General features: G+C 39.7%; 2 protein-coding genes and 1 pseudogene across 8 annotated transcripts; 1 reads left to right on the top strand and 2 right to left on the bottom strand.

Moving 5' to 3' along the window:
* The first annotated feature begins 226 nt into the window (after positions 1 to 226).
* Positions 227 to 63129, top strand: CCNB3 (cyclin B3). 7 transcript variants are annotated; one of them, XM_032397942.1, is made up of 12 exons: positions 227 to 314; positions 14042 to 14173; positions 16359 to 16445; positions 21732 to 21862; positions 33547 to 36424; positions 37265 to 37363; positions 38598 to 38690; positions 53732 to 53869; positions 57713 to 57868; positions 58683 to 58832; positions 62558 to 62688; positions 62911 to 63129. In XM_032397942.1, the coding sequence occupies exons 2-12, from the start codon at positions 14078 to 14080 to the stop codon at positions 62987 to 62989; spliced, it is 4038 nt and encodes a 1345-aa protein (XP_032253833.1). In that variant the 5' UTR covers positions 227 to 314; positions 14042 to 14077; the 3' UTR covers positions 62990 to 63129. The 7 variants fall into 7 exon arrangements, with proteins under 7 accessions (XP_032253833.1, XP_032253839.1, XP_032253838.1 ...); XM_032397948.1 differs by having other exon boundaries at positions 37268 to 37363; XM_032397947.1 differs by having other exon boundaries at positions 255 to 314; positions 14057 to 14173.
* Positions 49305 to 50189, bottom strand: LOC116627952 (annotated as a pseudogene).
* Positions 63130 to 82218: 19089 nt separating the features above from the next.
* DGKK (diacylglycerol kinase kappa) lies at positions 82219 to 230042 on the bottom strand. The gene is made up of 28 exons (XM_032397941.1): positions 229431 to 230042; positions 187065 to 187175; positions 185246 to 185326; positions 183157 to 183261; positions 166077 to 166212; positions 165499 to 165605; positions 165046 to 165168; positions 138472 to 138574; positions 132594 to 132777; positions 131761 to 131869; positions 130844 to 130983; positions 129880 to 129961; positions 127483 to 127574; positions 126545 to 126644; positions 110554 to 110773; positions 102827 to 102931; positions 102273 to 102369; positions 99918 to 100025; positions 94436 to 94532; positions 93823 to 93930; positions 93053 to 93166; positions 92577 to 92711; positions 91257 to 91417; positions 90566 to 90707; positions 89466 to 89552; positions 85298 to 85408; positions 83545 to 83668; positions 82219 to 82439 (listed from the first exon to the last, which is right to left on the bottom strand). Exons 1-28 carry the CDS (start codon positions 230040 to 230042, stop codon positions 82360 to 82362), a joined length of 3774 nt encoding a protein of 1257 aa, XP_032253832.1. The 3' UTR covers positions 82219 to 82359.
* Positions 230043 to 276527: the final 46485 nt, after the last annotated feature.

Raw genomic sequence — 276527 nt, forward strand, 5'->3', positions numbered from 1 at the left:
AGGCACTACCCACTTCCATCATTTTGGAGGTGGGTGTGCGTGTGCGCGCGCAGAGAGTGGTACCCCTTTTCTTTCTTCTAGGGTCCGAAGAGAAATTTCCAGAGAAAAAGAAACGGCTAAGGGGTCCCTACTCTGATCTTTTGGCCCCATCTGGTGGTTTCGAGGCTGACTGAACTTAGCGCTGATCCCTTAGCCCCCCCTGCTGGTGACAACGGTGGGGTCGGACGGCGGCCTCCGGGACCCATTTGCGGAGGCGGCGTTTGCTGGAGGCGGTTGCCCTGAGGGGATCGCTCTGAGGCCGTTTTCCGGAGGCGGTTAGTCACTTCTTGGGGCCCTCGTCCGTGTTTGGTTTTTGTGTCGTTTTGTTTGTTTCTGTTTCCTACTACTCGGGGGGAGTCCCTTTACAAAGCCGAGGGTTTGTGTCAGTCCGTCGGTGGTTTGTTCGAGGTACAACTTAATTTTCTAGGCATTTAAAAGAGCCTTTCGCCTTCCGTATGTGAGTACGTCGACGTATTTTGTGTCAGAGCTGGCGATGTAGCTGAGGAGGCTAGGTTATGAATCGCATTTTTTTTTTTTCCTGTCGGACCAACAAACTTGTCTCGAATGTCTGACGAAAAGTACTTAAATGTAGTATCAACTGGCGACAAGTTTCTTTTTAAAAAATTTACTAACTTATTTGACGCCCGGGGGGGGAGGGGCAGCGGGAGAAGCAGGCTCCCGGCTGAGCAGGGAGCCCGATGTGGGGCTTGAACCCAGGACCCCGGGATCATAACCTGAGCCCAAGGCAGGCGCTTAACGGACTGAGGCGCGACGGAGCCACCCAGGCGCCTGGCGACAAAACTTTTAATCCTCTCCTCTGTTGGTGTCTTTGTCAGTGAATGAATGTTTTAAGTCAAGGCTCTTGGAGGAGAGGAAGGGGATCTGGAAGCGGGAAGCCTTTCGAGTTCCCTCATGGTATTGGTAGGCATCCCTCCCGCCCCCAGCGACTCTGTTAAGGATCCCCCAGGTTTTAGGGACGTTAAAATGGGATGAAGACTGGCCTAGTCTTCAGCTTGGTCATGTCCTTGCCCCGTGGGGGTGTCAGGCTGAGACCCGTGCCTGTGGCTCTCAAATGGAGAGGGTAAATGGAGGTAATGAGTCCATGTAGCCACTAGGAGGTCGCCCCTGTTTGGAAAACGTGTTTCCATAAGGTAGGCGATCACCCCTTTACCGAAGCCCGTTTTGCCAAGGCATTCCTCAAATTAAAAGGGAAATTGGTGATTCCTCCCTTATAGAATCACTCCCCACCCTAAAAACCGCACTTTTCGTGTGTGTTATATTTATTGATACATTTCCTTCAGAAAAGATGTTTATAGGTTCAAGGAAAGCAGTGTCTGTTCTATTTCATTATGAGCTTTATCTTTCCAAATGCTTGAGGAGAACGGCTGTGGGTTACTGATTTTCATTTATCCTGCAAGGGATATCACTAGGTTCAAGAATTGCCACGCCCAGAACCATATAGAAGTGCTTGGCCATGGCCAAGAAGGTTGAATCACCTCGGTCCGAACTGCCTGGCTTATTGCAGCAACTTCCTAACTGGTTCTACCGAGTCTTTTCTTGCTACTCTTAAACAGAATTTTTTTTTGAAAGAACCAATATATTTTTATTAGCTAGTTATTTTTAAAACAGCTTTATTAAAATATAATTCGAATACCACGTAGTTCACCTCTTTAAAGTGTACAACTCAGTGATTCTTAGTATATTCACAGAGTTGTGGAACTATCACCATAATCAACTTTAGAACATTTTCATCACCAAAAAAAGAAACCTCATACCCTGTAGCCATCACGCCCCAGCTCCCCTAACCCTATACTTACCCAGCCTTAGGCAATCACTAATTTTCTTTCTCTCTCTATAGATCAGCCTATTTTGGACATTTAATATAAATGAAATTATTTGGTATTGTGGTCTTTTGTGACTGACTTCTTTCATTTAGCATAACTTTTCCCGGTATAGAGTTGTGACATGTGTGAAATGATGTTTACAAGGGACTCTAGTTAGATACTCGATGCCAAGGATTTTTGCTGGAGGCTGGTCGTGCAGGCAACCCTCTGCATAGTACATACCGAAATTCCAAAGTCCCAGGAGGAAATCTCGTGTTCACCATAAGCCGTATTGTTTGCACAATTAAGGTACAGTGAGCTACTTTTATGGGTTAGGGTGGTGGGAATCCTCCCCAAATCCAAGTTCCTAGATCCTAGCTAAGGGTCAACCTTGCCTGCAGGATTTTCAGATGATAACATTCTCAGGTCTGCTATGTTAACTTTTTTCTACACAGATTTTGATAGAGATTTCGTTGATTCTGTAGATCAATTTGAGAGGGATGCCATCTTAACTAAGTACGTATTTCAGTTGATGAGCATGGGATGTCTTTACATTTATTTAGGTCTTTACTTTTTCTTAATAATGTTTTGTGGTTTTCAGTGTACAAGTCTTGTACTTCTTTTGTTAAATTTATTTCTAAGTAATTGGCTCCTTTTGATGCCATTATAAATGGAATTGGTTTCTTAATTTTATTTTCAGATAGTTCCTTGCAAGGCTATAGAAATAGAATTGAGTTTTGTATATTGATTTTACAGCCTTGAGCTCATTTATTAGTTTTAATAGTTTTCTTATTTTTGTGGATTCCTTAGCCTGTTAATGTGATAGATTATGTGGATTGATTTTTTGAACCAGTCTCGCATCCCTGGAATAAACCCCACTTGGTCATGGTATATAATATTTTTTATAATTGCTAAATTCTATTTGCTAATATCTTGCTGAAGATTTTGCATCTCTTTTCATGAGGGAAGATTGGTATGTGGTTTTCTTTTTTTGTAGTCTTTGCTTTTGATATCATGGTAGAAGTGTTTTCATATGAGTTGGGAAGTGTTCCCTCCTCTTTATTTTCTGGAAGAGATGGTGTAGAATTGGTGTTAATTATTCTTTAAAGATTTAGTTTAATTCTCCGGTGAAATAATCTTGGCCTAGAGACTTCTTTTTTTGAGAATTTTAAAATTACAAATTGACTTTCTTTAAAGCTATGGAGCTATTCAGGTGATGTATTTCATATTGGGTACATCGTGGTAGTTTGTGATTTCCAAAGAATTTGTCCATTTCAATTAAATCGTCAAATTTATGTGTATAGAGCTCATAGTATTCCCTCATTATGCTTTGGATGTCAGTAAGGTTGCTGTATCTTCTTTGTGGATTGACCCATTTATCATTATGTAATATTTCTCTGTGTCTATGCTAATTTACTTTGCTCTGAAGTTTACTTTATCTGATATTAATATAGCTACACTGGCTTTTTTTCTTTTTAAAAAATTTGTTTTGCCAAACAAATTTTCAATTTTTAGCTATTAAAAATTATTGAGGCTTTTGCTATCTTTAATTTTTTTGGTCCTGTTTAGAAAAGTTTTTCCTTCTGAAGGTTATAAAAGTATTCTTTTATATTTTGTCTAGTATTTCCATGGTTTCATTTTCACAATTAAATCTTGGATCCATCTGGAATATATTTTCATGTAAAAGTAAAGTAGATAATAGCAGATCTTTTCTATCGGGTTTTTTTTTTTTATGTTATGTTAATCACCATACATTACATCACTAGTTTTTGATGTAGTGTCTTTTCTATCGGGTTTTAATACGAGGGATGTAGCGGGGAGGAGAAAGGAGAGTTTATGAGAATGTTGTCTGCCTGGGAAGAGGGAAGTATTGGAAAGTGATAGAGTCAAAGGGCTATTTCCTCTTTTCTCAGTGTTCTCTCTGAGTGGAACACGAAGGAGAGGTTAAGTCAACTGGAGGTGTGAAGGTTGAGAGAAAAACAAACTTAAACATTTTTGGAAATGTTCTTTTGCTCAATAACTTTTTTGTTTTTTGAAAAGCAGGAAGAATAGGAAAAATGAAATGGCTTCTTTTGTAATTTTTATATTGCTGTTGTTTTGGTAGATAGAACTTTTCCTCTCTTGACTAAAGAAGGGCTTACAGTCTTTTATTTGCCACAGTACTGGAAGTCTTAACTATAGAAATCAGACACGGAAAAGAAATACATATCACCCAAATTGGTAAAGAAGTAAAACTAATTATTTGCAGATGACATGATACTATGTATAGAAAATTCTAAAGACTCCACCAGAAAGCTATTAGAACTAATAAATTCAGTAAGGTTGTAGGATACAGAATTAATATACAGAAATCTGTGGCTTTCTATACACTAATTATGGAGTAGCAGAAAGAGAAATTAAGAAAAACAATCCCATTTACAATTACACCAAAAGGAATAAAATACCTAGGAACAAATTGAACCAAAGAGGTGAAAGACCTATACTGTGAAAACTATGAAACATTGATGAAAAAAATTGAAGACAACACAAACAAATGGAAAGATATATCATGATCATGGGTTGGAAGAATTAATATTGTTAAAATGTCTGGGCACCTGGGAAGCTCAAGTGGCTAAGCATCTGACTCTCGATTTTGGCTCAGGTCATGATCTCAGGGTCTTGAGATTGAGCCCTGTGTCGGGCTCTGCACTGAGCATGGAGCCTACTTGAGATTCTCTCTCTCCCTCTGCCCTTAACCCTGCTCATGCTCTCTCTCTCTCTCTCTCTCAAAAAAGATATTGTTAAAATGTCCATACTAACCCAAGCAATCTATAGATTCATTGCAATCCCTAACAAAATACCAACAGCATTTTTAATAAAGATTTTATTTATTTATTTGACAGAGAGAGTGAGGGAGCACAAGCAGGAGGAGCAGCAGAGGGAGAGGGAGAAGCAGGCTTCCTGGGATCATGACCTGAGCGGAAGGCAGAGGCCCAACCAACTGAGCCACCCAGGTGCCCACCAACAGCATTTTTTACAGAACTAGAATAATCCTAAAATTTGTATGGAACCACGAAAGACCCCAAATAGCCAAAGCAATCTTTTTAAAAAATTTTTTATTGTTATGTTAATCACCATACATTACATCATTAGTCTTTGATGTAGTGTTCCATGATTCATTGTTTGTGTATAATACCCAGTGCTCCATGCAGAACGTGCCCTCTTTAATACCCATCACCAGGCTAACCCATCCTCCCACCCCCCTCCCCTCTAGAACCCTCAGTTTGTTTTTCAGAGTCCATCGTCTCTCATGGTTCGTCTCCTCCTCCGATTTCCCCCCCTTCATTCTTCCCCTCCTGCTCTCTTCTTCTTCTTCTTTTTTTTTTTTTTTAACATATATTGTATTATTTGTTTTAGAGGTACAGATCTGTGATTCAACAGTCTTGCACAATTCACAGCGCTCACCATAGCACATACCCTCCCCAATGTCTGTGACCCAGCCACCCCATCCCTCCCACCCCCCACCACTCCAGCAACCCTCAGTTTGTTTCCTGAGATTAAGAATTCCTCATATCAGTGAGGTCATATGATTCTCTTTCTCTGATTGACTTATTTCGCTCAGCATAACACCCTCCAGTTCCATCCACGTCATTGCAAATGGCAAGATCTCATTCCTTTTGATTAGCCAAAGCGATCTTGAGGAAGAAGAACAAAGCTGGAGGTATCATAATCCCTGATTTCAAATTTTACTGCAAAGGTATAGTAATCAAAACAGTATTGTCCTGGCACAAAGATCAATGGAATAGGATAGAGAGCCCAGAAATAAATCCATGCTTATATGGTCAATTAATCTATGACAAAGGAGGGAAGAATATACAATGGGGAAAAGACAGTCTTTTCAATAAATGGCATTGGAAAAATGGGACAGCTATATGCAAAAGAGTGAAATGGGACCCCTTTCTTACACCATATACAAAAATAAACTCAAAGTAGATTAAAGACCCAAATGTGAGACCTGAAACCATAGAATTCCTGAAAGACAGCATAGGCAGTAATATCTTGGGCATCAGTCTTGGAAACATATTTATGTTTTTCAGGCAAGGGAAGCAAAAGCAAAAATGAACTGTTGGGACTAAACCAAAATATAAAAGGTTACACACAGTGAATGAAACCATCAACAAAATGAAAAGGCAACCTACTGAATGGGAGAAAATATTTGCAAATGCTATGTTTGATAAACAGTATCCAAAATATATAAAGAACTTATACAACCCCACACCAAAAAACCAAATAATCCAATGAAAAAATGGGCAGAGGACCTGAGTAGACATTTTTCCAATGAAGACATACAGATAGCTAACAGACACATGAGAAGATGCTGAACATCACTGATCATCAGGGAAAAGAAAATCAAAACCACAATGAGATCTCACTTTGCAACCAGTCAGAATGGCTAGTATCAAAAAAAAATAAGAACAAGTATTGACAAGAATGTGGAGAAAAGGGAACCCTCGTGTGCCATTTGTGGGAATGTAAATTGGTGCAACCACTGTGGAAAATAGTATGGAGGTTTCTCAAAAAATTAAAAATAGACATATCATCAAATAGACAGTAATTCCACTACTGAGTATTTACACAAGGTAAATGAAAACACTAACTTGAAGAGATATATATGCACCCCTATGTTTATTGCAGCATTATTTACAATAGCCAAGAAATGGAAGCAACCTAAGTGTCCACTGATAGATGAATAAAGAAGATATTTGTGTGTGTGTGTGTGTGTGTGTGTATAACAGAATAGTACTCAGCTGTAAAAAAGAATGAGATCTTGCCATTTATGACAACATGAATGGATGTAGAGGATGTAATGTTAAGTGAAATAAGTCAAAGACAAATACCATATGATTTCACTTATATGTGGAATCTCAAAAACAAAACAAATCAACAAACAAAAAAATAGACTCATAAAGAAAGAACAAATTGGTGGTTGTTGGAAGGAGGGGATGGGTAAAGTAGGTGAAGGTACAAACTTCCAGTTTTAAAATAAAAGTCAGGGAAATTGAAAGTACAGCACAGGGAATATGGTCAATAATACTATAATCATGTTTTGTGTTGACAAATGGTAACTACAATTATCATGGTGATCATTGTGTAATGTATAGAATTGTCAAATCACTATATTGTACCCCTGAAACTAAGATCATATTGTACGTCAACTATACTTGAATAATAAAAAAGAAAATAAAGAAGACTTAAAGTGACTTGGGTTAACACTGTATTTCTTCTTTAGTGCATCCCAGTGGGGCACTTGTCCACAGTGATTACCCTTAAAAGAAGATACTAAATTGCTTAGTTAACAAATATTTTTTAATCATATATCAAAGAGGCAGGTATAGGGTAATGAATATGTGTTTGTCTCTGAAATCAGATTGCTTGGGTTTAAATCCCAGTCCAATAACTTGCTAGCTGTGTGATCTCAGGCAAGTTACTAAACTTCTCTGTACTCCAAGTTTCTCTTCTGCAAAATGGGGATATTAACACCTCATTGTATTATTGTGAGTCTCAGAACAGCATCAAACATATAGTAAGCAACTGATAAATATTAACTATTATTAATGCTAATGACTGGAGATAGAGCACAATGGATATGGTCCATATAGTTATGGGTCTTGTATTCTTTTTGTTTTGTTTTATTTTTTTATTATACATTTTAGTTTTTTTATTTTTAGAATTTTAAAAATTATAATTAAAGTATAGTTGAAATATATTAGTTTTAGGTATATGACATAGTGATTCGATAATTACATACATCACAAAATGCTCACCGCAATAAGTGTAGTTACCATCTGTCACCATATAAAGTTATTACAATATTATTGACTATATTCCTTACACTTTACTTTTCATCCTTGTGACTGGAAGTTTTTACCCCTTAATCCCCTTTATCTGTTCCCCCCCCCCCACACACAGCTACCAGTTCATTCTCTTTATTATTTATTTATTTATTATTTTTTATTATTATGTTCAATTAGCCAACATATAGTACATCATTAGTTTTTGATGTAGTGTTCAATGATTCATTAGTTGCATATAACACCGAGTGCTCATCACAACACGTGCCCTCCTTAATACCCATCACCTGGTTACCCCACGCCCCCACCCACCTCACTTCTGTAACCCTCAGTTTGTTTCCCAGAGTCCAGAGTCTCTCATGGTTTGTCTCCCTCTCTGATTTCTTCCCATTCAGTTTTCCCTCCCTTCCGCTATGGTCCTCTGCGCTATTCCTTATATTCCACATATGAGTGAAACCATATGATAATTGTCTTTCTCTGCTTGACTTATTTCACTTAGCATAATACCCTCCAGTTCCATCCATGTTGATGCAAATGGTAGGTATTCATCTTTTCTGATGGCTGGGTAATAGTCCATTGTATATATGAAGTACATCTTTATTTATGAGTCTGTTTCTGTTTTTTTTTTGTTTGTTCATTTGTTGTTTTTTATATTCCACATATAAGTGAAATCATAAGGTATTTGTCTTTCTCTGTAGGACTTACTTCACTTAGCACAATACTCTCTAGGTAAGGACCTTGCATTCCTGAATGAGGAGATAGGTTAAAAATTACAAATAGCAATAATTACTCTAAAGTAAATGTAAGGGGCTGAGATAGAGTATAAAGGAGTGGGAGGAGAATACTACTTTAGATAACATGGTCAGAGAAAGCCTCTCTGAAGAGGGGGCATTTAAGCTGAGAGTTGAAGCATCAGAAAAAAACAAGTAATTTAAAGAATGGAGGGAAGAATGTTCCAGGCAGTGGGAACATCATGTACAAAGATTCTGAAGAGAAGGATTTTATTATATTCAAAGCCCCAAAAGAAGACCATTATGGCTGGAATGTAGTGAACAAGAAAGAGTGGTATGAGATGAGGTTGATGATACAGGCAAGACTTTGTAGATCGCAGTAAGGAGTTTGGATATTAAGTTCTGTGGGAAACCACTAAAGCATGAGAGAAAGATGATATATTTTTTCTTTTTTTTTTTTTTTAAAGATTGATCTTGTATTGTATTCACATTAGAGAAGATCAAGATTGGAAAGGGGGAGAGCAGCTTGGAGGCTCTTGACGGTGGTCCAGATGAGAGACTGTGGTGGCAGTGGAGGTGAAGAGAAGTGGATGGATGTAAGGTATAATTTTAAGGTAGAATCAATAGGACTTGTTGAAGGATTGGATATGGGAAGGTAAGGTGATGGAAGAGAGTTTGAATCGAGGATGATACCCAGGTTTCTGGCTTGATTAACAAGTTTGATGTGGTACCAATTTTTGAAATGGGAGATATTGGAAGAAGGATCAGCTTTGGTAAGCATTGTGAACATACTGAGTTTGAGTTGTCTATCAGACATCCAAGCGGAGATGTGTCGTAGTCATTTGGATTTATGAATCTGGAGTTCAGGGCCAGCTTTTAGATGATATTTAAAGTCGTGGCTCTGGATGAGATAACCTAGGGAGATTGAAAAGAGAAGAGGGCCTGGGATCATGTGAATATTCCACTTTTAATGTAGAAGCTGTGAGATACTAAAAGGAGAATGGGCTGATAGTAAAGGCAGGGATGTAGTTTAGTGGTAGAGTAGCTAGCTGCTGTGTATGCAGCAAGTCCTGGATTTTATCTTGGTATCTCCATTTACTCTTTGCATCTTCAGAGGATAGGGCAGGGCTATTAATTCTTCAAGTCTTTTGTCAATTACTCATATATAGTTTTTCTAGCTCCTGGAACAAAGCAGGTGCTCAGTAACTGTTGGATGAATGAATGGATGAATGAATGAATGAGTGAATGAGTGAGTGAAATGAATGAGAATATCTAGTTGTAATACCTGCTTTGCCACAATGCAGGTTTGTGATATTGGGCAGTTAGCAAGCTACAATTTTGTTATCTGTAAAATGGCACTAATAAAAGTACCTATCTTTTTGGACAGGATTTAAAAGAATAAAAATTTATAGCATTTAGCACAGAGCTAGTGGTAAATTAATGTTAGCTACTATTAGCTCTACTGCACTTTGGGTGCTTATCCATAAAATAGGGGCAATAATTTCTGCCCTGATTCCCTCACAAGGTCATTTGTGAAGCCAGCAGGAGTTAACATTTGACTCTACAGAGGGTTGTTAATGTTAATGTTTTAATTGGTCTGAATCTGCATTATGCAGCCACTCTCGTCCCCATCCTCCGGCAGGATTATTTAAATAAAAACGCCTCTTTAAATTGACCCAGTACTCGGCTGGTCAGCCCTGCCGGGTTCAGCCAATTGTACTCGAAACCACGCCCCAATGCGAAGTCTATTAGCCGCCCAGTTCAATTTAAAAATACCCAGCTCCGCCCCTCCGTGCTAGGGGCGCACACGCCCCAACGGTGCCCGCTGATTGGCCCCTGCTGGCCAATCTCCACTGCGCTTCCTCCTGGGGCTGTAATTTTCAAAATTCGCTACTGGGCAGATTGGAGCGAGCCCAGGCCAGGTTGAGAAGGACACAGGTCGCTACAACGCGGAGCTCCGTTCATTTCCCGGGCCTCTCCTGGTCTAGGAGTGCGTCCATGATCTTCATGTTCTGCCCTCAATCTCGGTGTGAGGTAGGCGCCTTTGGGCTTATACGGCCCGCTCGGATGCCCGGCCCTGTCGCAAGCGGGTTGATGCCTGAGCACTACTCCAGCCCCTTGTGAACACGCTGTCTTCTCTCGCCGGCAAGCAAGGCATCCCTGCCGTGAAACCTTTGTTTTGTTCTGCTGTCAGTCAGCAGTTTGTGCGAAGTTGGGCAGGGAATGTGTTTTAGAGGGTGAGATGGCAAAAGAAATGAGACTGTGTCCTAGCTTTCAGATAGAGCGACCAGTACACATGCCTGAATCAGAGTACATTTACAAAACGTCTTTTCACAAGTGGAAGTGTGGAGGATCAATTTCATCCACAGGACGTATTTAAGTCAGAGAGTGCTACTTGCGGGATGTCTTTGAATTACAGGTTGGAGGATATGAAAAAGGATGGAAACGTGTGCTCTCTCCTTTGTTACCGCTTTTATCTCCACTGGCTCTCTTCTATCCCATGCTCCAACCGCTGCAGCTCTGGGCTTTCCCACTTCTCTGTGCTTTGGTCCACTTAGGATCCTAGAATGTCAGAGGCCAAAGGACCCTAGAACAGTGCTTTTTAAACTTTGAAGTGCATACAAATCACCTGGGGGATATTGTTAACTTGCACTTTCAGATTTGGTAGGTCTAGCCTGGGGCCTGGGATTTTAAATTGCTAACAAGCTCCCAGGTGATGCTAATGTTGCTGATCTGTTGACCATGGTTTGACTAGCTAGGAGGCTCTGGTCCCATGGCCTCATTTTCTTAGGTGGGGAAACAAAGGCCTAGAGAGGGAAAAGGGACTTGCCTAGCATCATCCAGCCAGCCAGGGGCAGAGTCAGAGAGCCTAGGCATCCTTCCCAGACCAGTGCTGCTTTCATGGACACCGTGCTGCATTCTCTCCCCAGTGTCTTGCTGTCTGTAACCTGCTTTTAGATATAAAATGAAGTTGCTGTTGTTTCCTGTAGACTGTCTTGATCTACAGTCTTGGAGTCTAAGCAACAGGGCTTCTAAATGAGCCAACTTGCCCCCGTTTGGGTTTTAGCACCGGTCCTGGGATGCGCAATGGAGTCTCCCACACTTATCAGTGTATATGTACGGAAGATGGAAAGTCTGGAAAGTGGAAAGGATTCTAATTTTCTCGTCCAAGTAAGGCCCCATTCTGTAGGTGGTAGAAGTCAATAATGTTCTGCTGAATGTCCCTTAATGAAAGCTTGTTTTTAGTGGAGTCAATCCCCTCCCCCTTCCTAATGGCAGAGAAACTAGTTACTTAAGTCACTGTGTGTGTCCCCCAAAACAAGTGATTAGTGCCCAGGATAATGAAGGTGGTGTATAAATATCATCTGGATAACCTTATTCTCTCTGAGGTTTAGTTACCCTGTGATGTCATCAGCTGGAAGTTTTCTAGCCTGTTGAGTTCAGTCTATTTTTTCTTTCCCCTTGAAAGATAAAAGTTTCAGGACATGAGTCTTTGGTCATCCATAAAAAAATTGTCCGAGGTGTGAATAATAACAGCAGAGTAAGTGGTTTTCATACAGTGCATTTAAGGGTGGGTGCACCCAATTTGGCTTTATTGCTGCTCGGCTGAGTTTTGAAAGATGAGATGGAAAATAGGTTTGGATTTGGGGGAAGAGAGGGAAAGTAAGATGCACCACTTATTTTGAGGGCCTACCATGGGTTAGGTTTCACACATACAAATTTACTTTGGAGTCATATGTTGCTTCTGCAAGTAAATGGTGGGATACCTCTATTGCAAATGAGAAAATTAAGCCTCAAAGATGTTAAGTTGTCTGGTTTAGAAACCCAGTTGCTTCTTAAAAAAAATACCTGCTCATTCTGTCTCCTTACACTACCACAGTACAGCCTTTCGATTTGGACCATGGACTGTTTTGGAGTGCTTTTGAGTATGATTGGAGAGACTTCATGGTATTTTAGAAAGAGCTGGGTGACCTATACTGCTCCGTAGTTTGTCCTGTGTAGTAAGTCACTTAGCACACCGAGGCCTCTAAAATGGGAAGAATTGTATTTGTACTGTGTACCCCCACAGTTTTGTTGTGAGGATCAACTGAGGTAATAAATGTGAAGGCACATACTTGTACTGACTTTTCCTGACTGACAAAATGTTTAATACTTCTTCATCCAAAATCAGCCTTTCTCCTTTCTTAAACCTTCCCCTCAAGCTGCAGTCTTCTCTGCTTCCCTTTCTTACCAGCTTGCCTCCAGCCTAGCATTCAGCCCCTTTCTAACTCTTCCCCAATACATTTTTTATACTCTACACTCCAGGCAACTTGGGTGTCCCTGCATCTGCCATGCTCGACGTGTTCAAGTCTCTGCCTGGGCTCAGGCTTTCTTTGCCGGGAAAGCTCCCCAGTCTACTTGGGAACCTCTTTGTCATTTAAATCTAGATTATATATGACCTCTGCTATGAAGCCTTCTCCCACCCCTTTCCCTGACAAGATTATCGACTTTGCATTGTGTTTCTGTAGTTCTTTGTATTTACTTTTATTAAATCATTTGCCACATTTTTATGTTAACATTTAGAGCTGTGCTTGTGAATACTTATAGGATAAGATGCATAATTTATTTGCATTAATATCTCCATTGCTGGAAATATTTGGTACAGAATGGTAAGCTTGTTGCATTGCCTGTAGGGTCTCGCTTCCAGGAGCCTGTTCTTTGTCAAATGCATTTGAATTTGGAGATTGAATGTGGGTGAGGTTGGAAGGGCAGTTGCATCTGAGTGGGAAGGGCCTCTTGTATATCCAAAAACAGATTCCTCCTAATAATGCATTTGCTCGTAAGACACGTAAGTATATCCTAACTATTGAGGACTCACAAGAAAGAACCATAAAGAACATAGAATGGGGTCTCCCACCAAGATGGGACAAAGATAGGACTCTCTCAAGGGCTGTAATGATGGTTAAATTTTTATGTCAAGTGATTTTCAATAAGTTAGTTCCTTCTATTGTTATCTCATCTTTTGATTTTTTTTTTCCCCTACCAAGTGTCTCTGGAACTGGATTATGGTTTCTTTTGGTTGAATGCAGTCTTTGAATACTCTGGCCTATCATGCATATATGTGTGTGCAGTGTATTCTTGCATCTTCTCTGTAGCATCATTGTAATTGCTGTGCCAGGACCCTGTGCCTTTTAAAGAACCTTAACCCTTCCAGCTGGCTTCTATACTATATGATCTGCATGTTCTTGATCGTTTTTAATGCAAAACACTCATGTGACTTGTTCCTAGTGTTCCCAGGCCTAAACTAGGAGGTAGGCCACAGTTCCAGTGCCCACAGAGGATGACAGGCACTGTGCTGGGCTTTTTATATAGAGTATCTTGTTTAATTGGAACAGTGCCCTGCAGAGGTAGGTATACTTATCTCCATTTTACAGATGAGATAACTGAAGCCCAGGGAGTTTGTCACTTGCCTAAAGCTAATTGTGGTAGAACTAAGATTTAAACACAGGTCTGCCTAACTCAAAGTATATTTTCTTCTAGAGATGCTATAGAGAGACTGGGTATTCTCAGGGGTTTGTGGAGAATTCTGCAAAGTGTCTGGTGAATGGTGTTTGAAAGAGTCCCTTTCTGATTGCAGCCCTCTCTTGGATAGACACTGCTGGGCCTGTGAGAGATGCCGCCGCCTCTACCATCCCGAAGCTCCAAACCTGACACTAAGAAATCGCAGTCGAGCAAAATTGTGCCCAGTGATCATGGCCAATCTGAAAAGGTTAGAGCAAGCTGTCTCTCCCAACAGTGTCTCGAGTAGCTTCTTTCTGTGTTGGCTCAGTCCCTATCCTCACCCCTAAATCTTTCTGAATATGTGTTGTTTAATCTGAGAAATTGGGAAGGAGTGGTAGCGCTTGTAGTTTAAGAAGACCAGCAAATTAGAACTTGGATTCTAAGTGTGAACTCTCCTTTCCCATAAATGCATAGCTGAAATGAAGGGTGTCCTTCACAACCTTCAGAAGCAAATAATACTCAGCCCTTGTTAATGATCACGTCTATACTCTTAGTGTCTGGGAGATGTTCAAAGTACCTTGCTGGGAGGCTGCTTAGTGCATCCTGGGGGAGACTATGAAGCTAATCTTCAACAAATGTATTATCATGGCTTTTTATAGCTATTAAATTTGAAGATGGTGTCCATTTTGACCTTGTGGATAGTTTGACACTGTCATTCCGACCCTGGGATGTTCTTTGTTCATCACCATACATATTTTAACCAGAGTTTTACTAATACTGATGAATTGTCATTAAGGGAGTATTTCCTGGAGCAAACATCATTAGGCCAATTTTATTTCCTTGATTGGTTTTCTCTCAGCATAGATAAACATTTTCTAATCATTTTCATTTTTTTGTTTTACTAAAATGATTTTCATGGAGGGGCTAGATTTTTTTTATATTTAAATTTGCAAGAAAGATTTGATTCATCGATCAGATTTTTGTCTATATTGAATTTGCTGATTAGAGTTCTGCCATAATAAGTTTTCTTTTGTGGCAGTTATTTTTCCAAATCCAGCTTTCTGGGGGCACATTTTGTAAATCTAAGTTTTATTGAGGTCACTTTTATCTGTGAATTTTATTTGGGGCTGATTATTTCTACTGGTAATATTAAGTGGGAATTGGATAGCAGACTGACAGTTTGTTTCTTAGCTAATTTGTGAGATTTGTGTAACCACCAAATATTTTTGCTAATTATTTCCACTAGGATTATTTACCATGAACTAGATAAAAGACTAATAGTTTACTGATTTCTTAGCTTAATCAATTAGAAAATAGAAGTAATTCTTCTTGGCTCTTTCAGGATTGCTCTGCTGTGCTAGATTGGTCTATTGTACTATGAATCCAATTCTCTAAACTTCTGGTCACTTACTGTGTCATGTACTAACTGTTCATGATGTAGATGAAGAACAGAGCAAATAGATGGTGTGACCCTAATGCTCTGCTTCACATTATACCAACTCTCTGATAAAAGTAGGGCAGGGTTCTCATTTCATAGAGGAAATTTAATACTTAGGAGACCTTCACCAAAGAAAAACTGTTAATGAGTAGAAGAGCACTACAGTGTGATTTAGCCTAACCTGTAGCCCCATAGAGATGGTGTCATTCACTTGGGAGATGGGTAAGGCATGCACAGATAAACAGTACCTAGAAAGAAAGCCCCTTTTGCTCCAAAATAGTCACCTCTCCTCCCATCTGCTACCTCTCCTTCATAGACACTAACAATTAGAGGTTAATATGGATTACCAAACTCCTTTCTCAAAACACAGAATTTGGGCCACCCAGGCGCCTCTATACAGACTTTCAAAAATATGTATTCTCTTATTTGATCCTCAAATAAGGTAGGTTTTCATTCCAATTTTACTGATAAGCAAATTGAGGCTGAAAGAGTAAGCGATTTGTCCAAGGTCAACAGCTAGTAAAGAGGTGATCCTGGACCAATATCTAGGTATATGTGTTATTGTCCTTATTGGGACTATCTTAAATACTTAACATAGGAGATACTTAAATATTTGTTAAATTATTGAACTGATTTACTTGAGCGCATCCATATTAAAGGAATGACTGGGAATGGCAGGGTGGTGGTGGTTGTTAATCTTTGATCAGATAACCATAAAGATGAGAGAACTAAGAGGGAAAACTAGCTTTACCAAGCTATTTTGCTCATTCTAGGGGTTACACTGAAGGTCATCATCCTAGTTTTGTCCCCATGATCAATGATTACCTCCTTCAGGGACTCTCTAAGCAGCAGTGAGTGCCAAAATTTCCTTTTGTTGTAGTTTTTTGGGGTTTATTATATACATCTCCAGTTGCTTGGAGATTCTGGAGTTTGCCCCTGAGCCCCAAAGATGACCCGAAGTCCCTGAAAAGTGTTCATGATTGGATATACTCATTTACCTCTTTTACTTTTTTAGAGAGGGGAGAATTACCAAGCAAAGATCTCTTCATGTTCACCTAAGAGACGATGCAAAAAGAGATCAGCTTTTGAAGATCTCACCAATGTGAGTATGCTAGTCCAATCCCTTGCTGTGGTTTTGCATATGGCTGAGATAACCTCTTCCTTAAGGGATCTTTCTGGGTTACCAGACCCTGACCCTCTCTAGAATGTTGAGAGCCAATTATACTTGGAATCGATGATCCAATTTCAGAAGCTGCAGGAGCTCTTCTGCTGGCACATACCATCTGGATTAATTGGTTGAACTTTCTGGAACCAGCAGACAGAGTGATTATCAGATATGAAATTGTAGATAAATATAAGAGCTACGGGATCTTGCATTTAGATTAAGTCCAGACGTGGCTCAACTAGCTGCCTAGGCCTCGGAGGTGAGTATCCTGATGGGTTCATTGTAGTTCAAGGCAGTGTTTATCAATTCAAGCACTATGGGCATTTGGTGAAGTAGTTTTTCTTTTGTGTAGGACTGTCCTCAGCCACAACATCTCTGGCTCCTGGTGTTAAATTCCAGCAGCAACCCATTCATAGTGACAATCAAAAATGCCCCCTGATGTACAGAACCATTGGGGACCACTGTTCCATAGTCTGGTCTTCAACCGTGGAGATTGAGAAACTCAATTTTGATGAGAATTGTTGAGTTCACTCCCTTCTGATATTATTAAGATACCAGCAAAACCCAGAATTGATAGTTAACTGTTACTAATTGAACGTAGAATTGGGCAAGGTAATCTTTGGTCTTAGAGAATAATAATTGATGACTACTGAGGGCTTACCAGGTGCCTGGCACTATTCTAAGCACTTTTTCCTGATTTAACTCCCTTAGTCCTCATTTATTTCTATAACGTAGATACCATAATTATGTCTACAGATCAGGACTTGCCCAATGTTGCTTTCGAAGTGTTTCATCTAGGATACAGAGAACCCTGGTGAACTATTCCTGCCCTCCATAATAGAGTGTCCTTCTGTAGCTGCCAGAATACTTGTATCTACTAGATAATATTTTACCCTCTTGAGCAGGATTGGTTAAGCATTGGCAAAGTTCTCTCCTTTGGATCTCTGCTCTTTAGATGCTGCTGTGTGACCACCTCTGTACTAACATAGTCTCTTCCCCATACAGATTACAACATATATGATTAGGTTACAGCTTTCTGAATAATTTCAGATTTACTGTAGATTGGTTGAAAGAGACCCTTCCCACATAGACCTGTAAGGCTGGATTTGTTTCCTGACTTATTTAACTATGGATCTAGAAACTTGGCTGAAATAAGGTAGCCACACAAATCGGAAGCAGATGCAGCTCATGGTAGTGTAGCTTCCCCTGGCCCCCAGAGTCCCTGATGGAAGAGCGGTGACGTTGTGCAAAGCAAGGTCTCACAGCATATGAGATAATTTCTTGCTATGTCTCAGTCCTTTTTTTTTTTTTTCGTGAAGTTTATATTGCCATTCATAAAGAACAAACACAAACTAATAGGAAATACAGGCAGATATCATCCAGAGCCCTTCTGGTTCTCCAAATGAATGCAGTATCTGTTAGGCCACATCTATATCCAGAGTGGAAGTGAGAGAAGCAGGGCATCTCTGAGCAGTAGCTCTGCCTCTAGCTTTCCAAAACTCAGAAAGCCCAATTCCCTTTTGCATTCAAGTTTTGAAGATTCACTTTGGTAACCTTGAATGGTCTTTGGTGTTTTCCGGAGAAAGTTCCATCATTACAATGTGCCTAAGCCATTCCTAGGATTGGGCATTTCTGCAGATGTCTGAGCTCATCTATTTGAGGGTTGAGGGCTCCTTTCTCTCTGAATTTTGGGGATTCCCTATATGATTATTTGTTTCTTCCTGTCCGTATTCCTGTCAGTATACTAAGTCTCCATGTCCACACATCTGTTTTTTCCCTCAACATTCACCAGTGAGGTCCTGGCATGCCAAAAGATTTGATCTGTTTTAATTAACCTGCTGTGTTTTTCTTTTCCTTGCCTTTATCATTCCAGCATGGGAAAGACTTTTGGTCTGTAAGAGCTGGTCCTAAGCCAGTAGACAAGGAGATAGGGTCTATATCCACGTTTACCTAAATGATTTTGTGTCAGTAGGACACAATTTTCTTTCTTTTTTTTTTTTTTTTTGATGAAACAGTTGTAAGGAAGTGCAGATTAAGGTCCCCTTGAGCTTAGATCTGAGAATATTTGTGCTTTGAACCTTCACATATGGCAAGTAGAGTTTCACCCTGGGTGTTGGGGTCTCCACCTCTCTCGTGCCAAGAATGCAGTTCTTTTCCAATTCTGAATCTCAGTTGCACATAGAGGGAGTTTGTAAAACTTTAGGTAAGAAGTTAAAATGAAAACAGTGCCAAACTATTTGAGGAGCAGAGGTGGATGGCTTGAGGGCCTAAGAACGAATTAATTCCCTGTTGGATTGCAGTTGCTTATTATGATCTGATGATACAAAAGCATGTTTTTTAAGTATTTCATTTAGAAATAATTTCAAGTTTACAAAAAGTTGCAAAAATAAAAAGTAATACAAATAATATGCATATACTCTTCACCTAGATTAACTTATAGTTAACATTTTATACCATTTGCTTACATATATCATGGCTTTTTACTCCTAAGTACTTCAGTGTATATTTCATCAGAGAAATTGTCTTTTTTAAAAAGATTTATTTTAGAGAGAGAGAGAAAGAGAGAGAGCGTGAGCAGGGGGAGGGGCAAAAGGAGAGGGAGAGAGAGAATCTCAAGCAGACTCCCCGCTGAGTGTGGACCCCAACATGGGGCTCCATCTCACGACCCTGAGATCATGACCTGAGCTGAAACTAAGAGTTGGACGCCCAACTGACTGAGCCACTCAGGCGCCCCAGAGAAATTTCTTTATATAACCACAGTACTGTTAACAACTTTATAAATTTACATTGATACAATATTTTTATGTAATCTATTATCCATATTCCAATTTTTTCAGTTGACCTTATAAGGTCAATGTTATAAGTATTTTTACCTTCCAGTAAATGATCCAGTGTAGTATCATTTACTTGTCATTTCTCTAGCTGCTTTTATTTTTTTATTTTTTATTTTTTAAAGATTTTATTTATTTGACAGAGAGAGACAGTGAGAGAGGGAACACAAGCAGGGGGAGTGGGAGAGGGAGAAGCAGGCCTCCCGCCGAGCAGGGAGCCCGATGCGGGGCTTGATCCCAGGACCCTGAGATCATGACCCTAGCCGAAGGCAGTCGCTTAACCAACTGAGCCACCCAGGCGCCCCTCTCTAGCTGCTTTTAAAAAATATATATATGTATTTTTTAAATTTAAATTCAGTTAATTAACATATAATGTATTATTAGTTTCAGAGTCTCTAGCTGCTTTTAATCTGGAACATTTCCATAGCCTTTCTTTGTTTTTCATTGACATTACCACTTTTGAAAAATACAGTGCCACCTAGACACCCTTTTATTTATATATTTAAAGATTTATTTCTTTATTTGAGAGAGAGAGAGAGAGAGCACGCACAAAGGGGGAGGGAGAAGCAGACTCCCTGCTGAGCAGGAAGCCGGACTTAGGACTCAATTCCAGGACCCTGAGATCATGACCTGAGCCGAAGGCAGATGCTTAACTGACTGAGACACCTAGGCACCCCTAGACACCCTTTTAAAAATAGGACATTCCTCATTTTGTGTTTGTCTGATGTTTCCATGTGACTAGACTGATGATACACATTGTTGGTTGGGATACTGTATAGGTGATACGCTGTCCTTAGGATATCACATCTGGAGGCACATGATGTCCATCTGTCCCTTATTGGTGATATTAAATTTTGATCACCCAGTCAAGATGTTATCTGGTTTCCCATTGTATAATTACTGTTTATTTTTTTTCTTCTTGCAGCTAGTAAGTGGTGTATGGGACACACTCTTAAGAGCCTGCAAATAATTTACTCTTCATCAAAATTTCCCCTAGATTTAGCATCCATTGATGATTTTTGTCTAAACCAAATCTTTATATGCACATATATGTGTATTTAAACATACATATACATATATCTGTATGCACAGATGCACACACGTATACATATACCCATATACTCAGATGTATATATACATAGACCTATTTAAGAAATCATGAATTTACACAGCTCCCATTCCAATACACAGGGTTTTTCCTTGCATTCCCCAACCCATATTTGTATGTTCTTCTTCTACAATGAGGACATCAACACATTTACTCAGTACTGTAACACATCTAAAAGGGTTTCAAAATTACTTCATCCATGCCACCATAATAAACCTGTTAAAAAGAGTTCCAGATTTGGGATGCCTGAGTGGCTTAGTCAGTTGGGCGTCTGCCTTTGGCTCAGGCCATGATCCCAGGATCCTGGGATCGAGTCCCACATCAGGCTCCTTGCTCAGCAGGGAGCCTGCTTCTTCCTCTGCCTGCAGCTCTCCCTGCTTGTGCACGCTCTTTCCCTCTCCCTCTCTGATAGATAGATAAATAAATAAATAAATAAATAAATCTTAAAAAAAGAGTTCCAGATTTATTTGCAATATTCTCTGCCACCCCACAAACCCATCCTGACTGAGAATGTGTATGTTGAGGGTATATAGTCCAAAACTGTGTTTACTTGGATTAGTTGTTTCTTGTATTTTCTTCTGTTTTTCTTTTTCCCTTAGTGTGATTATGGTATCTATTTGGAATATAATTAGGTTCAGTTTGTTTCATTTTAAAGGCATAACTTTTAAATTTATTTTTACTGATATTATTCACAATCTCATGATCTCTTCTACTGTTTGGTAGAATTAGTCATGATTAGAGTTTATGGTGGAGCTCCCCAGAGCCCCATGTTAAATAAATATCCCTTCAGTGATGGGATAGATGTATGACAGGTAGTGTTGTGTTGTGTTAGAGGCCTACCCTGAAAAGCTAGTTGATCTTGGTATACCCAGGTATTAAAGCCAGTTATATTACATTTCCCACCCCCCCGCCGAATATCTTATGGAGTCAAAGTAGAATGTGATATTAACAAAATATCTTTTTGGGAATTTGCCAGCCAGTATACCTGACATGGAGATCAGAACTACATTCTGTGTATCTTGGAATCACTTAAGGCTGGTATTTGGCTAATATGTAGCAGTACTACTATACTGCTAGCTTCCATTGTGATTGGTTGACACCAGTGCCACACTGATTGTGGGATGTTTTGATTATTACTCCTGGGAACACCCAAACAAGGTGTCCAAGATGGGGATGTGGGTCAGAACTTTCCTGTAAGCACTACCTATTAAGTCATTTGTGGTTCTCTACATTTCCTTGCTTCCTTCTTACCCCCGTGCCCTCCCCCCCCCATGTTTTTTGCAGGCTTCTCAAAGTCAACCTGCCCAGCTCAAGAAGGAAGCCAATAAGGAGTTTGTTAAAGATGTTTCCAAGAAGATAAAAGGGAACACAGCTGCTCTTGGGTTGGCCAAAAACAATGAGATGAATAAGGAAAGGTGAGTAAGAAGAGACTCAGATGGCAGTGTTTTTAGATGGTAAAGGACAGTATGTGACATCCTTTGACCTCCTTTTGTCCCCCATTGAGAACAGGTTTAGTGAGCCACAGTGGTGATTACCACATTAACCCTTGGGTGCCCAGCTGTGGTTGCTGACGTGTCATAGGCCTCTTCTCTCTCTTTCCATGGCCTGTGCATATTGAAAGAGCTGTTGTCATTGGGAAGTTTGCCAAAAGATCTTGTGCTCATCTTTTCTCTTTTAGTAATTCAGTCCCTGTTTGAGGTAGTCTGTGCTTAAGATTGTGGGGGCAACTTTTTAGGGGATACTCAGCAGCTGGCTGATAGCTTGCCAGTCTGCTTATCTCATTAGAAGCTTTTGGGAGAGGTTTGTTCCTTATTATTGGAGAGAAATTACTATCTCTCTAGGCCAAAAACCTATGTTTTCCAGATGTTACAGGGAACTGTTCACAGGTTCTGCAAGTAGGTATGAGTATTTTCATTTGGGTTAGAAAAAGGATTTGCCCCTAGGAAAACTTTTATTAGAAGAAGAGTTAGAGAGTGGAGTGAGTCCTTTCTATAGCCTCTCCTCATCCCGGGGGGAATTACTTTCAGGAAAGAAAAGAATAAATTAGCTAGATAGCTATAGTAGGCTTAAGCATGGGTTCCAAAGGGTAAGAGAAGAAGGTTGGGGAATTCCAGAAAATTAACATGTTAGGTCCACAGGACACTTTTCTAATTACCTAGCCAAAAGAAATCAAACGAGATTAGCATTTATCCCTACTTAGTTTCTTGCTGAGATGAAATTCCTGGGATTTCTGTGTGTATTTTGACTTTAATTCCCTGCATTATTTTCTCCTGACTTTCTTTTATAATTCTGACTTTAGCAGGGAAATCCTCACAAAATACCATGAACATTCTTGCCTTCATTCAGGGTTCAGTGGAATGGACCTTAATAATAGCACTAGAACAGTGGCTGACATTTATTGAGAGCTCACTGTAATTACACATTATTCTAAGTGGGCTTTTTTGCTAACAGCTTTATTGAGATATAATTTATATACCATACAATTCACCCATTTAATGTGTGTAGTTCACACATTATATACTGAAAGCTTTCAGTATATTTGAAGTTTTGCAGCCATCATCACAATGAATTTTAGAACATTTTAGTGAATCCAAAAAACATAAAAAACGAACAAACAAAAAAACAAAACAAACCAGCCTGTATCTTTAGCTATCACCTCTCAATTCCCCCATCCTCCCCAGCTCTAGGCAATCACTAATCTACTTTCTGTTTCTATAGATTTGCCTGTTGTGGGCATTTCATATAAATGGAATTATACAATGTGTGATTTTATGTGTCTAGCTTCTTTCACTTCGTATAGTGTTTTCGAGGTTCATCCATATTGTTTCGGGTATCAGTATTTCATTCCTTTTTGTTGACCAGTAATATTCCATTGTATGAATATTCCGTACTTTCTTTATCCATTCTTCAGTTGATGGACATTTGGATTGTTTCGACCTTTTGGTTATTGTGAATGGTGTGGCTATGCACATTTGTGTACAAGTTTTTGTTTGAACACCTATTTTCAATTATTTTGTCTGTGTACCTAGGAATATAATTGTTGGGTCATATGGTAATTCTATGTTGAACTCAATGAGGAGCTGCCAAACTATATTCCATAGTGGTGGCACTATTTTACATTCCTACCAACACTGTATGAGGGTTTCCAATTTTCTACATCCTTGCCAACCCTTACTATTCTTTTTTTTTTTTTTATTATGGCCATTCTAATGGGTGTGAAGTGGTATCTCACTGTGCTTTAGATTTGCATTTATCTTTTTTTTTTTTTGAAGATTTTATTTATTTATTTGACAGAACGCAAGCAGGGGGAGCAAGAGGGAAAGGGAGAAGCAGGCTCCCAGTTGAGCAGGGAGCCTGATGCGGAGCTTGATCCCAGGATCCTGGGATCATGACCTGAGCTGAAGGCAGACACTTAACAGACTGAGCCACCCAGGCACCCCTAGATTTGCATTTTTCTGATGACTAATGATGTTGAGCATCTTTCATGTGCTTATTGCCCACTTGCATACTTTTTTGGAGAAATGTCTACTCAGATCCTTTGCCCATTTAAAAAATTTAGTTGTTGAGCTTTTCATTAAGTTGTAAGAGTTCTTTATATTTTCTAGATTTAAGTCTCTGATCAGATATGTAATTTGCAAATATTTCATTTTTTCTGTGAGCTGTCTTTTCATTTTCTTGTTGGTATCCTTTGAGGCACAAAAGTTTTTAATTTTGATGAAGTCCAATTTATTTTTTCCTTTGTTGCTAATGCTTTTGGTGTGCTAAGAGACCATTGCCAAATCTGAGGTTACAAAGATTTAAGATTTTCTTTGCAGAGCTTTAAAGTTTTAGCTCTTAGGTTATTGATTCTTTTTGAGTTAATTTTTGTTGTTAGTATGTGTTAGGGGTCTAACTTCATTGTTTTGCATGTAGATATCCAGTTGTCCCAGCACTATTTGTTAAAAAGACTAATCTTCCTCCACCTAATTATCTTGGCATCCTTGTCAAAAATCAAATGACTATAAATGCAAGTGTTTATTTCTGAAGTCTCAATTTTATTCCATCAATCTACATGTCTGCCATTATGCCAGTACCACATTATCTTAATTGTTGTTGCTCTGTAGTGCATTTTGAAATTAGGAAGTGTGACTCCTCCTCCAACTTTGTTCCTCTTTTTCAAGATTGTTTTGGCTATTCTGGGTTCTTTGCAATTCCTTATAAATTTTAGAATCAGCTTGTCTGTTACCACTGGGATTCTTACAGAAGTTGTCTTGAACCTGTAAATCAATTTCGGGAGTATTACCATCTTAGTACTAAGTCCTCCAACCCACAAACATGGGATGTCTTTTCATTTATTTAGACCTTTAATTTCTTTCAACGTTTTTGTAGTTTTCAGAATATAAATTTTGTACTTCTTTTGTTAAATTTATTTCTAAGCATTTTATTTTTCTTGATGCTGTTGTAAATGGATTTGTTTTCCTAATTTCATTTTCATACTGTTCATTGCAAGGATATAGAAATATATATATGATTTTGGTATATTGATCTTGTGTCACGGAACCTTGCTAAACTTGTGTATTAGTTCTAATAGTTTTGGTGTAGATTCCTAGGATTTTCTATATGTAAATCATGTCATCTGCTAATACACAGTTTTACTTCTTCCTTTTCAATCTGGAGGCCTTTTATTTAATTTTCTTTTTTTTTTTTTGAAAAAAATTTTTTATTATGTTATGTTAATCACCATACATTACATCATTAGTTTTTGATGTAGTGTTCCATGATTCATTGTTTGTGTATAACACCCAGTGCTCCATGCAGAACGTGCCCTCTTTAATACCCATCACCAGGCTAACCCATCCCCCCACCCCCCTCCCCTCTAGAACCCTCAGTTTGTTTCTCAGAGTCCATCGTCTCTCATGGTTTGTCTCCCCCTCCAATATCCTCCCCTTCATTTTTCCCTTCCTGCTATCTTTTTTTTTTTTTTTTTTAATGTATAATGTATTATTTGTTTCAGAGGTACAGGTCTGTGATTTAACAGTCTTACACAATTCACAGCACTCACCATAGCACATACCCTCCCCAATGTCTATCACCCAGCCACCCCATCCCTCCCACCCCCCACCACTCCAGCAACCCTCAGTTTGTTTCCTGAGATTAAGAATTCCTCATGTCAGTGAGGTCATATGATACATGTCTTTCTCTGCTTGACTTATTTCGCTCAGCATAATACCTTCCAGTTCCATCCACGTCGTTGCAAATAGCAAGATTTCATTCCTTTTGATGGCTGCATAATATTCCATTGTATATATATATACCACATCTTCTTTATCCATTCGTGTGTCGATGGCCATCTTGGCTCCTTCCATAGTTTGGCTATTGTGGACATTGCTGCCATAAGCATCGGGATGCACGTACCCCTTCGGATCCCTACATTTGTATCTTTGGGGTAAATACCCAGGAGTGCAATTGCTGGGTTGTATGGTAGCTCTATTTTCAACTTTTTGAGGAACCTCCATACTGTTTTCCAGAGTGGCTGCACCAGCTTGCATTCCCATCAACAGTGTAGGAGGGTTCCCCTTTCTCTGCATCCCCGCCAACATCTGTTGTTTCCTGACTTAATTTTAGCCATTCTGACTGGTGTGAGGTGTTACCTCATTGAGGTTTTGATTTGGATTTCCCTGATGCCGAGCGATGTTGAGCACTTTTTCATGTGTCTGTTGGCCGTTTGGATGTCTTCTTTGGAAAAATGTCTGTTCGTGTCTTCTGCCCGTTTCTTGATTGGATCATTTGTTCTTTGGGTGCTGAGTTTCAAAAGTTCTTTATAGATTTTGGATACTAGCCCTTCATCTGATATGTCATTTGCAAATATCTTCTCCCATTCTGTGGGTTGTCTTTTGGTTTTGTTGACTGTTTCTTTTGCTGTGCAAAAGCTTTATATCTTGATGAAGTCCCAATAGTTCATTTTTGCCCTTGCTTCCCTTGCCTTTGGCAATGTTTCTAGGAAAAAGTTGCTGTGGCTGAGGTCGAAGAGGTTGCTGCCTGTGTTCTCTTTTAGGATTTTGATGGACTCTGTCTCACATTTAGGTCTTTCAACCATTTTGAGTCTATTTTTGTGTGTGGTGTAAGGAAATGGTCCAGTTTCATTCTCCTGCATGTGGCTGTCCAATTTTCCCAACACCATTTGTTGAAGAGACTGTCTTTTTTCCATTGGACATTCTTTCCTGTTTTGTCAAAGATGAGTTGACCATAGAATTGAGGGTCCATTTCTGAGCTCTCTATTCTGTTCCATTGATCTATGTGTCTGTTTTCGTGCCAGTACCATACTGTCTTGATGATGACAGCTTTGTAATAGAGATTGAAGTCCAGATGTGATGCCACTGGCTTTGCTTTTCTTTTTCAACATTCCTCTGGCTATTCGGGGTCTTTTCTGGTTCCATACAAATTTTAGGATTATTTGTTCCATTTCTTTGAAAAAAGTTGATGGTATTTTGATAGGGATTGCATTGAATGTGTAGATTGCTCTGGGTAGCATTGACATCTTCACAATATTTGTTCTTCCAATCCATGAGCATGGAACATTTTTCCATTTCTTTGTGTCTTCCTCAATTTCTTTCATGAGTATTTTATAGTTTTGTGAGTACAGATCCTTTGCTTCTTTGGTTAGGTTTATTGCTAGGTATCTTATGGTTTTGGGTGCAGTTGTAAATGGGATCGACTCCTTAATTTCTCTTTCTTCTGTCTTGGTGTTGGTGTATAGGAATGCCACTGACTTCTGTGCATTGATTTTATATCCTGCCACTTAACTGAATTCCTGTATGAGTTCTAGCAGTTTTGGGGTGGAGTCCTTTGGGTTTTCCACATAAAGTATCTTATCATCTGCAAAGAGTGAGAGTTTGACTTCTTCTTTGCCGATTTGGATGCCTTTGATTTCTTTTTGTTGTCTGATTGCTGTGGCTAGGACTTCTAATACTATGTTGAATAGTAGTGGTGATAGTGGACATCCCTGCCATGTTCCTGACCTTAGGGGGAAAGCTCTCAGTTTTTCACCATTGAGAATGATATTTGCTCTGGGTTTTTCATAGATGGCTTTTATGATATTGAGGTCTGTACCCTCTGTCCCTATCCTCTGAAGAGTTTTGATCAAGAAAGGATGCTGTACTTTGTCAAATTCTGCATCTATTGAGAGGATCATATGGTTCTTGTTCTTTCTTTTATTAATGTATTGTATCACATTGATTGATTTGCGGATGTTGAACCAACCTTGCAGCCCAGGAATAAATCCCACTTGGTCGTGTGGTGAATAATCCTTTTAATGTACTGTTGGATCCTATTGGCTAGTATTTTGGTGAGAATTTTTGCATCCACGTTCATCAAGGATATTGGTCTGTAATTCTCCTTTTTGATGGGGTCTTTTTCTGGTTTTGGGATCAAGGTAATGGTGGCCTCCTAAAACGAGTTTGGAAGTTTTCCTTCCATTTCTATGTTTTGGAACAGTTTCAGAAGAATAGGTATTCATTCTTCTTTATTTTTTATTTTTATTTTTTTAAAGATTTTTTATTTATTTATTTGAGAGAGAGAGAATGAGAGAGAGCAAGCACATGAGAGGGGGGAGGGTCAGAGGGAGAAGCAGACTCCCTGCTGAGCAGGGAGCCCAATGCGGGACTCGATCCAGGGACTCCAGGATCATGACCTGAGCCGAAGGCAGTCGCTTAACCAACTGAGCCACCCAGGCGCCCTAATTCTTCTTTAAATGTTTGGTAGAATTCCCCTGGGAAGCCATCTGGCCCTGGGCTTTTGTTTGTCGGGAGATTTTTGATTACTGCTTCAATTTCCTTAGTGGTTATAGGTCTGTTCAGGTTTTCTATTTCTTCCGGGTTCAGTTTTGGTAGTTGATATATCTCTAGGAATGCATCCATTTCTTCCAGATTATCTGATTTGCTGGCATGGTAGTTGCTCATAATGTTTTCTTATAATTGTTTGTATTTCTTTGGTGTTGGTTGTGATCTCTCCTCTTCCATTCATGATTTTATTTATTTGGGTCATTTCTCTTTTCTTTTTGATAAGTCTGGCCAGGGGTTTACCAATCTTGTTAATTCTTTCAAAGAACCAGCTCCTAGTTTCGTTGATCTGTTCTACTGTTCTTTTGGTTTCTATTTCATTGATTTCTGCTCTGATCTTTATTATTTCTCTTCTCCTGCTGGGTTTAGGCTTCATTTGCTGTTCTTTCTCCAGCTCCTGTAGGTGTAGGATTAGGTTGTGTATTTGAGACCTTTCTTGTTTCTTGAGAAAGGCTTGTGTTGCTATATACTTTCCTCTTAGGACCGCCTTTGCTGCATCCCAAAGATTTTGAACAGTTGTATTTTCATTTTCATTTGTTTCCGTGAATTATTTTTTAATTCTTCTTTAATTTCCTGGTTGACCCATTCATTCTTTAGTAGGATGCTCTTTAGCCTCCATGTATTTGAGTTCTTTCCGACTTTCCTCTTGTGATTGAATTCTAGTTTCAAAGCACTGTGGTCTGAAAATATGCAGGGAATGATCCCAGTCTTTTGGTACTGGTTGAGACCTGATTTGTGACCTAGGATGTGATCTATTCTAGAGAATGTTCCATGGGCACTAGAGAAGAATGTGTGTTCTGTTGCTTTGGGATGGAATGTTCTGAATATATCTGTGAAGTCCATTTGGTCCAGTGTGTCATTTAAAGTCTTTATTTCCTTGTTGATCTTTTGCTTAGATGATCTGTCCATTTCAGTGAGGGGGGTGTTAAAGTCCCCCACTATTATTGTATTGTTGTCAATGTGTTTCTTTGCTTTTGTTCTTAATTGGCTTATATAATTGGCTGCTCCCATGTTAGGGGCATAGATATTTACAATTGTTAGATCTTCTTGTTGGATAGACCCTTTAAGTATGATATAGTGTCCTTCCTCATCTCTTATTATAGTCTTGGGTTTAAAATCTAATTTGTCTGATATAAGGATTGCCACCCCAGCTTTCTTTTGGTGTCCATTAGCATGGTAAATGGTTTTCTACCCCCTCACTTTCAATCTGGGGGTGTCTTTGGGTCTAAAATGAGTCTCTTGCAGACAGCATATCGATGGGTCTTGTTTTTTTTATCCAGTCTGATACCCTGTGTCTTTTGATTGGGGCATTTAACCCATTTACATTCAGGGTAACTATTGAAAGATATGAATTTAGTGCCATTGTACTGCCTGTAAGGTGACTGTTACTGTATATTGTCTCTGTTCTTTTCTGGTCTATGTTACTTTTAGGCTCTCTCTTTGCTTAGAGGACCCCTTTCAATATTTCTTGTAGGGCTGGTTTTGTGTTTGCAAATTCCTTTAGTTTTTTTTGCCCTGGAAACTTTTTATCTCTGCTTCTATTTTCAGTGACAGCCTAGCTGGATATAGTATTCTTGGCTGCATATTTTTCTCATCTAGTGCTCTGAATATATCATACCAGTCCTTTCTGGCCTACCAGGTCTCTATGGATAGGTCTGTTGCCAATCTAATGTTTCTGTCATTGTAGGTTACAGATCTCTTGTCCCGAGCTGCTTTCAGGATTTTCTCTTTGTCTCTGAGACTCGTAAGTTTTACTATTAGATGTCAGGGTGTTGACCTATTTTTATTGATTTTGAGGGGGTTTCTCTGTGCCTCCTGGATTTTGATGCCTGTTTCCTTCCCCAAATTAGGGAAGTTCTCTGCTATAATTTGCTCCAATATACCTTCTGCCTCTCTCTCTCTCTCTTTCTTCTTCTTCTGGGATCCTAGTTATTCTAATATTGTTTCATCTTATGGTATCACTGATCTCTCAAATTCTGCCCTCCTGTTCCAGTAGTTGTTTATCTCTCTTTTTCTCAGCTTCTTTATTCTTCATCATTTGGTCTTCTATATCACTAATTCTCTCTTCTGCCTAATTTATCCTAGCAGTTAGAGCCTCCATTTTTGATTGCACCTCATTGATAGCCTTTTTGATTTCTACTTGGTTAGATTTTAGTTCTTTTACTTCTCCAGAAAGGGTTTCTCTAATATCTTCCATGCTTTTTCAAGCCCAGTTAGTATCTTTAAAATCGTCATTCTGAACTCTAGTTCCGACATCTTACTAATGTCCATATTGATTAGGTCCCTGGCAGTAGGTACTGCCTCTTGTTCTTTTTTTTGAGGTGAATTTTTCCATCTTGTCATTTTGTCCAGAGGAGAATAGATGAATGAGAGAACAAAATGCTAACAGGGTAACAGCAACCCTAGAAAAATATACACTAAACAAATCAGAAGAGACCTTCCAGAAAGTGGTCGCTTTTCTGTTCAGAGAGTTGCTGCTATTCTTTTCTTCTATCTCCTATTGAATTCGTAGGTGTTCAGAGTGGTTTGATCCCTATCTAGCTGAATTCCTGGGACCAGACGAAATTTAGGTCTCCTACTCCTCTGCCATCTTGCTCCTCCTTATTTAATTTTCTTGCCTAGTTTGCCCTGGCTAGAACCTCTAGTACTATGTTGAATAGAAGTGTCAAGAGTTGGACATCCTTGTCTTCTAAAAATTGGGTGACCAACTTATTCTGGTTTTCCTAAGATTTGCCCAGTTTTAATACTGAGAGTCTTGCATCCCAGGAACCCTCTCAGTCACAGACAAAGACAACTGGTCACTCTATCAAGGAAGCCTACTATGATCACCCCAGACCTATGGTATCATAGATACTCAATACCTTTACTAATGTTTCTTTCTTTTTTTTAAAGATTTTATTTATTTATTTGACAGAGAGAAAGAGCACATGAAGGGGGAGTGATAGTCAGAGGGAGAGGGAGAAGCAGGGTCCCCGCTGAATAGGGAGCCCAGTGTGGGGCTCGATTCCAGGACCTGGGGATCATGACCTGAGCTGAAGGCAGACGCTTAACCAACTGAGCCACCCAGATGCCCAATTTCCTATACTAATGTTTCTTAAGAGATGGATTTGGAGAGGCAGACAGGAGCCAGATCACCAGGGCCTTGCATATCATGGCAGAGTTTGGAATTTATTCAGAGAATAGAGGGGTTTTGTCCTGAAACATCAACAATGCTATATGAGTTATATACTGCTACACTACAAATTTCCCACCCTCTAAAGAAGAATTAGATATCCTTGTCTTTTCCCTGATCTTAGGGGGTAAGCATCAGTCTCTCACCATTAAGTGTGATGTTAGCTTTGGGTTTTTGATAGATGCCCTTTATCAAGTTGAGGAATCTCCTTTCTATTCTTAGTCTGTTGAGTCCTTTATCATGAAACGGTGTTGTATTTTGTCAAATGATTTTTCTGGATCTATTGAGATGATCATGTGGCTTTGTTTTTTATTCCATTAATATGGCTTGATACATGAATTGATTTTTGGATGTTAAACTAATCTTGTATTCCTGGGACAAATCCCACTTGGTCATGGTGTATAATACTTTTATGTGTTGCCGGATTTGGTTTGCTAGTGTTTGTGGGGGATTTTTGCACCTATATTTTTAAGAGATACCAGACTATAATTTTCTTGTGATATCTTTGTTTTTGGTATTGAGTAATACTGGCTTCATAGAATGAGTTGGTAACTGTTCTCATATCTTCTATTTCTTGGGGTTGTTTATGGGGAACTGGTATTAATTCTTCTTTAGATGTTTGGTAGAATTCTACAGCAAAACCATCTGGGCCTGGACTTTTCTTTGTGGGTAGTTTTTATATTAATTCAATGTTTTTGGTTGTTATAGGTCTACTCAGATTTTCTGTTTTCTTTTTAAGTCAGTTTTGGTAGTTTGTGGCTTCTTAGGAATTTGTCCATTTCATCTAAGTTACCTGATTTATTAGCATACAGTTAGTTTTGAACTATTCTTTGTTTTACATGTTTTTATTGCATATTAAGTGATCAAATTTTCACAACAACCCTATAAAGAGGTAATATGACCCCCATTGTATCGGTGAAAAAAGTGAAGCACAGACAGTTAACTAGCCCAAGGTCACCCAGCCAGTAGGTGGAGGAGCCAGGATTTGAATCCAGGCAGGTTAGCTCTAGAAGGCATACTCTTTATCATAACTAGATTATCTGGAGACTACCTTTAAAAGTTCTCATCAGGAGGGACCTGGAATCTATCTGGCCATGTGGAACCTCTCCAGGTACTTCCTTTTTTTTTTTAAAAACAATACAGTGGTTTTTAAATTATATTCATAGAGTTGTACAGCCATCACTACTATCTAATTTTAGAACTTTTCAACACCCCCCAAAAAACTTGAACCAATTAGTAGTCCCTTTCTTTTCCCAGCCCCCCCCTTTTACCCCCCCCTTCCCTGCCCCTTTCCAGCCACAGGCAACTACCAATCTACTTTCTTTTGTGGATACACCTCTATGGGTATGTCTATTCTGGACATTTCATATAAATGGAATCATATGATATCTAGTTTTGGGGGCATTTACTCTTGTTCAGACTGATGATTGTATTTGCCTTCAATTCTCTCTTCTGATTTCGAGTCCTCCAGTGATTTGGTCACACTAGGTTAGTTACTAATTGGACGTGAAATCCTGTTCAAAACAAAGCTTTGAATCTGACCCATGTGAACAAATGTTTATTGTGGTCTTTTTATTCTCTCCATTGGGAAAGTATCTCATGAATAGCTTAGGTTGAAGGGGATGTGGTTAGATACCACCAACATTAAGTACCAGCCCACCTTTCTCTAAGCCTTCATAAGCTTCTCTCTTATAATTTTCTCATAAGTCTTCAAACAATATTAATTTCAGCCTGCACTTTACCAGATGCCTGGTGCTGATAGACAAAGATAAATAAATGCAGCTAGTGAGGGAGACTGATATAATAGCAGATAACTCATACAATGTGGTATTAGAATAAAGACTTTATATATAAATAAAGGAAATAATTCATATTTAGTAAAGTATAACCTGGATTTTAGGGGAAATTTTTCAGAAAAGTGAGAGAACCTAGGCCATAGAAACTATATAGTGTGCTACTTTGATTCACTATGGTAATTGATTTTTACCCTTTAATCTGTCTCTTGAGGTTGAAGTCCTTTCCCCTTTTATAAATATAGCAACAAAATGAGATGGTTGGTGAGGATTCTAGGAACTGCATTCTTCTTAATCAGACATTGTTTCCTTTACAGTTATAAGCTGGAACCCTCACCAGTAGTAGTCTCTACTACCTTGGTACCAAATATTATGGAGAAACCACTCATTCTGGAGATACCTACCATCTCTAAAACAACCACTACTGAGGAGGTATCATTTTTCAAAAAGCCATTAATTTTAAAAGAGGAACTCACTACTGAGGACACAGGCCTTTTCAAAAGGTCATTATCTTTAAAGAAGTCCACAAATCAGGGGGAGGTATACCTCATGGAGAAGCCGCCATCCTTACAGGGGGAAGCTGACAACGCTGATGAGTTTGTTGTAGAGCCAATGACTTTTGGGAAGAAGCATAAAACTGAGGAGGCAGCCATCACCAAAGGAACATTATCTTTAAAGAAGATGTGTACATATCAGGGGGACTTGGCTTTGCAGGACGTCACTGTTGAAGGGGATTCCTTCTTTATGGAGCCAACAAACTTTAGAAAGAAGCCTAAAACAGAGGAGGCAACCCCCACCAAGAAGTTGTTATCTTTAAGGAAGAAGAAGAAGTGTACCACTCAGGGGAAGGTGTCCCATATGAAGAAACCACTAGTATTGCAGAAGACCACCTCTGAAGAGGAGTCCCTCATTAAGGAGCCACTGGCTTTCAAGAAGAAACCTACCAGCAAGGAGGCAACCTTCACCTTGAGGCCATTATCTTTAAAGAAGAAGTGTACTATTCAAGGGAAGTTGGCTCACTTGAAAAAGCCATTAGAATTGCAGAAGACCACCTCTGGAGAGAAGGCACTCATTAAGGAGCCATTGGAGTCTCTCTTCCAGGAGCCATCTGCATTGCAGGAGAAGCACACCACTAGTGGGGAGGTGGTCCTCTTGAAGAAGCCACAGGCATTGCAGGAGGAGAAGGACAGTAAGTATAAATATCTTATGGAGCCAATGTCCCTTAGGAAGAAACGTACTACCAAGGAGACAAACCCCACCAAGAAACCGTTACCTGTAAAGAAGAAGTGTACCATTCAGGGGAAGATGTACCACTTGAAGAAGCCACTAGCATTGCAAAAGATCACCTCTGGAGAGAAGTCATTCATTAAGGAGCCACGGTCCCCTAAGAAGAAGGACACCACTGAGGAGTCCCTTTTCCATGAGCCACCCACGTTGCAAGAGGAGCACACCACTCAGGAGGAGGTGTCCATCTTGAAGAAGGCCTTGACCTTGCAAAAGACTCTAACTGAGGAGGAGTCACTTTCAAAGGAGACTTTGGCCTTTAAGAAGAAATGTACCATTGAGGAGGCAACCCCCACCAAGATGCTATTATCTTTAAAGAAGAGAAAGTGTACTAGTCAGGGCAAGGTGTCCTGCTTGAAGAAGCCACTAGTATTGCAGGCCACCTCTGGAGACAAGTTGTCCTTTAAAAAGAAGTCTACCACCGAGGAGGAGTCTCTCTTCAAGGAATCACCTATGTTGCAAGAGAAGCATACCACGCATGGGGAGGTGGCTCTTTTGAAGAAGCCAGGGGCATTGCAGGAGAATGTTGATGGTGAAGATGAATTTCTTATGGACCCAGTTCCCTTTAGGAAGAAACATACCACAGATGAGGCAGTCTCTACCAAGGAGCCTTTATCTTTAAAGAAGAAAAAGTGTGCCTCTCAAATAATGATGTCCATCTGCCAAGAAATGTTGGACTTGCAGAATATGATTAGCAAGGATAAGGAGTCCTTCTTTATGGAGCCAGTGTCACTTAGGAAGAAGTCTTCAACTGAGGAGACAATCCTTACCAAGACACCGTTATCTTTAAAGAAAAAACAATTCATGCAGGGGAAGATGTTCCTCTTAAAGAAGCCACTGGTCTCAGAGAAGACCATCTCTGAAGAAGAGTCACTCTTTAAGAAGCTATTGCCCTTTAATAAAAAGTCTATAACTGAAGAGGAGTTCCTCTTCCAGGATCCACCTGTATTGAAAGAGAAGCACACCACTCTGCAGGAGGTGTCCCTCTCAACTAAGCCATTGGCCTTGCCAGAAAAAACCACCACTGAAGAAGAATTGTATATTAAGGAACCATTGACCTTAGAGGAGAAGCCTACTACTGAGGAGGAATTCCTTTCTCAGGAGCCATTTTCATTGCATGTTAAACCTACCAACAAAGATGAGTCCCTCTTCTGGAAGGCTTTGGGCTTGCAGAAGAAGACTGATACCAAAGAGGATTCCTTGAAGAAGCTGTTGGTTTTGCAGGAGAAGTGCACTACTGAAGAGGAATCCCTTTTAAATAAACCATTGGTTCTGAAGGAGGAGCTCTCCATTGAGGTGGCAACAAGCCTTGAGAAGCAATTATCTTTAAAGAAGAAACCCATTGCTCAGGGGGAGGTGTTCCTCTTGAAGAAGCATTTGGCCTTGCAAGAGAATATCACCAATGAAGAGTCCTTTATTAAGCAACCACTGGCTTTTCAGAAGCCCAGCTTTGAGGGGACCATCCCAAGGGAGTCCTTGGCCTTGCAAGAGAATCCCACAGTTGAAGAAGAAGCTACCCTGAGGGGGCCCTTGGCCTTGAAGGAGAAGCCCAGCAGGGAGAAGGAGACCCTCTTCAAGGAGCCATTGTCCTTTCAGGAGAAACCTACCCTCAACGAGACATTCCATGTCAAGGAGACATTTGCTTTGAATGAGAAACCCACCACTGGGAAGGAGTTGTCCCTGAAGGAGCCATTGGCCTTGCAAGAGAATCCCACCCAAAAGAAAGATAACTCTCTCAAAGATTTCTTGATCCTCCAAGTTGAAACCAGCTCATATGTGTCCAGCACTGCCCCCGAACCCAGAACAGGCCTGTCCAGTGTGGGCAAGTTCAATATCACAAGCAAGTCCAGTGCTTGTGAATCCAGTTCCAATAAACCTTCCTCATCTTGGGGCAAGAGGTCACAGAAGGAGGTATCCTGTTCTCTTTCTTCTTAAATTAGATGATGTGTTCTTTGTTGTCCTGTAGGTGGCTGCTAGTAAAGAGATTTTTTTTGCCTTCCTAAGCAATTGATCTGTATATAGTAAGCTATAGTAAATCAAGTTGGCCTTGTGGGATCTCTTGACTTTCCGATTGGCATAGAAATACACCCAAACAATTAGAAATTATTTATTCCAGGAATACCCACAAGGATCTGGAATATTGTGTGTGTGTGTGTGTGTGTGTGTGTGTGTGTGTAAATTGCCTTTCTTAGTAATTGCAATCTGCATTACAGTGGACTCCAGTCAAAGATGAGTAAAGTCTACAGAAGCATCTCCCAAGGAAGATGGTATTTAAGTTGAAAATTGGAAGGATGAAGGAATGAGATTTGGCAAGCAGGAGGAGAAATACCCCTCTTGTAGGCAAAACAAACTGGGTAGAGGTATAGAAGGGAGGAAAAGGCTACCAAGAAGATGAATTGGGTTAGATCAAAACATTGGGACAAAACAAGTGACCTAAGAAGATACGTGACATAAGTTGAAATAGTAAAATAAGAGTGTTTTTCCTGGAGAGTCTTGAACTTACCTGTAAAAATGGTGCCTAGTTCCTAGGGCAGAGCAGGCGTGTACAAGAAGGACTAAACATTTCTTGGTCACTTGGCAGTATGAGGATTGAAGAACCAGGGGGTGCTCTGTTGTGACCCAGGATATATGAGGCTTGAGGAACCTTAGCAGAAGATGACAGTGGGAAGAAAGAAGTGTATCCTTTATGTGTATGTGCTAAGCCTTCCTTGGAATCTTTCTCCTCCTAATATCTTTTTGGTGATTTCCAAGCAGGTAACCCCATTGGAGGATATTGACAAGAACTACAGTGATCCATTTTTCAACCCAATATATGCCAAGGATATCTTCAGTTACATGAAAGAGAGAGAGGTATGTAGGTGGCTGTTGGAGGGGAAGGATTTCTAGGTCTCATTTCCTCATCATTCCATCCTTCAAATGCAAGTTGAAAGGGGAAGTAATAATGATGATTAAAATAATAACAGCAACAACTGACATCAACTGGTAGCTTACCATAAGTTAGACATTGAGGTTAAGGGGTTTATAGACATTATCTTGTTTAATTCTCCCAATAACTTCATGATGGTATGTATTATTATCTCCTTTTTATAGATTGGAGAAACTGCTCAGAATCACACAACTAGTATATGGTAGAGCTGGGATATGGGCTAAAAGTCTGATTACCTTGAAGACCATAAGCCTGTGCCTCTAATTGTTGAGGAGACAGTCTCAGACACAAAAATAGTAGTCTTCTTCTGAGTGGCTGCTCTTTGAGATCTTTTCCCTTCCCTATGCAAGTTTCTGGCATCATATGTAGAATCACTCTCCAACCTGGTGACATTTTCTTCCTCCTTTAAAATCAGCCAGTCTCCTTGACCACTAAAATTCGTTGATTCCAAATTTTCTTCTCTCTCTCAACGGAACAGATGGGACCAAGATTATCTACCAACTAAAATTTTAGCAGGCCATGCATAAGAGGGAGGATGAATATCTTGTCTTTAGAGACATAACATTTGATTTACTGACTCCAGACCCTTCACTTTTTCTAGTGTAGCTTGGAGGAAGTAAGAGATAATTTTGTTATACTACAAGTATGGGCCTTAGCTCAGCAGTGTCAGTTTCACTTGGGATCTTGTTAGAAATGCAGAAACCTAGCCCCACCCAGACCTTCTAAATTAGCATGTGAATTTTAAAGATCCCCAGGTGGTATATGTGTTAAAGTTTGCGAACCACTGCTCTACACAGCATGGCATTGTGCTTTAGATTGAATTGCAAAGAAGGGGCAGAACCTCTTTGGTATTCATCTATAGTCATAGGTGTGTTCCTGCCCATATTCCATATTCCCCCTGGACTCCTCCATATCCACCCTGACGCTTGAATATGACGTGCATCCATTTCCCAAGGATAACTAGAACTTGTCTGGAAAAGGAGACTTTGATCGGCCCCTGATACCAGCTGAAAATAATGAGTTAGAACTGAAGAAGTTAATTATGTTGTTACAGTTTCTTTGTCTGAGATGTTAGTTGCAAGTATTTTTTTCCTAAGTTACAATTTTTGAACTATAAGAAGAGTTTATGGATTAATATTTCTTTTTTATTGCTGCCAGGAAAAGTTCATACTTAAAAAATACATGAACAGGCAGACTGACATCAGCAGTTACATGAGGGCCATTCTTGTGGACTGGTTGGTAGAGGTGCAGGTAAGCCTGACAACTGCTGCTTTAAGGGGCTGCCCTTCTCTTTATTGATTTTCATTCAGTATCACCAGATGCCAGGCATGGTAAAAATTTTCTGGGTCTACAGAGCTGAGCCACGGTTCCTGCCTTCAGGGAGCTTATGATCTAGGGGGCAAAATAAGACACGCAGACAGATATGAGTACAATAAAAAGTAGAATACACTAGGTACTGTAAGAATGTTATACATAAGGTACTGTGAGAACCCAGCGGAAGGAGAGACTATTTCTAAAAGAGGCAACGATGGTATGATAGTTTAATCATTCTCAAAATTTTGTAAAAGTCTATTTAGTGATTTGGATAGGGGTCAGTGACAAAGTCTTTTCAAGCTTTGGGTGAGATTGGTGATAGGAGGGACAGTGTGGCAGACATGGCAGGACCAGACATGGCAGGTAGCTATTTGTCCAGGGTTGGATGTTGAGGCAATAGTGCTATGAATACTTAATTATCATTTTACACAAAGGAAGGAGAGTCCAGAATAGTACCTGGCACATAGTGGAGTGTCAATAAATATTTGTTGAATGAATGGAATTGAATGGTTTGCAAGAAAATATAAGGCATAGGCTATGCCCAGAAGAGTCTTAACTATATAATTAGGAAGAAAAGGTAATATAGTTTAATATCCTTTATTGAGTACCAGAGGAGTGGTTCAGGGTCACTTTGAAGTAACAGACCAGGAAAATATGGTAGACACGATTTATTTGGATATCAGTAAAGCATGAAAATGCCTCTCATCTTATGAAAATAATAATGGGTAAGAGTATAATTTGGGGGTGCCTTGGTGGCTCAATCAGTTGAGTGTCCAACTCTTGGTTTTGGATCAGGTCATGATCTCAGGATGGTGAGATCAAGCCCTGCCTTGGGCTCTGCGTTCAGCTGGGAGTCTGCTTGAGATTCTCTCTCTCCTTTTCCCTCTGCCCCTCTCTCCCCCGCCCTCTCAAATAAATAAGTAAGTAAATAAATAAATAAAATAAATAAATAAATCTTTTTTAAAAAAAGAGTAGAATTTGGGTAGATCCTATGTAAGTAAAGCTGATCCCAAAGATTGCTGATCATTATTAAGCTAGAAGGAGACTTCTAGAAGATTGCCAGTGGACTTTGTTCTAATCAACATTTTTATTAGTGATGTAAATGAGAACAGAAAAGATAAACTCATCAAATATTGCATGGCGTAAGACTAGGAATAGGGATAGGAAATAAATGGATATCAGAGATAAAATATCTCTACTAGCTGGAATGATGAACTGAATCTTTTTTAAAAAAGCTTTTGTTGTTATTTTTATTGCACAGAAACTCACATTTGTTATAGCAAAGTAATAAATTATAATTACCTGTGATCCCACAACTCACAACCACAGTTAATATTTGTGTGTGTATATTATTCCTCCACTTTAAGTGGTGGTCATCTACTTTAGGGGTGCACCTCTAGTGCATGGATCATAGAATCACAGATGCCCAGGTCCCATCCCATACTATCAAATCAGAATTGTGGGGGTGTGGCCCAGGCACATATATATATTTTCTGTTTTTTTAAAAAGAATTTTTTATTACTTTATTTTATTCATCATGATAAGTGTACTCTTTAATCCCCATCACCTATTTCATCCATCTCCCCACCCACCTCCCCTCTTGTAACCATCAGTTTGTTCTCTATAGTTAGAGTCTGTTTCTTGGTTTGTCTTTCTCTTTTTCCTTTATTCTTTTGTTTCTTAAATTCCACACATGAGTAAGATCATATGGTATTTGTCTTTCTCTGATGGACTTACTTCACTTAACATCATACTCTCTAGCTCCATCCATGTTGTTGCAAATGGCAAGATTTCATTCTTTTTTATGGCTGAATAATATTCCATTGTGTATATATACCATATCTTCTTTATCCATTCATCTATCGATGGACATTTGGGCTGCTTCCACAGTTTGGCTATTGTAAGTAATGCTGCAGTAAACATAGGGGTGCATGTATCCCTTTGAATTAGTGTTTTTGTATTTTTTGGGTAAAGGGGCACATATATTTTTATAAAGCTCCACAAGTGATTTTTTTTTAAAGATTTTACTTGTCAGAGAGAGAGAGAGAGAGAGAGCACAAGCAGGGGGAGTGGCAGGCAGAGGGAGAAACAGGATCCCTGCTGAGCAGGGAGCCCAACGTGGGGCTCGATCCCAGGACCCCGAGATCATGACCCAAGCTGAAGGCAGACGCCCAACCAACTGAGCCACCCAGGCACCCCTCCACAAGTGATGTTAATGTACACCTTTTGATAGAGAATCACAGTTCTAGAAAACATATATAGTGTTTTTATAACTTTAATTTTCATATTTTTAAATGGTAAATTGGACTTTTGGGTATATAGTTCTATGAAATTTTAACATTTGTTTTGAAATAAGATTCATAAGAAATTGCAAAAAACAGTATAGGGAAGTCCTGTGTAACTTTCACCTACTTTCTCCCGATGGTAACATTTCGCATAACTATAATATAGTGTCATAATTAAGGTCTACAGGCCTTATTTAAATTTCATAAGTTTTACATGCATTTATTTGTTGTGTGTGTTTCGTCTGTATAGTTTTATCAAACAAAAATTTTGTAAGCACTACCACCACAGTTGAGACACAACTGTTCCATTACTACAAGGATCCCTCATGTTACCCTTTTATAGCAACAGCTCACCTTCCTGTTCTTGGGAACTCCTAATTTGTTTTCACATCTATATCTTTGTAATTTCATAAATGGTATATAAATGAAATCATACAGTACATAACCTTTTGAGATTGACTTTTATCATTCACCATAATTCCCATGAGATCCACCTGTAGTGCGTAAGAGTTCTGGTTGCTCTGTATCCTTGTCAGCACTTGGTGTTAGTATTTTTTTAATTTTAGCCATCTAATAGGTGGGTAGAGGAGTCTCACCATAGTTTTAATTTGCATTTCCTCAAGGGCTAATAATGTTGAACATCATACTTACTTGTTATCCATATATCCTCTTTGGTCAAGTGTCTTAAGTCTTGCCCATTTCTTAAATGGGTAGTTTTTTTTTTTATTATGTTCAATTAGCCAATATATAGTATATTTTCTTTGTATCAAGTTATTGAGAGTTCTTTACATATTCTGGATACAAATTCTGTGTTGGATATGTGATTTACAAATATATCCTACCAGTCTGTAGTCTTTTTATTCTCTTATTTGGGTCTTAGAGCAAATTTTTTTTTTTTTTAATTTTGATAGTCTAGTTTTTCAGTGTTTTCTGTTATGGATTGTGCTTTTTAAGAATTCTCTGCCTGAACCTAGGTCATGAATATTTTCTCATATTTTATCTGAAAGTTTCATAGTTTTAACATTAAATCTGTAATCCATTTTTTTTTTAAAGATTTTTAAAGAAATTTTATTTATTTGACATAGAGATAGAGAGAGAGGGAACACAAGCAGGGGGAATAGGAAAGGGAGAAGCAGGCTTCCTGCTGAGCAGGGAGCCCGATGCGGGGCTCGATCCCAGGACACTGGGATCATGACCTGAGCTGAAGGCAGACGCTTAACCGTGTGAGCCACCCAGGTGCCCCTGTAATCCATTTTGAGTTAATTTTTGTATAGTATGAGGTTTTTGAGGTCAAAGTTCATTTTTTTTGCATATGTATCTCCATTTGTTCTAACACCATTTGTGGGAAAATATACTTTTTTCCTACTAAATTGCTTTTGCATCTTTGCCAAAAATCTATTGACCTTATTTGTGTGGATCTCTTTCTATACTTATTTCTATACTTTATTCTGTTTTATTGATCTCTGTGTCTGTCACTTTGCCAATATCACACTGTCTTTATTCCTGTAGTTTTATAGTAGGTCTCAAAACTAGGTGATGTGATCCGTCTAGCTCCATTCTTTTTTTTTTTTTCCATAATTGTTTTAGTTATCCTAGTTCATTTGCTTTTCTATATAAATTTTAGAATCAGTTTGTTTATATCTACAAAAAAATCCTGTTGAGAGTTTGATTGGAATTGAGTTACATCTTGTGCAGAAAAGAGTTAACAGGCCAAATACTGCTATCCTTAGAAAGTCCTGTTTGCAAAGTTGGCCCATGTCTGGGCATCTGAGAAGTTGACTGGTAAACAGTTCCCTACACTGCTATAAAACCCTCCCTTAATGATAACTGTGCCTAAACTCTTTGTATTAACAATGTGGTTTAGTGATGGACACTGGGGAGGGTATGTGCTGTGGTGAGCGCTGTGAATTGTGTAAGACTGATGAATCACAGACCTGACTCCTGAAACAAATAATACATTATATGTTAGTAAAAAAAAAAAAAAAAGCAATGTGGTTTATTCTGAACACCTGCTTTCCTTTTGTGAGTCTGAAATTTTGGTACATGCTAGGCAGAGAGTGTTTACATGACTAGCTCCCAATAAAATCTTAGGCACTGAGTTTCCCTGGTAGACAGCACTTTACATGTATTGTCACATCTCATTCCTGGAGGAACTAAGTGCATCCTGAGCGACTGACTTTATTGGAATAAGACTCTTGAAAGCTTGTTTCTTGTTTTTGGCAAGTTTTGCCCATGTTCTCATTTACTTGATTTTGCTTTCTATCTTTTGTTATAATAAATCCTAGCCATGAGTATGACTATATGCTGAGTCCTCTGACTAGGAATCATTGTACCTTGGGGTGGTCTTGTGGACCATCAACACACATCTATAGGTGAATTTGAAAAGAATTAAGATCTTTTCTGTGTTGAATCTTCCATACCCACGAATGTGGTATGTCTTTCGTTTATTTCGGTTTTCTTTGATTTCTATCTTTTTACCATATAGATCCTGTACGTGTTTTGTTAGATTTATACCAAAATATTTTCTTTTCTTGGAGCTACTGTAAATGATATTTTTCTTAATTTAAATTCAACTAGCCAACATATAGTACATCATTAGTTTCAGATGTAGTATTGTAAATGATATTTTTAAAAAATGTAGTTTTCCATTTGTATACTACTAGTATGAAATATTGATATTTGTGTATTGACCTTGTATTCTATGACCTTGCTAAAACTTACTTATTAATTCTTAGGAGTTCTTTTGTTTTTATAGATTTCTTGAGATTAGCTACATAGACAATTATGCCATTTGCAAATGGGGACAGTGTTATTTCTTCCTTTCCAATATGCATGCTTTTACTTTCATTTTTGTGTTTTATTGCACTGCATAGGACTTCTATTATGTTGAATAGCAACAGTGAGAGTAGACAACCTTGCCTTGTTCCTGATCTTAGGAAGAAAGCAGTTAGTCTTTCACCATTAGTATGATCTTAACTGTAGAGTTTTTGTAGACACCCTTGATCAGGTTGAGATATTTACTTTCCATTCCTAGTTTGCTGATGTATGTTTCTCATGAATGATGTTGAATTTTGTAAAATGCTTTTTCCATCTGCATCTGTTTATACAATTTTATTTGTTTTAGACTATATGGTAGATTATGTTGATTGATTTTCAAATACTGAAGCAGCCTCATTCCTGGGATAAATCCCACTTGGTCCTGGTGCATTATTCTTTTTAAATATTGCTGGATTTTATTTGCTGATATTTTGTTGAGGATTTTTGTATCTGTGTTTATGATGGGCGTTTCTCTGTAGTATTCTTTTTGTATTTTTGTACTGTCTTTGGTTTTGGTATGAGGATGATACTGACTTTATAAAATAATTTGAGAGTATCTCCCTCTTCTCTTTTCTTTTGTTTTTTTTTTTTTTTTAAAGATTTTATTTATTTATTTGAGAGAGAGAATGAGATAGAGAGAGAGAGAGCATGAGAGGGGGGAGGGTCAGAGGGAGAAGCAGGCTCCCCGCTGAGCAGGGAGCCCGATGCGGGACTCGATCCCAGGACTCCAGGATCATGACCTGAGCCGAAGGCAGTGGCTTAACCAACTGAGCCACCCAGCCGCCCTCCCTCTTCTCTTTTCTAGAAGAGATGTGTAGAATTAATGTTACTTATTCTTTAAATGTTCTGTAGAATTCACAAGTGAAGTTATTTGTGCCTGAAGTTTTTTTTCTTTTTCCAGAAGGATTTTAACTAAGAATATAATTTCTTTAATGGTTATAAGATTATTCAAGTTACCTGTTTTGTTTCAGGTGACTTGGTTTGTGGTTTGTGGTTTTCAAGGAATTGGTCCATTTCATCTAAGTCTAATTTATATGCATAGAGTTGTTCCTGTATTCCCTTATTATTCACTCTTTCATTCCTGATATTTGGTAATTTGTGTCTTCTTTTTGTTTATCAATCTTGCTAGAAGTTTATCAATTTTATTGATCTTCTCAAAGAACCAGGTTTTCATTTCATTCATTTTCTTACTGTTTTTCTCTTTTCAGTTTTTATTGATATCTGCTCCAATTTTTATAGTTTCCTTTTGCTTTGGGTTTAATTTGCTCTTCTTTTTCTAGTTTCTTAAGGTGGAAGCTCAGGTTATTGATTTAAGACCTTTCTTCTTTTTTAATAGAAGCATTTAATGCTATACATTTCTCCCTAAGCACTGCTTTAGCTGCATGCCACAAATTTTGGGAGACATCCTCTTTGATCCTTGGACTATTTAGAAGTTTGTCATTTGATATCCAAGTGTTTGGAGTTTTTGCTGTTATTTTTCTGTTATCAGTTTCTAGTTTAATTCCATTGTGGTCAAAGAAAACACTATGTATTGTTTTAAATCTTTAAAAATTTAAAGGGTTAATACCCAGATGTGGTCTGTCTTGTTGAATGTTCCAAGTGCACTCGAGAAAATGTGTATTCTGTTGCTGTTAGATGGAGTGTTTGATAAATGTCCGTTGGATCCAGTTGGTTAATGTTGTTAATTTCTTCATTATCCTTGCTGTTTTTCTGTGTACTAATTCTGTTGTTGAGAAGAGTACTGAAATTTTCAATTATAATTGTGAATTTATATATTTTTTCAGTCTTGTCATTGTTTGCTTTGTGTATTTTGAAAATGTGTGAACATACACATTGGAGATTAGTTATATCTTCTTTATAGTGTTTTGTGACTTGCTTTTTTTCTTTTGTAACAATGTTCATGTAATTGTGACATCTTTCCAGATAAATTGGTATATTTCTATATCATTTATGTTGACTACATAGTATTCTGTTCAACTGTCATTATGTATCCAACCCCCTATTAATGGACATTTAGGTTATTTCTAAATTTTGCTCTTAGAAATAACCCTATAGGGAACATGCATATGCTTCCATTGTTCATGACTGTACTGTTGTTTTTCTGTATTAAATTACTAGGAATAGAAGTATTAGATCAAAGCAATGCACATTTAGAATTTTTGTACATATAGGCACTATTCTGAAATATCATGCCCATTGTATTTATACTGAAGAAAAGTGATTTTCTCATAATCTTAGCAAAATAGAATGTTATATTTTTTGCCATCTGATAAATGAAAAATTTTAATATGTTTTTTTAAGTTGATGTACAGTAGCATTGGCATTTTAAGTAGTTAGGTCCATCAGTTTTTTTCTTTATGGTTTTAAGATCTGTTTCTTGGTTAGAAAAGTCTTATCCAGTCATAATTTAAATATTTCTCTGAATTTTTTCTAGAACATTTATAGTTTCATGTTCACATTTTTAAATCTTTGTCTGGAATTTATTTTGATTTTGGTGTCAGCACCTATACACCTTACCCCAATGATTATCCAGTTATTCTAATACCATTTATTGGTTTTCATTATCCACTGGTTTGAATTGACATATTTTTTTATAATTGAAGTATAGATGGCATACAGTGTTATATTAGTTTCAGATGTGCAACATAGTGATTCAACAATTCTGTACATTACTCCATGCTCACCACAATGTGTAGTTACCATCTGTTGCCATACAGCATTATTACAATATTATTGACTGTATTCCCTATGCTCTACTTCTCACCTGTGTGACTTACTTGTTTTATAACTGGAAGTTTGTCCCTCTTAATCTTTAATCACATATACTTGGGTTTGTTTATGGTCTTTCCAATTCTATTCCTTAGTACATTTGTCTATTCTAATATTAGTAGTATGCTGTTTTTATTATTATGGTTTGTAACACATTTATTGCCTCTTTACTTATTTTACAAAATATTCATGGTTCTCACACAGTAATTCTTCCAGGTGAGCGGTAGAATAGTTTTGTCAACTTTTCAAAAATAACCTGTTGGGATTAATTCGGGGAGAATTTACAGATCTTCTTTTGTAATTTTAAGTTTTAAAAGATTCTCTTCATATTGGGCTCGCTGACTTGAAAGGTTTTTCTTGGGTATTGAGGAATTTTTTTAATGTTACGAATATTATCCTTTTTTCTTTAATTCTTAAATTTATTCATATATTGAGAAAGCAATTAATATTTTTCTGTACTTATTTTTTTTTATTTTATTATGCTATGTTAGTCACCATACTCTGTACTTACTTTGTATTCATCTACGTTGCTGAACTTTAGTCATGGTTTATTTAATTTACTGTTGGATTTGATTGCTTATACTTTATTTAGAATTTTTGCTTCTATATTCACAAATAAGATTCCTTTGTAAGTTTTTGGTGCTGTCTTTATTAAGTTGTGGTACTAGGACTGTTCTAGCCTAACATACCTAGAAGAATTTTCCTATAGTACTAAGTTTAACACAGGAATTATTTTCCTTGGTGAACTGGCCCATGAACTTATTGATGCATGGTGCCATTTATGTGTGTCATTCTTTGATAACTCTAATAACATTGATGATTATTGGCCTACTAAGGATTTATTATTCTTCTTGAGTCATTTTTGTGGTTTATATCGTATTTAAAATTCATTCATTTTGTTGGTTTTTCACAGTTACTGTCGTAGACTATACATGGTATTCTTTTATAATTCTTTGTAATTATTTATTTTTTCATTTAAAATGTGTGTGATGTGTTAGCTTGCTTTCATGTGTTTGCATACATGTGCATGCTGTCTTCAGTGTTCCTTGCAAGAGTTTCATTCAGTTTTCTGGTCAAAGAACCAGTTCATGGATATATTTATATAGCTTTTCTTTTTTAAAAAAATTATTGACATCTGCTTTAATATTTGTTAATTTACTCTTAGTTTATTAAGGTTTATTCTGTTGTCTTCCTTAGCTTCTTAAAATGCGTGCTTAGTCTATTTTAATTATTTCTGACTTCAGAATAAAAGCTTTAAAGGTATACATTTTCTTCTAAGTAACAGTTCTGATTACATCCCATTAATTTTGAAAGATAGTGTAGCTGTCTTGTTTTTTTCTCAGTAATCTGTGATTGCAATTTTTATTTCCTTATTGACCTAGGTGTTTTTTCTTTAAGAATAGTGCTTACCATTTTTTTCAAATGCTTTTCTTTTCTTTAGTTTGTTTGGTTTATTCTTTTATTGCCAATTTCTAGATTTATTGTACTGTGTGTTGAGAATGTGACCTGAATGATAATTTCTGTTTTTCTTAAGTTAATGAGATTTTCTTCATGGCTTCAGATATAATGGGTTTTTATAAATGATTCACTGATGTTTGTAGAAAACAGGTATTCTCTAGAATACAAAGATCATTATATCAATTAATTTTGATTTAATAATTATATAATTTATATGCTAATTTATTTTTCTGCTTTACTTATCAAAGTCTAAGAGCAGTGTGGTAACCATCCACAATCATTGTTTAGTTTATTTCTCCTGGCATTTCTTCACCCCCTCCATTTCACCTTAAATCCTCTGCCCCATACAATTTTTTAAACTATCAATTAATATATATTTATAAGGTGTGTATGTATTCATATATATTTGTGTATATGTATATGAATAAAATCAACCGTTTTCTACTTATTCCTCAGAGATAACAACTATAAATAATTTAGTGTGTATCTTTCCAGATCCTTTTATGTGTATGTTATCACTTTTATTAAGTTTTGACTATCTTTTCTTTAAAAATCCGAGAAACACACCGAGGGTTTTAGAGGGGAGGGGGGTGAGGGATGGGTTAGCCTGGTGATGGGTATTAAGGAGGGCACATACCGCATGGAGCAGTGGGTGTTATACGAAAACAATGAATCATGGATCACCACATCAAAAACTAATGATGTATTGTATGGTGACTAACATAACAAAATAAAATAAAATTTTAAAAAATCTTAAATTTTATGAGTAATGCATGAATGTACACACATATAGGCATATATACACATAAAAATGCAGCTTTTTAATGAGTGTGGGTTTTATGATATTTTTGTTATGAATAGGTCATGCTGTACACATTGCTCTGCATCTTGCTCTTTTAAGAATGTCTTAGTAATCTTTCCATATAATTATAGATCTACCTTATTCTTTTAAAGTGTTGCATAATATTCTATTATATGGATATAGCCCATTATTTAATCAGCCTCTCTAGTGAACCTTATCTATTAATTGCCTCTGGAGTATGATGAGATAATTTGCACACTTTTAGTTTATTTCTGCTTCTATTTTTAGTCAAGATAACTGAGACTTTTAGATCCATATTATTATTGTTTAATACATTACCTTCCCTACAAATAATTATTTTTGACATTTCTAGATGTAGATATGTTTTCCTTAATTTTGTCCAGTATATTGTGAGTTCTTTTAGTCTGAAGATTCAATCTTTCTTTGGCTCAGAGAAAATTTTTTTTGAAAGATAATTTTTATTACTTTTATGTTCAGAAAATTCAACAGCATACCCTTAGCCCAGTTTGGTCCCAGTTCTTTAGCCTTTGCCTTTTCCAGCTTGGCAATGTGAACCACCAACTTTAGACCCAGGACTTTGCCTCTCCAGCGACGGTGGATCTCATCATACCCGTCATTGTAATTGGTCCTAATAGCTTCCACCAGCTTAGCCAGAGCTTCTTTGTCTTCTGAGTTAGCCTGTATGAAGGCGACAGTGGTGCAGGTCTTCCTGTGGACCAGACACCTCAGCCTGGCCTTCCCCTTGATAATGCAGTAGGGAACCCCCATCTTATGACACAGGGTAGGCATGAAGACAACCAGCTCAATGGGATCCACATCATGTGTAATCACTACCAGCTGAGGCTTCCTGTTTTCCACCAGGGTGGTGACAGTATTAACCCCAGCTGGAAGGACAGGCAACTTCTTAGTGGGGACATCCTCTTTGCCAGCAGCTTTCTTCTCAGTCTGGGCCAACAATCTCTGCTTCTTCTCTTGCTTGGTCTCTGGTCTGTATTAGTGGGCCAGCTTAAGCAGTTGAGTAGCTCTTTGGTGGTCCAAGGCCTGGGTGAACTGGTTAATCATAGGAGGGACTTTTAGATATTTATAGTGAATAGCCCTTTGCCGCTGCAGCCTGATGTAGCAGGGCCATTTGACAAAGTGGGTGAGGTCCCTTTTGGGCTGGATGTCCTGTCCAATGCCAGAATTCTTGGACCTTTTCTAAAACGGGGGATTGACCACCACCTTGGCTTCCTGCCAAGGGGCCACCTTCTTCCCCTTAGCCTTCTTTCTTTTCAGCATCTTGGATGGCTGGAGGAGAGACTGGCTCAGAGAAATTTTTATCATTATCTCTCTTTGGCCTCTTATCTCATTCTGAGTGTGTGTGTGTGTGTGTGTGTGTGTGTGTATCTCCAGAATTTGTTCTTGTGTCTCAGGTTTTCATTCATTATCTTCAACTCTCTCTTACCTCTCAGTTCTGGGAGAATTTCTTAAAGCAGCCTTTGAAATATTGATTTGATTTTTGTCATAACTGAATGTACTATTCACTTCCCCTATTACATTTTTTAATTAAGTAATTGCTTTTTCATCAGAAACCAGTCTTTTTGGATCTCAGAGTGTTCTCTTTTCATAGATTCAGTGTTCTCTCAGATCTTGTGGAGAGTATACTTTTTAAGTTTATTTCAGTTCTTTGAAGTGAAAAGCTTTCATAAGTAGACACTTGCTCTGGTTTCTCAGAACATTTCTCCTTGAAAAATTACTTGTTATTTTTCCTGTAAACGGGTTATTTTCTCCATTTATTCATCTTTGCAGAAGATGGTCTTTGAGTTTTGGAATTTGAGATAAATTTTGTCAAATTTGTTTCTTCCTTTGAGACTAAGAGTATTCTTTATAATTTCTATAGTTATTTATTTATTTATTACTTCCCTTTTGTTCCTTCTTACCCATCCCCAGTTAAGGAGCATAATCGAATTAGAAGGGTGTTGTAGCTGCTTGAATTATCTAGAGCCCTGCCACTTTTCTCTAACTGGCACAAAGTCAGGCTCCTTATGTGAAGCCTGATGCTGAGGGGACAGAAGACTGTATCATGTGAAGAATAGTTACAGGAAGTCAAGTTATTTGGTCTAGAATGGAAATTTATAGGAGACATGGTAAATGTCTTCAGTAGCTGAAGGGCTGTCACAAGAACAATTAGACTTGCTCTGTGTAGTCCCGAGTGGTAGAATTATGTTAGAAGAGTACTGTCTTACATTCAAAGAAAGAAGATTGCTATCACTGACCCTGCTGCTAATTCAAATATTTATTGACTCCGAATTTCAGCCATTCATTCAGATATTACCCACATGTTAGATGTTAAGCATTTCTTAACAACATGTTACATGGGTGGCCAAGTGCCTATGAGATGTACTGGAAAGAAGCTATGCAAGCATTGGTTTTGTCATTTACTCACAGAGGTGTCATCCTCAGAGAACTGCTACTTTCCATTCTTACTGTCTCTTTTTTGCTAATTATTTGACCTCGATTTCTTGATACTTACGGTGGTAGTCTTTCATCTGCATGAACTCTCTCCATCTCTTTCTTATGACATTCCTCTGGAAAATGTGGTAGGCAGAATAAAATGTTCACATCCTAATTCCCAGAATCTATGAATAAGTTACTTTACATGGCAAAGGGAAATTAAAATAGAATATGGAATTAAGATTGCAGTCAGCCAAATTTAAGATACAGTGACTATCCTGGATTATCCAAGTGGACCCAGTGTAATCACAAGAGTTCTTAAATGTGGAAGAGGGAGGCACAGAGTAATGCAGTGTGAGAAAGACTCTGCTGGCCATTGCTGGCCTTGAGGATGGAAGGGACCACAAACCAAGGAATGTGGGCAGCTTGTAGAAGTTAGAAGGGTTTTCTGCTAGAACCTCTAGAAAGAAACACAGCCCTGTTAACACCTTGATTTTTTTTAGCCCAGTGAGTCCCATTTTGCACTTTTGACTTCGAGATCTGTGATAATGAATTTGTGTTGTTTTAAGCCACTAAGTGTGTGGTAATTTATTACATTGCAATAGGAAACCGATAAGGATGGATTGCTGAGAAAATCCAAGCCCATATCCCAGGAACAGTAAGAACAGCTTCTTGGTATTTCTGTTATTTAAAAATTTAATGCATCTATTGCTGACTGATGTATTCAACCATTTTCTTTTTTTTTTTAAGATTTTATTTATTTATTTGAGAGAGAGAGAATGAGAGAGAGAGCATGGGATGGGGGAGGGTCAGAGGGAGAAGCAGACTCTCCGCCGAGCAGGGAGCCCGATGCGGGACTCAATCCCGGGACTCCAGGATCATGACCTGAGCCGAAGGCAGTCGCTTAACCAACTGAGCCACCCAGGCGCCCTCAACCATTTTCTGATAATCATCCATTTCTCCAGTGCTTCTTATTGGCCTACTTTTTGGACATCTAGGCTTCGGTGAATAAGAGGAGCCTACATAAAAGGAGGCCCAATGAAGTAAGCGAATTTTACCAGGAAGGCGATTTCTACTCAGTATAAGGAAAAATTTTCCATTAAAACCCTTCAAAGAGAGATCAGGCTGTATTTGGAGTTCTATAGCAGGAACTGAACAATTGTTTGGTGGAGACATTAAAGAGAAGATTCCTGCATTGGTTGAAGTGTTGGATTAGTGTAGATTTTATTGTTCTTGAATCTAAGAACTTAAGGGGTAGAGAGGAACAAGCATCACTGAGGTTTGGGTAGGATGCCTGTGTGTAGTGCAGATTGTGCCTACACAAGGTTCCTAGGCAAGACAAAAGTGGGCGATGGAATCCAGCTCATACCGTTTGTCAAGCTGTACATTCTGGCTGTGGAGCTGCTCTGCCTTGAGGCAGGGGTACCTTTTGCTAATTCATATAAAGGTATTGTTTATTTGATAAGATGTGTGCCTGCAGGGCTGCATTCACCCGAAGACATCACTTTTTTTTTTTTTTCCTAATTTGCACAAAGATGCCATATGGGCCAGAACTAACACTGGGTCTAGAGTTATAGGAGGTGGTTTCTTGGAGTTGGTGAAGGCAAGGCAAAGATAGATAAGACAAAAAAAAGGGAAAGAGGATTATACTACTAATGCTTTAATCTCATTCTGTCTTCTCTAGTCCCTCAGCTCACTTCCAAATGGTGCTATTGGTACTTTCTCCTAATCCATATATTCTAATGGCATATCTAATTGGGAAGAGACACTAATGAATGAATGTACTAATAAACGGGTCTCTGTATTTTAGAGGTAAAGGAACATGATCTCTTTGGGGGAGTTCACTGTATAATGTAGTAGCAAATGGGGAAAGCAAGAATCTAAGTACTGGAGATCAAGGGGAGAGGGTGTGTTCACTCAAGGTGCTCATAGAGAAGGCAGAGCATCTCTCTCTGACTTTTTTTAAAGATTTTATTTATGTGAGAGAGAGAGAGAGAGAGAGTGCACGAACAGGAGAGAGGCAGAAGCAGGCTCCCCGCTGAGCAAGGAGCCCAACACGGGGCTCGATCCCAGGATGCTGGGATCATGACCTGAGCTGAAAGCAGATGCCCAACCGACTGAGCCACCCAGGCGCCTCATCTCTCTCTGATTTATAAGACTGGTCATCTACCTAAATATGGAGGGATGGATAACGCCAGGGTCCTCAAAGGCACAGGAGATCTAGATCTAGGCACCTAGCTGAAGCAGTTCCCACATTCATAGCTGGCTGAGTCTCGGTGGGCCAGGTCTGGTAGTTCCACTGTCTTCAGTGCCACAGACCATGTAGTTAGATCTACTGGATGTGGCCTTGGGGTGGGAAAATATGACACATTCGTGTTTGTGTATTCCTCCAGATGACCTTTGAGATGAGTCACGAGACCCTGTACTTGGCAGTGAAACTGGTGGATCACTACCTTATGGAGGTAGTATGCAAGAGGGACAAGCTACAACTCCTTGGTTCCACTGCATTTCTGATTGCAGCAAAATTTGAGGTGAGCCTGAGTTCAGAGAGCCTGGAGAAAATTAATCAAGTTTCTACCCAAGTCTGATATATATGTATTTGTATGCCTATATGTGCATATATGTATGTATATGTGTGTATGTATCATCTACACGTATATACCCACGCACATATACATGCACTTACATTTGCATGTATGTGCACCTGTGTGTGTGTGTGTGTGTGCATGTATAATTACATACATACACACACAAATAGTATTTCCTACCTTTTTTTGGTCGGTCTTTTCTAGCAGGAACACTGGTGTTGGGTGGCAGTGGTGGTATATTTGTTTCCTGGCATCCATAGGGTTCTTTCATTTCTTCTTTGAGGATATGTGTATGTGGGCATATGCCTAGTTAAATACATTGTTCTTTGTGAGTCTTCCTTCTGATCCATAATTCTCCACCCACCCCTGCACTCTTTTCTTCTTCCACCAACTTCCTCTCCACCTAGTGGAGTCTTGAACTGCATAGATAAGAAAGCAATTCCAAACCTGGGTGCTGGAGACATTTAAGAAAACATGGCCTGGTACAGATGGTAGTGAGTCCAGGTGAAATAGTTATTTTTGAAGTAGCATTATAAAAGCAAGTTGCTGGCTTTTCTTTTCTTTTTTTGAAGAAATTATCCATTCACCTTAGAGAGAGAGCATGGAGGGAGGGAGAGCAAGAATCCTGAAGCAGTGTCCCCGCTGAGCGGGGCTCGATCCCCGGACCCTGAGATCATGACCTGAGCTGAAATCAAGAGCTGGACGCTTAACTGACTGAGCCACCCAGGCGCCCTGCTGGCCTTTCTTTCCTAACCAGAAGCCATCTAATTTCTCTGATTCTTTTCTCTTCCTCAGATGCTAAATGATCTTGTTCAACTGTGATTTTTCCATGATAGGCTACTTGTGTGAAACCTTAGGGTTTAGAAGCAGAGAGGTAGCAACTTTTACTGAATTCAAAGAGCTTTAGAACTGTGGGTTTGTTTCTGTGCTCCCTCACTTGCTCCTTCCACAGCTTTATCCTTAACTTGCTTCTTGCCTCCCTCCCTCCTGACTCCCTCCCTCCCTCCCTAGATCCTTACCTCCCTTCCTCATTCCAGTCCTCCCTCTTTTGCTTCTTACTTGCCTCACTTTCTTGCAGCTCTTGCTTCACTTCCCTTCTTGCTTCACTTCCACCCTTGCTCCCTAACTCCCTTCCTTTTACCAGCCTTCCCTCAATCCCTCCCTCATCCCTCCCTTCATTCTTCCATCCTTGCCTGGTGTGCTCATACACTACAAACTGGGTTTCCTCCCTGTATCTCTCTTTCCCTCCCTCCCTCCCTGGTTCCCTTTCTCCCCTTCTCCCACCCTTATTCTATCCATCCCTCCTTCTGTGTCTCCTTTCCTGCCACCTTCTCCCTCCCATCGCGCTCCCTCACTCTGTCGCATTCCATCCTCTTCCCTCCCAGCTTCCCTCCCTCCCTTACTCCTTTCTTCCCTCTCTTTTCCCTTCCTTTGCTCTCTTCCCTCTGTCCCATCTCTCCTCACTCCCCACCTCATTCCTTTCATGCTGCACTCCCTCCCTCTTCCATCCCCTCTCTCCTCCCTTTTCTGTTCATTCCTTCTCTCCCTTCTTCATGTGCTCCTTCCCTCTCTACCACCCACTCTTGCTCTCTGGCACCCTGGCACTATGACTCCCTCTAATTCTAGCCACTTCCCACCTTCCTTCTCTCATCTCCTTTTTCCCTTGCTGCTTCTCTCTCTTCCCCCTCCCACCCTGGCTCCTTTCCTCACTATTTCCCTCTCAGGTTCACTTCCTTCCCTACTCACTTGCTCCCTGGTTCGCTTGCTCCCCCTCACAGTCTGCTCCCTCCAAGCTCCCCCTCTTGATTACTGCCTTTCCTCTCCAGTGTTCATTTCCTCCCACCCACTATCACTTGCTCATTTCTATCCTCTTTCCCTCTCTCTCTTTCTCTCTCTCTCTCCCTGGCTCTCTCCCTCCTACATACCTTCCCTGACTCACTTCCTCCCTCCTCCCTCTGTCCCTTCCTTCCTCTTTGGCCTCCTCCTTCCCTTTCTCCCTTTCTCTTCTCTTACTCTCTCCCTTGCTCCCCTCCTTTGCTGCTTCCCTCTCTGGCTCATTTCCTTCCCTGATCAGGCACTCCCTGGTTCATTCTTTGCTCTCCTTCCCTCTGCGCCTCCCTCCTCTCCCTCCTCTTTCCTCCTCCTACCTAGGGCTATCCTTGTGGCTTAGCACAAGGTACTAAGTACTAAGGTACTAAGTCATCCATGCCTCAGCCTCAAGAGGGTTAAAAAGAAGTTGGGGGTCCCTGACCAACAGCAGAATGAAGAGCAGAGTACAAAGAGGCACTTCTTAGCAAATCTGGGAATCAAGAGTACCAGAACCCTGTTCTGGTTATCAGGATGAAGGGCCCCCACTATGTTTTTTGGAGAAGGGGTGTCTTTCCCTCACAGGATTGAGAAGTACAGAAAGACTTTTGCAAAGGGAGGTGTGGAGATGGTCTGAGGAGAGAAGAAAGGAAGGAACCACTGGTGAGCAGGGCAAAGGAAGGGAGAGTTTCTTGGCCTGGTATTGCTGCTAGGTTGCTGTGTGAACTTGAGTAATTTGCTTCCTCTTTATGTGCCTCAATTTCCTTGTCTGCAAAATAGAGGGTTAGTCTAGTCTGAGATCTCAAAATAGAAAGACAGAGAAAGGTGTGGGAAGAACGCTGGGGTGGGCAGTTAGATGCAGCTGGATAAAAGATTCGGGGTCTTCCTGCTTTCTAGTCCTCTCCCCAAAACCAAGGTTCACCCTGCACATGACAGGACATGTTAAGGTGCTTCCCGGTTAGGGGTCCTTCTCACCCTTGGCTGGGTCTGGATCTCCCCTGTCTAGCCCCTGAGCATATCCTCCCACTCTCTGCAGTCCTCAGTCTCTGCTTAGGCTCTCTCTGTGCTGGTCTGCCTGTCTCTCACTGCCTGCTACCCCAGTAGAGCCCCTTCCCAAACATCCTTGTTCATTTCTTAGACTGGGAAACAACGTGCCGGCTTATTTTCCATCTCTAGCTCCACTTTCTGTGGTCTTCTTTCCTCCCTTCCCCCAGAGCAGGTCTTAGATTTCTCATTCCAGGCTTTCACTCATTAAAAGAGAGATCATTGGGCGCCTGGGTGGCTCAGTCGGTTAAGCATCTGCCTTCGGCTCAGGTCATGATCCTAAGGTTTTGGGATCGAGTCCTGCGTCGGGCTCCCTGCTCAGCAGGGAGTCTGCTTCTCCCTCTCCCTCTACTACTCCCCCTGCTTGTGCTCTCTCTCTCTCAAATAAATAAATTAAATATTTAAAAAAATAAAAGAGAGGGCGCCTGGGTGGCTCAGTTGGTTAAGCGACTGCCTTCGGCTCAGGTCATGATCCTGGAGTCCCTGGATCGAGTCCCGCATCGGGCTCCCTGCTCGGCAGGGAGTCTGCTTCTCCCTCTGACCCTCCCCCCTCTCATGTGCTCTCTCTCATTCTCTCTCAAATAAATAAATAAAATCTTTAAAAAAAAATAAAAAAATAAAAGAGAGATCATTGCTACTGGTTCCTGTGCCATATTATGCCACTCTGAATAGTGTAAGAATCTACCCCACAAGGCCCGATTCTCTCTCCAGTGGTGCAGTTTTGGGGCAGATGTCTCCTGTGTCTCTGATTTTGTTTTTCACATGGGCCACTCAAATCAACCAGAAGGTTGCTCTCAGAGCGACCTTGAAGGTTTATGCTGGGAAATGTTATTGCCTCCTATCTTTCACTTCTCTCCCCCACTGCCTTTTATCTCAAAGCAGAGAGGAGTGGGCTCTCTTTGCCTGTTTGTGACTATCTCTCCTCTCCACCCATAGGAGTCCTGCCCACCTTGTGTGGATGACTTCCTATACATCTGTGATGATATTTATCAGCGAGATGAGATGCTCACCATGGAAATCAGCATCCTGCAAACTCTCAAATTTGATATCAACATTCCCATCGCCTATCATTTCCTACGCAGATATGCTAGGGTAAGAGGGAGGAGGCACATCCTCATTCTCCCACTACTGGGTTAGTCCCCTCCATACCCAGAGTAGCTGCTTGAATGGTAGGAAAAGGGAAAGGGGCAACAGGGGACAGGGGAATTTCTTCTTCAGTCCACCCTCCTAGACTGACCACCTTTATGAAGTGTGGGGGGGGAACAGAATTGAAGATTTTCATGGTGTACCTTTATGCTTTGAGGTGAAGGCAGTGTAAGGGAGGGGAAGAAGAGTCTTTGATCAGGAAGGGACATGTGGGAAGTTGGGGGGAAATGCTGGTAAAGTTCTCTTCCATCATCTGACTGTTGGTTACAGGGGAGGTCGCTTTATAATTATTTATTGTATTCTACAAGTACACTTGTGTACTTTCCTCTATGTGTGTGTTATAGGTTATAATTTTTAAAAAAGATTCAAACAAGAAAAAGGAAATTCTTTTGGAGCATGGAATATTTCTAGGGTGGAGCCAGGGGCAAAGTTATAGTTAGAGAGTTTCAGCTCTTCAAAGGATAACTTGCAAAGAAAGGGGATGTGGGGGAGGGTACCACAAGGATACTTGATAATTTGATTAAAAACTCTAAAGGTAGCAAATCCCACTGGCCGATTTCAGAATCCCTGCCTGAAAGATTCTGTGCTTTTGGGGGTAGGGTCCTTAGTGTGAATCATGGTAGCAAGAGAGGTAAATTGTTCAGACAGAGAGCCATTTAGGCCTGAAGTGGGATAACTGGAGAGAGCGGGTACAGTGGGTCTTCTGCTAGGTGCTGCTTTTCTGAATTGATTGCTGAGCCAGTCTTCTTGCTACCCTTAGTGTCTCCGTGCCAACATGAAGACGCTGACTTTGTCCCGCTTCATCTGTGAGATGACTCTGCAGGAATACGACTATGTCCAGGAGAGGGCTTCCAAACTAGCTGCTGGCTCCTTCCTCCTGGCCCTCTATATGAAGAAGCTCGGACACTGGGTAAACACTTGCCGGGGGCACGGGGTAGAGATTTAGAAGCACAGAATCAGCAACCTAAGTGTCCACTGATGGATGAATAAATAAAGAAGATGTGGTGTATACACATACACACACACACAAATATTACTTAGCCATAAAAAAGAATAAAATCTTACATTTGTGACAACATGGATGGACCTATATGATCTTATACTAAGTGAAATAAGTCAGAGAAAGACAAATACTGTATTATTTCACTTATCTGTGGGATCTAAAAAAAACAAAACAGGGGGCACCTGGGTGGCTCAGTTGGTTAAGCATCTGCCTTTGGCTCAGGTCATGATCCCAGGGGCCTGGGATCAAGCCCCGCATTGGGCTCCCTGCTCAGTGGGGAGCCTGCTTCTCCATCTGCTGCTTCCCCAGCTTGTGCTCTCTCTCTCTCTCTCACTCTCTCAGAATAATAAATGAAATCCTAAAAAAATAAAAAAAAACAAAATAGAAACAGATTCATAAATATGGAGAACAAACTAGTGAGGGGAGGGGGTGGAGGGAAGGGCAAAATAGGTGAAGGGGATTAAAAGGCACAAATTTCCAGTTACAAAATAAATAAGTCACAGGGACGTAAAGTACAGCATAGGGAGTATAGTCAATAGCATTGTAATGACGTTGTATGGTGACAGATGGTGACTACACTTATCATGGTGAGCATTTCGTAATGTATGTGAATGTTGAATCACTATGTCATACACCTGAAACTAATGTAGTATTGTATGTTACCTATACTTCAATTAAAAGCAAGAAAACACAGGGTAAATTTGGGAGGAAGGTGTAAAGTAGGGTCATGGGAAACTCAGTGATAAAACTGCCATGTACCCATAGTTACAAATTCTTTGACATCTCAACGTGTTAGGAGCCTGGCTGCTTAAAGGGTTTTTACAGCAATGGTTTTGAATTGTTTTATTTTATTTTTCTTAGTCACAGTACTCTTTATTCCAAAGAAAGCTTACTTGAAAACCCAATATTGTAAAAGAGACTAATATGAAATAATTCTGGTTGCAGCAGGTGGTAGGATGGGCCCCCTTCTTACCTGACCCCATTCTGCCCCTGCCCCTTGCAGTCCCCCCAGCAAGGTTGCCCCCCACTCCCCTAAGAGAGCTCATTGGAACATAATTTGAGAAGCACAGACCCAGAGTTGTGCAAGCAACTGTCTGTGTGTATAATGGGGGATTCAGAGGTATAGTATAGTGGTCTTCTCTGAAGAGGAAGTCCCCTAAAGCCTCCTTCCCCAGTATAAATAAAACTCATTCCTAAGCTCCTCCAACCTAGAAGTCCTGCAGCCACTACTGTTGGGAAAACCTCTACCAGTACCAAGAAAGACTGCTCTAAACAGTTGTGTGAACTTGGACAAGTCATACTGAAATTTCTTGGGACAGAGAAAGCATTCAGTAAATGGCAGTGATGATGATGAAAAGGAAAAAAATGGCTAGCATTTATTTAGTGCTTAGACAGTGATCTAAGCACTTTGTGTATTAACTCATTTAATTTTCACAAGATCAGTACTAACGTCCCTACTTTACAGATAAGAAATAACTTCCCATGTTTTGCTAATGAGAGGCAGAGCTGGTCTTTGGGGATTAGGAGTAGTGTTCAAATTGTTATACCTACTGTATCATCAGAACTGATGTGGCCATAGCTTTGGAACTGTGGCCCTGGAGAGGCTCCACGTTGTGCCAGGCTTTGATCTTCAGATCGTGGGAAAATGTTGTAGGTTCTGAGGGGGACAACTGAGGGACTCAGGGCAGCAAACTGCCTGCCGACCAGTATAGAAATGGTTCTGTATTTTAACAGTTGGCATGGTTACACCAATGAGTATCAGCGAAGTGTCAGCCCTGATCTGAACTCAGGTAGTATGGCCCCACAGTCCTCTATGCTATGTATACCGCCTCTATAGATAAGAAAAGCTTCACAGAGGAGGTGACTTTTGAGTTGGGTCTTGAAAGATGAGTAGGAACCTGTGAGAGAAGACATTCTAGGTAGAGGGAATGATAACTGACCAGATGTGAAGGCAATGAGAAGAGTGTGAGGTATTTGGGGCAGAATAAGGCACTTCCTATAGATAGAGCAGAGTATATATTAATAGGGGGTGGTGAGAGATGAGACCGTAATGGTAGGGTGTAGTCAGATTGTGAGAGACCTTTGATGCCAAATGGAGAGACCCACTTTATATGAAGGCATTGGAAGGTTTTGAGGCAGGGGAGTGACCTACTCCTCTTTGTGTGTTCTGGAAACAGCACTGGTATAGCAGTAGAGAAGGTGAATTAAATGAGAGATAGTATAAAAGTGGGAACACCAGTGAGTAGGCTTTCATAATAGTCAAGATGAAGCATTGGGGCCTGAACCTGTGCAGTGACAATGGAGCCATTAATCTTATTTGACACACCCAATATAATGTGTTACTCCCCTGCTCAGCATGCCAGTGATTGCCCTTTACCTGTGGCAGTGGTTTCTAAACAATATTCAGTAGAGCCCTGTGATTCCTGTAGAAGTGTCTCCCGGGCCCTGTAAAAGGTAAAGGGATGCAAATTGGTGGGCTTGTTAGCTCTCCCTCCCAATCCCAGGTAGATATTTAGGCTTCCAGGTAAGATATTTGAAAAAAAGAAAAAAAAGGAGTTCAGAGGAAGTAATTTAAGACACTTTTAGAAAACCACTGCCTTATAGAATAAACCTTCTCTTCTTTACCTGTGGAGCTCTCACTTGACTTTCAACACCCACTGCAGTCGTGCCCTCCTTTACAAAGCTTTCTCTGACTCTCCTGGCCAAAGTTCATGGGTCCTGCTGCTCTGTTTCTCCAGGGTCCCATTCTCACTTCCATCATAGACCTTCCCACACATTCTGTAATTCTCTGTGTGCACGGCTGTCTCCCCCACTACACATTCCTTAGGGGCAGGGACCTTAGTCATCTTTGTATTCACAGCAGCCTACACAGGGGTTGGTAATATTAATCCTAGCTAGCCTTGTTTGGGCACTCACTTTGTGCTAGGCTCTGTTCCACTGTGCATTGTGTGTATTAACTCATTTGCTCCTATGATGCAATTACTGTAATTATCCCCATTTGGCATAGTGGGAATCTGGGGCACCAAGAAATTAATAACTGGCTCAAGTCCATGCTGTTGGTGGAGCTAGAATTTGAACCCAAGCCCTTTGCCTCTCGAACCTTTGCTCTTAAATGCTGTGCTGTATTACTTCTGCCACATAATAGGCATCCTTAAAATTGAATGAGAACATAAATGCGTGGAATGATAGCTGTTAGAGCCAGAGAAGAGGAACTGCCTTAAATTCCTGTTGTCTGTTGACTTGGGATCTTAAGTTTGTTTTGAGGTTTGCCTGGCCATTGGCTCTTGACCTGAGCGTGAGTAAATTACAAAATCAGTCATGTTCCTTAGATTCTTTAGTGGATTTCAGCTTACATGAATACCTACAACCAGGGCTAATATCCAGCTGGTACCTGTGGATATATGGTACATACCTTCATCTGGATAGTCATACCATTAGTTTGCAGCTGGAACCTAGTCTTCTAGGAAGTACTCTATACTTACTGGTCAGTGTCTGTGCTGTATGAGTTTTTGAAATGTCTGACTATCTCCTCTGCCTATACCATGTATACAAAGTCTGGACTTGGGATGGTAGAGATAGAGGAAGGGTCCGCTTCCTGTGGTAAAAGTCACTGTTCATGTTGCTTCTTCCAGGCTCCTGCCCTGGAGTATTACAGTGGCTACAAGACCTCTGATCTTCACCCCTTGGTCAAGCAGCTAAACACCCTGCTGACATTGCGTCCTTGCAACAAGCTCAAGACTGTGCATTCCAAGTATTCTCACCAGTAAGTACTGAGCTCCAGTTGAGGATGGGTTTGTGCTCAGCCATGGGGAGGCACAGACTAGCCTCACTCAAGGAAAAAGAAAGATTCAGTACTGTTCACCTTACTTTCTGCTCGAGGGTTAAACCAATATAGGGAACCAAGAGTCCTATGTCCCATTTATTCCAAGGAGCCTGTTTGCTTTGGCTTATTTTTACGCTGAGCAGACCCCTCTTCCTTTTGCAGGGTCTTCTTCGAAGTCACCAAAATCCCCCCCTTGGACATGTTGAAGCTAGAGGAGATTTTCAACTACTGCGAAGTCTGAGGCTGAGGAGCCGGCACACTGGCAGCGGCCACCAGGGCCAGGCAGGCATTAAAATAAGCTGTTACTTATTCTGTCTTTGAATGTGTCTTTTGATCACTTGTGTTTCGTTTTTACTCTTTTGTTTGTCTTTTCCCAAATTGATAGTGTTGTAAATTTTTAAGTTTTTATGAAAGAAAAGAAATTATTATAGTATTTGATTAGAAATTTAATAAAAAATTGTTTGTCATTAAAAGGGCTCACGTCCCCTCTTATTGTTCAGGAGCCCCATGCATAGCCCAGGGATGTTTTTCCCTGTGCCTCAAGGATCTAAGTTATCCAGTTTCCTTCTCGAGTTGGAGACTTTCTCTTCATGGGAAGAAGAATTGAATTAGGGTGTAAATTGAAGGCTGAGTCTGTACAAGGAGGATCCTTGGGGTGTTGGTGCCCAGTTCAGAGAGAGAGAGAGCCCTGGACAGACAGGCCTCAGTGTTCAGATCTGGGGCAGCTGGGAGTGTGGGCCAATACCCTTTGGTCCCCATCTCAGGTTGCTTGCTTTCCTTGTTTCTTCCTGGATGACAAAAAGATGGGGAATTAGGATTTTAATCCTAATATAGCCCTACTTTCATAGTTAAGCAGCTTTCTAGAGTCTAAATTTGAAAAGCTGCTTGGAGTGGAATGCCAGAATCTCCTTTGGACCTTATCTTGTGTCAAGAGGAGAACTTTCCACCTGTGAAATCAGTGAGATGTCCCATGAATGCAGGCATCAATCATTTGCCCAGTGTTCATTCATAAAGCCTTAAGGAGGTTCTGCTCTCTCTCCCTGTCCTACCTTTGGGGTGATGTGTACTGGTACAGCTATCTTGGTTGTTAACAGAGGAGCTGAATCTACTCTGTGCCAGTTGATGAAGAGCCACTGCCTTAATCCTGCCTCTAAGACCTCTGCGACCTCCCCGCAATCTAGCAACTGCAGTAAGTGATGTCTGTCACAGCAGGAGACCTCTAGGACTCTATTCTAGTACTGTGACTGGCAACTGTTGTGATTGGTCTGTGCTCATGTGTAACTACTTGTCAAATGTTTTGAATATCAGTCCTGAGGGTGGGAATCTGGTGGAGGGGACAGTCGATGGAGAACTCTTGGGGAAAATACCTCCCCAGTTCTGACCCCAGATTCCCCATGCTAGTCTGGTCACATCCCCTTTTGTGGTTGGGGACAGGAGGGAGAGCACTCTGAGCCCTTAGATGTCTTAGTGCTTTCTTTCTCTCTGTGTCAGTTTCCCATTTCCCCTCCAAAGTTGCTTTGCCTTGGCGACCAGACATCACTGGGTTCCCTCGTGCCCTGTTCCATTATTTTGCAGGGTGACTAAAGGGTACAGCCAGAGGTCTAAGTTGCTCGGCAGTGATTCAGCTTGCATAGCCAACTTTGCATAAACATGCTAAAAGCACTAGGCTGGAATCCCTCTTGCAAATTCCAGCCTCACTGAAAGGAAGTATCTTATTACCTGCTTTTTAATTCTGGAACTTCATCAAAGGAAAAAATGAACTGATTTGATTATTCCGCCCCGCTCCCACATTTTTTCGACTCTGTTCTTCTTTAGAAGTGATTGTGGAACCATCAATCATTTTTGTGGTCATTCATGTCTCAAAATTTATTTTACACTTATCACTACTTCAAAATTAAGACAACTATTAGACCTGGGTCTTGTTATTTATTTCTTTATTAAAGAAGCACATCTAATTCTTTATCAAGAATTTTTTATATTTTGATGACTCTAGATCAGTGTAATTGGTTTTCATTGTAACCTTATTGTAACAGTTTTATTGAGATATAATTCACATATCATACAATTCACCCATTTAAAGTGTACAATTCAGTAGTTTTCAGTATATTCACAAGAGTTGTACATCTATAGCCATAATCTAATTTTGGAACATTTTCATCACCCCAAAGAGAAACCCTGTACCCATTAGCAGTTAACCCCAGTCCTACGCACTCCCCCACCCCCCAGCCCTAGGCAACCACTAATTTTTTTGTCTCTATAGATTTGCCTATTCTGTACTTTTCATATAAACTAAATCATACAATGTGTAGCCTTTTGTGTCTGGCTTCTTTCTCTTAGCATAATGTTTTCCAGGTTTATCCATGTTGTAGTAGGTGTCAGTACTTCATTTCCTTTTATTGCTGAATGATATTCCATTTTATGAATATACTACATTTTGTTTAGGCATCAGTTGATGGAAATCTGTTTTTTTCTCCCCACTTTTTGGCTATTATGAGTAATTCTGCTATGAGCATTCATGAACAAGGTTTCGTGTGGACATATATTTTCATTTCTCTTGTGAATATACTTAGGAGTGGAATTGCTGGATTATGTACTATTTTACATCTCTATGAGCAGTATATGAGGGTTCCAATTTCTCTACATTCTTTCTAACACTTGTTATTATCTGTCTTTTTAATTATAGCCATCCTGGGGTGCTTGGGTGGCTCAGTGTTTAAGTGTCTGCCTTCAGCTCAGGTCATGATCCCAGGGTCCTGGGATTGAGCCCCTCATCAGGTTCCCTGCTCCGCGGGAAACCTGCTTCTCCCTCTCCCACTCCCCCTGCTTGTGTTCCCTCTCTCACTGTGTCTCTCTCTGTCAAATAAATAAAATAAAATCTTAATTATAGCCATCCTAGTGGGAGTGAAGTATCTTCTTATGGTTTTATTTTGCATTTCATTGTGGCCAATGATGTTGAGCATTTTTTTATGTGCTTATTTGCCATTTGTTTATCCTCTTTGGAGAGATATCTATTCAAGTTCTTTGCCCATCTTTAATTGGGTTATTTGTGTCTTTATTACTGAGTGGTAAGAATTCTTCATATATTCTGGATCATATATATGATTTGCAAATATTTTCTCTGATTCTATGGATTGTCTTTTCACAAGATAATCTTGATAGTGCTGTTTGAAACATAAAACTTTTTAATTTTGATGAAGTCATATTTATCCATTTTTTCGGATATTTTTGCTTTTGTGTCACATCTAAGAAACCATTCCCTAGGGACACCTGGGTGGCTCAGTCAGTTAAGCATCTGTATTCGGCTCAGGTCATGATCCCAGGGTCCTGGGATCGAGTCCCGCATCAGGCTCCTTGCTCAGTGAGGAGCCTGCTTCTCCCTCTCACTCTGCCTACTTGTGCTCTCTCTCTGTCAAATAAATAAATAAAATCTTAAAAAAAAAGAAACCATTGCCTAGTCCATTTAAGTCTTACATTTAAGTCTTAAATCTATTTTGAATTTATTTTTATATATTGTGAGATGTAGGTTTCCAACTTCATTTTCCTACATGTGGATATCCAGTTGCTCTAGCACCGTTTTTGGAAAAGACTAATGCTTTCTCTGCTTAATTATCTTGACACCTTGTTTACTGACTGTAAATGTGAGAGCTTATTTCTGGGCTCTCAGTTCTATTCTGCTTACCTATGTGTTTATCCTTATGCCACTACCACACCATCTTGATTATTGTAGCTTTCTAGTAAGTTTTGAAATTGGGAAATTGTGAGTTCTACCACTTCGCTTCTCTTTTTCAAGATTGTTTTGCTATGCATTTCTAAATGAATTTTCACATCAGCTTGTCAATTTCTGAAAAGAAAGCTGGCATTTTCATAGAGATTGCATTGAATTTGTAGGCCAGTTTAAGGAGTATTGCCATCTTAACCATATTACATCTTCTAATCTATGAACATGTATTTTGTGCTAGTCTCAGCCTGTTGATAACCAGTGTTGTGGCTGGACCTGCTCTGATCCTTGTGGTTCTTATTACGATTGCAAGAGGCCCTTAGCAGTAAACATCAGGAAATTCTGAAAGAGACAAGATTTATTACTTACAAGTTCTGGAAATTACACAGCACATGTAGAGGCACATAGCAAGGTCTAATTGTGGTGGGGGAAGAGGGAGAGGGAAAGGGAGAGTCCTTGCACACACAGGCCTAGGGTTCTGCTTCTATTGAGGTTGAGGATGGGGACCTAGGGTTTTGTGGGCTCATTCTTTATTGGTGACTTTAAAACCTAAGAGCAAGAATGTAAAGTATGGGAAGAGAAAAAACAGTATGGGAAGAGAAAAAACAATTGGCCCAAATGATCAGTTATCAAAATCAATCAAAGAGACATGAGGGGACTGGCAAGTCAGGCACTTGCATTATGAAAAACAAAACAATAACAACCCAACTATTAGGGATTGCATTACAACATGGTATGTCTTTTATTTATGTCTTTGATTCTTTTCAACAATGTTTTTATAGTTATCAAAGTATAAGCTTATATTTCTATTGTTACATTTATTCCTAAGTATTTTTTTTAATGGAGCCATCAGTCTTGATCACTTTCAATTTCTTGCATACATGTTTTGATTATGGCCTTACAAAAGGGTGACCTCATTAAGTCTTGCCAACTTTACCTCCTAACTATTTCTTGAATTGGCATTTTCATCATAGTGTCTGTCTACCACTGCCCAGGTTTGAGATCTTATCTTTTGTGTGGATTATTTATGGGACTTTCCTAACTGGTCTCCTTATCTTCAATTTTGTTCCCTTCAAATTCACCCTCCATACAATGACCAGAATGATTTATTTAAAATTCAGTTCTTGATTACAGTTCTGAGTAAGATGGTTAAGCACCTGCTACTCTTTGTCTCTCACTGAACACAATCATAAAATCTGGACAGAGTGCATGGCACAGCTATTTGAGAATTCTGAAAAGTAAGCAGCTTAAGGCAGATTGGAGAACACCAAAATTTGAGGAACCAGCAAACCAGTGGAGAGTTTCCCACTCTTTTCCCGCTCTCACATTCTCCAACCGGAACTTCATGCAGCTGAAAACCTGGAAGTGAGCACTGTAGTACAGACAGAGAACTCCAGGGGAGTTCTCTAGTACTGGATTGAAAAGTGAGGGGGGCAGAAATCTCCCATTCTTTTTCTTTATTTCTCTCTTCTCTCACATCCCAATCCCCAGGCGATTATGCAGTGGCAGCAACTGTAGTGGCAATGAGAACCTTTAGGAACCAGTAGTCTTAGAGAGATGAACCTTAATTGTTATTTGAAGGAGCTGTGGCCACAGAGAGTAGAGCCATACACTGTTGCTTTTTTAAATCTCTGTTCTTCCACTGTTTGTCTTCAGAGGTAGCACAACTGCAGACGTGAACAATTTCTGACCACAGGACTGAAAGGAAGTCCCAGCAATTGGATAGTGCTGGCAAGAGGTCGCAGCTCAGGAAAGTGACCTCAAAGTTTTTTTTAGATACTTTTTAAAACAACTCTCCTTTATTTTTTAAAAAAGATTTTATTTATTTATTTTAGAGAGAGAGCATGAGTGGGGGAAGGGGAAGAAGGAGGGGGAGAGAGAGAAAGAGAGAGAATCCCAAGCAGATTCTGCACTGAGCATGGAGCCCAATGCAGGGCTTGATCCCAGGACCCTGAGATCATGACCTTGGACCAAATCAAGAGTTGGACGCTTAACCAACTGAGCCACCCAGGTGCCCCTCAAAGTTTTTTTTTTTTTAATTTTTTTAAAGATTCTATTTATTTATTTGTCAGAGAGAGAGAGAGAAAGATCACAAGCAGGAGCAGCGGCAGGCAGAGGGAGAAGCAGCTTCCCTGCTCAGCAGGGAGCCCGATGCGGGACTCGATCCCAGGACCCTGGGATCATGACCTGAGCCGAAGGCAGCTGCTTAACCAACTGAGCCACCCAGGCGTCCCGTTCCTCAAAGTTTTTTTTATGAGCTTCTGGGTATGTGCCACTAACCTGTGTATGAGTTGATCAGATCCTAATTAGCATACCAAAGAATTTGAGAACTGAGTTAACAGATATATATCTAGGTTCCAGACTGATCACTTAGTGACAAACATACCCTAGGCAGATCTGAAGAACACTGCAAAGGCTTTGAACTGAGCTGACATTGGACCATGAGCCCACAGGAGGCTGGTGGGAACGTGTGGCCTAACCTAATTGGATTGCTAAAGCAAAAATATGTTTTCCATACAATTTAAGCAAGTCCTAGAGTTGTATTTATTTATTTATTATTTATTTATTTTAAAGATTTTATTTATTTGACAGAGAGAGACACAGTGAGAGAGGGAACACAAGCAGGGGGAGCGGGAGAGGGAGAAGCAGGCTTCCCGCTGAGCAGGGCTCAATCCCAAGACCCCGGGATCATGACCTGAGCTGAAGGCAGATGCTTAATGACTGAGCCACCCAGGCGCCCCAGCAAGTCCTAGAGTTTTATAATGTCATATTCAAAATATTCAAAATATCCAGAAGATACTCTGGAATTAATAGGCATACAAAGAACCATGAGCATCTCAATTTGCATGGCAAAAGACAACAGATATCAATTACAAGAAGATATGAATATTGCAGTTATCTGACAAAGACTTTAAATCAGCTACTATTAAAAAACAAACAATTGCAAACACTCTTGGAACAAATGTTAAAATACAGTCTCATCCAATAAATAGAAGATATAAAGAAGTAGAAATCAAGTGGAAACTTCAGAATTGAAAAATACAATAACAAATTAAAAAAAAAAAAAACAAACCCTTGGGGCTCCTGGGTGGCTCAGTCGTTAAGTGTCTGCCTTTGCCTCAGGTCATGATCCCAGGGTTCTGGGATTGAGCCCTGTGTCAGGCTCCCTGCTCGGCAGGGGAGTCTCCCTCTCCCTCTCCCCCTGCTTGTGCGTGTGCACTCTCTCTTTCTTCCCCTCTCTTTCTCAAATAAATAAAATCTTTTAAAAAAATTATGCAATACAAACAACAGAGTGAACAAAGATTAGCCTCAGGGACATGTGGGGCAATTTAATAAAAAGTCTATCAGTTGTGCCATTGGGGTCTCAGAAAGAGAGGAGAAAGAAGTGCTGAAAAAAAAAAATAGTGGCTGAAAAATTGCAAATTTTGGTGAAAGGCACCAACCTACAGATTCAAGAAAATGAGTAAATTCCAACCAGGACAAACCAAAGGAAACCCATACATCATAATTAAACTGATGAAAAATAAAGACAAAAGAATCTTGAAAGCATCCAGAGAGAAACGATGCATTATATATAGGGGAACAATGATTTGAATGGCTGCAGATTTCTCATCAGAAACTAGATCAGAAGGAAGCAACACAAAATTTTTCAAGTGTTGAAAAGTTTATCAATCCAGAATTCAATATCCAACAAAAAGTATCCTTTAGGAATGAAGATAAAATTTAAAATACAATTTCAGATGAAGGAAAACTAAGAAAATTCATAGACCTGCTGAAAAAGAATTGCTAAAGGACTTTCTTCATACAGAAATGAAATTTTGCCAGAAGGGAAATTGGATCATTAGGAATTTAAAAAACAACAGAAGTGGTAAATATCTGGGTAAATACAATAGACTATTTTTCTTCTTTTGAGTTTTGATTGAAAGTAAAACAACATTTTCTGATGGGATTTTCAGTGTATGTAGATGTAATACATGAGACAATGATAGCATAAAGTGGAGAAGGTAGAGGGCCCAGTATGCTGGTAAGGATTTTACATTGCAATTGAAGTGGTGAAATATTGATTCTAAGTAGACTGTGAAAGGAATGTATTTTGTAATCCCTAGAGCAACTACTAAAGGTTATACAAAGAGATGTCAGAGTCACAATAGACATATTAAAATGGGATACTAAAAAATGTTCAAATCTAAAAGAAGGCAGGAAAAGGGAAACAGGAATAAAAACCAGAGAGACCAAACAGAAGACAAATAGTAAAATGACAAATCTCAATCCAGTCATATCAATAATTATACTAAATGGTCTAAACACATTAATTAAAAGACAGATTGCTGGAATGGATTAAAAAACAAGACCCAACCAGATGCCACCTACAGAAACTAACTTCAAAAATAATTACATAGATAGGTTAAAAGCAAAAGGATGAAAACAGATACCATTCAAAAACTAATCAAAAGAGAGTTGGAGTGGCTATATTAACATCAAAGTTGACTTCAGAGCCAAGAAATTGCAACAGGGATATTATATATTAGTAAAAATGTCAATTCATGAGAAGACATGACAATCTAAACTATGTTTACTCCTAATAACAAGTTCAAAATACAAGAGGCAAAAGTTGACATAGCTGAAAGAAGAAACAGACAAATCTACAATTATAGCTTCAGTAATTGATGGGAAATAGACAAAATCAGAAAGGATATTTGAACAACACCATAATCCACTGACTCCAACTGACATTTATAGAATACTCCACACAATGACAGCAGGAATAGATATTCTTCTCAAGTGCACATGGAACATTCACCAAGACAGACCATGTCCTAGGTAATAAAAGAAGCCTTTTAAAAAAGTTTTTAAATTCCACTTAGTTAACATGCAGTGAAATATTAGTTTCAGGTGTATAATATACTGTATGGTGACTAACATAACATAATAAAAAATATATAGTAATTCAACAATTCCATACATCACCTGGTGCCAATCACAAGTGCACTTCTTGTCTCTATCACCTATTTGACCCACCTACCCACCCACCTTCCTCCTTCTGGTAACTATTAATTGTTTCTCTAGTTAAGAGTCTGTTCATCAGAGATATTGCCCTGTAGTTCTTTTTTAATAGGGGCTTTATCTGGTTTTGGTATCAGGTTTAGTGCTGGCCTCATAGAATTAATTTGGAGTTTTCCTTCCTTTTCTATTTTTTGAAATAGTTTGAGAAGAATAGGTATTAACTCTTCTTTAAATGTTTGCTAGAATTTGCCTATGAAGCCACCCGGTCCTGGACTTTTCTTTGTTGGGAGTTTTTTGATTATGGATTCAAATTCTTTGCAGGTTATTGGTCTGTTCAAATTTTCTATTTCTCCTGTTTCAGTTTTGGTAGGTTATATGATTGTAGGAATTTACCCATTTCTTCTAGGTTGTCCAATTTGTTGACATATAGTTTTTCATAATACTCTCTTAGGATTGTTTGTATTTCTGTGGTGTCGGTTGTTATTTCTCCTCTCTCATTTGTGATTTTATTCTTTTGGGTCCTTTCTCTTTTCTTTTTGATAAGTCTGGCTAGAGGTTTATCAATTTTATTAATTTTTTCAAAGAACCACCTCCTGGTTTCATTGATTTGTTCTATTGTTTTTTAAGCTTCTATATAGTTTATTTTTGCTCTAATCTTTATCATTTCCTTCCTTCTGCTGGCTTTAGGCTTCATTTGTTCTTTTTCTAGCTCCTTTAGGTGTAAGGTTAGGTTGTTTGAGATTTTTCTTGCTTTTTTGAGGTAGGCCTGTATTGCTATATACTTCCCTCTTAGAACCACTTTTGCTGCATCCTAAAGGTTTCAGATCATTGTGTTTTCATTCTCTTTTGTTTCCATGTATTTTTTTTTCTTTGATTTCCTGGTTGTTTAGTAGCATGTCATTTAATCTCCATGTATTTGTGGTCTTTCCAGATTTTTTCTTGTGGATGACTTCTAGTTTCATAGCATTGTGGTCAGAAAAGGTGCATGGTATGACTTCGATCTTCTTGAATTTGTTGAGGCCTGTTTAGTGTCCTAATATGTGATCTGTTCTGGAGAATGTTTTATATGCCCTTGAGAAGAATATATTCTGCTATTTTATGATGGAATATTCTGAATATATCTGTTAAGTCCATCTGTTCCCATGTGTCATTCAAAGCCATTGTATATTTCTTTATTGTTTATTTCTTTATTATTTTTATTTTTCAAGGTTTTTATTTTGGATACCAAATTAAATCTCTTGGTAACCTAAACTAACAGACTATTTAAATATTTACCTCTATTCAGGTCTAATGTGTATTCATGGAATTTTATTTTATTTCATTTTTTATTATTATGTTCAATTAGCCAACATATAGTACATCATTAGTTTTTGAGATATTCTGTCCATTGATGTAAGTGGGGTATTAAAGTCCCCTACTATGATTGTATTATTATAGATTATTTCCGTTATGTTTTTTATTGTTTTATGTATTTGGGTACTCCCATTTGGGGTATGTCAATATTTTAATTGTTATATCTTCTTGTTGGGTTGTCCCCTTTATTATTATATAGTGCCCTTCTTTGTCTCTTGTTACAGTCTTTGTTTTAAAGTCTAGTTTGTTTGATATAAATATTGATTCTACAGCTTTCTTTTTGGCATCCATTTGCATGATAAATGTTTCTTCATCCCCTGACTTTTAATCTGCAGGTGTCTTTATTTTTTTTATTTTTATTTTTTAAAGATTTTATTTATTTATTTGACAGAGAGAGAGACAGTGAGAGAGGGAACACAAGCAGGGGGAGTAGAGGAGGGAGAAGCAGGCTTCCCGCAGAGCAGGGAGCCCAATGTGGGGCTCGATCCCAGGACCCTGGGATAATGACCTGAGCCAAAGGCAGACGATTAATGACTGAGCCACCCAGGGGCCCCTGCAGGTGTCTTTAGATCTAAAATGAGTCTCTTCTAGGCAGCATATGGATGGGTCTTTTTTTTTTTTTTTAAATCCATTCTGACACTCTGTGTCTTTTGATTGGAATATTTAGTCCATTTACATTCAAAGTAATTATTGATAGATATGTATTTATTGCCCTTTTATTACTGGTTTTGTCATTGTTTCTAGAGATTTTTTCCAGTCCTTCTGTCTTTCCTGTTTTGCTGATTTTCTTTAGTGATATATTTGGATTTCTTTCTCTGTATTCTTTGCATATTTATTATTGGTTTTTGATTTGTGGTTACCATTAGGTTTGTATATAACCTTTTCTGCATATAGCAGTCTATATTAAGTTGATGGTCATTTAAGTTTGAACCCATTCTTTTCTCCTCTCCTCCCCACCTTTTAGGTATATATTATTATATTTTGTATCCTTTTTTGTGGGTTCCTTGACTGATTTTTTACAGAAATATTCATTTTTAGTGCTTTTGTGTTTCCTACCTCTATATTGTCACTTTTGGTGTCTCCTTTCTTTTTTTTTTTTAAAAGATTTTATTTATTTATTTGACAGAGAGAGACAAAGTGAGAGAAGGAACACAAGCAGGGGGAGTGGGAGAGGGAGAAGCAGGCTTCCCGCCGAGCAGGGAGCCCGATGCGGGGCTCGATCCCAGGACCCTGAGATCATGACCTGAGCTGAAGGCAGACGCTTAACGACTGAGCCACCCAGGCACCCCTTGGTGTCTCCTTTCCACTCAGAGTCCCCTTTAATATTTCTTGCAGGGCTGGTTTAGTGGTCACAGACTCCTTTAGTTTTTGTTTGGCAAACTCTTTATCTCTTCTTCTGTTCTGAATGATAGCCTTGAGCCTTGTTGGATAGTGTATTCTTGGTTGCAGATTTATCCCACTCAGCACTTTGAATATATCCTGCCACTCCCTTCTATCTTGCAAATTTCTGTTGGAAAAGTCTCCTGCTAGCCTATGGGTTTTCCCTTGTAAGTTACTGACCTCTTTTTTTCTTTCTGCTCTTAAGATTTTTTTATCACTTTATTTTGCAAATTTAATACAGTAAGTTTTGGTGTGGGTCTGCTTTTGTTGATTTTGATGGGCATTCTCTGTGCCTCCTGCATCTGGAAAAGAAGCCTTACGCAATTAAAAATAATTGAGGGGCACATGGGTTTCTCAGTTGGTTAAGTTTCCAACTCTTGATTTCAGCTCAGGTCATGGTCTCAGGGTTCTGAGATCAGGCCCCACATCAGCCTCCAATGCTTAGTGCAGACTCTATTGAGATTCTCTCTCTCCCTCTTCCATTGCCTGTCCCCCTGCTTGCACACATGCTCTCTCTATATAAATAAATAAAATCTTTAAAGAAAATAATTGAAATCATACAAAGTGTGTTATCTGACCACAGTGGAATTAAACTAGAAATCAGTAACAGAAAAATAATGGTAAACTCTTCAAACACTTGGAAATTAAATAATATAGTTCTAAATAATCCATGGGTCAAAGAGATGTCCAATAGTAATTAGGAATATTTTGTATACAATGAAAATTAAAATACAGTATCAAAATTGGTTGAAAAAAAGCAGTGACTTGAGGGAAATTTATAGCATTAAATGGTCATATTAGAAAACAAGGAAGATCTGACATCAATAACTTAAGCTTTCATCTTAAACTAGAAAAAGAACACAATAAATCAAGCAGAAGGAAAGAAATAATAACAACAATCAATGAAATTGAAAACAAAAAAAATGGAGAAAACCAATGAAACCCCAAACTGGGTCTTTGAAAAGATCAGTAAAATTAATAAATTTCTAGTTCAGCTAAACAAAGGGAAATGAGAGAAGATTCAAATTACCAATATCAAGAATGATCACTACAGACCTTACATTCATTAAAAGGCTATTGAAGAATACTAAAAACAATTCTATGAATGTAAATGTGACATCTTAGATGAAATGGACCAATTTCCTGAAAACCACAAACTACCAATGTCATCCAAGATAAAATAGATAATCCAAATAGTTCTATAACTAATATAGAAATTGAATTCATAGTTAAAAACCTTCCCCCAAAGAAATCTCCATTACCAGGTGTTTTCACTGGCAAATTCTACCAAATGTTTAAAGATATATAAACATATAAATTCTATACAATCTCTTATAGAAATTAGAAAAAGCAGGGCACCTGGGTGGCTCAGTCAGTTAAAAGGCTGTCTTTGGCTCGAGTCATGATCCCAGAGTCCTGGGATAGAGCCCCGCCTGGGCTCCCTGCTCAGGGGGAGTCTGCTTCTCCCTCTGCCCCTTCCCCCTGCTCATGTACTCACTCTCTCTCTCTCAAATAAATAAATAAAATCTTTAAAAAAAGAAAACAGAAAAGGGAACACTTTTCAACTCATTTTATGAGGCTAGCTTTACCCTGATACAAAAACCAAAGGCAGTATGTAAAAAAAGAAAATTACAGATCAATATCCCTTATAAGCATAGACTCAAAGATCTTTAACAAATCCAACCCCGAAGTAATATACCACAAAGTAAGGTTCATCCTGGGAATACAAGGCTGTTTCAATCTTTGAAAATCAATCAGTGTAATCAACCATATTAAGAGTTTAAAGAAGAAAAATCACGTATCAATTGATATGGAAGAGATATTTGACAAAATTTAACATCCATGATAAAAATGATCAAACTAAGAATAGATGGAAACTTTCTCAACCTGATACAGGTTGTCTCCAAAAATCTACATGTAATGTATTTAATGGTAAAAGACTGAATACATTCCTTCTAAAATTAGGAACAAGGCAAGGATATTCACTTTTACCAGTCCTATTCAACATTATACTGGAAATTTTAAGCAGTGCAGTGAGACAAGAAAAAGAAGTAATACAGATTGGAAAGGAAGAAATAAAATTGATTTTTTTTTTTTTTTTGCAGATGGCATGATTATGTGTGTAGAAAATCTCAAAGAATCTACAAAAAAAACCTAGAACTAATATTTTGTTTAGCAAAGTCACAGAACACAAGATCAACACACAAAAATCAATCACATTTCTATATTCTGGCAATGTACAAGGAAATTGAAGCTTTAAAATGCCATTTATAAAAATTTATAAATTATAAATAAATTTATAAATTTATTAAAAATTTATTAAAAATTTTATTAAAAATTTCATTAAAAATGCTTAAGTATAAATCTAGTAAAACATTTACAAAATCTATGTGGTGGAAGATGCAGAATGCTGATGAAAGAAATCATATAAATTGATAGGCTTCATGTTCATGGAATGGAAGTGTCATCTTAGTAAAGATGTCACTTCTCAAATTGGTCTATAGATTTAACTCAATACCAGTTAAAGTTCTAGCAGGATTTCTTTTTGTAGATATAGATAAACTGATTGTAAAATTTACATGGGCAAATGAACTAGAATAGCTAAGATAATTTTGAAAAAGAATAAAGAAGGAATCATACCACCTGATTTAAAGACTTACTATAAAACTATAGTAATGAATATGGCATGTTACTGGGGAAGAAGAGAAAGAACAATATAATGAATAGAGAGTCCAGAAATAGACCCACACAATTATGGCTGTAGGTGTAAAAGCAATTCAATGATAAGAGCAGTTTTTTCAATACATGGTGTTGGAACAATTGGACATCCATGTGGTAAAGAATGAACCTTCATCTAAACCTCATACATTATACAAAAATTAACTCAAAGTGGGTTTTGTATCTAAAATTAACATATAAAACTATAAAACCTTTGGAATTCAACATAAAATCTTTATGACCTGGGGTTAAATTGGGTTTTCTGAGCAGCAGCACTATTGACATTTTAGGCTGGATAAATAATTCTTTGTTGTGGGAATTTTCCTGTGCATTGTAGGATATTTAGCAGTTTCTCTGGCCTTTACACATTAAATACCAGTAGCACCCCACTCCCATGCTGTGGCAACCAAAAATATGCCTAGACAATTGCCCAATTTCCCCGGGGGCCATGTTACCCCTGGTTGAGAACTACTGAGAGGAAGAGTTCTTAGATATGACACTAAAGGCACAATCCATAGAAGAAAAAAATGAATTGTACTTTCTATAAAAATGTAAAATTTTTCCCCTGAAAGATATTGTTGAGAGAATGAGAAGACAAACTAACGACTGGTGAAAGATATTTGTAAATCGTATATCTGAGAAAGAATTTGGATGCAGAATATATAAAGAATTCTGAAAACTCAACGAGTAAATGAAAAACACAATTACAAATATAAGGAAAAGAATTTGAACAGACACTTAACCAAAGAGGACTTAAGTATGACAAATAAGCACACAAAAAGATTTTAAACATCCTCTATGATGCTATGATGAGGTGCCACTAAACATCTCTTAGAATGGCTAAAATAAAAATTACTAAATTCCAAGAGCTGGTGAGGATGTGGAGCAAGTAAAACTCTCAGACATTGCTAGTTTGGATGCAAAATGGTACAGACACTCTGAAAAATAGTTTGGAAATTTCTTATTAAATGAAACATGCATTATGATATAACCCAGCAATCCCACTCGTGCGTATTTATCTTAGAGAAGTGAATACAATAACCTGTATATTAATGTTTATAACAGCTCTATGCATAATTGCACCAAACTGGAAACAACCTAAAGGTTCTTTGGTAAATGGATAAACAAACTGGTAGATCCATACAGTGGAATGCTATTCAACAATGAGAAGGAACAAACTATTGATTCACATGACAACTTGAAAGAATCTGAAAGGCTTTATGCTGAGTTTAATAAGCTTATCTCAAAATGTTACATATTCTATGAACATTCTTGAAAGGACTAAACTGTAGGGATGGAAAATAGTTCAGAGGTTAGAGTTAGGGTTAAGGAATAAGTCTTTAAATCACGACTGATACAAGAAATTTACTGGGGCAGTAGAAACTGTTGTTTCCTGATAGTAGTAGTGGTTACACAAATGTCTGTATGTGTTAAAATTCACTGAATTATACACCAAAAGAAAAAAAAAGCAATTTTACTGTATAATAATTAATAAAAAACCGAAGACAAATTGAATTCTGATGGTAATTCACTAGCCTACAGGATTGGTCTAAGCATCTGGATCCTGCAGAGAATTGAATTCTAAAACAATTACAATGGTAGTTATTTCCCCCACAGAATTGTCTCAAGTTGAGCTAGGTTTTAGAACTTTTTGTGGTAGCTCTTTCAGTGTTATGATCATCCTGATGGAGATTCTTGGCTTGTGCTGCTGCTGTCCTCCTCACCTTCTATTCCTGTGTGCATGTGACTTGTTTAGAGTTTGGATGACTACCCAAGTACTCCCCCCCCTTTCCATTACTGTCCAGCTCCCCCCATGCTGAGGTAAATGATGAGACACTGGTGTTGATTACATTTATCCATTTATTAAAATATTTTAAGAAGCAAAACTTTATTAACTTTGAGGACTGGTGTTCCATTTGGCGGGGGGGAGGAGGAATAGGCACGCTTTAAGGACCTTTTCTTTCTGCTTTTTTTCTATTACCCCTAACTACCCTAGTTTCCTCCCCCAGCCAGACCCTGGCCCTGCTGTTTATTTGCAGGGACCTCTGAGGAAACAAAAAACACAGAAGAGGAAACAACATGGATTACAGATTAGCAGACAAATAGACAAATGCAATTCCATAAACCATATAGCCAGTCAAGGTTCATTACAGGATGGAATGGTGCTCATGGGGTTGGTTGCTTTGGTATCAGTTTCTACCTTTTATGAAGCTAAAATTCTTCTACTTGTGTCCTGAGAGAAGATGATGTTGACCCCAATTTTTCTTCTGATCAACCTATAACCTAAGTTATTAAGTTGAAAATGTCTTCCTTATTCTTCCCCCGTCCTTTTGGACACAGCACAGGCCCTTTTGGGAGTGGGAACTGAAAGCTGCTGACCTCCTGTAGTATTGATACCAGAAGCAGTTGATGGCAGTCCAAATCTATTGGTATTCTCATTCCCCACTCTTCTTCTGGCCAGGAATTGCCCACTCAATCAATCCCTCAGAAAGTACTACCAAAGATGCAACCAAACCCCAGAACTTTGGCTCTTAATGGCATCTCTGAACATAATTAAGATGGATATTTGGTGTCTGGTCCCACCACCCGAGCAACTGTATTACTGCAAGTAGTAAACAATGAAGTTCTAAAAGCAGCTTATGCTTCTAGAGGCTTAGCCAACTCCCTTGAGAAAGAGATCACCACTTCTCGCTTTGTTTCCAAGATGTACATTTAAGAACAGGTGCTCAGCAAGCTGTCTTCCTTTTTGGGAATCAACTGGTAACTAGGCAATTTAGGAGGTAACCAAGCGATTTAGTAAGCCACACCTGCTCCTGGGTCTCATCAGCTATCAATTCTGCTCCATGAGTTGACTTCAACCCCAAATCCTAGTGGTTTCATTCAGTATCATTTTGACTCAGGGTGAGAGGACAGGATGGGTGAAAGGGAATCCAGATAATGCCACAGAGCAACAGTAGCATTACAATGTATGATGACATATAGTAACTCAGCAAAGTAAGCACAAGAGATGGAGCCCTATTACAGCTTACTATCATCGGTGATAAAAATAATTACAAGACACAGCCCTGCTTAGGCACTGCCAAGATAAAGCTACCCTCTCCCAGGACTTCCTTCTGTTCCCTAAAATTTGCTCATTTGGAAATTTTCCGTTTTGAAAAAGGCTCTTCTGAGAAAAAAATGTAACTTGGTTCCCAACTCCATGAGTGACTGTGTGTGCAACTGTTAATGCATGCAGCCACAGCAGAGCCAAGTCAGGCTGCAATGGTGACCTTGCTGATTTGATCTAATACCTCCTCCTGGGAAGAAAGAGTGATGCAGAGAAAGCCAAAGACACAGCAACAGTACACTTCCCACTCAAATACATACAATAAGTTAACATATTTCTGATGCTTAAATAAGTTTTAAATGTTTTCTCTCGTCTTTTTCCATTAACTTTCTTCTCTAGTTGTAGAGCTAGGACTTTTTTGTTTGTTTGGCACAGCAATCAGACATATGGGGACTATCCCCTTGTTAGTATTTTTCTCCTCACCCCTGCAGAGGTGGAACACAGGTGGCTGGTTTAAGTGGGCTAGGCTGGTGGAGTTCCAGAGCTGAGAACCAGTGCTTGGAGTCTGGATTGTGCACCTCGATGAACCAGCCATTGGACTGAGTCAGGTAATTGAGCACGCTAAGTTTGTCTAAGAAGTGGGGAGAGGCCAGTTTTCTGGCTTTCTCTTGATAAGTGGGAAGGGACACTTAATGAAAGCTATGAGTTGAAGGGGGTGGGGTGGTAATGCAAGGCAGACCAGAGAGAACCTCGCTGGACACTAGCATTTGATTAGATTTGCCTGACTGGGTGCAGGCATTCAAAAAATGTGAACTGGAATTTGGAGCAATTTTGGCCTAGTTTGTTTCCATGAGAAATTTGGAAGAACCATGGGAAAAGCAGAGGCTTTTAGCCTCCATTTTCCCAGGCCCATGTTCTTTCTGATCACTCTGAATGCCCCCTGTACTCAAGGGAAAGGAGCAAGATGGGAGATTCAAAGGTGATTTGGGGACTGACCCAACAGCCTGTCCAGAAGACTCAGGCCAAGATGGAGCTTGTGGGGAAGGGCCTAGGCTGTGACTTGTCAGGCAGTCCCTAGCTCAGGCATCTAAGTCACAGAGCTCAAGGCCTGGTTGCTCCATATAGTCTTTACTGGAGAAGGGGACAGCACAGTTTGGGGCAGTTGCTGATGTAGAGTCCAGGACAAATAGAGCAAAAAAGGCAGCATGCCAGCTTAGCCCCCTTCTCTAGGGCGTTGGTGTTTTTGTTCCCCCTTCCGTGGCCTGGCTCAGAATTTTACGGTGGGGGCGGGGAGGGCGTCAGAATCAACTGGGCTATAGGTAGATCCCAGCCACTTCTAAGACGCTGAAAATGCACCAAAAGATTAGAAGCTCCACCAAGAACTAGGGCAGTTGGTAGAGGCATGTATGTGTGTGTAGGGTAATGGGAGTGGGGGATGGGATCAGGGTGGGGAGGGATTCCTGGGTTAGCACAATAAATTATAGGGCCACTTAGAGGTCGAGTTGTATTTTCAGTTCTTAAAAAGAAAAAAATATATATATATACATCTTTATGTCTCTGTACATAATCTATACTGCAGCACAGCGGCAAAACATTTAGTTAAAAAATCCAGCGAGAATGCAGGCAAACACTCCATGGAGGCATGCAGGCTAGGGTCAAGGCAGTAGCAGGGGATCCTATATGGTTGCCATAGAGGTGAGTTCCAATCATTGGGCCCACCCAGCCACCAGAGCACCACCTGGACATGTGCAAAGACATACATGCACACATGGAAAAACACAAAGGGTTTGCAGAGAAAGTAGTCACCATGTCTACAAGAAAAGATTTCACATGGTCATTGTAACAGGCAAGTGGACAAGCCCCCAGGACCTAGTTCTCATCTTAATAAGCCAAGTAGAAGAGACCTCCTGAAGTTACAAGTTGCAACTGGCAGGGATTGGGGGAGAAACAACCAAGCCTGGCTGTCCTCACCCCTCTCCTTGTCTCCCTGAGAGTATTTCTTTCATTCATTCCCTAGCATCAACAGTTTCTCTGCTTATCAGAGAAAACTGTTCTCAAATTCCCTGAAGAGGTGAATTTTCTTGAATCCTTTGTAGATCCCAGGCCATTCATGAGCTTATCCCAGTTAAATACTGTAGTTGCTCAAGATGCACAGAGAAGGAGAACTGAACAAAACAACTCGGAACAAGAATCTTTGGCCAATGAGAAAATGTAAACCTCTAAGGAGACCTGATTGAGTCCAGGAAAAGCATATTAGTGTAAAGAATTGGAGGATCTTTCTTGGTGGTGCTCATGTTTGTTCTGAAATAATTTAGTCTAGCCTATATTGAGGTTTTCAGAGTTTTGTAGTGGAATTCCAAACATTGTGAGTTCTCCTTCCAGCTTTTAAGGACTACAGTTGAAATCTTGATGATGTTGGAGGATCATCATCTTTCGCTTCATCTTCATGACTTCTGTGATGCCACAAACGTCCTTTAGAGAAAAAGCATGTATAGAAATAATGTTAGCACACTGCCAGATGCCCAAATATATGGCACCTAAAGAGAGCCAACAAAGAGTCTGTTAGGAGACAGACTGGTTTGTTTCTATTGTACCAACCATCTCTGAATCATCCAAGAATACCAGCTGACACCATGTGAGCCAAACACATGGGATGAGTTCTCAGAACCTGATAATCCATGGAACTGCTATTGACCCCTTCAGAGTCTTCTGAAAGACTTTCAAACACCATGGTCTCCCATCTGGAAGATTCTTAGGAAATCAAACCAGTTGGACCAAACCTGAGAAAACATAGCTTGGTCCAAGACATTCTCTCTTGGCATCTGTGCAAATTGTCATTTCCTCAGAAACAAACAGGCACCCTCCATCCCTTTTCCCCCATGCCAACTATTGGTATATCTCTCAAGCTTCCAGGTTATCTAGGCCCAAAATTTAGTAGAGACCACTGACATCAGAACTGGCATAACTGACAACTCTAGGAAAACCTTGTTTTGGGCCCCACTGACATCAATAATGCTTAAGTCCAACTCCAAAGAAGGGATGGAACCAAAATTCAAATAATGAAACATAGAAAACTTGCATTTCCAGGGCTTTACAGATAAGGAATAACAGAGTTTACATAGGTCATAGAAATTATTCTTCACCCTGTAGGTGCCCAGCACTGATATCCCAACCCATCTCAAACAATACTGCTTTCTGGAGCACAACCAAAATCTTGTAGCTGTATTTGACTGGGAGAGTAATCTAAGTATGACTATTTTGCCATACTTTATCAACCAAGGACATGAATGGGTCAAGCAGAAAAGTGACTGTTCTCATTTTCTCTTCAGCTATCTGTATCACAGAGACCACATAGCGTGGTTCCTTCTCAGGTTCTTCCCACTGTCCATATCACTTTTTAACTCACACTTTGTCTAAGAGGCTGCTTGGCATTGTCTAAGGTTGGCTCCCAGCCCATCTCTCCCTCCATCACCACCATATCCCTGAACTTCTAATGTGAGCTTTAGGTCCCTGGGAGGTACCCGGGCTGCTGAGGAAGTCTTCATGACCCCTATGTCTGTGGAGTGGGGGCACTTACCAATAAAACCCTGGACTCCTTGGCCTGATTTAGGCTTGTCTTCCTCTTCTAGCTTCTTCTTCCCCAATTTGGGGAACTTAACTTTCAATCTGATGCTTCTACTGTCAGTGTCTGAAGACTGTTCCTGGGAAACCACAGCAAAAGGAAGGTCAGAATTAGTTGCCTAACATTCAGAAACAATTCCTAGAGGCCTGGCAAGTTGGTGAACAAGGATGGCTGCATAAAGCAGATAGATTTGCTAACTATCCAAGTGTGGGAGACTAGTCCCATGCCCTAGGAAGGCAAATGATTTTTACCAAGATCCTATTCTGTGTCAGGTTCCTTGCTAAATACTTTAATAACTGCTCTCATATAAGCCCCCACACAACCTTGCAAAGTGGCTATTAAATACTATTATTAAATCATCCCTATTTTATTTTAATTTTTTTTAAAGATTTCATTTATTTATTTGACAGAGAGACAGCGAGAGAGGGAACACAAGCAGGGGGAGTGGGAGAGGGAGAAGTGGGCTTCCCACGGAGCAGGGAGCCCGATGCACGGCTCGATCCCAGGACCCTGGGATCATGACTTGAGCCGAAGGCAGACACTTAACCACTGAGCCACCCAGGCGCCCCTATCATCCCTATTTTAGAAATGAGGAAACAATGGCTCGGAGAGGTAAAATATTTTGCCTGAGGCCATGTGGCTAGGGATTGGAAGGATGAGATTGCTAGGAGCGCTGTTAGCTCATATGGCACCTCTGCATGAATTAGAAAAAGCACCCCTTCTTTCAGACATATGGTTTGATGAGCTACAACATACTTCCTTGGCCAAATGCCTTCATATAGGGAAGAACCTGCCTCACAGGCCACCTGCTTCCCTGACTGGAATGCAAAGAAGGTTCTCCACACATAGCTCTTAATTATGAATGTGTGTTCTCTGCTGTACAGATCAAACAGGCTCTTAAATTCCAGCTTAGCCTCCCAGCCCTCTCACTCCTGCTGAAGTGTGCTTATTTTACCACTGATCTTCGTAAAGCATAATTCCCAGGTTAACTTTGTTTCCAGAAAGTCCAGCCAAACACATTCCAAGAAACTTAGGGATTTTTCATCTTTTCAAGATATTTATACCTCCAATCCTCTCCATTAGAGAAAGGGTATAAACCTGTCCTCCTCCTCCTCCTGATCCAACTCTCCAAAAATGACAGCATCCCCACAGCTATATTGTAGCCACTGCTGCCATGCTTGATTTTCTTTTAAGCCACACACTGCTAAGGGAAGGCACTGAGCCTGCTATCCTCCCAGAGTGGGAGGGACAGGAAGCAGCAGAGAGAGGTGTTTTAACCACCCATATGGCCCAGGCACCAACCATTTAGAACAGATGTTGGCTGCAAACAACTGGTATTGACCATAATGGTATGTGCCAGATGAAATCCAGTTCCTAGTAGCAGGTATTGGGCAGGGAGGGGGAATTGTGACCAGAGAACAGCATAGAAAAAACCAATCTTGCTTATTCTTTCCCAATCATCTCCTGCCACAGAGTAGCTCTTCTTTTTGGTTATTTTTCCCATGGTCATCTAGTTTTTCAGTGTGCTTTCTGCCATGTCCTGTCTGCTTATGATGAGTAGATGGGAAGAGGGTGCTCCTTCAAGCTCAAGCTGAAAGCCACTACTGGACACCTTCTGCTACATCAGTCACTGGGTCCTGGCCCAAACTGGAAGGAACCAAGGAAGAAGCCCTATTCCTCTCTACTTCCTAATCCCCAGTTAACACACCTCTGGAACAAGAACTGAATTCAACCAGTCGATCTCGGATAGCTTTTCAAACTCCTTAGTCATGGTTTCCAGGGTAGTTCGCAGTGTGGCCTCATCCTCAGCATTTCTCAGCTGGTAAAGACAAGAAAAAGAGTGAGTATCCAGTGCCTAACACCCTGCCTTCATAAACTCTGGCTCTCTCCCACACTCTCAGTCCCTGCTAGTGGCCATGAGACGACAGGGTGCCAACTTGTATCTCCTTTGGCCATGGGATTGGTGGAAGGCATAGCTAGCTCTTTACTTTCTCAATAGGGAGATCCAGGAAACAACCATATTGTGGTGATTTCCTTGGGGCTGGGCATGCTCACAGTCTGGCAAGCAGAGAGGCCTTTTGACCAGTATCAATTAACACAAGTTATACCCCTACAGCTTAGGGTCCAGAACAAGGGTCTTACCCCTGACCCTCAAGTCCCCGGAGACATCTAAGTGTCCCCCTAAATAACAGCTACCAATTTCTAGTACATGCTGTATGCCAGGCATTGTGCATACATGATATCATTCTATCTTCCCAATAACTTTATAATACCTTACGAGGTACTATTCTCATTTTATAGACAAGAAAACAAACTCAAAGAAGTTTGGTGCTCAAGATCACATGGCTAGATAGAAACTCAGATCTGTTTAACTCTATAGCCCACCCTATATACCACACTGCCCAGAAAAAGATTTGTGAGGTGGTCAGATGCTGGGGGAATCTTTATTACATAGTTACCATAATTTAATGGCTCCTTTGTGAAGCAAGGAGAGGGCTAGAGAGAGATTGGCTCAAATTTTCCCTTTCTGGCAAAGACGGTCTGCCTCCCCAAGCTGTGCTTTCTTTATTTTTTCTTTCTTTCTTTTTCTTTCTTCTTTCTTTTTTTCTTTTTCTTTCTTTCTTTCTTTCTTTCTTTCTTTCTTTCTTTCTTTCTTTCTTTCTTTCTTTCTTTCTTTCTTTCTTTTCTTTCTTTCTTTCTTCTTTCTTTCTTCTTTCTTTCTTTCTTTCTTTCTTTCTTTCTTTCTTTCTTTCTTTCTTTCTTTCTTTCTTCTTTCTTCCTTTCTTTCTTTCTTCTTTCTTTCTTTTTAAAAGATTTTATTTGTCAGAGAGAGAGAGAGAGCACACAAGCAGGGAAAGCAGGGGGAGTGGCAGGCAGAGGGAGAAGCAGTCTCCCTGCCAAGCAAGAGTCTGATGTGGGGCTCAATCCCAGGACCCTGGGATCCTGACCTGAGCCAAAGGCAGACACTTAACCGACTGAGCCACCCAGGCACCCCCCAAGCTGTGCTTTAGCCCCTAGCTAGTCTCTCTTTGAAATTTAGAAATGCGATCCTGATGGCTTGTTCCACAGGTTCAGGAAACAAAGCTTAAGCATTCCCTAATAATCCCCAGAACCCACAGGATGAACTCTGTACAGTCCATGGGAGAGTTAAAATGAATTCTTCTGGGACCATCTTCAACTCAGAAGAACCAAGTCCTAGACCAGCAACATAGCTGAGATAGTTCATGTTCCATTAAACAGTGAGCTGGGAGAACAGATGCATGTTGCTATCATCAGCCCTGACATACTTTCCAGCCCACCTAACTTGGCCTCACCTCTCCTCCCTGTCATATACTTTACTATCAATCTGGCACTTCTGTGGCTTCTAGCTGTGTATGGGCCACTTGATGCTCCAACCATAAATGGATCCTTGCCAACTGTCACAAATGGATGGCAGGTGGATAGGTGGGGGATGGGTTGGAGATTATGGTCAGTCAGAATGGGATATGAGAGAGAAACAAGTCAGTGCTGACAAATAATCTTTTGCTTTACAACTAATGATTTAGGACAGTACAGAGTAGCCCAGATGCACAGGACATGTGTGTGCACATGGGGGTAGGATGCAGGATAGCAGGTGTCAGGTAGAAATGGCTGTCACTTTAAGGTAAGGGAGAAAGGGGCAGGGAGTCCATTGGGGCATACTTAACAGCAATGCTCAAAAGGGGTTTGGTAGTCAAACCCAAAGCCACAGAGAAGAAAGAAGGATTTGGGTCCCTGAAAAATGATTTCTAATCATAATAGGAGAAGAATAAATTGGCTTCCTAATGACTTCCTATTTAGCATCCAGAGATTCAGGCTCTGAAAAATTCTAGGTGGTGGGTTTGGGTCTCATGCTCTATTCTCCTATCCTTCTGGCTCTATAGGAGACCTTGTCCAGGACTCTCTGAGGTAAATGTGTGAACCGACTCAGAGGACTTGGTTGCTTATTTCTTGGTTTCTGTTCTAACACATCACTGGCCATAGTATAAGTGAGGTTGCCAAATAAAGGAAGTGGGAGTTACTGGGTGGGATTTACTTCATCATAAATCTACATCCCTCTGCCAACACTGAGCTGCTTACTGCCCTCCTTCTTCAAGGGGAAGAATAACAACACCAAAATGAAATAAGCTTTATTTCCATGCCACCTCTGACATAGCCTTTCCAGAGATACATGATCATTCTTAGCTGCTGCCTGCCCCCTGGTCTCATTTGGATGTGCGTATGTGTGTGGGGGTCCTTATCAGGTCCTTAACTTGTATTAGGTGTGGTATATGCTCAGTTTGAGTTGTTGGCTGGCACAAACCAATTTTCATGCCAGGAGCTTCAAGAAAGCCTGAGTGGCAATGAGAGGCCAAGCTCCCATATTTCCTGCTGCTCAGACTGCAAGGCCATTGAGCTCTGCCTATATATAGAAGGTACTTCTGTTGTTGTTGTTTAAGGCTGAAAGATTCTAGCTCGGGGCTCAGATGCTGGGACAGCCTGGCCTGATTGCCTTAGCCACTCTGCCGCCTGTGCAGTGTGCCAATTAGATGTGCAAATGGAAAAGGGGAAGTGGGTGCACTTCTTGCAATATCAACTCAGAAGCCCCTCTTCAAATAAACATTAATTAGATGAGAGGCAAGAACAGCACCTGCCTCAGGGCTTTAGCAGCCAACCCAAAAGTGGGGTAGTCATGATCAGTTGACTCATCAGAGCACACTCGTCAAGTGTGCCTATGGGCTTTGCATTATGAGAAACATTCAACTATTCTTGTAGCTCAAAAACTGAGCTTCAGTCCATTTTCCCTAACACGAATAAAATCTATCATCTATCAGGCCGCTACTAGATGCCAGGCCAGCTATGCCCTTAATATACAATAGCTAATTTAATTCTCACAACAACCTGGAGAGGTAGAGATTACAATTACTATTTTATAGATAGGGAAACCAAGACCCAGAGATGTGAGGTTACTTCACACAGCTTGGAAGTAACACAATTATGGATTAAATTGTGTTACCCCCACCACAAGAAAGGTTTGTTTAAATCCTAGCCCCCAGTACCTCAGAATATGACTTTATTTGGAAATGGCATCATTACAGATGAGGTCATACTGGAGTAGGGTAGGCCCCTGATCCAGTATGACTGGTGTCCTTACAAGAAGATGGTCATGTGAAGACAGAGACACAAGGAGAATACCATGTGAAGATGGAGGATTGGAGTAATGCTTCCACAAGCCAAGGAATACCAAAGATTGCCGGCAAGTCACCAGAAGCTAGGAAAGTGCAAGGAAGGATTTGCCTACAGTTTTCAGAGGCAATATGGCCCTGCTGACACATTGATTTCAGCTTCTAGCCTCCAGAACTGTGAGATAATAAATTTCTGTTGTTTTAAGTTACCCAGGTTTCAGTACTTTGGTACAGCAGCCTTACAAAATGAATAGAGTTAGTGAGTGGCAGATTGGGGATTTGAACCTAGAGTTTCCCACTAGTCTATATTCTCTTCCCACATGGTGACAAAGGTATATGGAAACTTGGGAGATACAGAGCAGCTCAAAAGAGTTCACCCCTTTCTACTGAACCTGTGTTAAGTATGATGAGAACACCCTACTTTTGATTGGCCTGGTCTGGACCCAGGAGACATTGGCCAAAGGAAAGGGAGAGACTTTCTTCAAGGATATGGTTGTCACTATGGATTAGCATAACCATGAATTGATACAATCAATGACAACCCTGGGTGAGGATGACACAGCAGGGACTTCCAGGTAAGCACCTGGCCAAAATATTCCTACGTGTCTTCCAACACCCTAGAACCAAGCATAGACCATGACCATCTTCAGATGGAATACTTTGCCCTCCCTCATTCCAACCCCCTCCACTCACCAAGTTTTCATCCAGGAAAGCTTTGGTGTCATCGTAGAGCCCTTTAAGACTAAATGTAACATCTACTGCATCATTTCTGCTTAGAGTCTGAGAGAAGAAAGGAAAAGAAAGGAAGGGAAAGGACAAAGACAGAGGAGTTGTTGGTTAGTAAGCATGCAGCTGGCTTCTCTGTAGGAAGGTAGGAGCAGGCTAGTAGGATGTGGCCATAGGTGAAAAAGTAATATTCAAAATATAGCACAACTAGTACAGCATGGACATCAACCAATCAGAACCGACATAACCAGAGCGGTCAACTACTGGTACAGACTGGTGTGTTCTATGAAGAGGTGCGGCACACCTTGGCATTTGACACCATTGATTGCTATGGATACAGTGAAATAGGAAATACGGAAACCAGAGAATAAATCTGATGCTACTTGTTGCTGCTACATTAAAACCTCCTTTCCCATGGTAGGTGGGGTTAGGCCCAACCATCTCTTTTCAAAACTCCAGGCTTTGAGCTCTAGGCCTCCACCAACTCAGTCTGGCTGAAAATAAATAGGAAACCCACATTTTAGGAGGCCTTGATCCTATATGTGGCCCTTTCGTATTGTTTGCCTAGCACTAAAGTTACTTTTTAAAAAGAATCACTTAAATCTTCTGGCAGTGGGTAAAGTCATGGGATGGCACATTTAACATCAAGTATCCTAATCTGGACCTTTCCCTCAAGAGGGAAACCAAGGCAGCCTGGAGCTCAGGTTTCCATGACAGGCATCACTTTAACAGGTTATACAGGGATCCACTTGGGATGAGGAAGTGCCAATGCCAAGTTGCTCTCTATCCATTGGCTATTTCTCCCATGAGGCCAGTGTGGTTGATAGCTATCAGGACGAGGGCTAGCTCTCAGGCTGATGAAATCTGCTATGGAATTTCCCCAGTAGCCACCCTGCACCTATAACAAGTCAAGGAATACCTCTACTTCCCCTCTACTCTATCGATCAGTTTCCTGCCATATCATTTGCCCAGTTTCTCCACCCAGCCTCTGGCTCACTTTTCTTCACTTTCATCCCCTTTCCTATTTGGTTTGACTCTTTTTCTTCATCTGCCCCTTCCTTTCTTACCTCATTGGGAACGCAGGAAGCTGCACATGCCTCATTGCCACTGTCTTGGCTGTAAAATATGTCATTCAGAATGTTAGCACTGGCATTCACAGAATCCATGAGAACAGACACATGCTGGTGGACCTTGCTCAGGTCAGTAAGTCTGTAAGAAAGCAAGAACAGATGAATGGGTCTGGAAATTCTAAAAAACTTCTGGCCTGGGGTGCTGGTGAGGGTTGGGATGAAGGTAGAAATGAGAGCTCTGGGTACCTGTTGGGTAGCAAACTATGCCAGAAAATGTTTCTGATCTTCTCTAGGTATTTGTCTTTGTCCATCCTTATCTCACCTGAATTAGATACTGGGTACTTTGGGAGAGTGAGAGGCCAGGCTAGAGAAGGGAAGCTGACTTTAAGAACTCTGAGGCCCTCTTGATATTTAAGGGCAAGGATAAATATTCTGAGTCTTATGGGGCCTGGGGCATCAGGAGGTCAAAGTTCATCTCTGGGCCTAAAGGAAGAGGTTCAAGCTGGCTTATTGTTGAGCACAAAGACTATTTCCTGCCTGGATTGTCAGGGTCCCTGTCAATCTTCAGAGCTCTGGGAAAGACTCCTTTCTGAGGCCAGGCTCCTTAGCAGCCAATAGACACAAGTTAGCTTCTTTTCCCTATCTGTTCTTGGGATTCCCAGCCCTGTATCTGGGCCAGTCCTCTTACCTGCTGATGAGGTTTTCTGCAAGCCGAGCTAAGCGCTGCATCTGGGCATACTCCTCATCAGAGAGGCTATCCTGAGATTCCTGGGAGTCCAGCTGGGGTTGAGAGGCAGCTTGAATTTCACTATGCTTGCACTCCCACATTTTCATTGAGTTCTCAAAGTCCTGAAAATGAAGATAGTGGCAGATCCTGATGATCACGATAGCTAAGAGGGTACATGACAGATCTGTTTGTGAGTCTGATTTTTGTGGGGACAGTGGGTAAAGGAGAAAGAGGACCCCATCCATTCTTCTATACACTCATCTACACACCTGCACATCTATCCTTCATTTTATTTACTGTCCCTTTCCTACTAGGCACTGTTAATTTTTGTTGTTGTTACTGTGCTGCATCTTGGGACCACATGCTTCAGTCAGATAGATGTTAACCTTCTAGAAGCTCCTATATGAGGGTATCATAATCATAAGACAGTGGAGCACCTTTCACGCTCCATTCTTTGCCAAATCTAGGCCATATGTTGTTGATAGATTTTAGAGCCAGACATATCTAGTTTAATTTTGAATTGTGCTTCTGTCATTTACTGGTTGTGTGATCTTTAGCACATATTATTTAACCTCTCTGGTTTTCATTTTCCTCACCTGTAAAATAGGAATAAGAGTATCTTCTTCATAGGATTGTTGGGAGTACCTACTTGAGAGAATATATGTGCCCAGCACAAAGTAGGCAGTTTATAAACTAAACTTCCCTTCCCTTCTCTATTGCTATTTTTACGGATGGTTCACAGGTCAGAGTGGAAGAAAGTCTCCAGGTACTGAACATCTGATCAATAATGGCTTCTTTCTAGCCTTAGGTGGTTTGACTGAAGTGGGTGGCATTTGCAAATGCAGCATTTTCAATCTTAGAGAAACTTAAAGACCATATTCAATGAACAATCTCTTGTCGAAGGAGATATCTCCATAGCTACTTGAGGCCTTTAGTTCTCTGTGCAGTGGAGGGAGAGGAACAACTTTGTCTAAAACCAAAGGAGGGAGCTCCTTGTCTCACTCTCTTGACAGTGGTTTGCAAATGTCAGTATATGACAGAATGTCTCAGAGAGCTTATTTACAAATGCAATTCCCAGGAACTACCCATCCCCGTTCTGATTCAGTGGGTCTGGTGTGGGGCCCAGGAATGTGCATTTCTACTAAGCACCCAAGGTGACTCTGATGTAAGTGACATGCAGACCTCCCATTGAGGAATTCTGCCTGGCTGGAAGTATTCAATACTCAAGTGACAGCTATAGAGGAGACAATATAGGAGAAAGGTGAGATTTTCCTTTCTTACCCGATCTCTTGTCAACATTTGGGCAGCATTCTTGTATCTAATCTTGATAAGGCCTGGCCTCTGAATCCAGGCCTCTCCATCCACCTGCACTGGGATACCTTCTTCACCATCAATGGTTATCATCACCTCATGGCACTGCCAGAGAAGAGGAGGGAGGATGGAGGAGAAAAATGAGGCCAATACCACAGATCAATCTGATAATCCCACAGTAATGGCCTTAATGTGTATCTGAAGCAGGACTGGCAAGGATGTGAATCGGATTATCTCAGGGAAAAACACCTGTTTCCTATGGGCTTTTGGCTCCTTTTGGTCCCTATGACCTCTGTCTCCAACCTTAGCCAGCACCTTACCACCCACCAGATAACCTCCCTCCACCCTGGCACTCTTACACCCAGTTATTTTGTGGGACTACTCCACATTCTAGGTTGTAGCCTCAAAGCCCAGGCTTTTCTGGTGCCCACCCAACCCTTGCCTACCTGGGCGATGCGATGATGATGCAGGTTAATGATACGGGACATTGCCATTTGTACAGAACCAAAGATAGCCACTACCTCCAGCTTCCCATCATCTATTGCAGGAGCCTCATATTCCTGAGGAGGAAAAACTATGTCACATATCCCACCCTTGAGAAACCACACCCTGTCTATCACAAGCACATATGCTGTGAAGGCTCCTGGTGAGAATTTTTCTAGCTCATGAAGAGTGGAAAAACTGTATATTGAAAGGGGAAAGATGAGGTCAGGAAACCAATCTGGAAGAAGGGCACTGAGATCACAATTCTTAGCCCCTTTTGAGATCACAACTTTTAGCTGGCTCCCCCAAACCTCCCCCCTGTCCAATCTAGCTTCATAAATTCCTAAGGCCAGTCCCATTGGCCTCATGACTTTCTTGGGTGAGCTCAGAGGAAAGGAGTCATGGCCAATTTCCCAGGAGGTTTTATTTACAGAACTCCTTGGAGAAAAGAGAAACCTTTTAAGGATCTTTCAGGCATGAGGAGTAGAAAATTCAAAGTCCAGCCAACACCTAAGATTTGATCTGATCCTGAGGCCTTTGGTTGATTCTTGTGCTCTGGGATGGTAATTGCCTTTAAAAAAAACCTGATCACATAGCTGAGCTAATAAAGGTTCCCAGTCTATCTCCTATTCCCCCATTGTCTACTTCCTACACCAGTCAGTCCAGCTACCCTTTCTGAGAGACCTTAGAGGGGTCAAGCTTTTTCCTTCCCTGTTCCTTGTTCCATACTCACCGTGGTTGCTGTGCTGCTTCCCCAAAAGTTGACACCTCCAGCATAGCTGGTAATGTTGAGCACTACAATGCCTTGCAGGTTTGGCAAGGAGATGGCTTCTCCATCACACTGAAAGAAAAGAGTAGTTCTCATTTGTTGGCCCTTCAGATACCAGTGTGGAGGGACCTTTACAGAGATGGGGGAAGGGCTCTGTCTTCTCTTCATGCTATCATTTTCTTTTTCTTTTTCTTTTTTTTTTTAAAGATTTTTATTTACTTATTTGACAGAGAGACAGCGAGAGAGGGAACACAAGCAGTGGCAGGGGGAGAGGGAGAAGCAGGCTTCCCGCCGAGCAGGGAGCTCAATGCCGGGCTCAATCCCAGGACCCCGGGATCATGACCTGAGCCGAAGGCAGACGCTTAACAACTGAGCCACCCAGGCGCCCCTTTGCTATCATTTTCTTATCCACAAAATGGAAATGGAAATCTATCTTTATGCCTTCCTCCCAGGAGCTGCGAGGGATGATCAGAGTTAAAGCTTGGGAAGAACCAAAGAAATAGGGAAAAGTTGATTTCCAAAGTAATGAGATTTCCTTTCTCCATGTCCAGGAAGTATTGCCCTCTTTTCCACTCACCTCCAGGTGTACTCGTTCTTCCAGTTTCCTATAAGAGCGCTGGAAAAGTTCCTTGCTTCCCAGAAGACCATACCACATTTTGTTCTTAAGGCGGCTACTATAGGGAGGTAAGGATAGAGAAAGATAGTCAGAGGGTGAATAATATAAATGAATGAAGAAAAGCAAGAGGAGACACCATCTTATTCCTCAAGTGCCTTCCTTTTAAAAAAAGAGTTTTTTTTTTTTTTAATTCCAGTATAGTTAACATACAGTGTTATATTAGTTTCAGGTGTACACTATAGTGATTTAACAATTCTATACATTACTCAGTGCTCATCATGATAATCGTGCTCTTTAATCCCCACCACCTATTATACTCATCCCCCAACCACCTCCCCTCTGGTAACCATCAGTTTGTTCTCTATACTTAAGAGTCTGTTTTTTGGTTTGTCTATTTTCTCTTTGTTCATTTGTTTTGTTTCTTAAATTCCACATATGAGTGAAATCATATGGTATTTGTCTTTCTCTGACTGACTTATTTCACTTACTATTATATCCTTTAGATCCAGCCATGTTGTTGCAAATGGCAAGATTCGTTATTTTTTATGGCTGAGTAATATTCCAGTGTGTGTGTGTGTGTGTGTGTGTGTGTGTGTACACACACACACACACACACACCACATCTTCATCCATTCATCTAAGGATGGATACTTGGGTTTATTCCATATCTTGGCTATTGTAAATAGTTCTGTAATAAATATAGGGGTACATATATCTTTTCGAATTAGTGTTTTCATTTTCTTTGGGTAAATAGAGTGGAATTATTAGATTATATGGTAATTCTATTTTTAATTTTTTGAGGAAACTCCATATTGTTTTCCACAGTTGTTGCACTGGTTTGCCTTCCCTTTTCTCCACATCCTTGCCAACACTTGTTGTTTCTTGTGTTTTTGATTATAGCCATTCTGGTAAGTGTGAGGTGGTATCTCATTGATGTTTTGATTTACATTTCCCTGATGATTAGTGATATTGAGCATCTTTTCATATATCTGTTGGCCATCTGTATGTGTTCTTTGGAGAAATGTCTGTTCACATCTTCTGCCCATTTTAACTGGATTATTTGTTTTTCTGGTGTTGAGCTGCATAAATTCTTTATATTTTGGATACTAACCCCTTATTGGATATATCATTTGCAAATATCTTCTCCCATTGAGTAGGTTGTCTTTCTGTTTTGCTGATTGTTTCCTTTGTTGTGCAAAAAGCTTTTTATTTTGATATAGTCCCAATAGTTTATTTTTGCTTTTGTTTCCCTTGCCAGAGGAGACATATCTAGAAAAATGTTGCTACAGCCTATGTCATAGAAATTACTGCCTGTGCTCTCTTCTAGGATATTTATGGTTTCAGGTCTCACACTTAGGTCGTTAATCCATTTTGAGTTTATTTTTATGTATTGTGTAAGAAAATGGTCCAGTTTCATTCTTTTGCATGTAGCCGTCCAGTTTTCCCATCATTTGTTGAAGAGAATTTTCCTATTGCATATTCATGCGTCCTTTGTTGTAGATTAATTGACTATATAATCATGGGTTTATTTCTGGGCTCTCTATTCTGTTCCATTGATCTATGTGTCTATATTTGTTTTTTTTTTTTAAGTTTTTATTTATTTATTTATTTGACAGAGAGAGAGAGACAGTGAGAAAGGGAACACAAGCAGGGGGAGTGGAAGAGGGAGAAGCAGGCTTCCCGCCGAACAGGGAGTCCGATGCGGGGCACGATCCCAGGACCCTGGGATCATGACCTGAGCTGAAGGCAGATGCTTAACAACTGAGCCACCCAGGTGCCCCTATGTGTCTATATTTGTGCCAGTACCATCTCCAAGTACCTTCTTATAGAGAGGAGTCATGTCAGATGGTAAGTGGACACAAGAGGGGATGCTAGGATAATGTAACCTGTACCCCTATGCAAACATCTACTGAAATGGGTTCCTGGGCCCTCTAGAAGCCTCAGCATCACCTCAATTTGCTGTTTTTCCTTGATGCTGATATTAGCTCAGACTTGGAAGACACAGGCTATATTCAGAATGCAATATTCATAAAAAACTATGAGCATAACTGGTTTATACACACCAGCTAGTCTGGCAAGTGCCATTCCAGGAGCATAAAATTTCAGCTGCTTGGGATCAATTTCATTTGAAACATATGACTCTTATACTGCAATATATTTGAAGCGTAACTTTTCTGGCAAAGTGGAGGGATTTTTCTAAGACCTGTATATTAAACCAGTGCCATAGAATAGAGCTAAGCTTACTAGGCAGATTGTAGAGGAGGAGCCAGTGGAGAGAATATGGGAAGGCAAATGTTGTCAGGAGACTTGGGGTGGATGTGGGAAGGACAGGGTTCTACTGACTGTAAGATCTCTGATAAAAACAGGCAGGGGCTTACAATCACTAAAAAGGTTGGATAGAGTTTACTATGAGTTTTTTTTTTTTTTTTTTTACTATTTTAATACCTTTTACTGGTATTAAATCAGATGTATGTATATTTTAATAAGTACAGTACATAATCATTCTTGTGTTATTCCTGTACAACATTCCAGACCTTTAGCTTTTATACCTGATTATGATTTGGATGCCTAAAAAATGTAATAGAAGTGTTAGATTTTATAGTTACTATTATTCCGTGTACTATATAATGAGAAATATTCTTCCATTGCACAAGCTTCCTTTTGGTAGTCAGCAAGGCCATTTTGAAGCATGACCATGAAACTCAGTTTACTTCCCAAAATTCTTTACTCACTCTCTTTTTTATTTCTTTCTTTAAATTTTTTTTATTTAAACACAATTTAATTAACATATACTGTATTATTAGTTTCAGGGGTAGAATTCAGTGATTCATCAGTTGCGTACAACACCCAGTGCTCATTACTTCAAATGCCCTCCTTAATGCCCATCACCCAGTTACCCCATCCCCCTACCTGCCTCCCCTCCAGCAACCCTCAGTTTGTTCCCTATAGTTAAGACTCTCTTACGGTTTGTCTCCCTCTCTGTTTAAAAATAGAGCTACCCTATGACCTAGCAATTGGACTACTAGGTATTTATCCAAAAGATACAAACATAGTGATCTGAAGGGGCACATGCACACCAATGTTTATAGCAGCAATGTTCACAATAGCCAAAATATGGAAAGAGCCCAGATGTCCATAAACAGAAGAATGGATAAAGAAGATGTGGGATGTGTATATTTATATAATGGAATATTACTCAGCTATCAAAAAGAATGAAATCTTGCCATTTGCACTGACATGAATGGAACTAGAGGGTATTATGCTAAGCAAAATAAGTCAGTCAGAGAAAGATAAATACCATATGATTTCACTCATATGGAATTTAAGAAACAAAACAGATGAGTATAGGGGAAGGGAAGGAAAAATAAAATAAGATGAATACTATGAACTTTTAGAGTGACAATGAGTCACTACAAGGCATGAATTTTGAAATGTAAGAAGCCTAGCACAAAATTATTTGGACTCTTGTTTGAAACCATAAGTTCTCTGGGCACTTTAGCTTCCTCATATATAAAAATAGGAATTTAGTTATATGGAAATTCGAAATACCTAGAACAACCAAAACAATTCTGAAAAAGAACAAAGTTGGAGGACTTTCATCTTCCAATTTCAAAACTTACTATAAAGCTACAGTTATTAAGACAGTGTGAAGATAGACATATAGAATTATGGAACAGAAGTGAGAGTCTAGAAAAAACCTTTACATTTTTCATCAACTGATTTTTGACAAAGGTGCCAACACAATTCCTTGGGGGAAAGGATAGCATCAAAAATGGTGCTGCACTAATTGGATCTTCACATGCAAAAAGACAAACTTAGACCCTTGCCTCATGCCATACACAAAAACTAACTCAAAGCAGATAATAGACTTAAATGTAAGAGCAAAAACAACACAAATTTTAGAAGAAAACTTAGGAGCAAATTTTTGAGGTTAGGTGAAACTGTTTAGCTATGTCATCAAAAGCATGGTCCATAAAAGAAAACAGTTGATCAATTGGAACTCATCAAAATTCAAATCTTTTTTATTTCAAGACACCATTAAGAAAATTAAAAGACAGACAACAACAAAAAAAGACAAGCAATTGAATGAAATCTTGTCATTTGCAACAATATGGATGGACCCAGAGAGTGTTATGCTAAGTGAAATAAGTCAGACAGAGAAAGACAAATACTGTATAATTTCACTTATATATGGAATCTAAAAACAAAACAAAACAGAAAAGGATTCATAAATACAGAGCACAAACTGGTGGTTGCCAGAGAGGATGTGGGTGGGGAAATGAGCAAAATAGATACAGGGGATTAACAGGTACAAAAGTCTAGTTATAATATAAATAAGTCACAGAGATGAAATATACAGCATAGGGAATGTAGTCAATAATATTTTAATAATATTTTATGGTGACAGATGGTAACTACACCATCTTTCTTTAAATTTTTTTAAATTTATCCTGGTGAGCATTGAGCAATGTGTAGAATTATTAGATTATATGGTAATTCTATTTTTTACCTGGTGAGCATTGAGCAATGTGTAGAATTGTTGAATCAGTATGTTGTACACCTGAAACTAATAGATTATATGTCAACTATGCTTCAATAATTAAAAAAATAAATATATAAAGTAGAAAGAAAAATCACCCTGCAATTGAATCCCTATGAAATAATCACTGGAACATTGTTTTATAATTATAAACCCTTTTCTATGTACATCTATGCATACTTACTTAAAAATGTTTACTATAAAATGAGTCGTAAAAAAAAACAAGCAATTGGAAAATAATATTTGCAAAACACATATCTGATAAAGTACTTGTTCCTCAGCCTGGGTCTGCTCTGAGAAAGAAGTTCTGGTGGCAAGTGGCAGGGGTGGTGGTGGGGTGTGTGCTTTTTTTTTACTTGTAGTTTCAATTTACAAGAACTCTGAGGCTGCCTTAGGGTATGTCTATAGTACAAAAGTACTAAAAGGTGCCAAGTAACCTAATACTAGATGGGGTAAAATCACTGGATCCTGGGGAACCAGGTTAGGAACACCAAGAATCAGTACGGCAATCTTTGATAATTTGTAGCCTTGCCAAGCAAAAACGACTTAAGCCACTACTAGGACCTGGTCAAGCTCTCACAGACAGAACAAAGGTAGAAAATTTGCTGAATCAAGTCAGTGTAATCTGTTTTCAATAACAGTAACACCATAAGCTGTGTTACACAGCAATCTATAGGTCTAAACTATGTAGGCAGCTCCAAGTTCAGGATGCCAAAGCAGAGTCATCACAGATCAGGTCAAAATTTAGAGTAAGCCATCCCACTAGGCTAACATTGGGAACAATGTGTTTTACTTCTAAAGAACCTCTTTCTCTTGCTTGTCTGAAAGGTAGGGGATGTAGGAATATATGTGTATATTGTAATTGTGTGTTTGCATGTAGGGAGGGGAGTTTCTTTTCCTTACTTGTATTGTCCTGGGTGTTCATCTCTTCTAGTGTTGAATTCCAGAGAAATTTTAGCATCCAGTCCAATTCCAAAATAGTTGTTCATGACACACCTTTCTTTGAAGCGTCTGAAATTAGCCAAAGGAAAGAAGAGGACAGACATTGGTGTAGGAAAGAAGTGCCATTATCATTAGGCTGGAGACTTTATCTGCATGATTGAAAACCACTGAGGGAGGGCCTTTCCTACATTGGGCACAAGACTTTATGTTTGCGACAGGAACATATAGATGTCTTATTGTGTTAACACCTAGCTTGTTTGCTTTAAGAGAGGGCACCCAGCCAGGTGGGAGGATTCAGTGGGATTGGAACTCATAATAAATAAATCATCTTTGGAGGCCCTTAGATATGAGCGGTCAATATTTTCTTCACATATAATAAAGGGAAATACTAACTGACTTATTCCCATAAAGAACTTTTAAGCATCTCAGATAAAAATGTATGATGAAAGTAAAGTCTGCAGTACTGTTTTCAGAGATGTCTGAACTCCTTTGTAGCACTTTCACATCAAAGGGCAAAGTGACCACACATTTGAGGGAAAAGACTGATAAAAGAGGGTAGATATGTACACAACCAAAAAAGCCAGGCAGGTTTTTTTTTGATTCTTCTGCATCCATCTTGGGTGTCAACATCAAAACCAGTGTGCTGGAACCAGTTAGTACCAGCTCATATAAGCTGATTATGCCTATTATGTCCCAATTCTGCATTCAATGGAATTATATCAGTAGCTTGAAATGAATCACAGACCTGCACCTCTGAAACAAATAATACATTATATGTTTAAAAAAAAAGGAAGAAGATAGTAGGAAGGGAAAAATGTAGGGGGGAAATTGGAGGGGGAGATGAACCATGAGAGACTATGGACTCTGAGAAACAAACTGAGGGTTCTAGAGGGGAGGGGGGGTGGGGGGATGGGTTAGCCTGGTGATGGGTATTAAAGAGGGCATGTACTGCATGGAGCACTGGGTGTTATACGCAAACAATGAATCATGGAACACTACATCAAAAACTAATGATGTAATGTATGGTGATTAACATAACATAATAAAATAAAATAAATATTTAGTGGAAAAGAAACGTCTAGTGGAAAATGACATATTTAAGTATCCAGTAGTATGGGCTGATATTATATAATGAATCAAATGATATAGTATGTGAATAAAAAGCAGGAATTACAATTCTATGTAAAAAATAAAAAAGAAATAGGTTATGGTAGGAGGGTTTGTATTAGGAAGAAATCAGGACTTTTTCCCCTCAGAGAACTGGTTGTTAAACATTTGGCAAAATACCACTGATTAAAACTCATAAGGTAGGGGCGCCTGGGTGGCTCAGTTGGTTAAGCGACTGCCTTCGGCTCAGGTCATGATCCTGGAGTCCCGGGATCGAGTCCCGCATCGGGCTCCCTGCTCGGCAGGGAGTCTGCTTCTCCCTCTGACCCTCCCCCCTCTCATGTGCTCTCTCTCTCTCTCTCATTCTCTCTCTCAAATAAATAAATGAAATCTTTTAAAAAAATAAAAAAATAAAACTCATAAGGTAGGTCCATGAGACTTCAGACATGAGTGTAAGCCAATGGTAAAGTAGAGGGGAGTGGGGGTTGGAGATAGGAATAAATGAGAAGCTGCAGTTAACTGAAGTAATTGCCAGCTGTGTCCTTCTTTTGAGAAACTGAAAATGAGTACAGTTTAGCTACTCAATCATAGATAATTTTTTTATTCATTACTCAAATGACCCCACATCTCTCACATGAGATTTGCCTCCCTCAACTGTAGTCTGGAGATTGGGATTTCTCTAGGTGATGTCCAAACTGATCTTAATGGAACTCAAAAGGAGCAACTGTGGTGGAACCTGGATGCTGGGAATATTTTAAAGAGGCAGGGCTAATGAAAGAGATGCCCTTAGATTTTCTATCTAGTCCCCTAAATGCTCATTTATTTTTTAGCACCTCCAATTATTTACTGTTGAAAGCAACAGTGGAACAACAGATCCTTTGAAATAACAACAGCTAATGTTTATTAAGTATTTATAATGAGAATAACAATAATTACTGTTAACACATATAGCACTTAACTATGTTGAGCATTGTTCAATGCAAGTACTATGCATATATAAACTGAATAAACACAAGAAACATAATGTGGCTAATTCTACAATTATCTTCATTTTATAATGAGAAAACTCAGGCTCAGATTGGTTGAATTACTTTTGTAAGGTCACACAACTAGGAAGTGGAGTCAGGATTTGACTCTGGATATCCTTAGACTATTCTTTTAACCAGAGAAAGAAGGAAGTAAAAAGTGGTGGTAGGGCTAAATACTTACATAGTTTCTGGTGTAAAATGTAAGTGCTCCAAATTGAGGTTATCTAGGTCTTCACTTTTCAGAGAAGATATAGAAGACAAAGTGCCACGACGAGAACCTAGACACAAAAGACATCACCTTGGTGTCAGATAAAACAAGAAAGCCCTTCCCCTCACTTGCATTTCACCCTATTTTCTATGTGGGACCAGGGTCAAGCTCAATGACTTTTTCTTAGATTATAATCAAGGTTCTCAATCCAAAGAGGGATCATCTTAGATGGACATGGACTTCCTCTGAGAGAATAGTAAGATGGGGCTACTTACTTGCTGGCAGTGAAAACAACTTCAAATCTTGAGTTTCATCAGGTCAGACTTTTCAAAGTACCTAATGAGGTCATTACTTCTGGATATTGTCATGGGATCATATACTGTGAGGTTTCCGGGAAAGAGGGAGGGATATCTACTGCAGAGTAGGATTATGGCTAAAGAAAGATGCATGAGAACACATCTTTATTCTCTGGGAGCTAGAAGACAGTGATGAAGGCTAGAATAAGAAAAGGAAAGAAAGATCCTTACGGTGTCTTGGGCTCATCTGGCTAATATCTTCTGAGTCATCTTCCAGGAAGAACGTTGAAGTAAAGTTCTTAACTGATATTGTCTGTCGGCTTTGCTCATCCAGAACTATGGAGGAAAAGTGGAAGGAAAAAAGGAAGGGAGGAGGGAGCGAGAAAGCAAGGTAGGAAGGAAATAAGGGAGGGAGAGAGGAAGGGAAAAAGGAAGGTAGGAAGGAAGGAAGGGTGGGAGGGAGAAAGGAAGGTAGGAAAGGAGGAAGGGAGAGAGGGAGGGAAGGAGAAAGGGAGAAAGGAAGGGAGGGGGTGAGGGAGGGAGGAAGGAAGGAAGAAAGGAAGGAGGATTGGTTATATTTGGTTGAGCACTTCTTAAGCATCTCTTCTTTTTTTTTTTTAAATTTTGTTATGTTATGTTAGTCACCATACAATACATCATTAGTTTTTGATGTGGTGATCCACGATCCATTGTTTTCGTATAACACCCAGTGCTCCATGCAGTACGTGCCCTCCTTAATACCCATCACCGGGCTAACCAATCCCCCCTCCCCCCTCTTCTCTAAAACCCTGTTTGTTTCTCAGAGTCCATAGTCTCTCATGGTTCATCTCTCCCTCCAAATCCCCCCTTCCATTTTTCCCTTCCTTCTCCTAATGTCCTCCATGCTATTCCTTATGTTCCACAAATAAGTGAAACCATATGATAATTGACTTTCTCTGCTTGACTTATTTCACTTAGCATAATCTCCTCCAGTCCCATCCATGTTGATGTAAAAGTTGGGTATTCATCCTTTCTGATGGCTGAGTAATATTCCATGTATATATGGACCACATCTTCTTTATCCATTCATCTGTTGAAGGGCATCTTGGCTCTTTCCACAGTTTGGCTATTGCGGACATTGCTGCTATGAACATTGGGGTGCATATGGCTCTTCTTTTCACTACATCTGTGTCTTTGGGGTAAATACCCAGGAGTGCAATTGCTGGGTCATAGGGTAGCTCTATTTTTAAATTTTTGAGGAACCTCCGCACTGTTTTCCAAAGTGGCTGTACCAACTTGCATTCCCACCAACAGTGTAAGAGGGTTCCCCTTTCTCCACAACCTCTCCAACATTTGTTGTTTCTTTCCCTGTCCATTTTTGCCATTCTAACTGGTGTAAGGTGATATCTCAATGTGGTTTTGATTTGAATTTCCCTGATGGCTAATGATGATGAACATTTTTTCATGTGTCTGTTAGCCATTTGTATGTCTTCTTCAGAGAAGTGTCTTTTCATATCTTCTGCCCACTTTTTGACTTGATTATTTGTTTTTTGGGTGTTGAGTTTGAGAAGTTCTTTATAGATCTTGGATACCAGCCCTTTATCTGTAGTGTCATTTGCAAATATCTTCTCCCATTCTGTGGGTTGCCTCTTTGTTTTGTTGACTGTTTCCTTTGCTGTGCAGAAGCTTTTTATCTTGATGGAATCCCAAAAGTTCATTTTTGCTTTTGTTTCACTAGCCTTTGGAGATGTATCTTGAAAGAAGTTGCTGTGGCCGATGTCAAAGAGGTTACTGCCTATGTTCTCCTCTAGGATTTGGATGGATTCCTGTCTCACATTGAGGTCTTTCATCCATTTTGAGTTTATCTTTGTGAATGGTGTTAGAGAATGGTCGAGTTTCATTCTTCTGCATGTGGCTGTCCAATTTTCCCAGCACCATTTATTGAAGAGACTTTTTTCCATTGTATGTTTTTTCCTGCTTTGTCAAAGATTATTTGACCATAGTGTTGAGGGTCCATATCTGGGTTCTCTATTCTGTTCCATTGGTCTATATGTCTGTTTTTGTGCCAGTACCATGCTGTCTTGGTGATCACAGCTTTGTAATATAGCTTGAAATCGGGCAATGTGATGCCCCTAGCTTTGTTTTTCTTTTTCAACATTTCCTTGGCGATTCGGGGTCTTTTCTGACTCCATACAAATTTTAGGATTGTTTGTTCCAGCACTTTGAAAAATGTCATTGGAATTTTGATTGGGATGGCATTGAAGGTATAGATTGCTCTGGGTAGCATAGACATTTTAACAATGTTTATTCTGCCGATCCCTGAGCATGGAATGTTTTTCCATCTTTTTGTGTCTTCTTCAATTTCTTTCATGAGTGTTCCTTAGTTCCTAGAGTATAGATCCTTTACTTCTTTGGTTAGGTTTATTCCGAGGTATCTTATGGTTTTTGGTGCTGTTGTAAATGGAATCGTTTCTCTAATTTCTTTCTACAGTTGCGTTGTTAATGTATAAGAAAGCAACTGATTTCTGTGCATTGATTTTGTATCCAGCCACATTACTGAATTGCTGTATGAGTTCTAGTAATTTGGGGGTGGAGTCTTTTGGGTTTTCCACATAAAGTATCATGTCATCTACGAAAAGAGAGAGTTTGATTTCTTCTTTGCCAATTTGAATACTTTTATTTCTTTTTGTTGTCTGATTGCTGTTGCTAGGACTTCTAGTACTATGTTGAACAACAGTGGCGAGAGTGGGCACCCTTGACGTGTTCCTGTTCTTAAGGGAAAGGCTCTCAGTTTTTCCCCATTGAGGATGATATTCACTGTGGGTTTTTCATAGATGGATTTTATGAGCTTGAGGAATGTTCCCTCTATCCCTATACTCTGAAGAGTTTTAATCAGGAAAGGATGTTGTATTTTGTCAAATGCTTTTTCTGCATCAATTGAGAGGACCATATTGGTTCTTCTCCCTCCTCTTATTAATGTGTTCTATCACACTGATTGATTTGCGAATGTTGAACCACCCTTGCATCCCGGGGATAAATCCCACTTGGTCGTGGTGGATGATCCTTTGAATGTATTGTTGGATCTTATTAGCTAGGATTTTGTTGAGGATTTTGGAATCCATATTCATCAGGGATATCGGTGTGAAATTCTCCTTTTTGATGGGGTCTTTGCCTGGTTTGGGGATTAAGGTAATGCTGGCCTCAGAGAATGAGTTTGGAAGTTTTCCTTCTGTTTCTAGTTTTTGAAACAGCTTCAGTAGAATAGGTACTAGTTCTTCTTTGAATGTTTGGTAGAATTCCCCAGGGAATCCATCAGGCCTTGGACTCTTGTTTTTTGGGAGGTTTTGGATCACTGCTTCAATCTCGTTACTGGTTATTGGCCTATCCAGGCTGTCAATTTCTTCCTGTTTCAGTCTTGGCAGCTTATAGGTTTCCAGGAAGGCCTCCATTTCATCCAGATTGCTCAGTTTATTGGCATATAGTTGTTGATAATAATTTCTAATAATTATTTCTATTTCCTTGGTGTTAGTCGTGATCTCTCCTCTCTCATTCATAATTTTATTAATTTGGGTCCTTTCTCTTTTCTTTTGGATAAGTCTGGCCAGTGGTTTATCAATCTTATTAATTCTTTCAAAGAACCAACTTTTAGTTTTGTTGATCTGATCTACTGTGTTTCTGGTTTCTAATTCATTGATTTCTGCTCTAATTTTAATTATTTCTCTTCTAATGCATGGCTTAGGCGTCGTTTGTTGCTTTTTCTCTAGTTCTTTAAGGTGTAGAGTTGGTGAATTCGGGATTTTTCTATTTTTTTGAGTGAGGCTTGGATGGCTATGTATTTCCCCCTTAGGACCGCCTTTGCAGTATCCCATAGGTTTTGGACCGATGTGTTTTTGTTCTCATTGGTTTCCATGAGTTGTTTAAACTCTTCTTTGATTTCCTGGTTGACCCAAACATTCTTGAGCAGAGTGGTCTTTAGCTTCCAAGTGTTTGAATTTCTGCCAAATTTTTTCTTGTGATTGAGTTCCAGTTTTAGAGCATTGTGGTCTGGGAATATGCAGGGAATAATCTCAATCTTTTGGTATCGGTTGAGACCTGAACTGTGACCCAGTATGTCATCTATTCTGGAGAAAGTTCCATGTGCACTTGAGAAGAATGAGTATTCTGTTGTTTTAGGGTGGAATGTTCTGTAAATATCTATGAGGTCCATCTGGTCCAATGTATCATTCAAAGCTCTTGTTTCCTTGTTGATTTTCTGCTTAGATGATCTGTCCATTGCTGAGAGTGGAGTATTGAGGTCTCCTACAATTAACGTATTGTTATCAATATGACTCTTTATTTTGGTTAACAGTCGGCTTATGTAGATGGCTGCTCCCATGTTGGGGGCATAGATATTTACAATTGTTAGATCTTCTTGTTGGATAGACCCTTTAAGAATGATATAGTGTCCTTCTGTGTCTCTAACTACAGACTTTAGTTTAAAATCGAATTTGTCTGATATAAGAATTGCTACCCCAGCTTTCTTTTGAGGTCCGCTGGCATGGAAGATGGATCTCTATCCCTTCACTTTCAGTCTGGATGTATCTTTAGGTTCAAAATGAGTCTCTTGTAGACAGCATATGGATGGGTCCTGTCTTTTTATCCAATCTGCAACCCTGTGCCATTTTATGGTAGTATTTAGGCCATTCACGTTGAGAGTGATTATTGAAAGATATGAATTAATTGTGATCATGTTGCCTGTGAAGACATTGTTTTTATAGATTGTCCCTGTAAATTTCTGTTGTAGATCACTCTTGGGGTGTTTCTCCTTTTATAGAACTCCCCTTAATATTTCTTGCAGGGCCGGCTTAGTGGTCACATATTCTTTTAGCTTCTGCCGGTCGTGGCAGCTCTGCATCTCTCCATTCATTCTAAATGAAAGCCTTGCTGGATAAAGTATTCTTGGCTGCATGTTCTTCTCATTTAGTACCCTGAATATGTCTTGACAGGGCTTTCTGGCTTGCCAGGTCTCTGTGGATAGGTCTGACGTTATTCTGATGTTCCTCCCTCTGTGCATAAGGAATCTCTTCCGCCTAACTGCCCTTAAGATGGTTTCCTTGGTTCTAAGATTTGCAAGTTTTACTATTACATGCTGGGGTGTTGGCCTGTTTTCCTTGATCTTGGGAGGGGTCCTCTCAGCCTCTAGGATGCAAATGTTTGTTTCATTCCCCAAATTAGGGAAGTTCTCAGCTACAATTTGCTCAAATACATCTTCTAGTCCTCTCTCTCTCTCTCCACTCCTTCCGGGATTCCAATTATTCTGACATTGGAACGCTTCATGGTGTCACTTATTTCTCTGATTCTATTTTCATGGATTCTGAGTTGTTTTTCCCTGGCCTCCTCTTTTCCCTTTTTATGTATTATATTGTCTTCCAGGTCACTTATTCGTTCTTCTGCCTCACTTACCCTAGCTGTTAGATTATCTAGATTGGATTGGATCTCATTGATAGCATTTTAAGTTCTGCCAATTCACCTTTCATTTCTGCCCTTAGAGACTCTATGTTGCCATTAATCGATTTCTCCATTCTAGCCATTGTCTTCACAATTGCTAGCCTGAATTCCATCTCCAACATCTTGGTTATATCTGCATCCATTTGTAAATATGCAGCATAAGTCATAATCTCCGAGTCTTTTCTGTTTTGGGGGCTCCTCCTCCTAGTCATTCTGTTGATGGGTGTTTGAGGGAATGTATAGAGTCCAAATTATTGACCAGAACCCAAGCAAGATGCACCTGTTTTCTTGGGACTTTAGGGTTGCTGGCCTCTTGTTTTCCCAGCCTGTCTTCTGGGGGAGGGGCCTGCCGTGCTGTTACTCAGGCAACCGTGTTGGGGCAGAGTTGCCCTGCCCCCCTGTGGTGGGGGATGGGCTCAGCGGGAATCAGTTTTTGGGGCTTTTGTTCTCTGGCGGCTTTCCCTGGGGGCTTTCCGCATCTCTTCCGCGAGTCAGAGCAGATGTGACCATTTCCAATCCTCTGCCTCAGAGCGGAGAGACCACAGCCTGTTCTTCAGTGAGCTCTCCAGGCCACACCATCTCCGTTTCTGTCCGTGCTGCTATAAACTGCAGCGTCCTGGGTTGTGCGCCCCTCCACAGCGCTCCCAGTCCTGCCTCCAGGTCGGGGCACGTCTCTGCCCTTTGTGCTTCTAAAACCGCCAGTGGCTCCCCGGCCGCTCCGGGTTTCCGCCCCCGGGGGCTGCCCTAAAGTCCTTTCCCCGCCGCTACCGGTCTGCGAGTCTGTGCCCCGTCCGCAGAGCGCGAGGCTGTCCCTTCCGGCGGTGTCGGATCCCCACGGCCAGGCACCCTCCCACTGCCGTTTATCCTCCGATATCTACCCGCGGAATCATGGCTCCCTGCTTCGTACCTCAAAACCAACCGCCTGCGATATTCTGCTTGTAGAGATCCAGATCTTCTTACATCTCAGGCTGATTTCGTGGGTGCTCAGAGTGGTCTGGTAGATATCCAGCTCAATTCCGGGTACCAGTTGAAATAGGGTCCCCTACTCCTCCTCCATCTTTCCTTCTGCCCTTAAGCATCTCTTCTGTTTAGTTAATGCCAGTCAGTGTGTGGGTAGACAGTAGAGACCCCCAGTTGACTTTCTTCTCTCTTCCACAATGCTGTTTGTAGTCTTAGCTTTCTTACAATATTGCCCCCATGTCTCTTCATATCCATGCCTGAGCTTTCTGTTTTACTGGTTACTCTTTTTCTGTCACCCAGTAAATGTAGTGTGAGTAGAAGCTCAGGGCCTGGGGCAGGGGAGCAAGGTGGGAAACCCTCTGTTCTTCTGTCTTCATTATCACCTCTTTGTTAATTCATTTACTCACATTACTTTTTTTCCAGACTTGAGCCTCTAGGACCATGCCATCCTTTCATTCAAATGTTTCATCCATTCCAAGAATATTTGAGAAGTGTCCTTCCATTCACCAGCCTATATATTGTATAGCTTAGGTGCTCAACCTGTGCTCTAGCTAATAGGTTCAATCCCTATCCTACTAGGGGTGCCTTTCTCTGCCCCATTGCCACAAGCTGTAGCTATAAATCTGATTTACGTGTTGATGGAGCAGGCTGAGGGTTAGTTGTAATAAGATTATGGCTACATCTCCACTACTTAGAAACTAACTACAGAAATAGAGGCAAATTGGCTGTTTGCTACATTTACAGTGCAGAATGGAGATTTCCCTTCTTTCTGGGAAACTTGGCTGAGGCTATATTAAAGGTAGGAGAAGGTACCATGGCTAAAAGTCAGAGGCCAGCCAAAGGGACTTCCTTGCTACATGGACTTCTACTCAATCCCAACAGTTCAGGTAGAGCACACTTGGTCTTACACCATTTTCTGATCTGTTTTTCAAAGAAGCATTGTGTGTAGTGGGGAAGAAGTGGGAGCCAAAATGTTAAATTAAGAAGTTGGAGGAGATGAAAGAGTTTTCAGTCTGAGTTGAAAGCTTGCAGATGTCATGAGTTGTGGGAAATGGCAATCAATGCCAGAGATCCCAGGACCACTCTCAGGGCCCTTGTGCCTGATTAATACTATGTAAGACATGCACAGATGAACATTCTTTTCTTTTTAAAATAGTCACAGGCTTGGTGGTTTAAAGGAAATAGGAACAGGTGGAAAAAAATTCCAGGACTGATGGTGGAAGCTGACAGAACTTTGAGCCAGGCCACTTAGGATCAGTAATTGTTTAGGATGGGTGTTAGTTCCAAAAATAAATGAGTAGCAAGAATTGAGTGCCTGGGAGGTAGGAGGAGCCAAAGAGACAGCTTATTAGGACTGAGGGTTTTCAAATTAGCAGTCTGAGGACTGACTTTGGATGCTATATGAATGCAGAATCAGGTCAAGTTTTGGTAGTGGAGTCAAATAGCAGACCCAGAGTGAGGGAGATCCGTAATCCATCCACCGGAACCTTCTCTTTCCCTTACGTCAATCACCACAACTCTGGGACCCTTACCTTGTTCAACTTGGAATATGATGAGCTTCAAGGATTTCTGGAGATTCTGGGCCTTTGTGGCCAGCTCCAACTTGCACTTGGCTATGTGGTCTATTCGAGGGACGAAGGGTTTTCCATCTGCCTTGCCATGGTCTGCACATACTGTAGCACTTTTCTCAACGGCTGCCTCCTCAGCCAGGATATCAATCAGGACACTGAGCTTGTCATACATTATGTCACTCTGTGTAAGGATGAAGGGGACAGGGCATTGTTATGACGGACCAGTACTTGAAAGGACAGAATGAGGAGCTGGGTGGTATGGGGGAGGTAAGGAGGGGTGGTAGTTGGCCAGGAACCCTGAGCCAAGAAAGCTGCATCTGAGGAAATAAAAGTTTGGGGAAAGAAGTACTTGGTAGATGTGATGAGATAACCAAAGTGTGTTAGGGTATCAAACAGATATTTGTTTCTGAGCAGCTGTAGGCATCAATGTATGTTGCCAAATTTTTCTTGTGTCAGACTGGCCTGTAAAGTGATATGTAACATGGCAAACTTGAGGAAAGATAAATATTTCGGGGTTGGCGCTTTCATGGGCACGCTCCCACAGATGTGAATGGGCCGCTGCATGGGTGCCCAGTGTCTGCCTTTGTATATGTGTATATTTGGGGAATGCACTGAGTGATTAAGGCTTGATTTCCAGCTCCATCACTGAATAGTTTGTGACCTGAGGCAAGGCACTTTACCTCTATGTGCTTTTATATTCTAGGGCAGTTGTGAAGATTAAATAAATTAATGCATTAAAAATCCTTAAACGTTTCCTGGCACAGGGTAAGTGCTAAATAAGTGTTAGTTATTGTTGTTGCTGTTGTTGTTATAGAAGTTAATGTGGGTATATTTCTAGCATGTATTTGTACATATTTTCATGCATGTTCTGGTATACAACCAAGTGCATACATGCTTGGTGTACACTTGTGTCTAGGTGTGGGCAGATGCTTGGTATATGCTTAGGTACATGGTACATGTGTTAGCATGCATAATGCCACTCTTCATTTGGTGAAAGATGGAAATATGATGAGGTTGGGCTTTTCCCATAATGGAGGCTTATCAGCCTTCCCTTTCTTTTACAATTCCCAGTGAAAGGTACATTTGCTTTTATTAAAAAGGGGGCCCTGGCCTTCCAGGAAGATGGCAGAGCAGGAGGATCCTAAGCTTACTTCATCCCATGGATACACCTAGATAACAGCCATGCTGATGTAAATAACCCTGAAGATGATCCAAAGACTGGCAAAACATACTATTCACAGCTAATCATAGAGAAGAGGCCACACTGACAGTGGTAGGAAGAGCAGGGACATGACTGGGAACAAAATTGACCTGCAAGACTGTATGCAGGAGCGAGGGACACCGCAGGCACAGAGAAGGGAGAGGAGAAGACCCCACACCAGCCACCTCAGACATGGGGGACCCACACTGGGAAGACAAATCCCCATAACATTTGGCTTTGAAAGCCAGAGGGACTTAACTTTGCTAGTTCCTACAATCAGTGAGTCTCAACACCAGGAACTTGAAAAGTCAGTGGGCTTAGCTCTGGAAGGGCTAGAAGGCAGTAGGAAACTGAGTTTCTGTCCTTAAAGACACAACAAAACAAACAACCCCACTGAGATACAGCATAGAAGCAGCAGTTTGAAAAACACTTGGTACATACGGGAAGGAGATTAATTTACTAATCTCAGAATGTGTGCTGGAAGGGCAGAGATCCTTAGGAGACTTCTCCAAAAACAAAAGAGCGGGCTGGCGCCCTTCCCCCCCCCCCCCCCCCCCCCCCCCCGCCTAGATACACAGACACCTGTGGGAACCAATAGGAATACTTTCCACCTAGCTTGCAAACAGCACACCCCACCCCCGTGCACTTCTGTGGACCCACCCCCTTCAACCCATCCTCAGCAGTTGTCCAAAGCAGCTACAGGTCCCCTCCCCCAGATTAGCACAGACCTTGCTAACACCACGAACCCTGCCCCCTGCATTTTCCTGAAGACCCACCCCATCCAACATGCCCTTGTCAGAAGACCCACCCCATCTAACATGCCCATCCCATCCAACAGTCACTCCAAAGTGACTCCTGCCCTGAGAGAGGGGAAGATAACCACATACACGAGTTCAACTACAGCCCCAGCAGTGGGCTGGGGGCAGACATCTGGTCTGACTGCAGGCCCCACCCACCAATGAAAGCTTCTCAGGGGGCAACACAGGGAAAGTGCCCTGCCTACTAACAAAAGCCTTCCAGGGGGCAACACAGGGAGAGCATCCTGCAGTTTGGTGTCTGCAGCTCTGACAAATGCCTGGTCTGACCCACCTCAAGCCTAGTGTGGCCCCAAACTGGCCCATTAACAACACAGGGATGAAACACTGCCCACAACAGGCAAAGAGAGCCATTGCAGATGACTGGACTGAAGGCAAATGCAGCTCAGCCACAATAGCAGAGAACATGCAACATATATAGGAGACACCCTTGGAGTACCACGTTCTGGGGAACAGGGGACATTGCACTACAGGGCACTATGGGACCTCTTCTTCATAAGGCCACTCCTTTCAAGAGCAGGCAGCATAGCTGACTTTCCTCACACATAGAAACAGATACAGAGAGTTAGAAAAAATGATGAGACAGGGGAATGTGTCCCAAATGAAAGAACAGGACAAAATCACAGCAAGAGAGCTAAATAAAACAGAGCTAATAATACACCTGATAGGAAATTTAAAGTGATGGTCATAAAGATAATCACTGGACTTGAGAAAAGAGTGGAGGACCTCAGTGAGACCCTCAACAAAGAGATAGAAAACATAAAAAACTAATTGGAGATGAGAAATTCAATAACTGAAATTAAAAATACACTAGAGGGAATAAATAGTAGACTAGAAGAGGCAGAACAGATCAGCGACCTGGAAGACAGAGTAATGGAAAACAGTCAAGCTGAACAGGGGAAATAAAAAAGAGTAATAAAAAATGAGAACAGATTAAGTGAACACAGTGACATCGTCAAGCATAACACTGTTCACATTATATGGATCCCAGAAGAAGGGACAGAAAAGAGGGCAGAAAATTTATTTAAAGAAATAATAGCTGAAAACATACCTTAAACTGGGGGAGGAAATAGAAATCCAGATCCAGGAGGCACAGAGAGCCCCCAACAAACTTAACCCAAGGAGGTCCACACCAAGACACATAGTAATTAAAATGTCAAAAAGTAGTGATAAAGAGAATTTTAAAAGCAGCAAGAGAAAACAGTTCCATACAAGAAAAAAATCCACAAGGCTATCAGCTGATTTTTCAGCAGAAACTGTACAGACCAGAAGGGATTGCCATAATATATTCAAAGTGGTGAAAGAAAAAACCTGCAGCCAAGAATACTCTATCTAGCAAGGCTATTGTTCAGAATAGAAGGAAAGATAGTTTCCCAGACAAAGAAAAGTTAAAAGAATTCATCACCACTGAACCAGCCTTACAAGAAATGTTAAAGAAGACTCTTTGAGTGGAGAGGAAAAACCATAAGCAGGAGTAAGAAAAGTAGGAAGCACAAAAGCAGTAAAATTAAGTATATCTATAAAACTCAGTTAAAGGTTTCACAAAATGAAACAATGTAAAGTATGACACCATATACCTAAAATGTGGAGTGGGAGAGGGGTAAAAATTTAGTGCTTTTGGAATGGGTTCAAACTTAAGTGACCATTAACTTAATATAGACTGCTATATGCAGAAGATGTTATATACAAAGCTAATGGTAACCACAAATCAAAAACTGATAGTGGATATGCAAAAAATAAAGAAAAAGGGATCCAAATATATCACTAAAGAAAGCCAGCAAACCATGAGAGAAGAGAGCAAGAGAAGAAAGGAACAGAGAAGAAGTACAAAAACAACCATAAAATGAGTAACATAATGGTAATATGTACATACCTTTCAATAATTACTTTGAATGTAAATGGACTCAAAGGACATAGGGTGACAGAGTGGATAAAAAAGCAAGACCCATCTATATGCTGCATACAAGAGACTCATTTCAGACCTACAGACACGTGCAGATTGAAAGTTAAGGGATGGAAAACCATTTATCATGCCAGTATAGAAGTGAAAAGAAAGCCAGGATAGCAATTCTTATATTGGACAAAACAGAGTTTAAAACAAAGACTCTAACAAGAGCCAAAGAAAGACAGTATATAATCATAAAAGGAACAATCCAACAGGAAGATATAACAATTGTAAATATTTATGCAACCAACATGGGAGCACCCAAATATATAAAGCAACTATTAAAAAACATAAAGGAAGATTTATTTATAAGATGGCAGAGGAGTAGGACACCTTAATTTCATCTGGGCCCAGGAATTCAGCTAGATAGTTATCAAATCATTCTGAACACCTGCAAACTCAACCAGAGATGTAAGAAAAGAATAGCAGCAACTCTCTGAACAGAAAAGCGACCACTTTCTGGAAGGTAGGACGTGCGGAGAAGTGAATCCGAGGCGATATTCGGGAGGATAGACGGCGGGGGAGGGGCCTCCGTCAGCCGCTTCTGGCAAGTGATAGAGCCGCGGAGCACAAAATCGGAACTTTTAGAAGTCGGCTCCGCTGAGGGACGTCGCTCCAGTGGCTAAGCGGGGGGTGGAACCCTCGTGGGACAGTGTGGTCTCAGGACCCTCGGGGTCACAGAAAGACCAGGGGTGCCTGAGTGCGGCAGAGCTCCCAGGTATCGGAGTGGGGAAGCCGGCTGCAGAGACAGAGCCGAGGCGCGGGCTCTCAGCTCGGGGTTGCCATAGACTGTGATCCACGGCACAGTCGGGCCCCTGCTCCTCCAGCAGGGACCCAACAAGCGGCAGATCCGGGGAGACTCACCTTCTTCCCCCGGGAGGAGAGGTGCGGGAGCGCACCGCAGGGATCTGCTGGGTTTGGAGACTCCACCCGGGGTCGGGTGCCAGAGATAGAAATGCTCGGTCACAGGCCGGGTGAGCACGGAGTGCGGCTGGAGACCGGGGAGACGGGAGTGACTGATTGCTTTTCTCTAGGGGCGCACTGAGGAGCGGGGCCCCGAGTTCTCAGCTCATCCGGGGCGGAGATTGGGAGGCCGCCATTTTCACTCTCGGCCTCCAAAGCTGTACGGAAAGCTTGCAGGGAACAAAAGCTCCGGAGAGCAAACCCGAGCAGATTACTTAGCCGGGACTGGGCAAGGGCGGGCAATTCCGCCTCCGGCAAAGACATTTGGGAACCATGGCAACAGGCCCCTCCCCCAGAAGATCAGCGAGAACAGCCAGCCAAGACTGAGTTTACTGATCACTGAGAACTGCAAAACTCCAGCGCTAGGGGAATACAGCACATAGAATTCATTGCCTTTCCCCCATGATTTTTTAGTTTTTCAACTTTAATTCTTTAAAAAAAATTTTTTCTTTTTTCAACCAATTTATTTCATCAACTCTTTTTTAAAAACTTTTTTAATTTTCATTTTTACAGTTACATTCTATCCCTTCATTGTATTTAATCTTATTTTTGTATATATATGTTTTTCTTTCTTTACAATTTTGGGATGCAGTTTCTTCAAACAGACCAAAATACACCCAAAATCTAGTGTAGGGCTCTGTTCTATTCACCTGTCTGATCATATTCTCTTTTTCCTTGGTTTTTATCCCCTTCTTCCTTTTTTGTTTTGTTTTGTTAAAGTCTTTTTTAATTTTCATCTTTACAGTTACATTCTATCCTTTCAAGGTATTTAATTTTATTTTTGTATATATGTTTTTCTTTCCTTACAATTTTGGGATGTAGTTTCTTCTAATAAACTGACCAATATACACTCAGGAGATAGTGTATTGCTCTATTGTGTCCACCTGTCTGTTTATATCTCTTCCTTTTATTTGTTGCTGTTTTTTTTTCTCTTTTGTTTTTCTTGTCTTTTAATTTCCATTTTTACAGTTACATTCTATCCTTTCATAGTATTTAATTTTATTCTTGGACATATATGTTTTTCTTTCTTTACAGTTTTGGGATCTAGTTTTCTAAAACAGATCAAAATACACACAGAATCCAGTGTATTGCTCTATTCTGCTCACCTGTCTGATTATATCCTCTCCCTTTTAAAAAAATTTTTTTCCCAGTTTCAGGTCTCTTCTGATTCATTTAGTGTATATTTCTCTGGGGTCATTGCTGCCATTTTAGTATTTTGTTCTTGCATTCATCTATTCTTCTCTGGACAGAATAACAAGACAGAAAAACTCACCTCAAAAAAGAGAACAAGAGGCAGTACTGAATGCCAGGGACCTAATCAGTATGGATGTAAGTAAGATGTCAGAACTGAATTCAGAATAATGATTATAAAGAAACTAGCTGGGTTTGAAAAAGTATAGAAGACACTAGAGAATCCCTTTCTGGAGAACTAAAAGAACTAAAATCTAACCAAGTCGAAATAAAAAAAGGCTATTAACGAGATGCAATAAAAAATGGAGGCCCTAACTGCTAGGATACATCGGGCAGAAGAGAGAATTAGTGATATAGAAGACCAAATGATGAAGAATAAAGAAGCTGAGAAAAAGAGAGATAAACAACTACTGGATCACGAGGGGAGATTTTGAGAGATAAGTGATACCATAATGCAGAACAATATTAGAATAATTGGGATCCCAGAAGAAGAGGAAAGAGAGAGGGGGGCAGAAGGTATATTGGAGCAAATTACAGCAGAGAACTTCCCTAATTTGGGGAAGGAAACAGGTATCAAAATCCAGGAGGCACAGAGAACCCCCCTCAAAATCAATAAAAATAGGTCAACACCCAGACATATATTAGTAAAACTTGCAAATCTCAAAGACAAAGAGAAAATCCTGAAAGGAGCTTGGGATAAAAGGTCTTAACCTACAAGGGTGGAAACATTAGATTGGCAGCAGACCTCTCCACAGAGACCTGGCAGGCCAAAAAGGACTGGCATGATATATTCAGGGTGCTAAATGGGAAAAATATGAAGCCAAGAATACTTTATCCAGCTAGGCTGTCATTCAAAATAGGAGTGATAAAAAACTTCCAGGACAGACAGAAACTGAAAGAATTTGTGATCACCAAACCAGCCCTACAAGAAATGTTAAAAGGGATCCTCTAAGCAAAGAGAGAGCCCAAGAGTAACAGACCAGAAAGGAACAGAGACAATAGACAGAAACAGTCAATTTACAGGTAATACAAAGGCATTAAATTAATATCTTTCAACAGTTACTCTGAATGTAAATGGGCTAAATACCCCAATCAAAAGATACAGGGTATCAGTTTGGATAAAAAAGCAAGACCCATCGATATGCTGTCTGCAAGAGACTAATTTTAGACCCAAAGACACCTCCAGATTTAAAGTGAGGTGGTGAAAAGCCATTTATAATGCTAATGGACATCAAAAGAAAGATGGGGTGGCAATCCTTATATCAGACAAATTAGATTTTAAACCAAAGACTGGAATAAGAGATGAGGAAGGGCACTATATCATAATTAAAGGGTCTATCCAACAAGAAGATCTAACAATTGTAGATATTTATGCCCCTTAACATGGGAGCAGCCAATTATATAAGCTAATTAATAACAAAATTAAAGAAACACATTGATAATAATACAATAATAGTAGGGGAATTTAACACCCCCATCACTGCAATGGACAGATCATCTAAGCAGAAGATCAACAAGGAAATAAGGGCTTTGAATGACATTCTGGACCAGATGGACTTCACACATATTCAGAACATTCTATCCTAACACAACAGAATACACACTCTTCTCAAGTGCAAATGGAACATTCTTCAGAATAGATAACATACTGGGTCACAAATTAGGTCTCAATTGGTACCAAGAGATTGGGATCATTCCCTGCATATTTTCAGACCACAGTGCTTTGAAACTGGAACTCAGTCCCAAGAGGAACGTTGGAAAGAACTCAAATACATGGAGGCTAAAGAGAATCCTACTAAAGAAAGAATGGGTCAACCAGGAAATTAAAGAATTAAAAAAAAATTCATGGAAACAAATGAAAATGAAAACACAACTGTTCAAAATCTTTGGGATGCAGCAAAGGTGGTCCTAAGAGGAATGTATATAGCAATACAAGACTTTCTCAAAAAACAAGAAAGGTCTCAAATACACAACCTAACCTTACACCTAAAGGACGTGGAGAAAGAACAACAAATAAAGCCTAAACCAAGCAGGAGAAGAGAAACAATAAAGATTAGAGCAGAAATCAATGAAATAGAAAGTGAAAGAATAGTAGAAGAGATCAATGAAACTAAGAGCTGGTTCTTTGAAGGAATTAATAAGATTGATAAACCCCTGGCCAGACTTATCCAAAAGAAAAGAGAAAGGACCCAAATAAATAAAATCATGAATGAAAGAAGAGAGATCACAACCAATACCAAAGAAATACAAACAATTATAAGAACATATTATGAGCAACCATATGCCAGCAAATTACAGTCTGGAAGAAGTGGTTGTATTCCTAGAGACACATAAACTACCAAAACTGAAACAGGAAGAAATAGAAAACCTGAAGAGACCCATAACTAGCAAGGAAATTGAAGCAGTAATAAAAAATCTCCCAACAAACAAGAGCCCAGGGCTGGAGGGCTTCCCAGGGGAATTGTACCAAACATTCAAAGAAGAATTGACACCTATTCTTCTGAAACTGTTTCAAAAAATAGAAATGGAAGGAAAACTTCCAAACTCTTTCTATGAGGTCAGCATGACCTTAATCCCAAAACCAGATGAAGACCCCACCAAAAAGGAGAATTATAGACCAATATCCCTGATGAACATGGATGCAAAAATTCTCACCAAAATACTAGCCAATAGGATCCAACAGTACATTAAAAGGATTATTCACCATGACCAAGCAGGATTTATTCCTGGGCTGCAAGGGTAGTTCAACATCTGCAGATCAATCAATGTGATACATTACATAAATAAAAGAAAAACAAGAAGCATATGATCCTCTCAATAGATGCAGAAAAAGTATTTGACAAAGTACAGCATCCTTTCTTGATTAAAACTCTTCACAGTGTAGGGATAGAGGGAACATACCTCAATATCATAAAAGCCATCTATGAAAAGCCCATAGCGAATATCATTTTCAATGGGGAAAAACTGAGAGCTTTTCCCCTAAGGTCAGGAATACAACAGAGATGTCCATTGTCACCACTGTTGTTCAACATAGTACTAGAAGTCGTAGCCTCAGCAATCAGACAAAAAAAGAAATAAAAGGCATCCGAATTGGCAAAGAAGAAGTCAAACTCTCACTCTTTGCAGATGACATGATCCTCTATGTGGAAAACCCAAGACTCCACCCCAAAATTGCTAGAACTCATACAGGAATTCAGCAAAGTGGCAGGATATAAACATCAATGCACAGAAATCAGTTGCGTTTCTATACACTAACAATGAGGCAGAAGAAAGAGAAATCAAGGAATCAATCCCATTTACATTTGCACCAAAAGCCATAAGATACCTAGGAATAAACCTAACCAAAGAGGCAAAAGATCTGTACTCAGAAAACTATAGAACACTCATGAAAGAAAGCGATGAAGACACAGAGAAATGGAAAAACATTCCATGCTCATGGATTGGAAGAACAAATATTGTTAAAATGTCTATGCTACTTAGAGCAATCTACACATTCAATGCAATCCCTATCAAAATACCATCAACTTTGTTCACAGAGCTGGAACCTAAATTTTAATCCTAAAATTTGTATGGAACCAGAAGACACTGAATAGCCAAAGGAATGTTGAAAAAGAAAACCAAAACTGGTGGCATCACAATTCCCGACTTCAAGCTCTATTACAAAGTTGTAATCATCAAGACAGTATGGTACCGGCACAAAAACAGACACATAGATCAATGGAACAGAATAGAGAACCCAGAAATGGACCCTCAACTCTATGGTCAACTAATCTTCGACAAAGCAGGAATGGATACTCAGTGGAAAAAAGACAGTCTCTTTAACAAATGGTGTTCATAAAAGTAGAGAACCACATGGAGAAGAATGAAACTGGACCATTTCCTTACACCATACAGAAAAATAGACTCCAAATGGTTAAAAGACCTAAATGTGAGACAGAAATTCATCAAAATCCTAGAGGAAAACACAGGCAGCAACCTCTTCAACCTCAGCTGCAGCAACTTCTTGCTAGACACGTCTTCAAAGGCAAGGGAAACAAAGGCAAAAAATAACTATTGGGACTTCATCAAGATAAAAAGCTTTTGCACAGCAAAGGAAATAGTCAGCAAACCAAAAGACAACTGATGGAATGAGAAAAGATATTTGCAAATGACATATCAGATAAAGGGCAAGTATCAAAGGTATATAAAGAACTTATCAAACTCAACACCCCAAAACCAAATAATCCAGTCAAGAAGTGGGCAGAAGACATGAGCAGATATTCCTCCAAAGAAGACCTACAAATGGCCAACAGACACATGAAAAAATGTTCCACATCACTTGGTATCAGGGAAATACAAATCAAAACCACAATGAGATACCACCTCATACCAGTCAGAATGGCTAAAATTAAAAAGTCAGGAAACAACAAATGTTGGCAAGGATGTGGAGAAAGGGGAACCCTCTTACACTGTTGGTGGCAATGCAAGGTATTGCAGCCACTCTTCAAAACAGTATAGAGGTTCCTCAAAAAGTTGAAAATAGAGCTACCCTACAACCCAGCAATCGCACTGCTGGGTATTTACCCCAACGATACAAGTGTAGTAATCTGAAGGGGCACCTACACCCCAATGTTTATAGCAGCAATGTCCACAATAGCCAAACTATGGAAAGAGCACAAATGTCCATCGACAGATGAGTGGATAAAGAAGATCTGGTACACACACACACACACACACACACACACACACACACACACAATGGAATATTACGCAGCCATCAAAAATGAAATCTTGCCATTTGCAATGACTGGATGGAAGTAGATGGTATTATGCTAAGTGAAATAAGTCAATCAGAGAAAGACAATTATCACATGATCTCAATAATATGTGGAATTTAAGAAACAAAACAGGATTATAGGGGAAGAGAGGAAAAAATAAAACAAGATGAAAACAGAGAGGGAGGCAAACCATAAGAGACTCTTAATCATAGGAAACAAACTGAGGGTTGCTGGAGGGAGGGATGTGTAGTGATGGGGTAACTGAATGATGGACATTAAGGAGGGCATGTGATGTAATGAGCACTGAGTGTTATATTAGACTGATGAATCACAGACCTGTACCTCTGAAACCGGTAATACATTATATGTTAATTAATTGAATTAAAAAAGTATAATGCAAAAAAAAGAAAGGAAAACTATATAAATCAGCAAGGAATACATTTGGTTGCAAATTACAGAAACCATCCTTTAGTGGTTTAAATAGAGGTGTATCTATATCAAACAGCCAAATGCTTTACCTCTTTGAAAAAATAAATTGTGAATAAATGAAAAAAAACATAAAGGAAGTAATTGATAGTGATACATAATAGCAGGCATTTTAACAAATCACTTATATCAATGGCTAAATCATCCAAGAGAAGATCAACAAGGAAACTGTGGCTTAAATGACAATTTGGGCCAGATGGATCTAACAGATATATTTAGAATATTCTATCCTAAAACAGTGGAATACACATTCTTTTCAAGTGCATATGGAATATTCTCTAGATAGATCACATGTTAAGCCATGAAACAAGTCTCAACAAAATCAAAATGATTGAAGTCATATCATGCATCTTTTCTTACACAATGCTGTGAAACTAGAAATCAACCACTGGACAAAATCAGGAAAGAAAACAAATACAAGGAGGGTAAATAGCATGCTACTAAACAATGAATAGGTCAGGGGACATAAGAAAAAATACATGGAGACAAATGAAAATGAACACATAAAATCCTGAATCTTTGGGATACAGGAAAAGCTGTTATAAGAGGGAAGTTTATAGCAATGCAGGCCTACCTCAGGAAGCAAGAAAAATCTCAAATCTCAAAAATCTCAAAAACCTAACCTTATATCTAAAGGAGATAGAAAAAAGAAAACCTAATTCAAAAACAGTACAAGGAAGAAAATAATAAAAATTAGAGCAGAATAAGTGAAATAGAAACTAAACAACCAATAGAACAGATCAATGAAACCAGGAGGTGGTTCTTTGAAAAGACAAACTAAATTGATAAATCGTTAACCAGACTCATTAAAAAAAAAAAGAGGGAGAGGAATAAATAAACAAAATGAGAAATGAAAGAGGAGAAATAAGAACTGACAACACAGAAATACAAAGGATTATGAGGGAATATTATGAAAAATTATATGCCAACAAATTGGACAACCTAGAAGAAATAGATAAATTCCTAGAAACAAATCACCTTCCTTAACTGAACAAGGAAGAAATAGAAAATTTGAACAGACTGATTACCAGCAATTAAATTGAATCAGCAATGAAGAAATTTCCAACAAACAAAAGTCCAGGACCAGCTGGCTTCATTGGTGAATTCTACCAAACATTTACAGGAGAGTTAAAACCCATTCTTCTCAACTATTCCAAAAAACATAAGAGGAGGGAAAGCTTCCAAATTCATTCTATGAGGCCAGCATTAGTCTGATAACAAAACCAGATAAAAACAATATAAAAAAAGAGAACTACAGGCCAATATCTCTTATGAACATAGATTCAAAAATCTTCAACAAAATATTAGCAAACTGAATCCAACAATATATTAAAAAATCATTCACCACAATCAAGTAGGATTTATTCCTTGGATGCAAGGGTGATTCAACATTTGCAAATTAATCAATGTGATACATCACATCAACAATAGAAAGGATAAAAACCATGTGATCATTTCAACAGATGTAGAAAAAGCATCTAACAAAGTACACATCCATTTATGACAAAAATCCTTAACAAAGTAGATTTAGAGGGAACATACCTCAACATAATAAAGGCCATATATGAAAAGCCCACAGTCAACATCCTAGTAAATGGTGAAAAACAGAGCTTTTCCCCAAGATCAGGAACAAGACAAGGATGCCCACTCTCACTATTTTTATTCAGCATAGTACTGGAAGTCCTAGCCACAGCAATCAAAACAACAAAAAGAAATAAAAGGAATCCAAACCGCTAAGGAAGAAGTAAAACTTTCACTATCTGTAGATGAAATGATACTGTATATAGAAAACCCTAAAGACTCCACCAAAAAACTACTAGGGCAGATAAATGAATTCAGTAAAGTAGCAGAATACAAAATCTATCTAAAGCAATCCATATACTAATAAGGATGTGGCAGAAAGAGAAATTAAGAAAACAATCCCATTTACAATTGCACCAAAAATAATAAAATAAACAACCGAGGCAGTGAAAAATCTGTACTCTGAATACTATAAAACACTGATGAGTGAAATTAAAGATGACACAAATGGAAAGATATTCCATGTTCATGGATTGGGAAAACAAATATTGTTAAAATGTCCATACTACCCAAAGCAATATATAGATTTAATGCAATTCGTATCAAATTACCAACAGCATTTTTCACAGAACTAGAAGAAATAATCCTAAAATTTGTATGGAATGACAAAAGACCCTGAATAGCCAGAGCAATCCTGAGAAAGAAGAACAAAACTGGTATTACAATCCCAGATTTCAAGATGTACTACAAAGCTGTGGTAGTCAAAACAGTATGGTACTGGAACAAAAATCGACACATAGATCAATAGAACAGACTAGAGAGCCCAGAAATAAACCCACAAACATACCTCAACGTAATAAAGGTCACTTATTAAAAACCTACAGCTAACATCATTCTTGGGAAAAACTGGGAGCTTTTCCTCTATGGTCAGGAACAAGAGAAGAGTGTCCACTCTCACCACTATTATTCAACATAGTACTGGAAGTCCTAGCCACAGCAGTCAGACAATGCAAAGAAATAAAAGGCATCCAAATGGGCAAGGAAGAAGTCAAACGTTCACTATTTGCAGTTGACATGATACTATACATAGAAAACCAGAAAGACTCCACCAAAAAACTGAGAGTACTGGTAAACCAATTCAGTAAAGTCACAGGATACAAAATCAATGTACAGAAGTCTGTTGCATTTCTATATACCAATAATGAAGTGACAGAAAGAGAAATTAAGGAATCAATCCTGTTTATAATTGTACCCAAAATAATAAGATACTTAGGAATAAACCTAACCACAGAAGTGAAAGGCCTGTATTCTGAAAACTGTAAAACATTAATGAAAGAAATTGAAGAAGACACAAAGAAATGGAAAGACATTCCATGCTCATGGATTGGAAGAACAAATATTGTTAAAATGTCTATACTACCCAAAGCAATCTACACATTTAATGCAATCTCTATCAAATTACCAACAGTATTTTTCACAGAACTGGAACAAACAATCCTAAAATTTGTACAGAACCACAAAAGACCCAAAATAGCCAAAGCAATCTTGAGAAAGAAAAGCAAAGCTGGAGGCACCATAATTCTGGGCTTCAAGTTATATTACAAAGCTGTAGTAATTAGAACAGTATGATACTGGCACAAAAATAGATATATAGATCTGTGGAACAGAATAAAAAACCCAGAAGTAAACCCATAATTATATGGGCAGTTAATCTTTAACAAAGCAGGAAAGAATATCCAATGGGAAAGACTGTCTCTTCAACAAATTGTGTTGGGAAAACTGGACATTAACCTGCAAAAGAAAGAAATTAGACCACTTTCTTATGCCATACACAAAACAAATTCAAAATGGATGAAAGACCTAAATGTGAGACATGAAACCATAAGAATCCTAGAAGAGAGCACAGACAGTAACTTGTCTGACATCAGCCATAGCAACTTTTTTCTAGATAGGTCCCCTTAGACAAGGAAAATAAAAGCAAAAATAAAATATTGGGACTACATCAAAATAAAAAGCTCTGAACAGTGAAGGAAATAATCAACAAAACATAAGGCTGCCTATGGAATGGAAGAAGATATTTACAAATGACATGTCTGATAAAGGGTTAGTATCCAAAATATATAAAGAACTGAAACAACTCAACATCTAAAACACTAATAATGCAATTAAAACATGGCCAGAAGACATGAACAGGCATTTCTCCAAAGAAGACATCCAGATGGCCAACAGACACTTGAAAAGATGCTCAATATCACTCATCAGGAAAATACAAATCAAAACCACAATGAGCTATCACCTCACACCTGTCAGAATGGCTAAAATCAACAACACAAGAAACAACAGGTGTTGGCGAGGATGTGGGGAAAGGGGAACCCTCTTACACTGTTGGTGGGAATGCAAACTGGTGCAGCCACTCTGGAAAACACTATAGAGGTTCCTCAAAAAATTAAAAATAGAATTACCATAGGATCTAGTAATTGGCTATTTACCCAAAGAAAATGAAAATACTAATTTGAAAAGATACATGCACCCTTATGTTTATTGCAGCATTATTTACAATAGCCAAGTGTCCATCCATGGATAAGTGGATAAAGAAGATGTGTTATATACATACAATGGAATATTACTCATCCATAAAAAATAATGAAATCTTGCCATTTACAAAACATGGGTGGATCTAGAGGGTACAATACTAAGTGAAATAAGTCAGTCAGAGAAAGACAAATGCCATGTGATTTCACTCTTATGTGGAATTTAAGAAACAAAACAAATGAACAAAGAAAAAATAAACAAACCAAAAAACAGACTCTTAAGTATAGAGAACAAACTGATGGTTACCAGAGGGGAGGTGGTTGGGGGATAGGTGAAATAGGAGAACAGGATTAAGAGTACACTTAACATGATGAGCACTGAGTAATGTATAGAATAGTTGAATCACTATGTTGTACACCTGAAACTAATATAATAGTGTATGTTAATTATACTAGAATTAAAATAATAAATTAAAAAATAAAAGATAAAAAGGAGGCCCTGGCTCCACAAAGCATGCAAGATAAAAGGAATGGAAACTTACTTTCAAAATCACAGATTCTATAGCTGTATTGTTCTCTTTTATCCGACTCCAGGCCTTTACAATATCCACCACAAAATCTTCCACTGCTGAGCACAGGAATCTGCAAAGATAAGATAGATGGGACAACGTGATATGGACCATGAGGTCCAGAGCCCTTCTCTCTTATGAAGTCCATCTTCCACCTTCTCTTTCCTTCTGTCTCTCTTTCCTGATCTGTCTTCTCTCCCTCTCCTTCCTTTCCCCTCTCCCTTTGGTTTTCCATTTCTTCATATATATACGGTCAAATACATGAGTACCTAAGAGAGTTTAACTAGAATTTCTTAGCCCTAAATTCAGAATTTCCAGAAAAGAAAATTCGATTGCTCCAGCTTGGGTCAGGTTTTCACCCTGGGTCAAATCAGCTATGGTTCAAGGGCCCATATAATTTAATACAAACATAATGACTTTGGGAGGACTGTCCTTGGTGGGGGGAGTGTTTATCAAAGGAGAATATAGCGGACTCGTCAGGAACCATCCAAAATGTCCCAGGAGGAATGAATGACCCACATATTTGGAAGGGCAGAATATGTTGTTTAGGATATGAGAAAGCAGCTGTCATCAGTTCTACAGAGACCTTTCCCAGGGTCAGATGGAAAGCAAGGTTTCCCTACTGCAGGGAGTTATGTTATGCTCTTGAATAGCGTGGAATGTTGTTTCCCTTCTGTAATCCTTCCAAATCTCTGGCTTGTAATTTTGTCTTTTTGGACTAGCAGGAGCCCTCTCCTCAATCTCATCTATTTTTTCCTAAACTTTCCATTCAGGAGGTTTGAGTTGGGAGAAATCTGATACTTTCCTTGGCGTCAGTACCCCAAGCTATCAAAATGAGCTCCTTCTCTGACTGAGGAACAGACCATGAAGGGAAAAAAGCACCCCAGTTTGAAAGCTAAAGGAAGACTGACCTGGTTGCGATGATCATCTCTGTGGGGTACTTGGCCTTCAGGATTTTGTTCAGCTCAGTGGTTGCAGATTCTAGATGTTGGATGGCAGCAGCCTAGGGAGAAAGGAGTGTTCAGCCCTGGAATCTAAGGACTGGGACATAGTCTGCTGCCCATCCTTATCCCCTCATTATTTCCTACTGACTCTTTACCAACAACTCAACTGCCTCTCTGAAGATAATCACAATCAAAGAATTCTTGTTGAAGAGCCCCATAGATAATCTTAGATCTGTGGTCATTCTAAAAATAAGAGATATATATTGCTTGCTCTCATTTAAATAATTCTCAAAAACTCATGGAGGTAACTTTTTCTTCCATATTTCAAATGAACAAACAATCTCGTATTGCCTAGCTAGTAAATAATAGATCTGGGATTTGAACCCCCATCTTTCCAATGCCAGAGTGTTACCTCTTATTATAATAATATAAGTAATAATAATAGCATTCATTTATATCATACTTACTATGTACCAGGCTCTGTTCTAAGGTATATATATAAATATTTTCTTATGTAGTCCTTATAATAACTCCATTTCACAGAACAGCAAACTGAGGCACAGGAAAGGGGTAGCTGATAGGTGGCAGAGCCAGGATTTGATTCCAGGTAGTCTGCCTCTTGAGTCTGTATTCTTTTATTTTTCTAGGCTTCTTGCCCAATGTGGGGCTTGAACTCATGACCCTGAGATTGAGAGTCACATGCTCTACCAACTGAGCCAGCTAGGTGCCCGAGTCTGTATTCTTTTTTTTTTTTTTAAGATTTTATTTATTTTTTCATGAGAGACAGAGAGAGAGAGAGAGGGAGAGGCAGAGGGAGAAGCAGGCTCCCCGCGGAGCAGGGAGCCCGATGTGGGACTCGATCCCAGGACCCCGGGATCATGACCTGAGCCGAAGGCAGACGCTTAACCATCTGAGCCACCCAGTCTCCCCCGAGTCTGTATTCTTAACTACAGCTTCTACTTCTCCCTCTCCCATCACCTCCTACATTCAAACATCTATCAAGTCCTGATGATTCTATCCCTCCCATATGTCTTAAATATGCCCACACCTCCTTATCCCTGTTACCACTTCACCAGTCCAAATCACCATCATTTTTTTGCCTAGACAACTGCATCTCTTCTCTTTTCTCCTTGCCTCTAGTCTTTATTCTTTCAATTGTTTTTCCATGTATCATGGAACTCTTCTGCTTAAAACACTTCTATTAGATAGCAGAATACTATTAGATAGCAGAATGGATAGATGCACAGATATGTGATAAAGCAAGTATAGTGAAATGTTAATGGTAGACTCTACCATTATATATATATTATATATATATAATATATATATATAATATAATAATATAATATATATATATATTTGCAGGCTTATTGGCATTATATATCTCAAACTTTAATATAATGCCTAATAATATGTATATGTACTGTGATATACATATAGTAGATGGCCAATAAAATGTCATTTATATTGAAATAAGCCTTTTTATGTCTTTGAGAGTTACATCCTGTAGGCTAGAGTCTTAATTAATTTTACTATTGAGTTCAAGAAGCTAGTATATTTGAAAATTCTCATAATAATATAAGAAAAAAATCCTTCTATAATTCTCATTAGGATAAAAGCCCAAACTTCCTACCATGGATTACTGGTTTCTTCCTGGCCTGGCCCCTGATTGCTTTTCCAGCCTCATCTTTAGTCATTCTCCCTGTATTTCTCCTCCCTGACCCCTATGTCTTAGCCATTAATAAATGTATGTGAATATTCCATTCCATTCTGTGAATATTCTATGCTCTGTCTTGCCTTTGGAACAACACGCACTATTCAGTCTGTCCGGAACAGGCCTCCTCTTTCTTGCTATCTTGATTGACTCCCTCTGGTCCTTCAATCTTTTCTGAAATGGCTCTTCTGAGAAGCTTTCCTTGATTTCCCCCAGACTGGGTTTGGTACACCTGCTGGGTGTTCACACCCCTCTCTACTTCCTTATATACTAACACTCATACTATTTTATTAAAACTATTGTTTCTATTACTAGATTATGAACTCCATGACAACATGAACTGTGTCATTCTTTGTTACCCACTAGTACATAAGAACAGCTCCCAGAACAGTATCTCACACATAGTAGGGAATCCATAAATATTTTCCATACATATTTTGAATGAATGAATAAGTAAATGGTTGAATGAATTATATCCCCAATGCCTAATACAGTTCCTAGTAAAAGCTGCTGATTGACGTGTCTCCAGTCTTCAGTGATCTCATCCTCATTGAGCCCATGGACAATACAAAAGCTTCTCTCTGGGTTTTGCCTATTATTGCACTGTGTAATAAAGGTTTTGGCCTGAATTACAGCTGGGCAGTAGTTACCTCAAATCGGGGTACATCCATTTCAACCTGTCCTCTTAGCAATGGGGTTTGTCTGGGAGTCTCACGGATCATCACACTCCATCTGAAATGAAGGTCAAAGACAGATATTTAGGGCTCTGTTTCATCACAGGCTGTCATCAATGCTTCACATGTCAAGAAAAAGGTCAAAATGTTTATGTGGTGGGGGAAGATGAGTTGTAGTGATGCCCACACTATCTCAGGTCACCTGATCTCAAGATATACTACAATTGGGGCCTCTGCCTCATGACTTCTCGAGGCCAGTGTGATGGAAAGAATTCCATCATAGGGTCAGAGGGCAGTGCTTTTCAACCAGAGAGGTAACTATCAAGATCACCTCAGGTGCTTTTATAAAATACATATACCAGGGCCCTACCCAAGATGTACTGAATAAGAATCTCTGTGGTGGGCTCAGCTTGGTACCTTGAAAAAGCTTCCCAGAATATTCTTATGGGCAGCCATAAATCAAATACTATGACCCAGCATTGACCCTATCTCTTCTTCTCAGGAGATAGGATGGCAATACTCATTCTTCTCTAGAGCAAAGACAATCTAGGCCAATTGTTTCTGAACCCTAATTTTTTTGAGTTTCTTTGAAAAACTGATGAAGCTATAGAATAGTTTCTATACTATTCTAGAATAGAATAGAAAGATAGAATCACTTCCAAGAAAAAAATATGCTTATATAGATAATTAGCTATGCAATTTGAAGGCAGTTTACAAAACCCTTTAAATTTACTTGAGGGGCTCCTGATTTAGGATCTTTTAAGTGTGAAGAGGGGCTTTAGTGATGTCTAAAGGATACATGGTAGACCCTGACTTCTTAATAGACAAGGCCCCCCAAAACTGCCCTGCACTGAAGCCAGAAAGGAATGAGATGATATAACTGAGAGTAACTGATATGGGACTGGAATAAGCACAACGACCTGATCTTTCAGCCACTCACCTGTCTAGAATCCTCACACTAGCCTGCTCCACTCTGTTGAGGATGGTCACAGGTGACTTGTTTTTGTTCCAGAACGCACCCCAGCCTAGGACACGGGCCAGATCATTGCCAGTTCCAAGTGGAATGACTGCCAATTGACACTGCAAGAACAAAACCAGGCAAAATATTCAGTCAATCCTACCAAGATCCACCCATAAAAGAACCCAGAAGGTGCTCCTTGGGAAAGATAGTGGTCTTAAAGCCAGTGACAATAAGAGACTTCTGATTTTAAGAAGTGTAGTAGGAAGATATCTGAGGCTGAGTGAACTTTTTCTTAAAAAGTTTGGCCCCATTCTTAAAAAGTTTGGCCCCATTCTTGACAAGGCAGAACGTACTCAGTACAGGGAAAGGTTGGAATATGCCAATATTTATAGATAGCTTATGAAAGAGAAGTATAGCCACAAATTTCTATCAAGGCTTGGCCAAGGAGATAAGGTGTCTTGGGAGACAAAGCTACTAGTCAGAAGAGCAGGGAGCTATCTAGGGAGAGGGGGGAAAGTGAGAGGAAAGTTTCGGCTACTCTTGTGACTCAGGGAAGAAAATCAGTAGCCTCAGGAGGGGAAGGAAATTGGCGGCTGAATGTGGCCTGAAGACGCTTCTTTTTTGCTTGCTCTCCTTCCCTTCAAATCTTTACTCTGGGGCCTGGGGAATAAAGCACTGCTCATTCTTTCTACTAACTCCCTCATTTCTCCTTCCCACAGGAAATTGTTTAGGTGAGGAAGCTTAGATTGGCTATCTGTGTCAGGTTGACTATGAAACCAGTGGAAAACATGTGTGATATAGGTAAGGAGAGTGAAGACTGGGGACTTTTTGGGACGAGCTGCTTCATACCCTCAGTCTCTCTAGCAGTGGCTGAATTGAGTCAGCTAGGAACTCACCCTTTCATGTAATCCAAAGGCATCAATCAGAGATAAGACCCAGCTCACGCTGCCATCTCCACCACAAACCACAATGCGAAAACGAGCAAAATTCTTGAACATGCATAGCCTGAAAGAAAGAGAGGAAAGGAAGTCATTTCATGAACTGCTAGGTTTTACAACTCCTTTCTATACTGTGCCAGGAGCTAAGGACTACTGCTTCTGCATCCTGCTAACAGGCTACCTGCCTTCTTTCACTTAGCTCCTATCTCTCTGTGTACCTAACATCACAGGCAATGCTCCCATAAGCAATCCTGGAGATGAGGCCTTGCTTCATCCCACCCTCTTCTATGCCTACCCTTGTTCTGGAAGCTACTAGTAACCTAGCTAAACCCACTTGCTGAGGCCCAAGAAGAATGCCTTGCACAGTGGCCAGTGGCTTCACAGAAACCAGAGCTGAACAGCCAGATGGCCCATAAGTAAAACAGGTCTATAGTGGAGATATATCTATTTGGCCCCAGGAAAGAATGAGGGACAGGAAAGGTGAACAGCAATGCCCATTTGCCTCTTCCTCTGAGGTCAGGAGACATAGTTAGACTTCTTCTAACCAGGAAAGGTGGAACAAATCTGAGAGCAGGGCATGGGCTTGAAGGGATTTCTGGGAGAGGGCTAAAAATCTTCCAACAAGCCAACCCCAAATACTCTGAAGTTATGTGTCTGCATCCTGACTTGAGAAAATATATCTTTTCTGCCCAGGTACTAGAACTGATTCCAGGAAACCTATCCTAGTCTAGAATGTATAGCGTGAAGTGTCCCTTCTATATACCCAACTATATCCCTTAGCCCATGCTTACCCGGCTTCAGGTCCACCCTTCGACAGGTCAAAAACTTGAGACGGGTTAAGGTATTGTTTGAACTTTCGGAGGAAGACGATCCCTTGGTGATCGCCACTTTTGGAGTTGATGAAGATGAGAAGGGGACATGAACAGGCTGATGACCAATCGAGGTTCCAGAAGTCTGAAGATACTACTAATTGGCCTGATACATGCACACAATAAAAAGAAAAGGAGAAAAAAGAAAAGGGCCGTTGAGATGGAAATAAGACACAACTTGACATTACATTTTGCAAAGACTTTTTGAAAAACAGCTTTATTGAGGTATAATTGATAAACAAAGAACTACACATATTTAATATACACAATTTAATGAGTTTAGATATATGCAAACACCCATGATACAATCACCACAAGTAAGGCAAAAAGACATATCCAACAACTCTCAGAGTTTCCTTATGCTCCAGTCTCCTGAGACTGAGAAGCAGAGGGGAATTCAGAACATAACCCAAAGGGGCTTTCATTTAATGTCTGCCCAACTGTTGCCAGGCAAACATTTGCTGAGCAATTACTACATACCAATCATCATACCAGATACTGCTAGGGGTATAGCCCCTGCCCCCAAGCTGGGGGAACAGACTCATACACAGTAGTATGTTGGAACACAAAGATTAAGGAAATTGGTGCCACAACGAAGGATTAATAAAACACTGTGGGGAAACTGAAGAAGGAGAGGGTTGATCGCCCAAGAGGAGGATCATAATACCAATTAGTTCTCTCTTTGCCTGGGATAGCTCAGTTCTCACAGTGAGAAGGTACCAGGTAAGGAGAGAGGAGGAGGGAAAGGCTGCCTTTTAGTCAGGAGCTAATGACGGAACATATCAATGTGGGAGGAAGGAGGGAGATTTAATCACTCCTCTAAGGCTCTGGCAGAGCAATCCTAGTTATCACACCAACTTTCAGGGGAAACAAGACTATAGGGAAATTGTCTGAACAAGAGAAAGGCTTTTAATAATTCTTAACTCTGAAGTTCCCTATAGGGAAGTGGAGTTATAGCAGTCTAAATTGCCAATGCCTGCCCGCTCATGCTGAGTCTTAGAGCTTGTTGGCAGGGAGACAGGCAGTGAGCAGTGGCCCCCTAGGAGATGGTAGACAAATCATGAGCCCCTAAACTTTTGTGACTTGCCAGGAATACCCCAGCAAAAGAAATGCAAAGGGCAAAAGGCATGTGGTCCACTCCTGAATGGTGTGGGGCATAGGGAGGGAGGTGGGTTGAGTTGTCCCATTTTTTGTATCCTGGGTGAAAGGGAGCCTGGAAGAATACTGCTGACATGAGCAGATTTCATGGCTGTTTTGCCTGGAAAAACCTAAAGCAGGCTTCCTTTATGGGCCAATTCCTACTCACTGGCCAGTAGACCTTGAAGGCATCCTTAGCCAGTTAGCCAGTCAGGCACCAAATTTTCAGAGCTTGCTAGGACTCACAGCTATAAGGGGAGTCTGCTATGTCCCTTCAGTAGCATAGCTTGGAAGTAGTTATTCTCCCTGAACACAATATCCAAAGGTAGTACCCTTTTGAACATTTGTTTTACAAAAGGTAATATGTTGACGCAATGGTAGTTAAGACATTCATTCATTCATTCATTCATTCAACAAATATGTATTGAGGGCATTCTCTGTGCTTGTCCTTCTTATGTTCTGAGAATACAGTGGTGGGCAAGATAGAAATAGTTTCTGCTCTTGTGGAACTTATATTCTAATGGCGGGAGGCACAACATAACAAAGAAATATAGAAAATAATATGATATGAAGAAAAAGAAGTCAGGGAAACAGGATGGAGACTAAAGGGGGTGTTATTTTAAACCGGGTGGTCAGGGACAGCTTCTCTGGGGAGGGGACATTTGAGATGAGACTTGAATGAAGTAAAAAAGTGAGCAATGCAGATATTAGGGGGAAGAGTTTTGGGGGCAGAAGAAGGAATAAGTGCTAGGACCCAGAGAAAGGAGACTGTCCGGGGTGTCTGAGGACCACTGAACAGAACAGCATGACTGTTGTGGAGTGAGTGAGGGGGAGAGTGGCAGAAATGAGGTCAGAGAGATGACAGGAACCATATAAAATGACAACAAGATGTGAGGAAGCAGTTCAAAAATAAGGGTGAAACTGTTTAGTATGGTATAAAACATTAGGGGTCAGGTCATAAGATACATGAAGAAAATCATCAAAAAAGGTAGTATCTTTTTATTTTTATTTTATTTATTTACTCTTTTAGAGAGGGAGTGCATGTGCACACACATGGGTGAGGGGGTGTGGGTGTGGGGGAGGGGCAGAGGGAGAGGGAGAGACAGAATCTTAAGTAGGCTCCATGCCCAGCGCGGAGCCTGATCTCACAACCCGGAGATCATGACCTGAGCCAAAATCAAGAGTCAGACACTTAACCGACTAAGCCACCTTAGGCACCCCTAAAAAAGGTAGTATTGTTTTATGTGCTTGCTCCTCATCCAACCAACAATGTAGGCCCCAACTTATGGCCTGGCTTCAGGCTTACCTCTCCTTTGTTTGAGAAGCTGATTCTGCTCTGTGCTTCCTTTCCTTATTCAGCAACCTTTTGCTAACACCCTCCAGGTGATCATGTGACTTTGGATATGTACTCCAGTGAAAGGATTTATGGAAACAACAGTTTTCTGCCAACATCTAGTGGAACTGTGAGCTATGCTTAGAAGCAAGGACTCTCCCTGCCAGAGGTCCTGGAATAGACCTGTCTATGCCCAGTGATTTTTTTTTTTTTTTTTTTAAATTTTTTTATTGTTATGTTAATCCCCATACATTACATCATTAGTTTTAGATATAGTGTTCCATGATTCATTGTTTGTGCATAACACCCAGTGCTCCATGCAGAACGTGCCCTCCTCAATACCCATCACCAGGCTAACCCATCCTCCCAACCCCCTCCCCTCTAGAACCCTCAGTTTGTTTTTCAGAGTCCATCGTCTCTCATGGTTCTTCTCCCCCTCCGATTTCCCCCCCTTCATTCTTCCCCTCCTGCTACATTCTTCTTCTTCTTTTTTTCTTTCTTAACATATATTGCATTATTTGTTTCAGAGGTACAGATCTGAGATTCAACAGTCCTGCACAATTCACAGCGCTTACCAGAACACATACCCTCCCCAGTGTCCATCACCCAGTCACCCCATCCCTCCCACCCCAACCCCATGCCCAGTGATTTTTAACACGATGGGTTAGTCCCTTTCTGGAGATGAGGCAGCAGTGGCACTGAGACCAACTACTGTGAGCTATTTGGGACTCCGTTTCCTTATCTGCAAAGTGGGCCATTCAAAAAACTAACTTGTTTCCCAGTGTTGAGATGAAAATGAGCTAGGTGTTACATTGATGAGAAAAGGAAATATAAATTGTTTCTTAAAGGTGAAAAGATGACCAAACTCATTCATAAATAAGAAAGATACTAATTAAAACCAGGCCATGGTACCACTTTTTTCTTATCCAGAAGATTGGCAAAAATAAAAAAAACAGATGATACACTTGATTGAGGAAGTCACGGAAACTACGAACTCTCACTGAGGGTGGAAGTGCAAAGTGACACAAGCCCCATGGGGGGCAATTTGACAGCATCTATGAAAATCACAAATGCCTATACATTATGACCCAGTAATTACACTTCTGGGAATTTTTCCTATAGATGTATATGTAAAATGACCTGTATGAGATTGTCAATTGCAGCATTGTTATAAAAACAAGAGACTGAAAACTACCAAATTAGAGAACTGGTCAAATAAATTATGGTATATATTCATATAATGGGGTATCTTGTAGCTGTAAAAAGGAATGAGGAGGCAATCTTTTGTTGATACAAAAAGATCTCCAAAATATACTGTGAAGGAAAAAAAAAAAAGAAAGTTTCAGAGGAATGTGTATAGTGTTAAAAAGGGAAGGGATAAAAATATATGTTTATACTTACTAGTATATACAGGAAGAAATACTGGAAGCTCTTCAATAAACTAGTGGCAGTAACCAACTTTTTGTGAGTGGGGATGGGATGGGGCTATGGGAAATTGAGAAGATTGAGAGAAAGGATAATAAGTTTTTTTTACTAAACACGTGCATATGTATTTCTATTTAAAAAAAATTTGAACCATGTGAATATATTAACTAGTCCAGAATTAAATTAAGAAATAGGAAAAATAATTATGCTAATGTTATCTATAAATTAAATAGCCATGAGGTTGTAGCTGAAATCATTTGTAGATCCATTTGGCAGCTTGGAGCGTGGGCTGCCTTCTGCAGTGTACTTCTACAACAGAATGCAGCTGTGTGCCACAGCTGGTTGCCCTTCAGATTTATTCACTAATCTACAGCAAACATCTTAACTTCTCTGGGTGTTCATTTCTCCATATGTACAAGAGCATCATGTTGCAACGATTAATAAAATAATCCAGGATGGGGGTGAGAAACTGAGATAAAGAGAAAATTCTATAATTAAGACAACTCAAACTTCAGCGTCAAACCTAATTTGGTCACAGATGGGAAGACAAGAGATAGCAGTGCTGGCAGAAAGCTATTCCTAGGAGAAGACAAGGGCAGCCCCATCCAGCATTTCCCCCAGAGTTAGAGAACGTATGCATTTGAGCAAGGCCAAGTTTGTGAAGGGAATCTTGTGAACAAGGTGAAAAAATTGTGTGGCATCATGGGCTGGAATGTAGCAATGTTAGACAGATTCATAACCAGGTAAGTGTGCCCACAAAGTTGCTTTTGAATAGGCTGATGTTAATTGTAAGGGAGTGTCCCATACTATTTAATAATTTTAATCAACAATTCAAATGAAAACATAGAAGGCTGGCTTCTCAACTCTGAAGTACTCAAAGCTGGAAGGAGAGCTATTGGATGACAGAATCAAGACTGAAAAACGACCTCAAAGGGCACATGGGTCAAAGTCAACAAGATGAAAAGGGGATAAATGTGAAGCTTGGATTGTAGGCCCAAGGACATAAATCGTACCAGAATAGGACAATAGGAACTTGGTTTGGCAGCATCAAGTGTGAAAAGGGCTTAGAGGATTTAGTCGATTTTAAACTCCAGATGACTCAACAGCCTGAAAGAGCCTTTCAAGAAAAATCTCACGCTTCTTTGAGCTGCATTAATACAAGCACAGCGTCGCAAAACAGGGAGTCTATAGTCTCTCTCAAATTTGTTCAGTTCATACCACAGAAGGATGTTAAATTAGCATAAGGATGGCTTACTGATCCCCTTCCTGTATTTTAAAACCATCTTTAACAAATGTTAGTTCATCTAACCCTCAAAATGCACCCGAGTACAACTGTTACTGAAAAAAGTCTCTCAAGAGTGAGATTCAATTGGATCGAGATTGTAAATGACTAGAAGGAAAGGCTCAAAACTAACTCATGGGGCATTAGATAAATCACTAGTGTTTAGGAATTGACAAAGCATCAGCAGAACATGCTGGGGCAATAATCATGCTGGTTTCAGATTTGGAGTCAACCTTGGTGTTAGTTTTCATTCTAAAAATAACATGACCTGGGCCTTTATGTAGTTCTTCCTTGCCCACCTGGATGCAAGGAAACTTATTTTATGAATTATCTAGTGTCTGAAAATCATGAAGAAGTTGGAATCAAGTCTGATAATTCAGAAACAATTGAGACAAAGCCTACAGAGAACATGCCCACATAGATATGCACCATAAACATCAACAGTCATTATCCCAAAGGTCTAAAAAGAAACATGAGCTGTCTCTACATATATGCACATTCTTACTCCCCCAAAATGTTTGACTGGTTGAGAATAATAATTTAATTAAAAAACTTCCCCAGTCTTAACACCTTCCCTCCCTCCCCAGTGAAATACATTCTGAGGTTAAAGTTTAGGTACTCACCATCTCCTTTAGGGTCGCTGAGGGCAGTGGGAGGAATGACTGATGTTCGATGACTTCCAAACCAGCATTCCTTGGAAAACCGTCTCCGGCAGTCATCATGCACCTGAAATGACAAGAGAAGAACAAAGAAAAAAGGGAAGGGAGAGAGAAATACAATTGATTAGTCTTGAGTTCCAGTTCCAAGATTTGAGTCCCCAGTATTAAAATCTCCCTTTCTGAGATTTGGTGCCATACACATTCCCCTGTCTCAAACTGGACACAGCCTTTCCAACTTCAGCCTGCACTACCCTGAAGGTGGCCTCTGAACTCTGTTCCTTTCAAAGGTAGCTTTCAGAAGATACCCATCATAGGCATTAAGAAGATAGTAGTCCTAGGGCACAATCTTAGTGGCCTACAGAATAGGGAGCTTACTTGCATTTTAAGTGTTAATCCTGTTAATATGCTATTACACTTCAATCCTTAAAACAACTCTGTATGGTAGGGAAGAGATTATTAGATTCATTTTAGAAATGAGGATACCAAAGATCAGAGAGGTGAAGAATCTTGCTCAAGGTCAAATAGCTGGGAAGTGGCAGAGCTGAGATTCTGCTGCCTTCCCCACAAGTGGTCATATTTCCCAAATCTCTGATATTTTTAAGTACCACTTCCTAGACAATTACACAGTTCCTAGAGGACATGAACCTGGCTTGACTACACAAAAGCAATTAAAAGAGAGCCAGAGGACAATCAGAGTCTTCTTTTTTTTTAATTGAGATATAATTGACATGTAACATTATATCAGTTCCAGGTATACAACATAATGATTTGATATTTGTGTATATTGCTAAATGATCACCACAATAAGTGTAGTTAATATCTGTCACCATACATAATTACAGTTTTTTCTTATGATGAGAAATTTTAAGGTCTATACTCTTAGCAACTTAAAAATAGGCAAAACAGCATTATTAACTATAGTCACCATGCTGTTCATTATATCCTGATGACTTATTTATTTTAGAACTGGAAGTTTGTATCTTTTGACCACCTTCACATATTTTGCCCATCTCCCCCCTTCCCATATGCATGAGCTCATTTTTTAGATTCCATATATATATGAGATCATATAGTATTTCTCATTCTCTGACTCATTTTATGTATCATAATGCCCTTAAGGTTCATCCATGTTGTTGCAAATGGCAAGATTTTCTTCACTTTTAGGGCTGAATAATATTCCATTGCATATACATCTACCACATTTTCTTTATCCTTTCATCCATCAGTGGACACTTAGGTTGTTCCCATATCTTGACTATTGTAAATGGTGCTGCAGTGAACATGGGGGTGCCCATATGTTTTTGAATTAGTGTTTTCATTTTTTTCAGATAAATACACAGAAGTTGAATTGCTAGGTCAAATGGTAGTTCTATTTTTAATTTTTAAAGGAAACTCTACTGTTTTCAATAGTGGCTGCACCAATTGACATTCCTACCAGTTGTGCACGAGGTTTCCCTTTTCTTCATATCCTCATCAACATTTATTTCTTCTTTTGATAATAGCTATTCTGACAGGTGTGAGGTGATATCTCATTGTGGTTTTGATTTGCATTTCCCTGATGATCAGTGATGTTGAGTACCTTTTCATGGCCGTCTGTATGTCTTCCTTAGAAAAAGATCTATTAGATCCTCTGCCCATTTTCTAATTGGATTATTTGTTTGTTTGTTTGCTTTTTGCTATTGAGTTGTATGACTTCTTTATATATTTTGGATATTTACCCTTATCATATATATGATTTACAAATATTTTCTCTCATTCAGTTGGTTGTCTTTTCCTTTTGTTGGTGGCACCTTTGCTGTGCAGAAGCTTTGCATTACTTTTTCCCAAATTTTTATTTAAATTCTAGTTAGTTAAAATATAGTGTAATATTGGTTTCAGGAGTAGAATTTAGTGATTCAACAATTACATATAACACCCACTGCTCATCATAACAAGTGCCCACATTTAATACCCATCACCCATTTAACCCATCCTCCACCCACCTCCTTCCATCAACTCTCAGTTTGTTCTCTATCATTAAGAGACTCCTATGGTTTGCCTCCCTCTCTTGCTTCTTTTCCCTTACCATATGTTCATCTGTATTGTTTCCTAAATTCCACATATGAGTGAAATCACATGGTATTTGTCTTTCTCTGACTGACTTATTTCGCTTAGCATAGTACACTATAGCTCCATCCACATCATGGCAAATGACAAGATTCATTCTTTTTGACAGCTGAGTAATATTTCCTTGTGTGTGTGTGTGTGTGTGTGTGTGTGTGTGTGTGTGTATAAAACACTTCTTCTTTATCCATTCATCAGTCAATGGACACTTGGGCTCTTTCCATAGTTTGGCTATTGTTGACAATGCCGCTATAAACATGGGGGTGCATGTACCCCTTCAAATCTGTACTTTTGTATCCTGTGGGTAAATACCTGGTAGTGCAATTGCTGGGTTGTAGTGTAGTTCTATTTTTAACCTTTTGAGGAAACTCCATACTGTTTTCCAGAGTGGCTGTACCAGTTTGCATTCCCACCAACAGTGCAAGAGGGCTCCCCTTTCTCAGCATCCTCACCAACACCTATTGTTTCTTGTGTTGTTAATTTTAGCCATTCTGACAGGCGTGAGGTGGTATCTCATCATGGTTTGGATTTGTATTTCCCTAATGATGAGTGATGTTGAGCATCTCTTCATGTGTCTGTTAGCCATCTGTATGTCTTCTTTGGAAAAATGTCTATTCATGTTGTCTGCCCATTTCTTTCTTTTTTTTTTTTTTTTTAGAGTTTTTTATTTATTTATTTATTTGAGAGAGTGAGAATGAGAGAGAGAGAGAGAGAGAGCACATGAGGGGGGGAGGGTCAGAGGGAGAAGCAGACTCCCTGCTGAGCAGGGAGCCCGATGTGGGACTTGATCCCAGGACTCCAGGATCATGACCTGAGCCGAAGGCAGTCGCTTAACCAACTGAGCCACCCAGGCGCCCCGTCTGCCCATTTCTTAACAGAATTATTTGTTTTCTGGGGGTTGAGTTTAATAAGATCTTTATACATTTTGGATACTAACCCATTATCAGATATATCATTTGCAAATATCTTCTCCCATTCTGTAGGCTGTCTTTTAATTATGTTGATTGTTTCCTTCACTGTGCAGCTTTTTATCTTGATGAACTCCCAATAGTTCATTTTTGCTTTTGTTTCCCGTGGCTCTGGCAATGTGTCTAGCAAGAAGTTGCTATGGCCAAGGTCAAAAAGTTGCTGCCTGTGTTCTCCTATAGGATTTTGATGGTTTCCTGTCTCACATTTAGGTCTTTCATCCATTTTGATTTTATTTGTGTGTATGGTGTAAGTGATCCCGTTTCATTCTTCTGCATGTTGCTGTCTAGTTTTCCCAACACTATTTATTGAAGAGACTGTCTGTTTTCTGTTGGATATTCCTTATTGATTTGTCAAAGATTAGTTGATCATATAGTTGTGGGTCCATTTCTGGGTTCTCTGTTCTGTTCCCTTGATCCATGTGTCTGTTTTTGGGCCAGGACCATACTCTTTTGATGACTATATCTTTGTAATATAGCTTGAAGTTCAGAATCGTGATGCCTCCAGATTTGCTTTTCTTTTTCAAGATTGCTTTGGCTATTTGGGGTCTTTTGTGGTTCTGTACAAATTTTAGGATTTGTTCTAGCTCTGTGAAAAATGCTATTGGTATTTTGATAGGGATTGCATTAAATGTGTAGATTGCTTTGGGTAGTATAGACATTTTAACAATGTTCGTTCTTCTAATCCACGAGCATGGAATGTTTTTTCCATGTCTTTGTGTCCTCTTCAATTACTTTCATAAGTGTTCTATAGTTTTCAGAGTACAGATCTTTTACCTCTTTGGTTAGGTTTATTCCTAGATATCTTACTATTTTTGGTGCAATTATAAATCGGATCAAATCCTTGGTTTCTTTTTGTGCTACTTTGTTATTGGTGTATAGAAATGCAACATATTTCTGTACTTTGACTTTATATCCTGCAACTTTGCTGAATTCATGTGGTAGTTCTAGGAATTTTTTGGTGGAGTCATTCAGGTTTTCTATATAGAGTATTATGTCTGCAAAGAGTGAAAGTTTGACTTCTTCCCTGCTGATTCAGAGGTCTTTTATTTCTTTTTGTTGTCTGATTGCTGAGGCTAAGACTTTCTGTACTATGTTAAATAGTAATGGTGAGAGTGGACATCCCTGTCTTGTTCCTGGCTGTAGAGGAAAAGCTTTCAGTTTTTCACTATTGAGGATGATATTTCTGTGGGTTTTTCCTATAAGGCACTTATGATGTTGAGATATGTTCCATCTATCCCTATTTTACTGAGGGTTTTTATCAAGAATGGATGCTGTATTTTGTCAAATGCTTTTTCTGCATCTATTGAGAGAATCATTTGATTCTTATCCTTTCTTTTATTAATGTGGTGTATCAACTTTGATTGATTTTCAGATATTGAACCACCCCTGTGGCCCAGGAATAAATCCTTCTTGATTATGGTGAATAATTCTTTTAATGTACTGTTGGATTCAATTTACTAGTATCTTTTCTTTTAAGATTTTATTTATTTATTTGACAGAGAGACAGAGAGGAAAGCACAAGTAGGCAGAGCGGCAGGCAGAGGGAGAGGGAGAAGCAGGCTCCTGGCTGAGGAGGGAGCCTGATGCGGGGTTTGATCCCAGGACCCTAGGATCATGGACCTGAGCCGAAGGCAGCTGCTTAACCAACTGAGCCACCCAGGCACCCCTCAATTTACTAGTATCTTGTGAGAATTTTTGCATCCATGTTCATCAGGGATATTGGCCTGTAGTTCTCTTTCTCAGTGGGGTCTTTGGTTTTGGAATCAAGGTAATGTTGGCCCCGTGGAATGAGTTTGGAAGTTTTCCTTCCTTTTGCATTTTTTGGAACAGTTTGAGAAGACTAGGTATTAACTCTTCTTTAAATGTCTGGTAGAATTCCCCTGGGAAGCCATCTGGCCCCCTGGACTTTTGTTTGTTGGGAGATTTTCGATGACTGATTCAATTTCTTTGCTGGTTGGGGGTCTATTCAAATTTTCTATTTCATCCTGTTTCAGTTTTGGTAGTTTGTATGTTTGTAGGAATTTGTCCATTTATTCCAGATTGCCCAGTTTGTTGGCATATAATTTTTCATAATATTCTCTCATGATTAATTGGATTTCTGGGGTGTTGGTTGTGGTCTCTCTCATTCATGATTTTATTTATTTGGGTCCTTTCTCTTTGGGATAAGTCTGGCTGGGGGTTTATCAATTTTATTAATTCTTTCACAGAACCAGTGCTTAGTTTCATTGATCTGTTCTAGTTTTTTGTTTCTCTATTGTTTATTTCTGCTCTAATCTTAATTATTTCCATTCTTCTGCTGTCTTTAGGCTTTATTTGCTGTTCCTTTTCTACTTCCTTTAGGTGTGAGGTTAGGTTGTGTATTTGAGACTTTTCTTGCTTCTTGAGACAGGCCCATATTGCAATATACTTCCCTTTTAAGGCTGCCTTTGCTGCATCCCAAAGGTTTTGGACTCTCATGTTTTCATTTTCATTTGCTTCCACGTGTTTTTTAATTTTTTCTCTTTTTTTTTTTTAAAGATTTTATTTATTTATTTGAGAGAGAGAGAATGAGAGAGAGAGCACATGAGAGGGGGGAGGGTCAGAGGGAGAAGCAGGCTCCCTGCTTGGAGCAGGGAGCCCGATGCGGGACTTGATCCAGGGACTCCAGGATCATGACCTGAGCTGAAGGCAGTCGCTTAACCAACTGAGCCACCCAGGCGCCCCTGTTTTTTAATTTTTTCTTTAATTTCCTGGGTAACCCATTCATTCTTTAGTAGGATGTTCTTTAATCTCCATGTATTTGTGGTCTTTCCAAAATTTTTCTTGTGGTTGACTTCAAGTTTCATAGCATTGTGGTCAGAAAATATGCATGGTATGATCTCCATCTTTTTGTACTTGTTGAGGGCTGATTTGTGACCCAGTATGTGATCTATTGTGGAGAATATTCCATGGGCACTAAAAAAATATGTATTCTGCTGCTTTAGGATGAATACACCTGTTAAGTCCATCTGGTCCAGTGTGTCATTCGAAGCCATTGTTTCCTTACTGATTTTCTGTTTAGATGATCTGTCCATTGCTATAAGTGGGGTGTTAATGTCCCCTAATATTATTGTATTATTACCTATGAGTTTCTTTATGTTTGTTATTAATTGATTTATATATTTGGGTGCTCCCAAGTTGGGGGCATAAATTCTTATAATTGTTAGATCTTCTTGATGAATAGACCCCTTAATTATGATATAATGCCCTTCTTCATCTCTTGTTACAGTTTGACTTAAAATCTCATTTTTCTGATATAAGTATGGCTACTCTGGCTTTCTTTTGACATCCATTAGCATGATAGATGGTTTTCCATCCCCTCACTTTCAATCTGCACATGTCTTTAAGTCTAAAATGAGTCTCTTGTAGACAGCATATGGATGGGTCTTGCTTTTTATCCATTCTGATAGCTTATGTCTTTTGATTGGAGCATGTTGTCCATTTACATTCAGAGTGACTATTGATAGATATGGATTTAGTGCCATTGTGTTACCTGTAAAGCTGGTGTTTCTGGTGATGTTCTCTGTTCCTTTCTAGTCTTTGTTGTTTTTGGTCTTTTTTTCCCCTACTCAGAGTCCCCTTTAATATTGCTTGCAGGGCTGGTTTAGTGGTCATGAACTCCTTTATTTTTTGTCTGGGAAACTCTTTATCTCTCCTTCTATTCTGAATGACAGCCTTGCTGGATAAAGTATTCTGGCTCCATATTTTTCCCATTCAGCATGTTGAATACATCCTGCCACTGTCTTCTGGCCTGTCATATTTCTGTGGACAGATCTGCTGTGACCTGATCTGTCTTCCCTTATAGGTTAAAGACTTTTTTCCCTTGCTGCTTTCAGGATTCTTTCCTTTTCTGTGTATTTTGTGAATTTGACTATGATATGTCTTGGTGATGGCCGGGTTTTGTTGTATTTAATGGGAGCTCTCTGTGCTTCTTGGATTTCAATGTCTGTTTCCTTTCCCAGTTTAGGGAAGTTTTCAGCTATAATTTGCTCAAATAAACCTTCTGTTCCATTTTCTTTCTCTTCTTCCTGGACTTCTATGATATGAACATTATGTTTTATTTATTTTATTTTTTAAAAAGATTTTATTTATTCATTTGAGACAGAGAGATACAGAGAGAGAGCATGAGCAGGGGAGAGGCAGAGGGAGAGGGAGAAGCAGACTCCCCGCTGAGCCAGGAGCCCAACGCGGTATCCCAGTATCCCGGGATCATGACCTGAGCTGAAGGCAGACGCCTAACCATCTGAGCCACCCAGGCGCCCCTGAACATTATTATGTTTTAAGGAGACACTGAGTTCCCTAGTCTACATTCGTGATCTAATACCCTTTTTTTCTTCTTTTTTCAGCTTTGTTATTTTCTATAATTTTATCTTCTATATCACTGATTTGTCCCTCTGATTCATCCATCCTCATTGTCATTGTATCCAGTCAGTTTTGCATCTCAGTTATAGCATTATTTATTTCGGCCTAACTAGTTTTTAGTTCTTTTATCCCTGCAGTAGGGGATTCTCTAGTTTCTTCCATACTTTTCTCAAGCCCAGCTAGTATCCTTATGATTATTGTTTTAAATCCTAGTTCAGACATCTTATTTGTATCTGTATTGATTAAATTCCTGGCCATGACTTCTTCCTGTTCTTTCTTTTGGGGTGAATTCCTCCATCTTGTCATTTTGTCTGGGTCACTGTTTTTTTGTTGGGAAAGCCTGTTATATTCCTGCTCTAGAGAGTAATGGCTATATTAAGAAGAGGTCCAAGAAAAAAAAAAAAGGAAGCTAGATCTTAGGTATGTTTTTGTTTGCTTGTTAAAGGAAGCTAGATTCAAAAAAAAAGGAAGCTAGATCCTATTTCCCATAGAGCTGCAGCTGTGCAGCACTCTATGACCAGTGGACTTGGTGCATGTGAGGAGTTTATGCTGGTCTTCTGGGGGTGGGACCTGCTGCACTGAATCTCAGGCAGACTTGCCCTAGCTGAGATGTACCTGCAGGGTGCAGGGGGGCAGGGCTTGTTGTAAGTGGCTCCAGCCTCCACTAGGTGGTGCTGTTTTGTTCACTGAGGTTGGTCAGTGCTAATGGCCAGGGGGAAATGGCCTTGCCCCGCTCTCTCCTACCTGGAGTGGGAAGTTTTGCACCCACCACTCTTTAGGAAGCCCTCACAGAAGAGCAAACAACCACCCCTCTTGTATCCCCCACTTTTGCCAGATCCCTGCCTTCACCCTGTCTGCATCAAGGCTGTCTGCCTGCCAGGTGGCACAGTACTCCTGTGTTTTATCTCAGGCATTCAGCTGGATTTCAAATCTCCAAATTTTAGAGATCTGTGTACTGATCCTCTGGGGGGAGGGTCTTAATGTGCTATGGCCAGTGCCATTTTGTCTAGGAAATTAGTTCTGAAACTGCGCAGTGGTTTGGAGTTTATGGTAAAGCACAGCCAAAGATTGCTGCCCTCAACTGGTGTCTCTGTTCCTATGCTAGTGAATGGAGCAGCTCAATGGTGTCTGCTGGATCTTTTGTCCCCAGAGAGGCCATGCCACCTCTCCTAAATTCACTCCAAGCAGGGGAACTGTTTCTCCCTGTGTGACCCAGGGGATCCTCGGACCATGCTGCCCACTCCCTGATCCCTGCCCTTTTCTTGTGCAAACCCCTGCACATGCTTTCACTCTTTCTCTCTTTCTCGCTCCCCTCTCTGTGATCAGGGCTCCCTCCCCTTTACAGCACCTGCAGTTCCTTTCTTCCCCAAATCAGTTCTCCACAGCTCCTACCTTCCATGATGTGTTCATTTTGCTACCTCTACTTGTGCAGTTTTGCTCTCTCAGTCCTCAGGTTGATTTCTTGGGTGTTCAAACTGATTTGATATTTATCTAGTTGTGTTTGAGGGACGAGGCAAGCTTAGGATCCCCCTACTCCTCCATCATCATAACTCCTCTGCAGAAGCTTTTTAGTAATTTCACTTGTTTATTTTTTCCATTGTTGTCTTTACTTTTGGTGTCAAATCCAAAAAACCATGGCACGTCTGATATCAAGGAGCTTATCACCTGTGTTTTCTTTTAGGAGTTTCATGGTTTCAGGTCTTACATTCAAGTCTTGAATCCATTTGAGTAATTTTTTGTGAGTGGTATAAGACAGTGGTCCAGTTTCATTCTTTTTTGCATGTGGATGTCCACTTTTTCTAGCACCATTTATTGAAGAGACTCCTTTCCCCATTGAATATTCTTGGCTCCTTTGCCATCAATTGACCAGATACGCGTGGGTTTATTTCTGTGCTCTCTCTTTTGTTCCATTGATCTATGTGCCTGTCTTTATGCTAATACCATACTGTTTTTACTACTATGACTTTGTAATATAGTTTTTTAAAAAGAATTTTTATTTATTTATTTGACAGAGAGAAAGAGAGAGGGAACACAAGCAGGAGGAGTAGCAAGTAGAGGGAGAGGGAGAAGCAGGCTACCCACTGAGCAAGGAGCCAGATGTGGGGTTCGATCCCAGGGTCCTGGGATCATGACCTGAGCCGAAGGCAGTTGCTTAACCAACTGAGCCACCCAGGCGCCCCTGTAATATAGTTTTAAATCATGGAGTATGAGGTCTCCTGCTTTGTTCTTCTTTCTCAAGGTTGTGTTGGTTATTTGGGGTCTGTTGTGGTTCCATACAAATTTTGGGATTGTTCTATTTCTGTGAAAAATCCCATTGGACTTTAAAAAAAATTATTTATTTATTTATTTATTTATTTATTTATTTATTTATTTAGAGAGTGCATGTGAGCATGCTTGTGCATGAGTTTGGGGGAGCGGCAGAGGAAGAGGGAGAGAAAGAAAATCCCAAGCAGATTCCACGCTGAGTATGGAGCCTGATACGGCGCTCAATCTCATGACCCTGAGATTATGACCTGAGCTGAAATCAAGAGTCAGATGCTTAACTGACTGAGCCACCCAGGTATGCCCCATTGGAATTTTGATAAGGATTGCATTGAATCTGTAGCTTGCATTGGGCAGTATAGATATTTTAACAATATTAATTCTTCCAATCTATGAGCACAGAATATTTTTCCATTTATTTGTGTCTTATTTAATTTCTTTCATCAAAGCTTGTAGTTTTCAGAGTATAGGTCTTTCATCTCCTTGGGTAAATTTATTCCTAGGTATTTTATTCTTTTTGATGCAATTATAAATGACATTGTTTTCTTAATTTCTCTTTCTGATAGTTTATGTATATAAACATGCAACAGATTTTTATATATTAATTTTGGATCTTTCAATTTTACTGAATTTATTAGTTCTAACAGTTTTTTTGTAAACTTTTTAGGGTTTTTTATATATAATATGTCATCTGCAAATAGTGACAGTTTTACTTCTTCCTTTATGATTTGGACACTTTAAAGAATTTATTTTTGAAGTATTATTGACATACAATGTTATATTAGTTTCAGGTGTACAACATATTGATCCAACAATTCTATACATTACTCAGTGCTCACCATGATTAGAGTAGTCACCATACAATGTTACTACAATATTATTGACTCTATTCCCTATGCTGTACTTTTCAACTTTGTGAATTATTTATTTTATAACTGGGTGACTTTTCTTTTCTTTTCTTCCCCCCTAGGACTTCTAATACTATGTTGAATAAAAGTAGGGAGAGTGGGCATCCTTGTCTTGTTCCTGATCTTAGAGAAAAAGCTGAAAACTTTTCACCATTGAGTATGTTAGCTGTGGGCTTGTCAAATATGGCCTTTATTATGTTGAAGTATATTTTCTCTATACCCACTTTGTTGAGAGTTCTTATCATAAATAGATGTCAAATCCTGTCAAGTGATTTTCTGCATCTATTGAAATGATCATATAATTTTTAATCTTCATTTTGTTAATGTGGTGTATCATATCAATTGGTTTGTGCATGTTGAGCCAGGCTTGCACCCCTGGAATAAATCCCACTTGATTACAGTGTATGATCCTTTTAATGTACTGTTGAATTTGGCTTGTTAATATTTTGTTTACGATTTTGGCATCTATGTTCATCAGAGATATTAGCCTGTAATTTTGTTCTTGTGACATCCTTGTCTGGTCTTGGTATCAGGGTAATATTGGCCTCATAGAAGGAGTTTGAAAGTGTTCCTTCTTCTTCTATTTTTTGAAAGAGTTTGAGAAGGATTGGTATTATTTTTTAATATTTGATAGAATTTACTAGTGAATGTGTCTGGTCCTGGACATTTGTTTGTTGGGAGGTTTTTGTTTTAAGATTTATTTATTTATTTGAGAGAGAGAGGAGAACACAAGTAGGGGGAATGGCAGAGGGAGAGGGAGAAGCAGACTCCCTGCTGAGAAGGGGCCCAATGCAGGGCTCAATCCCTGGACCCTGGGATCATGAGCTGAGCCAAAGGCAGACACCCAACAGACTGAGCCACCCAGGTGCCCCTACTAGTCTCCCTAGTAGTAATATGTCTGCTCAGATTTTCTATTTCTTTATGATTCAGTCTTTGTCGTTTTATGTTTCCAGTAATTTATCCATTTCTTCTAGGTTTCCACTTTGTTTGTGTATAATTGTTCATGGTACTCCCTTATGATTCTTTGTATTTCTGTGCTGTCAGTTGTAATATCTCCTCATTCATTTCTGATTTTATTTATTTGAGACTTCTCTTTGTTTTCAGGTTGAGTGTAGCTAAAGGTTTCTCAGTTTTGTTTATCTTTTAAAAGAATCACCTCTCAGCTTCATTGATCTATTGTCTTTTTAGTCTCAATTGAATTTATTGCTGCTCTAATCTTAGTTATTTCCTTACTTTTACTAACTTTGGGCTTCACTTGTTCTTATTCTATTTCTTTGAAGTGTAAATTTAGGTTGTTCATTTGAGATTTTCTTATTTCTTCAGGTTTTTTTATTATGTTCAATTAGCCAACATATAGTACATCATTAGTTTTTGATGTAGTGTTCAACGATTTTTTTGATGTAGTGTTCAACGATTCATTAGTCGCATATAACACCGAGGGCTCATCACAACACGTGCCTTCCTTCAGGTTTTTATCACTATGAATCTTCCTCCTAGAACTGCTTTTGCTCTGTCCCTTAAGTTTTTTTCTTTTTTAAATTAAAATATAATTAACATACAATGTTATATTAGTTTTGGGTGTAAAATATAATGATTCAACAATTCTATACATTACTTGGTGCTCATTAGGAAAAGTATACTCTTAATCGCCTCCACATATTTCACCCATACCCCCACCCACCTCTGCTCTGGCAACCACTCGTTTGTTCTCTGTATTTAAGAGTCTGTCACTTTTTTGTTTGTTTGTTCATTTGCTCTGTTTCTTAAATTCCACGTATGGTGAAATCACATGGTATTTATCTTTCTCTGTCTGACTTACTTTTTTAAAAGTAGGCTCCTTACCCAGCGTGGAGCCCAACACGGGGCTTGAACTCCCAACTCTGAGATCAAGACCTGAGCTGAGATCTAGAATTGGACACTTAACTTACTGAGTCACCCAGTCGCCCCTGTCTGATCTATTTTATTTAATGTTATACCCTCTAGATTCATCCATGTTGTTGCAAATGGCAAGATTTCATTATTTTTTATGATATCTACATCTATCTATCATCTAACTATCATCTATCTATCATCTATCTATCTATCATCTATCTATCTATCATCTGTCATCATCATCTATATATCTATCATCTATCTATCATCTCTCTATCATCTATCTATCATCTATTTGCATCCCTTGAATAAGTGACACTTGATTATGGTGAATGATTTTTTTACAGTATTCTTAGATTCAGTTTGATAATATTTTGTGGGGGATTTTTGTATCTGTGTTCATCAGGGATATTGGCCTGTAGTTTTTTTTTTTAAAGGTCTTTATCTAGTTTTGGTAATGAAGGTAATACTGGCCTCATAGAATGAATTTGAAAGCTTTACATCTTCTTCTGTTTTTTGGAATAGTTTGAGAAGAATAGGTTTTAACTCTTCTGTAAATGTTTGGTAGAATTCATCTGTGAAGCCAGCTAGTCCTGAACTTTTGTTTGTTAGGAGTTTTTTGATTACTGATTCAATTTCATTGCTAGTACTTGGTCTGTCCAAATTTTTTATTTCTTCTTGATTCAGTTTTGGAAGGTTATATGTTTCTAGGAATTTATCCATTTCTTCTAGGTTATCCAATTTATTGGCATATAATTCTTCATAATATCCTCATTAAAAAAAAAACACAAAAAACCCAAAAAATATTCTCTTATAATCCTTTGTATTTCTATGGTGTTGTTTATTATTTCTCCTCTTTCATCTCTGATTTTATTTATTTAAGTTCCCTCTTTTTCTTGATGGTCTGGCTAAAGAGTTATCATTTTTGTTTATTATTTTAAAAAAATCTCCTGGTTTCATTGATCTCTTCCATTGTTTTTTAGTCTCTATTTCATTTATTTCTGCTCCAATCTTTATTATTTCTTTCCTTCTACTGGCTCACAGCTTTGCTTGTTCTTTTTCTAGCTCCTTTAGATGTAAAGTTAGGTTGTTTATTTGAGGGTTTTTTTTTTTTTTTTTTTTGAGGAAAGCCTGTATTGCTATAATCTTCCCTCTTGGAACAACTTCTGCTGCATCAAAGATTTTGGGCCATTTTGCTTTCATTTTTATTTGTCTCCGTGTATTTTGTGATTTCCTCTTTAATTTCTTCATTGACCCTTCATTGTTCAGTAGCAGGTTATTTAGCCTCCATGTATTTGTGTTCTTTCCACATTTTTTCTTGTGATTTTTTTGTGATTTCATACCATTGTGGTTGGAAGGCATATATAATATGGTTTCAATCTTTTTGAGTTTATTAAGACTTGTTTTGTGGCCTCACATGTGATCTATTCTGGAGAATGTTCCATGTGCACTTGAAAAGAATGTATACATATTCTGCTGTTTTTGGATGGAATGTTCTAAATATATCTATTAGATCCATCTGGTCCAATGTTTCATTCAAAGCCACTATTTCTTTGTTTATATTTTGTCTGGATGATGTATCCATTGATATAAGTGGGGTGTTAAAGTCCACTACTATTATTTTATCATTGTCAATTTCTTCCTTTATGTCTGTTAATGGTGACACACCATGTATTTAGGTGCTCCCATGTTAGGTGCACAAATATTTATAATTGTTGTATCCTCTTGTAGGTTTTTTTTTTCCTTTCTTATTATGTAGTGTCCTTCTTTGTCTCTTGTTAGTCTTTGTTTTAATGTCTATTTCGTCTGACATAAGTATTACTACCCCAGCTTTCTTTTTGCTTCCATTTGCATGATAAATGTTTTCCCATCCCTTCACTTCCAATTTGCATGTCATTAGGTCTGAAGTGAATCTCTTGTAGGCAACATACAGATTGGTCTTACTTTCTTATCCATTCAGTCCCTCTATGCCTTAAATAAAGCATTTAGTTCATTTATATTAAAAGTAATTATTGTGCCTGGGTGGCTCAGTCATTAAGCATCTGCCTTCGGCTCAGGTCATGATCCCAGGGTCCTGGGATCGAGCCCTGCATTGGGCTTCCTGCTCCACAGGAAGCCTGCTTTTCCCTCTCCTGCTCCCCCTGCTTGTGTTCCCTCTCTCGCTGTGTCTCTCTCTGTCAGGTAAATAAATAAAAAATCTTTAAAAAAATTTTAAAAGTAATTATTGATAGGTATGTACTTACTGCCCTTTGTCACTTATTTTATGTTTTTTTTTTTTAGTTTTTGTAGTTCTTCTCTGTTCCTTTTCTTCTTGCTCTTGTGCCTTGTGTTTTGGTGGCTTTGTTTAATAATATGCTTGGACTCCTTTGTCTTTATTTCTTGTGTATCTATTACAGATTTTTGATTTGTGGTTAGCATTAGGTTTGTATGTAACATCTTATGCACATAGCAGTCTATATTAAGTTGATAGTTGTTTAAGTTTGAACTCATTTAAAGCACCAAGTTTTTACTCTTCCCTTCACATGCTTTAGGTTTGTCATACTCTACATCCTTTTATTTTGTGAATCCCTTGATTGATTTTTATAGAAATAATTGATTTTACTGTTTTTGTGCTTTAACCTCCATACTGGTTCTCTAAGTGATTAAACTACTACTCATTATATGCTTGCAGTTACCTGTGAAATTTTTTCTTTTTATAATTTTCTTACTCATAATTATGGCCTTTTCTTTTCTTTAACATTTCTTGTAAGGCTGGCTTAATGGTGATGAACACTTTTACCTTTTTTTGTTTGTCTGGGAAACTGTTTATCTCTCCTGTTCTGAATGACAGCCCTGTTGGGTAGAGTATTCTTGGTTGCAGGCTTTTTCCTTTCAGTAGTTTGAATATCATGCCAGTCTCTTCAAAGTTTCTTCTGAAAAGTCAGCTGATAGCCTTATGGGATTTCCCTTGTATATAACTATTTCTTCTTGTTGCTTTGAAAAATCTTTACCACTAGTTTTTGCCATTTTAATTATTATGTGTCTCAGTGTGGACCTCTTTGGGCTGATTTTGTTGGGGGCTGTCTGTGCTGCCCGGATCTGGATCTTTATTTCCTTCCCCAGATTAGGGAAGTTTTCAGCTATTATTTCTTCAAATACATTTTCTGCCTCCTCTCCATTCCTTCTGGGATCCCTGCAATGTGAATGTTATTATGCTTGATGATGTCACTGAGTTCCTTTAACCTATTCTCATTTATTATAATTCTTTTTTGTTTTTGTTCTTTAGCTTGGTTGCTTTCAATTACCCTGTCTTCCAGGTTGCTGATCTGTTCTTCTGTCTCCTCTAATCTATTATTGATTCCTTCTAGTTTATTTTTAATTTCAATTATTGGGTTCTTCATCTGTGATTGGTTCTTTTTTATATTTTCTATAAAAATTTGCTGAAGGACTCATTGAGATCTTCCAGTCTTTTCTCAAGTCCAGTAAATATCTTTATGACAATTACTTTGTATTCTTTATCAGGCATATTGATTATCTTTGTTTCATTTAACTCTTTTGCTGTGGTTTTTTTTCCTGTTCTTTCATTTGGGACATATTCCTCTGTCTCCTCATTTTGTCTAACTCTTTGTGTTTGTTTCTGTCTATTAGATAAGTTAGTTAGATCTCCTGATCTTCAAAGTAGTGGCTCTATGAAGAAATCTTGTGGTGCTCTCTAGCACAGTGTCCCTTGTTCACCAGAACCAGGCACTTCAGTGGTGCCTCCTATGTGGGTTGTGCTTGCCTTTCTTCTGTGGCTGAGCCTTGTTTGCCTTCAGTCCAGTTGGTGCAATGTTCCGCTTTGCCTGTTGTCGGCATACTAGGCAGGCTTTTGTCCCTGTGCTCTTAAGAAGCCAGTATGGGGAGGAGGGGGGGAAAAGATGGTGGAGGAATAGGGGACCCTATTCCAACTGGTGCCTGGAATTGAGCTGGATATCCACCAGACCACTCTGAACACCCACAAAATCAGCCTGAGATGTAAGAAGATAGACCTGGATTTCTAAAAACAGAATATCACAGGTAGTTGGTTTTGAGGTATGAAGCAGGGAGCCATGATTCTGTGAGCAGATATTGGAGGATAAACAGAAGGGGCAGGGAGGCAGCCTTTGGAATCCTACACTGCTGATGAGCTATAGCCTCCCGCGCTGGGGACGGGGCACAGACTTGCAGACCGGTAGCGGTGGGGAAAGGACTTTAGGGCAGCCCCCCAGACAGAAACTGGGGCGGCAGGGCCACGCATGTGAACTGGGGGTAGCTGGCGGTTTGAGAAGCATAAGGGCAGAGATGTGCCCCGACATGGAGGTGAAGACTGGGAGCGCTGCTCAGGGGCACACAACCCAGGATGCCGCAGTTTATAGCAGCACAGACAGAAATGGAGATAATGTGGCCTGGAGAGCTCACTGAAGAACAGACTGCGATCTCTCTGCTCTGAGGCAGAGGGTTAGAAACGCTCTCTTCTGCTCTGACTCTTGGAAGAGATGCGGAAAGCTGCCAGGTAAAGCTGCCAGAGAACAAAAGCCCCCCAAAACCTGTTTTCACTGAGCCCACCCCCTGCCACAAGGGTCAGGGCAACTCTGCCCAAACAGGGTTGCCTGAATAACAGCACAGCAGGCCCCTCCCCTAGAAGACAGCCTGGGAAAACAAGAGCTCAGCAACCGTAAAGTCCCTAGAAAACAGGTGCATCTTGCTTGGGTTCTGGTCAATAATTTGGACTCTATACATTCCCTCAACCACCTCTCAACAGAATGACTAAGAGGAAGAACCCCCAAATAGGAAAGACTCAGAGACAATGACTTATGCCACAGATTTACAAATGGATTCAGATATAACCAAGATATCAGAGTTGGAATTCAGGCTAGCAATTGTGAAGATAATAGCTAGAATGGAGAAATCAATTAATGGCAACATAAAGTCTCTAAGGGCAGAAATGAAAGCTGAATTGGCAGAACTTAAAAATGCTATCAATGAGATCCAATCTAATCTAGATAATCGAACACCTAGGGTAAGCGAGGCAGAAGAATGAATTAGTGACCTAGAAGACCAATTAATAGACAAAAAGGGAAAAGAGGAGGCCAGGGAAAAACAACTCAGAATCCATGAAAATAGAATCAGAGAAATAAGTGACACCATGAAGCGTTCCAATGTCAGAATAATTGGAATCCCGGAAGGAGTGGAGAGAGAGAGAGAGGACTAGAAGATGTATTTGAGCAAATCGTAGCTGAGAACTTCCCTAATCTGGGGAATGAAACAAACATTCGTGTCCTAGAGGCAGAGAGGACCCCTCGCAACATCAAGGAAAACAGGCCAACTCCCTGGCATGTAATAATAAAACTCGCAAATCTTAGAACCAAGGAAACCATCTTAAGGGCAGTTAGGGGGAAGAGATTCCTTACATACAGAGGGAGGAACATCAGAATAACGTCAGACCTATCCACAGAGACCTGGCAAGCCAGAAAGCCCTGTCAAGACATATTCAGGGTACTAAATGAGAAGAACATGTAGCCAAGAATACTTTATCCAGCAAGGCTGTCATTTAGAATGGATGGAGGGATGCAGAGCTTCCAAGACTGGCAGAAACTGAAAGAATATGTGACCACTAAGCCGGCCTTGCAAGAAATATAAAGGAGGGTTCTATAACAGGAGAAAGACCCCAAGAGTGATATACAACAGAAATTTACAGGGACAATCTATAAAAACAAAGTCTTCACAGGCAACATGATGACAATTAATTCATATCTTTCAATAATCACTCTCAACGTGAATGGCCTAAATACTACCATAAAATGGCACAGGGTTGCAGATTGGATAAAAAGACAGGACCCATCCATATGCTGTCTACAAGAGACTCATTTTGAACCTAAAGATACATCCAGACTGAAAGTGAAGGGATGGAGATCCATCTTCCATGCCAGCGGACCTCAAAAGAAAGCTGGGGTACCAATTCTTATATCAGACAAATTCGATTTTAAACTAAAGTCTGTAATAAGAGACACAGAAGGACACTATATCATTCTTAAAGGGTCTATCCAACAAGAAGATCTAACAATTGTAAATATCTATGCCCCCAACATGGGAGCTCCCATCTACATAAGGCAACTGTTAACCAAAAAAAGAGTTGTATTGATAATAATATGTTAATTGTAGGAGACCTCAATACTCCACTCTCAGCAATAGACAGATCATCTAAGCAGAAAATAAAAAAGGAAACAAGAGCTTTGAATGACACACTGGACCAGATGGACCTCATAGATACATACAGAACATTCCACCCTAAAACAACAGAATACTCATTCTTCTCGAGCGCACATGGAACTTTCTCCAGAATAGACCATATACTGGGTCACAAATCAGGTCTCAACCGATACCAAAAGATTGAGATTATTCCCTGCATATTCTCAGACCATAACACTTTAAAACTGGAACTCAATCACAAGAAAGATTTTGGAAGAAATTCAAACACTTGGAAACTAAAGACCACTCTGCTCAAGAATGTTTGGGTCAACCAGGAAATCAAAGAAGAGTTTAAACAACTCATGGAAACCAATGAGAACGAAAACACATCGGTCCAAAACCTATGGGATACTGCAAAGGTGGTCCTAAGGGGGAAATACATAGCCATCCAAGCCTCACTCAAAAAAATAGAAAAATCCCAAATTCACCAACTAACTCTACACCTTAAAGAACTAGAGAAAAAGCAACAAACAATGCCTAAGCCACGCATTAGAAGAAAAATAATTAAGATTAGAGCTGAGATCAATGAATTAGAAACCAGAAACAGTAGATCAGATCAATGAAACTAGAAGCTGGTTCACTGAAAGAATTAATAAGATCGATAAACCACTGGCCAGACTTATGCAAAAGAAAAGAGAAAGGACCCAAATTAATAACATTATGAATGAAAGGGGAGAGATCATGACTAACACCAAAGAAATAGAAACCATAATTAGAAATTATTATCGACAACTATATGCCAATAAGCTGAGCAACCTGGATGAAATGGATGCCTTCCTGGAAACCTATAAACTCCCAAGACTGAAACAGGAAGAAAATGACAACCTGAGTAGGCCAATAACCAGTTACGAGATTGAAACAGTGATCAAAAACCTCCCCAAAAACAAGAATCCAGGGCCTGATGGATTCCCTGGGGAATTCTACCAAACATTCAAAGAAGAACTAATACCTATTCTACTGAAGCTGTTTCAAAAACTAGAAACAGAAGGAAAGCTTCCAGACTCATTCTATGAGGCCAGCATTATCTTAATCCCCAAACCAGGCAAAAACCCCTTCAAAAAGGAGAATTTCAGACCGATATCCCTGATGAATATGGATTCCAAAATCCTTAACAAAATCCTAGCTAATAGGATCCAACAATACATTAAAAGGATCATCCTCCACGACCGGTGGGATTTATCTCCGGGATGCAAGGGTCGTTCAACATTTGCAAATCACTCAATGTGATAGAACACATTAATAAAAGGAGAGAGAAGAACCATATGGTCCCCTCAATGGATGCAGAAAAAGCATTTTACAAAATACAGTATCCTTTTCCTGATTAAAACTCTTCAGAGTATAGGGATAGAGGGAACATTCCTCAAGTTCATAAAATCCATCTATGAAAAACCCACAGCAAATATCATCATCAATGGGGAAAAGCTGAAAGCCTTTCCCTTAAGATCAGGAACATGTCAAGGATGCCCACTCTCGCCACTATTATTCAACATAGTACTAGAAGTCCTAGCAACAGCAATCAGACAACAAAAAGAAATAAAAGTATTCAAATTGGCAAAGAAGAAGTCAAACTCTCTCTTTTCGCAGATGACATGATACTTTATGTGGAAAACCCAAAAGACTCCACCCTCAAATGACTAGAACTCATACAGCAATTCAGTAATGTGGGAGGATACAAAATCAATGCACAGAAATCAATTGCTTTCTTATACACTAACAATGCAACTGTAGAAAGAGAAATTAGAGAAATAATTCCATTTACAATAGCACCAAAAAGCATTAGATACCTCAGAATAAACCTAACCAAAGAGGTAAAACATCTATACTCTAGGAACCACAGAACACGCATGAAAGAAATTGAAGAAGACACCAAAAGATGGAAAAATATTCCATGCTCATGGATCGGAAGAATAAACATTGTTAAAATGTCTATGCTATCCAGAGCAATCTATATCTTCAATGCCATCCCGATCAAAATTCCAATGACATTTTTCAAAGTGCTGGAAAAAACAATCCTAAAATTTGTATGGAATCAGAAAAGACCTCGAATCGCCAAGGAAATGTTGAAAAAGAAAAACAAAGCTGGGGGCATCACGTTGCCCGATTTCAAGCTATATTACAAAGCAGTGATCACCAAGACAGCATGGTACTGGCACAAAAACACATATAGACCAATGGAACAGAATAGAGAGCCCAGATATGGACCCTCAACTCTATGGTCAAATAATCTTCGACAAAGCAGGAAAAAACATGCAATGGAAAAAAGACAGTCTCTTCAATAAATGGTGCTGGGAAAATTGGACAGCCACATGCAGGAGAATGAAACTCAACCATTCTCTAACACCATACACAAAGATAAACTCAGAATGGATGAAAGACCTCAATGTGAGACAGGAATCCATCCAAATCCTAGAGGAGAACATAGGCAGTAACCTCTTTGACATCGGCCACAGCAACTTCTTTCAAGATACATCTCCAAAGGCTAGTGAAACAAAAGCCAAAATGAACTTTTGGGACTTCATCAAGATAAAAAGCTTCTGCACAGCAAAGGAAACAATCAACAAAACTAAGAGGTAACCCACAGAATGGGAGAAGATATTTGCAAATGACACTACAGATAAAGGGCTGGTATCCAAGATCTATAAAGAACTTCTCAAACTCAACACCCAAAAAACAAATAATCAAGCAAAAAATGGGCAGAAGACATGAACAGACACTTCTCCGAAAAAGACATACAAATGGCTACCAGACACATGAAAAAGTGTTCATCACCATTAGCCATCAGGAAAATTCAAATCAAAACCACATTGAGATACCACCTTACACCAGTTAGAATGGCAAAAATGGACAGGGAAAGAAACAACAAATGTTGGAGAGGATGTGGAGAAAGGGAAACCCTCTTACACTGTTGATGAGAATGCAAGTTGGTACAGCCACTTTGGAAAACAGTGTGGAGGTGCCTCAGAAAATTAAAAATAGAGCTACCCTATGACCCAGCAATTGCACTACTGGGTATTTGCCCCAACGACACAGATGTAGTGAAAAGAAGGGCCATATGCACCCCAATGTTCATAGCAGCAATGTCCGCAATAGCCAAACTGTGGAAAGAGCCGAGATGCCCTTCAAACAGATGAATGGATAAAGAAGATGTGGTCCATATATACATGGAATATTACTCAGCCATCAGAAAGGATGAATACCCAAGTTTTACAGCAACATGGATGGGACTGGAGGAGATTATGCTGAGTGAAATAAGTCAAGCAGAGAAAGTCAATTATCATATGGTTTCACTTATTTGTGGAACATAAGGAATAGCATGGAGGACATTAGGAGAAGGAAGGGAAAAATGAAGGGGGGGAAATCGGAGGGACAGATGAACCATGAGAGACTATGGACTCTGAGAAACAAACTAAGGGTTTTAGAGGGGAGGGGGGTGGGGGGATGGGTTAGCCCAGTGATGGGTATTAAAGAGGGCACGTACTGCATGGAGCACTGGGTGTTATATGAAAACAATGAATCATGGATCACTACATCAAAAACTAATGATGTATTGTATGGTGACTAAAATAACATAATAAAATAAAATTAAAAAAAAAAATAGAAGCCAGTATGGGGCTGCCACAGGCTTGTAATTGGGCAGCATTGACAATCAGACCAGATGCCTGCCCTCAGCTTGTCTACCAGGGCTGTAGTCACACTGACCTGCAGGATGCTCTCCCTGCATTGTCTCCTGAGAGGCTTTTGTTGGGGGGCAAGGCCTGCAGTCAGACCAGATGCCTGCTCCCAGTCCATTTGCCAGGACTGCAATTACACTGATCAGCAGGATACCCTCTCTGCACTGTCAACTCTAAGGTTTGACTGCTGGGACTGTGGGTGTACTGGTGTGTGTGGTTATCTTCTACTCTCCCCAAGGTAGGAGTCACTTTGGAGTGGTGTTTGTCCCTGATGGAGCTGCTTGCAGGATGAGATTTAGCAGGAACTGCTTTGGAGGGACTATTGGCTGGTTGAATGGGCCAGATCCACAGGAGAATGGGGTAGGGTGCACAGTGTTAGTAAGCTAGGTGGAGAGTGTTCTTGCTGGTTCCTGCAGGTGTCCAACTATCTAGGCTGGGGAGGGTGGGAGAGAAATGGCACCTGCCAGCTCTTTTTTTCTTTGAGAAGTCTCCTATAGATCCCTGCCCTTCCAGCACATGTTCTGGGATTAGTGAATAAATCTCCTTCACTTATACCCCAGTTTGCTTCTCAAACTGCTGCTTCTATGCTGTATCTCGGCTGGGTTATTTGTTATGCTGTCTCTTTAACAGCAGGGACCTAATTTCCTATCACCTTCTGATTCTCCTGGAGCTAAACCCACTGATTTCTAAAGTACTCAGAATCAAGCCCTGCTGATTGTAAAAACTCATGAAATCAAATCCCACTGGTTTTCAAAGCCAAATGTTATGGGAACTTGTCTTCCCAGTTTCAGGTCCCCTGTGCCTGGGTGCCTGGTGGTGGGGTCCAATCCTCTTACTTCTCTGTACTTGAGGTGTCTCTTCCAATTGTGGTTAGTCTATACAAGGGTTTGGTTCCCACCTGTGTCTCTGTCCCTCTTACCCTTTTCATTGTGGCCTCCTCTCTACAATTAACGGTGGAAGGTCTCTTCTGCCAGTTTTTAGGTCATGTTCTGAATTAGTTGCATTGATGTGGCTGTTATCTCAGTGTGTCTGTGGAATGAGGTGAGCTCAGGATCCTGCTACGGCACAATTTTCTCAGAATTCTGCATCCCATAAGTTTTGGTATGCAGTATTTCCATTTTCATTTGTCTCAAGGTATTTTTTGATTTCTCTTTTGATTTCTTCTTTGACCCATTGGTTGTTCAGTAGCATGTTGTTTAATATCCATATATTTGTGGTTTTTCCAGTTTTATTCCTATAATTGATTACTAATTTCATACCATTGTGGTCAGAAAAGATGCTTTACATTATGTCAATCTTTTAAAATTTATTAAGACTAGTTTTGTTGTCTAACATATGATCTATCCTGGAGAATGTTCTATGTGTATTTGAGAAGAATGCATATTCTGTTGCTTTTGGATGAAATGTTCTGTATACATCTATTAAATCCATCTAGTGTAATGTGTCATTTAATGCCAATGTTTCTGTATTAATTTTCTGTCTGGATAATCTGTCTATTGATGACAGTGGAGTATTTAAATCCCTTAATATTGTGTTGTTGTGTATTTTTCCCTTAGGTGCTCCTATGTTGGTGCATAAATATTTACAAATGTTATATTCTCTTGTTGGATTGTCCCCTTTATCATTACATAATGACTTTCTTTGTCTCTTATTACAGTCTTTGTTTTAAAGTCTATTTTGTCTAATATAAGTATAACAACCCCTCCTTTTTTTTGGTTTCCATTTGCATGGAATATCTTTTCCATCCCTTCACTTTCAGTCTGTGTGTATCATTATATCTGAAGTGAGTCTCTTATAGGCAGGATATAACGGGTCTTCTTTTTTTATCCATCCAGTCACTCTATGTCTTTTGATTTGAGAATTTAGTTCATTTACATTTAAGGTAATTATTGATAGGTATGTAAGTTTTGAATTGTTTTTTGCTATTTTGTAGTTCCCCTGTTCCTTTCTTCTCTTGCTCTCTTCTTTGTGATTTGAAGATTTTCTGTAGTGGTATACATAGATTCCTTTCTCTTTATCTTTTGTGTATCTACTAAGGTTATTGCTTTGTGGTTACCATGAGGTTTGCATATAACAACTTTTGTAATAGCCTGTTTTAAGTTGATAACAATTTAAGTTTGAATGCATTATAAAGCTCTATATTTTACTCCCCCTCTTGTCTTATGTTTTTGATATCTAATTTACATCTTTTTATGTCATGTATCACTTATCAAATTATAGTTATAGTTGCTTTTACTACTTTTGTCTTTTAACCTTCATACTAGCTTTAGTGATTAATTCACCACATTTACATTGTTAGATTATTCTGAATTTTACGATATATTTACCCTTACCAGTGAGATTTATATTTTTCATATGTTTTCCTTTTACTAACTAGTGCCCTTTAATTTCAGCTTAAAGAAGTCCCTTTAACATTTCTTTTTTTTTTGGTGGGGAGGGGCAGAGGGAGAGGGAGAGAGAAAATTTCAAGCAGGCTCCACACCCAGCACAGAGTCTGACATGGGGCTTGATCTCATGACCCTGAGGTCATGACTTGAGCTGAAATCAAGAGTCAGACACTCCACAATAGCCAAACCAGAAGCCTGCCCTTTAGGCTAAAACTCCAGGACAAACAAATAGGCCTCTTTTCAGCCTGCTGTCTGTGGTGTGCCCTCTTTATGGTAGTTGGCCAGGAACCCTCTCTCCATTTGTTATAGTCCCATAGGACCCAGGAATGCAAGCCCTGCTGGCCAGCAGAGCCAGGCAATAAAGGGGCATCACCTGGGCAGCCGCTGCAAAAAAACCCCGGCATACCAGATGCATGTAAAATTCCCCTCTTGGAGATACTGGCACTCTGGAGTGTGGCAGAGGGAAAGCACCAAGATGGTGCCTATCCTCCTAGGTCTCTAAAAAGTATTACAGTGGGCCCTTAGATATGTGTTTAGCCTGCCCTTCAGGCCATAATTATGAAGGTATGCTAAGAGTCCTTTTTTACAGTAACACTGGATTCCTCAGATTGTTGCCCCTTGCTGTACCCTGGGTGTGGTAGCTAGGTAAGAACTCTTTCTCCGCTGGTTACAGTTTTTGGGACCTACACTCACTCTCCACTAGATCTGTGTGATCTAGAGGTGTCCCCTGGGGACAGCTGCAAAAATTGGGGTGTCTGATGAGGGTATAAGCTCCTTTTCAGGAGCAACTGATGAGCTGGAGCAAAGTAGAGGGACCCAGAGTCTTCTAAAAAGAAGTTCATACTTTAGTTTCTTCTTGTCTAGAATAATCAGTTTGACAGGAGCATCTAAAAGCTAAAGTCTAAATCAGAGTTTCTCAGCATTGACACTATTGGTATTTTGGGCCAGATAGTTATTTTTTTGTGCTGTCTTGTACATTATAGGAGGTTTAGCAGAATCCCAGGCCTCTACTTATTATAAGCCCATTGCACACCCTCTCTCCCAAAGTTGTAACAATCAAGAATGTCTCCAGATATCGTCAAATGTTTCCTGTGGGTTGGGCAAAATCACTCCCAGTTAAGAACTACTGGTTTAGAAGCATGGTAGTATTGTAGTTAAGAATATGATTTTTGCAGAATTATGTATGAATCAAGACTCTTTTTGCTTACTGGCTGCATGACCTTGAGCAAATCACTTCATTTTTCTGAACCTCACTTTTCTCAGCTGTAAATGGGGACAATAAGGCCTATTTAGGGTTGTTGTAAGGAATAAATGAGACCATGTACACAAAACACTCAATACATTGTGGCAATAGTAATATGTTAATCTTATTAACCATTATTAATTAACAAAGATTGTAAGTTTCCAGGAAATAGTGAATGAGGAAGGCAGAAGGTTTCTTAAGGATAGACTCACAACTTATTTTTTTAATTGCCCGTACTGTCATAACAGAGTTCAGCTTTTCCCATTTGCTAGTAGACCTCACCAATTAAGAACCATTAAAGGTGAGAGTCAAGTCTTTCTCTCCAAGATTCCATAGCCAGATCTGGAAAGGCAAGATACTGAGCTCTGTACTATGTAAGCTGCTATTTTGGGGTAAGGGTCTCTGAGATTTCTATCTATGTGTAGGCACATAGCTTAACTCCACCCCTTCTCTAGAAGTCAAGTTCTCTAAGTATCAAGGAGATGATAAGAGTCTTACCGTAGAATTACACCAGAGACATCGGAAATCTTGAAGTCTTTCATAACTGCCACAGTTCTCATGACATACTGCACACTGAGAACTGACAGATATGTTTCCTTCTACCCACTGATGAGGCATACTCTTCTGAAAGGTAAAAAAAAAAGGTAAGAGGTAGAAGTTAGAGATATAAGGAGAGAAAGGGCCAGCTGGAGTGACTATACCATCCCACAGAGGACATTAAGTAACCCCAACAAAGTTCTTCATGGTCTTGCCCTCCCCACTCCAATGCTAGCAAGTGAGGACAGCTGGGAGTAGGGGGCTTTCATTCTTCTAGACTGGTTGGATTTTAAGCCTAGGCAGGAAGTTGACTTGGGTTGTATGGAGACAGGAAGAAGTCTTCCTTCCCCTGTGTATCCTGGTTAAAGTAGAGATGGGAAAGAGTGCCTGTAGGAGAAGATGGCTGGTACTCACTACTTCATCAGCGGGCATGAGGAGGTCATCAGTGATAGACAATGTATTCCATTTGCAGTCTTTGCTTGCTCTCAAAGCACATAATTTGTGAGATTTCACTTTGCACACTATGAAAAAAAGGAAGAAAAAAGATAGATGTGAATCTGGTGACAATGAAGATTCTAAGGCCCTTCCCTAAGATTCTCTGAAAATTAGAACTTAGATGCATCTAAATAGTTCTGGCCCACCTCCAAAGGCCTATTTCTCATATTTTCTAGTTCCTTTTTATTCTTATTGGCTAAATTATCTACTATCTGACTTGAATGGAAACTGATGGCAAGAATAAGGTGATTTCTGTTGTTCCAGCTCTTGTGACTGTGTTGTCCAATCCTCTCAGACCCAGCCCTCCATTTAATTCATGAGAATTTCCATTCATGCCAGCTTCTTCCCATCTCTTTTCTTCAGTCTGTTAAGTGTCAGAATTAACCTTACACTAGAGTCAATGACTAGTATGAGTCAATGACACTAAAGCCACATGAGCTCTTTCACCCCTGTCTCCACCCACTGGGCTCCATTTCCTAAAGTAATTAGAAAGGTACCTTCGCAGATGATAACATTTCTAGATAAGGCAGGAATGCTCTCCCGGCAGACATTGCAGTGCTGGGTCCGGGGGCTGTGACTGGAGTACCAATAGTGCATTCCAACAAGGAAAGGGTTGTTTTCTGCTGCAGGTATCTAAAATAAGCCAAAGAGAAGAGAGAATAGAGAGTTAATCATAGAGAGATATTAAGGAAGGACAGAAAATCTGCTTCTAAGTCTGAAATGGCCAGTCAGGTGTCAGAGAATGTGAAGAGGAAGACTGAATATTGGAGCCAATATCTAACAAATCTCCCACCTCCAGTTTTTTTTCCCAGTGGTTTTGGAAAGGGAAAAGGAATAGGGAGGTAGATCCTACAATTGGAGCTGGAGACAGGAGCAATGATCTCTATACTGCTTGGCCAAACCACTGTATTGATTTAGTCTAAGCAAAATTAGTTCTGTTAGCCTTGTCCTTGGTTCTCTTTAAGTAGTCAGCTAAAGGGGGTGGTTAGTTGGAAAAACAGTGAATCCAAGTCATCTGGTCAGGCAAGAAAGGGAGGAGGCAGGGATCTCTGACTTTGGGCTAAGGAATGCTTTAACTATCTCGTGGAGATATACATTCCCCTTACTGGCCTTACTGCTGCCAGGTAAGCAGAGTAGTGCATTCATCTCAGGGGCTTCTTGCCCAAGCATTTTTTTCTGAATGTTACACTCTGACTACCTACAGCAGGTTCCTGGTTAATCAATTTAATTCATTCAAAATTCATTAAACAAATATCTACTGCATAACTACTATGTGCTTAGCACCTTTCAAGGCATTGGAGCTAAATGAACAAGACAGAGTCCCTGCATTCATGAAATAATATGAAATGAAAACACTGTTTGGTGTTCTATTCCATGGTATTGAATTTGACATTTACTGTTAACCTGCCTGTAAATGCTGCATTTGTTTATCACAGTCTGATTCTTTATGGCTGTGGGGAAGGCAGAGGGTATAACAGCAATTCGTTTGGGGGTTGAAAGGAGAAAAGAAAAGGTGGGCACCAAAAACACCCAAGTTTTTTCTGGGTGTGCATTCCATGGGACTCTTCCACTTTTTCTCTAATTCTTGTGAATGTCTTATTTTTTTCCTTTCTGCCTTTCTCGAGTGTAGACATTAGGTGTGCACATTTAGCTTTTATTCTTGACAATAAGTAATGGGTTATATTTATATAATAAAATGGGTAGGGTGTGTAAAGGCATAACAAGACTTTAAAAAGAACTATATATTCTCCCTGATGCCAGCTGATAGTGGTCCATTAGAGAGAGAGAGCTATTGAGGGTTCTAGCACATTAAGTATTCAGCCTTGATCAATTTACAGGAATTAGCCATCTAAACCATAGCCTACACATGGCACTCTCTGTTCCATCCTTCTTCCCTCTTCTGGTATGCTGGCTATGTGCTAAGCTGCTGTTGGATTGACCAGGAAGCTTCCAGAAGGAAAAGCTACTTTGATGAGCTAAAGGCTCACCTGATCTGGGATCACTTTGTGATTGCAATGTTTCTTCATGCTTAGACCCTGACAAAGCTCCAAGAAGATCAGAGTAGATGGTGAAGAATCCTGAGGAAGTGACATAGTCTTGGTTTTGGCAGTCTGAGCTCCCAGTACCTTTCTACTCCCCAAGCCACTAAATTATAACTCTACAAGTATGTTCCTTCCTTCCTTCCAACCTCCTTCCCTCTTCCAATAGTTACTAAGAGCCAATTTTGTGTCATCTATGAAGCTAGACACTGGAGACATAGAGATAAATGATCCAAAGTTCTTGCCTCCAGGGAGCTCATAGTTTAGTGGAGGAGAAAACTTCCTAAACAGATCATTTCATTACAGAGTGACATGTGAACTCTCCTAGAATGTGCAAGGTTCAGTCCATTCCAGAACTATTAAGCAAAAAGTCACCAGAATTTGAAGATTTGGAAAAATTATTAGCCTACATACATTGCAAAACATGAGAATATGTGCTCTGGAGAGAGCACTAAGAGTGTGGCTGGACAAATTTTGCTGGAGGGATTAGATGTGTGACACATGGATCCAATAAACTATCTCAGCAGAAACATTGGCAGCTTGGACTGAAGGGTCAGACATGGGACCAAATGAAGAAAGACTGTCAGACTTTGGGGACTCTACAGGCAGAAAACAGGCTGATAGAGTTACTTGGCTGTGAACATGTGTTATTCTTCAACAAAATGGAAGAATGCCTCTAAGGGGGCTCAGAGGTCAGCAGGGATGCTGAGGGTGGTTCATAAGCCAGAGGTGCTGCCCCTGCCACCACAGATCCAGAGAGTGGTGGCCTGCAGGTGAGGCCACTGTATTCCTGGATCCAGAGGGTGGGGCCACTTCCTTGATTAGAGTCGGGGGCTCCCGCCCTTGTTAACTTGAGAGAATGGGGCCAGAGGAAAGAACATCAAGCCACCAGAGAATTATTCTGAGGCCTGGAAACCTAATGGAATTTGCTCTACTGGGCTGTCAGTTTGCTTTAAACCAGCAACCCTTTTATTCCTTCCATTTCTTCTCTTTCAGAATGGGAATGTCCATCCTATGCCTGTCACAGCATTGTATTTTGCAGGCAGATAACTTGTTTTCTAGGTTTTACAGCTCCATGAATAGAGAGGAGCTTTTCCCCAAGATGGACCATACAAAAAGTCTTATCCATACTTGATTTAGATTATTTAGAAGGTAAGATTTTGAGCTAAGAATTAATGCTGGAATGGGTTAAGTCTTTGGGGGATGTCAGGATGGGGTGGATGTATTTTGCATGTAGGAAGGCCATGACTTTTGGGGATGTGGGCAGAGGATAGATTGTTTCCCCCCCCCCAAATATGTTCAAGTCCTATTCCCCAGTACCTGTGAATGTGACCTTATTTGGAAATAGGGTCTTTGCAGATATAGTCAATTTAAAAAGAGGTCAGACTGAATTAGACCACACATAGCCCTAATCCAATGACTAGTGTCCTTATAAGAAGAGGAAAATTTGGACACAACTACATACAGAGAGAAGAACACCATGTGAAGATACAGAGCATGTAGACACAGCGGGAACAACCACGTGATGATGGAGCCAGGGATTGGAGTAATGTGTTTAACAAGCCAAGGAATGCCTACAATCACCGGAAGCTAAGAAGAGGCAAAGAAGGATCCTCCCCTAGAGCCTTCAGAGAGAGCATGGTTCTGCTGACACCTTGGTTTTGGATTTCTAGACTCCAGAACTGTGAGAGAATAAGTTTCTGTTGTTTTAATTCACTCAGTTTATGGTAATTTGCTATGGCAATCCTAGGAAACTAATATAGTATATCATTACAGGCTTTTCTAGTAGTTGACACAGATTAAAAATCCATTTTGAAGACAGATGAAAAACTGGCATGTATACAAACCACTGATCTCTGAATGCTAAGGAAGACAGTTTAACTTAAAGCTTTCAGTGTGTGGTTGTTGGGTTTTGTGCTTGATTTTTATCCCCTCCAAAATATTTAGGTGAATACATTCATGCAGAGACCATCACTCCAATCATACTCTTTGCTGTTTTAGGGCAGCTAAGACTATTTCCTCAATCTCCTGAATCCCTCTCAGCACAATCTGGAACCCAGATAGGTACAGTAATTATTTTTCTATTAGTTAAAGGAGATCTTGTTAATCTAGGCATTTTGTAAACTCTACAGCACTATCCAAATGTGAGAACTTAATAGCATTAAGTATCTGCAAAGTGTATGAGTCTCAGATGAAACATCCCATAAGGCACAAAATCTTCTAAAGATATATTTCCTTAAAGGAATCTTGTTTGGGATGGCTTATTTGATGAAAGGCTATGTTTAGATATAACAGAATCACTGGTTTTGCTGTAACTTAAACTCAACTGCTTTGTTATATCAAGGTTTAGTAACTACAAAATGTTAGGGCCTCCTGGGTTGGCCATTGGTAAGGTAACCATATCATCCAAATCATGACACTTTAACAGTAAAAGGGGAAGATATTAGTAATTATGCTGGGACAACAAGTGTAAAATGTGTTCATCCTGAGCAAATCATTAGCCATGAAGACACTAGGCATGAGCTAGAGAATCATTTGGCCAACTTGAATTTATTTGTTGCTCTACACAATCTAGTTGTCTGGCTTAGTGCCACTAGTTGTGTGTCAGACTACCGCATAACCACAAGTTGTGGGGACTAGAAGAGAGAATGAAGATAATTAATTAGTCAGAATTTAAGATGTTCTTCCAAGAGCATAGATTAAGAGTTAGGAGATCTGAAATCTCAATTCTGCAACAATAAACTGTGACTTTAGGCAAGGCAACTGAACTCTTCTGAGTTTCAGTTTTCTCATCTGCTTAATTAAATCTTAGAATCATAAGCTTCTCAAATTGAAAGGAATGTTAGATTTCATCTAGTCTACCCACTAGAAAAAACTAATTTTCTTTTTAAAATGAACTGTAAAAATTGAGGTGCATTTGACAATTAAAAATTATATATATTTAATTTAATTTGATGATCTGGTATACATATATAAATGTACACACATACACATAGTGAAATAATCACCCAAAGTCAAACTGATTAACATATCCATCACCTCAGATACTTACCACTTTCTTTCCTTCTGTGTGTGTGTGTACTGAGAACATTTAAGATCTTCCCTCTTAGCAAATTTTAGTATACAATGAATGATTATTACTTATAGACACATTGTTGTACATTAGATCTTCAGAACTTATTCAACTCATTCATCATTCAGCATAACTGAAACTTTGTACCCCTTAACCAACATCTCCTCATTTCCTCCTCTCCTAACACTTGGTAATCACCATTTACTCTCTGCTTCTATAAGTTTGACTATTTTATTTTTTTTAAGATTTTATTTATTTATTTAAGAGAGAGAGGGATTAAGAGAGCATGAGCCGAGGAGGGGGGCAGAAGGAGAGGGAGAAGCAGAATCCCCGGTGAGCAGGGAGCCTGATGTGGGACTCGATACCAGGACCTCAGGATCATGACCTGAGCCAAAGGCAGACACTTAGCCAACTGAGCCACCCAGGCACCCCAAGTTTGACTATTTTAGATTCCACATGTAAGTGAGATCATGCAATATTTGTCTTTCTGTGTCTGGCTTACTTAGTTTAACATAATTTCCTCCAGGTTGATCCATGTTGTTGCAACTGGCAGAATTTCCTCCCTTTTTATTTTTTATTTTTTAAGATTTATTTATTTATTTTAGAGAGCGAGCAAGAGAAAGAGTGCAGTGGGGAGGGGCAGAGGGAGAGAGAGTCTTAAGGCCTTACGACCCTGAGATCACAATCTGAGCTGAAACCAAGAGTCCAGTGCTTAACTGACTGTACCACCCAGGCACGCCTGGATTTCCTCCTTTTTAAAGACTGAACAATATTTCATTGTGGGTGTGTATGTATGTATGTGTATATATGTGTGCGTGTATGTATATATATATATATATATCATATACATATATACATATGTGGGTGTGTGTATCACATTTTCTTTATCCATTTATCCATTGAGGGACATTTAGGTTGTTTCCATATCTTGGCTATTGTAAATAATGCTGAAATAAATATGGGAGGGCTGATATCTCTTTGAGATCTTGATTTCATTTCCTTTGGATATATACCCAGAAGTGGGAATGCTGGAACATAAGATAGTTCTATTTTAAAATTTTTGAAGAATATTCATACTATTTTCCATAGTGGCTGCACCAATTTACATTCTCACCAACAGTGCACAAGGGTTCCCTTTTCTCCCTATCCTCATCCTCATTTGCTATCTTTTGTCTTTTTGATAATAGTCACTCTGAGTTGAGATGATATATTACTGTGTTTTTTTTTATTCCAGTATAGTTAACATACAGTGTTATATTAGTTTCATGTGTACAATATAGTGATTCAACAATTCCATACGTCACCTGGTGCTCATCATGACACATGAAATTCCTAATGCCCATCATGGGGATGGATAAAATAGGTAAAATATCATTGTGGTTTTGACTTACCTTAGTGATGATTAGTGATGTTGAGCACCTTTTCATGTACTTGTTAGCCATTTTTATGTCTTTGGAAAAATGTATATACAGGTCCTTTGCCCATTTTAAAATCAGAGTTTGTTTTTTTGGTATTGAGTTGTAGGCATGATTTATATATTTTGGATATTATCAAATATATGGTTTGCAAATATTTTCTGCCATTCCTTAGGTTACCTTTTAACTGTTGATTGTTTTCTTTACTGTGCAGAAGCTTTTTAGTTGATGTAATCCCATTTATTTATTTTTACTTTTTTGCTTGTGGTTTTGGTGTCATATCCAAGAAATCATTGCCCCAACCAATGTTAAGAAACTTTTTCTTTGTTTTCTTCTAGTAGTTTTATATGTTTAAGTCTTTAATTCAGTTTGAGTTGATTTTTGTATATGGTGTGAGATAAGGGTCCAATTTCATTTTTCTGCATACAGATATCCAATTTCCCCAGCACCGTTTATTGAAGAGACTATCCTCCTATTTTGTGTTCTTGGCACACTTGTCAAAGATCAGATGACTGTAGAAGCATGGATTTATTTATGTGCTATTTGTTTCCATTGGTCTATATGTCTGTTTTTATGCCAATACAATACTGTTTTGATTACTATAACTTCAGAATATGTTTTTTAAAGATTTCATTTACTTATTTGAGAGAGAGAGAGCACACACAAGTGGGGGGAGGGGCAGAGGGAGAGGGAGAAGCAGACTCCCTGCTGAGCAGGGATCCTGATGCAGGGCTCAACTCCAGGACCCTGGGATCATGACCTGAGCCAAAGGCAGATGCTTAACTGACTGAGCCACCCAGGCACCCCTAACTTTGTAATATATTTTGATATTAGGAAATGCGATGCTTCTAGCTCTGTTCTTCTTGCTCCAGATTGCTTTGGCTATTTCAGATCTTTGGTGGTTCCATATGAATTTTAGAATTGTTTTTTTTCTATTTCTGTAAGGAATGCCAATGGAATTTTGATCAAGATTGCACTGAATCTGTAGATCACTTTGTATGAACATTTTGATAGTGTTAATTGTTACAATCCATGAACATGGGAGATCTCTCAATTTATCTATGTCTTCTTTAATTTCCTTCATCAATGTTTCATAATGTTCAGTGTACAGGTCTTTCACCTCTTTGGTTAAGCTTATTCCCAAGTATTTTATTATTTTTGTTGCTATTGTGAACTGGCTTTTTTCTTAATTTCTTTTTCAAATAGTTCATTGTTTATGTATAGGAACCTGATTGATTGTTGTATGTTGATTTCACATCTTACAACTTTATAGAATTCATTTATTAGTTCTAACAATTTTGTCATGGCTTCAAGTGCCCATTGATAGTTGAATGGATAAAGAAGATGTGTGTAGATATATATAAAACCACAATGATATTTTACCTATTTTATCCATCCCCATGATGGGCATTAAGAATTGCATGTGTCATGATGAGCACCAGGTGACATACGGAATTGTTGAATCACTATATTGTACACGTGAAACTAATGTAACACTGTATGTTGACTATACTGGAATTAAAAAAAACCACAGTAATATATCATCTCAACTCAGAGTGGCTATTATCAAAAAGACAAAAGATAGCAAATGAGGATGAGGATAGGGAGAAAAGGGAACCCTTGTGCACTGTTGGTAAGAATGTAAATTGGTGCAGCCACTATGGAAAACAGTATGAATATTCTTCAAAAATTTTAAAATAGAACTATCTTATGTTCCAGCATTCCCACTTCTGGGTATATATCCAAAGGAAATGAAATCAAGATCTCAAAGAGATATCAGCCCTCCCATATTTATTTCAGCATTATTTACAATAGCCAAGATATGGAAACAACTTAAATGTCCCTCAATGGATAAATGGATAAAGAAAATGTGATATACATAGATACACACACATATATGTATATATGTATATAATACACACACACAGTTGAATATTATTCATCCATAAAAAAGAATGAAATCTTGCCATTTGCAGCAACAGGGATGGAGTTAGAGTATAATGCTGAGTGAAATAAGTCAGTCAGAGAAAGACAAATACCATATTATTTCACTCATATGTGGAATTTAAGAAGCAAAACAAAGAAGCAAAGAAAGAGAGAGACCAAGAAACAGACTCTTAACTATAGAGGACAAATTGATGCTTACCAGAGGGGAGGTGGGGAAATGCGTTAAGTAGGTGATAGGGATTAAGGAGGGCACTTGTCATAATGAGCACTGGGTGATGTATGAAAATGTTGAATCACTATATTGTACACCTGAAATATAACACTGTATTTTAACTACACTGGAATTAAAATAAAAACTTAATAAAAAAATTTTGTTGAAGCTTTCAATTTTCCTATGTATATGATTGTGTCATCTGCAAAGAGAGACCATTTTACTTTTTTTCTTTCTAATTTGGATGCTTTTTATTTCTTTTTCTTGACTAATTACATTGGCTTGGATTTCCAGTACTATGTTGAAAAAAGGTGGTGAGAGTAGGCATCTTTGCCTTGTACCAGATCTTAGAAAGCAAACTTTCAGTTTTTGTCATTATGTTGTTAGCTATGGGCTTTTCATTATAGCCTTTATTGTCTTAAGGCAAGATTCTTCTATTCCTATTTTGTTAAAAATTTTGGTGAATAGGTGTTGAACTTTGTCAAATGCTTTTTCTGCATCTATTGAGATGATCATGTGTTTTTTTTTCTTTCACCTTGTTAATGTATTGTATCAGAATGATCAATTTATCTATGTTGAACCACTCTTGCATTTCTGGGATAAATCCCTCTTGGTTATAATGTATGATCTTTTTAATGTACTACTGAATTCAGTTTGCTAATATTTTCCTAGGGATTTTTGTATTCATGTTCATCAGGGATACTGGCCTGTGGTTTTCTTTTCTTGTAGTGTCTTTACCTGGTTTTGGTGTCAGTATCTGGTTTAGTATCTAAACTTTGGAAGAATTTAGAAAAGATTGGTATTAATTTTTCTTTGAATGGTAGAATTCACCCATGAAGCCATCAGGTCCTGGGCTTTTCTTTTTTTGTTCCTGGGCTTTTCTTCATTGGGAGATTGGTGATTACTGATTCAATCTCCTTATTTGTTATTGGTCTATTCAGGTTTTCTATTTCTTCCTGATTCAGTTTTAGTAGTTTGTAAGTTTCTAGGAATTTACCCATTTCTTTTAGGTTATCTCGTTTGTTTATAATAGTTTCTTGTGATCCTTTTTATTTCTGAGGCATCTGTTGTAATGTCTATTCTTTCATTTCTGACTTTATTTATTTGAATCTTCTCTCTTTTTTTCTTAGTTAGTCTAGCTAAGGATTTGTCAATTTTGTTCTTTTCAAAAAGAGCACTTCTTTGTTTTGTTGGCTTTTTATAATTTTTTATCTGTTTGATTTCATTGTCTAATCTTTATTATTTCTTTGCTTCTGCTAAATTTGGGCTTAGTTTGTTGTTTTTTCTAGCTCCTTGAGGTGTAAAGTTAGGTTGCTTCTTTGAGGCCTTTCTTTTCTAGTGGAGGCACTTATTGCTATAAATTTCTCTCTTATAACTGCTTTTGCTACATGCCTAAGTTTTGGTATATTATATTTTCATTTTTGTTTTTCTTAAGGTACTTTAAAATTCCTTTTGGATTTCCTCTTTGACCCAATGTTTGTTCAAAAGGATACTGTTTAGGGGCACCTGGCTGCCTCAGTCAGAAGAGCATGTGACGTTTGACTTGAGGTTGTGAGTTTGAGCCCCATGTTGGGTGTAGAAAGTACCTGAATAAATAAAAACATTTTTTTTTAAAGTGTACTGTTTAGTTTCCATGTATTCATGAATTTCCCCATTTTCTTGGTGTTATTTATTTCTATTTAATTCCATTATGGTCAGAAGAGATACTTGGAATGATTTCTATTTTCTTAAATTTGTTAAGACTTGTTTTGTGGCATAATATATTATCTATGCTAGAGGATGTTCCATGCACTCTTGAAAAAATGTGTCTTCTGCTGCTGTTGGGTGGAAATTTCTGTATATGTCAGTTAGGTCCATTTGGTCAATAGTGTTATTCAAGTCAACTGTTTATTGATTTTCTGTCTGCATGTTCTATACATTATTGTAGATTGTAGTTCCCTACAATTATTGTATTGATGTCAATTTCTGCTTTCAGATCTGTCATTATTTGCTTTATATATTTAGGTACTCTGGTGTTGGGTACATATATTTTTATAATTGTTATATTTTCCTGTTGAACTGACCCCTTTACCATTATATAATGCCCTTCTTTGTCTCTAAAAACAGTTTTAGTCTTAAAATCTATTTTGTCTGATATAAGTATAGCCACCCTTGCTTTCTTTTGATTACCAATTGCATGAAATATCTGTTTTCATCCCTTCACTTTTGGCCCATGATTTCTTTATTTTTTTTAATTTAAATTCAATTAGCCAACATATAGTACATCATTAGTTTTTGATGTAGCATTCAATGATTCATTAGTTGTGTATAACACCCAGTGCTCATCACATCATGTGCCCTCCTTAATGCCCATCTAAAGTGAGTCTCTTGTAGACAGCATATTTCTGGATCTTATTCCTTATGCATTCAGCCAATTCATGTCTTTTTTAAAAGTTTTTATTTAAATTCCAGTTAGTTAACATAGAGTGTAATATTAATTTCACGTGTACAATATAGTGGTTCAACACTTCCATACAATACTCGGGGCTCATCACAAGTGCACTCCTTAATACCTACCACCTATTTAACCCATCCCCTCACCCACTTCCCCACTGGTAACCATCAGTTTGTTCTCTATAGTTAAGAGTCTGTTTCTGATTTGCCTCTCTCTCTCTTTTTTCCCCCAATGCTCACTTATTTTGTTTCTTAAATTCCACATATGAGTGAAATCATAAGCTGTTTGTCTCTCTGACTGACTTATGGGGAATCCTCTTGCACTGTTGGTGGAAATGCAAACTTGTGTAGTCACTCTGGAAAACAGTATAGAGATTCCTAAAAATAAAAATAGAACTACCCTATTCCAGCAATTGCACTACTAGGTATTTACCCAAAGAATACAAAAATACTAATTCAAAGGGGCACCCCAATGTTTATAGCAGCATTACCTACAATAGCCAAGATATGGAAACAGCCAGTGTCCATTGACTGATGAATGGATAAAGAAGAAATGGTATATATATATATATATATATATATATATATATACACACACACACACACACACACACACACACACACAATCGAGTATTACTCAGCCATAAAAAAGAATGAAATCTTGCCATTTGCAACAACATGGGTGGAGCTAGAGTATTATACTCTGTTTCCTCTCACAAAGATCGTTTTTAAAGATTTTATTTATTTATTTGACAGAGAGAGACATAGCGAGAGAGGGAACACAAGCAGGGGGAGTGGGAGAGGGAGAAGCAGGTTCCCCGCAGAGCAGGGAGCCCGATGTGGGACTCGATCCCAGGACCCTGGGATCATGACCTGAGCCGAAGGCAGTCGCTTAACCAACTGAGCCACCCAGGCGCCCTACTCCATGTCTTTTGATTGATGAAGTTAATCTATTTATATTTAAGGTAATTATTGATAAGTGAAAATTCACTATTACCATTTTGGTATTTGTTTTCTGTATGTCTTTTGGTTGTTTTGACCCTGTCTTCTTCTCTTGTTGTCCTCCTTTATTATTAAGGATTATTTTTTGTGGTAATTTGTTTTGGTTTTCTTCTCTTTATCTTTTGTGTATCTATTATAGTTGTTTATTTTGGGAGGTAGCTCAAGGCTTGTATAAAATATCTCAAGTTGTAACCTTCTATTTTGAGTTGTTAACAATTTAACTTCATTAACATACAAAAACATTACACTGTTACTCCCCCCAACACATACACTTAGTGTTCTTGTAGGCAGAGTTTGCTTATTTTTATATTGTGTATCCATTAACAAAGTTTTACCTACTAACTTTTATTTTAGGGTTATAAGTAGTTTATCCACTACATAAATTAATACATAAATTGTCAGTGTTCTATTAATCCTTATACATCTATATATTTACATTTACTTGTGAGATTTATGCTTTCATAACATTTAGTGTGTTTTTATTTAATTTTGAAGAACTCTTCTAAACATTTCTTGTAAGGCAGGTCTAGTGGTGACAAACTCCTTCAGTTTTTGTTTGGGAAAGACTTTATCTCTCCTTTTATTTTATTTTATTTTTTTAAAAGATTTTATTTCTTTTTGACAGAGAGAGAGAGAATGTACAGGCAGGGGAAGCAGCAGGCAGAGGGAGAGGGACAAGCAGGCTCCCCGCTCAGCAGGGAGCCCAATGTGGGGCTCGATCCCAGGACCCCGGGATCATGACTTGAGCCAAGGGCAGACGCTTAACCATCTGAGCCACCCAGGCACCCCTCATTTTATTTTATTTTTAAAAAGATTTATTTATTTGAGAGAGAGAGAGAGAGAGAGAGAGAGAGAGAGAACTGGGGGGAGGGGCAGAGGGAAAGGGAGAGAAGATCCCAAGTAGACTCCATGTGAAGCATGGAGCCTAACACAGGGCTCAGTCCCAGGACCCTGAGATCATGACCTGAGCCAAAACCAAGAGTCAGACGCTTAACCGACTGTGCCACCTAGGCGCCCCTCTCCTTCACGTCATTTTATTTTATTTTATTTTATTAATTTTTTTAAAAAGATTTTATTTATTTTTTGACAGAGAGAGAGAGAGACACAGCGAGAGAGGGAACACAAGCAGGGGCAATGGGAGAGGGAGAAGCAGGCTTCCCGTGGAGCAGGGAGCCCGATGTGGGGCTCGATCCCAGGACCCTGGGATCATGACCAGAGCCGAAGGCAGATGCTTCATGACTGAGCCACCCAGGCGCCCCCCTCTCCTTCATTTTAAAGGATGATTTTACCAGGCACAGTATTCCTGTATGTGTTTTTTTTCTTTCAGTACTTTGATTACATCATCTCACTCTTTCTTGATGGGCAAGGTATCTGTTGAGAAAACTGTTTATAGTCCTATTAGGGTTCCCTTATATGTGATGGGTTACTTTTGCTGCTTTCAAAATTTTCTTTGTTCTTGACTTTTAACAATTTGATTATGTCTTGGTGTAGTCTTCTTTGGGTTGATCTTGTTTGAAGATTTTTGAGCTTCATGAATCTGGATTTCCATCTTCCTCCCAAGATTTGGGGAGTTTTCAACCATTATTTTTTTAAATAGCTTTCTGCCCCTTTCCCTTCTTCTTGGACTCCCATAATGCATATATTTGTTTGCTTTTCTCTATGCTTTTTCATTCTTTTTTCTTCTCTGACTGATTTAAAATAACCTATTTGTAGATTCTTTCTTCTGCTTGATCAAGTCTTCTGTTAAGGCTCCCTGCTGCATTTTTCATTCCATTTATTGTATTCTTCAGCACCAGAATTTGTTTGGCTCTTCTTAAATGATTTCTATCTTTTTGTTGAGCTTCTGATTTTGTTCATGTACTGTTTTCCTGGTTTTACTGAATGGTGCATCTGTGCTCTCTTGTAGCTCACTGAACTTCCTTAAAATAATTATTTTGAATTCTCTTTCAGGAGGTTCGTAGATCTCTATTTCTTTGATATCAATTACTGGAAAATTATTGTTAATTCTTTGATGGTGTTCTGTTTTCTTGATTTTTTAATGTTTTTGGTACTCTTGTGTTGATGTCTTCACATGTGATGGAGCAGTCACCTCTTCCAGACTCTACAGACTCATTTTGGGATAAAGACTTTTACCCATAGGTGGGTGTGAGGGTACTAATTTGGGTTGGATAAGGCAGCTCTGGCTCTAGGGTGTGCAGGAGCAATTCCTGCTTCAGGGATGGGACAGCAGCAAAGTCTCTGTGGAGCTCCATCAGCTGAGGCCTGTGTTGGCAAAGACTGCAGGGGACCTCATTGGCCAAGGCTATGGGTTTCCATAGTGGTGGTAAGGGCTGTTGGGCTCCTTGGTGGTGAGGGCTGCTTGGTCCTCCTGTTCTCCTTTTCCTCCACAAGGGAAGTCATTGTCAAGAATGGACTCTTTTGTAAGAAACTTAGTTCCCCATCTTTGGAAGCATTTAAATAAAGGCTGCATGACTTGATCTAAAGATGCTTTAGACCTGGAGTCTAGATGACTTTTAAGGTCTATTCCTATTCCTATAGTCGATGGATCCATGACAATTCATTAGAAAGAGCTAACCTTTTAATCTAGTCTTCTAAGCAGCTCTTTATTTCCAATTTGCTTCTGCCTATTCTTTCTTTAAGTCTCCCAGGCTCAAACCTTTTATCTGTTTATAACTCCTCTCTCTCCTTTGTTTCTTTCAAATATTTAGATTATCCCCACCTCCATCTCAGTATCTACTATTTGTCTGCCCTTTCTATCTTCAATCTGGAGCTTAACTTTGTCTTGTCTGAATTAATCTCTAGCTTCCTTTATGATCTTCTGGCCTCCAGTTTTTCCCTCATCTAATCCAGCTTGTATTTCTAAAGTATCCCTTTGATAAACTCTCTTTCTTTTCCAATCCATCTTTAAACTGAACTTTGATATATTGCAATTCTTCACCACTCTTTATCCTGGCATTGATAGTCCTCTACCATCAGGCTCAGGCAACCTCTCCAGACATTTCTCAAACTAACTTTCCCAAACTCTTATGGTCAAATGGAGTTCCTCTTTTACTCTATTACAAAAGTTTCTCTTTTTCTGTTACTCAGCTTTTGCTTACATTAATTCCCCTGTTTAGGACTCCCCCCTACCCTTAATTCCCTGTCACCAATAAAATCCTATTCATCTTTCAAGGTCAGTCTCAAATCTATCCTCTATTAACTCTTCCCAGAGAACTCCATCCCATACTTTTCTCTCCTGAACTCTTATACCACTTTACTGTCTGCTTCATTCATCTGGCAATCAATCATGCACTGTCTTGTAACATGTCTGAAAACTATTATTTATCTCAAATACTGTCATTTAACTGTTTCTTTGTGTATACCTTGTCTTCCCAATTACCTAAAAAGCTCATTGGGGCCAGGAACCAAAGCCACACCTTCTTTTCAACTCTCTATGGAAGAGAACTGGGGGCCTAATAAGGGCTTATTCCTTAATGTGTACTGCCTATTTTCTAGTAGGTTATCTAATTACTTTATAGTGACTTTAATAAACCACTAAGTCCATAATTAATCTTCCTTCACCCTATATCAGGCATTGGTGGCGACAGAGGATAGAAGAGACCATTAGAGATTAGGTACATATGACAGAAAGCATATTTGACTCTTTAAGACTCATGCAAGATGAATTGCTAAGATGCTCGTGCTGAGACATTTCACTATCAGCTAAAAGTGTTCCTTAATAGATTTAGGTCCCTGGACAGCTTCACAGAGGTTGTGATTGCAACCTGAAACATGATTCTTCCAAGAGAATAAACAGGCAGATCATTTTTTTCCTTTCTAGTTTATGCTAGGTAGTCAATTCCTAGATCTTTAATTCAGTTGAATCAGGAATGGCACATCAACGCTCTGACGGCTTTCTCTAGAAGCTTTTTCATTTCTAAACTAATAGTTGAAATTAAAAATATCCTATGTAAAATTTTATGCCAAATTGAAAGTGTGTCTTTCATGAGAAGTGCTCCAGCTTGGATAGAGATAAACCAAGGGAAGGAATGGAATTGGCCCTTAGGGATGATAATGGAAGAGGAGCATGGAAATCACAACTTCTTGTAGCTACCACTAATGCTGTGCCATAGTGGGCTTAATGGGAGTGGAGGGGAGGAATGGGATGAGTTTCTCTATTAGGAAAGGAAGAAGAAAACAACAAAGGAGTAAAATGATGAGAGCATTTCATGAAAGACCATCATCAGATTCTAAGCAAGAATCTCTCGTTTATGCATAGACAATGTAGGCCTGGGAGAGGCCTTACTGATATGTGGAAAGATACTTAAGCCTCAGTTCGGTCAGCTTGTCATGTACTCATAGCCCATGAGTAGCAGAGTATATAGCTATGAAAGTAAGTGGTCAAAAGCCTGAGAAGTCCTAGAGAAATGAGAACACATGGTTTTTTCCATGGCATTGTTTTTGCTTATAAAACCCATCATCACCACTCTTCTATCCCAAATGCCTGTTAATAATCCTCTACCCTTTGCTAGTTATTTAAAATATCAGCTTCTTTTTAAGGGTGGATTCATCTTCCCCTTTATCTCCAAGACCTGCACAGCAGAACTTTGCTTTAGGATGAACCATGTATCATTTTCTTTCTAAACCCTGGCTCCATGATTACCCTCAGATTCATTTATTCATTCAACAAATATTTATTGCACCTCTACTATGTGCCAGACACTGATATAAGAAATCAAATGACAAAAATCTTTCCCCTCTTGAAGCTTACATAACTTCTAACTATGGTAGGCCTTCAGAAGAGTGGATTGAGGGCATAGCCCAGAGTTTGAATGGTGTACATTTGCTGCAGGGACCAGTGGCTTGGGGTTTGTTATTACTAAGAAGAAGAACTCTGCTAAGCTTTGGAGAGGACTGCTCCTTGCTCTTCCTCCTACATTTCTTTTGTGGTGGACAGTGAACAGAAAGGCAAAATGACATAGTGTCATTTAGAGTCACACAGCCTGGGTCCAAATCCTGCCTTTGCTCCTGAGTGGTTATTTCATTGCTACTGAGTAGTTGTTTCATCTTTGTTTCTTTCTTCTTTGTGAGCCTCAGTTTCGTTAGCTGTTACTATAGTCACTCAGCAGACCCGGGTCAAAACTGCTGATTGCAGATTTGCTAACATAAGAACATCTAAGTTAGCTGCTCACATACATCTTGAGTGCCTCATCCATTGGGCATACAGTGACATCTACATATCAAGTGGATTGTACAGAATTATCTAAACCACATACTTACCAAGGTCAAGTCTGAGTGAATTACTTTTTTTTATAAATAGTTCTAAACAGGTTTCCTAATGATATCCATCTGTAATTCCTGACCACATGGTCTCTACTTCCATCTTATTATTTCTCTGTTTGAAATGTGGCTTAACTATTGCAATCAATTAAATGTTTACTTCTGAAAGTTGTGTGAATTCTCTACTATTTCCCTTACCTTACGAATTTCTCCCTGTTGGACAGTTTTTATGACGTTAATCCATTCTTCCATGTCTTTCCGGTTGGGTGCAGCCAGGGTAACTTTTCGTTGTGGTGTGATCACCTAAACAAAAAGTCACATTATTAGCTGGTTCACATTCCACAACTTTGCCCCCAAATATAGCCTGTGAACTCTCCAAGGACTAGACAGGTCTACCAAGCTACTTCTTAAATGTAAGGCAGAAATTCCCAGAGCCACTTAAATGTAAGACAGAAATTCTCAAATACCTACCCAAAATAATAATGATAATAGTAATAAATAACACTTTAATGGCATTTACCATGTGCCAGGCACTGCTCTATTACACTTTATGTATATTATTTATTTCAATCTTCATCATGACCCATGAGATGGGCATTATTATTTTTCTCATTTCATAGTAAGGAAAGCCAAGGCAAAGGGAGTTTAATGACCTGCCCCAGGGCCACCTAGCAGGTAGAAAGCTGAGCTAGAATTAAAATCTAGATTCTTTGACTCCAGAATACATGTTCTTAAACACTAAGCCATGCACCATCTATAACTCCAGTGAGGTTGCCTGAAAATCCTACTCACTTACTGCTGCTTTGTCTACTTAAAAATGCTAAAAGGGTATATGCTTCAGCAGGGTCTGCCTCTTTCTGTTTGAGGGGAGAGTTAAAATAGTGAAGAGTCTAAAAATCCAGTTTCTTTCTTGCTTATAGTCAAGGACAACCTGAAGAGAACTTTACCATTATGTCTCTTAATCCTGGTTGGTATATGAACCCTGGCAAGAATAATGAGAAAGCCATGTTGAGGGTCTAGCAGAGGTAGGCCATGGTCAGGACTTGGTCTTTTCCCAGAAGGCAGGAGGGACACAGATGGCTACAGCATCAGTGATTGCTTCAATGGCCCTACTTGCCTTTACTACCAGCCCCCCAAATCTTGGAACTAGAGCTCACTACACCAGCAAGCAATTTCCTTCTCCTTCTGCATGTAGCACAGCATGATTCTGTGATAGATGGGAATAGAATCTAGTGGGAATTATGATAACAGCCACACCTTTGGTCCAAACCCATTCTTGTGTGGGGCTGATCAATGGTGCCTCTGTGTTTTAATTAGGCTAAGGGGCATCCTAGTCCTTGGTATTTCTCCTCTAGAATAAAGACGGAAAACATTAGCTTATATGCTCATCACCCAAAGGCTGAGATTTTTGGGACTGGGTCAACAGAAGTCTCAACCTTACCCTAGGTCAGTGTGATGTAATGAGAGAGAGAAATGATAGTAGGGTCTCCCCTCTTATATCCTACTGCTTTCCTTTCAACAGAGAATGGAATGTGGACCAGCCACAGAAGTGGGGTATTGGGCCTGTAGCTCTTTAGTCTGCTAAGTATCACCCTCCTGAAGAGGAACCCTAGTGTCCATAATCCACTATTGAGGCTGGGAGAAGACAGTTCTAGAAGGAGGTGGGTAGGAGAATTCCTGAGCCAATGGACTTGCTATTTTTCAGTGAGCTTTGTGGTCTCGATTCACTTAAATAAGCAAAGACGTGTGACATTTCAGCAGTGCCAAACCCTTGAATCCCTTGAAAATCTTCTGCTTCCTTTGAGGTGCTCTCATCAGTAATCTCAGCATAAGGTAGTTTTCACTTTGGATTTAGGTTCTTATCTACTTCATCAAAGGAGAGAGTGTCATGTAGCTTGATTATCTTGATATGTTCTACAGCATATTAGCAGTCTCTTGAAAACCTCCCAATGATAAATCTTCTAAATCAACTTCACCAGGAGGATTGATTTTTTGTAATACTCATTCTCCCCACCACCCAGAAATCAGTTCAGCTTTATATCAGGCAGGTAATAGAGAATAAGGAACATCACTTTTCCCTCTCTATCAATGGGCTGGTAGAAAATGTTTACATGAATAATCTTCAGCACTCATTTTGCATTACTACTTTAAGTGGATTTCCACACACACTTTGGGATCAAAGGAGGCTTGGGAAACCTGAACTCCGGAGGCAACACATGGGTATGGCAACCCCTCTACTCAGCTAGCTCACACCCCTACCCATTCAGTCATTTCCAATATTACTTACACAAAAACTATGGCAAAGATTTCTACAGCTGCTTTCTGCTAAGGCAACCTGAGACAGATCAATTGTTTCAAAGCGTGCAAACTGGAAAGAGATAAGAGGGAGAAGGAAAAAAAAACATCTGGTTAATAATGTCAAGAGATACTAAAAGGTAAACACACACACATACACACACACACACACACACACACACACACACTAATAGACATTTTTGGCAGTCATGAGCCAATCATTTGTTTGACTTGAGTGCTGGGATTTATTTAGCATCATGATTTTTGTTGATATATCATGTGACATACAAAAACCAAACCAAACTAAAACAAAATACAACTCTTCCTAAAACTCTTATGTGGATTTACAGGAAGGCTTAGGTGGTTCAGAAATATTCAAAACTAAGGGTTTATGCTAGAGAAGATAATGGGATATGGTCTAGCTAAGGGCCTACTGGAGCAGATAGGAGTTATTAGCTCCTGTTTTATCATCTGGCAGCCTTTGACTTTGTTGCTAGTCCTATCCAGTTTGAGGCCTGTGTCTCCTTATATGTTGGCTATAATAGCTAACATCCAGCCAGCAGCAAGAAAAGCAGTACTATGAATACAGATAGGGCTGCCTTCACTGGTATGTAGCCTGTGCATTCATACAAGGCCCCATGTTCAGAAGGGCCCTGCACTTGGTTTAATGCTCTGCTGTTACAATCTTGAAACTTTTAATAATTTCATCTTTGAACATGTTTTGGAAATGAAGTCCAATGGGACAATCACTCATGAACATAAGCAGAGGAGATATGCACAATCTGCATGTCCACCCCATGTCTTGTCACTCCATTTAGATTCATGATGCCCATGAGCATAGAATTCCAGTGGACCCATGATGTGTGGGAGTTCAACGAGACTCAAAGCAAGTACAAGGTAAGCATGTTACATCTATGACTGAGTAAGTAAGGGAGCTTATAGCCCTGAGAATCCACACTTTCTGTAGAAACTAGAACTTGCCTCAAACAGAGAAAAAGGCAATGGTGTTCTAAGAAATATGAACAACCAAGGCACCCTATTGTGTTCTTTCTTACTTATGTTACTTCCCTATATTAGCCAATAATTTATGCTGAAAATGGTAACACTGAAGGAAAGGGAAAGATAGGGCAGCCCATATTTCCTTTTTCTTTCAGTCAGGGTGTCAGTAGAATGTATAAGTATCAAGATGTGAAATAAAAACAGTTGAGCTGGTGTTTTATACTGGTGAGAACAAAATATATATGTGTGTATGAGCTACTAAATACAAATTATATAATTTTGGTGGTTTTTCATATGAGCTAAATGCTTTTATATTTGCTTTTAAAACTGGCATTGTATAATATACAGATGAATGGCAAAAATACTAATAATTTAAAATTTTATTTTTTCTTAGAATGACATTAAACAACAAATAAAAGATGCCATGACTAATCATTGCCTTATATTTTAATATCTTTAATGACATTTTTTCCTTGCTTTTTAAATAAGGGGCCCTGCATTTTCATTTTGTACTGGGCACCACAAATTGTGTAGTTGGTTCTGATGTAGAAGCTAATTGAGGAATCTATAAAAGGTAAGGGACAGAGGAAAGGGAAGGGAGAGAAAAGTGTCCCTCATTTGGCCCAAAAGGACAAGTTAAAGGAAAAACAGAAGATCTCAACTTCTACCTTGATGTTTGCCAACATGTCTTTACCTATTGGCCTATTTCCCCTCACAAACATTTCCTGGCATCCCCACCCACTCACCCAATGACAAGATTATATAGATATTCTATAGAATAAATATTCTATATATCTTATATATTTTCTTACTGCAGGATGGTGTGCAAAACAGAGCCTTTGTCCTCGAACCAGAAAATATCTAAGCTTCCATCTCTTGAAGGAATTACAGTTCTTCAGCAGAGGTCCTTCCTTCAGTATTTTCTGAAAAATAAAAGCATAATGCTGAATAATTAGATGAATTTGCAAGATCATATCACTTGTTCTCTCAGTTAAGAATATCAGGTATCTGGAAGGCTCTATCTCTGTCACATATCTGAGAAATGGCCTGAGAGGCAGACAAAAATACAAGGAAGTTAATTCAGTCAGAAGAGGAATTGGTTACCCTTGGAAAACACATTCATGTTGATATAGGCTCTAAATTCCTTAGGATATTTGGCCCAAGAACCACGGAGAACATCTCCACTGGTGGTAGGGGATGGGGAAGAGGGACATGAACACAAAAATATAAGAACAACATTTCTAGGAGAGGATAAGTAATAGGGGAAAACGCTGAGTTCAGCAACGGCAGATATTCAGGAAAGCTCCAGGTTGTAGCTCTAGACCATTCCTATCAGTTTTAGAATGTTCCTTTTAAAATATTAAGTTGGATCACATCCATTCCTTGCTCACGAGACTCCAATAGCTTCCTAACATTTTCAGAACCAAATCCAAAGTCTTTACTATGACCTTCAAGGGATTTATTATCTGGTGAGAAAGAAAAACAAGTACCAAAAAGGAACTACCTTCTGATTATTTTCTTTATGTATCTCATAGTCTGGTCACTTTTTCACTTACTTACTGAACTGACTGACTCTAACCAAGCATAGAATCTATTTACTATTTTTACCCTGAGGAAGTTCTCGGTTACATTTATAGGATACAAACCAACATACAAGATTGCCATTTGGGAGAAATATTCACATCCACAAAGCTGGAACTAAACCCATACTGAATGGACAAAGAGCCAGGCTTAGTTTTAGTCACCAAATCAAGGCTCTACCATGAATTACATCCATAATCTAAATTAGAATTCACCACTGAGTGGTTGTGGAAGTGTTTTGTTTGGCCTACCTAGTGTTTTTCAGTTTTTAATTAGTTGATAATATTTAAAAGAAGATTTCATAGAAAAATTCAAGTTTCCTGTTTCTTAAAAAAAAAAAAAAACCAACAGAAAATCTGGTAACAGTGTGAACCTATATTTTCACATGGCAACAATCTGCTGGAACAGAGTAGCAGATGCTCCCTTCAGATTGGGGTGCCTGACTCCAGCAGGCATTTGAGCTTGGGACCCTGATCTAAGCAATCCTTTGCTACTCCTGTTCTCCCAAATATACACACATCTATTACACTCTCTGTTCAATTCTCTAATCAATAAGATAGTACTTATAGAACCTCTGTATGTCAATTGTAAAGTTGGTTCATGAGGAAAGTTTATCTGAGTCCTCTTGATAATTTATGGGAGTTTCAAGGTTATTGTAATACCCTTGAGATGCTTACAAAAAAATGGTGCGAAAGAGTCAAGACAAAGTGAACAGTAAGATCTTGTGGGAAGGGAAAAGCTGGCAGGGAGAATGAGAAATTATATTTAAATTTTTGAAACTGAGTCATCAATGAGAAAACAACTTTTCTAAGCATTGCAATTACATCAGTCTTTCCTTTCTCTGGTCTGGTGGCCTACAGTATATACTCTCAATGATGGTATTTAATTTTCTCTATCCTAACTTCCTCACCTCTATGCCATATATTCTTCCACACTAAGTCTTCATGATACCCAAGCAGTCATATTATCCCTTTCTGCTAAAGACTAAAGTTCAAAATTTTAACTGCTCCAACCATTGAAACCATGGCCATTATTTCTGCTCCTTTCTCAAGTTATTCTACTCTGTTGATTATTAAATGCTTCTCATACTGTTCTTATTTTTGTCATATACAGTGTCCTCTGTAATAGCTTATTTTACAGTTTTTGGGTGGATATTTTCCCCTTCCCTCCATTTTCAGTTTAAAGCTTCCCTTCACTTCTTTAAAGCCTCCCTTAACTTCAACATTCTTCTTACTGCTGCTGCCATACCTAGCTCTCTTCTCTTTCTGTTCCTTTCAGGCGTGGCATGATGGGATGAGATAGTAATGAGAAATGAGGAGGGGGATTTTTTCCTCCAGAAGATTCCCATAACTCTGGGCTTTCTGCCCTTCAGAAAATTCTCAGAGCCTGGTGATTTGAAATATTGAAATAAGTAGAATTCAGCCTCTTCTCCCCAGCTGCTTCCTTCTATCAACTCTTAGTAATGATCACTCTTTAATTCCCCTTCCTGGTACTAAAGAAATGTTCTCTTTTCTTCTCTTACCTGCACCTTGCTAATTAATGACATCCTGTTATCCACCCAAGGACACAGTGAACCAATTAATTAATTAATCTATTAATCTGAGGACACAGCAAGTCATCAAAGCCTTCATTTCTCATTCCATGAACCTAGCATTTGTCATAGTCAAGATAAAGGAAAAAAAGACTTTGTGGTGCATGTATCATTGAATAGAGTGCTTCATTCATATTTTCTGAGCTTCTACTATGGACTCCACCTTTGGCAGGGCCCTTTGGGGTAGCTGAAGAAATTGCAGGCACATTCCCTGCCTCAAAGATGAGGATAGTGGGAGTAGAGGAGGAGGGACTGATAATTCATGTAGAGAGACACAAAGTTATGTGAGCTCAGAGAATTATTTGAAAGAGCCTTGGAGGCTTCATGCTTATTGCTCTAAATGTTTACCTTCTGATTCAAATGAGGGGTTCCACCAAGACAGTGGCTATCTTCTCATATATCCTGTCATTGGGTACACCAGCCAAATCACAATTATCTCCTCTCTGTCCCATAATATTAAACTGGTGACTTTGAATGCACAGCTTTAAGTACAGGGCTATCTAGTCATTATCCATAGAAGGCTGGTTGGTAACAAAAGGCTCATCAAGACCTAGTAGGGTAACTGGAGAGACCAAGATCAGTTGCTACTAAATTCTAGGTGATTATTATGATTGAATGCTGACCAGTGTTACCAGCTCATTCCATTTTTCAAGACAAGCTGGCAATACGAGCTAAAATCTATGTTAAGTTTTGTAATATTGAAATGCTAGCAACTAACTAATTTTTTAAAAAAAATTTTGAGTGCCAAACAAAACATGTATGCAGGCCAAAGTCCACCTACAGCAACCAGTCTGCAATTTCTGAACTATGACTATTGTCACTTTCTCTAGAGGACAAAGTGAATTAAGTGGTGGGTATTTCTAGTGTCAGAGGAGATTGCAGTGTATGAATTTAGAGTCTGTGTGTAAGGATCCTGCGTATGAGATATATATTACCATGGTGGGAGCAGATAAATGTTGATGTGATTTATGTATAGTAGGTATGAAGGTTAGAAAGCCATATAAGAGTTTCTTAAGTTCTAAACACAGACTCTATATCATCAACTCTGAACTACAAATATCAAAATCTGTGTTGGACAAAGGTAAAGTTCCTATAGTTCTTTTCCTTTTCAACTCTGTCCACCTTTGGGAGAAACTTACCTACTAACCCAATCCCCCTGTTTTTAAATAAACCACTTTTTATTTAAAACTCAATAAGCAGCCCCAATTTTAACAAGCAGAAGCTAAAAATCACTCAATCAAGGGGTTGCCTCAAGTCAATAAAATATGTGCATGCAAACAAACCTTGACCTGCTTAAGGCCACTAAACCTAACAAGGATGTGAGACAAAAATTGGAAGACACACAAACACGCACACACACACCCTGCAAAGGGAGGCTTTGGAAGAAGAGCCCTTGTATCCCATGAGAGGATTTGCACAGTGTTTCCCAGTTCCTGGCTGCTTGCAGATAACATCATCTCATTACCTTCCACCACAACCGTGCAGTGGTACCTCCAATTTCCAGAAGGTAAATCTGAGGCTTGGATGTTTTCTGTTACTTTGCTTGAGGAACCACAATTACAAAATGCTGGTGGGCTCTATGCTCTTTCCACTACTCTGCCCATGACAAGAAAACAGGGAGTGACTGATTAATTAGTATGCACACCACAGAGTGAACACACTAATCTCCAAACTTTGTCCTGAAAGACAAGACCATAGATATCTAAGATTAAAAGCTGTTCTATGAACAGCTCTGAATATTCAGTACTAAAACTGTTAATGAGCTTCCCTCTAAGAGGCAAATGGTAATCCATAGTGGGAAAGAACTCCTGTTTTTTTGTTTTTTTTTTTTAAGTGACTGTCCAGGATTGACTAGAAAAGTGATGAGAATTCACATATATACAGCACTTTCAATTGATAAAGTGCTTTTACTTTTGTTATTGAATCCTCTCAGCAGCTCTTTGAAGTAGGTATTGAAGGCATCTAACTCAATTCTGCCCTATGAAAGATAACCTGAACTTCAGTTTAAGTGGCTTGTCCATATATTTTTATTTCTAAGACATTATCGAGGTGCTTGAAATTTTTCTTCTCAAATAAGATTGTCAATGTTTGTTTTGCATTTCTGAGATTTTGCAGTGTCTTGGGGCGAAAATATTTGTCAGAAGAACGCATCTCTCATGTTATTATGAAAGGTAATGAGGAATAAGATTCTATATGTGAGATTTTCTTGGTGGCCACCTTTACAGGCATACAACTATTTCATAAAATGGAACACACCCGTAATCCTTTTGGTCCAAGCTGCCACACTTCTGTGGCAACGTTTTGATGCTGTGGATAGGAAGGAGTTAGGAAGGGTCATAGGATCCTTGTACATACTGAAATGTCATGTGACACACCTGATGCTTCTTAAACCGGAACATACTGCAGGCAAGCCTCCTACTCCTTCCTGCCAGTTCTATCTGACGTTAAAACCGAAACACTGCAGTGTCTACTCTTAAACTCTCAAGGTTGCCTGTTTTGTAGTAGGAGTGAGTGTGGTGTTGAGTTCAGTTACCGCAGAGATGGATCAGCTTCATTCAGATCCAAGAATGCAGGACCTACCAAAGCATAGGTAATTCAGGTTTACACAAAATGTCTTTGCCTAAACTGTAGCAGCCCTTGCAGAGGAAGCTAGAGCTTTGGAAAGCTCTGCTTCAGTTTCCTTTCGGGTCTTCTTTGATAAGCCAATCTCCATTATTCCCAGAAACTCTTGCATCCTGGCACAGATGATCTCTGTCCCTGATGCTCTACAACTCAGCATGTACAAATTAATTGCCAGTAGTGAGGGTAAGCATTTCCCTTGCCCCATATTTATTAAACATCTTCTATAAAATATCTCAACAGGGTCTATAAAGCAGCCCAATTTCCCATATATAATTAACACCTGCCTGCTGCTTAATTGAGAAAGGGCAAGTACAGCTGCTGCTGTGACCTTTTCCTATGCTCCTCCCAAATCCCCAAAGCTGCGACTATCTGCTACGTCTGTTTTTCTGTGGCTCAGTGGGTTTTTGATGGGTGAGGCTTTAGGTTTTTTACTCTTTCCTAGCAAAAGGAGCTCTTATTACATAGCCAAATTGAATTCCACCCCCAACCCATCAAAGAGTAGGCAAGCATCATGACATGTACCACTATTTGTTATTAGCTGGCTGCTCTTCTGTTTTACTTTCTCATGCTGCTCTTGGGAGGGAGGTGGATCAAGTTGGGGGATGAGTAGGTCATCACTCTTCAAGTGAGAACTGGACTTCTACTATGAGCACAGCTGGGGAAGCCAGGTTCCTGCCTATGGCTCCTTCAGCCTAAAAACCTGGAACATCTCTTCTCTTTGCTTTGGGGGTGGAGGTGATGGGAAGAAAGCCATTTCCCAAAATGGCCTGCCGAAGTTGATTCAGAGCAACAATGTTTGATTTGGTTAAAATGCAACTCTGGGTGCTTTAGGCTTTAAACAAGGCCAGACCTGCTGTTTCACTGAAAGTTTTACATTCCCCAGGGTCCTTTTGACATGGCAGGAGTCAGACAGACTGGCTCCAGCATTTACTAGCTGTGTGACCTTGGGCAAATCACTTAACCTCTCTGAGCCTCAATTTCCTTGTCTTGTTAGATGAGGCTATCTCACAGAACATTTGCCTGCCATTCTATAAGTGTGAGTCTCTTCTGGATTGTGGAGGCAGGGGCTTGTGCCACAATTTCTTTCATCCCACACTGGGAGCTTTCCCCTTGGCACTAGCAACCCTGGCTGTTAAGGGCTGCAGCAGAAGAATGCGAAGGTAACCAATTGTCCCAGTTTCCCCAGGACTGTCAGTGCTAAACCCAGGAGAGTCATGGGAAAACCAAGATCTGTTGGTCACCCTAACACTGAGGAGTCAGATCTTTCTACGGCTCAGGTCTGCAAGGACTATAGCTGCAAATCCCTCCCACTACTTCCTGTGCTAAGGAAGAACTATAGATGCTCATCCATGTCCCTCTTCTCTATTAGTGAAATAAAGTTGAAAATGATGCTACATTTTTTTCTGAGTAGGTAAAAACATATCATTCAAAAGATATTTTATACACATGCACAAACATACATACATGTATTATTTTGCCTTCATGTATGCACAGTGTTTTGTTTCTCACTTTCTATGCCTAATTTATCATGGAGTCCTTTCAATATTACATACTGAGCTGCCTCATTTCTTTTTACAACTGCATAGCATTCCACTGTATGGATATAATGTGATTTACTTAAACAGTCCCCTATTGGTGGAAGTGGTTTAAAATCTTATTCTATTACAAACAACACTGCAGTGACTTTCTGTATATACATGTCATTTTGCACTGGTGTGATTACGTTGATAAGACAAATACCAAGGGTTGGTAACTTTAAAACTAGTCTACTGGGACCATAAAGCCTAAACACATATGTCTTCTCAAATCTCTCTGCTCTCTCTCCCTTTCTTTTTTCTATTATTGGAGTTTCCTAGGAAGGGTAAGGACCACTAATTGCTTGGGGGTTGGGGAGGAGGTGAGTAATTTGGACCCAGGCTGACAAAGTGCAGAAAACAGTAACCTGGCTCTTGATAATTGCCGTGGGACCAGCAGCAACCAGGAAGGGGGACGAGCTCAGCTGAGTCCTCCCAGACCTACACAGAGATTTGAGTGCTGGTTTTGCTGCATTGAACTGTGCAGACTTGAACATGCTATTTCACTGCTATAAGGGACCAGTAACTTAGCTGTGGGTGGGGATATGAAGATGGGGTCTATATAGTTCAAAGTCTGTGCTCTTGCCACAAAACTGCCTTTTAATTTTCAGAGCTAACCTTGACCTTAGCAATGACTAATCTTCTCCCTCCTCACCCTGTTAGAAATGATGAAAATAAATCCCTAAGAGGGACTGTACTTATCCAAGTCAAACAGAAAATTAGTGGCAGGACCAGGACTGGGGCTTCAGGCCACTGTATTTTAGTGGTGTGGGGAATCTTCATTGATTCTTTAGTGGGAGCGAAGGTGCCCTATAACTACAGCCATTGAGTTTGCTCTGTATTGGAAGTGCCTCCTGGAACATGCTCATAGTTTCGGGGGCTCTAGCAGGATAGCATGGAAAGGGATGCGAGGAGACAAGCAGGAAGATAGCTTGACTCTGAGAGTTGGATCAAGAGGAAGGGTTGGGTCAGAGCTTTGGAAGTTTGGGGAGAATAGTGGCTTAGGTCTTCCTCTGCAAATGCAGGGATGACTAAAGTTGTCAACTAGAGGAAAGAGGATTGTTTTTGAGCCTTGGGAGAACCAAAAGCTTAGAAGCAGGAAATCCAGTGAAAGGAATGGTGTAAGTGGGAGCTTAGTGGAAGACTTCTGTTGCTACAGCACAGTTGCTAATGGTTAGAAAAGGAAGTTAAGTGGTCACACAAGGTCCTTAAATGAAAGATATCAGAGAATTTTGGACCCTGGTCTTTAAGTTAACAAAGATCACAGAGACCAGGGCACCAATTATGTAGTGCCACCAACTTATAAGGAATGACTGCTTCCAACTGCCTTATTCCCCACCCTTTCACCTGACCATCAGCTACCAAAGATGGATATGTTCTTCTGTGGGAGTTTCTTCTTGGGGACACCCCCCCTGCTGCTTCCAGCTCTGGGATACCACCACCAAGCCACATGATATTCTAACCACCTCCTATGAGACCAGTGGTTCCTGTTCTGACTCTGGTGATGTCATTGAAGCAGCCAGGGCAGTGATTTCTTCTCTGAGTTTCTCTTCAACAACTCCCCTCCAAAGGAAGAGAGTTGTTTTTGGCTGACAAAGGCCTGTTATTAGCCCTTGGTTTACATGCATTATTTCATTTAATGCCCATAGTAACAGTCCTGTAAGGGAGGTGGAGAAGTTGAGGTTTAGAGAGGTTAAGTGACTAGTGCAAGTCATAGTAACCCGGGTCTGTCTGACTTTACTGCCTGTCCTCTCCAAATACCATGCATCTACAAGACGGTCACCATGTTCTGGCTTGGGTGTCAGGTCTAAACTGAGAATCATTTTAGTCCACTTCTTCACCCAATAGGGGCCACTATTTTACCCAATAGGAAAAGCCATGGGCTGGTAATGTCTGCAGATTTCCCACTAGTTTAGCTGGAGTAGACCATGTACTGCAAATGATTCACAAATGTGGAGAAAAAAATCACAATCCTTTGGAGAGTTGCCTGAAATATCATAATTCCAAATTTTGCATATTTTTATACTTTGTAACAACATACTATACCATACCTAGAAGTTCTTAAAGCTGGGGACTTCAGCCTTTAATCGTGTTTTAAAGTGCTTGCAACCTAGTGCCAAAGGAACCTTGCAAACATACAACTATGTAGCTTATTTGGCTACAACTCACTCAAAGAACAAAGCACTGAAGACTCAGTTGATGCTTTCTGTGCTTTGGTCTTTATTAAAAATAACTGTCTCTTTCCAATCATGGCTTCAAATGTCTCTCATAATGTGGGTGTGACAAGCCCATATCACCTAACCCATGTACTTGGGGAGTTGGGGAGATTGCGTTATTGCCAAACTGGCCCCATGCAGACAGTTATCTGAAGGCATGCACAGGACCTAAGAATATATTTACTAACGTCCTCTTGGGATGAAGTGGTTAGATAATAAAGAGGGGATGTGTGAGTTTTCATTTTTATTTTTTCTCAGCTTTATAAAGTGGTGTTGACAAAAATCATGAGGTTGGTAGCCAGAAATGGATACTAGAACCAGTTGGTTCTGCTTGCTTCGTGCAGCAGTAGTGGTCTAGGGAAGATGAAATTCATTAATTCATTAGTGCTTCTGTGTGTGGGGGGGAATGGGAGGCATGTGTGCATGTTAGGGTGTGTGTGTGTGTGTGTCTTGTCCGCTTTGCCCCACCAGTGATAGGTGAGAACAGGAGCAAGGTCTCAGGTAAAAGGACTTCAGGGGTGGGATTGACTTCAGGGTAGGGTAAGAGACAGATCCATGGGAGACTTAAGTCAGCCCCTAAACCTACCTTAGCTGCCTCTGAGCAGAGGACTCTCTGGCCGAGCAAAATTGCCTCACCTGGAGGTAATGGTAATTTGACAGCCCACCAAACATGGAGGGAGATGGGAGGGGAGAGCTGTGATTGCAGGAGACACTAATTTGTGAAGGAAGGGATTATATTGTGGGCTTTGGTTCCAGAGGAATTACTGGCCAGGTAACAAAGCTGAAAACCTATGCCAAAGAAGGCCACCAGGGATGAGATTCCTTAGCAGTGGTGGTGGTAGTAGTAGTAATAATAATAATAATGGTAATAATAATGTAAATTGCTAACAGTTGGTAAGCCTTTACTATGTGGGAAGCACTATAAAATCATGTTACATGGGTTATCTTATTTGATCCCAGCAACAACCCTAAAAGGTAGGTGCTGTAACAATCCTTGTTTTATATATATAGATGGAGAAACTGAGGCTTGGACAAATTTAGTAACTTCCTTAGTAGGTTAACAAATGGCACAGCTAAAATCTCTCTTGGAGTTTTACAGGACATGGAAAACCAGTTATTCCCTCAATGAAAGAAAAAAAAAAGGTTTAAATCACAGGTCTCTTTGCAAGTTATACCCTATTCTATGTCATTTGACAAAAGGAGGCAGGATATGGGGGGACATTTGTGGTGTGAATCACAGCTATTTGGTTTAGTTTTGGTTTTGTTTTTAATATGAAGTGCTAAAGTAATTAAGGTGATAATAATTGTTTAATTTACACAGCACTTTACCAGCTATAAAGATCTTGAAGATTCTTATTTGGCTTTAAAGACAACCCTGGGGAGTAGGCAAGGTAGATAATACTATTGGCTTTTTTCCAAAGAACACTGTGACCCAAGGAAGTGAAGTAAGTAGCTTGCCCAAGGTCACTATGTGGTAAATTAGTCCTGGCCTCCTAACTTCCAGTACAAGGCTTTTTTCACTGTATCTCTACATTTTCTGTTTTTGGTGTTATTTGAAATCATTTTAATTAGTCGTCTGTATTTTCAAAGTCTAATTTCCCCTTCTCATTCCTTTCCTTCCATCCTTCAGTATAACTCTCTACCGTCACCTCTGATAAAGAAGTATGGCATAATCAAGTGCACCATTAGAAGACATCTTCATGGTTAACGGGGGTAATACCATGCTGGGCCCAAAGGAAAATTTTTCTCTGACCTGAACTGCTCCTGGTAGCAATAATTAAAAAATTAACTTGGCCATACAACTACTGAACAAAAGCATTCTACAAAGATCTTACTAGAAAAGACTGAAAGCGCTGCTGTTACTGCTGCCTCCTCCTCCCAGGAACCACTTGCCATAGCCCGTTCAGATGCTTTACCCTAAGACCTACTGCTACCCTTCTTATAGTTTTGGACCTTCATTTATTTCCCTGTTGAAACACCAACCAGATCTGCATCCCTTTCCAACTTCTCCCTGCAGGCAAACATCTGGTAAAACTACTCCCCCATCTCTAGCCAGGCTATATTTAAGGGATTAAGACTACTCAACTTCTAAATGACTACTAACTACAGTAATCAAATTCTAACACCCACTGGCCAGGGCTTAGAGCAAGGCTGACTGTTACCATCTAGATTTTGTGCTGCTCAACTCTTGATAGCTTATCCAGAAAAGTACAAATGCACAAAGGGAGAGGGAAAGAGAGAGAGAAAGGGAGATATCAGTGGTATTATAACTCAAGCTGACAGGCCTGGAAAGGGGGAGGAAGAGAGGAATAGAAAAGAAATAAGAATAAGATGAGTGTGATACATTGGAGGAGCCGCTGGGGATGGCAGCGATCATTCACAGACTTGTAGAAGACAAAAGATGCTTGTTTTCCCACCAATGATGCATAGGATTCCCACTGGTCTTGGAACCATCTCTCAGCCACCATTTCATTAGCTCTGAGATTGTGCCCTAATCAATGTGTGCAGCTCTCTGCTCAGAGTTGCTGGGGAGAATGCAGCACTGACTAAAATGGGAAGAGAAGGGTTATTAGTTAAGATCTGGGGGACAGCTAGACCTGAATCACACAAAAAATAAACAGTAGGCAAAATTGTCCTCTGGGAGGGTGAGGGGACTGACCTTTAATTGGAAACAGGACCTAACAAACCAGATTGCTTAAGAAAGGGGAGGAGCAGGGAAAGTGGCAGGGGGGAGTCCAGTGTGAAACAGACTAATAGCAATAAACAAACACCAAAATTGATACACAGAGAAATATGGAGACAGAGCTAATCCCTCTTGCCCCTTTCATCCCTTCATACATATGATAAAAAGTACCGTACTTGTTAGACATTGGGAACGGTATGTGCTATGGTGAGTGCTGTGAATTGTGTAAGACTGTTGAATCACAGACCTGTACCTCTGAAACAAATAATACATTATATGTTAAAAGAAAAAAAGAAGAAGAAGAAGATAGCAGGAGGGGAAGAATGAAGGGGGGGAAATTGGAGGGGGAGATGAACCACGAGAGACGATGGACTCTGAAAAACAAATTGAGGGTTCTAGAGGGGAGGGGGGTGGGAGGATGGGTTAGCCTGGTGATGGGTATTAAAGAGGGCATGTTCTGCATGGAGCACTGGGTGTTATATGCAAACAATGAATCATGGAACACTACATCAAAAATTAATGCTGTAATGTATGGTGATTAACATAACATAATAATTAAAAAAAAGTAATGTACTTGTTAGATCTGTAGGTTGCTTTGGGTGGTATGGACATTTTAACAATATTTGCTTTCCCAGTCCATGAGCATGGAATATCATTTCCATTTGGTTGTGTTGTCTTCAATCACATCCATTAGTGTTTTATAGTTTCAGTGTACACGTCTTTTACGTTTTTGGTTAAGTTTATTCCTAAGTATCTTATTACATACACAATTCTGATATCCACACTTTTTCTGAAGTGTGCATTATGGCTTGGCATCCTGCTACTCACATTGTATACATTAGTACTAATACTCACAACAGTACTTCCAGGTAAGTATTACTGCCTTCATATTACAGATAAGGCACTGAAACTGAGAATGGTCAACCAAATTCTCCAAGGGGATGACTGTCAACCTAAATCTGTCTGATTCGAAAGCCTAGACACATTTCTACTCATTATACTGTACACATTGCCTCTCTTTCCTGGAAAGTAAGTGTTGATTTGAGGTTGATTTGAGGTGAGAGAAGGGGTAGTTTCCAAAACCACAAGAAATCTGAATGATCCAGTTTGGGAGTTTTCAGAGAAACATTTGTATGTGGGAGCAATATGGGCAGCAATATGGCACCTGGGAGAGACAGTGGGCATAATGGACTCTGAATTCCATGGAGTTTGGACTCCATCAGTAACCTGCTATGTGAGCAAGTCATGTCACTTCCCCAAGCTGCCATCTCTTTGCTGGGAACTGCAGATAAAGATGCTAACATTTGGCATTGTTTCACCAAGGGAAGACCAAGACATAAGAGACAAAACTATTAATATTGCTCAAGTCTGTAGCCATAAAGTAACCTCCTACCAAATTAAAGACTGCAAGGATAGCTCCTGGACTCAGGAATAGAAATTATTTCAAAACTGAGCAGGTCAGAAAGGTAAACCACAGCACAAAACTTGGTAAATCACAAATAAGGCTGAGTTATATCTGACCAGCACAGTGCCCAGAGTGCCACAACCTACCCATAGTAGGTACTTGATGAATGTATATAAAGTGAAATTGAGTGCAGGAAAAACACACCTGGGGAGAACAATGAGAAAGCATATTCTTGAATGTTCCTATTAATTGGCTCCTAAAAGCCACTTGCTACTATAGGAAACACATGAAGGTTCTTATATTTTCAAGCAAATATATTTAGGCAAAAGCCAATTAAGTATAGTAAAAAGAAGTGTAGATTTTGGAGTCAGAAAAACCTGGATTTGAAACTCAGCTCCATCACTTAGTAGGTGTGTGTCCTTGGGCAAGTAATTTAACTTATAAACCTCAGCATTTTTATTTGCAAAAACACATATAATGACATTCAACTCAATAAAGATCAAGAGAATACATGAAAGTGCTTAGTGCTATGTATAAATTCAATACTTATTTCTTTTTTCCTTCTGTGGATACGGTGGTAATATTTTTTGATCCCTAAATTGGAACACAAGGCTTGTTAAGTGTGAGTATATATGTGGTTTCAACAGGATACTGGGGGGTTCAATTTGAAATCAGTGTTTTGCCCCAAATTTGACAGCATCATTTATATATGAATAGTCCAGACCCATTGGGTCTTTACTACCAGAGGTTAGGGTACTTTTGATTTTAAGGATCAGTCCATGAGAGCACAGACTCTCTCCCTCCCATGAATAACAGAGCAGGGATCACTGGGAAAGGAAACAAAACCTATAAATAGAAAATCAAATTTAAGTCTGTAGAGGAATTTGTGCCTGCTGTCCCCATAAAGATACTCATAGTGCTGGGACTTTTGAACTTCTCCCCCAACCCCCCAAAAAAGAAAACCTAGAACATCAGAAGGGCTTCTGATTATAGGTATGAAGACTTAAGGTAAGTTAAGAGAAATGTTCTACTCAAGTCTAGAAGAGAAGCCAGTGTTCAAACAAGTGGTGATTAGAACAGCTAGGATTAGTGAACCCAAGTGTTTGTACCTCTTTAAATTTAGCACATAGACATTTCGAATCTAATCTTCTCTAATGTTTATATTAAAACAGCAAGGCAATTTTTGAAGGACCAAAAGGATGACTGAGTTGAAAACATCCTCTTCTGTTATATTCCATTAATCACAACTATGGGAAATACAGTTTCAAAGAGCTGCTATAATCTGCCATAACTAAGGCACCCCCATTTACCTGGTGGCAATCTATTCTGATAGCATATTCTAATTCCAGGCCAATTATGTAGGAAGAAATGACTAGCTTTTAGAGGTCTGATCTTGCAAACTCAAAACTAGCTATATGAAATAAAGGTAAGTATCACAAGACCATTTCCCATAGAACAAACAACTAAAAGCAGAGCGTCATCACACCAACTAGCATGACCTATGGCTTTACTGGACAGAGCCCAAAAGTCTACAGCTAGCTATGTAACAATTTCTGCCAACCTAAAGCAAAAATTCTACCCCCCTCTTATTCTATTTTGCCATTTATGTGCCTTGGGCTTTCAAGGGAAGTCTAAATGTACAGTTATACAATGAAAACTGGCAAATAAATCTCATTTTATCTGTATACCTTTCAAAAGCTTAAGCTCCTTGTTCATGGCTATATACTTGTACCTATATACTTAAGCTATCCCCTCCAAATGGCTGTTCTTACTTTTCTTAAAAGTTTCTTCTCCTCCTTTTAGCCTTGATGCAGAGAAAGGAAATGCTTGTTCTACTTAGCTCTCAATTCTACAGGAGCAACCAAAGATTTACTCTACCAACATGAGACTGGTGGAAAACTAAGAGCACTTTTAACATAGACAAGTGAGTGTAGAGTAGGCAGAGATTGTCCATGCCAATGAACCCTTTCTGGTTATTGCAGAGAAATCAGCTATAAGAAAACACTCTGTCTACCTATAATCTCTGTGCTTTTCCTGATGGGCAAAATTTCCACCGTGATATTCCCAACTGATGGGCTTTTTAATTTCTCCAGGTCTTTCTCACCTGGAGGCATGGTAAGACTTTTCCAGGCTCATTATTCACTGATTTTTAAAAAAAATCACATGGTTTTTAGCCAGGAGTAGCACCTTACATAATGAAAAATAACAAGGGAAATGTAACCTGAAAACCTCATAAACCTTGAGTAAGTATGAAAGAGGACAATCTTTTTGTAGAGTATATGTAGAGTATATGCACATACCATCTCCTTATTCAAGGACTCAGAGGTGGATTGGAATGCCCTTTGGTCTATCTCAATTTCCTAATTGAATCCCACATATATAAGTCCTTCAAAATGCATGTTCAGAGGTAAAAGGACATGTTGATTGACAGCTTGAAACGAGGGTGGGTATATGGATATTTGGATGAAAGAAGGTGGTTCTGGAGTGAATGGATAGGAGAATCAAAGAGAAAAACGGTAGTTAGAGGAAAAGATGTCAGTGAAGGGTATCAGGAAGGCCGAATTCAGTGTGTAAAACCTTTTACTGTATGAGGAAAAAAACATCAAGCATACATTTTCCATGAAGCTTACAATATTTTCTACACTCTGCCTGATTTATTCTTTCAGCATCCTACAAAGGCAACGAGGACGTAGGGTATCATCTTCATAACTCATTGCTTCAATAGGTACACTTAGAGTGCTTTTCCTTCTCCAAGTTTAGGTGCGGGAAAATGTCATATTTTCTCAATAGCATTTAAGAACGTCAAAGTGTGTTACAGATTCTGTTCAGTTTATATTATTGCCACTTACATGTTTTTTTTTTCAGAATACGTGTGTAGGTATATATTAGCTTAGATATAAACCTTTAAGTAAGTTGATATAAATAAATAAAAATTATACCATTTTCCTGGGTTAAAATGTTTTCAGGGTCTCACTAAGACAATTTAACAAAGGATCTTGAGAAACTCCATTGATAACATTCTTTATTCTCTTCTTGAGCTCTAACGTCTAATGCAACCTACAACCCTAAAAAAGGCTTCTTGAGTCAAAATGCTTAATTAATTTCCTCAAGGTAAATGTCACAAGACCACCTCACCACATAATAGACAACCTAAGGCAACTAAGAGCTAAGAAACATGTGAAATATATATTTTTCAAGTCTCAAGACAGTCATTCTGCCTTAGTTGGGTACTTTGCTTGGGTCTAAGATGAGATGTCATCTATTTTCTGATTGGAATATGGAGTCACTGGGCTTATATAACCACATTTAAGTGAAAGTATAAAACGCACTCTAAAAGCCAAATATAAATATATTTGATTAGTCATGCCACAATTGAGGACTGATTATTACAAAATCCTAAACAAACAACCCTATGAAATTTGTCGATTACAGTTTAACAGTGGGCTGTAAAACTCTGGTTTCAGCTGTATTCAGGTACCTCCCATTTTCACCATCACATCCCTACACCAGAGAATATCTTTTTACATTATAGGCTACACTTTTAAAAATATATTGTGCTATATTTAGGCATAAAAGACAGAAAATTATTTTTTAATAGACAGGAATTATTTTTAATACACAAAATAAAGAAATTAAGTATGCCCTACATAGAAAACAAAATATACAGCATTCAAAAAATGTTACTCTTGGGTTTTTTTAGACATTTAAAAAGTTTTTTTGAAATAATTATAGATTCATAGGAAGGTTCCAAGAAATGTACAAGGAGGTTCTGTGCACACTTCACCCACCCTCCCCCATATTACCAGCTTGCATAACTATAGTACAATATCAAAAGCAGGAAGCTGACATTGGTACAATCCATAGAGCTTATTCGGATTTCACCAGTTACACATAAATTCAGTGTGTGTGTTGTGTGTGTGTGTGTGTAGCTCTGCAATTTTATCACAGGTGTAGCTTTGAGGAAACATCATGACAATCAAGATATTGAACTGTACCATCACTACGAGACTCCCTCATGCTACTCTTTTATAGCCACCCTGCTGCCTCTGCCCTTCCCATCCCTAACCACTGGCATCCACAAATCTGTTCTGTTTCTATAATTTGTTATTTCAGAATTGTTACATAAATGGAATTATTCAAAATGTATCCTTTTGAGATTAGTTTTTTACACTCAGGATAATCTCCTTGAGGTTCATCAAAGTTATATTGCTGAGTAGTATTCCATGGTATGCATGTACCATGATTTGTTTAACCATTCATCCATTGAAGGACATCTGGGTAGTTTACAGTGTTTGGATATTATGAATAAAACTTCTATGAACATATATGTACACATTTCTACCTGAAAATAAATTTTTTACTTCTCTGGAATCTGTGCTCAAGAGTACAATTGCTGGGCTGTATGGTAAATACTATTTTTAGTTTGAAAGGAAACTTCCAAACTATTTTTCAGAGTACCTGTACCATTTTACATTCCCATCAACAATATATGAATGATCTAGTGTCTTTATATCCTCTGTAGCATTTGGTGGTGTCACTACTTTTTTGTTTTAGCCATTCTAATAGACATGTAGTAACATCTCACTGTGGTCTTGATTTGCATTCCCCTAATGGCTAATGATATCGAATATTTTTTCATGTACTTATTTGCCATCTGTATATTCTCTTGGATGAAATGTCTATGTTTTTTACCCATTTTCTAATTAGATTTTTTGGTTTTTAAATACTTAGATTTTAGAGTTCTTTATATATTCTAGAAACAAGTTCTTTGTTGGAAATGTGATTTGAAAATATTTTCTCCCAGTCTATAGTTTCCCTTTTTATCCTCTTAATAAAGTCACAGAGCAAAAGTTTTACATTTTAATGAGATCTGGCTAATCAATTTTTACTTTTATGAATCATGCTTTTATCATGGTATGCTTTTATGGTATCATATTGTTATATGCCTATTATATAACGCCTTTGGAGAAACATTCCCCATGAAGTTCTTTCTGCTATCTTTCATGCCTTTGGAGGTTTTCACTGGCCTAACTAGAAGAATTTGAACTTATTGCTTATGCATAATTACTAATGTATATGTACTACTATGGAATCTATAGAAATATAGCTCCTAGTGCTGAATATAATGCTACAAAATATATTATCTACAGGAGTTTATTTATTATCTCTGAGGTGAACAGGGGAAAATAGCTCATAAAGTTACAATTCCTCTTCAAATTATACTGTCTTCTATTTAGAAAAACTAAATAGAGAAGCATGACTAGTATATATACAGTGTTATATAAATCTGTGAAATTTATACCTTGAAAATTATGTGGTCACACACAGGCAAAAAATCTAAAATCTAAAATTCTTTAGCTCCTAGGAGAAACAGTATATAGTTTTACAGAAATTGAGATTTGAGGCCACTGTACAACAAATGCTTGACATACCTACTTTAGTAAGATAACATGAATGAAATTCAGTAAAATGGGACTCACAGCAGGACACTGGTTTTAGGTGTTCCATATGAGGACAATCAGAGTCCATGAGTTTATATTGCCAACCACTAACTTGTCATTATCTGCCCTTAAAACTTAACTTGGCTTGAGGTAGAGCTAGATCTCTGATACCTTGCCTTAGTTTGTACCACTGTTTGACCAATTCCGGTCATTTGCACAATAACCCTTTGAGATCAGGGAAAACAGAGTCCAAGTGACTTGCCTGGATTCCCAGTGGTAAATTCTCTCAGAGTCAGGAATGAGGGGGCAGTAACCCAGCTTTTCTGTATTCTTTTCAGAAATCCTTCAGGACATAAATGCTGCTTTCTTCCAAAGGAGTGACTTAAAGGTGATCTAAAAATAACTTAAGTACTGAACAAACCACCTCTACCCCAGTCTACACCCAGATAAACATGGTAGAAAGTTTATTTGGAACCCTTAAGCAAAAACATCAGCAAAGATCCTTTGACCCTTGGTTAAATGCAAAATAAATAGATCTCCAGCCACCTGGACAACTCAAATGCAAGAGCTATTTGTGTGGCATTTGCAAACATTGAAAGAGAAATTAGGCATCTGGCAGGGCTATGTCCTTATTTGTTGTTCTTTTTAACCTTTTACCAAACCTCCTTTCTCTTCTTCTCTTTTATCATCCCATCCCCAGTACCTCCATCTTGCAGGCTCTAGCCTAAATACCTTTCCCTAGATCCCAAATGTGTAATCTGAAATTGGGCTATTTGATCTTCTGAGAACTTGCCAAAGAGTTCTGATTTGAATTAGTCCTTTTTTGTAATCAGCCTGGTCTGCTTAGGGACATCTGGGGGTGGGAAGTGTTTTCTAAACAAATTGTTCTATTAATTCTCCTGAGAATGCCCCTCATAGGACTTGACTAAAAAGTACAATGCTAGACTCCTACACAGAAACACTAACTCCCACTGGTAGGAAGAGAAACACACATACATCAGCAGGGACAAATCCATATGAATGTGCATAAGTATACAGTGAGCCACAAATGGACATAATACACAGAGGGGATGAAGTAGGGGATGGTGAGCTTCCAAATAGATTCTCCTGTTATTCTTATGGTCTGTAAAGTCTGTATAACTATCAAGGGCTCATAATTAACACTGGATGACCAGCATCCCTTAATAGTGGTGACTCAAAAGATCAGGCACCTACAATGAGTCACTGTGAAAGGTTCCCCAACAGTGAACCGAACTGTATTCCAACAAAAGCTAAGGGCTCTGTCCTGCTCCCTGACCTGGAATTCCCCTTGTAGGATTCCCTAGGAATAATGGTCTTCACTATCCCAGAAGGACTGCAGGGAACTGTGAAGTTGGGAGGAATGGGGAGGTGCCTCTGTATTCACACCCTGGCAAAATAATTGTCAGGATATTAGAATTAACTGAGTGGTATCTTTACCAATAGTGAGTCTTAGATCCTTTTCTTCTAGAGCAGGGGCAGGGTAAGGTGAAGGTCACTGTTGTCAGCCTACAGCCTCAACAACCCGCCAACAGTAGCTTGGTTTCTCATTAAGAATATCAACTTCCTTTTTGAGGTCACCACTACACTGCTGTTGCTGGTCAGGAAGTCCAAGCTCTGGAGTGTGACTAGCATGCTAAAACACATGATGACACCAAAACCCAAGAACCATGTACCCCTCAGGATGGCAGCCCAGGTAGTCATCAGAAGGGAGATAGAGGAATTAACAACATCTGAGATTTACCCACTTAGAGCTTCCTTTCCTCCCACTTTCTCCTTCCTCAAGCAGAAGCAAGGAAAGGCCTGCCCAAAGGTGATGAAATCCCCAAATGCCCCACCAATAGTCATCCCACAAAAGGACGTGTCTGCTATGGTGGAAGCCTCAATTAAAACAGTTAAGACAGAGTTCAATAGCAATAGGACTAGAAGACACTGAGGAGAGAGAAGGCTGATTACTACTTTGTTTTCTTTTCCTCCCTCCACCCCAGAGTTAAAAAGAAGCCACATGCAGAGAACAGATATCCTTTGCCTCTGAGCAAAGAATGCAATAGGTCATGCACATATTCCGGTTACCAGGCTCCCTGTAAAGAAAAGCCAATAATAAAGCACTTTGGCCTTAAGATCTGACCTGGCTCACAACCACCCCAGTGCTACCATTTATGCTATTGGTATGATGCCTGCCCTTGCTCAGACACATGTAGAGTGTAGAATGATTCAACAGCTCCTAAAGTGAGTTAAAGCTTTCATGTCTGACTTCTCCAGCTACACTACATTTTTCCCATAAAACTCCCTCTGGCAACCAAGAGTCAGTTCCTAGGATTGACTTTAGCCTAGAATGACTAGATTTATGTGGTGTTTTTTCTTTTCTTTTTCTTCCTCCACTCCGTAAATCATAGAAAATGTATATATGGACTTCTGATTTTTGGACTTGAAAAACATGGAGCATATTGTCCTTCATGCTGGAATGTAGTACAGGTGCAAGTGATGACAAGTCATGTATACACATGGTTGTCAATAATTAGTGTGGGAAAACTCTCTAAACACAAACCTTATGCTTGTGGCCAGCCTTATCCACTGAGTAGCCACCTCATGCCAGGTGTTTGGCATACATTTGCAACTAAGATTAGATTTGGCTCAATATGTAAAAAGATATTCTGCTTCTGAGAGTTCCTGACTAGGAACATACACTCTCATGTTCTAGAAATCCAAAGCCAAGTCATGCTATGTTTCAATATGTCTTGGAAGCTTCTCTTTATCCTCTAGGCTTCTGATGACCTCACCTCATTGTATACCAGTTGTTGAGTTTCCAGCTTTCATTTATAATCCACCACAGTGCCAAAGCAGGTAAGTGGAGGTATGACGGAAACTCAGATGTTGCTGCCCTTACTTTTTGATACTGCCCACCTTGTTCCACTGGTGGGCTTTAAGAGGCAGATTTCCACTGACTGTCATCTACGCACAGAACTTGATCCTGTTGCAGGATGACACATAAACCGGATTAACTTTATGCTTCCCAGAAGTGCAGTGCTGCCTCTCTACTGCCATTTATGATCATTTGCCTGTCTTCTGAGGTGTGTGCTTAGCAAAAACAACCATTTAACCCAGCAGTATCTAAATGACTTTCCCTGAAATTCAAAGGTTATTTTTAAACTACTGAGTTTAAGAATTTCCCAGAGGACAAGAGACATGCTCTGCCACGAACCTCCTCCATGAAATCTCAAGTCTACTTGGCACTATAAATTAAATACCTAAATCTGTCTTCATTTCACCTAATGATGGAGAGTTGGTTGTACATGATATCGTCCATTATGAGGAGCATTAGGATCTTAGAGACCTTGTCAAAACAGCCAAACTCAATGTCAGAGCTCAAGTCTCTTAATAGTTTACAACAACAATTGTTGTTGTAATATCAGTACACAAACAGAATAGCCTTGTTCCCTCCACGTCTTCTTATGGATAGAAATCCATGTATCAGACAGGTGCCTGAGGCAGAGATTGTGTCTGCCGTGTTTGCTATGCTATAGCATCAGATTACAAGGCAATACAAGGAAAATATAGTTGTCAATATTCTTTAGTAGCAGCTTCAGAACAATTCTTATCAAAAGGGGTGAGGGAAAGGCAACACAAAATCATTTTCTTCTCTTTCTTTTTTTAAATTTTCTTCTCTTTCTAGGTGAAAAACAATGATAAAAGGAGCTTTGAGATCTAATGGCATTTATCTAGTCCTCCATCTAAAGGGAAAAATCCTATGTAGATACTGAATTAGTACTTCTACCATCTGCTTAAAAAAATCTCCCTAGGAGAGCCTCCAAGTGAAAAGAGCCTCTTTCGGGGCTTAAGTTTCTGCAGCGACTTCTTCAAAAGTTGGAATAAAGTTAACACTAGACTTTGCAAGTTCTTATTCTTTGATCATGAAAGTTCATCATCATCCTTAATGATGGAAGGAAGATCACTCAGGTGTTAATTGACATTCTTGCTAGAGGCCAGCATAAATTAAATTGGTGCCAAGTCTATGTACCCTAGTGATATATATATAAAATCTGCAGGCCCCCTGCAAAGATAGACTGCTGCGGCTGTATCATTTTTGCCCTGCAGCTTTTTGGGGGTTCTTTTCTCCTCCTTCACTCATACATAAAATTGCTTTCGAATTAAAAGTGCAGCTTTTCTGGGGAAAAAAAAAATCCTGAGAGATATTGGTAGTCAGATGTCAGGAGGGATTTAAATAATTATTAACTAAAAACTTAGGAAATTCTGTAAGTAATTAATATTAACGAAATATCTGCTCCCCCCAATTAATCATGGCAAGAGGAGAGAACTTAAGAAGTCAGAGAGGCACATACAACATGCTCAAAAATACCTGTTGACTGGAGGAAAAAAAATGTTGTAACAGTGTGTGGTGACAGATGTTAACTAGACTTTTTGTGGTGATCATTTTGCAATATATACAAATATGGAATCATTATATCGTACACCTGAAACTAATGTAATGTTATACATCAATTATACCACAATAAAAATTTTTTAAAGCAAAAGAAAATACTTGTTGACTTGAATTGCAAGGTTCTACCTTGACATGCCCCTCTAACCAGAAGAAGAAAACAGCAGTAAGTAAAGGGGGTACATGACTCTGATGTTAAGATATATTATTAAGAAGCAATGGTAGCCACCTTGTTCTTCTCAGTTTGCTTTGCATGGAACACTCATCCCTTTTAAAAGAGAAGGGGAGCAGAGGCAGTGAGCAAATATATATATTATACACATACACACAGCCCTTGCTTGAAACAAAATCAGTGTCTTTTACGTGGTAGCAGCTACCTTCTAAAAAATTGTTTTATAGTTTTATTAACACAAATACAACATGCACACGAGCTGTCTATTCATTTTCTTCACTGAGCAGCCTGGCATTGGGATTGGTGACGCTGATGGCCAACTGGGCTGCTCTTTCCACCATGGCTCTGCAGTTCTTGGAGGAGACATTGTGAGCAATCTCTGCACAATAAGATTTGTTGCACATCAGCCGCACTTTAAGCTCCTTGACATTGTGGACCAGGAACTTCTGGAACCCACTGGGCAGCATGTGCTCTGTTTTCTTGTTGCTTCTGTAACCGATGTTGGGCATCAAGATCTGGCCCTTGAATCTTCTGTGCACCCTACTGTCAGTGCCTCTGGGTTTCTGCCAGTTGACATATTGGTCTAACTGGTGCTGGATGAACTTCTCGGTCCTCTTTTTAACAATCTTGAGCTTCACAAGGGTTCTGAGGGTGGCTATGATACCGAATAGGAGATGGCTGCCACCTCTGCAGGCAGCGGCAAGGAAAAGCACAGTTACCATTTTTTAAAGAACCAACTAGGTGCCAGGCACTGAACTAAACACTTGATATGCCATTGATCCTCAGAACAACCCTACAAGGTGGGAATTATTGGTCTCATGTATAAAATGAGAAAAATGAGACTCAGAGAGATGAGTGAGTGTCTTTGCCTAAGGTCACAGAACTAAGAAATGACAGAGCTGGGATTTCAACTCAAATGTGTCTGACTTTGAAGCCCACTATATTATACTGCAATTCCCACAGTTAGTCTCACACCATCCCCTCTCCAGGTAGAAGCAGATTTTAATAACTCTATTTTATACACAGGGACATTAAGGCATGGGACAGAGAAGTATTATACTAGAATCTAAAATATTTTCCCTTCCACATAATCCAGCCTTCCAAGGGAGGAAATGAAATTAGGGAATTACCCTTCTTCACTGGGCTTCTACTATAGAAAAATCTCCACCCAGGGATATCAGTCTTAGTGACTTATGACCCTGCAGGAAGTGGGATGCAAGATGATCCAACTAGCAGTGGCAACATCATGTGGCAGAGGTGAAAGTGGAACACAGACCTGAGCTGCACCTATTAAAAAACAGTAGTAGGCAGGCAGAAATCTGTGCTTTAACCCTGTCTCCATATACTTTACTTGTTTTTAACAAACTAATTCCACCTTGTATCGATGTCACCGTTATTTTGAAGCTGTATAAAGTGCTTTACAGAAATTATGAGGCTTTGAAATACTTTTGAGCCTAGAATTTTAAAGTGCTTCCCCGATATTCTATGATGGGAAATATGCTTATTTACAAATGGATAAATAAAAAGTGAGAGGTTAAAGGATTTACCTCAAATCACAAAGGCACAGCTAGGAATAGAATCAGCCTCTTAAATCTCAATTCTGGGGCCAAATGACTTGACTGGTGCATTTTTAATCTCTTAAGAATTGCAGAACCTTTTGAGAATTCTGACCTCAGGAAGTCCCCAATTATTTACATAATGAATCATCATTATAAGCATCTAAAGTATTTTTCAGCATTTTTTAAAAAAAACAACCATTATGACCACCTTAAAACCTTGTCTCATCTTAAGCCTGTGGATTTGGTTGGCTTTAACGAAGGTAATATCCTGAAATGAAGGCAGGTGGCTCCCATTATCCCACTTTGTTTAGAATAATCTAGATTATATATGGGCTCGAGAGGGCTGCTTTGAAAACCTTGTACTAACTAGCCTGCATGGATTAGGGATTGCTTTTGGAGTCAGGAGCCTTGGGCTTGAATCCTGACTCCAATCCTTAGTAGTCAAGTGTCCTTTAGCCTTAGTTTTCTCATCTGCACAATGGGGATAAAACCAATATCACACACAGTGTTGGGGTGAGAATCCAAGGACATAGGACATGGGAAATGTGGAAGCATTTTAGAAAACTGTGGAGTATAATACAAAAATTAAGTGGTAGTCTAGAAAGACCACTACTTTTTATGGCTATAACATGAGTGATTGGGAAAGGTCTCTGAAAGCTCAGTCTGAAATTTTAGTATTATAAGCATACAGAGAAAGTTGATTAGGAATAGTGTTTCTTACATGCACAACAAGGCCTTCCAAAGGCATGCCAAACATGCATATACAGTAGCAAAACAGACTAGAAGATGCTCTTAAATACCAAAGATTGAATATAGATGCTGCTTACTATAGAAACAGACCCTGTATGAAATTCATGGGGGAATCATTTCCCTTCTCAGATCAGGGTAGCTCTGAACATTGGGCAGGAGCCTATACTCTCATGTTAGAGAAAGACAGTATGTAAAAGTGGGTAGTCCAGAAATGAAACAAAAGCATCCTGGACCTTCGGATGCCACCAAGAAAGAATCCAGACAGCATTTGAGAAAAGGGTGAGTTGCAGAGTAGAAAGAAAATTAGAAATTATTAATCTCCCATGCTTCTCTCTTAATGATTTCCCTTCCTCCTTACCCACCCTCCCCCAAATCAGTTGGTCTACCCCCATTTTCTCCCAGTTCTGCATTTCTGTCTGCATCTCTGAAGCTCCACATCCTCTGGCCTCCAAAAACACTGGTGTTTTCTCACCTCAGTTCCTTTGCTTACACTGTTTTCTTGCCCAGAATTACCTTCTTATCACTCTTCCTGGTACTTCCCCCCAGATAAGAAAAATTCTGGAATATACTTTAACTCATCTCTGAACCCAAGTCTACCCCATTCTGCCAGGCTCCAATCACTTCTTATCTCCTTTGAACTCAGAGTTTCTCTTGTATTAAAATGAATATCATTTTCTCCTTGGGATTGCAATTATTTGTATACTTGGTCTTATTTCCTTTGCTTGGCTATAATTTCCTTCAGGTAAATTACAGTTATCAGCACAGTGCCTGATACAGAATAGGTATTCAATAAATGATTTTAGATGAATGAATGATTATCATCACTTGCAATAATCAGGCCACCATCATCTCTCACCTGGATTTTTACAACAGCCTAATCTCCCTGCCTCCTATCTTGTTCTCCAATCTATCCTTCTTACTGTCACAATATATATCTTAGAAAAATTTCTTTCATTATGTTACTCTCCTATTCAAGAACCTTAAATAATGTCCTGCTGTACAGAATAGAATCCAAATCCCTCTGCCTTTCTCTAAAAGCTCTTTGATATCAGTTGAATAGAGTCCCTGATGCTTCCAAGTCTGTGTATGTTGCTCCCACATCTAAATTCAATTGATGTCACCTCCATCAGGAAGCCTTCTCAAACTAATCCATTCTTTATTGCTCCTCTTTTATAATTCTATAGCATTATTCTCTGTACTACACATGCTGAAATATAATATCTTTCTTTGTATTGTTATGTACCTGTCTCCAGTATACATGTTTTGTTTCCCAAATAAGATTGTAAACTTCATATCTACCTTTGCTTTTTCCACACCAACTAGCAAAGAGTTGGGGACCTACTAGGACTTCAGCTCACACTTTCAAACATTTATCAATTTCTTCTCTGATTATCTCTTCTCAGAGTCTGGCCTTCCATGTGTTTCCTCCACTGTCTGGAGCCATTTTAAGTGGCTTATTATTTACCTCATTCCCAAAAGACAGTTTACCTGGTAAGAATAGTTTTCTTTAAGAAAGTCCTCATCTCCCCTCAACATATTCAGAGCAAATCTTATAATACCTTAAGATGTCTTAGTCTACTGTCTTTGGAGATCTTTTAGTATCACTATACATATAAGACTGCTTTGTGGTTCTTGTTATTTCAAGTTATTAAGTGCATACTATGTGCAAAGAGCTTTAAAATAGAATCTTTGATGTAGAGGACAATATATTCTTCTTATTATATTAACATAAGAGAAATGTTCTCATGCTTCTCCTTAATAACTAGGTAACTATTAACCTTTCTTAATGGTTTTCCCAAACACAGTATATTTCAAGGCTTACAAATAAAGACTTGGGTAATGAGAGAAGAGCTACTTGCATTCAGTCTGAGGACAACACATTAACAATATTCCTTCTCCTTTCAAGACCAGTCAGAGGATTTTCACCAACAAAGAGAAAATAGCCAAAGGAGAGGATAGAGAAGTTATTGAAAAAAATTATTCAGGATAAACATTTTAAAAAGAAAATGTTCCTTTAAAAAAAGTACACATTCTCTTGTTTCTCCCTTCTCTTCCGATACTTCAATTTCTACATCAGTATTTTTTCTCTGCCTATTTTCCCAAACAGAATTTATCCATAGTTGTTTCTCTTCCATTATCTGATTCTATTAATTTTGTTTCATTGTTTTCAATTAGGGGCAGGGCAACAGTCCTCTAACCCTTAAGTTCTTGCCTTTCTATAATCACTGTCTTGAGCACAAGCCTCGCCAACACCTCAAACTCAAATTCTTCAAAACTGAACTCATAATCTTCCTCTAGCTACCACCTAAGCCTGCTCTTGTCCCTGTCTTCTCTATAATTCTAACAACTCCAGACTCATAAGTTCAGAGTTGTCTTCTACTCATCTCTCCCCCATCATCTACACCCAATCAGTTACAAACCAAATCCTGTTAGCATCTCTTCTATTTCTTCCCATACTGATTGCCTTAGGTTCTCAACATCTCTTGCCTAGACTTATGTCCCATCCTCTAGAGTCTTCCTATCTAACCCATCCTATATATTGATAGAGTTTTGTTAAATCTAAACCTAGTCATGTTACTCTCAATTAAAAACCTTCCACAATACTCCACTGTTTATGGAATAGAACACATATTCCTTCACCTGGCATTCAAATTCCTCTGCATTTTAGCTCCCACCTAGCTTCTGCAGCCTTTCCTCCTGATGTACCAAAAGTTCTTACCATATGAAGTCTTTGTGGGATTATCAGAGCATTGCCCTTTCCACCTCTTCCATGCTTATGCTTAGGATATTCCCTCTGCCTTTTGTCTCCTTTTTCATGTTTGCCTATCAAAGTCCTACATAATCTTCAGACACAGTTCAGATCTAACCTCCTTCAAACAACCTTCCAAGATGGAGTGGCTTCCTTTATCTACTTAGCACGGTTCTTTGTCACTAGTAAGCCCTTAGAAAGGTTTATTGAATTGAACTCACATAAGAGCATGTAAACTTTGGGGAACTCATGGCCTGTGGGAGTAAGACATGCTGAAAATAGATTAAATAGGAAAACTGGTTAAGAGGTTGGCACCAAAGCAAGCAGCCAGAGCCTCCTCCTTTATATGCTTTAATGTCCAGCTAAATCTGTGTGTGTGTGTGTGTGTGTGTATACCTACCTACCAGGCTGTTCAGCTATTGGAGTATATATACTTGGATATGTTCCTGGGAGTAAATGTACCAGTGTGCATCTGTGGATATATGCCTGGCTATGCCTGTGGCCCTGTAAATTCCTTTTTCAAACCATTGTTGCAGGTTTCTGTTTTAAAATGATGCTCAGGTTAATTGTGTTATGGAATAAAATAGGTACTTTTGGAAATCAGTTCTGGGCATATGGTTTATAAGCTTCTAGGGAGTTGCTAAGGGGGACATCATATTTAAATGCAAGGAATTAGTAGCAGGATCAGCCCATAACACACCATTGGGCACATCAGGAAAAGGCACCATTTACTAAAGGTATTTTACTTCCATTTGTCAGAAAATTGTCATAATATACCAATTTTGTTAGCACAAGGCACTTGACTGCCATCTGCAGGAAAATTGCGAGAAGAAATATCTATATCTATGATGGCTTACTTTGTATAGTGTACAAACTGTACAACTTTATGTGGTGATCTTTCCCAGTTGCTATTCTAGAAAAGATAGAAGTTGTTTATCTTATTTAAGGGAAAAGTTGTTCCTTCTGATTGGAAACAAGACAGCTGTTAAGAGTTACCTGTGTCTAAGTAGAGACTCCATGTTCTCTTTCCCGATCAAACCATCTTCAAGATCAGTGTGCTGATCTGATCAGAGGCATTGGTAAAACAAGTTAAAGCTTTTCCTGTAATTAGTAGATAGCTATTTTGGATAAAATTTTGACTGCCAAAATTTTATAAAGTAGTTCAAGCTGCAATTTATTGAGTGGCAGACAGCATGTTAGGCCCTAAGGGCCTTATCCTTATAGCCTTAATGGGATACACAAGCTGATAATCTCAGTATATATGGCAATTGAGAGGCAGAAGTTTGTGTAGGGTGCTATGGGAGCCCAGAGGAAGGGCACCTAGCCCAGATGGGATACCAGTGAAGACTTGCTGGAGGAGACTGCTGAGCTGAGCTGAGTCAGCAGCACATTATTGGCTTCACTTAAGAGACACAAAAGCTAAGCCACGGAAAGATTAAGCAATTTACCTCATATTGCACAGCTATGTAGAGTGGAATTATGACTAGAAGCATTGTGAAATAACTCTCAATCTAAGAAAGAGTCCAAACTATTGAACCCCTGGTTACACAGTACTATTTGGATTTTTTTGAGGAATTTTATTGGAAATACTATTTTATTTGAGAAAGTCCCATACTTACATGCCTCACAGATACATGCATTATGATATTAGAAAAATGTAGGCACACCGAAATAACCTGAGCCTCAGCCTTCTAGGACAGTTAATTAACACCTATACCACAATCCTGGCAACCTTTAGTTCCTCATTTTGTGGTTGCTGCAGCTTGCTACAGGAAGATGTATTGCATAAAAATGAGGCATCAGCTCAACTTCCTTGGATACCAACTTTAAGAGGCCTGAGTCATTCAAATCATTCCCCAAAGTCCTTCAAGCACCAAAGGCAGCAAACAAAAGTACCGCTAATTAAATGTGTAATTGGGGTTTATTATAACTAGCATATATTAGTTTAAAGTCTCCTTCACCACTGCATTGAATTGGTTTGTCTTGTTTTTATTTGAGCTTAATTGTCCTGTTTCATATGTGTTTAATTTTGTAGGATACCTCATATCCTTCTTGGATGCAGGCAGAGTGCAAATTTTAAACAAATAATAACAATAGATTAAATTTATGTAGAATTGGCTCTTTTATGTGCTGCATGTACAATTTATAGTACACTAGGGCCCCTTACAAAACCAATGTGTATGGTACATTTATGCCCATTTTATAGGACTTGGAACAATTTTGCTAGTTTAAATTATTACAGAAGCCTACAGTTATACATTAGCTTTTAACTACATATTTTTAGTTATACCTACCATTTACTTGGTATAGTGTCCTTGGTCAAGAACACAATCCCCCATAATAAAAATTTTCCTATAAGCAAAGGCAGTGCACATTATGACAACCCACTTTACGAGGCCTGTTGTAACACATTCCTGGGGTGGGGGCGGAGGAACTCTCCAGAATGGCTATGTTTCCAGGAGACTATTAGGAATTTCTGGAATATTTTAGGCCAAATTTTAAACTCTGACTTGCTTCTTTTTCCTATTCAATGTGTTTCTACATCACCAGCACCCTTGCTAAGCAGCCAGTAATAAACAGAGTGCAAACTCGCTTTCCTCTTAGCTTCAAATAAACAATTAGAAATGTACATCAGTTAGAAACCCATTTTAGCATAGAAAAGGACTAATGAAATACTTCTTGTATTTATATTAAATATTAGGCTTTCATTTAAGATTTCATCGAGAAAATATTAAAAAGCTTCTACTGTTAAAAAGATTTTAAACATATTAGGTCAGCTGATCCCCAAAGGCCATTTTCGGGACATTCCACGGGTCTACAACACTGAAGATAAAAGATTTCACTGGATTGCCATCAACTTCTTACTTTTGCTGTAGAAAACTCTGTGATATGAGATAGAAAAAAATATCATAGAGAATGCGGACCAGCCACTTACAAAAGTGCAAAGAAGGCCCAAAACAATAGAAAAAAGACACTAGATACAATCACTCTTTTCTTCCACTTTTAGCTTTAGTAGTTTAATTTGGAATTTGGCATACAAAGAAATTGAAAGTTTTTAATTATATGCCCCATCAACCAATCCTCTGCTTCAGCCATGTTATTTTACTAATCAACAACCCTCCAGTGGTTGTATGTCATCATTTGGATGATATACACAATTTTGTCAGTTGCCTTCAAAGTTTCAATAGGACTTTGCCTGTCCACTTTATTTTCCACATTATTTCAATCTGTACTCTATGATTCTATTAGAGTGGCCATTTTTTTTTTTTCTAACTCCATATGCTATACAAAAGCCTCACTCTTCGGTCTGTAGGCCTTGGTCTCACCTGCCCAATTCAGGGATAACCTCTACCTGATAATGTCACTGTTTAATTTAATTCTGATTTTCTCTGGGTTTGAGGAGAATATATTGGGAACAATATATCCCACTTACCTCAAACAACTTTATATTTTTTCCCTTAAATTTCTTTTTTTTTTTTTTTAAAGATTTTATTTATTTGACAGAGAGAGACACAGCGAGAGAGGGAACACAAGCAGGGGGAGTGGGAGAGGGAGGAGCAGGCTTCCCGCTGAGCAGGGAGCCCGATGCGGGGCTCGATCCCAGGACCCTGGGATCATGACCTGAGCCGAAGGCAGACGCTTAACGACTGAGCCACCCAGGCGCCCCTATTTTTTCCCTTAAATTTCTTATATCAAAGTGAATTTGCTATCAGGCAGTCCCTCATATCTGAATCTAATCCACCTCTGAAAACTTGTTGGATAGTGAATTTTGGATAGTGGGAAAATTTCTTCCATTATTCTACATTGGAAAAGTAATAATGCATTCCCATTTCATCTTAAAAACCCAACCAATTTCCTCAAATATCAGTAAAATACTCTAAAATACCCATGTAACAATCCTCCAAATATGTATCATATTGTAAAGCATTTTATATACCAATTACATAATTATTGAACACTTAATGAGCTAATTAGCAGATATGTTTATGTGTCGTTCACAATGATGCCTTATTATACTGGATACAAAATAAACCAAAAAAAAAAAAAAAAACCCAAACAAACAAACAAACAAACAAAGCAAGCTTTCAAGTTGCCTGGGAATGTCTATGTTTGTTTTTCCACCATTAGAGATGAGGTGAAGGAACTCAAAAAATTTAGTGCTGATGAGGGATGATAGAAAGGCAAAGTAAGGCTTTTCCAGGCATTTCTAGAAAGACAATTCACTAGTGAAAAGCGATATACTAAGAAAACCATGAAATGAGCTACCAAATGGGTGCTTTGATTCCACGTGAAGCCAAAAAAAAACCAACCAACCAACCAAACAAACAAACAAAAAACGTCCTGGAGCTCTAGTCACCAAGTCGAGTAAATTAAAGCAAAAGAGACCAGGACAATGCCAAAATTATCATTTTAATTTAGTTAGTCTTAACAGTCAAGCAGAGTAAGGTGAGGGTGTGAGAAAGGGACAGCAATATCCAAATTCTGAGTAAGAGAAAAGTTATGTTCTACTCAAGCCTGGCAGGAGGGAAACTGTCACAGTAAGTATTAATTGAGGTTAGTGAGAAGGGCACAAATTTGTTAATTTTCTGAAATCAGTAATCTTGTTCTGTAGCCTCATTTACTTTTTGCTGTTTATGCTTAGCTGTTTTAATAAAGCTACATCACATTTTTCTTTTATACTGCAAGGAACATGCGCAGTGATGTGAATAAACCATGAAACAATATATTCAAGGAACATAATAAATGACACTTACTGAGGGAAAATTAACAATCAAGGTAAGCAGGGACTACGGTTAGAGGTGGGGCTCAGAGGATCGTGCTGTGATGCTGGAGCCGGCTTCACAGAGTAAAGAGTGAAGTGAGAGTGGGGGACTCAGTTGAAAGAGCCCGGGTTAATAAAAAACTTTCCTGGTTTCAAGTGTCTCTACTCATAGCCAAGGAGATTAACAATTTTGGTTTTGCTCAGCAGGTACCTTTCATTTCCTGTCTCAAGCTGCAAAATCCCAGAAGAGAACAGGTAGAGACATTCGCTGCAGGAGAAGGCAAATGAATGAACATCCAGGATTCTGGAAGTTCTTAGCTGAGCCCTGCAAACAGTGCTTCCATCCCCCTCCTACTCCTGGGGGCAGAGGCAGGCTCCTTCCCCATACCCACTGTCTCTTGTTTTAGAATTCTGCAAAGCTCTGGGTTGGAGCATCACGCTTACCTCTCAGAATCCCCCAGTAACATGTGCCTTGTCCTGTGCTAGGAGGAAAACAAGGGGGTGGGAGTCGCCGTCCTCAGGGTCTGAAATCTCTTTTACAATCTCCTTAAAGAAAAAGGCTTAAACAGCAAATGCCTGTAATGCTTTGGAAGATGAAAATCTCCAAGTGCTACAGACAAGGAAGAAGATTCTGATCTTAATACCACATTACACTTGCCTTTTAAATTACTAATTCAACCTTGGTTGGATTGTATACAGTTTATTAACTCTCTCAATTTTCTACCACATTTGGTTAATGAAAGCTGAATGAATATTCTATCTCCTTATAATTGCTGATAATGTCCTCAAACAAAAGTATTTCCCTTCTGGGTAGGAGGAACCTTAATGAGCATGGCTGGTAACTGTGTGTTAAAGACACAAAACCGTTAGTACATTTTTGCATATGGCTAAAAGTGACCCAACAGAGTCTTAGAAATTTAAATTCAGATTTTTCTTTTGGGAATTTAACAGTGGGAAAAGGGTGGATTTTGCTCCGGGTCTCCTGCTTCAAGTCCAAATCACAAAAGCTAGCTGGACAAATGAAGTCTGGAAGTCTAAGAAAGTGCACTTAGTAAACGTGCGATCAAACTGCCAATTGTATATACGACAATGTATATTCTCATTGCTTTACATTGCAAATACATCTCTGAACAGTTAGGTTTCCAGCATAGGTTCATCAATCAGATCACACAGGCAGTCATTTGACTAGATAAACTTTAAGCTAAAAATTAACAATTGGGCGCCTGGGTGGCTCAGTTGGTTAAGCGACTGCCTTCGGCTCAGGTCATGATCCCGGAGTCCCGGGATCGAGTCCTGGGATCGAGTCCCGCATCGGGCTCCCTGCTCGGCAGGGAGTCTGCTTCTCCCTCTGACCTTCCCCCCTCTCATGCTCTCTCTCTATCTCATTCTCTCTCTCAAATAAATAAATAAAATCTTAAAAAAAAATTAACAATTGTTTCCTAAATACGATGTAGAAAAACGCACATGATTTGATAATTAAGTGGGGGAGGTAACAGGTAGGGGGGAGCCTGAGACACAACTGTACATTCCTTTAAAGTCTTAACTACTGTAGATTATAAGTGTATATAAGCATCCTTTCTGAGAAAATAAATGGAAAAAACCCAACAAAATATTCATTATCTCTTGATACTCAATCTTGAGTGATGGGGTGCTATGTAATTTTTATTTACTTTTTGGAAGCAGTTTTGATTTCCCACTTTCTCTGAGATTAAGATACATATCCTTTATTTTATTACATTAAATTTTTATTTAAGAAAAGGTATGCTGAGAGAACTATTTAAGTGATTGCTTCAGCAAAGCATCTAGTAAAACAAATCATTTGTTTTGGTAATTGGGTGTCTCATTTACCAGTTTGTTTTAAGGAGGTCTTGTCTCTGTGATTTTGCCCACCATGGAATCTTCAGTGCTAAGCACATAGGATATACACAGGTACTCAATTTAATTTTTAAATAAGTAAATGAATTAAAAACTTTGGAAAACATTAATTGAGTCTTAGTCTCTGCTTATAAATCTGACTTGCAAATTTTATGTATTTGTGAAAATCAAGCCCTTTATAACTCTAGAGAACAGACATTTAAGTGAGCACATGATTAGACAACCACCTTGAGAAACCTATTACTGAATTGGCTAAGGGTCCTTCTCTGCTAGGTAGGTGTGTGTCTAATTTGGAAGTTAATAGAGCGTCATTGCTTTAGAGTTTATCATCAACTTTTGAGTTTCTATAGTGCTAGAGGGGAACATGAGGCAGCTAATCCCCCAAATCATTTCTGTTTGGTTTAGAAATGCGGCATATGATTTTTCCCCAGAAGGTTTGCTTTCCTAATTTTGTTTTCTATGGGCAGGATTTGCCTTTCCGGAGTGCACAGCCTGACTGACTGATGGGGAAGGTAACCAGAAATGGGCTGGAGTTGGGGCAGAGGGAAATCAGCCTGGGATTAAACATTTACTACCCTTCAGCCTCAGGTTCTGAATTTAAGGTTCATTGGCATGGTTCTAGAAAGATATTACCTTTTCTTTGTATTACACTTCCTAGGAAGTCTTTAGTATGGGGTAGGTGTAGAGAGCTTAAAAGACAGGCTTTCCTCTCCCCTCCTTTTTTTTTTTTTTTTAAATCGCTTTAGGGGAATAAAATTTAAAGATGTTGGTGAGATTCTGGCCAACTTGCCTTAGGTTGGGAGAATTTCTTTCCCTCTTACCATTTTTTTCTGGTTTTGTTTTCCTCGTGGATGTGGATAAAGTAGATTGATTTTAGTGAAACTGAAGGCATCTCTTATGATGGAAGGACTTTTCTTTTAAAAAAATGTCTGGGGAGAAAGATCCCTTGCTTTTGGTGGGGTTGTGGGAGCATATCTCCTTAGGTTTGGAGGATTTCCATTTAGAAAAAAATTAAGTTTTGTGGGGCAAAACTATAAGGGCCACTGGTTTTAGTGAGATTGGGGGCCCTCCTGATGGGGTGGGGGATTTCCTTTCTTTCATTTTCTTTAAAATAAATAATTAACTTGGAAGAAATAAGATTGAGAGCATCTTTCTGTAAAAGAATTTCTTTTTCCTTTATTTCATCAAAAAAATACTTGAAAGCTGGAAGATAAATAAAGCCTCTGGGTTTGGGTGAGATTGGGTGCATCTCCCCTTGAAGAAGCCTTAGGAAGAGATTTTGGGGGGGATTTTTTCTCCTTTTTGTGGGAGGTATAGTGGGTTGAACATCAGGAATAATATGCATTATCATCAATAAAGTATTGGTGCACTTTCCCTGAGAAGAATGTCTTTCTTTTAAAAATTGTCCCTTAGTTTATTTTCTTCTGCCTCTCATTCCCTCCTTCCCTTCCTCTCTACCCACTTCCTTTCCCCCCCCTCTCTCCCTCCCCTTCCAATTCCTTTCCCTCACCCCTTTGCTCTCTCCCTTCTTTTTTTTTGTTTGGAGAAAAATGTTCAGGGATTTTGGTGAGTTTGGGGCATCTTCATTCCCTAAAAAGGAGGTTTCTCTTTGAAAATATACTTTTCATTGTTTCCCTTCTTTCTCCCTAATCCTAAATGTATTTTCTTGTTTTGAGAATGAAGGGGCTCTGTTGAGGTTGGTGACATCTTGGTTTTGTTTCTGTTTCTCTCTCTTTCTATTTATGCTTCCAATTTTTAAATTTCCTATATTAAGAATCAAGCTTTGGGTTTTGAATAAATTCAGATCATCTCCCACTAGAAGGATTTCCTTTTATTTTTTATTCTTTAAAGAATTTGCATTTGTTTTTGCTGTATCTTGACAGAAAAGTTCATGTGTCTGTGAGGCCGGAGCACTTCTCTTTAAGAGGATTTTGTTTTCATTTCATTGATATTATCCCCTCCACCAACACACATGCCTTTCCATTATTGATTTTCTTTTAAACCTTAAAAAAATGTATTTTGAGAATAAGGTTCATGTGCTTTGGTGAGGATGGGGCATCTCCCCTTAGCAGGGGAGGGATTTATTTCTTTTGTTTCTCTTTTTCTCCTTTTCTGGGAATTAAAAATTCAGGATGTTTGGTAAGATCAGGGACCCTGTCCTTTAACATTTCTTTCTTTTTGTTAAAACATTTGTGTGTTTCTGGGATGGAAAGATTGGTAAGTTTCATGGACTTTGATGATTTTGAAAGTATCTGCCTGTACAAAGACTTCCTTTTTGTTTGTTTTTCCCAAAGAGAAAAAATTGGGGGGTGAATAAAGGTTATTTTCCTTGGTGAGGTTAAGAGGCTCTTAAGAGGATCTCTCTGTCTTTTGGTTCCTTTTTAAAAATTTCTTTTTTCCTTATGCATTCATTTATTCCTTTGTTTATTTTTGGGAAGAGAGTAGGTTCATTATCTTGCAGTTGGAGGAGTGATCTCTTTCTTTTACTTATTTTTAAAAATTCGGATATTATTCATATACCACAAAATTCACCATTTTCATGTGTACAAAGTCAGTGGTTTTTAGCATGTTTGCAGGGTTGTGCAACCATCACCACTATCTAGTTTCAGAACATTTTTATCATCTTTCAAAGAAATCCTTTACCCTTTAGCCATCACCCACACTTCCCCCTATCCTCTTCCCCCAAGCCCCAGGCTACCACTAATCTACTTTCAGTCTCTAAGGATTTGCCTATTCTGGACATTTCATGTAATTGGAAGAAATAACGTTAGGGAGATTTGGTGAGACTCCCCTTTGGGAGATTTATTTTTGCCCCCATAATTTTTGTAAGAGATTGGGCATGAGCAGTGGGGTGCAAATAAAGTTGATAAATTTCATGAATTTTTTAAGGTTAGAAATACTGTTTACCTTGAGGTGATTTTTCTCTTTTCCTCTTTAATTTTTCTCTTGGGGACATAAGTTCCATGGGTTTTGATGAGGGTGAGGAACATCTCCCTTTAGAATTTCTTTCCTTTTTTCTTAAAATAATTTTAAGGGGAGGGATGTTTCCTTATCTGGGGTCACTGTTCCTTTCTTTTTTTTAATTTGTAAATTTGTTTTTCTATTTTGAGAATAAGGTTTATTTGCTTTGGTGAGGGTGGGGCATCTCCCTTTAGGAATGGATGCTTTCTTTTTTTAATCCTTAAAATTATTTTTTTTCCACTGAGGGAATTACAGTCAGCAGTCTTTGGAAAGGTTGGGCACCCTATCCCTAGCAGAATTTCTATTTATTTTCTTTCCAAAAAAAGGTCTTCTTTGGGAGTAATAGGTTCAGGGTCTTGCGCCTCTGCCTTGTATCCTTCCTTCTCAGACTCCTGTTCTAGGATGGCCCCCGCTGGGAGCATCAGACTAAGAACAGCAATTGCTGCTTTGAAAAAAATCCAGGCTGAGGGAATGTCAGCTTAAAGATTGTTCTTAAACAAATGAGGATCCTGTGTGTCACAGAAAGCCCTATGTTGGATTTTTTTAAAAATCCACATTAGATAAATTAATAGTTATATCCTATTAGGTGTGAAGTTTTATTTTTGCCTTCTCCCACCTTGCTGCCTTTGTCAGGGGAATGAGAGTTAATAACGCAAAGGAAAGCATTCTGCAAACTGTAAAGCGCCATACTAGCAGAAGGGATTATATAATCCTTATTATAATATCCCTGACTGGTTTCCTGGTCTCTATGGATTTTCCCCTTTTCCTTGGAACCACTTCGGACAATGGATCAGCCTTTCATTTTGGGCTGCAGATGTGCAGAAGCCCCAGTCAGAGATTTTAATAAACATGTAAGAATTGTATTCTCAGAAAAGAAAGATGACTGACCAAATATCTCATTATCTTTTCTAGAACAAACTGCTGCAAATGCTCAGGATCTCTCAGAATATACCAAACAAATCAGATGGTTTCATCAAAACCTGGCAAGGAGGGGGGAAAGAACCCAAGAGGAAAGAAAGTAATTTCATCCTGAACTTCAACAGGTTAAACATTTGATTCTACAATCCCAAAGCTGTTTATAGTCACCACAGATATTCTGTTCACTTAGGAAAAAAATTTATTACCCCCGAAACCAACAACATCATCATTAGTCTGCTGCTGCTGGGACTGCAGGGGATAAGGACACTTTCCAAACCATTTTTTAATTGTTGGTAATTTGCTTCTTAATTATGGTTCTAACATTCATTCTGAAAAGGGAAAGATGGACTGCATTTCCTTAAGGGCTATATATTCCAGGGCATTTAAATAAGCATTTACTTCTCTGAAATCAATGAGAACGCATTTTTATTCATTCACAGCAGCAGTCTCTAGGTCGTCCTCATTGCTGGAAATGGAACTGATAGGTTTCAAGCTTCAGTGAATGTTTACTGAGCAAAAACAGGGAGGGCTGAATTGTACTAGGCACTGAGAGGGAGAGACAGTATCTACCTGTCTCTTCTTTCTTGAGAAGCTCAGAAATAAGTGAAACTATAGTATTCGGGCAAGAATGACCAGATATCATATAAACAAATGCTTGCTGCTTTGCAAGAAAGTGTGTGCAAAAAATACCAGAAAACTTCTTTGTTATGGTTTGGGGTGTAATGGTCAATGGCAATTGATCTCTTATCACACACCCCTATCCCAGAAATAAAGGCCACAGAAGTGTATTTCTTTTCAGATTTTTCATCAATCACCTGTATGGTGTGATTATAATTTCGTAGCTAGTCAAACCCAACTAATAAAAACACAAACTATCTTTCTTCAACCATAGATGAGGGGAGGGAAACAAATATAGTATACTTCATGTAAGCCCCATTCCCCCCAAGCAAGTCATAGCATTGTTAAAGAACCAATTCACACATCCTTACTTACACTTGCTGCCGCCAGGTGGGAGACCATGGCTCATTTCCTGGAAATCAAAACATTTTAGAAAGGAAGGAAATAGACAAGTTTGGTTCACAAGACTGTGTTATCCTGGTATCTATTTGGAAAGACAATATGAGCCCCCTTTTCTCAGTCTCTACTCTCATGACTGGCATCGATTTGCAAGCAACAGGTTCAGAAACCTGAAAAGAGAGCAGACTACACACTGGAAGATGTTGATTTTTTTTTTTTCACTGCAAAACCAGTCAGCAAAAATTATCTGGGAGAAACCTGCAGTCACATTCAAACACTTCGTTTTACTCATTTCATCCTTTGACTTATCAGGCTAGTTTCATGCTTCTGGTACTGACTGTGCCTTGCGACAGAGGATTTCATTGTATGATAAGGATCGTTGTGATTGTGTGTGTGTGTGTGTGTGTGTGTGTGTTTCCCAAGTTTGCCTCAAGGAGGCAGTGTCTGAGAACAACACCTCCCCAGCTAAGATGGCAACCTGTTTGCCTTGAATGTTAAGATGCAAGTCAGCTGGCTGTGGGTGCTGTTTGCCTGAGGAGGATGCAGCAGAGAACGGTCCTATCACTGAAGATCAGATGTTCCCAACGACACCAGAGAGCAATTGCAAAGCAACACCTAGGGTGTTGAAGAGGGGTTTGGCTCCCAGCAATGTGAGCATTTACCCAGATCCTTTGCATCCTTCGAAATCATCTAGAGCCACTGATGGGTTCATCTGCATGGCCTTCTTAGTGGATGGTCAGGATCCTTAAACCCATTCTAAAAGATAAATGGCTGAACAAATGACTAACTCTACCAAGGACAAAGTCAAACCTTGGGGGGTCCTGGTCCCCTGCCAGGGCTGACAAATGCCTATGGGTCAGCCGGCCAGCACATCTGAGAGGGCACTCTGTAGAGGAAGCTAACCTGATTCCCCTTACCTTGATCCTCCTCATCTGTCTGGCAATAGACATTTTCCTGTCAAGCTTGTGGGACATGCTTTCCCACTGTCACAGTTCTCATCTCCGGAGCTCCTGGCCTCCAGTCAGTCTTCCAGGGACCAAAGAGGCCATATATTTGCCGGACATCCTGGTAATTAAGTCCCCAGGTGTCAGTTTCTGAGCCATGTTCCCAAAATCTCACTTAAGAAGGCCATAGCTCAGGTGGTCCCTGCTGGTCTCCCTCCCACCGGCTTCATTACAAACTCTTCCAAAAAGACCAGAGCACATCCTAGGTTAGGGTGATCTCCGGCGTCTAGCTGCACAGCCCTTTCCTGAGATCGCTGCAGGGAAGGGCTGCTGCAGGGAGGGGGAGATCCCCCCCCTGGGGAGAGCCCGGTTGTTGGATTAAAAACAACAACAACTTGTCTCAGTCTCCTACAGTCCTATTTTATTTATTTTTAAACCTCTGCACTTTTTCCCCCGTGAAACTTTTCGCGTTAGCCTTCTTCTTATTCAGTCATTTATCATTGCAGTTATTTTGCAAACTCAAGCCTCCCTACTCATAACCCAGGAAGCAACCAGCGCTTCCATTTCCATTTCGCGATGCCAAGTTCTGCCCCCTTCCCCTACATTCTACAAGTGTGCGGTCCGCAGCAGAAGGATTCCAGAGCTTGTCCCTACGCCCTGCTAGGCAGCAGGATGGACGGGTATTGGTGTGGTGTGTTGTTTGTTTGCTTCTGTGTTTTGTTTCGTGTTTTTTTTTTCCTGCAGGGGAAGCTAAATCAAGGTGTATCTATGCATTATCATTGTATTCACAGTCTCGTGGAACGAAGTTTATAGGGGAAAAGGATGAGTAGGGGGAGTACAGAGAAAGCAAGAAAGACAGACTCCTGCTGAAGCGCCAATGGGATTTCAGGGGGTCCAAGGCAAACACAGAAAACCTCCCTCCTCCCCCCTCCCCCTCTCCCCTCCCCCGGGCGGGTGCGCGAGGATCCTCCACGCGTCTTCTCTAGGCAAAGCGCAACGCTTAGGAAGGCATCTCTGAAGACTGGAAGAGATGAGGATTCCCATTCACACGCTCTCAAATACCAACTCCTATTTTGGTGTCTCTAAACCGGGACTCCTGTACCATTCCAAGTAGCCCCGGTGCGGGATGCCAGTCTCCCGCTCGTAACGCGGCCCATCATCATATCACAGCGTTTGCACCTACCTGCCGGGAAATCCTGCAGACAGATGGAATGGTGGCTTCGACACACGCATGCTCTCCCCCTCCTCCCCAGCGAACCCTGCCCTTCCCCTGCAGTGCGCGTGGGCGCCGCCCAGCCCCTCATCCCCACCCGGAGTACAAGCTCCCAGCAGCCGACAGAGGCGCCGCGCCGGGCACCTCCTTGGAGAGCCGCCAGTTGCGTCCCCGCTGATGACCCCCTCCCCAGTGTCAGGGAGGGGGCCAAGCTGACGGCTGCGGCTCCGCAGCTTGGGCCTCTGCGGCAGTGACCGCGGCTAAGAGGTGTGTCCCACTCACCCCTATCCCCACTACTCAGTCCCATCCCCGTGTACCCAGGGCCAGCCCCAAATACTTCTCTAGGTCTCTTGCGCTCCCCGGGGACGTCTTCCTCCTCTTTTTCAAGATATAAGCGCTCACTGCACTGCCACTTCTCCCCATGGGGAAAACTGCTCCGACTCCCAACCCGTGCAGTCACCCTGTTTCTAGCCCCAACAGCCCACTCTCGCTTCCACATGTTGCTTCCCGCCTCCCAACCATTTCCCACTCCCCCGGGCTCCTCCATCCCCGCATCTCTCCGCGCATCTTTGCCAGTCGGTGGCAGCCAAATGGGATGCTTAGGGTACCTAGAGTCCCAGGAGCTCGATAGCCATCCGGCCTCGTTTTGCTTCTTTCGCCCCGCACGCCCCAGTGGGTCTTTTTCTTACCTTTATACTGGAGAACAGCAGTGGTGTTCGGGGCGATGATGAGGTCTTTAGACCCCTCTCTGGAGCGACCACCGGACACTGCAGTAGACGTAGTGCTGGGCTCGGCTCCGTACGGGACTTTGGAGCCGGCTCAGGGCAGGACTCTATGGCTGGTTCTGGGGCTGGTTCTGGGGCCGGCTCGGGGGCCGGTTCTGTGGCTGGTACTGGGGTCGGCTCGGAGGCCGGTTCTGTGGCTGGTTCTGGGGCTGGTTCTGGGGCTGGTTCCGGAGCCGGCTCGGGGGCCGGTTCCGTGGCTGGTTCTGAGACCGGTTCTTTGTCGAGTTCTGTGGCTGGTTCTGGAGCCGGCTCTGGGGCCGGTTCTGTATCTGGTTCTGCGACCGTTTCTGTGTCTTCTGTGGCTGGTTCTGGGGTCGCCTTCGGACAGGGTTCTGGAGCGAACGGCGGTGCCGGTTCTGGCGAAGGCGCGTGGAGCAGCGCAGGAGCCCGCGGCGGCGGCGGCGGCGGCGGCGGCGGCGGCGGCGGCCACGGCGGCGGCGGCTCTGGAGACTCCGCGGGCTGCTCTCCATCCTGAGGCGGGGCAGTGCCCTGGGCCGCGGCAGCTCCGCGGTCCATGGCCTCACACCGCCTCAGGTCTGGGCAGCTCGCGCCCCTGAGCTTGGAGGGCTAAAGTACCCTCGGGCGCCCCGCCCACTCCTGTTCGACGACCCCTTGCAGGGTGCCAAACTTTCCCCCGCCCCGCTCCATGGCTGGCTCCGCTCTGAGGTCTAACCCAGGGGCGCTCGGCGTCTCCCAGTGCTGGAACACGCCCCTCGGTGAGCGCACACCTCTTCGTAAGCAGCCACGGGCCCGATGGGCGGGAAGCAGAGGGGCTTGCGAACGCGGACTGGACAGAGCGCTTGATGACCTCCTAGCGACGTGCGGGAAGGGGGGGGGGGACAAAAAAGGGGAGGGGGGAGTGGAGCGGCGGGGGGGGACTGTTGGAGCCCAGCCGTTTAACCCTTTGGTGACGTGAATGCAAAAAAAAAAAAAAAAAAAAGCCAGAGGAGAACTTGAGGGTCTTTGCAACCCCCAACCACTCAGCTGTGAGCTGCGGCTCCTAACAGCTTGCATCCTGTGTCTGCTCTCTCACCTCAGCAGCAGGTGAGCCTAGCCTCGGACCAACCTCCTGCCCCCCCCATCTCCAAGCCTCTGTGGGCAAGTAATCCTCTTTTCTAACCCGGGGAAAGAAATTAAGCGGCACGGGGTTGGGGTAGGTGTGCGCGCGCGCGTTTGTGTGTGTGTGTGTGTGTGTGTGTGTGTTCAGTCCTTTGGATTGAGGTACAATTTGCCCCCCGCCTCAGTTTTTGCATTTTTGAGTTTCGCCAGATCTGAGGGGTTTGCCGTTGGGTACTGGGCTTGGGGTGCTTTGGGAAAGGTGTGTAATGAGAAAGGGCTGGAGCCCTGGCTTTCCGCAGCCTGCAGATGTAGCCCCTAGAGCAAGGCAAGAGTTCCCCGGGAAGCGGCGGCTAGGCTGCGCGCTCCGGAGAGAAGGCTGCCCTGGTCTCCGCGGCGATTCGGGAGTCTGCCTGGCTCGCCCTGGCCATGGGAGACTGCCTTTTGCTCTTAGCTGGACTTCCCAGGCATCAACGGGACTTCTTACTGAACTTGTTAATGTGTGTGTGTGTGTGTGTGTGTGTTTGTGTGTGTGTGTGTATCTTGGGCTGGGGGAAATTCACTGCATCACCCACACCTTTTTCACCTCCTGATACCTCAATAGCACTCTGACGTTAGGGATGGAAGATTCTCTTGAGAAGAGTACAGCCGGTCCCTGCCGCAGCACCCTTCCCACCTCATCGGGAGACTTTAGAAGATCTCTCGACTGTTAGTCACGTACACATATATACAAACCATCATCTCAGTCAGACCTAGACTTCAGACGCCAATATACTGCAAAATTGCAATTAAAAATTGAGAAGACCACCCGTTAAGCCACTGCTGTGTGGGGGATGGGGAAAGTACCTATAAACCTAATTTGAAATATGACAAGTGAATTTATCTCTGACACACATAATACTGCAGTTGTGGATGGCAGCCCTCCTTCTGCAGCCCCTCCTCTAACCCTCTCTTCCCAGACCATATCCTCCACTAATCCCTCTTCTTTTGCCAAATGACACTGACCCACCCAGAATTTTCTAGAACCTGCTGCATTTTTCTTTTCCCTACACCACGTCCCAGCAGTAAATAATACAGCAGAAGACAGTCTTACCTAGCCCCCCCTCCCACCTCCAAAGACCAGAATCTCTGATGAGATCTGCATTTCCCAGATCCTCACTGCTGCATCATAGCCTAAGCCCACCCTTCTGGAGAAGGGTTACACTCCTTGGCAGTTACTAAGCTAGTGTCAGGACCATCCCTAACCTCTGGGGCTGGGGAAACCCAGGGGAGGTGAGCCCTGCCTATCAAGTCTCTCACTGATGGCAGGCCTCCTTCCAGTAAATCCACACAAAGGGTCCATCTTTTTCACCCTCCGTGGGCTTTTTCTCCTCTCTTCCACCCCACATGTAAGCAGCCAAGCTGCTTTTAACCCTGAGTTCAGGACTGAAAAACATGCAGATGTCAGATCTGACCAGCCAGTATGCCTATGCTTGGAGCTCACTTCTCAGGCTTTCAGACTTTGTGAAATCTCTGTCTTTAGAAGGGGCCAATATCTCACATTTAAATCTTATTTTCACCGAACGCTGGCATATAATTAGAAGGGCTGAAGTTGGAGGAGTCCCCAATCAGGATGGCTTCTTGGGTTAGAGAGCAATAGGGTGGGGTTTGGCATAGATCGGGTGTCATCAAGCAGGACACCACCAGGGGACAAGTTGGAGCTATTGCTTTATGTATGTTCATTGATACTCTTGTCTATAATTCTATACTTAATTACAAGGAGTCCAAAATTTATGATGTAAACTCTTGCTGCAAAGTCAGTTTGAGGGTGAATGCTAAAATAGTTGTTTGTGCATTGGTTTTGGCTCCATTAGGGTGGGTTATATACTGCCTGGATTTAATTATGATTAATTTAATTTTTAAGACATTTCTCAGTACATCACAAGCTGCCTCATTGCTTTGTGTTATACTAAGGTTTTGTTTTGTTTTTTAGCCTCTCCTCAGCCCAACATTGAATACAATGGGACCACTGTGGGGGTGGGGGGGAAGTTCAGAGTTCATTAGTGCCTGACTTGGGGAGACACTGGTGCTATGTCTTATCTATTCCTTCCTCTCCCCCATAGTCTGCTAGTCTCTTAACAGAGAAAGCTTTACTGAGATGCTTGTGTGTTTTCCTCAAAACCTGACCCAGGGCTGAGGTTGTAGTAAGGATTCAGGAGATGTCTGTTAAGTGGATGATTCATTGCAGGTTACCAGTTAGGGTGTCTTTTCCCCCCCTGCATTGCTTTTTAGCAGTATATGATATTTCAAATGATTGATGATCTCTTAAGAAGCTCTTTTCTAATTGAACAATACTGATATAAAGGCCAAGAGCTGCATAAGAATAAGAACAAGGACCATTTCCACAGAGGTTTGAGTGGACATGGATCTGGATGTCCCAGGGCAGACATGGTCCCTAATGCTGGACTTTAGGGCATATTATATAAGTTACCCAATTGGGCTAGATGAAGGATAGACCAGAAGAATGGGCTCAAATTTTTGAATATGTAATGTGCTACTTCATCCTCATGCCTCACATTTATCCTGATTCCACCCAAAATAAACTCATCCAAGCCAGCACAAAGATCCTTTGATTTCAGGCATACTAGGAATTCTGGAGAGGTAAAGAAGAGAAAACTTGAGAAATGTGGCAAAATTAAAGCTTTTATTTCTCCTTTTTTTCAATTTTCATTATTGAATGAGAGAGTTACACTGTAGAGCTAGAGTAGAGGCCCTTTTTTTCCTTGACCAACAACTTCAATTTCCCTCCTCCTCCCCTTTAGAGCAATTTAGGAAAGAAATAGGTGCCTCTCCTGAGTCTTAGCAGCTGCCAACCTCCCCCATTCCTGCCACCTCGGCAATGTGCAAAGCCAAAATAGCAACCTTTATAATATTCTACCAAATAAAATAAAGAGACGGGATGAAGATCAGCATTTACAAAGAAGGTAGAGGATTCTGACAATTAATTTAGATGGGATTAACATGCCAACCTGTTATCCTTTGCTTGCTCTAGGCTCCTACGGTTTAATTGATACAGGACTGGGAGTTAAAAAGTTAATACCTTGCATTCATATAATGCCTTTTGATTTTTAAAGCACTTTCACATATATTATCTCACTTCAGCCTCATAACAAATGTGTGAGGCAAAGCAAGTCCATCCCACACTCCCACCCCCTAACTTTTTACAGACGAGAAAACACAAGTCCAGTGAGATTAAGTGATATGTCTTAGGTCACAGAGATAATTAATGGTGGAACGGACATTTAGAACTTGTGTCACTCAACTCCCAGCCAAGAGAGACCAGAGCTAGTGCTGAGTTGGGGGTTGCAAGACAGGGGCTGTGTAAATCCTCTCTATTGCAAAGTGGGAAGTCTGCCTTAACGCCCTTCTATTTCTCAAGCCTGTAAAAGGAGCAGTGATTCTTACATTTTTACCTCGAGGTTTCTCAGCTCTCATTCTCTCTCTCTCTCTCTCTCTCTGGATGGTAGTTAATGATCTGTAACCAAGTTCACTATAGGAGGTCCCTGTTTAAAGGAACCTTTTTGAATATGTATGTGATATAATAATCCACCCCTGGTATACTCATTTTATTGGTTTTGTTTTTTATATTTTCTTGAAATGAAGCATTCCACAGTTAAGATGTATTTACTGCCCGTCTGAGGTATATGCAGCCCTTTTAGGTGCCATGGGGAAGGAGAAGAGGGGGCAGAAATATTATACATAATCCCTTCCCTCAAGAATTATTAGAACATAGTGGTTGAGATAAACCAAATACAGGTGAAAAACAATCCAAACACAGATGTTAGTTTATGAGCATGACACCACACTGTACTTGTGTGTGTGTGTGGGGAGGATCATTGGGAAAAAGTGTAACAATGTGGAAAAGAAATTGAAAAGGAAGTCAGGAAATCTGGCTTGAGATTAAGTTGCTACCACTAAACTCACAGACTTTATACAAATCACTTAGTATCTTTGGGCCTTAAGTTTTCTCATCTGAAAAATTGGTGTAGGGGGGGAGGTAAAGTTGAACTTGATCAGCGAGCTTTAAAGTCTGTTTTAGCACAAAGTATCAGTGATACTGTGAGTGAATCAGGGAAAGCTTCTTAGAAGGGGGTATATCTTGAAGTGAGTCTTAAATGATGCAGTTAATGTGGATCTGCAAAGAGGAAGTGAAAAGACATTACAGGCAAGGAGAGGAGCAAGAATTGCAACCTGGTAGTGAGAATATGCCAGGCTGGTTGAGGTAGACAGATTATACCAAGGATTGATGAGAGATAAGGTAAGAGCAGAGTAAGCGGTAAGAAGAATGGGGAGATGTAAAAGGCTTTGAATGCCAGACTTAAGGGTTTGAAGATTTGATTTTAAAGGTAATTGAGAGCCAATGAAGATTGTTTGAGTATAGGGGTGACGTGGTAGAACCAACCAGTGAGAAAAATTATCCTTGATGGCATACTTGGTTCTAGAATCATCTACAAATCTACGTTGTCCCCCTTGAGCTGGGATCCAGTTAATTCAGGGTCATTTGTGAAATCATGATTCTTTCTTGATTTTTACTGCGACCTCTAGTTTTGGGTCTGCATTGCCAAGGCTGCTGGCCCGACCTGCTTAACCACCTGCCTATACATTTGGATTCAGTCCATAATGGGTCATTTGGCTTCCATGGACTCAACATGCTAATGGAATTCCTAATTTGAAATTCTAACTGATGATGAATGAACAGTGGAATGGAGGAGATGAGAGAAAGTTCTTAGGCAGGCTGGAGTGGGATGGTTATAGACCTGAAAGCAGATTAAGAGATCGAGGACAATTTGAGGGAGGATAAGAAAATGGATCTTTGCAGAATCTTTGACTTACTATGGCTTAGATATGGGGGAAATTGATTAGAAACAGTCATCCAGTTCTGAACTGCCAAGGATCTAAACTGAGCTCAGATTAATAAGAGAAAACAGATTGCTTTAAGGCCACAGAGAAAGAAGTGATAGAATGTGGTGTGACAGGTCACAGGTGTGTGGGAGGGGTAAGGGTGGGGGTAGGAGAGTGTGTAGAGCTGATAGGATTCCTGATGTGATGGCGTTTAGAAAGACTGAAAAAAATTCTGTCTTAACACCCTCATGGTGTGATGTCAATAATGGAAGCAGGCAGACAACTGCAATACTCATTCTCAATATTTGAATGTGTGTGTGTGTGTGTGTGTGTGTGTGTGTGTGTCCTTATTCAGAAGCACGAAAGGATTATTTTAGTAAGAATTGTCCCTGCACAAAATTATTTTACTACCTCACCAGTCTCCACAAGCACTTCTTTATGGCACTAACCCCAGGTTAGTGGGGTTAGTGCCAGGAGTAGGAAACAGGGGAATGATGGATGAGGAAGAAACAGGTAAGGAAAGGAAATTAAAAAAAAAAAAGAGGTTGACAGACAGAACTGCTGTGATGAAAAGAGGGGGAGGAAGGTAACTTTCCTTTCCCCCAAAGAATCACCTACTGTGTTCTAAGATACCCCTTTCTCTTCCCCTGTTTCTCCTCTCTTACTGAGACTTAGCTCTAAATGTACAATTCATTGGCTCTGTGATAAGAGGGAATTTCAAGGAAGAGTCTTTACACAATTGAAGTGACTTGCAAGGACAGGTGTCATATAACTCACTTGTCTTGTATGGAGATTAAAGCATTAAACAGTCCTTTCCAGGACCTCTCTGTCATCAATCACCTTTAGTTTTAAGTCCCTATCCTCTCGTTGTAATCTTTGGGGTTACTGCCATTTCTGACAGGTCTTATTCCCTTTAACCACACTCCATATGCCAGAATGAGGCTGACTTCCCTCTCCTTTTTCTCTCTCAGCTTCACAGGTCTCTGCAATAACAAGGCCCTTTCCCAACTGGGCTTCAGAGCCTTAACTTGACCCTAGGAGCAAGATTGCAGTGGCCTGACCATTGTTTCTACCCAAGGTTTCTTGGGATTGTTTCATTCATTTATTCCACAAGTAATTATTGAACATCTACTATGTGCTAGGCACTTGTTTGAAAGCTGGGAATTCACCAGTAAGTAAGACAGACACCATCTCTACTCAAATAGTATTTATGGGTAGGAGCTGGGAGAAATACAGACATTAAACAGACAAATGAATACATAAACAAAATAATGTTTTAGACAATGATAAATGTGATAAAGAAGACAAAACAGGATGATGTGATAGGAACTGCCTAGAGGACTACTTTGGTCAATATATTTAATCCTATAACATATCCAAAATAATTTGCAATTACTTCATCAACACTACTATCAACAAACCTACTGAAGTTCAATATTTTTTTCCCTACCAACTTCTGTTTTGGAAAGTTTTCAATCTTACAGAAAAGTTGCAAGAATAATACAGTGAACACATATATTCTTCATTAATATTAACCAACTGTTAACATTTTGCCACATTTGCTTGATATCTATAACTCTTCTCTCTCTCTCTCTCTCTCTTTCTCTCTCTCTCTCTCTCTGGCTGAACCATTTGAAAGTTAGTTGCAGACATCATGACACTCTACCCATAAGCACTTTAGCATCTCTTTCATAAGAACAAGAACATTCTTGTATATACACAATATAATTATCACACTCAGGAGGCTTAACAATGATACATTAATATTATCTAATATACAACATGTATTAAAATTTCTCCAGTTGTCCCAATAATGCTCTGTATAACTTTTTAAAAATATAGAGGGTTAAATCATAGATTGCATTTAGTTGTTCTTGTCTCTTTAGTCTCCTTTAATCTAGAATATTCCCCAGCTTCTATTTGTTTTTCTTGACATTGACATTTTTAAAGTGTACAGGTAAGTTACTTTCAGAACTGTCCCCCAATTTGGGTTTGTCTGATTGTGGAAAATATCTCCAAAGAGGCAGCTTTCAGCTGAGTCCTGAACGAAAAGAAGGATTCAACCATGTGAAGATCTGCGGAGAGTGATTCTAGGCAGAGAGAACAGCAAGCACAAAGGCTGTGAGATGGGGACAAGCTTGTTATGTTTGAGGAAGAGAAAGTAGACCAGAGTGGCTGGAGCCTAGAGATACGGGGAGCAGGGGTGGGGGAGAAGTATGAGATGAAGTATAAATAGGCAGGATTCAGATCATGATGAGCCATATAAGTCATGGGAAAGTTAGGATTTGATTCTCATTGCAGTGGTAAACCACTAGGAGTTTTAAACAATTTGGTGACATGATCTTATTTAAATTTTATTTTAAAAGCAGTTTTTATTTTCTAATTTTTTTACTTTATATGCAGTTTAAAGAAACAAATAGTTATTTGTAACAGCTGTCACCCCCCCATTATCAATTCACCAGAGGCAGCTACTTTGAACTCCTTTAGCACTTTTCCTTTCTTGCACATCTGTGTTTTTAATGGAGCTGATAATTGTCTTATTTATTCAATTTCTTTATTTTTCCATAAACTTAACATTACTTCATCTATAACCTGTTCCTCAACTGACTAACTCTTCTCTCAGTGTGTGAAGATTGATAGCATTGAAAACATTGGCTCTTCTATCAATTTCATCTTCTGGGAGACATACTTCTGAATTGCTTCGGCACGGCCTAATTGTTCTTTAGATCTGTGGCACTGCTCTCATCTTGCCATATCTCTAATAATTTTGAAGACATTACTTCATTGTCTTTTGGCTCCTAACTTTTGAGAAGACTGAAACTATTTTGATTCCTGATCTCCTGTAAGTTACCTTTTTAATTTTTCTTCTCTAGAAGTTGTTAGGTTCTTTGTTCTGCCCTTATGTGTGCAACGTCACATTGATATACCCTGGTGCATGTCTGTTTTCTTCCATTGTACTGGGCATTCTGTGAGCTCTTTAAATCTTAAAACTGTCTTTTAATCCTGGGAAGTTTTTTTGAATTATTTATTTCATCTTAGTCTCTCCAGTTTTTTGTTGTTTTTTTTTTTTACTTTTTTTCCCCCCTGGAACTCATTATTCTTATGTTATACTTCCTGGACCAGTCCTGTAATTTACTCATATTTTATCTTCCTTTTCCCTTCTCTTTGTCTGTCTGTTTGCTCTTTTCCTGGGATATTTCTTCAGTTTTATCTTTTGCAATACTGCAATGCAATTTTGACACTAACCACCTGGAGTTAGCATAAACCTCACTGGTTAAGTGCATAGTTCCCAAAAAGATTGCCATCATTTCAGATGCAGCCACAAATTCAGGGGTCTCCAAGACACTCACATTTCTTCCCTACTGACTACAAATTCAGAGGTTCCCATGACTCCCTCAGGTTTGATTAGTCTCTAGAACGACTGATAGAACTCAAGAAAGTGCTATGCTTCCTACTACATTTTCATTACAAAGGATGCAAATCAAGACTAGCCTAACCAAATGAAGAGATCTATAGAGTGAGTTCCCGGAGGTTATCAAATGTGGAGCTTCCATGTCCTACCTGCCCCCCTCCCCCACCATTGGAGCAGGATGCACTTTCCTGACACATTAATGTACTCACCAACCAGGAAGCTCGCCTTGGTGTCGAGAGATTTCTTTTTGTATATGTGCGGCTTTATTATTAGACACAATTGAATCATTGACCATGTGATTGAACTCAATCTCCAACTCCCTCCTCCACAGAGATCAAGTTGAGCTGATACCATCTGGCTCAAAGCCCTAACACTCATGGTTAGTCTTTCTAGTCTTTCCAGCATGGCCAGCCCCCATCCTGAAACTATCTAGGAGCCCACCATAAATCACCTCATTAGCATAAATTCAAACATGGTTCCAGAGGCCTATCATGAATGACAAAGACAATCCTATCACTCAAGAAATTCCAAGGGTGTAGAAGCTCCATCCCAGGAACCTGGGATGAAGACCAGACAAATTCCTTTTTACACAACTCTTTCTGATAAGAATTTCAAAGAATTTTTAAGAGTAATTTTGTCTTCTCTCAGTATCCTATTTTAAAAAATATCACCTTGTTCTTGTTTAGTGGATGCAATATCTTCTCTAATCTCTTGATATTAATGGTTATTTTTCATCTCTCTGTTTCTTTTAAGTTTTTGGTTTGTTTGTTTAGATCTCTGTCTTTGATATCAGAGGTTTTCCTCAGATACCTCATCATCCTTGGCTATCTGCTTATGTTTATAGGTAGGTTCCTAAAAAGCTGATTAGAAAATCAGAGTGTTTAGTGAGACTTGTAGACTATGTGTGCACTAGTTTTCTATTGCTATGTAATAAATTACTTCAAAGTTTGTGACTTAAAACAACACACATTGATTATTTCATAGTTTCTAGGCATCAGGAATTCAAGCTTGGCATAGCTGGGCCTTCTGCACAGGATGAATCAAAGTGTTGTTTAGGATGCATTCTTATCTGGAGATTTGACTGGGGAATAATTTGCTTCCAGCCCACTCAAGTTTTTGGCAGGATTTATTTTTTTGTGGCCATATGACTGAGGGTCCTGGCTTTTTGCTAGCTGTTGGCTAGAGGCCACCCACTGTTCCTTAAAGGTATTGGCAGTTCCTCGCCATGTGGGATTCTTCAGCGTGGCTTCTTATTTCATCAAGCCTACAAGAAGAGACCCTGGCTCCAGTCTGCTAAGGCAGAACCTTATATAATGTAACTTAATCAAGGGAGTATATCCCATTACCTTTGCCATATTCTGTTGGTTAGAAGCAAGTCACAGGTCCCAATAACATTCCAGGGGAGAGATTTACACAAAGGAATGAACACCAGGAGGTGTGACTTGTTGAGGATCACTTTAGGGTTTGTCTACTACAATGGGGCTTTACTACAAGATGATCTGGTTGGCTTTTTTCATTGACCAACCCCTTATGCAAGTATCTTTAAGTCTTTTTTGTTGTTGTTGTTGTTGTTTTATATTTCCAAAGAAGAATATTCCAATACCCTGCCTGGATGCTTTAAGTCTGATTGCCAGAATCCTGAGAACCAAGTGGGGTAAGGGGCTAGGAGTCTCAACAATCAATAAGTAAACTTTTTAATTCTTCTGTTTTTCATATAGTACCTCTGCCTCAACTGTGTTCAATGTTTCCCCAATCCAGAGACCTTTCTTTTTACTCTCTCCAGAGAATAAACCTCACATATTCTGGTGGGGAGGAGGGCAGAGACAATCATCCAATTGTGTGAAGTTGTAGATGGGATATTGAGATCTAACTGGTTAATAAAATTTTAAGCATATTCTCCTTTTCAGCCTCAATTTCACCCCCACTTCCAGAAGTACTGGTACCACCAACTGCTGAACCTTTGGAAGTTCTTTGTTGTGAATTGTTTTGCTTATCAACTTTTCCCACTACCAGTTTTGGAATCAATTTCCTCAGGTCTGCTAAGTCAGTTACCCTTGTATTTCTATTTTCTAGCTTCAAAAATTGTATTGTTATCATCGTCTCTCATGAAATGATCATTTTAGTGAGGTTTGCCAAAAGAGTGGAGGTAAATGCATGTGTTTAAATTGTCATGGTCAATAGGATGTCATAACTTACATGTTAAGAAGATTACACTGACCTTTTTGTGAAGAATAGACCATCGGGGAGGAATAAGAGAAGTTGGGAGAACAGTTAGGTAGCCAGTAAATGGATATTTAAGAGAAGAAATAAATAGAGCTTGGTGGTAGATTGAGAGTGAGGGGCAGAGGCAGAGAGGGAGATGTCACTGATGACTCCTAAGTTCATGTAGTGGGATGGATAGTGCATTTCAACGATCTCTTAATTCACTGTTTCTCAGGTTATTGTCCAGGACTGCTATCAACTCACTTGTCTCCCCTCACTACAATTGCTGTTGTGACAAAACCAACTCAGGGAAAATCTAACATTGACAGGAACACAGTTACCATAATAAAGAAACCCTAATTTAACCACCACCACCAGCAACAATAGCAATTATAACAACAGCTTCCACTTATGGATTGATTACTATAAGCCAGGGTCCATGCTAAACACTTTCCATATATTATTTCATTTAATTTCCCCAACAGCCTTGTGAGGTAGATACTCATTTGTCGTTCATTACCATTGAGTCCTCCAAGTGAATACTTTCCAAATCAATAAAGTTCTGTAGAGGATAGTTTCATTACAAATTGTGTCAGGCTCTCTAGAAATGATAGAACGGCACATTACATCAGCCATTGCCATTCCTACTCATTTGCTGTCCACTCCAAACCTGCGGTAGGAGGCATCTGCTTTTTATCAATACTACCTCCCCCTTCCATTAACCACTTCCTCCTATCCTTGCCTGAGAATATTGTTTCCTTTCAAAATCCTCCCTGTGCTTCCATTCTTTCCCAAGAATACCGACTTTTCTTCCAACTGCAGCACAGAACTGCAGCCTTATTCTACTTCTTCTTCATAGGAGAAATGGAAACTTGGAATGGAGATGAGGAGAACTTTGCCTAATCTGCAAGCTTCTTTGAAATTTCAGGAATAAAAGGCATAAAGATGGAAATGTCTTGAATTGTTCACGTGAACATAGCCTCAAGGAAAACAAACAAGAGGAGTGGGAAGAAGCACTCCAGTGCAATTTGAAACTTCTCTTGAGCTTCTTGAGGAATAGAAGAGTTGGGGGAACTGGGAACAGATACAGATAGTATACACTAAATTAACTCACCACTAATAACTTGGAGTTGCTACCTTTGAGGGGAATCCTAGGAGGGAGTCATAATCAGCTTGGGTTGCCATAACAAAGTGCCACAGACTGGGTGGCTTAAACGATATAAATTTATTTCTCATGGTTCTGGAGGCTGAAAATCTCACATCAGGATGGTTGGGTTCTAGTAAGACTGCTCTTCTTGACTTGCAGATGGCTGCCTTCCTACTGTGCCCTCATATGATGAAGAGAGTGAAAGAGCAAGCTTTCTGGTGTCTCTTCTCTTATGGTCATTAATCCCATCATGAGGGCCCCACCCTTATGACTTCATCTAAACCTAATGATCTCTGAGAGGCCCACTTCTAAATATCATCACATTGGGGGCTAGGGCTTCAACATACGAATTTTGGTGACACACAATTCAGTCCACAGCAGAGAATCAAACTGCACTGCCAGGTCCTCATTGAATGTTTTCCCCAGTGTTAATTAATATGGTGAGAACATAAGGCATTGACAACAGTCAGCAAACCTCAGTGAAATTTGTATGAATGTCCATGTTTTCCTTGGTACCATCAGCTATGGCAATGCCTGTAGGGCTGACTCACTTTTTGCCTTTAACCACTTTCTTTCTGCGGAGTTCGGGTTGGATTTTCACTCCTGCTCTGTAAATCTCTTTCTTCTGTGCTATATTAAGCTGCATCAAGACACACTCTGGTATGATGATAAAAGAGGTGACTAGATTGACTACATACTGAAATATCATAGACTTTCCTCCCTTGATAAAGGTTCTCTTTTGTGTGACAAGTGAAGGTGGGTGAGCGTAAGTCAGAGGATAGAGTTCTTAAAAGAGGTTTGACTTCTTTGGAGACAAGAGTGACGAGGGAAGATTTTGTAGTCTTGACGACATCACACGTGTGCTCTCTCTTCCATGGAAACCAAAACGTGTGAATGAGACTGAAGAAGTCAGCTAATCCTCACTCCCCCCTCCACTCCCACTTCTACCACTAGCCTAAGGGTTAGTGTTTTTCTTCTTCAGTGCCAAGAAGGAATGTACTAAAGAATAGAAAGGGATATTACAGTGCCATAAGTAACTAAGTAACTTAGTTTCTTGGTTATTATAGTTCTGGTTGCTGCTATAGAATTATTGCCTTAGGCACCTTTAGAATAGAATTCATGTAGTCATTGACTGTGAACCCGGATGCTTGGGATCCGAGTAATCCATGGGTCTCAATGCATGCATGTAACTCTGTGGAGATTTTTTTGTTTTATTATGATTTTATTGGTTTAGTGCCTTTCTAGGCAGCCAACCACATTTATCTTTTCACAAAACTGCTATTGATTCTCTACTATGTGCCAGGCACTGTGGTAGGTATTGAAGGTATAAAGACACATAAGATACCATGTCCTGCCTTTGTTTCATTTATAGCTCTACACACAGATCTATCTTCAAGACAAAGATGCACACAAATCATTGAAATACAGAATAATAAATGTGATGATTAGATGCCTGGATGAAATGCTAACTCAGAAGATGAATAGTCTCTCCTTGCTCCAGGGGAACCAAGGAAGTGTTCATAAAAGAGGTGACATTTGAGCTATGTTTCAAAGATGGAGAAGAAGGGAAGAGTCATCTCAGGCATGAGGAACAGCATTTGCAAAGACACAGAAATATAAAGGGCATAGAGTGTCCAGGGATCTGCAAGAAATTCAGTTTGACTGAAGCAATGTCAGATGATCTTGTTAGAAAAAGAAATTAGAGTGACTGTGAAGGACCTCCTTATGCCATACTAAAGCATTTGGATTTAGCACTGAATATTTTGGGGGCAGAAGCATGATATATTACTGACAATTTACAAAGCTCACTCCAACAGCTACAGGGAAGACAGTTTGGAAGGAGGCAAGAACAGATGCTGGGAGACCAATTAGAATGTTGCAAAAATCCAAGTGAGAGGTGATAAGGGTCAGAACAAAGTCAGTGACAGTGGAATTAATGAGGAGGGAATATGATTAAGAGGCAATTCCAAAGAATGTTATAATAGTATTTTGTGGACAATTGAATGTGGGTACTAGGGAAAAGGAAAACTTTTTTTGTGACTTCCAGATTTCTAGTTTAGATGACTTTATAGATGATGGTGTCATTAATGGAGATTAGTTGAAGAGTTTTGGTAGATAGTTGAATATATGGGTCTAAAGTGGAGGAGAAATATGTAGGTTGGAGATAAAAACATATGTATCATCAATGTGGCAGTTGAAGCTAAGGGAGTGGAGAAGATTTCCCTGGGAGAGTTTGCAAAATATGAAAAGGGCATTATGAATGGGAGCTTTAGAAACAGCAACCTTTAAGGGATAGGCACAGGAAGAAAAGTTGTTGAAAGGGGAGAATGAATAATCCGAGAGATAGGAGGAAAACCTGGAGAGATGGATTGTCTGGTCCACAGTGTCAAATACTGCACCGCAGTCAAGAAAGATGATGATAGGAGCAGGCCTCACTTGATTCCATACTTGGGATATTGGTGACCTCAAAGAGAGCATATTCAGTAGAATGGTACCAAAAGAAACCTGGGCCAAGTGGGCTGAGACACAAATAGCAGGGAAGGAAGTGGAGACTAAGAGCGCAGATTGCCTCCCCTTTTACTTTGAAATACAAATTCATAAACATTCCAATAACAATGAACCTTGCCTTGAGGGTCTGTTGTACACCGAGGTACATAGCCAGAATGATTAGGAACAGATGCTTTTTTTATCTGTATCTAATGTTTAGTACTTTTTTCATATTTACTATTATATACATATACGAGGGTATCTTGTTTCTGATAGTGTGAGCAACTAATTATAGTTTTGGAGATCCCTTCTGGAGAGTAAGGCCCACAGACCTTACTGAACTTTTGGTTCTGGAAAAGCTCCTATCTGCCTCAAAGCAGCTCCATCCTCAGCCCAGAGGGAATGTTATTGTGTAGTACATGAAGCACTCCTGGAAACATCTGAATTTACACATGCTGGAAACACTCCTCCTTCTGTGGACCTTTAGTGAGCATAAAGACATCCCTGCAAATCAAGCCTGGGGAGTACTCCTGAGTCCATCAGAGATCCTCAAGGCAGTTATGAACACTAAATTCTGAAATCTATGGAGTCACCACCTCAGAGAGTGGTACTCAATCCTTTTATCACTCTAGCACACCTGTCAGGGGATGGGTTCTGACTTTCACTATTAGTAACAGTAATTCATTGATAGTGAGCCTAGGAGTAAGATAATAATGATGGACCACTTTTATTAAATAACCACTGTCCTCAACAATTTACATCAGTTAAGTAAATTATTACGTACCCAAGATACAGGTGTAGAAACTATGTCAGGGAAGTCAAGTGACTTGCCCTGACCTATTACTGTTTTTAAAAGTGTAGTAGTGAAGGAAGAGAGAAAGTGAAAGGAACAAGTACGGAGAAGGCAGGTTTAATTTGTCATTCAACTGAATTCTTATCTGAACCCAGTCCTGGAGAAGATACAGGCTGTGTGCCTGGCCTAGTGTTGGGGAAACACTGGATAAAAGATGAAAATGGTAGGTTCCCTAACTCTGAGTTGCTTATGGGCTGTTTGATGAGGCAAGAAACAAACACATAGAAAAGTAAATAATAGGTGATGTTTTAAAGTTGGGTTGTAAGACAGTTGTTTGGACCTTGGAGTGCATGTTATATCAGGAACTTGCTAAAGATGAGTACTTTTACAGGTGCATCCATAAATCCAATTTGTTCCATGGCATAGCTGAAATTGTATATTTATTACAAAAATTCACATGAGAAATAATGTTGTTGTACTAATAATTAAATAAAATAAAATATAAAGTTGAATAAGATGAGTTTTAGTGCTGGTATTTTTGAGAGAAGCTGGTTTAATTAGGGGTGGGATAAAGTAAGATGAAGGCTTTTGTAGAGATTCTGAATAAGACTTTTGGCACTTTCAAGGACTTTAGAGGATGCTGCACAGGTTTTTTTCTTTGTTTTTGTTTTTTGATCATGTCTAATTTCACTTTAAAGCATATGGCTCTTCATTCTTTAATTTGGTTGCACTGCTCTTAACACTTATCAACCATAATTAGAGCTTTTGGTTGAAACACAAATGGAACAAAGAAGAAAATGTTCAGGCCATCATAGATTCTTGGTTACCTAGGAGTGGTAATCTTTTCACCTTTTAAACATTTGGCCCTTAGTTTCCATCCAGCTTATTTTCTCAATCCAAGGATCTAGTTGCATATCTGCCCCAATTTCTGCCTTTATTTTTCCCCTTTCCCCAGACTGTCTCATTCTCTCCTTTCATTTCTCCATTCATCTCCTTTCATCCCTTCTGGGGTGCTTTTACCCATTTTGATACTAGCCTCTGATATCTTTTGTGAAATTCCCAAGAGCTGCCCAACATGACCACAAGATCTTTGCTGCTCCTATTTTTCTTTCTTTTTTAAAAAAGTAGGCCCCAAGCCCAGTGTGGAGCCCAATGTGGGGGTTGAACTCATGACCCTGAGATCAAGTGTTGGATGCTTAACCAACCGAGCCACTGGGGGACCCCCCTCCCTACTTTTCTTGAAATACCTACAGTTATAACTTCCCACCTGTACCCATTTTGACAATAATTTAAGCAACAGAAATGAGGGAGTCTCTCTGGGTCAGTGGAAAAGAGCCAGAAGAGAAAGAGCAATTGGGCTTGAGGTTATGAGAATATTTATTTAAGAAATCCCAGAAGAAAAAATATGAGTGGTAGAAGAGAGACAAAAAGGAGGGAGCACAGTACTCCTAAGTGGAAAAGAAAAAGGTGTATGATAGATATCAGAGAAGATGATGTCCTGAGCAGGGAAACTGTATTATTCTACAGAGAGGTCTTGATGTGGTAGGTGAAATTGTTTTAAAAGTTAAAGAGAGAGTATCCATGAACCAAATGAGGAAGTAAAAATGTTAAAGGAATTTGTGGACTTGGTGATTCCAGTGAGATCAAATGATCACAGATGGTTTCACAGAAGAGAGAGGGTATAATCTTGGTCTTAAAGGATGAATAGGACTCAAATAAATAGAGAAGGGGACTAAGCCAAAGCAGCATTGTGAATATAGGAAGCAAATTCAGATTTAAGGGAAGGTACTTCCAACTGAAATGCAGTTTCTTTGGGGAAGTAACTAATGGTAAAGTTAGAAAGGTAGAATGGGGCTCAGTTGCGACCTTAAGTGTCAGGTCAAGGAGTTTATATTTTATCTGATATGGAGCGAGGCACTAGTGATCATTTCTTGAGCAAGAATAGTGACATGATTAAAGTGGAAGTTTATGAAACTTAGATCAGCTGTGGTTGTGAGGATAGATTAGAGTGAGTGGGGGATTGATGCAGTGAGACTAGATAGGTGGTTGAGGCCCTGGTCCAGTTGATATTACACAAGGTGGGAAAGGGAGAAATGCAAGAGACATTACCAAGTAAAAAGTAACTTTGTAATTAATTGGATGGGAAGGAGGGCAAAAAATGGGAGTAGTGAACAATGACCATGAGGTTTGAGTCAGAGAAATGCTAAATTGTAAGGAAGGAATTTATCATAGGAAAACAACTCCACATATACAGAAGTCATTCACTGTAGCATTGTTTGAAATAGCAAAAATTTGGAAACAACCTAAGGGTCTGTATTAGTCAGGCTAAGCAATGATAGATGTTGTAATAAATAATCCTAAAGTCTTAGTGACTTAACACCATAAAGATATATTGCATGCTCACATGGCATTCCAATGTGGTCAGTGAGGAGAGGGATCATCCTCGCAGTTATTCAGAGATCCCGTTTCTCCCATCTTCCACATATGGCCCGCATGGTCACAATAGAAGGGAGAGAGAGCAGAGGAGTTTGTTGTAGATATTAGTGCCAGGCCTAAAAATAGAACGTATATTTCCATCCACATTCCATTGGCCAGGTCTAGTCATATTGCTCACCTATGACTTTCTGTGTGCCCAGGAGGATAATAGAGTGGTTTGCTGAACACAGCAGTGTCTGTGACACAAGGTTCATTATTAATAGGAAATGGCTAAATAAACTATGGACGTCTTTTCTATGGAATACTAGTCAGCACTTAAACAAGAATGAGACATATCTATGTGGATTGACATGGAAAGATCTACCGAATATTTTGTTGACTGCAAAGAACAATTTGAGAATGATACATTATAATATAACACTGAGATTTAAGAAAAAGAACAAAAAAGTGCCCTATGTTTTCTATAGTGACATATTCTGTGTATGTATGCAAATGTGTAGGAAAAGATCTAGAAAGATACCCAAACCCAAACTATCAACAACAGTTATTTCTGAGGAGGAGATTAGTGGACCTTGATTGTTGATGGTATACAAAATGGACTTTATTTATAAGTTTAAAAATTTTTACAAGGAAAATGAATTCATGTATTATGTGTACGATTAAAAAAAAAATATATAAGACATATTTGGAGATGTGTAGGTTTGTTTATTTGTCTCCCAAAAGGATTTCAGGTGTGAGTTTAGTTTTGAACTTGTTGAGTTTAAAGAATATCCAGGTTGATGGTGGTGGTTGGGGTCTAGCAGGCAGCTAAGATATAGGTTTGGAGCTCTGGGAAGAAGCTGGGGTTAGAGATGCTGATTTGAATGAACTTTATTTGAATAGAGATGAATACTGAAGCTGTAACAGCATAAAAAATCTTGAGGCACTAGGTCATGGCAAGAGGAGACACTTGCGGCAGAATGTAAATCAATGCACTACTTCCTTCATCGAGAAAGCTTTGTTACCAAAAAATGCCAGTTGAACTAATCTATGTGCTTAGTGATGTGAGTGATTTCCATTCTGGATAAGCTTCTTATCTCATTGTGGACCAGTAACTAGTGCTGATGGGCACTGGTACATGGACTATAGTTTGAGTAACAGTGATCTATGAAAGAGAATCTAGAGATATAAGGGATTTCAGTTGTGAATCTTAGGATGTGACCACATTTGGAGGAGATAGGAAGAAAAAAGAAAGGAGTAATAAGACACCACTAATGCATAGTGACAGAAACTTTCAAGAATGGAAGGAGAGTGGTCAACAGTGTCAAATGCCACAAAGAGACAAAAAATGAAAGAATGAAAGCCATTGGAATTGACTGTGTGTGTGTGTGCATGCATGTGTGTGTGTGTGTGTACATGTGCATATGCATGGGTGCACACATATGTTTGCTTATGTTTGGGAAGAGGTACCATGTTATTGAGTACTTATTCTGTGTCAGGAACTGTGCCATATGCTCTACTAATATTATTATGTGCCATATGCTCTACTAATATTATTTCATCAGTAAACCAGGGGGGTTTACTGATGAAAGTAGAGGAGTGTAGAAGAGTGGTGGAGATAGAAGGCAGAGTGCTGGAGGTTAAGGAAAGGGCAAGTAGATGGATATAGGCAGTTGTTTCAGAGAAGATAAGTGATACAAAGAAGAAAATAGAATGTTGGGTAGAAATGTAAGGAGAAGGGAGTTCTAGGGAGCTCACTTAGTGTGACTTTGGTTTCAGTAAGGTGGGAGGTAAGACTGAGTAGAGGGGGCTTGTATGAGCAGAGAAGGTATGTGACAGATACTTTGGGAAATGAGATGGGGGAGCTGAAAACTATACCTAAAATGACTTCAGCATCATTTTATGACCTCTTTTATGAAGGCTCAGGAGAGCAGAAATCACAAATGCGGAAGGCAAGGATTACTTGTGCATTGGCAGAAGGTTAAGGTGGTTGAAAAATTGGTGTTACCAAACCCCCTAACCACTTTCTTAATCTTGAATTTACAATAGCTTATTTTTTTTCAGGATCCTATTTCAAATAGACAGTTGTGACAGCTGAAAATCCTTCCTCTAGATTGGGATGTCATTGATGCATTGGTAGAAAAAGGTTTGGAGGCTTCCAGCTTCTCCCTCCCCCCAAATAAATCTGAAAAGAAAACAAACTCATATAACTCAGGTCCATGGAGACATTGTCTCTGCCACTCTGTAAGTGGCTTTATTATTTTTTTAAATTATGTTATGTTAATCACCATACATTACATCATTAGTTTTTGATGTAGTGTTCCATGATTCGTTGTTTGCGTATAACACCCAGTGCTCCATGCAGTACGTGCCCTCTTTAATACCCATCACCAGGCTAACCCATTCCCCCACCCCCCTCCCCTTGTAAGTGGCTTTAACACAGAAAGGATGGATGGGAGCCTGTCTGACCTGCAAAGAGACAGAAGATTGGGTAAGGCTCAATGTGGGGTGAAAGTATCACATAGCATAGCCTAGGGCTAAGGACAATTGAGGAGATTATACTGGGGAATGGAAGACCAAGCCTGGCTGATTAATAGCAATACAAAGATGACAGCCACTGAGCTCAGGGATCATAAAATTCCCAATAATGTTTGCAGTGTGACTCTCAAATAATTTCTGTGCAGATCCTGTCCAGCTAGTAAGTATTGGAAATTTCAGACCTTCACAGGTTCTTATCCCCATCTAAGTCCTTGAATAGTTTGAAATCCACAATGCTTTCTTTTTCCCTCTCCCTGTTTTTTCTTTATCCTTCTCTTTGTGTCCTTTCTTTTATAGCTTTTGTAGTGTACATTTAAGTTTGTAAGGCACACAGAGAAAGAGCAGTTCTGGACAAAGTTGTGAGTAAAGGCAATTAATTAACTATTTTAAGATTGGACTGGGGAGTCAGTTCTGCCACTAATTGGCTGTGTAACCTTGGATGAGTGCCTTCCCTCCCTGGACTTCAGGTTCTACATCTTTAAAATGAAGAGTTTGAGATCAACTAGGTTTGTGCATTCAAAGCAGTAAGAGGTACGTTTTTTTGAAAATCTAGATGCTTAAGGTCCCCTTGCATTGAGACCCAGCCTCAACAGATATGGAGTAGGGCCCAGGTATCTATAGTTTTAAAAAGTGACCTAGCTCAACATCACTTGGCATCAGGGAAATACAAATCAAAACCACAATGAGATACCACCTCACACCAGTCAGAATGGCTAAAATTAACAACTAAGGAAACAGATGTTGGCCAGGATGTGGAGAAAGTGGAACCCCCTTACACTGTTGGTGGGAATGCAAACTGGTGCAGCAACTCTGGAAAACAGTATGGAGATTCCTCCAAAAGTTAAAAAGAGAACTACCCTACGACCTAGCAATTGCACTACTAGGTATTTATCCAAAGGATCCAAAATTGTGATTTGAAGGGGTACCTGCTCCCCAATGTTTATAGCAGCAAAGTCCACAATAGCCAAACTATGGAAAGAACCCAGACGTCCACTGACAGATGAATGGATAAAGATGTGGTGTGTGTACACACACACACACACACACACACACACACACACACACACACCATGGACTATTACTTAGCCATCAAAAAGAATGAAATCTTGCTATTTGCAACAACGTGGATGGAACTAGAGGGTATTATGGTAAGCAAAATAAGTCAATCAGAGAAAGACAAATACCATATGATTTCATTCATATGTGGAATTTAAGAAACAAAACAGATGAACATAGGGGAAGGGAAGGAAAAATAAAATAAGATGAAAACAGAGAGGGAGGCAAACCATAAGGGACTCTTAACTCTAGGAAACAAACTGAGGGTTGTTAGAGGGGAGGTGGGTGGGGGCATGGGGTAATTGGGTGATGGGCATTAAGGAGGGCACTTGATGTAATGAGCACTGGGTGTTTCATGTAACTGATGAATCACTAATATCTACCCCTGGAACTAATAATATAGTATATGTTAACTAAATTGAATTTAAATAAAAAATTAAAAAATAAAAATAAAAAGTGATCTAGCTGGTTCCAATACATACCTCCAATAGAGAAATGCTGGCAACAGATGATTGTTAAGGGCTTTCCAGTTGTAATATTACATGAGGAGATGAGTGAGAGAGAGAGAGAGTATCTTTCACTCTCCTCAAAAGAAGCTATCTATTGTTTACAAAATTCAAAATTGGAGGCCTGGGACAGTAATGTAAAATTTTTACATTTTCAATGTACAGGTGTGTTTTAAAAGACTTAGCAGATAATGCATATAAACACTCAATTGCCTTTCCCAAAAAATAGAAGTAGGACCTTCTTGGGGACTGAATATATAGATGTGTCAGTCACAGACCTAGCCCTGAAGGAGGGCTATGCCCCATATTTTCCTAAGTTGCTTGGAAAGGACTCCCAGAATCACTGACACTCGGGTATTAAGACTTATTGTGCTTTAAAGTGTTATTCTGCCAGGGATATTTGCATTTTGAGGAGCCTATACCAAAGAACGGTATTTCAAACCAATGTTTATGGGAAAATTTAGGGAAAGCTTGCCTACCCGGAGAATGAAATCTAGTTTTTGGATGCCTATGATGGTGTGGGGGGAACTAAATAATTGAGAGTCTATCATGGAAATGGATACCTGCTATGGGTATTAAGCATAGAGCATAGGGCCTTAAGAAACAGTGGGGAGAGGGGCTTTGCATAAGCCCTGTGTGGTGCATTGTTACCACTGATAGTAGCTACTAGAGATAGGAGTTTAGGAATGTCAATATGGATGTTTCAGGGTACAGAATTCTAAGCATGGACTTTAGTTAGTGGGAGAACTGAGAATCCCATATATCCAAGTTCCATCCTCTTTTGGAATGAATTGTTGGTGAGGCAGTATTTTGTAGTCATTCCACTGGAAGGAAAAGTCCATCCCAGCCATGTGGACTCACTGTTAAAACAGATTTATAGGCTCCATGTCTCCCATTAGCTCCCAAATACCCAAGATGTGAGCTTAGGCCTGAACTAATGCCAACAGTGTGGCTTGGACATGGTTAAAAAAAAAAAAACCCAAACACCCCCCCAGGGTTGGCTGTTTGCCTTTGTGGCTCTGGAGAGCAGTGAAGAGGAGGTTCTCCCCTAGGGCCTTCTCATGTTGCACACGGTAACTGCATAGTCTCTAAATGAAGAACTGGCTTACAGCTTTTTGTGATTGGAGGGGCAAATACCTTGCTCTGAAAGAGCAACCCTACTTCGTGCTTCTCTATAGGCAGAGCTGCAGTCTCTCAGCTTCCATAATCCCCTATTTAAAATGCAGTTGCTCTGGAATCATTCCTACCTTACTATCTTCTAAAATCTCTTGAGCTGCTTCTAGATGTTCTTTGAAAGTGAAGCTCTAGTTTAGGACTTTTGTGCAGTGATCCTTAGCGTGGTCTCTAGACCAGCAGCATCAGCATCACCTGGGAACTTGTTAGAAACATAAATTTGCAGGCTCCACCCAGACCTAAAACTCTTGGGGTGAAACCTAGTAACCCATTTTAGCAAGTGTTACAGGTCATTCTGATGCATGCTATGGTCTGAGAACTCCTGCTATAATGGAAGGAATTTGGGCTTTGGGGCCTGAGATACCTGGGTTTGAATCTGATCTCTATACTACTTAGGTAACCTTGGATAATGACAACAGCTAATATTTATTGAGCAATGATGTGCTATTTACCAGATAATGTGCTAAGCACTTTCAAGAGATTAGTGTGTGTGTGTGTGTGTGTGTGTGTGTGTGTGTGTGTGTGTGTGTGTAATCCCTATGGAGTTATATATTATTTTTATCCTCACTTTAGAGACAAGGAAGCTGAGGCTCTGAAAGATTAAGTGAGTTGTCCAAGATCTCATAGTGATGGAGCTCAGCTCCAGAGTCTGAGATTTTAAACTTCTACTTAACTTGAGTCTCAGTATTCTCATTTGCAAAATGGGGTTAGTATTATCTTACTTTGGAGAGTTTGGAGAGATAGAGGTCATATATCTTGGACCAATTCTTAATACATAGTCCAGCTCAGTCCTGCTGAACTGATGCTTTTAGGAAGAACTTTCTTTTTTAAAGATTATTTATTTACTTATTTATTTGACAGAGAGAGAGACAGCAAGAGAGGGAACACAAGCAGGGGGAGTGGGAAAGGGAGAAGCAGGCTTCTGGCCGAGCAGGGAGCCCGATGTGGGGCTCGATCCCAGGACCCTGGGACCATGACCTGAGCTGAAGGCAGATGCTTAACGACTGAGCCACCCAGGCACCTCTAGAAAGAACTTTCTAATCTACTTTCTGAATCTACAGTATAGATGGTGCTTTTCCATAAAGATGTCCCTGATAGTGTAACTAGGGCAGCAAGAGAGAGCTGCAGCTGTAGGAAGAGCCCCAGAGGTGGCACAGAGCCTATCTCCTACTTCACAGATTGCAGCTTTAATCCAGGCTAAGCCCTTTCCCCCTTGCCATCCCCACCTTTCACCTAGGCCTAAGGGAGCTAAAGGAAGCAGCCCTCTCCATGGAAACTCCTCCCCTGCAGTGATTCAGGTAGGCCCCAAGGGATCACCTTACTGGGAAACTGGTACTGTGCTGCACTCATCCCATTGGTGAGCTCCAGTGGGAACAAGACTGATGAAGAAGCCTCTCCCCCAAACCTACCCTGTGAGCAGTTTGGAGATCCACACCCTGTTAGTGGAAAAGAGAGGTGATGTGGGCCTTAGGAAAAAACACCTCTCCTTTTTTTCATTTTCCTTCTAGCTTCTATTTGGCCTGGTGGAAAGGTATAAGATAGATTCCTTCCTATGCTTTCTATTGAAAGGTTGCCATGGAGACCAGGCCTAGCCTCTGCCTTTGGCCTGTTGGCAGTCAACAAATGGCTTCTGGGCTGCTTTCCTCATTATTGTGGCCCTCTTTCCCAGTGGCTCTCCCCATCTCAGTGTTGCACACAGTAGGTGCACACCCCATTCCTTCATTTAACCATTGTTAGTTGAGCATCTATAGTGTGCCAAGCACTTCCTAGGTTCTGGAGACTCAGAGGTGAATAAAACAAATAAATGCTTGTTGAACTAAATTAAATCGAATCAGATTGAATTACTCAGCCCTGGGCAAGACGCAGAACTAACTCAGTACTGAAAAGGATCCCAACTGATTTTCACCATAATTTATTTCATGAATATTTATTAAACCAACTCCCTCTGTATGAGGCACTATTCTAGCTGCTGAGGACACAGCAGTGTATAAGGCCTTTGCTTTACTAGAACCTACTTTTTTTTAAATTTTATTTTATTATGTTATGTTAATCACCATACATTACACATTAGTTTTTGATGTAGTGATCCACGATTCATTGTTTGCGTATAACACCCAGTGCTCCATTCAACATGTGCTCTCTTTAATACCCATCACCGGGCTAACCCATCCCCCCACCGCCCTCCCCTCCAACACCCTCAGTTTGTTTCTCAGAGTCCATAGCTTCTCATGGTTCGTCTTCCCCACCAATTCCCCCCCTTCATTTCTCCCTTCCTACTATCTTCTTTTTTTTTTTTAAATATAATGTATTATTTGTTTCAGAGGTACAGGTCTGTGATTCAAGAGTCTTACACAATTCACAGCGCTCACCATAGCACATACCCTCCCCAATGTCTATCACCCAGCCACCCCATCCCTCCCACCCCCACTACTCCAGCAACCCTCAGTTTGTTTCCTGAGATTAAGAATTCCTCATATCAGTGAGGTCATATGATACATGTCTTTCTCTGATTGACTTATTTCGCTCAGCATAATACCCTCCAGTTCCATCCACGTCGTTGCAAATGGCAAGATTTCATTCCTTTTGATGGCTGCATAATATTTTCTTAAAGAGGAAGACACACAAGAAGCAAATATATAAATAAGATAATGATATTAGATGGTGATAAGTGCTATGAAGGAAACGATTTAGGAAGTGACCAATGGTGGGATGGAGGGTTACTTTAAATAGAATGGTCAGGGAATGATTGGTCAGGTCTCCATTGACTTGAGACCAGAAAGATGAGAGGCACCTGTCCTGAAAAGATCTATGGGAAGAACATTCCAGGCAAGGGGAACAGTATTTGCAGTCTCTAAGCTGGGAATAGTTTGGCTTGTTCAAGAAGCTGAAAGAAAATCGGAGAAAGGTAGATAATTAGTTAAGAGAGATAGGTTGGGACTGAGTCATTTAGGGTCTACTAGGCAGGAAGTGTGGATATTTGTTCTCATGTGGTGGGAAGTCAATGGAGAGTTGTAAGCAGTGTACATACATGATATAATTTATGTTTTCATGAGAACACTCTGGAAATCTGTGTGCAAAATGGACAGTGCAAAGGAAAGAGTAGAATCCAGGAGACCAGTGGAGTAGAGATGGCAATGTTCCATTTAATTTTTTTAAGTTGTAACCAGACAAGTATGTGGTATAAGCAACAAATTAAAAAGACTCAATATGCATGCCTTGAGTTTAAATTAGTGGCTTACAAAAGTGTCAGGCTATGTTCATTATAATGCATCTTATCTCAGTTAACTGGAATCCTCTCAGGTTAAAGCTGAGACCAAAAAGATCTCTCTAATTTACAACTCTTTTTCCTTGTGTGAATGTGTGTGTGTGTGTGTGTGTGTGTGAGAGAGAGAGAGAGAGAGAGAGAGAGAAAGATATCTCAGTGTCTCCTCATCTAGTTCCCTAAAATTAATTCTGGCCCTACCTAATTTATAAATATATATTCCAAGGAGGAAAAACAGTAAAATTGCAAAATTTAAAGTAATTACAGGAGTATGTTTATATTTGCAGGAAAAAAAAAAAACCCAAAACACTGTTTATGAAATCTTGGATTTACTAACCAGATAATTAGGAGATAATTACTCACATTACACATTCCCTTTTTTTCCTTTCCCCAAACATTCACTAACTTGTCCTTTTAAATAGCAATTTCTCTAGTGCAGTTAAGTTTTTGTTTACGGATCATGAACCAGTCCTTTCTAATCATTAATTGTGTGACAGTGGGGCTAGAGGGCAGAGAAATTCAATTCAACAAACATTTATTGAGGTCTACTTTGTACAAATAAGGAAGAAGGTAGGTCCCAAGGAAAATAAAAAGATAAATAAGGTTAATTCCCTGCCCCCCTTGGAAGCATGAAACATTGTGAAGGAAGACATCCAGTACACAGATAGTTATAACATGAGACAGCCTAGAATAGAGGTCTGTAAAAAAGTGCTATGAAACATCAAAAGAGCAATTTGTTCTGACTGGGAGAGGTGGGAAAGGCTTCACAGAAATGAATTTCAATTATTCATTCAACAGCCTTCATTGAGCATCCACTATATGCCAGAAACTGATAGATGCTTGGGACTACCATGATGAACAAGACCATAAACAAGCCACTAGGATCAAGTGTGATCAGGGCTATGAGAAGAGTACAGAGGAATAGCATTGAGTCTAGCCTTGGGTAGACTTGGATGGACTTCTTGGAGGTATCATCTAAGCTGAGAGAGAAGAGTACAGGTTAGCTGAGTAAGAGCTGGGGTAGAAATGGGGGACAATGTTCTAGGCAGAGGAAGCAGCATGTGGTAAGGCTTGGAAGTATGCACAAGGAGGGAAAGAGTGAGACAGAGAGAATAGGCTGGATGAAAATAATAATTTCCTGATATTTTATTGGGTAAGCCAACATTTGAATCTGCACCAGGAGATTTTGTATAGCTGCTCCTTAGCAATCAGATTCTTTTCCACTTTAGTCACTCTTAGTGAATCATCTTTGGTTAAGACACAGAAATATCCAATAACAAACAATGCAGTAACTCTTCCACCATTCTTGTATTTACAACTAGTCCTGGATAGGTTGGGAAAGAAGGGTGAGATGACCATTCTTGGGTGCTTGTTTTTCCCACGGCAGCATTATATCTAGTCAGTTAGCTTCAGATAATGTCAACAGGATGCTAGAAGACAACAACACACAAAATTTTTTTTTTCAGAGATTTGTACCCCAAACTAATCCTTGTGGATCTGCTAGAGGTGATTGTTTTCATTTGATAGGGGCAAAGTAAGTTCTTTAATGGGGATTTCAGAGTTAATGGAGGTCTTATCACTTATGACATGTTGTTCCAGAGATAACAAAGACAACCATTACTTTTACATATTTCAAAAGCACTGTCTTATAATCATTTATTACATTTTAATATTTCAATTTCCACAAGTGCATATTTCACTTTGTCAATTGGAAACAACAGGATTTTTTAAGAGCTTTTTTGTGAAATATAACGCACATACAGAAAAATGCATGAAACATAAATGTGCAGCTTAACAAATTATTTTAAAGTAAACAACTGGCGGAGTGCCTGGGTGGCTCTGTTGGTTAAGCATCTGACTGTTGATTTCGGCTCAGGTCACAATCTCAAGGTGGTAAGATCGAGCTCCATGCTCAGCGGGGAGTCTGCTTAAGATTCTCTCTCCCTCTGCCCCTCTCCCTTGTGCTCTCTCTCCTTCTCTCTCTCAAATAAAGAAATAAATCTTAAAAAAAAATAAACACCTGGCTAACCCCCACCCAGTAAGCCATTGGAAATATGGATTTGGAATGACCCTTTTTATTATGTGCAAGATGAGATTCAGCCCTGCTAAATGCATATAAACTCTTTAACATAATATGCAGATATTTATTTTTTTGAAAAAATAATAAAAATAAGAATGCTTTAAAATTGGCCTTGTCCCAAAATGTGAGGTCACACTTTGCATGCAGCAGAACTGTCTTCATGAAATAGGAGTATATCAAGCGTTTTTTTCCAGCAAGGTAGATTGGTTGCAGAATAGAGTATTCTGATTCCCAGTATTACCTTTGGGGTCAGGATGGTCTCTGGAAGGAAAAGGTGGAGGGAGTAAGCAAGCAGCCCCATCTGTCATGTTCTCCCAGCATATAAGCAAACTTCAGCCAACATTTCTGGAAAGTTGCCATTCCCTCTTTCTACCTGAGGGCAGTTCCTTGGAGAATAAGATCAATTTGCTATTTATCTGAAGAATACTGGAATTTTCCGCTTATTTAATTCACTCACTCTGGTTTTTTTTTTTTTTTTTTTTTTTTTGAGTACCTACTATGTATCTAGTTCTGTTCTAAGCAGTGCTGTGGACAACTGCTCTCGACCCTCCATGAGTGCACAGAAAAGGCAACAGTCTATATAATCAGACTCCCAGAGCAAGATGACTGCCATAAACAGGGCAGCTGGGGTCCTGAGAAGCAGGCTATTATTAGGGCGATCTGGAGGACCAAGCATTAGTGCAGATAGAGGTGAAAATAAATTCTGCTAGTTTTATCATATCTCTGAAGAGAATTTTATGTTTTAGCCCACCCTCGACTTTCTATAGGGGTATTCGTACGTATGCATGTGCACATGTGCACACATACATATCTTGAATCATATAAAACACTTGCGAACACTCACAATGTGCCAGGCACTAGGCATTGAGGGCATAAAATGACTAAGGTTGTGTCTCATTTGGTTCACATCAGGCACCTCTTAAAATAGCTGGACCTCAAGTACTTTTTAGCTTGAATCTTTACCACATGCTTCTCTTTTTCCTGGTCCCAGCCTCTTTAGGGCTCCTTTTTCTGGTTTTTCTTTTCCTCTTCACTTCTTTTTACCATTTCCCCCCACCTCTTGCATGTGCTTTTTACTTTGAACCTGTTGAAAAATGAATGCAAATATCTACAGCTTATCCCTATAGATATCCCTGAGCTCCCCTTTGCCTGCTACAGTCACCCCAGACTGTGTTCTACCCTGGAGTTCCCTTCATGGCTCTAGTCCTGCAGCAGGCAGAAAGTCAGCAGTGCTGATTTCCTTCTCCATTTCATCACTGTTACCATCAAACATCCCCAGGGTATCTACAAATCCCTCTCCCATCCCTTTTTCTTCTTCCCCTCTTCCCCTCTACCCTGTTTGTTAGTTCTTCATCTCTCCACCCCCCATCTCTTTAGCATCTATAAATCTTTTATTTTTCAGTGGCAATGAGCTTCCAGGCCATTCTATTCTTTTTCTCTGGGGTTTTATCTAGTTCTTTGATTTCTAGTCTATTCTCAGCCAGATATCAAACGTGATCTACCTCTGGACATCTAAAATATATGTGTCTATTTTCACTGCATGGATTTCATCAGATTACTTGTTTGCATGTACCTCAGAGTGCCTTCAGAGAATCAAGCCTACTCTTAATTATATACACTACTTGAGGTTATCTTGGTACTGATAAGCTCTGAATTCTCTCTCCTTTGGCTTAGAGATGTATTTAAGAATTTGTTTTATAGTTACCTCTGTTCCTAATTCTGTTTTTCTTGGGCTGATATTAGAATGAGTTTGCATTTCCAGAGCACACATGAATTGTTGGCAAAGGGAGGGGGGAGCCTGGTGGTTGGGAGTGGAGGTGCCTGGATTCAGCCTCTGCAATTGGGAGGAGGGGCAAACTAGGGCTCTAAATGACCACAGATAATTCACAAAATAAATGATCCACAGGCTGATAATAAAGCGGCGAATGTGCTTTAAACACTGCGGCAGGCTTCAAGCCATGATGAAGTGTTTTTTGGAGCTGCTTTTGTCGCAGCTGTGAGGCTGATTTTCATAACAGAGCAGAGCAGTACTGCGGACACTAACTGGGCTGCAGAGGCCAGACTTTGAGGGGCCCCAGTGGGTCTAATGCATGGTGTTTAAAGGGTGGGGCAAGCCTCAGGCCATCAGAAAAAGTGGATTGAGAGTCAGAAGCCAAATGGGTAAAGGGGTCCTCAAAGCCAGGGCTTCTGGACAATTAACTTATTAACTGTAGATTCAATTTGGGGACTGGAAGGTTCAGAGATCTGAGTTCAGCCTCATCCACATGGACTAAGATTTGGAGTAGGGCCTTAGCACCAGGCTGTAGAAAAGAATTTAAGAAGGAAATGGAGACAGGCAGACGGACAGACAGATACCCTGTTGTACTGCCTGGACTAATGCAGGGAAGTAGGAGGAAATAGGAAAAGGGGAATACATTTTAAGGAAATGCTGTAACTCAGAGGTTGTACAAAAGCTTTGTGTTTAGCTCTAACATTGCCAATGGGTTGCTAGTGAAGCTAATTTAGGTCCCACCAGTGGTGAGCTAAAACTGCAGATACTCATGTTTAATCAACTTTAAGATGCACGCTATTCTTTTCTTTGAACACAGGATGGGTCTTATAATCAATGGCATCTTACAATGGCTCTCAGCCATTTTTCATTTTGATGTTTTTGAAATTTAGATGTTACTTCCATTTGATTCCATTTTAGACTGGAAATGCACTACATGTCTTGCCTAAGTCAGGATGGTTCGTGATGAGGACAGAACTGAGCGGCAGTGACTCTAGCTGTGAGGGGTTGAGCTAATAAGGATCGCTATCCCTTTAGATTTTTGGCAGCCACATCTCACTGTTGGCTGGAATAGAGGTTATTGTCAAACCACTCATCTATATGGTTCTTGCACAGGTTGGTGTGAAGACAAAGATGCCTGTACTGCATTGTATAGCTGGTTCTTGGAACTCAAAAGTAGTCCCTTACATTCATTCTTGGTAAATTTCATTTTGTTTCATTCAACTCATCATTCTGTTCATTCACTCAGAAAACATTTATTGATACAGGTCTTTTGCTGGATGCTGTGACACAGACAGTACCTGACCTCCATGTATTATGAAAGGAATAGAGAATAAAAACACTGATAGATAAATGCCAAGTTAGAAGTATGTTTATAGTTAGGTAGAGACACATAAAAGGTGTAACCAGTCTAAGTTGGGTTTTGGGAGGGATGATCCTAGAGTGATAGATTCACTTAGTCTCTTATTTGTTGTTTGATTCCTCTGTGCCTCATTCTCTTTATCAATAAAATGGAAATAACAATATTATCCACCAATGGAATTGTAGGGGAAAAAAGAGTTAATGCATATGGAACTTAGAGAATATTTCCTTGGGTGTGGTAAGGGTTATGTTAGTGTTAAATAAATCAAGGAAGGGTCTTTATCAACTTAAGCTTGAACATTTGAGCAGCTTCTTAAAAGATGAGAATTTTTTTTTAAAAAGGCAGAACAAAATCTTCCAGGCAGTAAGAATAGGAAGAACATGGTACATTTTGAAGATTACAACCTTCCTAAGGAGTGTATAGATTGTGTATTAGCAATGATAGGAGAGGAAGTGACAAAGAAGGTGTCAAAACATGGGACTCAGCCTTGTTTGCCATGGTAATGGGTTTGGATTGGATCCTGAAAGAGAGGGAAAGCCTTTGAGGAATTTTAAGTCATAATAATCTACCCTTCAACCTATGAGGTAGTTGAATCCCACTTTACAGATGGTGAAGCTAGTGCAATGAAAAATTAAATAACTTGCCAATAGCTATGTAGCTAGTACTAAACTGTGCTTGAATTTGAATCTAGCCTCCAGAGTGTGCATGTTTTACCACTATATCATACCACCTCTATGAGAATACAGGCAAAAGTCAGGTTTTAGGTGAAAAATGATGAACTTAATTTTTGACCTGTTAGGTTTGTGATATTTGTGAGGTATTCAATGTTCATGTCCTGTGGACAATTAGATATATGGATGGGGAGTATGAAAAAAAGAACTGAATTTGATATTTAGATCTGAAAGTCAATCGTGATTAGGATATAGAGTGAAAAATTAGAAATTGGTTAGTGAAACCTGGGAAACCCCAAAATCTATCAGGTGGGCAGAGAAAAAGGAGCTCACAGTGTTGACTAAGAATGAACAGCAAGACAATTAGAAAGAAATTCAGAGAGTAGGATAACAAGCAAAATGAAGAGAATTTCAAGTGGGAAGCTGTAGTCAAAAGAGTCAAATGTTGCAAGGAGGTCAAATAAATCAGATATAAAATGATTATTTAGGGGGCACCTGGGTGGCTCAGTCGGTTAAGGGTCTGCCTTCGGCTCAGGTCATGATCCCGGGGTCCTGAGATCGAGTCCCGCATCAGGCTCTCTGCTCGGTGGGGAGTCTGCTTCTCCCTCTCCCTCTGCCCCTCCCCTCTGCTCATGCTCTCTGTCTCTAAATAAATAAATATCTTTAAAAGAAAAGAAAAGAAAATTAAAAAAAGATTATTTAGGATTATGGGACTTCTGCTTCCAGTAAGATGGGGTATACATACTTTTCCTTATTTCTCCCACCAAATATAGCAAACCCCCCTGTTAATTATTTATAGAACAAAAATAAGACTCTACAAGGTGGAGAGAAGACAGACCGTTAGAGAATTTGGACCCCAATGAATGACAGAGGTGAGGCCTCCAGGGTTACTCTGTGCTTCATGTATCTCAGATTGGTTGTTGGAGAAGCCAACGACAATGGGCACAGAGCCCCACCTCCCCCCCAAAAACCCTAGTAAAGCCTGCTGTCTCCAAACAAAGAACTGGGAATAGGGAAAAGAAGCAAGGCAGAAAACTCCAATTAAACACCACAGAAAAATCTGTGGTCTTACCCCATCACTGTCAGCAAAGACCAAATAGGGAAGGTAAACTTGTACCCTGTAGCAAGGCACCCAGCCCTTCACTATCCCCTGCTAAGGAGATGTCAGAGAATGCTGAGTGGGGAGCTGGGATTTATATCCTCACCAAGAGGTAACAAGACCCCTCTTTCATGGGGTCAGTGAAAATCACATGGAGAACTTGAATTTTCATTTCCACCTGGTGGTAATGAGGAATCTCACACTCTACTTGCTGGAGTGATGTCAGGGAAAGCCTTGTGGAGAGTTGACACTTTCAACAGTGTTCTCCCTGAATATCACTAGAGGTCTATAGAGAACTTGGATTTCAATTCCAGCATGGCAATAATGAGGTAGCACCCACTCTTCCATACCAGAGTGGTATCAGAGGAGAGCTGTAAAATAAAATATTTAAATAAGATCCAGTCTCATAACACAATACCCCAAATGACTCATCGTATGAAGAAACAGGATGATCTCAACTTGCATGAAAAAGACTCTCAGCAAATACTAACAAGATGACACAGGTGTTAGAACTATCAAAAAAATTAAGTAGCTATCATAAAAGTTGATTTCAATGAGCAGTTACAAACATGCTTGAAACAAATGAAAAAAAACAGAAAGTCTTAGCAAAGAAATGGAAATTCTCAGCAAAGACATGCAACATATAAAAAAGAGCCAAATGGAGATTTTAGAACTGAAAAATACAATAACCAAATACAAAAACTCAATGGATGGGCTCCGTAACAGAATAGACAAAGGAGAGGAAAGAATTTGTAGACTTGAAAATAGAGCAATAGAAAATCCCTAATGTGAGTAACAGACTGAAAAAATTTTAAAAGCCTCACTAATTTCCATGCCATTGGAGTTCCAGAAGGAGAGGGAAAAAAAAAGGTGGGACTGGAAATGTATTTGGAGAAAAAAAATGGCTGAAATTTCCCCTAATTTGGCAAAAACCATAAACCTAGATTCAAGATGCTAAGTGAACTCAAAACACAGTAAAAGAAATGCATGCCAAGACACATTATAGTCAAACTTCTGAAAACTACAGACAAAGAAAAACAACCTTCAAAGCAGCATAGGAAAAGAATGTATTTCCTAAAGGGGGGAAAAAACCAATTAGAATGAGTGAATTTCTCAAAAACAAACAAACAAAAAAACCTATGGAGCCTGGAAGAAAATGGCAGGAGATTTTTTTTTTAAGAGCTGAAAGAAAACAACTGCTGTATCAGAAGCTAGTGAAAATATCCTTTAGATATGATGGAGAAATCAAGACATTCTTAGAAGAGTGAAACTAAGAGAATTTGTGGCTAGCAGACCTATTTAAAAGAATAGCAAAAGAATGCCATCAAAAGGAATGAAATCTTGCCATTTACAACAACGTGGATGGAACTGGAGGGTATTACGCTGAGCGAAATAAGTCAATCAGAGAAAGACATGTATCATATGATCTCACTGATACGAGGAATTCTTAATCTCAGGAAACAAACTGAGGCTTGCTGGAGTGGTGGGGGGTGGGAGGGATGGGGTGGCTGGGTGATAGACATTGGGGAGGGTATGTGTTATGGTGAGCGCTGTGAATTGTGTAAGACTGTTGAATCACAGACCTGTACCTCTGAAACAAATAATACATTATATGTTAAAAATAAAAGAGAAGATAGCAGGAAGGGAAAAATGAAGGGGGGAAATTGGAGGTGGAGACGAACCATGAGAGACTATGGACTCTGAGAAACAAACTGAGGGTTCTAGAGGGGAGGGCGGTGGGGGGATGGGTTAGCCTGGTGATAGGTATTAAAGAGGGCACATACTGAATGGAACACTGGGTGTTATATGCAAACAATGAATCATGGAACACTACATCAAAAACTAATGATGATTAACATAACATAATAAAATTTAAAAAAATTTAAAAAAGAATTTCTCAAAAGGAAAGGAAATATAAAATAAGGGATCTTGGAACATCAGGAAGAAAGAATAGCAGAAAGAGCAAAAATACGAGTAAATACAATATGCTTTTGGTTACGGACTGAATTATGTCTCCCCAAAATTCATATGTTGAGGTCTTAAGCCCCAGGTCCTCAGAATGTGACTGTATTTAAAGATAGAGCCTTTAAAGAGGTAATTAAGGTAAAATGAGGTCATATGGGTGGACACTGATCCAGTATGACTGGTGTTCTTACAAGAAGAGGAGAGTAAGACACAGATATGCAGGCACACAAAGGAAAGACCATGTGAAGACACAGAGAGAAGATAGATGGTCATCGGTAAGCCAAGAAGAGAGGCCTCAGAACTCAAACTTGAAAATGTTGTGATTTTAGGGGCGCCTGGGTGGCTCAGTTGGTTAAGCGACTGCCTTCGGCTCAGGTCATGATCCTGGAGTCCCTGGATCGAGTCCCACATCGGGCTCCCTGCTCAGCAGGGAGTCTGCTCCTCCCTCTGACCCTCCCCCCTCTCATGCTCTCTCTCTCTATCTCATTCTCTCTCTCAAATAAATAAATTAAAAAAAAAAAAAAGAAAATGTTGTGATTTTAGACTTTTAGCCTCCAGAACTGTGAGAGTATTAATTTCTGTTTAAACCACCCAATCTGTGGTGTTTTGTTATCGCAGCCCTAATAACACGCTTTCCTTCTCATGAGTTATTGATTATGTTTGGTGGCTAAAGAAAAATGATAAACTGATGTTATTTGCAATGAATATAGAGAAAATATTTAGGACAATTATATTGTAAATAGAGGAGAACAAAAGAACATAAAAGGAAGTAAAGTTTCTACACTTGAACTGGAAAAATGTCGACACCAGTAAAATGTGATAAGTTATGCATGTATAATGGATTACTAAGATCAATCACTAAAATGCTATACAAAAAGATCAATTAAAAACTAAACTAGGGGGTTGAGGTGGGGGGAGAAAAAAATAAAAAATAAACTAAACTAAAAATGTTCAAGTAACCTACAGGGAGGCAAAGGGAAAAATGGAAAACCAAAAAACAAACAAATGAACAAACAAAACCCCTCAGAACAACAGAAAAACAGATTTGTTAAAAATAAAATCATAGGCTTAAATCTTAACACATCAATAATTACATTAAATGCAAATTGTCTAAATACATCAATTCAAAGACAGATTGGCAGAAAAAAATTTAAAAAAAATGACCAAACTTAATGCTGTCTATAAGAAACTTATTTAAAATATAATGATATATATAAGATGAAAATAAAAGTATGGAAAAAGATATACTATGCAAACATTAATAAAAAGCAAGCGTGGCTAAATTAATTTTAGATACAGTAAATTTCAGAGCAAAGAAAATCACCAGAGACAAAGGAATATTACATAATGATAAAAGGGTCAATCTACCAAGAAGACATGAGAATCCTAAATGTGCATTAACAAACCAATAGAGCTACAAAATATGTAAAGCAAAAATTGATAGAACTGAAAGGAGAAATAGACAAATCCAGAATTAAAGTTGAACACTTCAACACTCTTATCTTAGCAATCAAAAGAACAACTTGTCAGAACATCAGCAAAGATATAGCAGAACTGAAAACACCATCAACCAACAGGATCTAATTGATGTTTATAGAGCACTTCACCCCAAAACATCAGCATACACATTCTTTTCAAGTGCTCAAAGAACATATACCAAGAGAGCCCATAGCCTGGGCTATACAGCAAACCTCAACAGATTTAAAAGAAGTGAAATTATACAAAATGTGTTCTATGATTGTAATAGAATCAAACTAGAAATCACTAACAGAAAGACAAGTGGTGTTTATTTCAGTAATGCAAGGTTGCTTTAATATTCGAAAATCAATCAATGTCATCCACCACATTAAGTGGCTTACAGAACAACAAAAAAACATAATTGTATCAATTGCTGAAATGCATTTGACAAAATTCAACATTCATTAGTGGTAACAACTCTCAGTAAAGTAAGAATAGAAGGAGACATTCTCAAGTTGGTAAAGAACATATACAAAAAACCTACAACTTGTAACATCATACTTAACAGATAAAGACTGAACGTTCTCCTAAGATCTAAAACAAACAAGGATATCCATTCTCACCATGACTATTCAACACAGTACTGGAAGTTCTAGCCAGTTCAATAAGTAAATAAAAGGCGCACAGGTAAACAAGAAATAAAACTTTCTATTTGCAGAGGACATGATTGTCTATATATAAAATCCCAAGAAAGCTGTAAAAAACTCATGAAACTAATGAGTGAGTTCAGTGAAGTCACGAGATATGTTATCAAATACAAAAGTCAATTGTATTTCTATATACTAGCAAGGAGCATATGGAAACCAAAATTTAAAATACAATGCTATTTATAAAATCACTCAAAAAATGAAAATTGAACACTTAGGTGTATATCTAATGTAACATGTATGAAATTTGTATGTTGAAATTACAGAATGCTAATGAAAGAATTTAAAAAAGATTTAAATAAATGAAAATGCATACGGTGTCCATGGATTGGAAGATTCAACATAGTAAAGATGACAACTATCCCCAAAGGGTTATGTAGGTTTAATGTAGCCCTATCAAAATCCCAGCAAGATTGTTTATAGATATTAGAAAAATTTATTATAAAATGTATATGAAAATGCACAGGCTCTAGAATAGTTTTAAAAAATCTTTGTTCTTAATGGCCCCATACTGGAAACAACCAAAATGTCCTACACAGGTGAATGGATAAACTGTGGTATATTCATATGATGAAATACAATTCAGAAATAAAAATGAATGAGCTATTGATACATGCTACAATTTGAATGAATCTCAAAGGAATTATGTTAAGTGAAAAAAAGTCAGTCTCTAAAGATCACATACTGTATGATTTTATTTATACAACATTCTCAAAATCACAAAATTAGAGAGATGGAAAACAGTTCAGTGGTTACCAGGAGTTAGGGATAATGAGGGTAAGGGGGAGGCAATTGGATTATAAAGGGGCAGCATGAGGAAGATTCTTATGGTGATGGTATGGTTCAATATCTTGATTCCAGTGGTTGTTACAGGAATCCACACGTGTGATAAAACCAATGACAATTTTCTGATTTGATATTGATTAAAAAAGTGTAATCACTGGGGGAAAGTGGGTGAAGGATACATGGGGCCACTCCTGAACTACCTTTGCCATTTCCTGTGAATTAAGTTATTTCAAAATAAGTTAAACAACTTTTGAAAAAAAAAAATGTGTCCAAGTAATCATTGAAGACCTCAAAGGACCATTTTAGTAGAGAGGGAAAGGTGAAAGGTACAAAAGAGAGAGAAGATAATGGAGCAAGGTTCTTGAGGAAGAAGAGCATGAGATTAAGAGCACAGATGGAGGGGCGCATGGGTGGCTCAGCTGGTTAAGCATCTGACTTTAGCTCAGGTGATGATATCAGGGTCCTGGAATAAAGCCCCTCGTTGGACTCCCCACTCAGCTGGGAGTCTGCTTGTCCTTCTCCCTCTGCCCCTCCCCCGCTCCACTCCTGCTCTCTCTTTCAAGTAAATAAATAAAATATTTTTTAAAAAGAGCACAGATGGAGGGATAAACCTTAATTAGAAGGAGACACCTCTTCCTCTGAGGCATGAGGGGTCAGGTTAGGGTAGTTTCCAGTGCAGATAAGTTTTTAGGTACAGGAATAAAGTTGGGAGAGTTCCTGTCCTGATGACCTCTGCTTTCTTAGTGAAATAGGAGGCAAGCTCATCTACTGTACATGTTGAGAGGTATGGTGGGTGAGTAGGGAACTTGCGGGGCTTGGTGAAAGTTTCAAATAGCCACTGAGAGTATTGGGAAAGGAACTTGGTTAGGGTCATATAGTAGGATTATCTGACTGCTTGAAGATCAAGCTAAGGTTGGATATCAAGATTTTATACTGGTAGTTATCCACATGCTTGTGTGATTTTTCTCTAGTCATACTTAGCTTAAGATAGATGAAGAAGGGGCAGGTGACCCACAAAAGATTTTGTTTTTTAGGGTGCAGTGGAGGGACAAGATGGAAAGGGAGTAGCAGAGAGAGGATAGTGAAGAGGTGAAGTTATTGTTTAGGGGGTCTATGCTGGTTAAAGAAAGGAACTTAAGGTCTCAATGAGATTAAACAATTGATGTCATAGGAGTAAGGGAGTGAGAGACATAGAAGGATAAGAAGGTGTAATTAGATGTAGGATAGTAGAGTTCAAAATTTCAGAAATAGAGCGGTTTCAAGCACCAAAGAAGTCCAGGGTATGGTTGTGGTTGAAGCAGAAAAGAGAAGTTCACCAGAAAGAGACTGTGAGAGCATGGGGTTGAATGGGTTGGTGACCATTGAAGTCCCCAAAGGATGACAGCAAAACCTATGTGAGAGGAGAGGTTAGGGATGGGTTCCAACATCTCCAATGAATGTGGAAAAATGACCAAGAAGTTTTTACATGGTATTGACCACCTGTTGAAGATATGAACCTCAGAAGAGGAGGATTTTTACACAAGGAGTAATTCTTTGGAAGCAACGTGGAGAATTAGAGAGATACTTGACACTGTTGCCCGATTATGGCATACTTCAAAAGGACTTAAGGAGATGTGGTGTTCTTAGATGAGTTTCATTTGTGCATTTGTTCATTCGATAAATATAGATCAGGGACCATATACCTAGTCTGCCCAGGGACAGTCCTGGCTTATGCATATTTTGCTGACATAATTGTTAAAAAAGACCCCCATCTCTTTCAAAATGTTCCAATTTAGATGATAAATTATATGGTCATTCTAGTTAGAGAGCATTTATGACCTGGTTGAGAAGAAAGATTTTTGTAGCTCCTTATTCTGTTTTCCATCATATTTGATATCTTGTCATTTGCATACTTGGGGATGGTCATTCACCCTGTTGGGAATCCATCAAATTCTACTATCATCCAGACTCACTTCTTCAGTTGTTGAAAAAAAAATATCAGGAGAGACTGCCTGGCACTCAGACATGCCCTGCTTATAGCATTTTCCTGAGTTAGTAATCCCATAAATAGGGAAGATAAAGTTAGCCTGCCATGGCTAACACTTGATGAGTTCTGCAATGCTTTTTCTTTCTTTTTTTAAATGATGTGTTTTTAAACCAGTCCCTTAACATTTAGGAATATGGACCTGGGTTAACATCAAACACACTGGCTAATAGTTTTGCAGAATACCCTTTTCTCCATTTTTTTAAAGTCAAAATTATATTTGCCAATTTTCAGTATTTGGAATTTCTTCCAGACTTTGTTCTCTCTTACCATCCTCCACAAAAAAACCTTTAGTTTCCCCCATTTCTTACCTCATGTTATATTTAATGTTCACAACCCACAATTTAACACTTAGTTGATATTAAATAACTTCTATATTTTGCTTTCTTGCCTTGGGGACTTTGCACATGCTATATCATTTGCCAAGAATATCTTTCTGTCCCCTTCCCCACTCTCTCTTTTTGCCTTGTTAATTCCTACTTGCTCTTCAGTCTTTACCTTAGCCATTACCTCCTCTCAGAAGTCTTTTCAGCCTCCAGGAGGCATAATATTGTCCCCTCCTCTATGTTCCTATAGTACTGTATGTTTCAGTCCATAATAACCCTATTCTATGACTGTAATTGTGTTTACTTGTCTGTGTCTCTTAACAGTCTGTGAGCTCCATGAAGCCAGGGACTGTTTTGTTCATAAGTGGATCTCTAGTACCTTGTACAGTGCTTGCCACACAGTAGACACCTAATAAATATATGTTAAATGAATGAGTGACTAAAAATTCTAAATCAAGTGGTTTAAGATGTTGATTTGCAACTAGGAATATACAAAGGGGATCATGGTGCTGAATATTTTAAATGAGAACTGACTTGGAAAATCCAGGGCTTTTGGTAGCCAAATTAATTTGCTAGATCTGTTTTCCCCACCCACATGGAATTCTCCTTTGAAAAATCAAATTAAGAATCCTCAATTAGAGGGAGGGGAAAGATGGCGGAGGAGTAGGGGACCCTATTTCAACTGGTCCCCGGAATTGAGCTGGATATCTACCAGACCACTCTGAGCACCCACGAAACCAGCCTGAGATGTAAGAAGATCAGGATCTCTACAAACAGAATATCGCAGGCAGTTGGTTTTGAGGTACGAAGTGGAGAGCCCTGATCCTGCAGGCAAATATCGGAGGATAAACGGCGGCGGGAGGGCGCCTGGACGTGGGGATCCTACACCGCCGGTGAGTGACAGCCTCGCGCGCTGCGGACGGAGCACAGACTCGCAGACCAGTAGTGTTGGGAAAGGACTTTAGGACAGCCCGCGGGGTGGAAAACCAGACTGGCGGGGTCACGCGCACGCGAACTGCAGCCCCCCCCGGACAGAAACCGGAGCGGCGCTCGCGTGCACGGGAACTGCAGCCTCCGAGATGGAAACCCGGTGCGCCGGGGTCGCCGGTGAACTGCAACCCCCGGGGGTGGAAATCCCAAGCAGCGGAGTCGTGCGCGCGTGAATTGGGAGCGGCTGGCGGTTTTAGAAGCACAAAGGGCAGAGACGAGCCCCGACCTGGAGGCAGGACTGGGGGTGCTGCAGAGGGGCGCACAACCCAGGACGCTGCAGTTTATAGCAGCACGGACAGAAACGGAGACGGTATGGCCTGGAGAGCTCACTGAAGAATAGACTGAGGTCTTTCTGCCCTGAGGCAGAGGGTTGGAAACGGTCTCTTCTGCTCTGACTCACGGAAGAGACGCGGAAAGCCGCCAGGGAAAGGCGCCAGAGAACAAAAGCCCCAAAGACTGATACCCACTGAGCCCATCCCCCGCCACAGGGGCGCAGGGCAACTCTGCCCAAACAGGGTTGCCTGAGTAACAGCGCGGCAGGCCCTTCCTGCAGAAAACAGGCTGGGAAAACAAGAGGCCAGCAACCCTAAGGTCCCAAGAAAACAGGTGCATCTTGCTTGGGTTCTGGTCAATAATTTGGACTCTATACATTCCCTCAAACACCCATCAACAGAATGACTAGGAGGAGGATCCCCCAAAACAGAAAAGACTCAGAGATTATGATTTATGCTGCAGATTTACAAATGGATGCAGACATAACCAAGATGTCAGAGATGGAATTCAGGCTAGCAATTGTGAAGACAACAGCTAGAATGGAGAAATCAATTAATGGCAACATAGAGTCTCTAAGGGCAGAAATAAAAGGTGAATTGGCAGAACTTAAAAATGCTATCAATGAGATCCAATCCAATCTAGATAATCTAACAGCTAGGGTAACTGAGACAGAAGAGAGAATAAGCGATCTGGAAGACAGTATAATAGATAAAAAGGGAAAAGAGGAGGCCAGGGAAAAACAACTCAGAATCCATGAAAATAGAATCAGAGAAATAAGTGACACCATGAGGCATTCCAATGTCAGAATCATTGGAATCCCGGAGGGAGTGGAGAGAGAGAGAGGGCTAGAAGATGTATTTGAGCAAATCGTAGCTGAGAACTTCCCTAATCTGGGGAATGAAACAAACAAACATTCGAGTCCTAGAGGCAGAGAGGACCCCTCCTAAGATCAAGGAAAACAGGCCAACACCCCGGCATGTAATAGTAAAACTTGCAAATCTTAGAACCAAGGAAACCATCTTAAGGGCAGTTAGGGGGAAGAGATTCCTTACGTACAGAGGGAGGAACATCAGAATAACATCAGACCTATCCACAGAGACCTGGCAAGCCAGAAAGGCCTGGCAAGACATATTCAGAGTACTAAATGAGAAGAACATGGAGCCGAGAATACTTTATCCAGCAAGGCTTTCATTTAGAATGGATGGAGAGATGCAGAGCTTCCACGACCGGCAGAAGTTGAAAGAATATGTGACCACTAAGCCAGCCCTGCAAGAAATATTAAGGGGGGTACTATAAAAGGAGAAAAACCCCAAGAGTGATCTACAACAGAAATTTACAGGGACAATCTATAAAAACAACGTCTTCACAGGCAACATGATCACAATTAATTCATATCTTTCAATAATCACTCTCAACATGAATGGCCTAAATGCTCCCATAAAATGGCACAGGGTTGCAGATTGGATAAAAAGACAGGACCCATCCATATGCTGTCTACAAGAGACTCATTTTGAACGTAAAGATACATCCAGACTGAAAGTGAAGGTATGGAGATCCATCTTCCATGCCAGCGAACCTCAAAAGAAAGCTGGGGTAGCAATTCTTATATCAGACAAATTCGATTTTAAACTAAAGTCTGTAATAAGAGACACAGAAGGACACTATATCATTCTTAAAGGGTCTATCCAACAAGAAGATCTAACAATTGTAAATATCTATGCCCCCAACATGGGAGCTCCCATCTACATAAGGCTACTGTTCACCAAAATAAAGAGTCATATTGATAACAACACGTTAATTGTAGGAGACCTCAATACTCCACTCTCAGCAATGGACAGATCATCCAAGCAGAAAATCAACAAGGAAACAAGAGCTTTGAATGATACATTGGACCAGATGGACCTCATAGATATTTACAGAACATTCCACCCTAAAACAACAGAATACTCATTCTTCTCGAGCGCACATGGAACTTTCTCCAGAATAGACCATATACTGGGTCACAAATCAGGTCTCAACCGATACCAAAAGATTGAGATTATTCCCTGTATATTCTCAGACCACAATGCTCTAAAACTGGAACTCAATCACAAGAAAAAAATTGGCAGAAATTCAAACACTTGGAAGCTAAAGACCACTCTGCCCAAGAATGTTTGGGTCAACCAAGAAATCAAAGAAGAACTTAAACAATTCATGGAAATCAATGAGAACGAAAACACATCGGTCCAAAACCTATGGGATACTGCAAAGGCGGTCCTAAGGGGGAAATACATAGCCATCCAAGCCTCACTCAAAAAAATAGAAAAATCCCGAATTCACCAACTAACTCTACACCTTAAAGAACTAGAGAAAAAGCAACAAACGACGCCTAAGCCATGCATTAGAAGAGAAATAATTAAAATTAGAGCAGAAATCAATGAATTAGAAACCAGAAACACAGTAGATCAGATCAACGAAACTAGAAGTTGGTTCTTTGAAAGAATTAATAAGATTGATAAACCACTGGCCAGACTTATCCAAAAGAAGAGAGAAAGGACCCAAATTAATAAAATTATGAATGAAAGGGGAGAGATCATGACTAACACCAAGGAAATAGGAACAATTATTAGAAATTATTATCAACAACTCTATGCCAATAAACTGAGCAATCTGGATGACATGGAGGCCTTCCTGGAAACCTATAAGCTGCCAAGACTGAAACAGGAAGAAATTGACAACGTGGATAGGCCAATAACCAGTAACGAGATTGAAGCAGTGATCAAAAACCTCCCAAAAAACGAGAGTCCAGGACCTGATGGATTCCCTGGGGAATTCTACCAAACATTCAAAGAAGAACTAATACCTATTCTACTGAAGCTGTTTCAAAAAATAGAAACAGAAGGAAAACTTCCAAACTCATTCTCTGAGGCCAGCATTACCTTAATCCCCAAACCAGGCAAAGACCCCATCAAAAAGGAGAATTTCACACCGATATCCCTGATGAATATGGATTCCAAAATCCTCAACAAAATCCTAGCTAATAGGATCCAACAATACATTCAAAGGATCATCCACCACGACCAAGTGGGATTTATCCCCAGGATGCAAGGGTGGTTCAACATTCGCAAATCAATCAATGTGATAGAACACATTAATAAGAGGAGGGCGAAGAACCATATGGTCCTCTCAATTGATGCAGAAAAAGCATTTGACAAAATACAACATCCTTTCCTGATTAAAACTCTCCAGAGTATAGGGATAGAGGGAACATTCCTCAAGCTCATAAAATCCATCTATGAAAAACCCACAGTGAATATCATCCTCAGTGGGGAAAAGCTGAGAGCCTTTCCCTTAAGATCAGGAACACGTCAAGGGTGCCCACTCTCACCACTGTTGTTCAACATAGTACTAGAAGTCCTAGCAACAGCAATGAGACAACAAAAAGAAATAAAAGGTATTCAAATTGGCAAAGAAGAAGTCAAACTCTCTCTTTTCGCAGACGACATGATCCTTTATGTGGAAAACCCAAAAGACTCCACCCCCAAATTACTAGAACTCATCCAGCAATTCAGTAATGTGGCAGGATACAAAATCAATGCACAGAAATCAGTTGCTTTCTTATACACTAACAATGCAACTGTAGAAAGAGAAATTAGAGAAACGATTCCATTTACAACAGCACCAAAAACCATAAGATACCTCGGAATAAACCTGAACAAAGACATAAAGGATCTATACTCTAGGAACTACAAAACACTCATGAAAGAAATTGAAGAAGACACAAAAAGATGGAAAAATATTCCATGCTCATGGATAGGAAGAATAAACATTGTTAAAATGTCTATGCTACCCAGAGCAATCTATACCTTCAATGCCATCCCGATCAAAATTCCAATGACATTTTTCAAAGTGCTGGAACAAACAATCCTAAAATTTGTATGGAATCAGAAAAGACCCCGAATCGCCAAGGAGATGTTGAAAAAGTAAGACAAAGCTGGGGGCATCACGTTGCCCGATTTCAAGCTATATTACAAAGCAGTGATCACCAAGACAGCATGGTACTGGCACAAAAACAGACATACAGACCAATGGAACAGAATAGAGAGCCCAGATATGGACCCTCAACTCTATGGTCAAATAATCTTTGACAAAGCAGGAAAAAACATGCAATGGAAAAAAGACAGTCTCTTCAATAAATGGTCCTGGGAAAATTGGACAGCCACATGCCGAAGAATGAAACTCGACCATTCTCTAACACCACTCACAAAGATAAACTCAAAGTGGATGAAAGACCTCAATGTGAGACAGGAATCCATCCAAATCCTAGAGGAGAACATAGGCAGTAACCTCTTTGACATCGGCCACAGCAACTTCTTTCAAGATATATCTCCAAAAGCTAGTGAAACAAAAGCCAAAATGAACTTTTGGGACTTCATCAAGATAAAAAGCTTCTGCACAGCAAAGGAAACAGTCCACAAAACAAAGAGGCAACCCACAGAATGGGAGAAGATATTTGCAAATGACACTACAGATAAAGGGCTGGTATCCAAGATCTATAAAGAACTTCTCAAACTCAACACCCAAA

Source organism: Phoca vitulina, unplaced genomic scaffold (genome assembly GCF_004348235.1).
Source record: "Phoca vitulina isolate PV1807 unplaced genomic scaffold, GSC_HSeal_1.0 scaffold107, whole genome shotgun sequence".
NCBI lineage: Eukaryota > Metazoa > Chordata > Mammalia > Carnivora > Phocidae > Phoca > Phoca vitulina.

Excerpts from the sequence above, each read along its gene's own strand:
- CCNB3 (XM_032397942.1), top strand. The coding sequence starts at position 14,078 with ATGCCGCCGCCTCTACCATCCCGAAGCTCCAAACCTGACACTAAGAAA. Across the intron at positions 57,869-58,682 it reads TCCTACGCAGATATGCTAGG|TGTCTCCGTGCCAACATGAA; the intron begins GTAAGAGGGAGG and ends TGCTACCCTTAG. Across the intron at positions 62,689-62,910 it reads CATTCCAAGTATTCTCACCA|GGTCTTCTTCGAAGTCACCA; the intron begins GTAAGTACTGAG and ends TTCCTTTTGCAG.
- DGKK (XM_032397941.1), bottom strand. The coding sequence starts at position 230,042 with ATGGACCGCGGAGCTGCCGCGGCCCAGGGCACTGCCCCGCCTCAGGAT. Across the intron at positions 130,984-131,760 it reads CCTTTGGATTACATGAAAGG|TGTCAATTGGCAGTCATTCC; the intron begins GTGAGTTCCTAG and ends TTGTTCTTGCAG. Across the intron at positions 82,440-83,544 it reads AGGAGTCCAGGGTTTTATTG|GACGTTTGTGGCATCACAGA; the intron begins GTAAGTGCCCCC and ends TTTTCTCTAAAG.